Source organism: Amblyomma maculatum, chromosome 3, assembly GCF_055883805.1.
Source record: "Amblyomma maculatum isolate TAMU_Amacu chromosome 3, ASM5588380v1, whole genome shotgun sequence".
In the NCBI taxonomy this organism is placed as follows: Eukaryota; Metazoa; Arthropoda; class Arachnida; order Ixodida; family Ixodidae; genus Amblyomma; species Amblyomma maculatum.
This window is the reverse complement of record NC_139346.1, coordinates 165,739,888-165,975,149: the sequence shown is the minus strand read 5'-3', so window position 1 is coordinate 165,975,149 and position 235,262 is coordinate 165,739,888. Positions and strand designations below refer to the sequence as shown.

Here is a 235,262-nt window from a genome sequence, read left to right as displayed (position 1 = left end):
ATCGACGTGACGAAGACCCCCTGACAAAGAGACCTGTGAGCGATCTGGATTTTACGGCACCGACGACAGTTCCTACGCATGAAAATCGACTCTCGCTGGACATACCCGTGCTTCTCGACGGCCATAAGGTTAGCGCATTGGTGGACACTGGCGCGGATTTTTCGATTATAAGCGGGAAGCTAGCAGCGCTTCTAAAAAAAGTCATGACACCATGGTCGGGCACGCAGATTCGCACCTCTGGCGGACATGTCGTAACTCCTAGTGGCCTGTGCACGGCACGAGTTCAAATTCGCAGCTCCACGTTTATTGTAAGCTGCCTCGTTATACCTGACTGCTCCCGTGACGTTATCCTTGGGGTTGATTTTCTCCGGGAGTATGGAGCTATTATCGATCTCCGAAAGCGCACAGTGACATTTTCAACCGAGAAAGCTGCTGATACTGACGTCAAGGATCGCCAACGCCGCGCCGCCCTTCGAATTTCCGCCGAGAGCGTTTCGATTCCGCCACGCGCCAGTGTTTTTGTGACTGTTACTTGCGACGAACTGCGTGACGGGCATGCGGTCGCGGAAGGCAACCAGTCACTTTTGCTCACCCACGGCATCTGTACAGCGCGCAGCCTCATCCATCTCCGCGACGGCCGGTCTGATCTCCTGGTGACTAACTTCACCAACGAACCCCGGAATCTTTTTCGTGCTACTGCCATCGCGTTTGCTGACTCCTTAGCGGATGTTTCTGAATGTTTTACGTTTGGGGCTGTTAGCACTGTGCAGCCCCCACTTGACCATCTTAATATTAGTCCGGATCTCTCGGACACACAGAATCGTGAGCTACGTGCCCTCCTACTAGAGTTCAGCTCTTGCTTTGCGTCCTCATCGAAAGTACGGCAAACGCCTCTCGTGAAGCACCGCATCATTACTCCTGACAACGCCCGCCCTATCCGCCAGCAGCCGTACCGTATCTCAACGACGGAACGTGAAGCGTTTCAGACACAAGTTCAGGAGATGCTTTGTGATGGTGTCATACAACCATCCAACAGCCCGTGGTCATCCCCTGTCGTGCTGGTAAAGAAAAAAGATGGGACCCTTCGCTTCTGTGTCGATTATCGAAAGCTGAATGCCATCACTAAAAAGGACGTCTACCCGCTGCCCCGTATCGACGATTCGCTCGACAAGCTTCGTCGCGCCCAGTACTTCTCCTCCATTGACTTGAAGAGTGGGTACTGGCAGATTGAGGTTGATGAGCGGGACCGCGAAAAAACAGCTTTTGTCACCCCAGATGGACTGTACGAGTTCAAAGTGCTGCCTTTTGGCCTATGTTCAGCGCCGGCAACTTTTCAGCGCATGATGGACACCGTCCTCGCCGGCCTCAAATGGCAAATCTGCTTAGTCTATCTCGACGATGTTGTCGTATTCTCTGAAACCTTTGAAGAACACCTCGAACGCCTGCGCGCAGTATTAGATGCCCTCCGGTCAGCTGACTTGACTCTCAAGCCCGAGAAGTGCCACTTTGGCTACAAAGAGTTGAAGTTTCTTGGTCACCTTGTGAGTGCCGCAGGCGTTAGGCCAGACCCCGACAAGACTGCTGCTGTCGCCAAATTTCCCGTTCCTGCAAACAAGAGAAGTTTGAAACGCTTCCTGGGTCTCTGCACGTACTACCGCCGCTTCATCGCCGATTTTTCCAAAGTTGCCGCCCCCCTGACTCGCCTCACGCGCGATGATACACAGTTCGTGTGGGGCGCCGAGCAACAAGATGCTTTTGCGGAGCTGCGCAGCCGACTGCAAACAAGCCCTGTTCTTGCGCACTTTCATGAAGACGCTGACACCGAAGTCCACACCGACGCCAGCAATATCGGCCTTGGCGCTGTACTCGTTCAACACCAAGCTGGCGTCGAAAAGGTAATAGCGTATGCCAGCCGCACGCTCTCCCGCGCCGAGACAAACTACTCCACTACAGAAAAGGAATGCCTTGCGGTTGTGTGGGCAACCATGAAATTTAGGCCTTACCTCTACGGCCGCCAGTTTAAAGTTGTCACCGATCATCATTCCTTGTGCTGGCTGGCTAACCTCCGCGACCCATCGGGGCGCCTAGCACGATGGAGTCTTCGCCTCCAAGAATTTGAGTACACCATTGTGTATAAATCTGGCCAGAAGCACGAAGATGCTGACGCGCTGTCGCGCGCACCCGTCGGTTTAGTCGATGAGAGCACGGACGATGAGAGCGGTTTTCTTGGACTGGTGAGCGCTTCAGACATAATGACCCGACAGCGAGCTGACCCGGACCTTCGACCTGTCATTGACCACCTGCAGGGTCGCGCTGCTGATATCCCTCGGCAATTTGCTCGAAACCTGTCTGCTTTCTGTGTCCGGAATGGCGTTCTATACAAACAGAACTCCAGCACTGTTGACCGAGCGTTCCTCCTCGTAGTGCCAGCCGACCTCCGTGCCGATATCCTTTTTGCCTGTCATGATGAGCCCACCTCCGGCCACTTGGGCTTTACACGCACACTCGCCCGAGTTCGTCAAGCCTATTATTGGCCTAAACTCGCTGACGCCGTTCATCGCTACGTCAGAGGCTGTCGTGAGTGCCAACGTCGAAAGGCGCCACCTCTCAAGCCAGCTGGTTTGCTCCAACCTATTGGGCCTCCCCGAACACCGTTTGACCAAATCGGCATCGACCTTCTGGGCCCATTTCCGCTGACATCGGTCGGTAACAAATGGATTATAGTTGCGACCGACTATCTCACACGGTATGCGGAAACCAAGGCGGTAAAGCGTGGCACGTCATCTGAGATCGCCCAGTTTTTTATGCGGCAGATCGTGTTGCGCCATGGCGCACCGTCCCAAGTAATCACCGATCGAGGCACGGCGTTTACGGCACAACTTATGCACGACGTATTTGAGCTGAGTCACACGAGCCATCGCAAAACCACTGCTTATCACCCACAGACGAATGGCCTCACGGAGAGACTCAATAAAACGATCGCCGACATGATTGCAATGTACATAGACTCCCAGCACAAGACCTGGGACGAGATTCTCCCGTACGTCACGTATGCCTACAACACTGCCATCCAAGAGACTACGCGTTTTACGCCATTTCGCCTGCTCTATGGACGCGACGTTCAGACGATGTTAGATGCCATGCTTCCGTGCTGCACGGATAACCCTCTCATCTCAGACGCTGAGCAGTTTGCTCAGCGCGCCGAGGAAGCACGTCAACTTGCCCGCATCCACATTCAGCAACAGCAGGGAAAGGATACGCGTCGCTACAACCTCCGTCATCGACACGTCACATACCAACCAGGAAAGCAAGTTTGGGTGTGGACACCGGTGCGCCGGCCCGGCTTGTCTGAAAAACTGATGTCGCGGTACTTTGGACCTTACAAGGTTCTGCGCCGTGTCACAGAAGTGACATACGAAGTCCTTCCAGCGGGTACTGTGCAGACCTCGCGTCGACAACCACGCTCCGAGGTGGTGCACGTTGTCCGCATGAAACCGTATTTCACGCAGTAATGTGCGGTGTACTATGCACTCGTTTAGTTGTGTAGGGCACCGCCTCTGTTTTATATTCGTTTTCTGTACTGACTTGCATCGCCCATCGCTCGCGCCCAGTCTGTGCTTTCGTTTTTTTTGGAGGGGGAGTAATGCCACCTGGTGTCCCAGATGTTTTTAGGTGACACCTGGAAGAAAAGGACGCCGAAGTGGTTTCGCGTGCTGTGCGCGGAACTTTGCCTGCTGGTTTAGCTTCGTCCCGTCGTCTTAGTCACATCTAGCCCTCTTGTCCGTGACAATATTTTGATGGCCCTGTGTTGGGTTTCGTATGCACATTATCATAAATTTGGCATAAGAAAGGAGTTGTACTTAAGTTGCACTTCCTCATCCTCTAGAAGGGACAGGGCAGTATTTGCGACCTATTTTAAAACCGCGTGGGAACCTGCTGCTCCGTGGAAACAGCAGCCGAGTCGAAGACACGAATCAGGTTTCTTCGCCACCTAGCATCTTGGCAGCACGTATCAGGCGCTACGAAGCTTACCCCTCTGTACTGCAGTAACATTTGGCCTTCTCAGCATCGAAGAGCTTTGAATGTGAAGCACAGTGAAACAATGCATAGCCCAGCAAACAGAAAAGGCCGCTTTACCGAACGCCCAACGATTGAGTGCGACGTCCATCATCGCCTGAATAAACTGTTCTACTGCTTACATGAGTGTCCTAGCATCATAGTGGTGAAAGCATTCCCGACTCACATAGAGAAGGATTGCCATGTTGCAGGTGCACGGTACAAAGATTCTGGCAGGAAGATGGAATTATTGACAAGACAAAACAAAATGAAGGATTGAGGCAAAGCCTCAGTTCGTTAGCCAATGTTTCGACAAGGGGACTTGTCTTCGCATAGTCGTTTTTTTAAGCGAATGATATGATGCAACTGGAAGCGAAACAAGAATGATACCCGCCTCCTGGCTTTATTACTTCGAGAAGCACAACGAAGACCGTTATTGTTTCCGTTTTATCCAGCTGCAGCTGAACGATATCCACTGATCACCGAACTGGATTTTGAATTATGCTATTGCGTTTTACACTGCCTTTCTCTCAACGGCACTCGTAATATGTCGTCTTAATACTTGAATGCGGCACCACTCCGGTAAAAATTGCACCGATACCTCTCATGCCATATTTGTATGAAGCTGAAATGATTGCAGCATTTGACCACGAGGCAAAATGACTTGATAAGCGTCTTAACCGCGCCGTCAACCACTCACGCGATGGCCATAAGCACTCTCTAAAAGGCCGCTCAGCAAAAGTTACGTATGTCCCTCTTTGTGAGAAAATTCTTGACTCGAAGGTTATGAACATAATTAGCTCAGAACGCCGCATTCTGGCAGACTCTCATTTGCCCCTCTGCAAAGCGGAAATAAACACAGCACACCTCGCTACCCTCGTGGTCACTACGCTAACAGAAGTAACCGAGACAATAGAGAGTTTTAGCTTACCGTGATCCGCGATCCGCTACTGGGATCCGCCACCGCGCGTTCCAAGAAATCTCTAAATCTCTCTCATAGAGAGATTTAGCATGCCGTGATCCGCGATCCGCCACCGTGACCCTCTACCGCTCATGGGCGGGGCATACAAGCTGATTGGTTCCAATGCGGCAGGTCTATGGGCCGACATCCAGTATGTGGCGCCATCTATCGGCATCAAATTGATCTGGGCATGCGCAGTGGAACGCGCGGTGGCGGATCACGGTAGCGGATCACGGTGTGCTAAATCTCTCTAATCACTGGCGAAGAAACCGACAAGATGGCGAGCTGCTCCGAATGCCGAAAAATTACGCATACTAGTCGCAGCGACAGCACCAGAAATAGACAAAATAAAGGGAAGGAGAGTTTTTCACGGTGTCGCTTCGAAGACTCCTTGCTTTCGCACTCGTTCTCCGTCCTACGGCTATGGTCCCTCTACGACACACGCAGGTAGCGACTCGCGCAGCGCGACAAGCAGCGGAAAGGCAGCGCCGACGGAGCAGCCCCCGCTGCGCTCGGCCGAGCGAAAAGAACGAACTGCAGCGTTGGCGTCAGCCAGAGGCGCCAATCTGGGACCACCATCTGGCGACGCGGATGAAGACTTTCTTGAGCGAAAGAAAGCAAAAAAAAAAAAGGAATATATTATGAACAAGAAGAGAAAGCCCCCTCCGCTATTATTCCCTTCCGCTCGGGTTATTTACTCGGCCGGCTGGTGGTTGCTCAACCTTGTCAATAACCGAGTCAAGGAGAGCTGCCTCCCAAGTTCACCTGCTCACAGTCTGTGCCATGTGGTCAGTTCAAGGCGATGAGGCTGAAGGCGTCTGCGTCGCTGCTCCTTCTGTGCGAGATGAGTTCGATATCCGCGTAAAATGTATCCTCTGATGCTGCACCAGAAAGGGCGGCGATCTATATCCCCTCACCGAATACTGCTCCTCCTGCGGGGATGGAGTGTCGCCGATGGGTGCAGGAGAGGTTTCATTCATTCATCCATTCATTACTTACTTACTTCTTCCTTCCTCCATCCCTTCCTCTCAGAGTTATTTTTTATACAGAAATCTCTCCCACGAATGACTCATATATATTTATATTTTCTCTAAATTTTATTAAATACGTTATTTGTTGCCCTTGCTTACTCTTCAATATATTTGGGAGCCGTAATTTTCTGTCAGGGTACCCTGACAGCAAGGCGTAAAAAAGAAAGTGCAATGATCAAAAATATAGTTAGCAACCAATTTCTCCGTGACACCACAGTGGCGAACCGTTTTGCTTAGGTGTCGCCTTTTGCTAGTAAATCCTAATTTAAGTAGGCAGTGTCGACTAGTCCACTTATGCGCTTCTCACCAAGGCGAAAGTTATTCGTCAGATTGAACGATGGTTTGAGTCGTCTCTAGGGACTGGTGGTACTGACGATACACCGCGGATAATTCTTTAGACGAAGGCGCACCTTGTAAGTAGTAAAAATAGAGCCATTGCCAACGCCCAAGAGGCTCTGCAACCTGAAGGTGCACTTTCATCTCTAATACTAAAATTAGAATCCTTTCCTGGTGAATAGGACGCGCTGACCGAAGACTTCCTGCATTTGTCATCCTGTTTGTCTTGAAAAAATGTTTACCACGCAGTCTGCGTCTCTCTTCCTCTCTCTCTCTTACCAAACTGAGACAGGTGAAGGCCTTCATGTTGCCGAAAGAAAAAAAAAAACTTTCAGTCATGCAACTTTGCCTAAATGTGAACGACTGTTACATTCGTCGTAAGTAGCAATGTCCCCGTAGCCACTGCGTTAATTATATCATCGGCAACACCGCTCTTTTGTGCGAGCTTGTCGCAAAATTTGCATAATATTATGCGAGTTCAAGTTCATTACGCGTTAAGTACGCTCTCATTTGGGAGGCAGAACAGGCTGGCGACTCCGACGTGGGACCTGGCGCTCTCAAGAGGCAATAAAGGTGTGTCCTCGGTGACGCTTGTGAACGTGGCGCTGCGTGTTTGGCGAGGTGAGGCAAGCAGAGCGGGCCGCAGTGATCGCGTCTCGTCTGAGCTTTTGACGACGCCCTTTTGGTGCCGAGACGGTGAACAATAGAAGCTCTACAAAAGTTAGCGCCATCTAGTGAAAGAGACAGAAACTGTGCTCGGCGGCCATGTTTTGTTCAGTCCGCCCGCGCCTCCCATCGAGTACGCTGTCAACGTGCGCCTTCGTGGAACCCTTGCTTGCACCGCAAGATGCATTAGATGATCACAAGCGATTGTTTCATTTTTTAACATCACAGCAGTCGCTGCTTGCACCAAGCTCTATTCGGAATGATGCCAGCATGTTGCTGCGTACCCTTCTGCGGCAAGCGCACCGTCGTAGACGCGCGCGGAAACAAGGTTAATACGCGTGTATGCGACCGCTCGTTTGCAATCCTAATCGGCTTTACAAGTGTAACTTGCATCATTTAAAGCATTACTTGACGTCCCTCTGACTGGGAGCTAGCTGACAGGACGTGCTATCACCTAAAACAGCAAGGTTGTTCTGCGTGCTATATAACCTTGTTAACTTGAAGGATAAGCAGATGCTTCGATGGAGGACACGGGAGAAGGAGCAATGCATATATAACGAACGATATATAGTTCAAATACGTTCTTTGAAACCTTTTGTACGTAGTTTTGCATTTACCATTGTGTATTTGATTTCAGACAAGGGCATGATTACCGAAACTACTTTTCACAGTCGTACGAAATGGTAGTGCTTGATGCAGAGAGCAATGCGGCTGTCTAGTGCGCCCGAGGTGTGTGCTTCACGCTGCAAAAGCGGCTGCCAAACCCACGGCGTCTAGTAAAGCAAGAAAAGATGACATCCCACTAGTGTGTTGTAATATGCTCATGTGCAGCCCGTTCCGAACGATGTTATCACGTGATGATGCATGCGAAGTCCAGTCCGCGTCCAGAGCGCGCAGCTCAGGTTTGCATTCTGTGCCTTCATACCTGCCAGCGCGGCCGATAAAATAACGAAGCGTGCGTTTCCCTTTTGTGTGTTTTGTCGAGTCCCCCGATGGTGCTCTAATACCGCCCCCCCCCCCCCCCCCTCCGATGGTGCTCTAATACTCGGAGGAAGAGGAACTCGGCTGAAACGAAAAAAATTTGAAAAGTCAACTCGCATTACTGCGAAGTGTATGTGCTGGGTGCAACTGGCTGTGTTCATAAAGTCAGATTTATATTATATAATACTGCTATAAAAAATTAAAGGGACACTTAAGCTCTGCCGTTAAGGGTATGACGCGATAGCGATGTTTTCTTTCTTCACGTTTTAAATTTTCAGCTTTTATTTATTTTATATTTCTGTCATTTGCTTCTTTATTTTATTTCATGTTTTATATTTTTATACACCAGCACTCAGCCCCGCCGGGGTGGTGCAGTGGTAAGACGCCCGACTACTGTGCCGGAGTTCCCGGGATCGAATCCCGGCCTCGGCGGCTGCGTTTCGATGGAGGCGAAACGAAGTGGCGTCCGTGTGCTGTGCGATGTCAGCGCACGTTAAAGATCCCCAGGTGGTCGAAATTACTCCGTAGCCCTCCACTACGGCCCCCCTTTCTCTCTATCCACTTTCACTCCCACCTTCATCCCTTCCCTTACGGCGCGGTTCAGGTGTCTACAGAGCAAGTGTGACAGATACTGCGCCTTTCCCTTCCTATGAACCAACCAACCAACCATACACCAGTACTCAGGGTCAGCAACAATCGCCTTTCCACACTGAGTATCTTGACACCTCTGAACGCATTCTTCAATTATTTCAATTAATCAATTACACATTCTAAATTTTCTTCCTTAGCATCACCAAGCACTGGTTTTTCATTCTAGCATTTTGACACCTTTAAACCCTCAATTTCAATTTTTTTCTTTTTTTTTCTATATTTCATCAATTGATCAATTAATTACAAATATTTTATTAACTCTTTATCGCCTATCGCACCCCAATTAATCTTCACTCACTGGAAGCAGAAATTACCATAACACATTTTTTTTTTACGCAGACCTCGATTATTTTTGAGACCCGTGCCAACTACTGCGTCGACGGCGTAGGCAGGAAAGTGCTAAGCGCCATTCCAACTTACGTCAAATTACGCACGATTCTTTCATCTCAAAATAAATTGCATCCTCGCTCATTTCACCAACAAGTATCTACCAGTGGGATGAGCGACGGTAATGCGCAAATCAAGCAAACAAACTCGCGATCATCTCTCATAGTCGTTCAAGTAAATAGCAAAGGCACACATACAAAAACAAATTCTGCACGTTACAAAACTCTGGATGCCCCGCCGGGGTGGCGCAGTGGTAAGACACCCGACTACTGTGCCGGAGCTCCCGGGTTCGAACCCGACATCGGCGGCTGCGTTTCGATGGAGGCGAAACGAAGTGGCGTCCGTGTGCTGTGCGATGTCAGCGCACGTTAAAGATCACCAGGTGGTCGAAATTACTCCGTAGTCCTCCACTACGGCTCCCCTTTCTCTCTTTCCACCTTCACTCCCACCTTCATCCCTTCCCTTACGGCGCGGTTCAGGTGTCCACATAGCAGGTGTGACAGATACTGCGCCTTTCCCTTCCTGTGAACCAAATATTATTAACTCTGGATACTGAGGATAGGGATGACGCTGCGCGGATCGACGAGGGGCCCATGCACGACTCGTAGAGCAGTTTGTAACTGCGCTCGGCAGCGCGGTCGGTGGGCCCCGCTACGCCTCGGCTGTCAAAATACGCTTCTTGGCGTCGCTAACAGACACCACCAGGGACAGAAGAGAGGCCCAAGCATAGCACACTAGGTTACAACGTGAAAAGCGCGGACAGAACGGCGGGCGCTTACGGACAGACATGAAGCGAACCAAAGCGAACGGATGGAGCGAACAAAATATGGCTGCCAGCGCGATCAGCGTGCCGCTCATGGTTGCCAGACCTACTTTTGTAAACCCTCTATTAGGCGTGGCTAATGCGGCAGGGAACACAAATGCGTTATGCCTAAAGGCTTCCCGCATAGGCACATGGCATCTAGTGCGCGTAACTGCTTTTAACTCCATGTGCATCCCTTGATTGATTCACGGATTCATTGCCTAATGAGCGAGTGATTAACCTTAATATCAGTATCTAAGTGACTGACTGAATGATTGGTTCACCGACGGCATGATAGTCCGACAGCGTGAGACACACGCATACAATGTTTGTGACGAAAGATGCCTCTAGTCTGATGCAATGCCAATCTGAAAAAGGTGGCAGGACTTCTGTCAAGCTTGCGAGCTTTTGTCGTGTCTCCTTCTCTAATTTTGACAAAATAAAAGGCTAATTGATTGATTGATTGATTGATTGATTGATTGATTGATTGATTGATTGATTGATTGATTGATTGATTGATTGATTGATTGGACAGACGGACGCGCTGACGCGCCAACCGATCTAGTTTCAATTGTCAAATAAACCAGCAAGATAATGGCACCACGAAAAGGGAGGCTGCGGTTTGATTTCGAACCCCTTGGGCTTTTCGACGTCGAGGCAACCTTACCACATTGGCGTTTCTACTGCCTTCCGTCACCATCGAAATGCGAGTGCCAATCGGTTTACATTAGATTTAAATTTTCTTTTTGTTCTCTTTCTTCTTCGCGGCTGTTCAAGGTCATTCGTGAATGCGGCCAAGGACTACGCGACGGGCCGAAACCTGGCGTAATGTTTCGCAACAAAAATAAACTACAATTCTAATAGAAATTAATTAATGACTGAATGCTTAAGTTTTTGTGCTCGAAAACGAAGACCATAAACACAATTACAATCAAGTATAATTTATTTATACTCCGCAGTGGATAAGGCAGGTGGGATAACGATAGCAACCTCCAGTGGTTTTCGACTTGACAAGATTTTTCGATACCATACACTACGCCGGCAGCGTTGGCGTGATTCTTGTATAGCAAATACACTCTTGTTTAGCCATCGACGTGAAAGGAAAAGCCCGTTCCCGACAACGCGCTGCGTTGAGAGTTCCGAAACAACTTCTAAGGAAATTTGGATTCACGCGAGATTAGAGCCCTACCACTCACTGACAGTACAGACCATAAAAAACGCGCCAGAAACATCGACGAGTGTGTACAGCCATCCACTAGAACAGAATCACGAGCATCTAATGAGAAACAAATACAACGAACAGGCAGACGGAACGCGAACGGTATGTCTGAAATGTCAGCAGCCTTGGAAGAAAGCAGCGATTAAAGCAAGGCCTGGCACGCCAACTCACCAACGGCCGCAGAAGGCGCAGACCCACCCGCTGTTTTGACATCGCATACAAATGTGACGAAAAGGGGTGTCGCAAGTGAGACCTAGTAAACAAAGGCCCGCTGAAAACAAAGGATACCAGTGACGATATTGTGCCTTGTGTCGTCAGCTAAGTGGCCAACACAAAAGGATTGGGGCAGCACCCCACCCACGTCGCCATTCTATGGATAGCACGTTTATGACAATGGCTTTAGAGCTACGGCACATGACCTAAATTGATTATACGACAACGACATTTCTCCAGCTATGCATCCTCATGGGCTGGTACAAAACTTTTGCTAGGGTTGCTTCGAGTGAAGTGCCACATTGTAAGTGGGACTACAAATTAAGCCAAATCAAGCCAGGTCGGAAGTCAATGACAAAAGAAAGCAAACATATTTGGCTCCGTTTATGGAGTTTAACGTCCCATGGCGATTCGAGCCATCAGAGACGCCGTAGTGGAGGGCTCCGGAAATTTCGGCCACCTGGGGGTCCTTTAACTTGTACTGATATTGCCCAGTACACGGGCGCCTCACTTTTTGTCCCGCATCCGATTCGATTCGACTCCCACATCCTTGGGTACATCAGTCGAGCGCCCTAACCACTGCGCCGCCGTGGCGGGTCTAAAGCAAAGATGTGAAACTGCGTTTAATTTTATCCGTAAAGTAAATTCGCATATATCTTGTATGAATGAGCTGCGCTGAAGTTGACGAAGAGTATCACACGTGGCCGTAACAATTCCACAGCCTGCATGTGGGGATCGATTCGTATTTGCAGTCTTATTCAAATATCGATTTCATAAAAAAAAAAGGGGGGGGGGGGGCAGCAGCAGTGCAGCTTCGGCGATTGCAGAATTTTCCCAGTTACAGTCACCTTTCAAGATATAGACGGTGAGATAGCGCAAGCACCTACAAAAAACTGCGCGATGTATACGAAAAAATGAAACCGTGAATCAAAGTGTGACGTCCGAGGTTTGGTAATTTGAGACGCCCTTCTCTGAGGCTGGCGCGGTTCACCGACTCCGCTAGGTGCGCTGATAGCAAAGTCGGGAGTATCCCTATGGGAGTATCCCTCTCAGTCGGTTATTTTACTTATGTTCATACCCAGCTGATAATAGGGAAAGGCCACATCGATCAAGAACTAGAAATGGGACCGATTTCAGTCCATCTTTATTGAAATCCATTATCAAGCAGGCTTGAAGCAATAAAGTAATCATTATCTTGGTTGAAATATACTCTAATTTGTGGATTCTATACTGAACTCGTTTCAGTGATAGTTATATCCAGTACTTCGTAGAGTGAGAAAGTGAGGTGAGCTGTCGGACAGCGTCGAATGAAGTGTGTTCTGTTAAAGCTTTCAAACTGATAGGCGCACCGAAGGCCACCTGCTTTCGAAGCTTTTGGGGGGATCTGGCCGCTTTCTGGAATGCCCAACCTTTCTCTTTACGAAACTGGTACGACATGTCACCGACACGGCTTCCGCGATTCTATCACCACTGAGCCATAACACGGCAGCGTCGCAGCATCGGTAAATTTACGTTCTCCCCAAAATACCCCCCCCCCTCCCCCAACATACACACACACATATACATAAACGAAAAAAACTAAACATGATTTTAATTTTATGTATGTGGGAAGCCCACCTATCGGCATTCCTCCGACAAGGCATTGAGTGCACCCGATACTGTTTTGTTTCTTAATCAAAGAGTGTGACACGTTTGAAAGCATAGCCAGTTAGGCCACAGGGGCGGACTCATCAGAAGAAAAGAAAGAGAGCGTAGCGATGAATAGAGGTTCACGCCCAGACGTGAGAGAGCTTTTATTACTGTACAGTGCACTGCTGGACGCTACGCTGCTTGTCTACGAAAGGAAAACACTACCTTAGCATTGGAGGTAATTTGGATTAAACTCGTAGTAGGTGGATAATGTTTTGGGACTAGAAATTTGACGCAGTTTTGGCGTTTAGTCTATCAAACAATTTTAATGTCAGACACAATAACGGTTTCATTCAGGGCGGATACAAATAAAAAACGATAGAGCCATTGACACAAGAAAATGGAAAAGGCAAAGGCACAAACACCCGGAATGAATATAAAGGTTTTTTTGCATAATAGCCAAATCTCCGTCTTTCCGCTTCCCTCATATCAACAAATATTCAAACAAACAAACAGTCACAATATGTACAAACTGCGCCGGCATGAGCGCTGTATTCAAAATACATACGCGGGAGTTCAGTTAGAAAATTTAGTGAAGTAATAACAGGAATAACAGCGTACGAAAACGCGTTTGCCACGCTTTTTGCTTTAATCCAGAACAACGAGAACACGAGATGCCGATGTTACGGTGATAGCTTTAGTATGGTAAACCAAGTGATGTTATCTTAGTACTTTATCCCCAAACTAAAGAATGCTGAAAAATTGAGAATCAATGCAGATAGAGATTGATAGTATACCTTCAAAGTTTTTCCGCATCTGAGCACGCGGAAGGTACTTCTAAAAGCCGCTTTCAAGGGTGATTGAGCAACCACATATAAACATACGCTTCTTTAATCCTACAAAGCGCAGGATGCCGCTGCTTGAAGTTAGGGGTCGAAGAAAACGCCGAGCTGATCAGCCTCAACGTATTACGCTGGGACAGATTTCTGACTCCAATGGAGGGTGAAGAGCGCACGTGAGGAATATTTCTCATTTTTAACGCAAGGTCAGCAAAGCTAATGTCTAATTCAAAAAGTATTTTGATCGCTCTTGGATCAGTTGACGCCCACAGTTCTGAAGCGTTGCTTGACATGCTACTTGCATATAACCTCACCCAAACAGTTCTTGTCCCAACACGAGTAACAGATGCTGCTTCCTCAATTTTAGATCTTTTATTTTGTTCTAACAGCATTCAGGATCGTACAACACAGGTTTACGGTGGTATTTCTGACCATAGCCTCATTTACTTTACCTGCGTTTTTCCACGGGGTTCGGGATCTTGCAAGCCGAAACCTGTTTTTGTCAAGAATTACTCAGCCGCTGATGATTTTCAAATCACGCATTATTTAGAGAATTCCCTATTTTCGTTTCATGACGATGGCATTGAAGCATTATGGACTAAGTTTAAATCCTGTTGTATCTATTGTATAGACAAATTTGTTCCTGAGAGATTAAAAAAGGTTGGTCGAAGGAGCCCTTGGGTAACCAGAGAGCTGCTCCAGATAAAACGCTGGCTAAAACGCCGTAGAAAATTGAAGCGAAATAATGATGATGTAGTTTCAGAGCTAAAAACAACCCTAGAATATAAAATGCGAGAATCTCTAGAACGCTATTTCAGTGAAACTCTTGGCAGGTTCGCTTTAGAAAGCCCCCAAAAATTCTGGCAGTTCCTTGGGAACAAGGCTCATCGGCGGATTGAGCATGTAGCAGTAGGTGGTAATATGGTTACAGACAGCAGGCAGATAGCACAAATATTCAACTATCATTTTCAAAATGTATTTTCAAAGTCAGGCAAGTGTTGCGAAGGTGTTCCCGCTCCTAGTGAATCACGCACTTTGTTCATATCCTTAGAGGGTGTAATTGAACTGCTACTAAGACTAGACGCGAAGAAATCAACAGGTCCGGACAAAATTCCCGCCATATTTCTTAAAAGATACGCGGAGCTTATGAGCAGATTTCTCATCATAATTTTTAATAAATCCTTAGAATCTGGTAAAGTACCGACCGATTGGCTTCTGGCTCGTGTAATTCCAGTTTTTAAGAAACATAGCCGTCTAGAAATCAGTAATTATCGACCTATTTCACTTACATGTATTTCTTGCAAGGTGCTAGAGCATATTCTGGTGAAACATCTAAATACTTTCTTGGATAAGCACAGTATTATAAATAAAGCACGACACGGCTTCCGAAGGGGCTTCTCTGCTAACACGCAGTTAATGTAACCATTAATGAATTTGCTAAAGTTATAGATAAAAACAGTCAGGTAGATACAATATTTCTGGACTTTTCAGAGGCTTTTGACAGGGTGTCGCATAATAAATTAATCATAAAGATGAAGGCATTGTGCATACCTCCTGAAATTATCAACTGGGTAATATCTTACTTGATCAACCGAAAGCAGTATGTAGAGGTAGACGGAGCGTGCTCTGAACATTTAGACGTTTACTCGGGTGTGCCACAGGGATCTGTACTAGGACCGGTCGTATTTAATATTTACATAAATAACCTCGTCGATTCACTGAATCCAACGGTATCAATTAAGCTGTTCGCTGATGACTGTGTCATTTTTAAAACTATAAATTCTCATTCTGATCAACTTGAGCAAAACGATAATCTAAAATTGCTAGCAGAATGGTGTGACAAATGGGACATGATAATTAATTTTGACAAAACTGTTCACATATGTGTCTTACCAATAAAAGAAACAGGCTAGAATTTCTTTACAGCATGGATGGCAAGATAATTAAATAAGTTGAGGAATATAAGTATTTAGGGGTTACAATTACATCCAGGCCTAAATGGACAGCGCACATTGATAACGTGTGCTCTTCAGCTCGTAAAAAACTAGGTTTATTAAAACATAAATTAGGCAGACCAACAGCTGCACTGAGAAACAAGGCGTGCAAAGCCATGGTGAGACCCTCTTTGGAGTACGCGAGCATTGTGTGGGACCCTCACACAAAGGTAGAAATAGAAAAACTAGAAAAACTTCAAAGGTTGACCGTTCGTTTTATTTATAGCCGCTATAAACGCCGAGACTCTCCATCTGCTATGTTAAATGACGCAAATCTGAAGTGCTTGAATGAACGCAGAAAAAATTTGCGAATTAAATTCCTTAATCGCTAATATTTTTCGAAACTAGGTATTGATCCACAAGAATACATAACTAAACACTCCTCAAGGAAGTCTCGTCATAAGCACAAGCACTACATAGAACCTATTTTTGCTCGCACAGATGCCTATAAATTCTCCTTTTTTCCCCAGACGATCTCGGATTGGAATGCACTGCCGCATGATTCCCCACTGCTTGTTTCCGACAAGTGACTGCATCATTAATTGACACTGTCTGTAATGCGGTGTGTTGTTGACTTTGGGCAGTGTCTCTTTCAATAGAGTAGTCTTTTGATGCGTGATTTCACCCCATTTAGTTTTGTACAGGTAATTGTTGGTTTTTTTTTTTTTTTTTTTTCCGTGTTCTGTCAATACAAATGCTGTCCAGGGTCAGTTTTTTGTACTTTGTTCTGTACCGTGCCTCTCCTGCTTGGACCATGTTGGTCCGCAGTATGTGATAAATAAATAAATAAATAAATAAATAAATAAATAAATAAATAAATAAATAAATAAATAAATAAATAAATAAATAAATAAATAAATAAATAAATAAATAAATAAAACAGCCTATCCGGAACCGCGAACATAGACGGTATTGACACTCATTCCTGGCGCCACTGAGCAGCCTAAGAGATCTGACGAACATACTTAAATAAATAGCCGTAATCTTTCGCTGGTTCCGGTGCATAAAAGAAGAAAAGAAAAAAGAAAAACCCGTTCCAAGGAGTAATCCCTTCAATGTATTCTCTTGCATTTATTAGTGCTTCTTAAAGAAGGAGCAGTTCGGTTAGGCTTCTGGAACTCGTGCAGTGCACTTGGACTTATACATAGAGGTCAATGAACTCTGTGGCGTAGGTTCTAGTTGCGCTTGTCGTTTTCATTCTTAATGACAGGCCGCCGCAGTGTATCGACAGCGCCCTAGACCGTTGTAACCAGGTTGTCGAACGGGAACCGGAACCGAACCCAAATTTTTTCCGCCATCTTGGAACTGAACCCGAACCGGAACAAATCGGAGGAACCGTTCCGAACCGGTTCGCGGTACTGTTCTGACCCACTTTTGCTGGCAATTTACCTTCATTACTTTTTCTTTTATCGCTGGTTGTAAAGCGCTCTCCTCGTTTATTTGCAATGCGCCACTGCACATCGCAAACACCACAATTATATTAAAAAATTGCCCCTTGCTAAAACATGATAAGAACAAAGAAAAATATATTGCCACATGCATATGGCATTAGTCTCTGGTGTCGAGGTATCGTTTCATCACGAACAAGGGTGGCCGCTGCACTGCTCAATGGCACCGCTTATGGAGAATATTGCCCCATTCAATAGCCTTCCTAGGCAGTGAAATAATTGCAGATAATTCGTAAGCTGAGAAACATATTTAAATAAATAAATAAATATATAACCATGTACAACTCAAAACGAAATGATAAATCTGTTAACAACATGACGCAAAACATTTTATTTTCCTATCGTCGACGACGTCGCAATGAGTCACATGGCCCGTGCACAGCAGCCGTATATGCGACACCAGCAGACGCAATTTGGTTGACCGAGACTTCAGAATGATAAGCCGATGCTGATGATGGGAAGGCCGCCTTGGGCAGCAAATTAGCGCTCTGTTCTTGAGTTGTATCTGTATTTAGCACAAACATAAATTTATAAGTCGATTTTCCATTTTGTCTTGTCTTCCTTTTGTCCCTAGCAATGTCTGCTTGTTTTATTTCCCTTGGCATGTTAGACCATGTCAGGAATGAAACTACAATGTTCAAATGTAGAGCAGGGGAAATTACCGGTAGGAGGATTAATTCACAAGCTCTATTTGGTGTGCTGTCGTTTTCTTTCAGTGCTTTCCAGTGCTTTCAAAAGCGTAACGATGAACGACCAAGGGAAACCACAATCATCCCAACCTGAAACCCCCGTGAAGTGACGAGACCGCGTGGTTAAGCTGCTTTGAAAACCATTACACAAAGTTGACAGATTATATTGACGCCGTTTTGGGTTTGTGTTCAATCAGCAAGGAACCAACATGCATCAAATGGAATTGTGGTCTATTAAACAGCTGCTAAACAACATTTCGGCTGCACTTCACCCGTCGTGGGTTTTAACGCGCAGTTTCAGTTTATCTTCCATAGTAGTTCTGGACAGCGCATGCACAGATAGAAGAAACTTAAGCTCGTGTGGACATTAACAGAAACGTGTAAGTGAAATATTTTCAGAAATGAATTGAAAAAAGCACTTTATTTCAATGCATATATCGAGATACTGGAAAGTTACGCGATAGGGGACACAAGATTGAGGGCGCCATATTTGTGTCGCGTACGTTTGCCTTGCGGTGTTAACTCGCGAAAGCTTTAAAGGAAGTGGCAGGCCGCATCCGGAGCAAATTAACAATTGACAGCGTAATTTTGTACTGAAAAGCGAAATGCTAATTTGTAAACATCGCCAATTTTAGTTTTACACTTATACACCCCTGTTACCGCCAGCATTGACAACACACAGTAATAGCCAATAAATTCAGTGCATTCGAAGGGATTTCAAACAGTTCGGAAGCTCATTTCTAAGTGAGCAACAAAAGCCACCCGTTTGATTATCTGGTGCATTTTGGCGTCGTATATCTATGCCGGCCAAGCCACACGCTTAGCTAGCAGCAGAGTTTTTGCATCATACAAGTCGCGAAACTCCGCTTCAAAAAGTGACAACTTTTTGTATGCATTTTTTGGGTGGGTGGATGGATGGAAGGAGCGTCCCTTTTGAAACGGGGTGGTAACAGTTGCTATCATGCTCATTTTTTTCCCTGTATCTTAATTATTGTTTTGGATTTCTTTACCTGAACCACTTCGAAACGCTTCTCCAGGCTTAACTTTCTTATATACTGATTAACTGTTGCCACGTCCTTTTCAAGCTTTCCGTTCGTTCCTAGCACCTCCGGTACTGTGCATACAACTATCTGCGCTTGCTGTGCTATCTCCCTGATATCGTCAACTGCCTGAGCTAAACTTTCCACCACTCCTGCAGCGTCACCATTTAGGACATTGTTCAGCCCCGCGGCTACTATCACCATATTGCGCTCCGCGGAATTTTTCAACACCCTATTTTTGCTCTCTTCTAGCACTGCACTCATCGTCATCCCTGGGAAGGTTCCAACTAACACTCGCTTATCACCCTTTACTCGTTCCATGATATCTCGACTGCACCTGCTCATGTTTGAATCCCCGGCGATAAGCACGTGGGCATTCTCTCTCTCCCTCCCAACTGTTGGCTCCTGCTTTCGGTTATCTGTGTCCTTCTCCCTGGAATTTTAATTCTTCCTCACTTCCTTTTTTCCTAACTTCTTAGTAGCTACTTCTGAATAACTATGTCGGTTCGGCTCCGCTTGACCTACTTTGTTTATGCCTTCCATGCCAGTGCTGGTCTCAGCGACGTGGCCCGCACTGTAATGTCCGTCCTTGCTCACAAGGACAATGTCGGCCTTTTTTTTTTAGGAAGATGTGCCAGCAGTTTCTGATTTTCTGCCCTTAATAAACCTAATTCATTTTCTATGGCTCCCACATGAGACACTAACCACCCTTTGCTAGTTAAAATCTATCTAGGCGCGCACTCAGCACGCAACACCGGTACAAAAGTCAGTGCTTTCCGCTTCCTCTACCGAGTCGAAACGCGTTTCCTAACCTGCGCCTCACGCTGATTGCACTTACCCTTCTTTTGATTGCACATCTTAAGCCTATATCAACTAAAATATTTCTACTACGAATTCTCAGAATATACAGACTGCAAAGGTAAGACACAAAAAACGACTAGCAAACACGCGTTAAAATAAATTCTGCGAATGCCAATAGCCTAGAAAAACGAATAATTATCTAAAAAGCTAGCAAAACAGTTAAAGAATGAACGCTGAAAAAGCCTAGCTGCCGGCACGAAAACCAGGCCGCTAAGACAAAACTAAAATCTATTCTTTAGGCTGCACCTTACCTAACTAGCTGAAAACGAAATAAAGTTAATAAAAGAAAGAACTCATCTATTTGACGCTTTCGGAAGCTCCCGCTGTCGTCAGTCTGTCCGTTTCCGGTAGCCACGTGTAATCGGAGGAGCGATGGAACACGCGTCCACATCACACGGCTGTAAACTGTCAACTATGCTTGTGAATTGTTGCGCCATCTAGAAGCGGTCAATAGGAGCTTTCTGCTATTGCCGTCATTGCCTTTTGGAAATCACTTTTTTCTTTCTTCTTTTTCATCTCAATTAACTCTAGGGCTGTTATATCTAAGAATGTTTGCTACTGCAAGCCTTCAAATAAATTTATTTTCTAGGTATTGCGCATTTATAAAAAAATCTGAAAGTTTGCAACTTAGACGCAGCTTCCTTTAATGGCCGCGGGCGCCGCCACTATTCGTATACACCCACATTTTGACCAATCAAAAACCGCCATTTTTTTTTATATACATAGGCCCTATGGGAAGTTTCGCAGCTGGTAGTACTGAAGAGCACTGGCTAGCAGTTGTGCAGGTCCACAATGAATCATATAATTTATGCTGTCTCGTAGCTAAAATTTTGTGATGCGAGAATATTGAGAGACACCACGAAGAGACATTCGTTCGCCGCCAACGCGAGACACATTGAGGGGACGACGAAGCATAGGTGAGGTGAACAGCCCTCGTTTCGCCGGAAGTCGCCGTCTTGATCGAATCTATCCGGTATTAGGGTGCGACGACGATTCGCCGGTTTCTCCAGCTAACCCGGAGACCCAAGCGGAGTTAACGTTGTGCGCATGCTCATTGGCGTTTCACTGTCCTGAACCAATACGGTCACCTTACTCTAAAACTCTCTGTTAAGGTTAAGATCCGATATTAAATCACAAGCTGCGTAAAATAATTGACGTGTTGTGAAATGCATAGACACTAAGTTTCCCGGCCTCGGTGGCCGCTTTTCGATGGAAGCGAAAAGCAAGGTGCCCGTGTGCTGTGCGATGTCAGTGAACGTTAAAGAACCCCAGGGGGCCGAAATTTCCGGAGTCCTCCCCTACGGCGTCTCTCATAGCGTGAGTTGCTTTGGGACGTTAAACCCCATAAACCAACCAACCAGAAACTAAGTTGAACGTTACAACGCCCTACAGTTTAGCCTGATCTAAACTGATTTCAGTTAATCAACGTGTTTCTTGAGCAGACAAAAGACCTTATTTTAAGCATATGCGGATACATATTTTAATGCTTTGCACGAGCCTCACACTATCGCTATGGGCACTAACTCCTATTCAAATGTTGCTAAGCAGACCTGGAATAGTTTGATTCTGCTTTCGGCTATTCGTATTAGCCTATGTGAGCAGCTAATTTCTCTAATTACCAGAAGTTCGTCTCAACTGCCTCAGGAGTCCAGTGACCAAAGCACTGCTTGGAAAAAGGCTGAGATATATATATATACACCAAATTTTATGTTCGCCAATAGATTAGAATTTATTGGATTCACTGAGATACTTCTCTTTGGCCATGTAAGGTGGACAAGAGTTCTTGACTCTGAGCGACCTCCAAAGTCTAGGCAACGATCTGCAGTTCCGCCGCGGGGTCCGAACTTGTCCCGCAGCCTCCAATATCAAAGTGCTGCTAAGGTGGAATTCTGCCGAGGTTTTAACCCGGGGAAGTTACTCAGTGTGTAAGTTGTGTTTTTCGAACATTGTGATTTCTGCATATAGGGAAAACGCAGCCTTAGATATAGCAGTGAATATTTATAGGGATTGGAGAAAGAGCAAGTTTTCAGGTGCCTGAACTTTTTTTTTATTTTCCATCAGTTCAGACGAGTTAATATTGTCTATAACGTTTTGATGGACAAGTGCCTTCATAGGGGCACTACGCAGTTTCAACGGCACGTCAGACCACTCCAGGATGGCGAGTGAGCCGGATCTTTTAGAGTCTGGGGCGAAGAAGCGCGCCGTGTCCGGTGGGCTGCAGACGGAACGGGACAGAAGACGCCGTAAACGTGAACACGTCACCTAATCTATGTATATCCTATAACCAAATCGAAACTTCGAACAAAGCAAAAAACAAAAACAAAATACCAACCAACGGCTACACCGAATTAAACCGTGCTTCCGAACGTCTAACTCTATTTAACCTTAGTTCAAACCCTAGCAACTTTTTTTGTTTCGGTTCTGGCCCAGTTGAGTAGGCGCTCGTGTTTGATACAAATCCAATGTAGCATTTCTCGTTAACTGCAACTTTTTCAGCGGCTACAGAGATAATAATGTTTGCGGCTTGTTGTTCTCTCTCACTCTCTCACTCTCTTTCTTTCTTTTCAAGAGCCAACTATTATCTTGAAATCAGATGGGCCTGCACGGGGTTGACCGAATGAACGCCGGACAGAGCCGGTAATTAGAAATTGGTAGAGGGCCACGTTTGGGTCAAGGCCGAAGTGTCGGCGAGTAGAATCAGATCCAGTTTAGACATCGGCCGTGCAGGCCTTTAACGCCGATAATAAAGTTGTTATCTAGCTTTGGTCGAAACTAAAGCATCCGTCGTGCCAGTTAAACGTTCCAGCTCATCTGTTGTGATATTTTTGCAGCATTTTTAACCTGCATCGTCTTCAGGCTCTATATTAAAAGCTTTCCTGTTCCTTCATTTTTCGCTCATTGCATGCGTGGGCTTAAGATCGTTGAAATGACGTTCGCAATTTTCGAATCAGGTGGGCAGTTTTAAGAAGGTGAAATTCACGACGGCAGACATTATTCGATCTGTATATTTATTTAATTCTTTAATATTGAAGTTAGCTGCTGCGATAAAGTAGTTTTATGCATACCACCAATGCGAAAGGCGCTTTCTAGCAACGCCTTTGTCACTGTTACACAATCACCAGCTTCGAGAAAAAGCCAATAGAACGTCACGGGGGTTTGCTTGATGCCGACAATCGAACGCGCAGAACTAATCTTTGGCGCCTGAAAATCAATCACAAACTGGCTCGGTGCCAGAAAAGCATAGGCTTCCTGTTAAACATCAGGCTGTGTTGTGCGATGTCAGCGCACGTTAAAAATCCCCAGGTGGTCGTCGAAATTACTCCAGAGCCCTCAACTAGAGCACCGCTTTCTCTCTTTTCACTTTTCCTTCCGCCTTCCTTCATTCCCTCACGGCGCGCTTTAGGTGTCCACATAAACAAGTGTGCCAGATACCGCGCTTTTCCTTTCCTGTGAACCAATTATATATATATATATATATATATATATATATATATATATATATATATATATATATATATATATATATATATATATATATATACATCGATTGATTGATTGATTGATTGATTGATTGAATGAATGAATGTCCTTTTTTGAATTGGAAGGCTCATGGCCATGGATGGGGATAAAGGGGAGTTGACAGAATCTTCATTGTTTAGGTCGTCACTCAAATCACATTGCTCTAACCAGGCCACTAAGCGAGCCATACTTGGCAAATATCATGTGTGTGTTAGCATCAGTTTCTAGAAGGGAACGGTAGTTCGGGCGGTAAGGTTCGATCTCGGAGCGTCCAGTAGAAAAAGCAGGGCAATCCCAGAGTAAATGAGATATGCCGCCGCGAGTTAGAGTCGCACAGTGGGGGCACGTAATCACTTTCTCCGTATACTGACGCCAGCGGGCCATAATACGTGGCGTGTAAGCCACATGGGCGATGAGCTTATTCAAAAAGACTTCTTGACTTCGGGAGAGGTGGGCTTTTCTCGTAAAAGGTGGGTCTGGTATGACCACCTGCATACGATGCTGACTGAGGCTACGAAGACTGGTCCGAGCATAGTGCATAAGGGCAAGAGAAGGGGTGAGTTGCCTGCCCAAGATCGAATAAGGATGAAGAAGTCGTAACATATCTCGGAGACCATGTGTAGTTAATATTCGTGGCAGGCGTATGCGATAGATGGCGTTAGCTGTCAAGAACATACTCCGTCATTTCGCTGACGCCAAGAATGTTTTCAACCAGTAGCAGACAAATTTTCAACCACTCCCACAGGGCGCCACTGTTTGTGAAAAAGGCGGATTTCACAACGAAACAGTTCACAACGAAGCGTAGTAATGGCATGCCATATTTCATTATCGCTAAATCCGCCTTTTTCACAAACAGTGGCGCCCTTTGGGAGTAGTTGAAAATTTGTCTGCTACTGGTTGAAAACATCCTTGGCGTCAGCGAAATGACGGAGCATGATGATGATGATTTGAGACTGCACCCTTTGTAACGGGTGGACACTAAACTGCGTCGCAGTTAAAAGAGAAAGAAAAAAAGGAAAGAGAAAAAAAAAGGAAGAGTTAACGGTGGACGAGTGTCCACCACATGCGGAGACGGGATTTTGTGACTGACGTAGCATTGTCACTGTTGCCACTGTTGTCGCCGCGTTCCCCGCACTCCATGCCACACTCCGCTGCTGTAATCCAAGTGCTAGGTAGTATCCCTGTATATGCTCCCTAGGGAGCATATACAGGAACACTAGTGCTAGGGATAGCGTGATGCCCTCTCCCGGCTGGGACCACAACTTTGTGCATTTGAGGACCTACGTGCTCCGTCGATTCTTATTTGATCCCGCAGGCTCTGCACAGCGTTGCTTGAACTTCCGGAGCGGTGTCAAAGTGGCGGCGGTACACCAGTGTGCGAAGCGCTCCCGCTCGTGCTTCAAACAGGAGCGCGCTACTGATGCTGTTGTCGTACGGTCGTGCAGCGTTTCAGCGGAGATCACTCTTTTGTGTGCGCTGTATAGCGCCAGAGTCATCTTTTTTGGGGGCAGCAGCACTCCACTGTGCGTTCTCCGCCTGCTGTATAAGGTTGCGTATGGTGGTCTTGGGCAAGGCGGTCTGGTCCTGGGTGTCCGTCTGCGCGCCGCATTTCCGTCGTAGAGTCTGCACACGAGCACACCATTTTGTCCGAATGCCAGCAATGTGTATATACCGGAACAGCCTCCTCGCCCATCTGTTATTGTCCATGGCGCGGAGTCTGGTCTCGTACCCAATTTTGCTTTGGGCTTCGCGGGCCTCGAACGTTGACCAGCCCATGTCCCCTGGATGGCCTCCACAGCAACGCGACCGTGGCAACCGAGCGCCAGTCGTCCCACTCCGCGCTGTCCGCGTTCCAGCCATTCCCTCGTTTGGGTAGATATGCACAAAGTGGCGTTTGCGAAGGTCAGCCCCGGCACATGTACAGCCTTCCACAAATCGCGCACCATCATATATCGATTGCACCCCCAAAGGCATTGTCGTCTTGACAGCTAACGCCATCTATCGCATACGCCTGCCACGAATATTAACTACACATGGTCTCCGAGATATGTTACGGCTGCGCCGATCACGGAGGCCAAGAACTGCACATGCGCAGCTGGGGTTGGTGGTTTGTTTTCAACCAGGGGAGAGGCGCGCATGCGCAGAGCGACCTTGTGAAAAAGGCGTATTGTTATCGTGAAAGCTAGCACTAATTTTTTCTACATTTGATTCTTGAGCCATTCTATGAAAATGAAGAGGCTTCCCGCTCCCGCGTCTTCCGCGGTTCATGTACTGCTCGGATCGTCCGGTGCCGATCGACTAGTACAGGAACGAGTCACATGCTGCGTTCAACGCATTAGGAAAGGAGAGGTCCACCCATCTCTCTCGTAACCCACGCTACTGCCGTTTTTTTTTTTTTGCGACTTCCTGATACCTTGAACGTGGATGTATAGTCGACAATAGCACCTTCAGTACACTCCTGAAAGAACGTACGTTTATTGACTGTACAGAGCTGTCCATGCCCAGGGCCGGACGGGCAGCACACCAGTAAGCATACCAGATGTTCCTTTCGGCACAGTTAAATTAACTAGGCTGTTTGCGAAAGCGAGTAAGTACAATAAAACATATCAGTGAAAATGTTACCACAGGAAACGCCCCGTGATAAAAACCAAGCCGCGATTTGATTTCTCCGCAATGTGAGCCCTTATCTAACGCCCAGTCTCAAATATTCGCGAGACATATTCTAATACCAACACTTGAAGCTTGCTCAAGACATTAATACTGCACCTATATAATGTCCTTACTGAAGCCCCAGAATAAGCAGGAGCCTCGTAGAAAAGTCTTAAGTACATTCTGCAGTTTTCCGCATATGCCATTCGAGTTCACCGAATAAAACAAACAGCGGTTAACAAAACAGAGCTTCCCAAAATCGCACACTAAGGACAGGGTCAGTTTGGCGAGTAATCAAAAGTCTGTCAAAAAAAAATTCACAAACAGCCCGCAGCTGCTTGCAGTTCACTCATACTTCTGCAGGTGAAAATATATACATTAGAAACAGTCCTTAGTTTCTCGGGAAAAAGCCGGGCAAAAAAAAAAGATAATCGCAGTATTGACTGATGATGAAAAAGCACTCTAGAGAAACGGAACTCTGGCTAAAGTTCGTTAAGGTTCTCGCTTTTCTTACTATGCCTTCGGCGTTGTTTCGGTCGCATTGGTGACAAGGTGCTTTGCATCAAGTTCATGAGGTCCTTCCCTTTCTCTACTTCCGCTGTCGCGGCTCTTCCGACGCTTGTCTCGGGCAGGCGCATCACGACGCCTACGGAAACAAATGCCGCTAAAGCAGCCACAACGAAGCACACATCTTCTCGGCGGATTAATTTGAGTGGTGCTAAAAAAGCTGCGAAGACCGCTCCTACGCGACCAAAGGTGTAAGCGCCGCACAAGACCGCACTGCGGACGGATGTAGGGAAGAGCTCGGCTATGTACAGGAAGTTTGTCGGAATAAGTACACTGGCCGACGCCTTGGCGATGACCACAAGCCCATAGGAGACTTCAACGGGACGAGCATTGATGGCGACGCCGCAGATCGAAGACAGACCGGCCAGAAGTGCCGTCAACGCTATAAGTAGCTTGAGCCTACCCGTCGAGTTCAGGCCGACATACATGGCCAGGTAGCTCGGGCCTAGGAAGACTACCGACGTTATCCGCACAGCAACTTGCCGGTGGAAGGGGCTGCTCCATGATGCGGTAAAGTATCCAAGCATGACGGCAAAGGTCGACAAGAACATTGCACTTGCTCTCGTTCGGATAGGGCCAGGCTCGATAATATCCTTGGGCGTCATGGGTGAGACGACAATGTCGTTTTTGCCCATCTCGCTGCTGATGGCAGCTACCGCCTTCTCTGCGTCTCTGCGCCGCACACCGTTTGTCCTTGCCGCCCTCAGCATCACCTCTCCGGCCTCCTTCATCCGGCCCATGGACATCAGCCAGATCGGAGACTCCTCGATGATGCCATGCGCCGACACGAGCAGGAGGGTAGGTGAGATGACAGCCGCTTGCAGGAGGGACCAGCTGAGGTTCAACTGCTCGAGAAACAGCAGAAACACGTCGGCCAATATGCTACCTAGTGAGCAAGCGAAGCCAATGTAGAAGGTCCTGAACTCCGTTGGGATGACTTCGAACAAAAGGACGACGGAGAGAAGGTAGATCGTGCTTGCACAGGCCGAACTGACGAACCTCGCGATCAAATACAGCACGAATGACTCGTAGATGCACCCTGCAGTCGCACTAAAAACGAGCATCAGTACGGCTCCAATGATAACCGGTTTGCGACCAGACGCGTCGGCGATGTAACCAGCGACGGGAACCAGGAAGAGTGCGCCGCTCATGTAGACCGCATCGGTCAGAGACACCAACCATGTCCTGTGGCAGACGAGGTTCCAGAAGCTACGCACGGTTTTATATTTCTCCCTCTCGTCGTAGTCCCAAGAGTGGCAGGGCAGTATGGTGGTGCCGTTGTGGCTGGGGTACGCATAGACGAAGCACTGGCTATAGCGACCAGCCTCGTCGACCGGTATTCCTACGTTTTTCCACAGGGCAACCGAGAGACTCGCAAAGGGCTCCGAAGGCTTGCACCAGTGGTCCACGGGTTGAGCGATTAACGCAAAGACTTGGTTGTGGCACTGCAGAGCTACGAGGGCTGCGATGCTGAAGCCGAATATAAGCCGCTGAAAATTACCGTGGCCGCAGGCATTCGCGCCCTGCTGTAACTGTTCGTTCTCGGCCTCGGGGAACGCGATCCCCGAACCACTCGTGTTCGTATGTGAAGTGCCGACAATGTCTGATTTATACTTTACCTTGGAGCTTCTTCTTTCGGGTGGTTTCTTTGTCTTCCCGGTGGTCTCAGGAAAATACACTGAGGGACGAGGCGGCCTCTCCATCTAAATTTACTACGAATCCTATAAAAGAATCTGGCACCAGAATGAAAACCACTGTGGATCTATCTGCGCGTGCTTCTTCTTCTGATCTTGATGGCGTAGTGTACAGACCATGATGATGATGATGTATTGGTGGCCCTTTACAACCATTCCTCACTGGAAAAGCACAGCCTAAAGGCTTGGTTTATCTAAACAGGGTGTTCGTTTCAGCGCCTAACGATTGATCGGAAGTCGCAATTTGTCTCCACAAGCTTTGATACCACAATATAAAGAGGCAAAGAATAGACTAGAAAAAAGTGAGGTGTTTCAACCATTCAACGCTGCTGAATCAAATTTTGAGCATTAGCTCAAACATGGGAGCGTGGGAATCATATGGAACCCCTCGAAATCTTTAAATCGCGCTGGAACCACAGGCGGTCGCAGACATGGCATATGTATCCGAGCGGATTTCCTGTAGTCTTGATGGAAGTGGGCGGTAGCGGTCTTGCTTACGGCGAGTTTGCGGCCGTTGGCTGCTGGGGTTCAACATGGCTGAACCTAGTTTACCGAGCGTAAGTTTGATTAAGCTGGACAGACGGGGTTTGTTGGCTTAACTCCTCCACGGCTCTCTGCGAACATCGAAGACACCACAGCCGGGTGTAGACAACCTGAAGGTGTCGAGGGCATTTTTAAAGGAGAAGTCCCACGAGGCGAGCTAAATGGGCAGCGTTCGCGGTAGAGGGAAAAGGTAGGCAGGCAACAGATGCCAACAGGACAGGTTTTGTAGCTTTTCGCTTTGCGGTGCTCCGAGAAAGTACAGAACCATTGCCTAGCAACCGCCGCAGCTGGCGGACGCCGTGCGCTCGCCGCGCCTTCTGGCAATCAAGAAGCAACCAGAAGATGTCTCGCCATTAAAGCAACAACAACATAGCTAGACAACCACACTAATCTGGACTTGCAATCAAGATAAAGATGTCATAGCCGAGCTAAGCCACTGCTAATTTTATGCTAGGCAGGTCTCCTCACCAAAACAAAAAAAAAAGGAAAAAGAAAAAAAAAATAAAATCTCTACCGGGAATCGAACCTCCATCCCTCGGATTCCCAGCCGAGCGCTTTAACCAATAGCGCCACTCCTTGAATTGTTTGTTTTATTGCATTGGAAAACTTTCATTAAAAAAAAAAACTGTATTTACTCAAACTTGTCCATGTCTGAAGGTACCGGGCTGCTTAATACGAGCCCGCCATATCAGTAACCCGACACTGCACCCCCGTAAAACATCAAAACACACACATGCACCTAGGTACGCAGCCAGTTTAGAGATTCTTCGCGTACGGCATATACACTCCTCACCAAGGCACGCTGCTCTCGAAACACGGATTTGGACGATCTTGATGGCTCGGCATGTCTGTCCATCATAGTGCTTTTCCAAAGACTGGATAGTCCTATTAACGCAAATAGACCATAAGGCACAAAACAGTTTTTGTCAACAGGCGAAAATCTAATAGTATATAGTGTAATTCAATCTCCAGAGTTCGTTGTAGTGCGTCCCAAAAGAACATAGCGTCTCGGCACAGAATAAAGTAATGATCAATTGTCTCAGGCAGGTTACACAGACGCCAAGACAGATCTCCTTATCTTGACAGGTGTGCAGTTTGAAAAAAAAAAAACGTTTTTTTACGGCTACCTAAACGCACACTCGCCTAACCCGCTTTATGATACTGGTGTCCGAAAATCCCAGATAAGGCTGCCGATACAACGGTGTAGGGAACAAAGACTCAGTGAGAACCTGGGTCATCTGCTCTCTCAAGAGAGGCTATACAGGTAATCTAAAGAGAAGCGCACAGTGAGGAAATCGAAAGTGTCAGCAACCTCCTTAAGGAATCCCCATAAATCCACTTCACGAGCCTGCCCAGTCGGTGCGAATAAATAAGGCAAATGAGGACTGAGACGCCTAATGAGCTCAGCTACAAGAAAAGGGTGGTTTGCCGATTTGAAAAAGAAAAAAAGGGAAACAGGTTGATGCATGAACAGGCGAACAAGGCCCACTGCACCAGACTCTAAGGGAAGGAACAAGTTATCTTGTGTATTACATATACTGTCGCGAGCAGAAGAATATGGGCCACGCTTTGACGGTCAGAGTCTTCTCACGCGTTAATTAGCAAAACATAACGCATGCTTTTGCATACGCTTGTAATATTTACTTTTGTCTTGAGGACATCAAACGTGAGGACATCAAACATGTATTTCTATTAGATGACGGGACAGAAGCGTTTGAATCCGGAAGCGTGGTCCTTTTTATTCTGTCCGCGACTGTACCTTCCTCCTCGCACAACGCAGGACTTGAAGGACATACGCAAATTTGAAGAAAAAAATGTTACAGACCTGTTCCCTAGCAAACACTGAGAGTTCCCTATCCATCCACTCCTGTGTTTGTCGCCGCATAGGTACGATTTGTGAATCCCAGTAGGATGCACTGTTGGGAACTTGGTACAGCGGAACCCTTAGGTATTGGAGAGGGCTACAGTTCCAGCATATGCCACCAAACTGGCTTGGCCTAGTGCCCCATTGACCCAAGCAAAAGCATTTGGATTTATCTAAATTAAGAGCCGCGCCTGATACATCCCAGAATTGTTGAGTCAAATGTAAAGCCTCAAGTACACTCTTTTTGTCAGAACAAAAGAAGGCGACATCATCAGCGTAGGCTAAAATCTTAACTTCACATTGAGCCAGAACAAAACCCCGGATAGCTGCGCTGTTAATTACACTCCCGGGATCGGGAGTAGCGTATCTTAATTCTCCTTGTCTAGCGTGAGGATGATAGTAGTGATGATGATGATATAGGCTATCAGCGGCGCATTTCGGGCGAGCCTGTACTCAGCATTGGACAGGACTGGATTGGACTAGATTGGATTGGACTGGATTGTATTTGACTGGAATGAACTGTACTTGATTGGACTGAATTTGATTAGACTGGATTGGATGGGATTTGAATGGAGAGGAGTAGGCAGCCTAGCTGAGCATTTTTAAGGGGGAAGTACCACGAGGCGAGCAAGATGGGCAGCGTTCGCGCTAGAGGTTACAGATAGGCTGACACTAGAAGGCTGTGTAGCATTGTGTCAGGTAATGTTTTATATTTTTGCGGATATGTACTGGTATGAATAAGGATGTGTAGCAGGTGTATGAAGAAGCAGGTGTGCGAAGTAGAAGATGTGAAACACAAGAAGGAGCGCAATTTGGAAGGGTCGGCTTTGCAGTTTATGATAGATACATTCAATGAAGTGTGGCATTCTGAAGTAATTCCGGAAGAGTGGAAACGTTCTATTGTAATTGTGCCAATACCAAAATCAGGTCAATTGCCAGTTTCTCTAACGGCCCTCCGCCTTATTTTCCTTACACCTATTACTACCTGCAAGCTTTACGAACAGATTCCAGCAGCTCGCTTGTCATGGTGGTTGGAATCAAATGCTCCAGAATCTCAAATCGGGTTCCGTCCTTAAATTGGAACAGAAGACGGCCTTGAAGTTTTCGCTACTGATGTACTTAACCATTCTCCCAGAGTCATTTGGTTCGTACTGTGATTGCTACAGACATCCATCCTTCACTCTGCAATTCTTGGCACCCTTCAGGAGTCTCTTTGTCTCCCGAATCGCTTTCTTCTTTGATCACTTTACCTTTTGGTCACTTTACCTCCAACTGCGGGGGGTGCCCCAGGGCTCCGTCCTCGCCACCACATTATTTAACGTGGCTTTTATTCCTCTTGTCCGAGCCCTAGAAAACACGCCTTCTGTACGCGTTCTTGCGTATGCTGACGACGTGACCTTGCGGTCCCGTCATCAAGATGCGTCCGTACAACAGTCAGCGTTCCAGCACGCGCTGGATGTTTTAACATCTCAACTCCCCGCTTTAGGTCTGTCCATATCGTGTAATAAATCATGTTTTATTCGAATCGGAAACAAATCTGGCTTACGAAAAGCAGCTCCATTACTTTTACGGTGGATAATTCTCAAATTCATAGTGTTCGTGTGCTAGGTCTTCATACATCTGTAACCGGAACATCTTGGCTAAACGCTACCCGTAAATCGGCTCACGCTACTTGGTCTGATTCGATGCATAGCTATGCGCTCAGGCAGAGCGCGTTCTGATACTACTCGTCAATTTCAGTGCCTCACCCGTCGTCAATGGGACTCCCTTGAAGCTATCAATCACGAGGTATGCGCGCCATAACCTATCTCCCTCGTTTTACACCCATACCCGTTCTGCAAGGGTATGCTCAAATTAATACATTAGCTGAACTCATCGACAAGCGTGAGACAAGCAGCTAGAGCACAGAAAATGTCGCTTCAGCTCCCACCGCTTATACACTCTTCCTCATTGGTCGTACTGTCAACTCACAGACAATAGCTCCACTGCTTCACCGCCGATATCAGCCGCGCATTAATTTGCCTCCAGGGTGCATACACCGATGCATCACTCACAGATCTGCAGGGAGTTACCGCTGTGCACAGTCCCTTAACTCTCGCGCAACGTATGGCGTGGCCGACACATGCACCCCCCTGGCATTGGAGCTTCAGGCAATACACAACGCAATTAGTTCCCTCCTACTCGAACCCACATTTGATACCATTCACATTTACACTGACTCCCTGCCGCCCTTAAGCAGCTTAAGGCTGTTCGGGGTACATTCAAAATTACGCAATCCATTCACTAGCTCTGTAAAAAATACCCCTGTCCTATATGCGTATACACTGGATTCGCGGCCATGCTCACGATCTACAAAATATTCATGTGGATAAAATTACACACCTTGACAAATCAGACATATCCCGCCACCTTCCACTCTTCCCCCAGATCCGCTCATGTTCGATGTTTCCGGCGTTTGCTCCAGCGAACACATGCTCTAATTCCTCCGTGTTCGTACCCTCTCCCCCGTAATCTCACTCGGGAGGAGCAGGTATCTGTGCGCCGAATTCGGGCAGGAGCGGCTCTGACCCCTTCTGTGCGTCATCGATATATAGCGTGACGAATGCTTACAAGCGGTCGAAAAGTGCTCCCATTGTGGTGCTTCACCGGAACTGTGCGATGCGAAGCATCTATTGTGGACCATGCCCAGCTACGGCATGCGCGAGACAGTGCTACCTACGGAAAGTAGGCCTGCGGTGGGACCTCTGTGATTACAGGAAGTTGACGCTAAACAATCAGTTTATCGACAACGTGTGATTATTTAAGGGAGACCTGTTTGCACTCTTTCTTCTAGCTTCCTCCTACTCCCCGCGCTCCCTTTTCACTATGCCTGATGGCAAACTTCTCGAATAAAAAAAGAAAAAGAAGCAAGCGATGTCGGCTTCTCGCGTCGCACCTGCTGAGATGCTAACAGGACAGGTTTATTCTCCAGGCGAGCACTGGGACGAGCACGAGATGCGTACCAGACGCAGCGAGCCTCGGGTGAGCGCGCAGCAGCGCATTCAAACTAACCGGCCAGCCACTGCATGTGGCTACTGCCTACAAGTTCAACAGCTCCCATAACAGAAAGTCAGTCTTTGGGATTGATTGAATTGGAAAAACTTTATTATCGGCGGTTAGTAGTTAGTGGACTTGTATAGCTTTAGATAGCCGTCAGTCAATGCTGCCGGCGACCCCTTGGGCTCTGTCCAAGGCCTTGTGTTGAATTTCCAGGTCGTAGCTGTCTCCCATGTGCCCGGTTGCTCGAGCCTCTGGAGAAGTTTAAGTGGAGCATCTGCCAGGAAGTCCTAGAATATATGATCTATGTACGTGGCTCTGCCACCACATTTGCTGCGCTCCGGCAGAATCTGACAGGATATATGGGGCTAAATACTATTTGGTTGGGGAGGGTTTTAGTTTGGAGCTGTCTCCATGTTACCTCTAGCTCTTTAGAGAGGTCTTTGTGTGGTGGAGGGTTTGTCAGCCTTTAGTCGATTGAGTTGTGTTATATCGTGGTAGGTGTCTAAGGCTTGTGTGATCGCTCCGGCTTTCGAGTCCCTGCCCACAGCTTGTTCGATAGAGGACTAACGCAATGTCCACACCTAGTATGCTGGTGGGAGGCGTCAGCGCAGGCTATGAATCTCCCGGAGAAACTGAAATCCTATGGAACATTAGTTCCTTGTTTGCGTGTGTGTCGCCATGCAGAGATGCCTCGCACGCGACATCTTGGTTGTCTCTCCCCTCTTCCGCAGGCTTAATAAAACGGATAAGATGGGTTCGATTTCAGCATACAGTGCCGTTCCTGGTGCCAATCATATCTTTTGCGGACTCAACCACGTTTCCTTTTTGCTTTAAGTCTGTAATCCAGACTTGATCACCTTCCAGAAGGGTCGGAAGTTGCCGCACGCCATGTCATCTGTCAATTTCTCTGCTGCTGTTCGCTGCATTGCGTTTCAAAATTAGTGTTTAGTGACGTCTGGCAAATGGGGAACAAGACTTCCGGGAGTCCAAGGAAGCTTAGTCCTCAACCGCCTCCTCGTTCAGAGGGGCTGTAGTCATTTTTCAGTGGAGTTGACCTGTCAGATAAGAAGGTCAACTACGGGTCTTGGGTCTTCTACATTGAAGTTTTGATGATTTTGATCACAGCAGCCTCGGAGAGTCCATTGCTTTGAGGCTAGTGCGGGCTTGATGTAAGGTTTTTAAACCCATATTCCTGAGCAAATTTTCAAAAGCCAGATGATAACTGTGGACCATTGTCGGAGACCACGTGCACCATCTCTGGAATATCGTGTCGGGCGAAAATTGATTTGCAGTGACTAATCCCAGTAATCAATGATAATTTTCTAGACGCGTCAGTTATGGATACCTATAAATCTGTTACAATTAACCATCAGTGACTATTGAAAAAAAACAGGTCCCTTTCAGCCCTCTGCCACGATCTTGCTGGAAACTGCTTTGAAGGGGCATTTTTCGACTCTTGGACGTCTTGACATATTCTTGACAATATTTTATCGTCGTTGTGATGTATTTGGCCACTGTAGGCCACGAAACGCAGTCCTTAGCGTGGGCCTGCGTCTTTATTTTATTGTGATAGCAATACTGCGCCAGGTTTCGAGCCATCGTGTGGTCCCGGCGGAGGCCACGCTTTACCTTGAATAGCCGAGGAGGAGGAGAACGCTCGGTCACTGGCAGCTAATGCTTTCGCTCCACATTCAGTTCAGCATTGAACCCTTTTCATTTATATGTGGGCTGGTACCTTACGCTCTCGCATCATACTCTCAAAGGATGAGCTTAAATGTCCCCAATAATGTAGCAGGCAAAAGAAGCTTCCACCCTTGCTATCACAATTAATTCAACTAGGGTTAACTAGAGTAAAACCACAACTAATTTCATTTATCTTCATACACTGCAGATCCATCTGGAGCTATGGCACGAGTGGTGTGGGGGAAGGGGGTGCATATTTCACAATGACAAAAAATGCAAAGCAATCATACAATGCAAATCAACAACAGAAGCGAGCAAACCATCAAACAAACGCAGAAACGAACTAATGATCGAATTGTGTTTATGAAGACAGTGATCAAAAGCGGCTGATTGCGTTAACAAATTCATGCAGTGGAAGGGAAAAGAAAGAGGTCTATAGAGAAAGTGCGCTCAGTGAAAATATTATAACGCTAATCACCAGCGAAAAGTATGGCGTTGAAAACGTGATTCTACCCGAGGGCATCACAAAGAACAAAACTTAAAAATAAGCAATGGGCGCAAAAGTAGTTGTAGTAAAACCCTTATTGTAACAGAGAAGTTTGGGGCAAGCATATTCCTGGGCCCCTGCACGGCCATACTGCACTCAAATGGTCATGTTCCTATGGTTCATGGCGTTGGTAACCCAGTTTGTGGCGATCTGCAGGACTGGGTGCTGATAGTGTAGCAGGATCTCCCGGTTCTCCCAGGCAAAATTTGCTGAGCGGATGGCTCAGGAAGAGAACTTTATGGTGAGGCAGTATGTTCTTAAAAAGGCATTTCGCCCAGCTGCCAAAAATCTAAGCGGAAAAGAATGAATCGTTGGTGAACCATACGTTTAAACTTTGGTTATGCCACGTCTTCATGAGCCGTGTCTTCCTTGGCTTTTTTCTATAAAGGGCAGCTCTCTACAAAGGAGAGAGCGGTAAAGCCAATACCTAGAAGCATCCCTATAAGAACGAGCTATTTTCCTTCGTTATTGAGGCGTTGTGTAGTGTCACTTGAGTAACGCTACCAGGGCCTAAAGTGTTAAGCTGACTGATGGCAGTACTCGACCCCTCGTCGGAGCCGTACGCGGCCAAGAGCAGGCCCAGAGATCATGCAACGTGCGCAGTTAGTCCCGAGTGGAACAACGGGAAGGATAGCGCAGCTTGAAGTCTCTTTTCTCCCCGACGATGTAGAGGACGGAGAGTTCGAGCGAGCTGACTGCGGTCACGAGAGCGATGTCGTCCAAATTGCTCAGCGGGAGTGTCGACCTGCGCCAGTTCGCCGCGAAGGAAGTGGTCATGTCGAAGCAGGCCTGGCCGATCGTCAGACCGTGGGCGGCTTTGAAGCTCTTGAACGCCCTGGAAAAAGAGAACCAGTTGGCGACGACCTCGATGTCGTCCTTGAAGTTAGGCCACAAAGACGAGTGTTTCAGGAACATGTCGCCTAAGGCTCACGTCATGGCTTCAGTGACACAGCGTGTGCCGCCCCACAGAACCGAGGCGTTGAAGCGAGAGCAGGGCGTAGTGCAAAAACGTGTACGCCGCAGTAGCGCAAAAAGCGCCATAGTACGCCGTCGCCCTACTCACATTGCCGCTGTGGTATTTGAACATATGTTTGCGGTGTGCATACAGAGCAGCCACCTGGACGTTGCAACAAGCAGTGAAGTTACACGCTCCCTCCTCACCCTAGTTGTCCCAGAGGTTGAAAAAAAAAAAAAAAAGCAGAGACAAAGCGCCATCTCGTAGTGCGAACTTGGATATTTTCGGTCAAAGCGTAATCAATCTTCCTCAGCCCTTCCACCCAACGACTTTCACCGAGCCCTAGGAATGTCCTTTCGTACTTTCTTGGAAGTCGTGGTAATCGTAATCATTGTAAACAGCGGTGAGGTGGTTGCGGAAATATTTGCTGGCTTCTTAGACGTCAGTAAAACTCGCGTCGACACTCCGGCGATCCCGAAAAACTCCCTGACTCATGCCCAATGCCTAACTGCTCCCATTCCACGTCTCTAAATACGTCCTCTAAGCGAACTGTAAATAGCACTGGAGAGATTGCGTCTCCTTGCCTGACACTTTTCTTAATTAGAATTTTATTTCTTTATACAGAACTATGGTTGCTGTGCAGCCACTATAGATATCTTCCAGTACTTTCACGTACGGCTCACCTACACCAATTTCACAATGCCTGCATGACTGCTGAGGTTTAGACTGAGTCAAATGCTTTCTCGTAGTCAACGAATGGTATGTATTGGGGCTGGTTATATTCCAAGCACTTTTCTACCATCTGGTTGGTAGCATGGATATGAACGATAGTAAAGTAACCTTTCCAAAAACTAGCCTGATCCTTTGATTGATTGAAGTCTAAGGTAGTCCTTATCCTATCAGTGATTACCTTAGTAAATACCTTATACGTAATGGACAGTAAGCTAATTGATCTGTACTTTTCAAGTCCTTAGCATCCCCTTTCTTAAGAATTAAAATAATGTTAGCATTTTTTCATTATTCCTGTACATTCCATGTCATCAGGCATTGCATATACAAGGTGGCCAGTTTTTATTAGCATGATATTCCCTCTACCTTTCAACAAATCTGTAGCCACCTGATCCTCCCCAGCTGTTTTCCCCCTTTTCGTTTCTGAGCCTTTCAAAACGTCGTCCTTCGTTATTGGCGGAGCGTCTGAATATAGCGTATATATTACAGAATAACTTACATATTTTATTTTTTCTTCTATAATTTAGGAATACCATTACGAATTCGGCTAAAATTAACTGCACCACAGCTTGCAACCCTCACGGGAAACAGAAACCACCGTTTCTGTGTATGGTCCGTGGGCTATAGCTACCATCACCAGCATATCTAGTGCCAATTCCTATTGCCACCACAAAGCTTCTAATATGCAGTAGCCAGCAGGCCTAGCCTAGCCACCTGCCTTCTTTCTGTGTTGTGCATCCTTCGCCCATCGGTCGTTTGTGTTATTTGCGCGTGAGGGAAGGCAGTTTTTTGTCGCAGATTATCGTATTGTGAAGTTTTTGCGAGATCTGACGACAACTGCAGCCAGCGAAGGTGCCAAGGAGACAGGAAAGCAGCTTTCGATGTAGGAAATCGACGCAAGAAACAAGCGAATCGGACTGCCGTGATCATTTTGAAAGAACTAGACAAGATTTTCAAACTTCACGGAACACTGAAGAGGCGATCAAACTCTGATGTTTTTTTACACATATATGAAGTCTGTACTTTCATAGCTTGATGCTATCACATACCTGATGAGGTTTTGCGCAAAGTGGAAAGTGTATGTGCTGTAGTGGTGTAATGTAGTGTGTGGACGTGTGTTCGACAGAAGAAAATACGAACTTATTTCCTCAAATAAATTAGCTTTGAAGTTAGTGCAACATTTTTAATTAAGATTTTACTTGTCTACACGTGCCAGCTGCCAAGGTAAGTCATTTTCATACCTTGGTTTGACCACTAGCTTATAAGTGCAGATTTTTCATTACAACAATATTTCAAAATAACAAACAATATTTAGCGGTCCCGCGGGATTCATTATAGTATTGAGATATGACCGTACTATATGCTTATTGAGTTCTTAGTCTAGTAAACCTCAGTACTAATATAATACATGCCTGCCCTTAATTACTGAATATAATGCCTCATTTGGCATAAACCCTATGATATCTTTTTTTTTTTGTTGTGGCCATAAAGCAAACATTTGAAAGTAAATTTATTTGGTGATAAGACTGATAACGACGAAGAGCACAAAACATGCACAAGAAGGGCGGAAGAACCACAGGCACAGAGGTCAGAGAAACGTCTCAGTCAGTGAAATGGCGCGACAACTTCCAATAAGAACACAAAAAAGACCGTCAACACGCCAATCAGCATCCAGATGGCGTGCAGCTGTGCTTTGCTGACTGGCCTCCTAGGCTGTGCGAGGCTAAGAGAAGTGAAAGCGAAATTATGCAACTCCACTATTTTTTGATGGCAGTGCTCTCCAGACTGGTGCTGCACATAAGTCAAAGGCTTACGGAAAATGCTACATCATGCAATTCAGGCTTGACGAGGAACGGGGGCCACTGAACGATCACTGTTTTGGATATAGCTCAACATTGCTGTCCACAGGAAGGGGAAGCCCGAATTAGCCAGTCTGAGCCAGTTGCATCCAGTTCCAGAGATGCACATGGGTGTTGGCAGCCCGAATTATCATCCCTTCCTCGTTAATGGGATTAAATTGATGAGGTGCTACCGTATGGTTTTCCATGGTAACCTTATGAGAACGGAATGTTTTGGTTGCTTCTTCATTTTTAAGTCGAAAAGTTCCAGGAGGCTATGTAAGTAGTGCTGTTTTCGCACATGCCTAAACCACCATTTCCACCTTCCTCTTAGTACAAAAACAGGAGTCATTTGAAACAACAGACTAGTAACTTCTGGAAGCCGATAGCAACAAATCTGATATAAGTGCTTTATGGAAGCTTTCATTTTCTTCTCATTGGCCATCATACAACATATTAAACCTAAAAAAAGTTGAGGTGCAATGACACTGATTAGAAACAAGCAAAATCCACATTTTTACAATCAGGATGATGGCGCACTATATTCCTTGATGAGTGCATTTGCTAGATGCTGAGAGAGCAACTTTCGGAGATCTTTCTCCTCAGACTTTGTCAGGCTCTGCAAGCAAAAGAAAAAAAAAACACACACAATTCCATATTAATGGCAATTTTTATGGTGGCCGTGGACTGCTTAAATGCAGGCAGCCAGGAGTTAGGCCATCTTCTTTACCACCACGGCCTGCAAAACTGCAGAACCGGCTGTCTGCTAGCGTCCACGGCCGAGCACTAATGCTCTTTCTTCTGTTTAGCTCATCTAATTAGCACCACTTTATGCTGGAGTGAGATCTATAGGGACCTGCAATTTTCAACAACTGTTTCTCCAGCTAATGCGTGCATTGAGGTATACTAGTATAAGATTCAACAACTAATCTTGGTATGCAGAAAAAGAAATCTCTACTGAAAAAAGACAAGTCAGCCAAAACTCATTAAATGCAGAAGTCTTTGTTACCTATGTAATATTGTATTTCTTCCAACAAAACAGGTGCTCCAATTTGTTCTTTCCACTAGAAAAAATAGTCAAAGCACGTAACCTGAAAAGCCCAGAACAGCAGAACAATTCTTAGAAAACCCGACTTCCCCATTCAGCTTCAACTTCATAAAGGACGCCTGACTTTAGTCACTTAAAGTTTGTAAAATATGAAAGCAGAAAATGAAGGGCATAATTATAGGAATATACAGTAAAACCTCTTTGATATGTCTTCAAGAAATGCGGGAAAGAAACTTGTTATCCAGGCAAACATGATCTGTACTGCCTGATCTTGAAAAATTAAGCTGCCAGATGAGGTACAAAGGCATTTAGAAAGGAGACTTTCAAAGTATAATAGTGTAGATTAGCATTTATAGACTCCAGTATGCACAGCTCCTTTTCTTAATTCTTGCAGAATTCAGTCTGCATTTGCGTTGTCTTAAGCACGGAAGAAATTTAGTAACAAATCTGGTTAGTAGAAGGCAGTGACGAGCCGAGATCGCTTCCTTGGTTGTTTCCGGATACTTCACCCCCTTACACCAATGACATGTGGAGAAGCCATCGCAATAGCGTGCAGCCACTGCGTTTTTGTTCATGCTGTGTCCCCCACACCCGGCCAGACTTTGCAATGACCAGACTTTCAAGCACTGCCCATAAATCTGACAGCTGCTTTTTCCAGTTGCTCTGTAAGTGGCTACCTACACTCCTAAAGTTCTGCAGAAATGTGGCTGAAGAACTTCGGCATTCATGAAGTATGCATTTATCTTTTATGCACAGCACGTTAAGTTTTCTTTGTGGTCCGAACCGCCTCCTGACACACGGGTGCAAAGGTGACGTCAGCAAGACTTGTCGCAAACCACTTGCGGTTTGCGTATCTCATATCTTCTCGTATCTTCTACATGCCTCAATTGCACCGCAAATAAAACGTGATTGATATGTCCTGCTAAAAAAAAAAAGTGTGTGGGAAGGGGGGGGGGGGGGAAGGGTGGAGAGGAGGCAAATCGGGATTTAGGCCATGCAGAACTGATTTATTTAAAAAACGACATAATCTTCATTTGGCGGCACTTCACACTATTCGATAGAATAAATTTCACAACGAAATCGACACTGTGCAGCGCTTTCCCAATGTCAGCTGATTTGGCCACAGGTAGGTTCTCAAGGTACCTTCTCAATTTCCTCGCCATATTGGCGGCCTCGGTGCTGCTGAGAGCTCGCTCTTCGCCTTCTTCACTCTCATCGCTGCTCGTAGCATCATCTGTAGGAAGCAGCTGATCGACAATTTCTTGGTCGGTCAATTCGGGCGCCACAGCCAAGTTGTCATCGGCAGCAATAAAGTCCTCGAACGTAACATTCGGAACCGCCAGTTGACGCCATGTCGTCTCGTCGAAATTGTCCGCTTCACCTTCACCGCTGTCGACCACCCTGAATATTTTTACCTTTGTTTCAAGAGAAACTGCTTTGCGTTTCGGCGCCGCCATGCTGCAAGACGACGGCACAACCTCGAGGAAAGTGAGCACACGCGCGGGTCGGCAAAAAGTAGGGGCAGGGGCACGCGGTCGGTGGTTCGATCACGTGCAGGTCACATGCCAAGCAGCCGTTGATGCTAGATTCACTCACGGTCCCTAGATGGCGTGGCGACGCGGGCGGTGGTTCGATCACGTGCCGGTCACATGCCAGGCAGCCGTTGATGCTAGATTCATTCGCGGTCCCTAGATGGCATGGCATGCGAAAGCGCAGGTGATTCAAACACATTTTAGGTGGAGGCGATTGACAAAACTGAAATTTAGCGTTTTGAAAAAATTTTTTTTTTGCTTCTTTGCGGATTTTGAGTCGTGTGAATGCAAAATATGCTTCGTTATAACCTATTTAGTGTCAAATTTTCAGTTTTTCATTTCGTTATACAGATAGAACTCCTATAGAAATAAAGCACAGCCAACCAAACTTTGCTTTTACTTCGTTATATCCGATAATTCGCTGTATCCGTGTTCGTTATAACGAGGTTCGACTGTAGTAGCTGTTGAATGAAGTAGCAAGGCATTTATTGACATTCTGACTTATTTTCACAGCATAAATATGATGATTTTAGCATTCCTTGATGTATAATGTGGCCACAATTTGTAAACATGTTGATAGTAGCAGCAGGGAGGAAGTCTAGTCACACAAAATGCATTGACCGGGTGGAAAATGATGAAATTATAAGCGACATTTTTACGGCCTGCAGTTTCGAGCGTATGAAGCGAGAAATAGTACGAACTGGGAATGTATCAACAAGGTTCTACAACCTAGAATAAATATGGGCAATGGCTGAACGCATCTTTACTGAATATCAGGTAGTGGTATACCTGGATGTTAGTTGAAGTTGCTTCATGAGTGACTGCCCACACTTTCAGATGGTCACACTCCTGAAGTGCTGCAGAAATGTGGTGAAGGCCTTTCTATATCCATAAAGTACTTATATCTTCCAAGTATTTAATACACATATGTCTTCAAAATCTCGCTAGGTGAAATTAAACAGACGTTCTGAAGTCCCAAACATTGAGAACAGCGCCACGTTACCAAATGCATATGCCCAACAATTTCTGCAGCAACTGACACAGCAGCATTTGCATTGTCGCCCATCAACTGCGCCTTTGCATTACAGTCGGCTCTTCATAATGCCTACTCGACCATAACTGAAAATTCATTCAGAACACCATGCCGTGTGAATTTAGGGGAGCTCATTTGACACCTCTCACGTTGACAGGACCAGAGCATATCGTAAAGAAGAGCCAATGTTCCAAGTTAAGCGTATCTCAACTAGCGACAGCGCATTGCATTACTCCGCGCTGTTCATTTCAAGCAGAAAATTTATAAGCAATGAAATTCAGCATTTTGGGACTTCACTTCCTCTACTTTTCCTCACCTGTTGACAGTGCGGCATGGTGTCGCCCGTGTCGGAGGTCGTGCGTCTTTCTTCGGAGACTGCCTCCAGGCAGCTCAGCCACTGCTTCGTTTGGTTTGAGTCCAGGAGCAGTTCCGTCGAGTCGGACAGGGTGTGGATCGCATCGCGGAGAAGCAGAGGTCGCAAGCTGGAAAACAGACCATCACATAGGTCAGTGCCCTGCTCATCACACACACTGCTCTGACAATGAAACGAAGGAGACAGCAATAACTGAAGTCAAGAAAACGAGAACGAAACACCCTTCCTAGCAGAAGATGCACTTTTGTTGCACTCTTCCCACCGTGCTTTTTCAGTATAATGCTCACCGAAATAGAATGCAACCAACCAAGCACCGCGCGCATTTTACTGTACCTGATTATATGTACTTGTAATATTGGTGTCCAATGCAACTAGGTCCAAGTTAACCCAGGTAGCACCGAAATATTAACTCTTTCGCTACCGCACCATAGGCCATCGGACATATATGTCCGACGATTTGAAAATGCCGCCAAACAAAAATTGAAGCCAGCTTTTACGGACAAGCTGCGCCATCTAGTTTGTTTTTCTGCAACTAACTTTCGTTTTCAGTTTTGTTTTCTGCATTTCTAACGTGAGGGGGCGCCGCGAAAACTGAAACTTTGACAGGGCATAGGAGCGTCGGTCCGCGACCATGGCGTCCATTTCGCTCCGCGCTCGCCAAAAGCAAAAGCCAAAACTGAGCACGTCGGCTGCTTCTGATGCCACTTTTTGCGATGAGAGCAGCAGTGATGAGTCTGAGAATGACGTACAAATGTCAGATTTCAGCTCGGACAGCGACACTTCGTCTCAGAGGCCCGGGACATCAGCTGGTACTCGCACGTAAGTTTCGTTTTCCGTTCACGCTCTATTCTATGCAGCGTGTACGTTTGTAATTGATGACACCGGTTTATTTTGTGCTTCAGGGTTGTCACAACATACGACCAAGACATTTTGCCAAAAGCAGAACTCAGAACAAATGTTATGTGCAGCACATGCCAGATATACCTCTGCTTCACTTCCTCACGTGACTGCTTCTCAGAGTGGCACAGCTCTCATGACCCTTGACTTGAAAAGCCATGAAAAGTGTAGTGATTTTTTACAAAGCTGAGACTTGCAGGAATGACAGCTACGAACATGTGCAGCAGTTTGTATATTTCAGTTTTTTTCTAATCAAGTTTGGGCTCAGTGTCGCCGCTTATTTGTGTTTTGCTTGTCTTTTTTTGTGTTTTCATCATATATAGAAAATAAACTTTCAAAATCTATTGGACACGCAACTCTGGAAATTGTTTTATTCAAAGGTGTAAATAATAAGCTACAATTTGGTACATTGCGATGCGCAATCCATTGGGCGTTTCTTGAAGAAATAATTTTTGTTTCCAGACACCCAAAATCGGCCATTTTTCCGCGGTAGCGAAAGAGCAATGTTACATTTTTGTTTCAGTCGAACATTATTTTCATGTTGTTAGAGCCCTTTTTTCTAACTTTTTGCAATGTTACGTAGAAATGATAGTTTAATCATTCAATAAACATTCCAACAACGAGAATCTAACATGTATGCAACATAAAGGTAATATCCATGAAAAATGGCAAAGCAACCCTGTACGAACTTGTAGGCCCACCACGGGACACTACTTGAATGCGTTGCTAAGACCACAATCCAGTACAGTTCCATAATATAGCACAGCTTCTACACTCACCTCTGAACGAATAGCGTAGAATCAAGCTTTCATTAATCGAAGAAAAGGTTCAAAAGTATTGAAACCCAGTGCTTGAAATTTATTTGCCATGTTTTTTTATAGTTATGATTCAAACATTATTTTCAAGCTCTAGAATTATATTACAGCACTTCTTTCCAACATCAGAATAATATTTAATATAAAACATAAACATCATACAATATTACGGTAACATTCCAAAGTCACCATCAGTATAACGTTCCTTTTGAATGAATTACTAACATTATTTTTATGTGACAAAAGGTTTAGCAACTGTGGGGATTCACAATCCCCTTCCTCCATTATAACGCCCGCGCGTAATTAACACGCGTGATTACGCGCGCTGGCAGAGAGGTTGGCGGAGGAGAGGGCACGCTGGCCACCCCCCGCCGCCTCCCGGGACTGCGGCGACGCTGCCGCGGGCTTCCCTCTTTCCTGCCGGCGTAACCGGGAGACCTCCTCTCCCGTTCCGTGTCGAGGAGCGCGACTGTAGCAACTCGCTGGGGTTCTTCGGCGAATGGGCGCGCACGCGCGCGGTTCATGATTTCCGCCGAGGAGACTACCGCCGTCACCAAGAATCACCCATTGACCGTAGGCACCGCAACGGGATGTGAGCGAGAAGCTGTGTCAGGTGAGCAGACACTTCCTCTCACCTACTTGACGCGCTTCCCTATTAGGTGGTTGTTATTTCACCCCCGTACGCGGCGTTCGCTCGCTACACGGTGGTTGTTCTTAATTGCTATTCCTTTGCCGTGTACTCGAGCAGTGCAATAAACTCTTGTTCGAGTACGCAACTCGGTGTTTGTCCCCTCTGGCCCGAACCCGCCGCAGTGGCGATTTCTTGCACCGCGGGTTGGGGGTCACAGCTCTGTCTGCTAGGGCTGGCACGTCGGGGCTAGAAGGCGACTCTAGCGTCTAGTCCCCTCGTGGCGCATTCTTGCGGGAGTAACACCCCCATATTTTGGCGCCCGAACGTGGGGCCAGAGGTGCGACAAATCGAGTGTCTGTGTGTGTAAGACGCCGACACATAGACTGGCCATGGCAGTGAGCAGGACTGACTTCACAGTCTCTTCTAATACTGCAGTGGTGATTGCACAACGGCAAGCAAGCAAAACCACCATAACCTTTTATTACCGCGAGAGCTCAGGAGCTGACGCTAGCTACTGTGATCTTGGTAATTTTCTGCGAGAGCAGGAGGTCACAGGACGCCACCGCTCTGCAGCAGGGTGACGCGCGGACGCTGGTGTGATGGGCATTCTCTCGTGGTGTTTTGACTTACCATGCTCTACGTGAGGACGGTCAACGTTGTAGCGTATGTATTTTTGCACGCGCACGTTGATGGCATGAGAAGTGTTATTACTATCCTTTCTGCCGCGGCCGTTAGCCAGTTCGTCGCGATAGCTCGCAGCCTCAGAGAAGGGCCGGCCTACCCGGCTTCTCCGAGTTTAAGTGCTCACCGTTTTAATTCCATCAGTGCAGTGGGGAGCTTAGTCAGCCTTAAGGGAGCTTTAGGAAGAAAGCGGTAGGATCCTTTTTCTTTTTTATATTTGTCGACCAGTGTTCGACGGGCTCTGGGAGCCGAGCGGCGCGGCCGCGGCGCACAAAGGGCACGCTGGTATTGCTGCCTGTGCGGGCGCTACACAGCTTGTATTGCTGTGAGCGCGTTGGATCCCTGCCGTTTGTACTCCTATAGCAGCTTGCGCAATCCTTTCCCTACGCGAAGGATACACATGAGTTCTTCGAGGTTGGTCACGCCACGCTGAGACGAGCTATATCGCACATGTGCATCGCTGAGCATGCGAACGGCCCTAAGACTTTTCTTCAAGTTGTGGCATTTCGCTGCCTAGTGATGTGCATGGTGGTGACGTTGTCGAACCGGTAAACTTGCTCTATAAGTTCGCAACAACGCCACGGTTGCTGCGTTGGGCACACGCCGACGCGCGACAGAGCTGCAAGCAAAGATGGCGGCGCTAGACTTTACACAAAGCGCACCGCAATCCGAGCCCCGCTGCGTGGCCCAAGGAGGACGCACTCCCCCACCAGTAGGCAGCTGCAGCGAGAGGCAAGGCTTGGAATCTCGAGCATCGCGCCTCGTTACGACTTGCGCCCACGGCAGACGTACTCTGACCAATGCGCAGGGAGTGATTTCTTGTGCTGAATATAGATGGGACGCTCCGTTAATATTCAGCGCATTTTGCTTCCAGAGCAAGCACGCGCTTTCTCTTGGAAAAGATCGAGTGGGGGTAGATTTAAAAACAAAAACAAAAATGTAACTAGGGAAAAGACAGCATTACAGCCAGCAAGGAGGGGAGCCGGCGGAGGCCACGACGACCGTTGCAGCATCGAGGAGCAGGCCGTCCAAGGAGTGGCGTTCCCGCAGCCAGAGCCTGCTGTCACCGTCAACCGGGCCAAGACAAACGGTTTCCGGTCGGCTACGGAGCGAGCCAGCCGGAGTTCGTGGAACAGGCCCCTGCGTCCAGCACGACGAAAGCTGCAGCAAAGAGCCCGCCTCGGCGCCGTTCGGTGCTCGCGGCCGTGGCTTCACCAGCGAGAGCAGCTTGGCACCCCGCTGCCCTCGCCATCGGCGGCGTTAACGACGGAGGGAAAAGAGGCCGACCGGGAGCGAGCGGACGACCCGCTGAGGGGGGCCTGCAGCATGCTACGCAACGCGAAGACGCAGTTCCTAACCGTTCCCCGGCAGGCTGCCCTGGCTGACCGACGATGAATGCAGTAGCAGGCCTGCAGCCATCGACACTTCCAAGCCTGGCCGAGTGACGGTGAAGAAGCGGGACCTGCGGCCGCCGCACGTGTGCCCCCAGCTCCAAGGTCGTCTCCTGTGGTCGTCGGCCTTGCCTCCCCCTCCGACACCCGTGGCTGTGAGCTGTCTGCAACTTTTTGTATATTGGCACTTTTCTTTGGGTTTAAATGGTTTTCTTTTGGTTTAAAAGTTAAACGGCGTTTAGCCGGCCCCCTCGGTATATCCCTCGGTGAACATGACTACTTTTAGCAGTACGGCGGTTTTAAGGAGGGGGGGATGTGGGGATTCACAATCCCCTTCCTCCATTATAACGCCCGCGCGTAATTAACACGCGTGATTACGCGCGCTGGCAGAGAGGTTGGCGGAGGAGAGGGCACGCTGGCCACCCCCCGCCGCCTCCCGGGACTGCGGCGACGCTGCCGCGGGCTTCCCTCTTTCCTGCCGGCGTAACCGGGAGACCTCCTCTCCCGTTCCGTGTCGAGGAGCGCGACTGTAGCAACTCGCTGGGGTTCTTCGGCGAATGGGCGCGCACGCGCGCGGTTCATGATTTCCGCCGAGGAGACCACCGCCGTCACCGAGAATCGCCCATTGACCGTAGGCACCGCAACGGGATGTGAGCGAGAAGCTGTGTCAGGTGAGCAGACACTTCCTCTCACCTACTTGACGCGCTTCCCTATTAGGTGGTTGTTATTTCACCCCCGTACGCGGCGTTCGCTCGCTACACGGTGGTTGTTCTTAATTGCTATTCCTTTGCCGTGTACTCGAGCAGTGCAATAAACTCTTGTTCGAGTACGCAACTCGGTGTTTGTCCCCTCTGGCCCGAACCCGCCGCAGTGGCGATTTCTCGCACCGCGGGTTGGGGGTCACAGCTCTGTCTGCTAGGGCTGGCACGTCGGGGCTAGAAGGCGACTCTAGCGTCTAGTCCCCTCGTGGCGCATTCTTGCGGGAGTAACACCCCCATACAACATTCAGGCAACTTACACAACAATTTTATAATATTATTCAACGTTCGGTGCTACCTGGTTTTTGTAAGCATGATGCTTACCCGTAGAAGCTCCTGTGCTAGCAAAACATGTCCCCACTTCACCAAAAGCAATACCATCGTTTGGAACAAAACCAAATGCATCACTGTCAACGGAGGAGGACACTCACAAATGGGGGGCAAGCTGTGAGTCAATGAGGTCTGTCAGAAGCCGTGCTGCAGACTGGCCGGGGGGCTTCCGTTGGAACTCCCGATAGTTGGCAAGGAAGGTGAGCCGGTCACTGAACAGCATGCTCTCGCCCATGTTTTCAAGCAAGTCCAGGCAGGGGAGCTCTCGTCGTTCACTGTACTCGGCCAGGAACCTGAACCGTACCCAGACGGGTTCAATTCAAGAGGGGACGAAGGACTAACTTTGATGTCTATTTAGACCGCCCTGTACTTGGTTAGGAACCTGAACTGTACTCGGACAGGTTCAATTCATAAAGGGACGAAAGACTCTCTTAAATTGGTTCACAGGAAGGAACGGCGCAGTATTGTCACACTTGTTCTGTGGACATCTGAACCGCACAGAATGGGGAGGGAGGAAGGTCAGAGTGAAAGTAGAAAGAGGAAGGGAAGCCGTAATGTAGGGCTATGGAGAATAAAGAATAAAAACATGAAGCACATGAAAAGGCCACGGTCACCGCAAAAAATCCACAATTCTCCGAGTCTAGATGGACAATATTGCAAAACGCACATGGTGGCATCTCCTTTGCACCTGTAACACATTTTCTTTTGCAGGAATGCCATGCAAAATGTTGCCGTTTCTGTGGAAAATGCACTCAAGACACCACACTGTTGAAATGCATCCTCACTTGCCACACTGGACGTGATTTATACTTAAGCATTGTTCACACACAGCCTTTCAGATTTGACCGCTGATCCCTCTCTTCTTTAGCTGCAATGTCAGGGCCTCTTTTTATCTTGTGGGCCCAATGCTACTGATGAGTTCTCTGTTTCCAGGCTCATCTTTCACTATCATTCAATAGTCCTCATAACCTGGCCCTAATGTTTTTAGTACAATTATGCTGGAAACTATAGACAAGCATTGCTAAGTCCCATCTGGAAATCATTTTCCCCCAAACATAGCTTCAAAATGATGTTTCAATTTTCGTGCAAATTTCTCGTACTAAATTTGTCGGCTACTTGATGAATGTTAAAGAATTAAAATAGCCTTAATGTGATTCTAGAAAAACAGTTGAAGGTATTTACTGCCACTAGAACTAAATGAGAGTCCTTACGTTTCAAAAATACTGGTCTGTTTCAAGTTTACACGTGATCAGCCACATAAAGCTGGTGTCTCAATGAAGCTACTGGAAGCGAGTTGAACCTGAAGAAGTGCTCACAGTACTCCTGTGCCACCATTTTTCACAATTCAGTTTCCAAGGCTCACCAATATTGCTAAATGCAACTTTAATGATGTGAAGTTCTCCAAAGATCAGTGAAGCCGTACATTTACTAACCAGAGTGTACACTTATGGGGCCACAGTCTCACTTGTAGCAGAATAAGAACTCGTGTAACGCAGCAACAATTGCCGTTACTGATCGTTAATTTGCAGATGCACTGGTCACTTACTGATCTGCCAGCCTCGATGTCAATATAGGATTCTGAAAGGGGAAATAAGCAGTTGTGAGTCCAGAGACAAGCAAGCTAAGAAAGAAGCAAATGCGCATTATCAGGGAACCTATTGCTGCAGACTCTCAATGATGCAATCACAAATGAGGCTATGTTTTAAAGCTTTCCTGGTTAGAGAGCATAATGTGAAAAATTTCAGATGTTCTGACTATACTCCTATGCTGCTATGAATTATAAGAATGCATGAGCAATGACCGCACCCTCGAGCACTATGAGCTGCCCATAACATCGTCAATGTTGTGACCACCAGTCATGTAACATAGATGAAAGCACGGAGCGGCAGTGCGCTCATAAATAAACAGTGTTTAGATGTAAACAGATCTTCGTAAATGCATTTCCAATGGTTTTACACACGGATTTTGTTCGTATTGGGTTAACACAATTCCAATTTAAAGACACCCGCCTTATTGAGGTCGTACTACACCTTCCAAAGAGCCAGAGACTTTATTGAGAGCAATTTTAAATGAATATGTAGAGGAGATAAAGAAAGAACTTTTGAGAAAGGAAAAAAAAAAAAAAAAAGAACCCGCTCACCTTGCAACGCATTGCCCAAATCAGTGCGATACCTAGCTGGCCCTTCTTAGCCATGCGAACTGCCAGCGTCTGGCAAATATCCTTGACTGAAAGAAAAACAGCCCAGTTAAGCACGTGCACACGCTTCAATAAGCCAGAAATAAATAATGCTCTCGTAATAAAAAAACAAAAATTCCTATATCACAAGGCCATCTCGTTTAATTTCACAAAATACATTCACATTCACCCTGTCCCAATATAACTGGAATGATCGTACTGCTTAATGAAAATGCGAGGAGTACTCATTGGCTAATCAACTGTGCACTCTCATTAAACGGAACCTCAAGGGATTGGGAAAGTATGTTCCATTTATCAGGAGTTCCGTTTATCAAGAATATAGGTTCAGTATTGCGCAATCAGCCTCCGCGGTCCCGACACAACAGGCAGGCGCACAGTTTACGATTTCCGCGGAAGTGGATCCCGAAATGCGAAATTTGGGTAATAAGGAGAACAGTATACAATGGGCACAAACTTTACTGCCCAAAGTACACAGTGAACCTTTTATTTTATTCATAGCCCATGAACATCAAAAAAAAAAAAAGAAGTCAACAGACCGCTTACTCTTCTGCCGGTAGGATAGTGGGAACTGCGATTTAATGACTACTGAAAAATGACGTTATGCTTGCTTGCTTCAGTTCTTGCAGCCGCTTTTTCTGAATGGCATCACCCATGCTGGTCAAGCTGCGAAGAAACAGTGCAGAGCCATTTTCACGCTGGAAGAAACTCTTGAGCATTTGGACGGCGGACTCTGCCTGCAGTGGTGTCACCATGGGGTCAATATCCTTGTTCTCAAGCTCTTCCTCCTCGTCTCCGGTTTCATCGGGGGGGCAGACATCAGCTAAAATACTCTCCACAGTATTTTGTGGGCATGTTGCCACGTCACTGCCAATCCCGATATACTCTTCAAATTGCATGCCCATCGCAGCACAATTTTCCACCAGCAGATCTTCCTAAGCTGCATTGCAGACATCAACATCAGGCTCGTCCTGTGTGTAGGGTTTTTCTGCCATTGAGGCAAACCCAGCGTGTCTGAAGCAGTTGGCAATGGTCGTCGCGCTAACCTGTCGCCAAGCGTCATCAAGAATACAAACGGCACACAGGACATCCACCTTGTAGTCCTTCCCTCGGTCCATGCATAACACCATCCTCCTAAGCAGGATTTTGCGGAAGCGTGGATTCAGTGCTTGAATTACACCCTGATCCATAGGCTGTAGTAGTGCTGTGGTGTTGGCTGGCAGGAATTCCAATGTGATGGACTTCAACCCCGCACAGTGCCATGTCCAGGGCAGTTATCCACAAGGAATAAAACTTCACTGTTCTCTCGCAAGAAGTGTGCGTCCTTGCGACAAATCCATTCTCTGAAGATGACCTGCGTCATCCACGCCTTGCCGTTGGCCTGGTAGGAAACTGGCAAGGTGGCGACATTTTTGAAGCAGCGAGGATGCCTGGATTTTCCGATCACTAGCGGCTTCAGTTTGTCGCTTCCAGTCATATTCGCACCGATGAGGACGGTCAATCTGTCCTTATTCAGCTTCCCGCCGGTGCACTTCTCTCCTTTGAATGAGAGGAATTTTGAAGGCAGTAACTTGAAAAATAATGCCGTCTCATCTACATTGTAGACGTTTTCAGGGTCGTATTCCTTTAGAATTTCGGGCAGCCGTCTTGCTTTTCACTCTCCACATGCCGTCGCATCGGCAGCGGCAGGTTCCCCTGCACGGAACACTACACCATTCCGGTCTTTAAACCTAGTCAGCCACCCATCGCTGCATGAAAAGCCTTCAATGCCGAGCTGGAGAGCGAATTCTTCTCCTTTAGCATGAATGAGTGGCCCGCTGATGGGGATGTTTTCGCTGTGGGCCCTTCGCAGCTGAAGCACGAGGCACTTCTCCAGGTGCTCGTGGTCAGCCGCTTGTAGTCTTTTTCGCTGGAGACCAAAGCGTGACGTTTCGAATGCCGCCCGCAGCTTGTCCTTGTCTTGGAGGATTCTCGTCAGGCTGCTCTTCAGGACGCCGTACTTCGTCGCAAGCGCCGTTTTTGTAAAGCAACCACTCTCGAAGTCATTGATAATATCCATCTTCTTTTCCAGCGCAAGCGCATTATGCTGTCGTTTCTGCGTAGCCATCGGATCCTGATTTCGTGACGAAATGTCGCTACAACACCAAAGAAAGGTTCTGAGGCAGGCCTAACTGAATACAGAACAGCAAGCACACCGCGGCAGCAAGCAGCAACGCAAGCGCACTGTGCAAGAAAACCGGAAACCGCCAGGAGGTCGTCGCAGTCGTCGGGGAGGTTGGGGGGAGGGGAGCAGTGATGCACATCGCGATGGCGCTGCACTTGCCCAACTAGTTTTGGTTTCGAGTTTGTTTTCGGTTCCGTTTATGCAATGGTCGAAAAACTTTAGTTCCGATTAACGAGATTTTTTTTACATTGCGTTGATAGAAAACCAACCAACTATGATGAGTTTGTTCCGTTTAAGCGTCTGTTCCGTTTAACCGATTTCCATTATCGAGAGTCTACTGTACTAGCATTTATTTATTTTTTTTTTTAAAACACATTAATTTTTCCACTTTGCAGTGACAGCACTGGAAGCAAGCTTTCAGCACATATGCTAGCGCTGCACTTTGTTCTGGCAGAACTCACCCAAAGGCATGTCTCTGTGTTCAAGGATTTCGACCACTTTCAATGCCTGGGCTTGGGTTCTCAATGGTATCCGCTCCATGAAGGCCTCAAGATACTCCCTGAGAGAATGTGCAAGCACAGCAAATGCAGCCACTTAGTCAAGCAGTGATAAATGTTACCACAGAAAACCATAACAAATTATACACATGCAAACATGCTACAGGAGTATGAATGGAGACAAGAAGAAAAATTAGATCGCAGATGAAGTTGGGTATGCCAAATTCAATAGAAACCATTTATAGTAAAGTCACAGGGACCAGCAAAGATCTTTACTATATCAGTTTTTGGTGATGACATGGTCCTGAAGATGCTGTATGGTAATTAAATAGGCACTTACTGAACATGCCTTGTTGCTTAATGAAAAAAACTTAGAAATACTTTCCATCTCTCCCTTATCATGTCTTTGTGCAAATTTATTCAGTTATAAAAATGTTTTACATCTTGTGGAAGTACCACTTAAGCATGAGGACAACATAGCTACGAATAGAACCAAATAAGATTTCATGCGAAAATCAGAGCCTTGCGTGAACACGGTGTCACGTTTTACTGTTTTCGTCTTTTAAAAGGCAATAAATGATAAATGCATGTGCAGTCTTGCAGTCAAGTGCTGCAAGACCGCACACGCTGCACCTCCACTTCTTGCCTCCACTGCCTCATGCTTCGTGCTGCACAATACTGTGAATGTTCACCCATTCTTCCCCTTCCCTATTTCTTGCTGTATTTTTACTATCCTTTACTTTCTAAACGGACCGCTCCACCTCCTTTCCATGTTTGTAAACAGCTTTACATTTTTTTTTCCTCCGCGCTGCGTGCTTTCCCTCACGGCTCCGAGGCTTCCTTAAAGTAGGCTTCTCCTGGTGGTAAAGCCGCTTGAACACAGTGTTATTTATTTATTTATTTTTTTTTTTTTTTCAAATATGAAAAATCTTTGCCTCGCGATTCTAGGTAGTGCACGGGTGGCAATGTCATATCGTGGGAGTCGTCGCCATGGCCAGATGCACTTCACTATAACCGATTTTTACCAAAAATGTCTTTACTATAAAAAGGCAAAAATGTACAGTTGTCTAGGGAAGATGAACTGGGACTTCAGTTTCACTTTACTATATCCGAGTTTACTATAGCAGGGTTCTACTACTTGAAAGAACACGTAATTCCAACTTCTAAATGCACCACACCACCCACCTCTACAAAGAAAAAATGCCCAAATTATCTCAAGGCCAGATTATCAAATGGTAAAAACAAACCTGCCGATAACCTGAATGCATCAAAATAAATTTATTTGGTGAAAAGTGCATCAACAGTCTCACATGGTCAAGGAGAAAACTGCACAGCAAATACTGGTTTTTGCAGTTGCACTAAATAAATGCTCTAAATGTGAATGAAATTCGGAACTAGGCTTAGCAAAGCAGGCATAGCAAAGGAGACCCTCACATTGTCTTTACACCTGCAGTCATGCAAAACACAGAGATGCACATGAACTGTAAAGACGTGTAATGGCCGCATTCAAATAATGGCCACACCCTTAACTTTGTAAAAAGAAATTGTACAAAAAAGATATATTTAAAAATTACCCGACTAAAAGCTACACCAGCAATACCAGCAAGGTGGGCACACTGCCGTGCAAAAAAATTCCAGAACGTTTTGCAATTGCTGTCGCCAGGTGAGGAGCGAAAATCGAGCATGGCAGCAGCGCATATCGGGAATAGCCAGCAAAAGCCACAGCTAGCCACAGCCATCTGTTTGCTCTTCTCATTTATCTCGGTCACCCAAGGCCCATCACCGCGGCTTGCCAATCACGTGCACTCTCGAAACCGGAACACATCTCTGCTCTGTTCTGTGCTTGTGAGCTCAAGTTTGTGTCTGAGTGGAGAAATAGGTAGGCTATACCACTCACTTTAACTCTTTCGTTACCACGAGAAAATGGCCGTTTTTCATACGTCTCAGTAGATATTTTTTTGCCAGTACAAATAATACTGCAGCACATGTTGCAGCATACAGAATTGTACATAATAGAATGCTCTTTCCAAAAACATAAATTACAAAGCAAAAAATTTAATAAATAACAAAAATAATTGCAAAATTTCCATTTTTTTAGGTAAGTTGATAAATATAAGATAGAAAATGCACAATATCTAGACGTTTTATTAACAAATGAAATTTAGAATGTACAAATTAAAGGTCAATCACCCAGGAACCCTGTGTAAAAAAAATAAACTATCTGTACAGCACCGTTCTTCAGCTACATAAGAAAAATCTGCAGGTGGAAACAGCCTCATTTTTCATGCTATGTGGTGAAGCAGTTCCTGGTTTGCGTAAGGCTCCAAGCCAGAACTGCTGAAAACTGGATGTAAATACCGGGTATAGATGTTGGACACGCGGCCGACCTTCAGGAATGGGTTTTTGTGGAATAAAACCACCCAGACTCAGAGTCAAGGCTCACTAGTGAGTAACTGGTGCCATTTTCAGGTAATTATCACCACTCAACTCCGTCAGATAACAAATCCGACAATATGATTCAATATTTGACTGGCTGGAAGTCTTTTGATCACAAAAATTTGATTTAATGCTGCATTACCACGAGCGCCAGGTTTTCATTTTTTCATTTTTTTTTTCATGCGCGGCCATCACACCCCTTTTCGCAACAACACATGCACATCAGTTCTCAAAAAAGTGCATAAAAAGTCAGAACGTCGGCAGAGTGGGAAAATTTAAACTGGTTCTACAAGTGCAGTGCTTAGACTAACCACTGGGTGTGCTAGGTGCACGAGCAACGATTCCAACATGTCGAAATCGATTTGAATAGGCGTGGTAACGAAAGAGTTAAGCTGAAAGCATCTGGGACACGGATGAGCCTGAAGTCACTACGAGCTCGGCGAAGGAGGACGAGGATTAATGTTTCCGCAATAATAAAGGCAGACATAACCGAAGATATTTATTCCGATGTCCTTTTCTCTGCGTAATGGCTGCACCCCGATTGTCACTCCAAATCACAGAAAAAGCATGCACAAAAAAAAAGTGCACAATGAAAATCAAGCTTTAGGAAGACTACCGAGAGATTACTTGCTCAACTAATCACATATTGATACAGCCAGCCTTTAAGAGCCTGTTTGAGTTAGCTGGCAAGCAAGCCAGCAGCGTCCAAATTAGACAGCATCTAGTGCCATAGACTCAAATAGATGCTAGCTCAGACCACACCAGCGGTACTATTTATGCAGGTTTCTGAATTAATGAAGTTTAAATCAGAGGGTTTTACAGTTCTGCTTTTCTTTTTTTTTTTTTCGCAAGACTATGAAGTTGCCGTTCCCATGAAAAGGCACAGGGAACACAAAAAGTTGCGAATAATAAATGGGCTCCATTTCATGCTTTAAGCCAGTACAAAATGAAATGCCATAAAATTATTACAACAATTGTTGACAAACTGATACACTGAAACCAAGAAGCTCTGAATTTAAAAAAAAGGAGAAAAAATGGGAACAAAGAAATGGGAACAGATGGGACAGATACAGTATAGAAAATCCTACATTTTTAATCAGTGGTGTCCGCTCATCCAAAAGCAAAACTATGTCTGCATTATCTCAACGCGGTTTAATGGCACACACTAATACCGGAATTTCCTCAATGATATTGTATCAACAAGCTTCATCAAGCTGTTGGGAATAGCTTTTCATCATGAAACCTGACAGAGTCGAAATAAAAATGAATTGAACTGAAAACTTCCCAACAGCTGCAGCATGCAGCAATGTTGTCCCTTACCGTCCCCGTCGAGGGCAGTGGTCAAGGTAGCCCACACCAACCTGCCAGAGGCTGCAACAAGAAGTAAGGCAAGTAAGACAAAGTGTTGCTCCACATAAGCCTTCTCGTAAACTAGCATACAATAATCTCAATATAACTGCAGCCCACAGTCTCACAGCAGTGTTTCCGAGCCAAGAGTTCCGCAGCAGCAACAGAGCTGAACGCGTAACGGGATATTGCATGAAAAGTCCACACAAATGAAATAGCACTTGGACAAAATTTAGCTAAAGGCAAACCAAGTTTTTCCATCTGTTTCTGGGCTCAAGATATACTCAAAATATCGATTAGTTTCAGCAGCCTACAACACCATAGCCACCCACAGTCATTCTCCTAAATTTTGTCAATATTAAAAACATTTATATTAGACTCCCTTTAAAGAAGGAGCACAGATGCCAAATTTAGGCTGCAATTCTCTTTTTGTTAATGATATTATTTATGTTAACGATACATTACTGCGATATAACTGCTGCTGGTTCACTCGTTGATTCCTATTCTTGTGGAAAGCTGGCTTTAGTGTTGCGGCAAATTAAAACAACGAAGGAGATTATAGCTTTCATCCCTCATGTAACCTGGACTTAACTTTGATGTCATAGCTAATGTTCTGCTGTTGACACCAAAATAGGCGAGAAAAAAAATTATTCATAAATTATTGCATGGTTGCAGGTGAAAACCATGTGGTGATCCATGTACAGTTATGTCTTATACATCATTACGAAGAATAATACACGCAATCCATATACTCTTTTAAGACGAGCTTCAGAGGACCAGAATATTTGTTCACCTCACGATAAGCGCTCATAAAGAAGACATGCGAGTATGCTGTGTCTATAAAAAATTATTTTTCTATGAAGTCCCGTATGAAGTCTACATATGAAGTCTAGTTATGAAGTCTACGTATGAAGCCTAAGTATGAAGTCTATGGGAGAAACATTCATGCAGTCTATGCAGGTAGATTTTCTTATGAAGTCTCCGTATGAAGTCTATGTATGAAGCCTACGTATAAAGTTTGCGGGAGAGACATTTATGCAGTCTATGCAGGCAATTTTTAATGAAGTCGTACTTTTTAAACTACAAGTTTGTAAACAGTTGAAAAATTCACCTGACAGCTGATGAGAGCTATGTTGCCTAGTATGCAGTATTTTCTTTGTTCTCTAATCTTTATTAATTAGTAAAACCTAGACAACTTTCTAATTATTGGCTTGAGGAAAAAATTGTCACCACAAAAGCTGTAGATAATCTTGAAAACAGCTTCGAAATGTTGGCACGAAGCTACAGTTTACAAAAGAAGTTTGTTAAACAATAACTAAGTGCAACAAAAAGAGCTTCTGCATGACAGCAGTGCGACTTCTGTGAATCGAGACACACCTCAGAGAACAAGATGCGCTTTTCTCTAGAGTGCTCTCTCCAATGAAGCTTGCACTGGGCAAGGGGCGTGAGCCAGCAGCAGACCATGACAGCTTTCTTTGAAGGTCAATAAATGAAGCTACGTAAACCTTACATTAGCAGAAAGTATTTCGAAACAACCTGCAACTTTCGCATTGACACTTTCTTCCTCAAGCTGATAATTAAAAAGTCAGTAATTAGATTTTACTAGTTGAATCAACTTTCGTGAATAAAGAAAATGCTGCAGACCAGGTAACTCAGAAGTTCCCAGTCGGTTTCACAAGACTAGCGCACTCAATTTTGTGATGAAAAGCTTGGTTAAGCTTGGTTAGTACTTCGCTATTCAAATCGGCTGTCATCTTTTTTTTTTTCCTCAACAGAAGTGTGCCGCTGGCCTTGAGTGCTTTTACACAGGGTTGCCTGCCGTTGTGGTCTTTGCAAAAGTTTGCCTTAACACAGGCACATGTGCAAAGCAGTTTGTTTTAAGTGGGATTTTGTTTCCACTGAGATTTATGGGAATCAAGCAAACAGTACACGACTGCTCAGCTCATCCAAGAGTTCACCTCATACAAGAATTTTTCTAAACGGGAGTATACCGTACTTCTAACTAGTCGTATACAGATGTTGCAGCACATACCTGTGATGCGTCATCAGGGACGATGCGTATTCCAAGATGAGGTGCTCCCTCAACTCGCTTGCATACCTGGAGTGCGAGGAAAGGCAATTTGTTAGCCCAGCAATGCTCGGCAAATCATGTAAGGTGGAAGCGGAAGAAATGGGAAGAGTTGTTAGTTTCTGTTTGCAAAACTGTATTGAATTCTTACAGGAAGTGGTGCATAAACTACATTTCTATGCATATTTTGCAAAACAAAGTGTTGGATGCAAAGTTAGTAGGAGGTCCAGGGAGTGTACAGACTGCTAAAGCTAACCCCATCGACAAAACAAGCAAAAATGTCAACAGTTTACTGCTACATTGCCAGGAGACGAAAATATTTCGATTCTTTTTTTGTAACTTCACAATTCTGGCAACTAGTCTCCTCATGAACACGATGGCTTACAACAGTGAGGGCACATGGAAGGTCACATCAAAGTCAAAATAAAAAAATATAAGGTGAAGCTGGTGTTGATGAGGATTATTTTCCACCAGAAAACAAGCCCAATTGCAAGCTGGTCAGGCAGCAGCTCCACTAACACTTGTTAAAACAGAAAAAAAAGAAAAGATCTGAACACCACCTTGGCATTTCAAAATCAGTCACCTGAATATACACACTAGCTCTGTTGACCCAAATTTTTATTTCAAATACAGTCGCCGACCGATATTGCGTGCAAGCCGACTTACTTGTACGGCCACGTAGTACCCCGCAGAGGCATATTGACCACTTTTTCAAGCCGCTCGCTAAATAAAGTGACTTTTTTTTTTGCGTGAATTCGTTTTTTCGGACTGCCTGATTTTCCGGACGCTATCTCCACCCCTTGAGAGTCCGAAAAATCAGTCGATGACTGTACTGACAGAAAAGCAGATGAAGCTATAGCAGGACTCATTACCATTTACCAAAGCACTTAACGGTGACAAACAGCTGGTGACACTATACCAAAACTCATTGGCATTTATCAGAGCATTTAACAAAGAAAAAAGCCTGCACATAAGTAATTACCTTAAAAAACAATATGAAACTGAGAATATATGATATGGGTATAAATAAGGTTTCTGCATTTTCTTTTTACACATATAGTGCTTGCAGCAGAACCAATAGCAGACTCAAGTAGACTAGTATACTCAGTTAGGTTAGAACATCGGTTACGGAAGTGCACCGCTACATGTGATGTAGAGACCATGTGAAAAAGTGGAGCCCCTAAGGATGAGAGGACACTTTCCATTTCATTACAGTATCCCTCAATTCCATTGGACTGTAAAAAGCTACCGCACCAAAGGAAAAAATAAATTCCGAAAAATGCCTAATCACATTGCGTGTTAAATGCAATGGCATTAGGAGCTGTTGTTCCGGAACATTAAGCCACTCTCCCCCTCAAAATATACAATTTTACAAACTGTGCACAAATGACAACCATTTGCAAGCATTAGTTTCGTTTGGTTTGGGGGTTTGACATCTCAAAGCGACTCAGGCTATGAGAGATGCCATAGTGGAGGGCTCTGGAAATTTCGAACACCTGGGGTCCTTCAGCGTGCACTGACATCGCACAGCACACGGGTGACTTGCTTTTCGCCACCACCGGAAAGCGGCCATTGAGGCCGGCATTCCATCCCACACCCTTGGGAACAGTAGTCGAGCGCCGTAACCAATGCGCCACCCTGACGCATTAGTTATGCATTAGTCAAGCCTTCTGTGGTGTCAACCTCTACCATAAGGCATTTCATTTTATGCTTTGGTTAGGCCTGTTTGAATATTCACTATGTTGAAATATTCGGTTAAAGATAAAGTATTCAATATCTGAATCGTTCCGAGCATTTGGTACTGAGATCTCAAAGTATTTGTGGGTAATGTCTGTCGAACACTCGTATTGTGCGGTTTCAGTTTAACATACCTCTCCTCTCGGATGGCACCACGAAGAGCTAGCATGGGGCATATGGGAATGGGAGCTTATCTCTGACACCTGATAACGGGTGGTGCTCTGTGTATGCCTAGCAGGTTCATTAATGCACTTGATAACCACAGTTGGAGTCCCAGAGGTAAGTCCCACACCACCCCTTAAATATGTCGGCTCTACATACAGGTGATCTTGCCTGATTCCAATAGCCATTTTCACAAAAGGCAGACAGTGCAATAAGTGTGGCAGAGCTTTAACACATTTTTTAAAATTCCTTTTTCATGCAATGGACCTGTGGTTTGAAAATGCTTATTGCGTTGAAATTTCTGTACGCAGGCATGTTCTGAATACACATTCGCTTCAAAGCTATTCGAACAAAATTACTATACACTTCCAATTCGCTTTGAACCAGAACACTACAGTTTTTGATTTAGCTTCGACTAACAGAACATTTGATGGTTAACAAAGAGTCGACAGTCTTTTACCCAAAACAACCATCCCAATGCAGTTTCCACGCCAATGAGAACTCTTTGTAAGTTAAGGCGACAATCACGATTCCCCTAAAAGTCCCTAGCAGCAGAAATACAGTGAGAAGGTCCACTCACTCTGGGTGGCTTGCTTCCATCTGGCCAGCATGGAACAGCAGATCCGAGAGATGAGCCGAGAACCACCAGCTGTCCAGGAACTGGCTGCATCACGTGACAGAAAGGACCGTCAGCTGCTGTCACATGTTAGGTGAGCAGGCTTGCAGGAATCAAGACAGGCGACATCAAATCAGGCATGGCACCTACGTGGACTAGAACTCGCACACTAATTGACCGCATTCAAAGTGGGACAAGGCAGTCGAAACTACTATTTTTGCTAATCCTGCTTAGATGCTATTTTCAAATTCAGCAAACTGCTGCGATTATATCATGCGGATGTCCGGGTGGCAGCTTCCACAATGTCTGTCACCCTTCTTGCACTAAATATATTAAGCACCTTAAATACAGGAGTGGAAGTTTGGAGTAGCTTTGGAGCAATCAAACTTGTCTATAAGGTCAACCGCTTTTGATGATTGCAAGTTTTTGTTCCCAACATGCAAAAATAACCAATTTGATTTCTGTCTATTCAACGCTCTACACCCGTATCACTGACAAGACAAAACAAACAGCCAAAACATATAGGACTCCCTTTAATCAAAACTCGACGGGGACAAGGAAATCTGTTTCGTTTATTGGCAGTTTTGTTTAAGAGTCGTGACCCTTCAAAGCTTGTTAAAAAGCGCCATTTCCTCCACGTTGAAGACGCAGCTCGGCTTGTAATTTGCAAGGACGTCTTGAAGCTTCTGCTGCTGCCAGTCAGAGCAAACATCATTATCTACCATGGCACTTTCTACCTGCTATTGTGCGAAAAACAAGGCCGTGGCGCTTTTTGAAACGGCTTAACCAGCCATCGCTGAATTTAAAGTCTTCAATTTTAATCTGTAGTGCAATGTCTCTCGCCTTCTCCTCTAAAATAGGCCCGGTCACTGGAAGATTGGAACTTCGAGCATGCTTGAACCACAGGAAAAGTGCTTTCTCAAGGTCCTCATGTTCAGCCAGATGCATCCTTTTCCTATCATGGGTGAAAGCGCCGCTGTTATATGCTTTTTCAATCTTGTCACGATCCTTCAGAATCCCTGAAAGCGTGCACTTTAGGATGCCATGCCTTTTTGCGATAGCAGTTTCCGACTCCTTGGCACACTTCACATCATCAAAAACTTTCATCTTGGCTTTTAAGGGGAGACACCCCTCTTAGAACATTTTTTTCTTATTTATGGACCGATTTGGATTAAACTTGCATCACTTATGTATTTTGACATGCTGATTTTAAATATATAATTGTCTCTTTTGTAGAGTGCATAGTTTTAAGAATTTTGCCTAATTAATGTTCTTTAGTTTTGTAAATGTTGCCTCATCATAATTGCATATATTTCAGTCTTATTGCACTCTTCAAAAAATGATACCAATAGTACAAATAGTTCAAGAGATATCGCTCCTCCAAAACTGCAGCACCCTCAAAAATGCTGTTTCGAGAAAACAAGGGAAAGCATGTCAGAACATGTAGATCTAAATTATGGAAAGTTTTGACATATCAAATGGTTGGAAAGTAGATTAAAGTAAAAGTTAATGTTTTATACCAATTTGAGCCAAAGTTACACCATAAAAGAAAAAAAAAAAAAGACTCAATGAAAGGTCTATTTTGGTGCCAAGACTACCTTTTCAGTACATTTTCCGGTATGGTCATTACATTTACCTTGGTGTCAAAAGATACACGAGGTTAGGTTTAAAGAAAATAACTAGCAAGAGCAGGCCCAGAAATATTGATCTGGTGACTGTCCAAAATTCAATTTCGGGAAATCGGCGAAAAACGTTTTGGTCATATGTTTGAATTACCAAGGCTAGCAGTAACTCGATAAAATTAGTTATGACTGGTTTCTGGTGTGGATGCACCGTTTCCCATCGAGATAATTGTCCCTGTAACTCGAAAGCAAATTTATTTCGAGAAAGTTCGCGATTCCGCATGCCGGGCGTCACTCCGCATGCCGCGCGTGACGCCGTTTCGCGATCGCCGCTGCCGCCGCGCCACTAACTTTTCTGAGCGCTCGATCTGTCGCGCCCATGAAAACTGCTTAGGTATCACTTTTTCAACTGCATCATCACGATTGCGATGCTCGCAAGCAGCAGGAATCGCCTCGAGGAAATCGTTTGCTCTCCTATCTGTCGCGCCGAGCACCACCGGCTACGCCCTTAAGGCTGAACCACATGGCAGCATTTCTTCGGCGCCGCGTCGGCGTCGCGGATATCGGCGTCGCCGGAGGTGCAATTCTGGCCCTTGAAGCGAGACGACGCTGAAAGACGCAGGTATCTGGAGGGGCCAGATCTCAGCGTCGACGCCGAAAATTATTCGCAGGTGGGGACCAACGACAAGCCACGCATGGGCAGCTGCGGCACCAACCGCCACAGGCTCAACTCGTTTCCGCGGAAGCAACAGCTCCTCTTTTTGTCCGCGTGCATGCCTGCGCCTTTTGATGCCCTTGCCTCCCCCACCCTCCCCAGTAAGTTCCCGCCGTCGCTGAATAGGACGATTTTAGCTACGGACGAGGGACAATTGTTCGAACGTCCAGGATTCTCCCACGCCTTGCCTTGCAGACGCCAGTTCGTACGCCGTCATGTGTTTGGTCGCCCTTTCCGGCGCGCGCCGAGCGCCAACGCTCATAGACGAGACGCTGATGAGAAGCCGAAGAAGCGCTGCCATGTGGTCGGGCCTTTATCGTCCCATCGCGGAGCGTAGGCGCTGATAGCTGATAACAGCATGCGGCGTTGCCGCGTCACCAGCGCGCCTCTTATCTCTATCTTTCTTCGATTTCTAGGCCAGAATGAAGCTCGAACCTAAATTTTCCCCATTTTACGCCGCGGTCATGACGACGGGACGTTGCTAAGCCAGCTAGGCCTACGCGACCTTTTCAAAATGGCGCCAGGCCGCAAGCAGTCGATGCGGGCAGCCAACCGAAAGTGGTTATTTGTGTCACATGCTTTCGGAGCCCAATAGCAGCGTGTGTTTCACGCAAACTTGTCCCTTTGTTTTCTGCTTCGGATGTTTGCTCACAGACGCCGATTGTGACATGGGAATAGCCTGAATCACCATCTTTCGAACGAGACCAAAATGATGCCTGTGGAGCGCGTATTTCTCGATCTGCGCTCGATCAAACCTCAGCGTGATTTGACCTCAATTTAAAGGGCCAAACGTTCAGATTCGCATTTTTGGAACGCTGTAACGTGTGGAATTAGGCGGTATTTTTCAACCAAAATTTGCAGATAGTTGCGGAAACATCTCAGGACTGCAAAAAAGAAGAAATAAAAAATCAGATTTTTATGCCGATTTTCGGCCGCAAAGAGCCATGTCCCCCCTTAAAGACAACGCATTATGGAGACGCTTTCTAGCAGCTTCTTCCATACTGCACGCCAGAAAGAAGTCACTAAGCACAGCCACGGAACAGAGCAAAATGGCACCCTCACAACAAAAAACAAGGCGTGCAAGGTACTGGATAGGATTGGATTCTGGATATCAACATCAACAAAGACGACTCATGCACAGTTTCGGTTTCGTTTATCCATGTTGCAATCAAAATGGGGTTTCGATTGTTCAGCACGACTCTACACTGATTGTATATGAAACCAATGACTTTTTTTGAAATTGTTTCATTTAAAAGGAGTTTCTGTTTATGCGGGTTTCGTTTAGCGCGCGTCCACTGTACACATATTTAAGACAACACAACTGACCTGAGGAAAAATTGGGAAAAGACTGGCAGCAAGCCGAATGTATGCTTCTACACTTTATAAGTGAACTAAGTCTAACTATTTTGACATGACAGACTCCAACGTGGAGTCTACCACTGTGCTGTGCTCAAGCAGCACCACTAGTTTGGCGATAACATCAATGAGCAGCACATTTCCACTATCTTGTGTGTATCCTTTTTGAGCATATGCCTGTGCTGAAAAATTGCAGGGCACTGGTCAATAGTCCCTTCAGGAAGGATAGGCTGCACTCAAGGGTAGCCTTTTCCTTCTCCAGATTCTTTTGCTTCATAGCCTTCTTCCCGTGGCTCCTCATGGTTCCACCTGAGCGAAAATGGCGCGTCCTTAATTTACACCCCTGTCACACGGTCATTTTCAAAGGCGATTGAGTCGATAGCCTTCAAGATTTTCAATCGCGATCTAACTCGAAGGAGTTGTGCCGCTGTTACACAGCAAAACTCGAAGGCTGTTGAAATAGTTCTGGTGGTTGGGCGCCAAACTTTTGTGACGCCACTATCGTTGCTTTCAGTTCTGCTTAAAGAGCTAAAATCTCTCTATAAATGCAAAATAAAATATAACTGTCACCTTTTTTAGTAACTGCAGGTGTTTCCCTTAGAAGGATAAGAGCTGGGGCGGCCCTTACCCCGTCAGTAACATGCCGATGGGAATCTCAAGCAAACATCAGACTAACCACATGCCCGAAGTGTTCCACACCAACTGCAGAAGTGGATGTTCGCCACCTGCTGTGGACTTGTGCAGGGACAAGGGCATCAAGGACAGATTCTGCGTGAAGTGGGACTATCCCCAACAAGGGAAGAGGACTTCTCTAAATGGCTCACCGACAACAAGAGTGAGAGCCTGCTCCGGTTCCTTACCGAAAATAATTTACACAAGTTTCTATAATATGCCTTATGTCAAGCTTGCGTAAAAAAAAAAAAAAAAAAAAAAAAAAACTGCAGGTGTTTAGTTGTTATTCAAGGACAACTGTTTTTTTTTTAAACACGCTGACGTTCATCCGGCGGTGCTTTTCATTGTGTTTGCTTTTCTCGACAGCGCATGTTACAGTGGTAGAGAGTACATAAATAATGCGCCTTAAAAAGAGCGATGCTATTTTAAAATAATTACGGAAATTAATATTTTGCAGCGTAAATTAAAGATACTATAAAATAACAACGCTCGTTCATGCCTTTGTATCGTAAGCATGCTGTGCACGTGTGTGCGTGATGCTACTCGGGTCAACGCTAGCAAAGTTGCGCGACGTTCAAAGGCCTTCGAGATCTCGATGGAGTTCTGAGCTGCTCCGCTGACTCACTATCATCAGAATGGTCACTGAAAACGCCCATGTGGTAGCTTTCGAAAACCTTCGAATCGATAGACAGTTGGTTCGAGCGCCTTCGAAATGTCTGTGTGACAACGGTATTACACCCATTGGTGACAGGCCCGCATGGCTTTCCAACGCTCTTGAGAACATGTCTACTGAATGACACCTTTGTGGCATCACCCCCTTACGCTTTTGTCTGACATAAACTCTACACGCTTGTTACTAACAAAGAGGCAGGGTAGTGAAGTACCTGCTTGCTTTCACAACTGGACCCCTAGAAAAACTTGAGTTCTGTGTTGTCAGACAACTTTCTTAACGGCTCAAGGTACCTGCCGTGACTGCTTCGCCCACTTCTCTCACCACCGGCAATTCAAAAGGCTTGGAGAAGGCGCTATGCAAAGTGCACAGAACATTTATTTTCGTAATTATTTCCCTCCAATCATCTGTAGCTTGTTTTAAATTTACTTGCAAACTAGTTACTCTGTCTGCTTTCCTAGTTTATGAAACTTATACATATTAAGCTTAGCGCAAGATGCATCGTTACTTTGCCACCGTTGTGCTGCCTGTTTCAACTAAGGCTGCTCCTAGAGTGTGTGCACAGAACTCGGAGTATGTCATCACCCCGGTGTGCTTCTCACGGTCGCTTAATCAAATTGCATTGAATCGCATTTTTGCAGAAGTATCATTAATAGTCCCCTGTGCACCAAAAATCTGTGTTCTGCTAAATTACATGGCAGAGCATCGGGGCTGCCAGTTTGCAGCAGTTTTTTGAAGCAATACTGCATTTCGGAGCAGGATGGAGCAGGAAAAGCATTTTGGAGCCGAATGGAGCAAATGGAGCAGCACTTCCACCCCTGGTTAAAATATTACATTAGTAGCTCACCTGGCCTCTCGAATAACCAGGGGCAAGTCGAACCGGAATGCTGCCAACAGAATGTTGTCCATGCTTCCAGAAGGCTCCACCCCTCCAAACGCTGACGCACAGTCCTGTTTGTCAACAGAGAAACGTGGCATCATCCTAATAGTGTGTACAGTGTACACAGCCAAAATCAGCACAGTCTGCCTGATGTATGTCATCAGTGCCAGCAACCACGTAAATTACTCTTAGTAGCAGTAAATTATTATCTTTTTCAATATCTAATGCTCACTCTCAATAACAAAAGTGCTCATTTCCTGTGGCATTGGCACCATTGTGCAGTTCCATAATGTAACACAACGAATATGTTTTGCACCCTGGGCAGTTCAAAATTTTCTTGAGATGTATGGCACAAGGACAAGCCACCAAAGGTCAGATGGCAAAGTCAGGTCACTCACCTCTGCAAGGTCAGCCAGCATCTGTGGCTCGTACGTTGGACAGGTGTAGGTCACCAGGGTGACCAGGTAGTTGTACCACGTTGAGCACAGCTCCCTGAAAAGTACAACAGCGTTGAAAAACTGACAATTAAGGCAAAAGTCTTTCCTGATTTGAATATGTAACTTTCCCTTTGTAACAGGTGGTCCTTACGAGGAAAAAAAAAACAAAGAATGATGACAGTAGTGACAACAATAATGATGCAGTTGGCAATAATAATGATAACGGCAGCGGTGATGCCGATGACTACGCAGTTAGAAACAGTCCTGTAAAGTGGCTTTCACTATTTCCGCTCCCAAGCAGGCTTAAGCGCCCTCCTATAATTTTTCAACTGATAGTATTGATATTGTTACACTCCTTTACAGCTATGTCTTCATAGCTAAGCCAGTACCATGCGTGACACAGTGAAATGAAGCAAGCAACTGTTTATCAAAGGGAATGTTTGAAAAAGTTGTTTTGCGCTCTATACTAATTACAAACACCAATTTGTTATTTCAGGTTGATTTGCTGTCTGTGTCCGATGACAAACAGTTGCATACTGTGCAAAGCTAGCGGCCTTGCTTCTCAAGAGCACTTAAAGGTTAACCTCGCAGATTTGCTCATCGAGGACGAGCATTAATTCTGAAAACGTAAAAGCTGCTGGAAATATTAACGCGATCTCCGTGGCAGGTTCAGTTATCAAAAATGGTGCCCTTGTGAAACGAAACTGCAACAACAACATGGTCACGTGACATTAAATCAGTGATCTCTAATCAAATGGTTGTCAAATGACCATGGTCGAGGCCACTTTTTTTTCCGCTGCTGCTTTTTTATCCATAACATTCTCCAGGTACATTGTACGCTTTTTAAGAAAAATGACAAAATAATGACAAGCACACAACTCAATTCTTTGGTAACATCAGGATATCTCACTAGCCTGCATTAAAATCACTGGCAGTTGTTAAATATTCATAACTGGTGAATACAATGAACAAAAAAAAATAATGGTAAATAAAACACACACCTTACTCTTCCAAGGGTTTCCTTGTCGCCCATTAAAATCTGCAAAAAGTAGGACAAAATGTCATTAAGCTACGGACACTCCTTAAGTGGCAAAGAACGAGGAAATGCTTGCACACCGGCCAAACTGTAACAAATAAGCCAGCTTATAACAAACTTCACTGCCATATACCATTCGTCTTTTAATATACTAAGCTCACATATTAGGTAGTGTATTAGAGCACTGAGCTCTAATACAATTAGAATGCATGGTTGTAAATAACTACTTCTAATTAGTTACTGTGATTCAGAATTGAACTTAACGCTACATCAAGTGATACATCATGGGATAGATTATGTCATGTAACTGCACTGAGCTAATTGTAGGTCGTAATTACTGGCAATTCGTTATTTACAACTAAAAATTGAATTTTAAGCTACAATGTCATGTCACTGAAATGGTTTCGAAGATTAGACAAAAGCAAACATTGAATCACGCAAAACCATGCAAAAACAGAGTTATCACTCGTCTAAACTTGGTTCAACCATGGTTAAACCAAGTTAAACCACAAAGAAGAAACAAACAGGATGCTTTCCTGTCTGCTCTAGCGCACCTCTGCACTTCGATGCACCAAACAACGCGAGGACCTTTTGTGCGTTACTCCAGACATGTAAGAACTGAGATAAAAAAAGAAGAGCCAGTCACCTTGCAGGCCGTTTCCAGCTCAGGCAAGAGGGAAAATTCGCCGTCCTCAAAGTGTCGTTCACACTGGGCAGCCCAGGTCTGCCACCAAACATGCAGCTCCCGCGACGGCGTCTGGTGGGATCCCTGCACAAAAACAAGCACAACTCTATCACAGCACTCCAATACAAAGTACGCAAAAGACCTGACAGCAGGAGAGAACATTAGCATGACGAAGAATGCACAGTGTACAAGCTGTAAGAGAAAACAGCATCGTAGTGTGGTGCAGTGATAGATAGACAGATAGGTAATCAATAAGATTCCCCTTTTTAATGGGGTGGTGACAAATGTCACGCTAGCTCGCAATATGCAGAGCGCTCAATATTTTTAATCGATTAACTATTTGCTCTGCAGAGTCCGAAACTACTCTCTTTGACTTCTTCTGCCAATCCTTCCCCGTTTCACAATTTAGCGCGCCATGACTGTCCCGAAACTGTAGTGCTTTTCAAATCCCAGCGGCGTCGGCATTATGCGCCGGTGGTTGAAGTGCCTTACGTTCTATAATATGTTCAATTGTTCCCTTCTTTGCATGCAGCAGCAGGAGAAAATGTCATCTCTGCTGTCAAACTTTTGCCGGTAGCATTTCGTCCTCACGTACACGGCAATATCCTCGAAAAGTAAACCGCCACCTTCAGAACTGTCAAAAGTGTTTCCCTTTAAATTTATGGCACTCTTAGCAGCACAACTTGGTTGCTTATTCGGCACATTTGTGCAACCCTGGCAAAGCCCATGTAGTAGCTCTAAACATAGTGAACAGTGCCCTCTTTGAGTGGCTCTACCTAATTGATGAGACAAGCCAACGAGCTCTCTTGGTGATCTGTGTGTGTCTTCTCGTGAAAGAAACTTGTTTCGCATGCGTGCACATGCTTTTTTGCTCCTGCCGGGATGCTGCTGTGTAAGAAACTTGTTCGGTGCGTGCGCGCACACTTTAAAGAATGGGCATTTTGCATGCTCTCGAATTTTTCTGATGCCAGTGAGTAATCACTTACTAAGTGAAATGGAAAAAAAAAAAAAAAAAAGAAGGCTGCTTTCGACGAATCTGCGGCACAATTGCATTTTGCTTTTTGATGTCTTTATACTTAAGCAACGGTTCATTTGTGCTAACACTAAACAGCTCACCAAAAGGTCGTTAATCGAACCTCGCCGCATTTTGATTTGCACAAAATGCGAAACCGTATTTCGTGATGCCACTGCGCATGACCGAACCAAGAAAGAGTGTTTCAACTTTTTCTGGACGTCAAGGCAATCTGCTGGCTCGAGAGAACCCAATGCGACCAACTACAAGTTTGAGCCATATGAAACATCCAGAATGTGACGGCATGGTGTCACATGTCACCACATAAAATGATTCTCGCTTAAGTTCTCACTAAATCTCAGCAAGTCTTCGCTTTGGCGACACCACCCGATGTCTGAGAACCCCCCCCCCCTGACGTGTGAAACAGTCCCTCGCCATCCTTGGGCCAAGTAGTCAGTCACACAATACAGTAAAGCGTTGCTATTCCTAGGGCTCTAACAAATGTCTGTTAATCCGGAGCTCACCAATGGACTTTGACAGCACCCTACAAGCACTCTTGTGATATTAATCTCAAAAAGTAAGGAGTGCAAGCAGGCTCGAGCATTTTGAAGCAGCTTTGGAGCAACAAAAACCAGAGTTTCAGAGCATTCTAATCATATTTTAGGATACATTTGTAGGGTCAAACGCATTTATTAATAGCAATTCCTCCTTCCTGACATTCGAAATACCCAAATTTGATTCCTTTGTATCTGACGTTCGATGCTTGCTTTGCTACCGACAAGACAACAAAAACACCTAAGACATACAGACGTTTAAGATAACGCAGCTGATTTAAGCAACAACTTGGCAAAGACTAGCAGCAAGCGGAATGCTTGCTGAAAACCCCAACCCCATTCCACTTCTTTTGTTGTAGACTTTTTTTTTTTTTTATCAGAGAAGCAGCGAAGAGTTGGAAGGAAATTTTGGAAGCCTCGAGTTCGGCTCGGACAGTGATTCAGGTGCATAAAACCAGTGGCCGAAGGCAAGCACATATCTAAGCTCCGCTCGCCCTAGAATATGTTATGCAAGGTCACTACGCGTTCTCCCCATTTTACCTCTGTCTGGTAGAATTTCCACAACCTACGGTAATGACCTGCTGCTGCCGGCACTGAAGAACGCTGAGTTTTCAAATAGACGGGAACCTGAGCAAAGATGTAGGAGGTGCCTAACTCAAAACTGGATCAAAGAAACGCCTGACTGGCCTTAACTTCTTTTCTCACCTTTTCTCGACCAAGTGTGATACAAGCTGTCTGAGAAAACACAAACAATTGTGCTCGGATCTTGGAGAAGCCAGCGCACGCTCGTTCCGCCGGGCCTTAAAATTCGAACAGACTCCAAAAGGACGACCACGCTCCTCCTTCCTGCAAGTTGCGGGCTTGAATCATGCGAGTCGGCCGTCGCAAGGAAAGCTCCGGTACATGTGATGCTTTTTCGAGAAAAAAAGCTTAAGTGAAAAGCTTTTTCAGGCACATTCAGCTAGGTTTTTCCCACCCGGTGTTTTGAAAAGAGGTCTTTATCGGTGTTGACCAGATCGACTCTCCGATAACCTCCAACGAACATGCCGACCACAAGAGCTACAAAAGTTCAGAAACTCAAAAAATTGCAAGCTGAAGAATAATACCAAGTTGAAAACAAAAATTTTTTTACCAATTTATCAATGTCGCTAGTATAAGAACAGCATGCCTATACAAAGGTCTTCACCATATAACACATTAGGTCCCTGGCACTTTGGCGTCACTGCATATCAGTGTTGTAGTTAGGAGAATCGGCACGTGATAGCTGAAGCAAGAGCCGTGGGAACTGGAGGCAACCACTGGCGCCGAACACCACAGCAATGCCCGGCAATGTTGCAAGAGAATTGGAACGCCACCTCCTTATTCCAGAAGTTTATTTTTTTAAGATGCCTGTCTTTGTTCCCTTCTGATTGTTTTTATTTGTTTGTTTGTTTTCTTATCCGCTAATATTATCTGGATATGCTTGTCATTTCTCGTCCTGTACAATGTTTGACTGCACCCGTCCAGCTAGGACCATATGTGGTCTGCAGTATTTGAAATAAATAAATCAAAATATTGAACTTGCAGAGTTTTATTGCAGTCTTTATGTTCATATTTGCAGCTTTTTTAGAGTTTTTATGTTGTTTTTGCAGCAATTCACAGGGAGAGATTTTTATCATGTTATGAATAATACTTAGCAAAACTTTTTGTGTGGCTGCAATACTGTCAACGTTTAAAAAGCTACATTTTAGAGTATATATTACAGCAGAATCATGCAAATATTTCATTTACTGAATTTTTTTTTTCAACACCAGTGCAAGTTGCCTGTCTTTTTCTAGTCCTGAATAAATTAACACCAAAAGGAGACGCACACAGATGCATGACCAATATTTTCAAAAGTAAGAAAAGGAGAATTGCACGACATTTGCATACTTTGAAATTTTTCTCATTATGGTTTCTTATATTTATGTTCATCTTTTTTTAAGCATTTTGCTTACTTTGTTCAATAAAGTCTGCACAGCAAGATTTTTTTTCCCCCCTGTATTGCGCAATTTTTCATCTATGTATCTCATGTATGAAAGAGCATTTGAACAGCTAAGTTTTAGTATATGCTACACCAGAGTAGATTAGATACTGCATTTATATAAAATTTAATCTCCAATACCCCTCATAAATCACACCTCCCCCCCCCCCCCCCCCTTTTTTTTGCGATCCTGAAAGAGTTGAAGTCATTCATAAACCTCCCTGAACTACTCTCAGCTTCTGCATTTACGCACAAAAAGAAAACTAGCTTACCCGTGGTGCCGACTGCAGCAGTTCATCAAAGGTAACGAAGTCTTCTCGGCCTGAGTTTGGGTGTCTCCGGAGAAGCCTCCTTGTTTCCTCCAAATCGGCTTGCAGAATCAGCTGGTAAACCTGCAGAGCCCTTTATCAGTCTGCATGCCTCGACCTAATTAAATGATTTTAGGGAAACCTGTGCCCAGCACTATGCGTACAAAGTCCCAAACTTGTCGCAGGAATAAACCAATGACTGTGCAAAGAATGCAACCTCAGCCAAAATCAAATTTCATAGGAACAGGGCCAAATAACTGCAAGAATGAAAGCGCCGATGAATTAGGAAAAACTCAAAAGTTTAAACCTAGCTGTCCTGGCTCTGGATCTTACCAAAGCCTTTGATGATGTCTATCACACCTCCATCCTGGTCCCTGAGCCCACTGAATGCGAGCTCCCGTGTACATATCGGTACAATAGCTGCGTTCCTCCATGAAAAAGGAGGTACAGTAGCTGCGTTCCTCCATGAAAAAGGAGGTACAATAGCTGCATTCCTCCATGAAAAAGGATGGCCTGCCTACAACTGGGAACAGCTCAGACCGAAACCTTCACTCTGGAAGTGAAGTAACCGCGCAGGGGGCAGTCCTGTCCCCCTTTCAGATATTATCCTCATTCCACTAGCACGTAAATTGGAGCAACCCTGGCGATTCAGCACTCTTTGTACGCTGATGACATCACAATCTGGACTAACACAGGTAATCAAGGTGAAATCTTGTGCAATCTGTAGCAAGCGGTCAACATCGTAACCGGACATGCCCGAAGTATAGGACTGCCCTGTTCTGCATCCAAATTGGCACTTTTAGTAATACATCTTAACAAACCCCTGCAATTTGCATCATCCTGAATGGACCTCCATCCAAGCGATCTAAGACATCAAAGTCCTAGGCCTCTGCATTTCCAACAATGGCACTAACACCAAATGCCGTAAAAGTTGTTAGAAAATTTGTAAAAAATAATGCGGCACTTATCAAACGTGTCATTAGAGAGGCGGATACGTGCCACCTCATTCAGGCCTTCTGCTTAACCAGCATTACCTATTCTCTCCCTCTACCTCTCCCCCTCAGAGACAGAGCAGGTGAACAGTCTTATCAAAACGGCCTATAAAACTGCCCTTCTCCTGCCCAAAACCACTGCCATAGCCAAACTTGTAGAAGAGCTAGTCGAGGCACACTTAATGGGCCAATACCACGGACTTTTTGGGACAAAAACCAGGCAGCAGATCTTAAACCGACTGCAAATTCGCCTCCCTGGTCAAACCACATCCATTTATTTATTCCCCTCCCAAAACCATTAACGCAAATATTTACATCCCGCCGCACCTGAAGAATACTCATCCAGAGCACAATCCGCCTTTTTCACAAAATGTGGCGCCCTCTGGGAGTGGTTGAAAATTCGTCTGCTACTGGTTGAAAACGCTCTTGGCGCCAGCGAAACGAAGGGGTGTGTTCTTGACAGCTATCGCCATCTATCGCATACGCCTGTCACTTTTATTAGCTACACATAGCCTCCGAGATCAGCTACGGCTGCATCGATCGCGGAAGCCATGAACTACGCATGCGCAGCTGGGGTTGGTGGTTTGTTTTCAACTAGGGGAGAGACGCACATGCGCAGAGCGGCCTTGTGAAAAAGGCAGATTACGATCGACGCATTGCTAGAGCTAAGGCACTTCAAAAGCAATACCCCCGTCCACTCCTGCAGAGTATGTACACGCAGATGAATATCCTCAGTAGTCCACATTAATGGCTGCAGTGACGGACAATGCTCAAAAGTTAGTTACCTGTGCCACCATTCGAAATTTGACCCAGCCCATCAAAGCCGAAGAGGCAGCAAGAGCCCTTGCGATTACTCACTCCTCCACAAAATATATTTTCTGATTAAAAGATAGCCATCTCAAATTTTCAAAAAGAACAATTCACGCCCCAGCCGCTAGCATCTTGCAATTTGCTCCTCCTCCCAATCGCCGCATCACCTTTCTCTGGGTTCCAGCCCACTACGGACATCCGGGCAACACAGCTGCCCATGAACAAGCCCGAACTCTAGTCAACTGGCAGTGAACGGCCTGCCCTCATTCCGCAGTGCGAGGAAACACCTCCTCACCTACCACAATATTACTATGTATTATAGAAACTCCCACAAAATCTGCCCCCCTCCTCACCATTTCCTCACCAAAACTGAACAGGTGGATTGGTGTCGACTTCAAACTGGCACAATGCCTTCCCCTTTCTTTCCTTTCTTTTCCTTCATACATAGAGGGGAAAATCCCCTAACTGTATATTATGCCCAAGTACCAGAGCTGGTTTCAGGCAGACCTATCAAATTTGCCCTAATAAACCTAAAACCCCCTTTAGAGTACAACCAGAGGAGTAATGGGAAACCGCTCTGCGCAGCTCACAACCGGAGCTACAGCTCGGCATCGTGAACTGGGCCTTTAAGGTCGCTGTGGCCCAATGTGCCCGATCATCTAGAGCGGCCCGAGGACCTGTCGCTGTCCTGCCCCTTCCCCACCCTCGACAAGCCGCCTAAGTGGCTCAATTAAAGCTTTGCCACCACCACTAAGGTAAGTACTAGGAGTATAGAAAGCTAGGAAAAATAGCAAGTACCTAGCAGCGCTGAGAAACAAGCCCTTTACCTCCCGCATAGATAGGCGAATGCTCAGAACCCTAGGCTACCACTGTAGTCACTAACATCGTAAGCTGGCCCCGCCTGCAATGGCAAGCAGCACCTACATTTTTATTATTATCATCAGCCTGATTATACCCACTGCAGGGCGAAGGCCTCTCCCATATCTCTCCACTCCCATATCCAGTGACAAACTCAGCTAGAGAATCGACAAAGTCTCACAAACACCTGCTGAAAAACTTGACTAGTCAGTTTGCGTCCTTTTCCAAGTCCGAATCGAGAGGCAGTGCTACAAGTCATCCGTTCCTCTGCTTTTCTGCGTTTCAGAGTTACTTCCCTGAGCGCTATGACAAAGGCCAGTTCTATTGGAAACAATCAGGCCCATTTCCCATCGTTTTGAAATAGATGAGCACTTTGACAAGCAAGCCTGCTCAAGTGGTGCAGGCCTCAAGGTGCAGGCCTCAAGCAGGCCTAAAAAGAAAGAAGAACTAAACAAAGCAACAGCACTTCTAGAAGCTGAATGTCCTTCCACTGCATGCTGTCACCGAGGATGTCGAGGTGCCAGTGTGTGTGGAAGGTTTTTACAGCGGCTTGAGGAGTATGCGTGTTTGCCCAGAAGTTGGCCGAGGCGGCGACAGACCCCTTCGGCATGTGTGCATCTTTCGTCTGCCTGCTTAATGCCTTTACCCAGTCTGCAAGTCGTGCAGCACCAATCGGCGCTGTGAACAAGAACACATTTATATTAAACATGCCTATTCTTTGCAAGGCCACTTTAACCAAACATTCTCGTGATGCGACATTTTGATGAGTGATCGCTGTCAGAAATGAATGCACACTACATAAGACGCACCCCACAGAAATGACATGCACCAACGAAATGACGCATTCATGCAAACAGCACAGCATCATCTGCAAAGAGAAAGTACCGGTTAAATGAGATCGTCTGCTGAGGCCGATATGGCTGTTGCCTTTTATAGTGAAAAATCAAAGTTTAAAATTTAAGCTAGGGGAAAAAATATAGCAATTAAATATAAAACCTTTTATACCGAATGTGTGTTGTTGATTTACAATAATTGTGATGATGCCTCAGCACATGCACTGTGCGCCGTGCCAATTGGGGACCGGTGGCAGTCATTGATGATGCCTCAGCACATGCACTGTGTGCAGCGCCAATTGGGGACCGGTGGCAGTCATTGCAAACGGCGCCACTTCTTTCTATGGGGAACTGCCATCACACGACACACTAGCTGATACATTCTAAGCACTGTACCAAGGTGACGAAGAGGTTAGGATATAAAGCTAGACGCCAGATAGCGAGTTCCGAAGGCAATAGATGCCCTGTGACACCCACGTCAGCGATACACCTTTTGAGAGTCCGAAGCAGTGTCAATAGCGAGGGGCCAGAGTGATAAATAAATTCTCTGGACCTAATTTTTGGCTTTGTTCTTCTCTTCTTTCCATCTCTCAGTCAGTGACAGCATTCCTCCATTTTCTCCGCTTACTTCTTCCCTTCTTTCTCTCACCAATGCCCATCTCAGTTTTCTTATCTTTCATTCCTTGCTCACTCTAGGAGGGGTGACCTTGGAAAGTAAATCATCCACACGATGGCACAGAATGTGCTCTGTGCAATGGCTCATGCAATAAAACATTCATTTTAAACAGCCGCCCCAATAATGCACACTATGCCAAATCTGGCCTGACACCCCTTGCCCAATTACAAACCTATCAAATCATAGGAGGTGGCTGCAATGCAGTGACATCAAATATGTCTCATAAAATAGAACACGGATAATTCGAATTTTGGTTATATCTCCTCGAAAATCCCATGTAAAAGAATGGAAAAGCTGCGTCGTATGTCGAACTCAATTTCACCGGTCGTTCTATATATCGAATTCCGTGCTACGCACTGGAAGGTACGCTTTCCTCAAAGACGATCGCATCACCCTCGGCCGTATGCCGCTCAACATTTTCAAGCAACGCATGGAAGGAATAAGAGGGAACAATTCGGCGACGGCTGGTCTAAGGCAGTGTCATGCCCTTTCCCCAACGTGCGCACATCTGCGGTGATCGTTTGCTGCGCGCCAGCACATGATGTTTGAATGCAGCCGTGGTGTTCGGGAGAGGGAAAAAAGGCGATAGAGCGAAGCGCAAGAGTGTGCCCACTCTTCTGCCGAGCTTTCGCCCTCCTTCCTCTCTCTTTCCTTGTCTTCGTTCGCAGCAGCACACACTACGCATGTGCAGACAAGCCAGCTCAGCCCATGGTAGACAACGTCGGACACTTTCTCCAGTGTGCTGTGAACCCTCTGCACACGGCAAGACCCCTTGCAGTGGTTGACGTGCGATGCGCATCTAGTGTCGTCGTGCTAAACATACATAAGCTATGGCAGCTGTAGACGCTAAGAAGCGGCAATTTTTTTTTTTTTGTGAGAGTCGTCTATCCTTGAACGGGATAGCGTAAGCTATGGCGACTGCAGAAATTAGGAAGCGGCAAAGTTGGAAATTTTTCGCTCTGTCGCTTCCGCTCGTCGCTGAGTTCGCTCAATCACTTTTATGTGAACCAGTCCCGACGCTTGTTATTTTGTTTGTTTGTTTTTTCCGAATTCTCGGGAGCAAAAGGTGGAGGGTGTGTTCATTATGTGAGTGGGTTGATTATGCGACAAATAAGGTATTATTTTTCCCGATTGCAAGCAGCGTCTCAAGCCGATTTCTGCATATCGAATTATTGATATATTGAACTATTTTGCAATCGCCTTCGAGTTTGATATATGCGGGTTCGACTGTATTCAAATTAGGCACACACCAACTGCTAGGTGTACAACGTGCCAGCACCAAGCACGCGGTACTACTAATGGCACAAGCCATGACCTTTGACCCGTTCCACTTACCAGGGTCCAGTAGTCCTCTGCCTTGTGTGGTTCATCTTCCTCGAGCAGCTCTCGCACCCTCGATCCCAGAGTGTCCACAGAGCGGCTCTGGACCCAGCACTGGAGCTGCTGCAGAAATGCCGTTCCTGCAACCCCGCAGAGGGATTAAGATCACACTCAGGATTAAAAGCTGGGCCCATGCCAGGCTCATGGCAGTTTTCAGGTTTCTGAAAACTGCTTCCAGACAGTACACAGTAACAACAAATCAAACTCAAATTACCCATATTCATGGCTAGGTGAAGTTTTCAATTTGCCTCGCCTTGTTGTAAATGTTGTCACGGCATCATACCGCAAATTAATGGTACGAATTCGAAGACATCGCAACATCATGAGACAGTGAACTGTGCGATTTATCACGCTCTCCTGCACTAAACACTGACAATGAGATGATCCATTCTAGCTGCCAAAGCAGAAAACAGCCCCATCTCATGACTGCTAACCAATGCTGGCTATTTCACTTCTGTCCACCTATGTCGCTCACTGAGCATGTCGGCCGGATTTTCACCTTTTATGTAGGATAAGCCACTGCACGTGAACAGTAAATGCGCAACATAGTCTTGCTTGTGACACAACGTATGTACAGCCACCCAAATCTCTAAATGGCGCGCGCGATGGTCATTTTTCTGTTCTTCTGCACCTTGCGGCAAATAAAACTTGCCGAAAGGTCAAGATTACGCGAGGGTTTACCAGGCCCTTGCTTAATCATGGACTTTTCACAGGTTAGATCCTTTGTAACACTCATAAGCACAGAAAATGTGGCCACTATGCATGCCAGCTAAAGGTTTGGGCGGCTGTAGATGCTTAAGGAGAGATGCTGTTCGATAATTATTTTTAGAGCTTGATGGACTACTCACAGAGCTTATTCTCTTTCCAAATCCGTGTTGGGTTCGAATGGTTTGTGTTCCATGCATAAATATGCTTGGCAGCTACTGAACAAAGCAGCAAGTGTGACAGAGCCATGATATTTCTTGTCCCTAACAATCTGTTAAGTGTAAATTAGCAAATTATTGTGATCGTCTTGGCGTGCACCATTTTGAGGCAATTTTATCTTTGGTACTTCATTTTCAATGGCTGATACAAAATTATAAAAAATTTCATATCCATACATTTTACACATTACAAACATTAATATATGCATGCCAAACCTGGTGTCAGTTTGACTGCAATAATACATGTATGTTGTGCACAAAAGCTGTTTGACTCAAATTAAAAAGTTGGCAGAAAATATGATTAAAAGTTATAAAAATGTGCAGTGTAAGAGCTTCGTTTTGGTGATAACAAATCTGAGGTACACTTAAGCTGTGCCTTTGTAATAAGGGAAGTGATCACTCATTAACATCCATCTAAGCGCAGCCACACGACTTACAAAGGAAAGCTACAGAGCTTTCTCAGAACCTTCGTAGTTAATGAAAAATTCGTCCTGGTCTGGGGTTCGAACCCAGGACTGCCAACTGGGCTAACCAGGAAGACTAGCCAATGATAAGGCGAGAGCGAATCGATCAGTAACTCCAAGTGGGAGGCGTGTTAGCCTGAATCTTTTACGGGAATCCCCAAGTTGAACCAGAATCTGTAATAAACTGTGCCTTTAGGAATATCAGGTGAGGGCATTATTGACTCCCATCTGCTGCTCTCCTTATGGACCCTCCTTTGCATACATGCCCTTTTCTACTCACTTAACAACTAATCTTTTGATTGGAGATATAATAATCTATTACTTACCGATCAGCAAACAGCCATAAGTTACCAAATTATGTGAAAGATTAAACGAGATAGACTTGAACCCCTGCTTCAAGCGAGGCTTATGAACATGCCTGCATGGCCTAGGAGTGATGTGTCTGTCTCAGATCCGTGGGTCCCGGATGATCTGGTTCTCATCTCAACCTCCTGCCCGAGCTGGTTACTCGTACATGTAATCTGGTCTCGTGATATCACAGAGCCGGCCAGCCAAAGGAGTGCCAAGCGAAATCACCTGGCAGCTACCACCTTTAGAATTCTGCTATAGTAAACTTGTATATAGTAAATACTTGGGTGTACTAAAGTGAAAGTGAAGTCCCAGTTCCCCTTCCATACACGACTGTACATTTTTGCCTCTTTATAGTAAAGACATCTTTAATAAAAATCGGTTATAGTAAAGTGCGCCTGGCTGCGGTGACATACTTCTCACGGTCTGACATCGCCACAGGCCCCTTACCTAGGATGGCGAGGTAAATTTTTTTTTATCTCAGAAAAAAGAGAAGAAAAACGTGATAACACCGAGTGGTTTCTTTAATGGCTTTACCACTAGGCTCACGAGCACCGAGGAGAAGCCAACTTTACGCAAAGCCTTGGAGAACGTGAGGGAAAGCATGCAGCTCGTAGGAAAACAAAAAGTAAAGCCGGCTACAAGCATGAAAAGAAGACGGAGCAGTCCGTTCTGAAAGTAAAAGTGCAGCGAGCAATAGGAAAGGGAAGAAACGGGCAAACATTTGCAGCATGAGGCAGCTGTGGCAAGAAGTGGAGGCATGGCATGTGCGATTTTGCAGCGCTTGACTGTCGCTGCATTTCTCATCTCTTGCCTCTTAAAAGACAGAAGCAGCAGAAGATGACACAGTGTTTGTGCAAGGCTTTGATCTTTCATATAAAATCAAGTTCAGTTGCATTTACAGCCACACTGCCTTCATGCTTCAGAAGTACTCCCACAAGATGTAAACAAAAACCCTTATAACAAAAAAAAAATAATAGCAAAAAGAGATGATAAGAGAGAGGTGGAAGATATGTTAAAGTGTTTTTTTTTTTTCATAAAGTAACAAAACGGATTTTAGTAAGCAGCCATTTAATTACGCCATCTTCAGAACCATTTATTACCAACAACTGGTATAGAAAAGACCGATATAGTAAAGATTTTTGCCAGTCCTCAAGAGGAAAGCATAGGCCTGCACAGGTCCTATCACACACTACATGCTTGAAAATGGGCCAGATCTGCAGCTCTTGTAGCCACTGTGAGTGCTTTTGAGCAAGATTTATAGCAATTTCCTCAACATTTCTGGCTCCAGCTTCCTTAAATGCAAAAGAAAGTCCAATTTTGCTCAAACAGTAAAAGGAATATTGGTCAACAATTACAATACGCAGTAATGTGATCAAGTGCCGCAGTGTTGAGGTATTTCAACCGTAAACACTCGCATATGGAACATGCAATGCCGAATGATGGCAGCATTTGGCCTGAGCATTAGCAGCACGTTCCACTTTTTTTTTCCTCCTCGCGGTCTCTTAGTCGTTGCCATGCTTTCATCCTCCACTGTGCTCATTTCTCGTTCTGGTGACTATGTCACCTAGGCTAGTTGAGGCCAATGCCAGTCAACCTTAAAACAGGCTCCTAAGAGCCCTGCCTATGCAGCACAAACCTGACTAGAGTAGACTAAGCTTTGCACCATGCACTCTCAAGTACCGCACCAAACTCGCGAATTCCTAGACACAGGGTACCAAGGGTCCACCCACCTGGTTGAACGTCCAAGAACAGTATCTCACAGAGGTGCCATATCTGTTCGATGTTTCGCAGCAGCTCGTACTGCGCAGTGCAGATTGAAACGAAAAAACAATAGTGCACATCAAAGAAAGAGAAAAAGCCCTCAAAGAAACATTGTTTTGGGAAAACAGTCTCCATGCGGAGTGAAAGATGAAGGACCGATGAACGTAGACAAATACAGGCTCAAACAGCGACCTCAATACCACTTGACACCTCCAGTCCAGCGATTAAGATTGGCAGCTGAAGGTTAGCCAAAGTCTCCACAAGCCCGTTAGTTCAAATCACGGGTAACAACCTCTATATGGAAGGTTTGCCAGCGTCAGTACAACACGAGAGAGCCTCCTAAAAATGAATGGCTGCCACAGATGAATCTAAAAGAAACAACAAGGCTCACGACCAAACATCACTAAAGCTGGGCAATACCAGTGATCATAGAAAACCTAATGCTGCGGAGAGACACTCAAAAACACAAGAAGATTAACTGAGAAGATGCACAATCCTCTCTTCACACAACTACAGGTGGCATTAAATCAGGGGCGGTGTCTTTCAGGCAACCAAATTAAAATTTTGTGCACAAAATTTCAATACTGATCGTACAAGCCATTTATTCACAGCAGCAAATGACATGCCAAAAGCAAAAAAAAAAAGAGAGCCCTATAAGCTGACCCACCAGAGTCGGAGAGAAGGAGAGGTTACAACACTATGCTAGTTAAACAATCACTGTTATCACACAGTCCACCAGAAGAAAACCACTTTAGCTAGTCTAGCATCAAGCTGCCATTTTCTAAGGCTATTCTATGATCATCACAATGAATCAGCCTAGTAAATTCGTAGTTTTAAAGCTAACACAAGTGGCATACACATTAGAACACATTTTCTCTCTCAGGTTTTTGGCCGTTGCTCGGCTTCAAGGACCGGCGCACAATAGCAGTTGTATCACATATCAATTCATCTTCCTAAAGAGGGCAGGGGATAACCGCTTACCTTAGCACTGTACTCTAGCCAGGTGTCCTCGCCCACTGACTGCATTTCGTCTGCACATGGGAGAGACAACAAATCATATTTGCAGCGCCATTTCAAGCATATGATGAATGCAGCCAAAAAAAAAAAAAGGTGGGGGGCTGGGGGAATGGCAGGCTTTCATTTGCATAAAAGATCTAGTGCTAACACGTTAGAAGTGTGAAAAAAAATATATATATATATACGGAGCTTTGCTAAACACATCAGGCCACAAAAAGAGCCTCCCCACCAATGGAATGAAACGGGATCAATCCAGCAATAAAAATGCCAGCAAATAAGCCAATTAATGTCACTGGCTTTGAGCTCCTTGTCATCTTTAAGCTAACAGTCTAAGTAAAATGACGAATTGGCTGACTTTCCCATGCACCACTGCACTCCCTGCTAATGTCAGCCATGCTTTGCATAAACACACACCAAGAAGCAAGGATACATACATGAAATGCCAGCCTATAATAGCACATCACTAGGCCATGCATTTTTCTATTTTAATTGAAAAACGCCGATAAATGTTCGCCGGTGAAAACATTACGGAACTGGTTAAAATCGAAAAACGCCAGTTTTGGATATGTTCGTGCAAGCCATTCTTGAGGAAAAACTTCCAATTTTCTTCCTTCCAGAGTATAAAGGCTAGCAGGTGCTCAAAAAAGCAGTCCAAAGGGGGATAGTCCCACGGCGGTGGTGTTGTCCAATCCCAAAATAAAAAAGTTAAGAAACAAGGTTGATTGGTTTGTAGAGTTTAACGTCCTAAAGAGACTCAGACTATGAGAAATGCTGTAGTGGAGGGCTCCGGAAATTTCGACCACCTGGGGTTCTTTAACGTGCACTGACATTGCAAAGCACACGGGCGCCATTCCGTTTGCTTCTATCAAAACGCAGCCGGCAGCGGTCGAGTTCAAACCCGGGTACTTTGGTACAATAGTAGTAGGGTGTCTAAACCGCTGTGCCACAGTGGCGGAGGAGTACTTTGCTGGGTTGATTTGCGTCACATCATATCACCATGGTGGTGCAGTGGTTAGGGCACCGAAATACTGTGCCCAGGGACGTGGGATAGAATCCCGGCCGTGGCAGCCACTTTTCGATGGAGGCGAAAACCAATGCACCCTTGTGCTGTGCAATGTCACAGCGCGTTAAGGAACCCCAGTTGGCCGAAATTTCCCCAGCCCTCCACTACGGCGTCTCTAATAGCCTGAGTCACTTCAGGACGTAAAACCTTGTAAGTCAAACCAAATCAAAGGGGGGAGACGCTCAAGGCTTTGTTGCCTAGACTGCCGAGACGCACCCGCTAGCATCTCAGTTGTTATAGCAATGGACAATTTGTAGAAATTGTGAACTCAGCTTCCCCCGACGGCTTATTTTTCAACCAAAAGAACTCATTCCTAGATGACACTCCTGCATTTTTCCTAGAAGCAGTAGTACAAGAAAATGTTTTTTCCCAGTCCCGTTGTAACCCCACTGCTGTGTTCAGCTTACAGTGCCAAGGAATGAAGGGGTAAGGTTTCTTTTGTTCATCGGAAAATTTATTGAAGGTTTATGTTTTGTAGGGCCCCACATTATGTGTGTACAGAAGCCCGTCTCCTTCCATTTTCTGTCTAGCCTCTGCCGAAAGTATATCTTAAAGTCGACTGAAGCATTCCCAAGTTTACTCAGTAGGAGAACATGGCTGTTTACCATTTGTGCCTTTTTGAATCAATAATTTTGCTTATCTTGACTTTTTTTTTTTTTTATAACTGCCGGTTTTAACCGTTTGCACTTCACGAAGAGCCGAAAAACTTTGATTCTGAACAATTATTATACGACACCATACTTACCACATTGGGTAGTTTATTATTAATGAGATTTGAATGTGATGATTCATATATTAAGTTATACTTCTACCAGCACAAGCATGGTGTATCATAATAACCCGCATTAATATGAGGTGTAATTTCAGGATAGTAAAAATAAAAACAAAAATTTTCATCCACGTATAATGCGAGAGAGGAAAGATCAGAAAAAGTATTTATTTGCACTACATTTCCTTGTTGCCCTGTCAATCGTACGCGCTCCGTGCTTTTGCGTTTAACGCGATCCCGCACCAGGCGTCGGACAGTACCATGAACCTTCACGTGCTGGTGCTGGTTCACTTCCCTTCTCACGCCGACATGCTTGATCGGAGAATTTTATGCACATGAGAAAGGCATCCTACATTCGCCCTGGCAATTGCAGAAGCCACACAGTCGTCCGGCTGTTTTAGAACCAATTGGTGGCCATCATGTGCCATACTCGCGCCCGTCTGCATCTAGCATTGCGCGCAGGCGCGCGGCGTATGCACTCCGGAAGGGTTCTCAGGTTCAGGGTTTTCGTAATCGTTGCCGTCCCGTACAGATTTTTTTTAGGTATTCTACACTAGTTCGTTATCCAACACTTCTCAAAAGAGCGACCAAAGCAGTTCCTTGGGAATACTGGTGAAGCCTCCACATTTCGACTGTAGGCCATGGCCAGCATGGCTGAAGAAGCATGCTTCCAGTCACGTGTGCACCACGGGCACCCTGCTTGCGAAGACCGCGGGGTCAGCGTGATGAAACTGAAACTGTCGAAACAGTCTGGGGACGCCACCACTAGATAGCACCTCTTTTCACTGGAAGCCTGATGCCAATAGCCCTGATTAATAACGAGGCCAGAACTGCGGATTTAGGCTGACATTATTTCGGATCGGTGGACAATGCAAGGTGGAAATCTGAGATGATAAAACCGGGCAAAAAACCTTGTATTATGACCAGGTTTTTACACTCACTTTCCACCATGCTATTATATACTTTGTGGCAGACCTAGCAAGGTGCCTGTACTTGCCCTGACCTCGTCTCCTTGAAGTGCCCACCCTTGCATAGTGATGTCTTAGCAACTAAGGGGGCAAAATGAACGAAGAGGTGATAAAACAACTTAATGACCAATTCAGCCCATACCTTGGCAGCTGTTCCAGCAGACATTCAGGGTAGCACGATAGCTTCTGCTTGTCCTTATTATGCTGTAAAAAGAAGAAAGGTCAAAACACGCCCATCTTGAAAAACAGACAATGAGGAAGCTGCTTGTGGAAGAAATATTAGCCCACGATGGTGCCCAGATTTTCTAGAAACTACATGTGCAGGCCGCAGCTGTTGTGGAGCCAGCAGTCGCCAAGTGGCCCTGGGAAATTCCCCACTGAGCCTTTGATATTGCCTTAAGCTCTCCAGACAATGAGGATGACGCTCTTTATTCTTCACATTTCCGCAGCGCTGCAGGACTGGTATTCTGCTGTTTACACATCCAAGCGTGCAAAGCCTACATCTTCACCTGAAGTAGCCTGCGTCTCTATGAGGAGGAGTACTGCTTTACTGTAGATACAAGAAACACCAATAGGATATTGAAAACAAGAACACACCAAAAAAAAAAAAAAAAAAAAGATTTCTGGCTTAAGGGAGCTAACAAAGTGCAAGGTTATTCCAAAATTGCCAAGGATAACATCTGTAGGTTGCAAACAGAGACAAATCTATTTGAACTATATTAAGGTAAAGCCCTTAACATTAATGCCTCATCATTGTCGACAGAAGGTTGTCAGCAGAGGTGTCACGCTTTCGAGAGCAAGAGTTAAAGATAAATTAATAAACCTTGTCTTCACCGGGAATCGAACCTCCATCCTTTGGATCCCCAGCCCAGCGCTTTACCAACTGCGGCGCGCCACGGATTGTGAAATACTCTTCATAATTCCCCTTATCTACCGTGAGAATGATAGCGGGATTCCGCGAGTGACAGATACTACACCTTTCCTTTCCAGTAGACGAATTATAGAACACCGGTGAAATTTGATCAATGAAATGCTGGATGTATTTGACAAAGGGTGTGCAATGTGCCGTCACAACAGACCATGACGTCACCAGGCGATTCACGCATATACAAAGCCGACCCCGCCGGCGTCCGATCCAGGCGTCCGTGAGGCGCCGTTCATTTGCCGCTTTTTCGAACGCCGCACCACAGAGCAAAAAGAAGCAGACCAGCGGCATTTGAAACTGATTTATAGGATAGAAAAAGCGCAGTATCTGCCAGAATTCTCCTCAGACACATGTACCACGCTGTAAAGGAAGGGAGGAGGGTGGGTGTGAAAAAAGAGTGGGAGACAGAGGTGCTGTAGTGGAGGGCTACGATCCATCGCGCTATAATGGCTTTTGCCTCATCGCACCTTTAGTGGTCCAAAGTGCCCTCTAGAATGTTTACATTCCATACGTGTTCCACCTGAGCATGTTAACTCGTGCATCTGAACCATGTTCTCCACAGCAAGCAGAGATGATGCTTTGAATGCCCTTAATAACGGTACACATGGCAAAGCGAGGATGTGCGGCTGTAGAACAGGGTTGCAAACAGTTGCGAAAGAAGCAACTGCGCAGTGAGCCCATCTATTCGCACTTTCACTGCCCTGCCCATCTCCAGCCGCAAACCACGCAGCTTTCAATTACTAGCAAGTGAAATTGTTCAGTCATTTACCTTTAAAGATTGGGCAGTAATTAAACCCGGAAACTCTGGTTTAGTCAATGCCTTGTATGCGCCAAAACAGAGACTTGAAGAGGAACCACGCAGAAAATTGATAAACCAATGCCAACTGTGAATTTATTCGCTTCTCGCAGCTGCTTCAAAACGCAGCGGCTCTCTTCAGTTCAGTTCAATTACATTTTCGGACCAGCCAATTTAAGTTTACAAGTGGAAACAAGCCTGAGCAATGAACCTACTGCTCAACTACTTACCGCTAGTAGATAAATCACATTCGGTTTAATGCACCAACATCCAGCGGAAATTGGCCAGAACATACATTATTGCATGCAGAGAACATGTTGAGGGACTTCATCCATACACAGAACATTCAGCTAAATATTCAGGGTGACTTACTCTGGATGCGCTATTTCTCCCTTGACCTCTGCGACAATGTTCTGCAATTCAAGGAACACGCCTGCAACAAGACAACCGGAAACAGAACGATTACATATTTACAAAGGGAGTATGAATCAAGTGACAGAATTCCGATTAGTTTAAACTTATACAGTTCCAAGCACTGAAGAAAAATATGACAAGATCGCACAGAAAGAAAAACTACCCACTGGTGCAAGCACGGACAGCTGGCATCTAATGAAAAAGTGGTACAAGTGAAGCCATGTGAAGTGGCTCCACCTAAGAACATGAAATAGAAGCTCCCTGCACACTGCTTGTATTAGAAGAAATAGCATAAGCAAACCACACGGCAGGCTCCAACAATAGTAAGATTGTGTATCTGGGCAAGTGTGACAGCTCGTGCGTGTGCACAAGGCCGCAGACGCCGGTCAGTGACATTTCCTGAACGCTGCTGACCGTGCCACGCCGGCGTCGAGTGACCAAACTATGCATGCCCATATATAGAGAGACACCAATTGCTTCCTTGGGACGGGACCTGCGAAAGGGCAAAAGTCGTGGGGGGAGCTAACCAAGGCAGCCAGCAGCCGCAGAGACTGGTCAACCCGTCGAGCAGATGAGAAAGGGAAACAATGTTCACTCGCCGCCACCACCACAGTGGGGAGTCAACAGACTACAATGCGTCCACTTGAGAACATTACCTTCGCTTCGATGTTATCGCAACCTTTAAGGAAAATCTTTGTCCCACCAGTGTAAGGTATCGAGCAGTATCCATATGGCACCGGGAGGAGTTACCTTGGGAACGACCTTGCAAGCGTGGCTGCAGTGACCCCGCAAGCCCTATGCAATGGGCGCGAGTCCCATGAGATGGAGACACAGTACGTGTTATGATGTTCGCCTTGCTCTCCACTTAGTTCATGATGAAGCGAGTGGCAGCAAGCACATATAACTGCTGCTGCCGCCCTTGCTCACGCCAGCGTTTTCACAGCGAGCGTCCTTGGTGAAGAAATGAGATGTGACCATGTTCGTGCGCATGACTTGCTGATTTAGTTTTCTAATGTGTAGCTATCGCATTAACTTGCATCACCCTTCCAGCAAAACTGCAGTTGTTTTTTTTCTCAACACTTCCCACAGCGCATAAATCACACCATGATCATGGATTAAGTAATTTATTTATATAGTAGGCAAATAATTTCAGATTACGTGTTTGCCCAAAAAAATTACTGACAGTTCACAACTCGAATTATCCCTTGTGAATGACTGTCAATTTACTGAATCTGAGTGCTTGACCCAGCAGTATTTTAAAAATCAACTAGTGACGCGATGGTCGTGGCAGACTATGTACATATTTTGCAAGGCTGTACCATGCTCCTGTAACACATTTATCCTACAAAAAGATTTCATTTCTAGCTACATGCTTTTACTTCGTTTTTGAACCAAAGCGATACCCTTCTTTGATTTTGGATGCATAATAATTGTCGCTGTACAAGCAGTTAAAATACGTATTTTGGTATTGATTTCTCTATTCTTCCTCGATTATTTTACCCATATAGTGCTGTCCTGGCCACAGCATGGATCAAGTAATTGTCACGATTTTTACAATCGTTGCTTGGATTGTCTGCCTCTCCATGCGTAAAATCTACCATCTGTGATTGCATAAAGAGTTTAATTGGCTCGTTTGATGTATCACATACAATGACTTGTGCTTAGACACGTGGACCTATTGGAGACTTATACATGTATTGGAGTATCTTGTAATGAGGTTTTGTGTACGCATGCAATGAAGCTTGTTTCCAGTGAAATTTTTTGGGTCTTTATCAAGCTGCATCATCACGTTTGTAATATATTCCATTGTGTCTTTGCATTTCTAGCGTATATTTTGTGGGCCTCCTGCTTCTTATATGTGCTCTCTGTTGCGAATATAATTTCAGCGTAGTTACATACCACGATCTATAACAGCTGCTGCCTCTGTGTAATGCACTAGAACAAAACACAACATCACTGGGATTTTTCTCAGGCCATTGAATATGTACAAAAATGTGAACACGGTTCTTGAATGACATAGATTCATTAAAATATTTGCCCTCAACTTGTTCGTTTTATGGCCTTTACATTTTTCATATTAGCGCATGGACTGCCTGGCTGGTTTTGAAACGATATAGTTCTCAAGCTTGCGTGGCTTTTTCTTAAATAGAAAAGCATGGCAGCATTGATCCCAATTACTTCCGGCACAATGTTTTGGACATACATATATATAGCATTTCATGAAAAAATAGATATTCTACTTGTCTTGACAATATGCAGCGATATTTGCAGCATTTAATATGCAAAAGCAATGCAGTTATTATTCATGTATTTGATCCCTTCATAAATTTTATACGGAGGACACCGTGCAGCAAGGTCATCCCCCTAGAAAAAAATTCTGGCTACATCACTGCTCCAGATTCACCTTCTTTAAAAGTGAAGGAGCCAATGGTATGTAATTCTAAGTTAATGTTGCAAGTAAACAACAACAACCGACTTTGTTTACTTGCGAGCACCAAGTACATACCATGAAGTTGTTAACAGACGCACAGAAAAAAAAAAACGACAACGAAAATGTAAGGAAGGCCGTAGTTGGGGCCACGGGCACTGCTGTAGCACTAGCCACTCTTCCACCCTTTGCCGTCCAACCCCTTGTCCGTCTCTGAGGCATCTGGTTCTCGTCATGAAAATGTGCTGTCGAATGCAATAACTGACGCACAACCTTTCTCCAAATGCCAGGGATCCGTGTGTCGTCTCTGCTTGGCGGGAAGAACGTCAACTTCCAAGGCCTCAGTCGGCCCCACAATGCAGTTGGCTAACCACCGTTCTTGTAATTTACAGTGTTTCATTCAAAATGAACCCATTGTAACTTTGCTGAAATGGGGCTGCTCGATGAGCCCTGAAAAAAAAATCTAAAATTAAAGACAATGAGAGCCAACCCTTGGGCTCCTGGAAGTGTGTTGCCTGATGTCATCTTGCTCACTGCACAAAAGCACGATCACTAAACTTGAAGTGGTTAGAGCACTGCACCAGCCTCAATCTTAGGCCCGGGCGAGCCCAGCCTGAGCCCGAGTACCTAGGCCAGGGTCCAGCCCAGGTTCGCAGCTTGGAGCCCAGGATCAGCCCGAGCCCGCTAAATTATCGCTCTTTACTGAACTGGCCCGGCCCGAAAAGCTCAGATTAAAGCCTAGACCGGACCCGTTTTCACGGTAATGCATGAGGTCGATAGTTCACTGTAAGAAATTAGGCTATTCCTATACAAAGAACTGGCCGACAAAGAAACTTAAATTCCAGCATGAATCAATTTCTTTCTCTGAACAGAAAAAAAAGTGACAATGAATTGTCAGCTTTTTGAACAGTGATATTGCAGCAGTAGAGAGATAACAGAGGAACTCGTGAAGTTTCAATAGCCAAATGAAAAAGTTTGTTACACGCGTAGCAAACTACTCTGCGTTCTTCCAAGATTTGTCAGATGTCCTACTGTATGTTCATGATGTCTGTGTTCTTATCACGGAGTAAGATGGCAGATGTCCTACATTTTTCTTTCCTTTTCTGCCTCAACATAACATATGTATGTTCATGATGTCTGCGTTCTTATCACGGAGTAAGATGGACAGGAGCACCGACTTCGCTGTTAGAAAGGGCAAAATTTTGCTACATCGAAGAGAGCTTTGTAGCGATTCCGATAAATGGCGCTCGGAATTATCAACTGGTGGAGCGTTCTGCCGCTGCTGCTCTGCTCTGGCGCTTCCGTGGTACCACCGCATCTGTTGTCTGCTGTGTCGCGTCAATGCTGGCATATATCTCTGGCAATCGAGCTCATCCTTTGCTGGTTGATTGATTTGTGGTGTATAGGGTTTAATGTCCCAAAGTGACTCAGGCTACGAGAGGCACCGTAGTTAAGACTCCGGAAATTTCGACTACCTGGGATTCTTTAACGAGCACTGACACCGCACAGCACACAGACGCCACTCTATTTCGCCCCCATTAACACGCAGTGGCCAGAGGTCTGGTTTGAACCCGGGTACTCTGGTACAGTAGTCAAATATCTTATCCTCTGTGCCACCCCGGCGGGGCCGTTCATCAATTGCATCGTCAAATTGCACTGGCATGTCGTCCCTTGCCGTGTCACTGCTCGCATATATAATCCTCGCAATCGCGTTTGTCATTTGCTTTATACAGCTTCCCTGCTGCGTCCTGCTGGCTCCTTCATATATGCGCAAGTTCCCATGCAGACAACACGTTTCACGTCCCTATCTTTTCTCTTGCAGTCTATGGAGAGCCGTCTAGTGAGTGTTATGCAACGGTATTATGATTACAAAAAACGGCACGGTTTTTCTTTTCTTTTGCAATACTCTGATTCACAACCAAAGACAAAAATTCATCGCCTACCTTGCACTTTCGTACCCTCAGAATTGAAATAATGGCACACAATATCTACCTCTCGCACGTCTGCTGCACCATATGCCGCACCGTTTGCATAGCAGATAGCTCATTGCGTGGTTTGTCTGCACGCCCTTGTCGATTCATTCTTAGGACGCATGCAGCTGACACAAAATATGTCACGGGGGGTGCTTATCTTAAACCTTAAAAAAAAAAATACAGGTTGGCGTACGCACAACGATGACCACACTTGTTCGTTATCCGGCTAGCAGACGATGCGCAGAACCGCATCACTCTGTCTGCATTCTGTCGTTTCGCAGCAATGTTGAGAGGTGGCGCGTCAATGAAACTCTTTCTGCAAGAAGGATAGGAAGAGGAAAGCGTGCCCAAGGCCGCGTCGGCGAGCAAAGGGGAGCAGAGGGAGAGAGCACAGTGCGAAGCTGAGTGCCGGATGCGGGCTTGGCGTTAGTGTAGCATAATCGGTCTATGCCGAATGCAGGGCGCCAGAGTCTGTGCTCCTCTCGTATCTTACTCTGTGGTTCTTATACGATGTCCTCGCAGCCAAGGAATAATAATTTTTAACGAATGCAATTTCAAGGTTTGAATTCATGATTGAATTGTTCATCTTTCAATAAAGGTGAAAAACAAGAGGGCTTGTGCATGCCCCAAGGTAACTCAGACTATGAGGGATGGCGCAGCAGAGGGCTCCGGATCCTTTCAAGCACCTTGGGCACTGACGCCGCACAATACACATGTATCATGCTCTCAGCCTCAATCGAAATTCTGCCGCCACCGCTGGGATCAAGCCAGATGTAAGGAATCAGTGATATGTGCGGCGCCATTAGGATCGTCCGCTCTTTTTGGGTCACTTGTTAAACGCCCAGCTGCGGCCATCTCCCACTTGCCCTCGGGCAGGAGTCGGGAAGAAGCGCGCAACGAAAACGTGGGCAGAGAGGGGAAGCAGTCCCTTCTTCCAAAGACTCTGCGGTCACGCTCGAAGATGTGGGAACAGGCTCGCCACTGCTTCGCACGGCGGGCTCTTTTTTTTTTTTTAAAGAGCGTTACGAACTGTTTAAACCACCGACCTCGTAGTATGACGACTGCAGCCATCGCCCGGAGGCAGCGCAGCTTTTGAACGAACGCTTCTTTTGGAAGGGCGGCATATCGTTCAAAGAACAAACGCTGCCAGGCTAAATGGTGTAAGGCCCTCGTCCTTAATGGGGCACCCATAAAAGTGACAATTAGTCGATGCAGACAGGCTGAATGGGTCTCGGTGACGACTCTAGCCCTAGATATCGACAATGGTGGGAGACGGCGGCGCTGATTGGACATCTGGGCGCGTGAGTAACAGTGACGGATAAAATGCGGAGCATGAGGGCGCAATTCGGCTCTTTTGATGTGGTCCGCAATGGTGCCGACTCGGATGCCGATAATTGCCCTGTAAAAGAAGCCACCTGGGTCGCAAGCTTTGGGCGACAGTAGCGCACGTGGGGCTGCATTCTGATGTGTTTTACTGTGTGTACGTTTTCTTTCCAAGGGAAGAGTGCGTGTGTAACATTGAAAGCATGGGGTGTGGCATGTAACCTAGTAAACCAATCATTTCGAGGTCCATTCTCTAAATTCTGTTGTGAAACGAATTTGTGGTCCCTTTTGCATTGTTTGTTTTAGGGAGAGGGTGAGGAACCTCATGGAAATGGAAAGACATGCCAAAATGTTTGTAAACCAATCATGTGTGAGATTGTTGGAATTGGGTGATGAAAAATGTGGGCCGGACTCCAAAGGTGGTAAAACCGGGCCCGCGGCCTGCAGAATTCGTTCTGAGCTAGATCTTGATCCCTCGACTCTTTGGCCATGCCAAAGAGTGTAGCCAGTTCCATGTTATCATGCTCGCTGTTTCACCTGTTGTAAATATGTACATTCCTGTATAAAGTTTTCCCTATCGTTCACTCCAGAGTACCCAGCCCAGTGTGTTTTAAAGGGACAGAACACTGGAATTTAGGTATGACATTTTTTTTACTGCAGTGGAAAGATTCGTGTCTAAACTGTTAGATTCCATAGCAGTTTTGGTAGAAACACTGTAGAAAATTTTTACCGAAAAGTTTTCGATCAGTGCACGCACCCGTTTCTATGTAGCCTGATGCTGGAAACACAGAGAAGCGACCGTGTAGACAACTGGTGCTCTTAATTCGACATCTTTAGAGTAGAGTAGTGTTCATATCAATTTCCATACTCAATGCTGTTACGGCACAGGAACGTATGCCTCGTCGACGAAAACATAAGTGGCCTATAGTCACTATTTCGTCCAAGGAATTCAAAACATGATGGCGCCATCTAGTGGCAAAACCTGAAAGCATGGCATTGGCAATGCAAAAGGAGGGGTGGTCTTTATTGAAGGGTGCCCTGGAGAGCGTACAAAATATAAAAAAAACACGACAAGCACTCATAGGAGAAAAAAATGAACAGTGCGCACTTATGAAAATCAGTGCTATTTTGCCAAGGTGTGGTCACGTGCGTTACTGCAGTGACAGCAGTAACGCGTGTGTCGTCTTCCATTTGTCTCTGTATATCAAGTAGCGCAGTATTCCACAGAGCAACAGGGTTTCTCCGCAAGAGGTCGCCTCAGTTGTTTTATGAAAATTTTATTGGCAAATTAAATTATAAAGCCTCATTTTCCTGATATTGTAGTGCTCGATCTGTACTACATGAGGCAACATCTTTTCATTTCCACCGCAATCTCATGACACATTTTGGCCAGTGTCCCGTCCCTTTAACCCCAGAGCCAACCCAGTGAGGTAAAAGTAAACAAACAAGTCAATAAACTAACTTTTTTTTTTCAGCACACATCATGGCTTTACTTCAGCCGTGTCGCTGCTGCAAAGTCCCAAGTGTAGTTCCCTCTACGATAACTAATGAATTTAAAGCTAGACATCGGCTCTCTATGTACAGGCCCAACTCCGTCGGTAGCCCGCAAACTTTAATCCGAGACCAATCCAGTGCTTACGTCCCGGTCCAACCCGAGCTTTCAGGCCAAAATAAAAATCCACCTTAGTAAAAATCTTAGTAAAAGTAAGCTTAGTAAAAACCAGTGTTCTAGTGTGGATTAAACGTTTGCAAAGCCAAAAGAAAAGCCGCCGTTTTAGCCTGAGCACCATGACCAGTGGTACTGCTCACCATCACAACAGCGGACTAATGCCCTTGTCACATGGGCACGGTTGAAGTTCTTTCAACCCCCTTCACCAAAGGGCATCTTTATCTTGAAGGAGATGCGTGCCGTGTCAGACGGCAGTAAAGGAAGTTTAAAGAAGCTCCTAGCGAAAAGAGATACTGCCCTCCTGATTTCCAACCAATGCTGTCCCTATCACGCCCAACTCTCGGACGTCCCCTGCAGCACTGACACTCCAACGGCCCACAAAAGTGTTGACTCACATGATGACTCATTCACAAGTTGCCTCATCACTGTATTGTGAAGGGAGGTGTCCCAGCTGGCATCATGCAAATAGCTGGTCTTCTTGCCAGTCGGCTTATCTGAAAGAAAATTTAAAAAAAAAAAAACAGCCCAGTTTTGGCACCTGTGTCAACGTCTACCAAGAAACAACAGTGCTCCTATACTCGCACTACAGTTCACGTTAATCGAGGGACATCCACACTAACTCGCATCTTAGCACACTGGTGTGCATTTTCAGCCATGGCAGTTGTGAAGTACATGCGAAGCTTATTAACCGAGACATAGTGGTTGAGCTCATCGGATACTGAAGAGTGAAACTATTTAAAAAAAATAAATAAATAAAATTATCTCTCATCATATATGTGGAACATTAATAACAGCATGACGCGCTTAAGTTCATAAAATTTATTGATGCGCTTAAGTTCATGATTACACAGATACACAATAAAGTTCATGCGCATATACTATCGTGCAAATACTGTGCACAATTTAAGAAGCATTACCAAGGCACTCGGGAAAACGCTGCACAAGTAACATTCGTACTATTTGTTCCCAGACATTATGCTGACGGGAAAAAATTTGGTTGAACTTTGTAAGAACCCTGTACTTAAAGCACGCGGTAAGTGCTGCAAGCCCATTCCGGTACACATGAAATCGTGATTAAAGCTTGCAGCCTTTGCTGTGCATGAGTAGCATGTTCTATGTTAACATTTTTTTTTCCTTACTATTTTATGACTGCGTGTACATGTACAGATATTTCTGGAAACACCAACCATTACTTACCATCTGCTGCCTGTGGGAATACCATAAGTGAATTCCCAACGCCCCAAGCAAAGCCAATCCTGGCGCCATCGAATGCCGGGTCAGATATGCGAAACTGAAAACAAGTGTGAATTCATGACTTTAAAGATAAATGAGCAAATTCAAATCTTCGCAGTAAGAAATAAAACACTGGAAACGAAACACGTCTTGCAAAATGCCATGAAACGCCGCTGCGTATAATTTCGACGGCACGCAAATGAATACGGGAGTCCATACATGTGCCATGAGAGGCAGGCAAAGTATGCAAGGCAAAGTGTAGTGAAGAAAAAAGTTGCATTTAGCTTAGCTATAACATACCACTCCATTAGATGTCGGAAGTAAATGTTTGAATTGGGGCATGATAATAGGCTGTAAGGCCAAATCATGGCAACGGTAAAGCACATTCAGGCCATGATCATAACAAGCATCTTGAGTGCAGCCGAGGTTAGCTGTATAGCTGTGAGGTAAAGAGAGAGTTTTGTTGGTAGTGCCCCACACACAAAGTTCATCGGTCGTGGGCTCAGGTCCCAGCAGCGGCATGCAGCTGTTCTTTTTTATTTACTTTCAACTGATCTATTTTCTTTTACATTCACACTGATCAGCTGCGCCAGTCTTCCCCACCTTACTCCCCCTAAAAGATCCCAGCTTTTTCTGACTTCGGTGGCTGCAGGCTTTCTTGATATGCAATCATAAACCGCCACTCTTTCCTTACATTTGTGTGCTTAAACCATGAAATACGTGAATACTCCAGCTTCAAAGCATAATGAAAGTGAACCACTTCAAATAGTAAAGATTCGAATATGGAAAAAACTTCTTTCCATTCTTGAAACATTTCACTGTTTCAGTAAATGTTTGGTACTTTTGAATGATACACCCTTGACTTTTGGAGCAACTTGCTAGATCCAATCCTGCAATTTAAACCTTTGCAAGCACCTTTGTAAAAGTTGGATATAAACTGACATTACTTCTAGGTTGTAAAGCATTTCGGGCACGTAGCTTCTGGTGGAAAAAAGGAAAACAGGCAGTTCAGTTCAAAAAGAGGTGAAATAATTTGTTATTCTGCAAGCAACTTTGTTCGCTAACTGGATGAGAAGGTTTGGTTTATCAAATTTGTCACCCCAAATGGTTCAGATTATGAGGGACGCCATACTGAAGGGTGCCGGAAATTTTAACCTCCTGAAGTTCCTCAACATGCACTGACATCGCACTATGCCTTGCTTTTCGCCTCCATCGAAAAGGTACTGCCGCAGCCAAAATTTGATACCGTGTTTTTGGGAATTGGAGAAACAAGATGCAGTCACCAAGTATACTGCACAGACTTGCATTGATAGCTCAATTTGTCCTTCTGACCTGCAACACTTATGAACACTACTACAGTTTAGCAGTCGAAAAATATGGAATATTTCGTAAGGAGTCAAAATGTATAAAAACCCCAACAATTCAGCGCAACAGTTTAGTTCCTAACGATCAATTACACACAGCACTTTTCGTTTACCTGTTTTGTATCAGACAAACATATTGTCACAGCCATATGTGTGAACGAAAAGGACGACAAATTAGGGTGGTCATGTTGACGATTATGGGTCTTGGCAAACTTTGGCTACTGACCCAACATTATCTTTTTTCGGTACAATATTTTTCTTGCTTACAAATGTGTGAACCTAAAGCAATGTACAGTAGTTTCACATTGATGTCAGCTTCACAAGGTAGACAAGCAGAATGACAGCATAAAAATTAAAAAATGGAACAAAGTACTTTCTTTAAATTGTGGGGTTTAACGTCTCGCAGTGAGATTACATTACACAGCACACTGGCTTCTCTGTAACTGTAAAACTATTTTATTCAGCATTCTTCTGGGTGGTCCAGGTATGAAGGGTAGCAAATTCAGGAGGACATTTATTCACCGATTATGCAAGACACTGTGATAGCATAGCACTGCGAGGTATTCTGTTTTGTCCTCTTCTCTCTCTTTTTTCTTTTCTTTTTTTTTTTTTTTTTTGAGCATTTTGAAGGATCAAACCAGATGCAAAGCTAGAGCCATTCACCTGTCCTCAGGTAAATGTTCTTGCGACCAGAGGGGTGCGATATTGACACCGGTACTCTGCATGGCTATGCAGGTGATGCAGCAACATGCAGTGCCATCTGTGAATGTCTTGATAAACACACCGCTGATGAAATTTTGCGATAAGGGCTAATCTGCTCTCATAGGTGTCTGTTGGTCGACAGCCTGACTCCTGCTTCATAGTTGATGCAAGATACAACTGGCAACTCTGTGTTACTACTCGTGCGAATTCGAATGCAGCCGGCCACGTGCATGTACAACAAATTGGGCAGTCACACTCTTTGCCTAGAAACCACCTCACTAGTGCAAGATGGTGATCTGGTGCGGTGGCTCAGTGGTTAAGACGCTCGGCTACTGTACTAGAGTTCCCAGGTTCAAGCATGACCCTGGCAGCCATGTTTAGGAAGAGGCGAAATGCAAAGGCGTCCGTGTGCTGCGTGATCTCAGTGCACACTAAAGATCCCCAGGTGCTCGAAATTATTCCAGAGCCTTCCACTATGGCTTCTCCTCTTTCTTTCAATTCAATCCCACCTTCCCTTATGGTGCTATTCAAGTGTCCACCAAAAAGTATGACGAATACCGACCATTTCCATAAAACAATTTACATTTATATTTTTATTTGCAAGATGGTGCATCATTCTGCAGGCATATATAACCAGGAAGTGAGTGTGCAACGTCTCAATGGCAGCAGACTCGATCGCCTCACGAAATTGCAATTCAGTCTTAAACAAAATCACTCTGATGCCATTTTAATCCCCTTTTATTCTTAGCTTGTACAGAAGAAGGCAGCAATGCCAATACCATGAATGCTTACCGACCCTGAACTGGGATGCATGATGAGATATGGGATGAAGAGCAAAAAGCGAATTAAAGACTAGTTTGGTTCGGTTTATTTGGGGTTAACATCCCAAAGTGACTCAGGCTATGAGGAACACCGTATTGGAAGGCTCTGAATAATTTTGACCACATAGGTTTTAATTTAACGCGCACTATCATTGCGCATTTCACCTCTATCTAAATGCAACCAAGATCGAACCTGGCTCACCAGGCTCGGTAGTTAAGAGCCCTAACCACTAAACTACCATGGCAGTGTGGATGAAAAACTGTAGCAGACATTCAGCACACTTCACAATAGTTGTGAAATCAAAGGCTTGAGGTCGGAGGGCCAGATGAACCTTGCCACAAAGAGATGACACCGAGAAGCCACGAAAGCTTGTGACATACTACACATGCAAGCAGCAGTCATAGGTAGCCATTCCAGTGATTGGGGCATCAATTTGTATTTATTTGCTGACCTGGTGCAGTAGGGCAACAAAAAAGTTGCACTGTGGACGCTTGTACATGAGAGAAGGCCTGGTGAGATGCATGTTAAAAAAGTGTCACCAATGAAATCTATGTCTTTTAAGAGATGCTAGTTTTGTGCAGCACTTTAGTGATAAAAATGCATATACAATGTGATGCTGGACACTGGCGAAACTTAGAAAGAGAAGCAGAATTTGGTAGCCAGACTGCACAACAGATGCGGTGCAGTCTGTTGCGGTGGTGCTTGCTTATGAAGGTCAACACAGGTTGTATGAGGTGAGAGTGGCGCAGCATTGAGGTCATTGCAGAGGACTTGGTGATATTTATGAGCAAATAGCGTTGCTGTGCCCAAAAATAACCAGTGTTGAGGCTGATTTGAAGAGACGAATAGCCTGCTAGGTACAAATCAGTTGCAGCACAACAAAATGTGTTCAACATAATAATGGGGAGACAGCTTAGGAAGTCAGAAATGCTGTCTGTGAAAGCGATACGGTGTGGGCCAAGAACACTGCCTTGGGGTATGTCAGGCAGAAGGGCACTATATGTGAAAGTGCTTCCTTAGTGTATAACAGGCCGAGTTCTGCCCTGGACATAGGAATCCAGCCAAAAGACCGCAGTTCTGGAGAGCCCCTTGATTGCCACGCTGTACAGAAGCCCACGGTATGGGAGATGGTCAAAATCCCTGAACAATGTTTAAAGAGTCTGGTTGTCGATATGGCCATTTACTGTGTGGACCAGCACACCAAGAACAGTGTCGCAGTTGCTCTGCTGGCGAAATCCGTGTTGGGCTGGTGCTAGGCCACTGAAATATGGCCGTCACGTCTGGGATCGAACCTGCAACCTTGGGATCAACAGCTCAAAGGCAAGGGCACTGAGCTACATGAGCGAGTTGAAGCAAGAGAACTGAGACCTCCGTGTGCACCCACGATGAAGGTGACCTTAGCTTCCTGAATGAAGGCATTATTAATGTTGCACACACGTGTCACCTCCACAAAAGCAAGACACCAACAATATCTCAGCCCTCACCAAGCAATCATATTTTCACGAAGGGCAGCAGCGTTGATTCCTCAAGAGCGTCGAAAAATGGCAAAGACGCCGCGCCATATTCCGCACCCCCTTCTTGCACCGTGCGCTAGCAAACGCAGACTCGCGCAGTTACACCCGTTGTCTGCTGTCACTAGGCAGGGAAACCAAAGACAGCAACAAATTCCAACAACATACAGGCGAGCCGCTACATATTCCTGAATCGCGCGAGAGGAGCTCGTTGTTGTTGGGAGATGTAGACGCTGAGGGTGTTTATGTGATAGGTTTATAACGCGACGATGACGTTTGCTTGAGCCTTGATTATAATAAACTTGTCACTCTTCGGGTACCTCGCCGGGTGCCAGGACGGCTGGTGTCCGTGCATATTCAGTTAACCTCACAAACTCATCTGACGATGCTGCCTTGTTTCACCTGTATATTATTTTAATTTGTTGCTATGTTTGGTTTCCTCGCCAAGTGACAGCAAAGAACGGGAGTAATTGCACAAATCTGCTAGCGTACGGCGGCGAAGAGGGAGGGGGGGGCTTCGACTAAGCTTCGCATAACGAAGTTTAAACGCTCCGAAACGTGTGTACTACATATGCAGTAGAAGGGCAGAATGGAAATACTGAGAGGTCATAAGTGCTGCTTAATTCCGAAAGCCAGACGACGAAATGTCAAAGTTGCAGAGGCAGTTAGCGCCCATGCTTTCGTGCGTCGTTATTACGTTAACCGCGTTAACATGCTTGCGGCAGGCGCATGACCACACAGGTGACTACAAGCTGTGTTTCGGACGCCAAAATAATCGCGTCCTGCTACAGCGCTGCAAACGTGACTAGAGGATCGGATTTCGCGAACGTCTTCGCTCATGGCACGCCGATGGACAACTACTGAGGGACAGAGTACTAAAGAATAAAGGAAGTTTTGCCAAAGCTCACCTTCACTGAATTTTCATCGTCCAAAAACGACTGCATGTTAAAGTCCTCTACAGAGAGTTATTTCTGTTGCTATTTACCGCGCGCACCAAACCAACCAAACTGCCGGCGTCCGGCGTGTGCGGTGCTAAATGATGATGATAATGCCAGGTAAAAGGTGGTAAAAGGTAAAAGGTAGAAGTAAGGAGTGGGAGAAGGGGGATGCTAGCCAGAAAAAATTGAGCTCAACGACCTCAAGAATATCGATGCATTTCTCTTTAAAAAAGCCGATTTTCTTTCTTTTTCTCTGAACTGTAATAACCAGCTGTTATTTATCAAATACAGTTGTCAATTATCTAAAAACATTAGCAGAGTCCTTGGTTTGAAACCAGTATTTGGTATAATTTCACTATAAACTTACAATTCTTCTCAGCTAAACCGTTAAATCCTAAGAGCTCAAATTTTGAACAGAAATCGTAGATTCGATCAGAAGTCGCATAATTCGCATCGTCTGTGACTACCAGTTCATGACAAAGAAAGAAAAACAAGCCTCTCCCCACTGGTGGCGCCACCTCGTTTTGTTTGTGGCAACACTGTCACAAAAACTGCGCGAGGATATGGACAACGTTACTAGAACAATTAGGCGAAGGAAGGTATGCGAATGCATAGTTTCTAAATGTTATTTGTAAGGAGGTTTAAAATTATGCGCGAATGGAGCAGTTATAAAAGCTTTGAATAAAGTTACCTTTGTAAATAATTATCACCGGGACCTAGTTTTCCAAAGATTTCACTAAGGTCGGAGAGTTTCGTTTGTGTATGGCAAAAGTTATGGGTGAAAGAGAAAGATACAAGGTTCACAATGCGGATTTTCAGAGAACAGCAAGGAGAGATAAGAATGCCTTCCTGAACACACACAAGAGCTCTGTATAAGACAATCAAAGATATCAAAGGAAGCTTCTGTGCTAAGCTGGGCGTGATAAAGGACAAACGAGGCAGGGACCTCACTGAAGCCTCAGAGATAAAGAAGAGGTGGCAGGAATACACAGAAGAACAGTACAAGAAGGACCTGGATGTGCAAACCCAACATATAAGACGGTTGTGATTACTGATCTAGCTCGAGCCGGGCATCAGTGAAGTTGAATGAGCCATTAGCCAGCCTTGCTAAGAACAAGGCTAGAATTTATGGCATTCCAGCTGAGTTGCTTCAAAACCTCAACCATGACAACGCTGTTAACGTTCTGTATACATTATGTCAGAAAATTTGGACAACCCTGCAGTGGCCACAGGATTGGAGGAGGTCAGTTACATCCCCATTCCAGAAAGGCAGTGTCAAAGATAGTTCCAACTACCGCACGATCGCGCTTATTTCGCATGCTAGCAAGGTGGTGTTGAAAATCCTCCAAGGTATACCTGCAGCAGTATGTGGATCGGGAACTTCCGGACGTGCAAGCTGGGTTTCGCAAGGGCAGATGAACTGTAGAGACCAGATTGCCAACCTTCGCTGGATCATGGAAAAAGCAAGAGAGTTCCAGAAACCCATCTACTTAATTCTGCTTTATTGATTATGCGAAAGCGTTTGACTGCGTAGATCACAGCAGATTGTGGCAAGCTCTCCAAGAGATGGGAGTTCCAATTCACCTCTGTCTCCTCAGGAACCTGTATATGAAGGGCAAAAGGCCACAGTCAGAACTGGGCATGGTGATTGGTTTCCGATTGAGAAAGGAGTGAGACAAGGCTGCATACTGTCGCCCTGCCTATTAAACCTATATGCTGAGTGCATCATGAGGAAGGCCGGTCTGGACGAGTCTTCAGCTGGAGTGAAGATTGCTGGGAAACGTATCAACAACCTTAATATGCGGATGATATACCACTTTAATGGCAGAAAGTGAAGTGGAACAATTAAGATACTTCTGATGCGCGTACAAGAAGAGAGTGAGGAGTTTGGGCTTAAACTGAACATTAAAAATACAAAGATCATGGAGTCTTAATTGCCCTATCAAGTCCTGGAGCATTAAGGGACAAGAAGTGGAAGCTGTGACAGATTTTCTCTTCTTGGGCTCCAAGATTACCCCGGAAGGAGACTGCAGCCATGAAATTAGGAGACGCCTGCTTCTGGGAAAGAGAGCCATGGCAAGCCTTGGCCGCCTAGTAAAGAGCAGAGACATTACGCTGCCAACCATATGATCCGTATAACTCGTGCTATGGTCTTTCCATGCAGTTGTGATGTATGGATGCGAGAATTGGACTGTGGAGAAGGCTGACCGCCGAAGAATTGACGAGTTTGAATTGTGGTGCTGGCGGAGACTCTTGAGAGGTCCTAGTACGGCCAGAAGATCAAATCAGTCGATATTGTCGACCATAAACCCTGACTGCTCATTTGAGGATCAAATTCTAAAGTTAAAGCTCAGCTACTTTGGTCATCTCATTAGAAGAGAGGGGTCGCTGAAGAAAGATTTGATGTTGGGAAAGGCTGAGGGTCACGGGCTAGGCAGCGAACGCGATGGCTAGATGATGGCATCCTCGAGGCGCTGCAGATTAAGTTATGTGATGTTAGGAAGATAGAGACCGGAAAGCGTGGCGTGATATGGTCCATAGGGTCACGAAGAGTCGGACACGACTGAACGACTGAACTGAACTGATCACATTAAATGTTTTATAAGCTTGGAAGGCCACGATCGAGATGGCGCGACGGGTGCATCGCTGGAACGGCGGCTTTTGTTTCGTTGTCTCTATGTCCTAAATAAATTTAAAAAAAAAAAAAAGTTGCTGACGGCAAACTGTCATTTTTGAGCGAGGTTTTATCTCGCATGCTTACATTTAAGGCATGTCTTGCTTAATTGTGGCAGGGGGAAATGTTTCCCTTATGTTGCCCAGCAACGTTACTAGGATCTAGTAACGTTGCCCCCCAGGGAGTAGACGGCTGTACTTTTTCCATACCTTGCTTTTCCTCCAGGCTCCACCAGCTCCGCCACCGAAACAAGTAGCGTACCTCAACTCTACACACGCAGATGGCTTTGAGTAAGGTATATCTGCTACTTTGCAGGCTCACAGCTGAGTATACACAGGGACAGAGGGTGGCTGATCCTGGCCCTAATGGGGCTGGGACAGGTATACGTACGTCACCGCCGCTTGCGGCGGGCACTCGCCTGCCACCGAATTTGATCTGTTGTAGGCAGTCATTGCACCCGCCACCGCTTCGTTGTTGTTGTTGTTCTCCTCTAATTTGATGGCACATAGCCACACAGGGCCGGATCGGCCAAGAATTTGGGTCCAGAGATATTAGATTTTGAGATGTATAACTACATCGCAAAAATAAATAGAAATAAATGCTAGGGAATAGAGAAGGAAATCTAAATATGAAAAACCATTAAAAAAGAGTAAATACTAACGCACGCAGTAGGAGAATACTAAGATTTATATGTACAGATTAAAAATTCAAAGCATATTAGCAAGCATATTATCTCCACCACCGACGACGGCTGTTGCGGCGCGCGTCTTTCTCTTCTTTTTCTTTCTTCTCTATTTACTCTTCTGTCCGACTACTGTGCCGAACAGATGTTTAAGTGGCATCAGTGCAGATATGGGTAGTGTTAATACATTGCGCCACTAAAACGACGGTAACGACGGCAACAGTTCAGTTCAGTTCAGGCGTTCAGTCGTGTCCGACTCTTCGTGACCCTATGGACCATGTCACGCCACGCTTTCCGGTCTCTCACTATCTTCTTAACATCAAATAGCTTCATCTGCAAAGCCTCGAGAATGCCATTTAACCATCGCGTTCGCTGCCTACCCCTTCTCCGGCGACCCTCAACCTTTCCCAACATCAAATCTTTCTCCAGCGACTCCTCTCTTCTCATCAGAGAAGAGAGGAGCCGAGTGGTTTGGGCCGAGCAGTGGCCTTGTGGTAGAGCATCCGCCTCGCATTCGGGAGGTACCGGGTTCGATCCCTGGTGCCGCCGGGTACCCACCGGTTATAAAATGGGTACAAGCTATCCACCGGCCTGGTGCTCGGCTCTTCTGGGGTGAAATGCTTGGGAAAAGGGGTCACGGCCCAAATAGTTGCGCCGATGTGGCAGTGATTCGTTCCGCCATCGGACAACAATAAGTCCGCCTTGCGCGGCAACAGCCCATTATGTGGCCCTTTTTTTTTTTTTGTCCTGGAGCCCCTTGCGACTGCTGCTCTACCCGACCTGTGAGAACCAGACCTTTGCAGGTCATTAGTTGTTCGAAACTTTAAGCCCTCTAAGGAGCACAGCAGGGTTAGCAGAGCCTCTTCCAAACGCACACCCCTGAGAGAGCCGGGCGCCGGGCCGGGGGACGCTTGTACCCATTTTACCGGTGGGTGTCCGGCGGTGGGTTTCGAACTGGCCACCTCCCGCAGTCGAGACGGGCGCCCAAACCACTCGGACGGCAACAGTAGCTTTTAAATGCGTTCTTATTCGTTTTAGACAATATATACACTATTTGTCGCCATGTGGTGCTGCTCGGAGGAATCAGCCTCAAATCATAATCATCATCACGCGCCAAAGCGTCGTCTGCTCGAGTGCTCCTACGGGATATGGTTTGCTAATACGGATCTGGGTTCGAACCCGACCTCGGCGCTGCGTTTCGATGGAGGCGAAACGAAGAAGCGTCGTGTGCTGTGCGATGTCATCGGACGTTAAAGATCCCCAGGTGGTCGAAATTTACACCGTAGCCCACCACTACGGCCCCTCCTTCTTTCTCTCCAATTTCACTCCCACCTTCCTCCCTTCCCTTAGGGCGCGGTTCAGGTGTCCACAGAAAACAAGCGAGTTACCGCGCGTTTCCCTTCCTATAAATCAATCTCTTCTGTCCGCACGAGGCAGCGAAGGTGGCTCAGCTACAGAGCCAGTAGCAGGCCCGTGCATTTTTTCCTTCTTCCTAAAGCCACAAATTATAACTCACAGCTGGGTACCTGCGCAAGCGGATCACAAATCGAACTACGCTCAGTTGACGCTTCATCACTTCGGATATATCTTTTGCGTTGCATCTGAGCCTACCACAGCGGACATATTTGATGCATGCCAGATTATGCTAATACCAAGTCTGCAAAGCAAAAGTTGAAAACATGCCACAAGGATGTACTTACTTTTGCAGAATGCTGTAACTCAGCCAATTTATTAGACTGCATACATAGAACTCGCAAACCACCGAGGTTAGCTACGCCGTTAAAGCTAACAATGTTGAAATTACTGAAGCATAAATGACACATAATAAAAGGATGTGAAAGGAAGTTTGTAATTAGTAATAATAGCGTTTATTTTATTACTAGATATCCAAAGGAGGTAAAAGATGTTTGCCAGCCCCGTAATCTGCTATCGGAAGCGCCTGAACCGGGGCGGCGGAAATAAAGGGATAGTGAAGAAGCGGTAGAGGAACTCGTGCAGAATACTCCCACGCAGCTAGGCATGGCGTAAATTGACCTTTTGCCCCATTCAACAAACACATTGCACAACGAACATGATAAATTGTACGACACAAAATATCATATACTGCAAGAGGATAAAAAATGCAACTGCTTCATTTGCCATCAGATACAGGCCCTTTTGGAGAATACAGTATGTCGGCAGTCTGAATCTGCCTTAAATCAAAGGCAATTTTTTTTTTTTTCGAAAAGTTTGCCACAAGGCATAAGTTGAGAAAGGGGGAATGGGATGCAGGAGATAGTCCAGTTGCGCTTATGAATTCGCAGAGGTTGGGTTGGCAGTGTAGCGATTGTCCATTTCTCATAATCACAATCGCGATTCCACCGCAGGCCCACCTTCATGATTATCCGTTGTCTAATGTAAGTCGTTGATGGACACGTCCACAACAAGTGACGCACATCGCAGACGTCAGGTGCAGTCAAGATACTTTGTTGGGCGAGTTGGTACTTATTCATTATTAATATAAACAGCGCGAACACGAAGACAAGGGACAAGAAACAAGAAAGCCACAGCGCATGTACTGTGGCTTTCTTGTTTCTTGTCCCTTGTCTTCGTGTTCGCGCTGTTTATATTAATAATGGTTAGGTGCAGTGTCACAGTGAGGGCACCTGTCAGTCACTGGTATATCTTTATCCCGCCATCGATGTCGAACAGATGGGGCTGGTTGGTTGGTTGGTTGGTTGGTTGGTTGGTTGGTTGGTTGGTTGGTTGGTTGGTTGGTTGGTTGGTTGGAGTCTTTGGGTTATTCTTGGGGGGGGGGGGGGGGGATACCGGACACGGGTTATGCCGGCCTTAATTTGCGGCGGCACTCTTGGTGTCCGGGGGAAGGGGAGATAGGATGTTGGTAGGGGGAGGGGGGGTCATCGTCGTCGTCGTGGAGTCGCTCTCGTCGTCCTTGTCATCGGCTCCGTCGCCAGAGCTGTGGCCAGGTCAGCAGGCCCGGTGGTGGGCTACAGTCTTGCAGCCAGGCCGGACTCCTCCAGGAAGGCCAGCAGGAGCCGGTGGGCTGCCAGGGGGCTCCTGGCCGGGAAGAGCAGGTGCTCCTCGGTGGCAGCAGGAAGTCCGAGGGCCCGGTAGCCTGCCTCCATCTTGCGACGGTGGTGGGCGTGTGCCGGGCACACACAGAGGAGGTGCCCCAGTGTTCCTGCATCACCGCAGGAGGGGCATGCTGGGGTGGGGGCCCGGCCACGGACATACATCTCCGTGGGCGTCCAGGAACCTCCGGTGCGGAGGCGTAGGAGGAGAGCTCGTTCCCTGCGGGCGAGCTTGTCGGACAGGCGGTGGAAAGTCCTCCCCTCGGCGATCCGCCGATCGGGGTGCAGGGCCCTCTTGAGGGCCCTGCACCCGGCCTTCTTGAGGGGGAGCCTGGAAAAGTCAAAGGCAGATACATGATTAGTCATACTTACCTGGTCGGAGTGGGCCGCTTTGGCAAGTGCGTCGGCCTCATCGTTGCCCTGGATGCTCGCATGGCCCGGGATCCAGTGCAGTAAGATGACGAAGCCGGCATCCTCCGGGGCCTGGAGTCGCGCTCGTAGGTGGCAAGCCGATAGCTGGAAGCAGGACGGCTTGCGCAGGAGCTGCAGTGCCGGCCTCGAGTCGCACAGGATGGTGTAGAAGCCTGGGGGCTGACCAGTCTCCAGGAAGTCCGCTGCCAGACGGATGCCCGCCAGCTCGGCTGCAGTAGAGCTACCTGGAAAGGAGAGCCTGCAAGAGCTGGACACCCCCACCTGTGGGGCCGTCATAGCCGCTGCAGCCTGGCCCGTGGAAGGCAGGACCGAGCCGTCGGTGAAGAGGAGGGACTCTTCAATCAGGGCTGCGGCAGCTTGGCCCAGGGCAGAAACTGGGGAGTGGCGCTTGCTGACCCCCTCCAGGTCAAGGATGACCTGCAAAGGAGGACGTGTTGGTGGAGGAGGGAGGATGGAATACCCTGGGGCATCTCCGATGAAGTCCTTGTATACAGCCGTCAGTTGCCCCATCCGTGAATGGGGGGCGCTGCACAGCCGTGCCAGGAGGGAAGCTCCGTCAGGGGCATGGTGAAGGCGGTCCACGTGAGTGAGGCCTCTCTGGAGGAGCTGCAGGGTCAGGGGGTAGACACCGGCTTCCGCCAGTGTTGCCGCAATCCTAGAGCACTGCGTTGCTCCCAGCAGGCGTCGGATCCATTTCCTGCGTGCTCCGTCCAGGATGTTCACTCTGGTGGGCCTGAGGGAAACAAAAGGGAGGGCATAAAGTATCGAAGAGGTGGCGGCCGCCTCAAACAGCCGGATTGCCCATGATGTGGAGCAACCGTTGCCCCCTGCAAGAAGACGTTGGGCTGCTCGGCCAACCCGGTTCAGATGACCCAGGTAGGCCTTGTCTGCAGGGATCCATGTGAGGCGGTGATCGATCACCAGCCCCAGGTACTTGACCTGGCGTCTCCAGGGCAGGCTGGTGCCGTCGATCATCAGGGTGGTTGCATGAGCTGACGCTCGTGCTCCCAAAGGGTGCACCATGAGGGCCTCAGACTTTGCGGCAGAGAGCTTGAGCCCCCTGTCGCGAAGGAACTGCTGCACGGAGTCGAGGGCTCGTTGAAGGGCTTTCCTGGCAGAGATCATCCTCCTCCTTGGGGCCCGGACCCAGAGCGCCACGTCATCAGCGTAGATCGGGGTCAGCACTCTGTGGTCCCGATCCTGTTTGATGGCGCTCGGGAGACCGGCCAGCACCAGGTTGAACAGGAAGGGGCTGAGAACAGACCCCTGGGGCACTCCGGTGTTGATGGGGCGAGGCGAGCTCAGGGTCTGTCCAACCCGGACCTGCAGGGTACGATTGGAAAGAAAGGCTGTGATGAAACGCCGCAGGTTACCTGTGACTCCCAGGTCATCCAGAGCCTGTTGGATGGCTTGGTGTGGTAGGTGGTCGAAGGCAGACTCGACGTCCAGAAGGGCGAGAAAGGCGACGTCGCCCACGTACTGTGCCTCTTCCAGGGTGGACACTACATCCGCGATGGAGTCCGCTGTGCACCTGTGTCTCCGGAACCCGGACTGGCATTCAGGGAGAAAGTTCTTCACCCGTGCGATCCAAGAGAGGCGCTCCAGGACCACGGACTCCATGGCCTTGCAGGCTGCAGATGTCAGGGACACGGGGCGGTAGGACGAGAGCTGCTGGGGGGGCTTCTTCCCCTTGAGAATGGGGACCACAATGGCCGTAGTCCAACTCTCGGGAAGGATGCCGCTTTCCCAGATCCCGTTGAACACCTGCAGGAGGCGGGCCTTTTCTGGGGAGTCTAGGTTGCGCAGCATTTGGAGGGTGATCCCATCTGCACCTGGAGCCGTCTTTTTCTTAGACCGGTAGAGGGCCCGAAGAAGTTCGTGGGTGGTGATGGGATCCGAGCACTGAGGGGAAGGTGGTGGATCGCCTGATGTGTTTATGTGCCTCATAGCATCCGCTTGAATATTATGTGGATCGCGAGCATGGCCGCGAATCCAGTGTATGCGCACAGGACATGGGTACTTTGAACAGAGCGAATGTATGGACTGTGTTATTTGGAATGTGCGTCGAACGGCCTTAAGCTGTTTAAGGGCAGTGAGAGAGTCTGTGTAAAGATGAACTGCATTGAATCTAGGAACTGGCGGAAGGGAATGTATGGCATTGTTAAATGGCTTGAAGTTCCAGTGCCAGAGGGGTGCACGTATCCGCGGTATATGTCACGTGAGTGTTGAGATGCGGATGAGAGGGACTATACACAGAATTAACTCCTCGCTCTGCAGTATGTGATGCATCGGTATATAATATGCACCCTTCAGGCAGATGTGCGGATGATACCGACGGGGAAGCAGTGGGGCGATTGTCCGTGAGCTGGCAGTACGATGGAGGTAGTGTCTTTAAATGATGTAGTTGTAAAGACTGTTTGCGAGCTGTTTGCCATCCGCTGATCAACGAGTTCACTGAGCGTATTTAGCTGGGCGTACTCCTGAAGTACTGGTATGGGTGTTAGGCGGGGAAGATATGTTATTGCACGCATAGCCTCATGATTGATGATTTCAAGGGAGTCCCACTGTCTGCGGGTGAGACGTTGAAACTGTGCCTGGTAGATTATACGCGGCTGGAGGACAGAGCGAACAAGCTGGCGAGCCGTGTGAGCACGCGCGCCGCCAGAGCGCATAGCTATGCGACGAATCAGATCTAGAGTAGCGTGAGCAGACTTACGGATGGCTGTCAGCCACGGGGTGCCAGTCCTAGAGGAATGAAGAAGACCAAGAATGCGAACGGTTTGTGCCTGAGTAATCGGGGTATTATCTATCATACAATTTATAGTGGGAGCTTTCCGTAAGCCAGCTTTATTTCCAATGCGATTGAAACAGGATTTTGTATGCGAAAGAGTTAGACCCAAATGAGGGAGGCGAAATGTCAATAATCCAGCGCATGCTGGAGGGCCGTCTGATGGACAGACGTATCTGGGTGACAGCACCATAATGTTATATCGGCATACGCAAGCACGCGTACAGAAGGTATGGCCGCTAGGGCTCGAACAAGTGGAATGAAGAACGGAGCCCTGGGGCACTCCTCTGAGGGGAAGTGACCAAAGGGCTTTCCATGGACACGCACACTGAACGTTCTATTTGTTAGAAAGGCGTGAATGGAGAGGAAAGACCTGCGAGGGAGACCAAGAGTTTGTAGGGAGGCAAGAATGGCTGAGTGATGTTATCATATGCCTTTGTTATGATCACAGTTCTAACTAGATGACAGGTGAAGCACGTCAGCAGCCAAAGTAGCAAGACCGTCCTCCATTCCTATTTGCGGGCGGAAGCCAATTTGGGATTCTGGATAACTATCACGGGAATCCAACCACCACGATAAGCGAGTGGCGAGAACATTTTCGTAAAGCTTGCAGATTGTTGGCGTCAGGGGAATTGGACGAAGGGCCGAGAGAGATACTGGAGGATGACCTGACTTCGGTATTGGAACAGAATGCTTCCACTCGTCCGGCATGACACCAGAATGCCACACGTCATTGAATGCATCAAGCAGGGCCTGCAATGCAGTCCCTTCTAAGTTGCGGAATAAGGAGTTAGGTATGCCGTTGTGCCCGGGAGCAGAGTTAGATTTGAGGCGTTCAATGGAGGCCAGCAGCTCTGCCATGGTTAGGTCAGAAGTAATCTCATCGGGGGGTTCGGTAACCGGTAAGCAAGGTGAAGTAGTCGAGGTGGAATCATAGTGGGGAAAAAACTGTCTGGCCGCCTGTTTTGCAAATGTGTCCTGATCTACATTCATCGCAAGGCGAATGCTCTCTGTGTAATTAGAAACTTGAGAAGAGCGCTCCATGGCGTGAAACACTCGCCAAAGTTGTCGATTACCCTGCTTGGAGGACAGGCGCTCACACCATGAAGCCAAACGTTGCCTTCCTAGACGCTTTTCATACCGCCTCGCACGTGCGGTAGCCCGGTGAAGAGCGGAGATAGCCGATGGGTCATCGGGGTTACGAGCAGCATAATGAACCGCCTGGCGACGCAGAGCCCTAAGATTCAGGAGGTGGATGTCCGGGTTTGGCAAGTCTTCATTTGCAGTGGTGGTAATCGTGGGACGCAAGAACAGCAGAGAGAGTTGACAATGCTGACGATGGGGTGAAATCAGATAAGCGATTGTCTGCGCGTACAGAGTCCCATGATGTTATTCGTACGCTACGGCGTATTTTACATACCCGCGGAGTGAGAGAGATAAAGATAGGACTGTGGTCACTACCCCAGGTATCTGGTTCAACAGCCCACCGAGGGCTGTTGTCGATTACCAAGTCAAATCAGGTGAATAAGGCCCGCCTCGTGGACGGGTAGATGTATGCGGGTGGTTTAAATGATGAAAGCTGCCCTGGATGTGTGCACCCCTGGGAGTATCAGATGGGTAACCCCACGAGGTGTGTGCGCCGTTGAGGTCCCCACCGACTAGAATAGGGATACCAGAGTAGGTAGAACGCAGAAAACGAACCCATCCAAAATTAGGAGATGCGGAACCAGGACGGCCATAAAAGGAAACTAGTATAAGTGGCGTGTGGACAACAAAGGCAATTTGTCCTAGTGCTCCACCAGAATATGGCCAAATGATGCGGCCAGAAAATGCCAGGCGTGAATGGCTTAGTGAATACATTATGGCCAGGTTATCTTTTTGCCTACCCTACTTCTTGTTAGGCCACTGGTGCTGGTACCTACTATGGTACACGCAGCTTTGCAATGCAAGAAGATGCTCACACTGAAATTTATGCAAACACTTTAGCAAGATGGTGCACGTGTAAATTAAGAAGCTGAACTGCTTACTAAAAACAGAGGTGAAAGAAGGTTTTGTACTATAAATTCTACCAGAGTCTGCAGTTGAGAAAAACAAACACACACACAAATCTCAAAATTAATGACAAGAATTTTATTTTTTTTCCGGAGCCTCTCGTCACAAACTATATATATATATCACACCTTCGAACCACACAAACAAAAACTACCAGCTCTTCCCATTTGCATGCTTATTATCAGACTGTGTGAGCATTCTGCAAACATTGAACTCACTGCAAGAAAACGCTGAGACTGATAACACAATCGAAAGAAAAACAAAAACTGTATATTTATATTTACAAACATTTATTTTTTCTTCCCATCCTGATTTCCCGCTGCACTGCCACACATTTTTTGTTTCCGCATGGGAAAAACTTTACATGGGACTTGTTTGCTCAGTTCACTTCCCTACGAATATGTATACATATACATTATATATATATAATATATATATGCCAACTTCACAAAAAAGAGGATTCGCTCAACAAAAATCGTGGGTGCAAAAATATTACAGAAAGGAAGGGGAGGACATTCCCGACAACATACACACAGTGCAAAGATGGCTTCAGTAGAAAAAATACTACTGTGGGCTGCTGCATTTCCTTTTCCGCAAAAAACACTGCACAATTCTGAATAAGCAAACACTGCACAATTCTGGAAAAAAAATTAAAAAAAAAAACATGCGAGAAAATCAAACAACAGAGAGACAAAGTTCTGAACTCTCAAACACAGCATTGCAGCTTCCGAAACAAAAACGACAATGAACACATCTAGTCTGTGAAAAAAAAACAAACAAACAAACAAAAAAAAAACTTGCCTGCCTGCCAGCAGCATAAGTCTCGCTCCCCCGCAGCAACAGCTCACTGCACTATTTACTCATCCACACACACACGCGCACGCACACACACGAGAATGAGAAAACCTAAAAAAAAAAAAAAAATGCGGAAGAAGTGGGAACAAGGACAGTGGCCAAGTGTGGTGTATGCTGCAAGCACCCCATGATGTCGCCGCCTGGCGATTATGTACAAAAGAACCTCGCAAGCACAAAAACTAGCAAACAGGTAATTCTCCACAGATGTACAGACACACACGAGTCCAGAGGAGACCAGCGGAAATGGACAATGCAGTCAGCAGGTCGGGTTCAGCTTGGGCTCTCCAATAAAACAAATAAAAGCTAAGCATTTGCCTGCAAAGAAATCGTGCGCTAATAGGCACTGAGATGCCGTAGTTTCTCTCCACACATCGATCAGCCATTTTTATCGACTTCACCATCCTTCTTGACTACATGTTCCATGCTAACCAAAGATGGCAAGACAATGGAGGCCCCATGAGCCAAGGCAGCAAGAACCAAAATGGCAAACAAACGCAAGCTGTGATTGCAGGCTTTTTTCTTCTTATACCTGCAATATAGGCACTGGCCAAGCTCTTGCACAAATTTTTGACTAACAATGCTGGCAACACTCACGCAGACAATTTGGATTGTTGCTATACCCTCGTAGAGTAGGTTTCTTCCCCTACCCTTGTACGAAGACAACAGTCATGCTAAACAATGTCCTAATTGCAAAGCACCGGGAAAAGCCTCTGCTGCTGCTACTGGCTGGCAGGCCTCATAGACTTGTAAAATCTGTGATCGAAGCCCCAATTTGGCAAAGAAAAAAAAAATGTATGCAAAGAACTGTGGCGCAAAGGAAGTTGTATGAAAAAAAAAAAAAAAAAAATCTGGCACAACACTAAAAGATAATGTGACATGCGGTACCCATCAGAGAAGCAGCATTCGCAAAGCAGATGGTAGGCAAAGAGCGCATTTCCACGAGAATCACTGCACATCACTATCATAACCACCACGCGAATCTGCCTGCAAATAAATCCTGGTGAAAGAGGGAAGAAAGCCGGTTGTGCAACAAGTAGCAACTGAAAAGGGACAAACAGCCTGTGCAATCTGCTGATTCTCCACTTAAACTACAACTAAAACTACAAAAAAAAAAAAAAAAGTTTGGTAAGAGGAGGGCGGAGACAAGGTAGACCAAAATGTGGACACGCAAAAGAAAAAAACGAAAGGAAGGTGGTCTGTAAAAAACGAGTGAGGAGGGAAGGGAGACAGCACAGTAGGCACGCGCAGCTTCACCATCGCTGCAGCAGAACCACCACAGTCAAGAAGGCGCAACAGCACCTTCTAACCCCCATAACAGCCAGCAGCAATTCCACCACCCTCCTCGTCAGCAGCAGTTCACACACCATCAAGATGAGAAGACCGAAGGAGTGTGATGGACCTGAGGGTTGGGGGAGAATGGCGACGAACAGTCTTTTGTGAGCGCAAGGGACAGGCGCCACCACCCCCCACCTGCAAACACCCATTCGAACCCGGCAGCATGCTAACACTTCTAAAAGTCCACTTCAAGAACATAGTCTTTTCGGGGAAGGGCATCAAGGAGGGAGGAGGACAGACTGTTTGTGATGGCAGGAAGTACACAGTGTGAAGGACGAGGAAAGGCGGTGACACTTCAGTTGCCCCAGTAAGGGTAGTTCTGGCGCATGTGAGGCTGCTGCTGGTGCTGCTGCTTTGCCAAAGAGGGTGGTGAACCACGGGGTCCAGCAAACTGTGGGTATGACGAGCCTCCTGGCTGCTGCTGCTGGTGACTGGCCACTGTGGATGATGCTGCTGCCGTAGGTTGTGAGCTGGCCAGAAAGCCTGGCTTCTCAAAAGACTGCACAGATGAATGCCAGGGGGAGGGAGGAAGGGGAAGTGTGGGTTAGCACTCTATACCAAACCGACTGCAGTGCACGCACAAGGGGGGCTCAACCATACAACAGTACAAAAAAAAAATTAAAAATAATGCGGCTAATTTTTACGCAACAAGTTCTGTACTCTCTAATATGCAGGCCTCAGAAAATAGGAGCGAGCGCAGATTCTGTCACTGCTACTCCTGACAGGTCGCACACAACCAAACAAAACAGGCAGTAGGCAGAAAATCAGTCACCACTGGACGGACACATGCCGGCATTTTCAAACAACCGAACTCCACTTAGGTTTCAGATTTGTTACTTTCAGGATCTACAACACTGTGTTGTACTGAATTATTTCACCAAAAAGCAAATTCTATGAGTTGCAATATATAGACAGAGCAATGTACATAGGCAATGTATGCTAGCTCAGAACTTTCAAGCTTTCTTTTTTCTTCTCATAGAAAGCATAGAATAGCAATAGATGCATGGATTCCAATGACTTTGGGCTTTGTTGTAATTAGCCACATTTGCCCTGTATTGAGACAGTCAGATCCATTATCCAGTAATTAAGCCATGGTGCATCCTAAATAACAGGAGAAGATGCACACTATCTACTTTAAAAAACGAGTGAAAAGGAAAATCATGAATGCCTTGATTTAGACCCCCACTTATTAGTAAATATTAAAACATTTACGTAAACCCGTAAGCACATTTTGCCGTCGTGCTAGGCTTTCCGCAACAAAAAATACTGTAGATATCACTGACACTTTATATTAGACTTTTTTATGCTATTTCAAGTCAGTGTATTAATTTTCGACATTCTACATTGAAGGTAAGGAAGTTCACCTATTCCCTTAAAGATGCAGGGGAGCCTGAAGTGTACATCTCTCCCTGTGTGTCCCTCACTCTCAGCCTACCTGGCATCCGCTAAGTAATCCACGCATAGCAATACCAGATGCAACGATATGCCACTTATAGCTATCAAATTCTTTACATTTATCAATTTTCCTATTGCCCTCATGTAAAAATAAACGCCACACATAAAGACTATTATCAGCTACATCTCGGGTGTAAGAGAGAATTGTGGCCGCCCGAAAGATTTTTACCAAGAAAATTTGAATGTTTGATATAAGGTTGAATACTTGAGAAGAAACCCAACACGTGAAAAGGGTGTGCCGTTTCTAGACTGTGCATTGATGAAAGATGGCGCCGACTAAAGGCAAGGTGGTATCTCTCAAGGTGAAATAACAGATTCATTGGAATTCCAGACAAGGTTTCAAGGTTGAAAGCCTCGCGAAAATATGCCGGCTTCCTCAGCCGACGATTTCAACAATCTATCCACTCTGATCAGTTTTGTGTATGCAAAAAAATTGCCACCAGCGTACGTACAACTAGAAGCGATGCACAAGCTTCAGTGCCGCTCAGCAAGTACAAACTGTCGACTTTTTAAGAATGTTTATGTTGCTATGGCTATTCATTCATCCTGTAATAAAGCACTAGATTTTTTTACAATGATTCACATTGTTCAACATCATTCATGGCTAAGTGGTAAGCATAGATGCGTAGGAAAATATGTGGGCATGTTTTTTTGTTTGCGGGTTTAAATTGCAATAATCAGTTTTCTTTTTTTTTTCCAGTTTTTATCAATATCATCCTGCTGGTTCGCGCTGCTTTTGCACATACTGTAAAATGGGGTTACTTTGTGACAGATTTCATACGTTTTCATTCTCTCGCTGAACAATTATCAACATAAAGACGAATGAATAGTGGCATAACGCTGCTAAAGCCTTCCCTCACACGACGGTATGTTCTACAAATCCGCATCTTTAATACAAACGGCAATATTCAGGTTAAAAGCTGTCGCAAAGTTGCCCCGCCGTGTGGGGCAACTTTGTGACAACGTTGGTTTTGGCTGAATACGATTGGGAAAAAAAGGGCTGACATAAAGTTACCCCATCTAAACTTTATTTGCGTTGTCTACAATTCGTTTCTGCTCCGGCAGCGTTACAACTGTATTGAAAATGATTGATACATGTACCTCCTCAATCAAGATCTTTTACTTCAAAGATGCCTCGCTTGCCTACTGGCCTAGGGGATTCAATTATGTACAAAATTTCTTATTTTGAGTACAAAATAGCGTCTTCGTGGTCCGGCCATCTCCAATTCTTTTTGGTCCTCTCCATAGTGCTGACGATGTACCCCTCAGGCTTGACTTCAGTCACTCTTCCCGGGAAAAGTTGTCCTTCGAAGTTTACTACGACGTCATCCCCCTTGAAGGTGCTTTCTCCGGAAACCGTACCGCGGACCCTCGGGACGTTGCTAGTATTTGGAACCACGGAAGTGGTAGGAGTGTCCGTTTCCAATAGGTTGTCAAGACTTCCAGACAGTACCACGGAATCACTTGTATCTCCTTCCGACCACTTTTTGTTGTCTCCATGCTGACCATCTGAAGACGATTCACTGTCACTGCTTTCTTCTGCGCGGTCGTCCTCAAGAGAAGACCTCTTCCTAGGTCATCTAGCTCTGATACCGGAGGAAGAGTTGCCTTTCTTTCCGGTTGTCGCTTTTCCCGTCCTGCTGGCTTCTTTGTTGGCATGTCCCAAAGTTACCCCGCGAAGTATCAACATTTCAGTTTCCTTTCTACAACCTTATACAATCATGACTTGATTAAATTTATATTAGTTTATTTTAGCCTAGATATTAGCAATCAGAAGTACATAGCTGTTTTCACTGGTTTTCTCATGCGGACGGGTTGAGCACACAAAGTTTACGGTGCTTCACCAGATGGGCGCTAAAACACGATTCAACCAGGCGACGTCTGGGTGGCTCCGGAGCGCAGGAACTTCGGCCGGCTGCCGGTAGGTGGCACGGCATATCAGGCAAGCTTGTTGAGTGGCTCGTAGCTTTTCGGCGGCGCCTGGTCGTGGCGCGAGATGTAAAATACAGAAAACCGAGCGCGTGTCACAAAGTAACCTCATTTTACAGTACTGCAAAAGTGAATGACGCACAGACGTATGCTAGGTGGCAATATTATACTTATCTCACAGGACTAACGTTTGCAGCAATGAGAAAGGCAGGGAGCCCTGGCTCACTCAAGATCTCGTGCATTACAATGACCCAGTGCACTATAATAGATAACAGTGCTCCTGCTGTCAAGCCCACTCATTTCGAGGGCGAGAGGCCCACGGAAGCAGAATTACCTATTGTAGTGCGCATGATCCCGATTGGACAAGGTCGCCCCTGCCTTTCGCAGTGCTGCAAATAGCTTGCGAGACGAAGAATAGTACCGCAATTCTTTTTTTCTGCACTTTGTTGGTTTGTGCTCCTTTTGCACCTCAACTGCTGCAGTGCCATTTGATACCATACCACCAAAGTGAAGCCTGCAGAGATTTGCGGTTTCTACAAAGAGGTGCCAATAGCACGCAAGAACACACAAACTGTGTTAACTGTGCTCGTGGCTGCTGCCGCAGTTGCACTGAACACGCGATTGTGAAGCAGTTTTCCATGATACCTTGCGTAATGGAGGTCTGCAGCAAACATCTTTATGGCGATTTAACCTATATACATATATATTCCTTATTTTAGTTACTATTTTGCATTGTGCTTTTGAGTCTTAACACGAGAAGAAACTCATACAATGAAAGTGTAGATGTGGCAAATAATGACAAAACTTTCCAGTTTTGTTATAACAAGGTTTACTTCTAGTAACCTTTACACGAAACATTACTTAAGACCAGACATCTCAAGAGACGCACCACACAACGGTAGTAGAGGCATCAGTTTCCACTGCCCAAGTCCAGAAAACTACAACCAACTACACATTGCACTGTATATATATAAAAAAAAAAGTCAGAAAAGGAAAAATAATACAACAAAGGCAGAAGTAGCCTCTTGACAAGAGATGTGGAAAGCCACACCAGTGCAGTTGGAAAAGCAGAAAAGTGCATCGGAGAAAAAACTAACGAGTTCTGAAGCAGCCGTGCACAAGGCTACCCTTTCCCTCAACAGCGCTTTACCAAAGAGAGGAATGAGAAACAGAAGCAAACCATGGTGCAATGTACGAGGAGCTGCTGAAGTGAGAGAAATGGATGGAGGCAGCAGAGTGGAGGAAGGGGCAAAGAGAAGGACAATGCATCCTCAGACAACAGTCTTGGAAAGGCAAAGGATAGGAAGGAGCAGCCCCAGCAGGCAACGAAGTGAAAGAAGGTGAGAGAGAGAGAGAGAGAAAGGAGGAACACAGAGGAGAAACTGTGGGTCAGTACCTTTGCTAAATGGGGATGGGTTCTAGCGTGCCCTGACCTGGATGCATCAGCCGAACCCACTGCAACAAGAGAGACACAGGTCTTGTTCCATTTTTCCCCCTCTCCTCCAACACAGTAGCTCACCCGCATCATCTCTTAGGGGTGAACCCGTCCCCCATTTGGGACCATGCCCCCTAGCCCACGTTTAAGCATTTTTTTCCGCTTATTAAAGGGAAAATGAAAGAAAAAAAAAAAAAAAAGAAAGAAACAGCAGCGGCGGCGGCAATGGTCACAGCAGTTCTGATCATAAGCTACACACCGCTGTACTGTGCCCTAGTTTCATCCTCTGCGTCCCACCCACACACACTTATCTCTCTCTCTCTCACGGCGTTCTCTCCAACGAGACACTGCGCACAAACAAGCAGCAGGCAAAAGAAGCCCTGTTCTCCTCAAAGTCGCCACTTGCCCTAAAAACACATCATGCGATAAAAAAAAAGCACACCACCCACCTCGCTTGTGCTGTGCAAGCATACAAAAGAGAGCACATCCAAACGATGATGCATGACATCTATAAACAACAAGGGCAGTTCGAGGGGGGGGGGGGGAATGCCACAGGAGCAAGGGTTGTCCAAGAGGCCACACAATGCATTCGCACTACTCACATGAACCCGAGATGCCCTTAGCCTGTCCCTGAGAACCTGCGCCATAGGTGTTTTTGGCGTAGTCCGGCGTGGGATTCAGACTGTCATACCCGCCTAGAAAAAGGTAAGAGACAAAGGAAAGAGAGAGAGAGAGAAAGCAAATGACTCACCTATATATGCTCCTCACTGGCGGGCTTGGTAGTACAGGCGCCCAAATCTTTAACTGGCGTGCGCGAACGGCGACTTTTCTGTGCGTCAGCGCCATATGACGGAGCGAAGTTGGAAACAGGATGAGGCTAAGCGCACGCTCACAAAGCACGCTCAGCTGGACGGAACAGCCTGGCAGACGACGCGTCCAGCTGAGCGTGCTTTGTGAGCATGCGCTTAGCCTCATCCTGTTTCCAACTTCGCTCCGTCATAGGGCGCTGACGCACAGAAAAGTCGCCGCTCGCGCACGCCAGTTAAAGATTTGGGCGCCTGTACATGCCCCGCACCATGTACCCGGCCGCTTTTCACTAACCCATAGAAGCTACACCAGCACGAAATCCCCTCCTCACTTCTCATCGTCATGAGAAACAATATAATAAGGTAATAAGGTTCTATCTCATCAGTTGCGTGCGCAGAAAAGTGGAACCAATTCAAAACTCTACCCCAGACTGTCTCAGTCAGTAAACTTGTGAGCGGCAGCCATGTAAAAAGCACCCCCAGCTCTCATGCTGCCTCCTTCGCAGGGCACGGTGACCACTTAAACTAGGGCAAGCCCCAAGAAGCGCCCCTTTTGACATTTCGACACAGCGATGCAAAACACTGAAAGCAGAGCGACTCTGCTGAGGGAAAACAAGGCTGGTATGAGCGGTCCAAAACTGAACGACAGAGAGAAAGAAAACGGCCGGAAACAACAATGGGCAGAAGACGTACCGGAGGTGAACGAGTGGGATGCGTATGCACTGGCTTTCTGAAACTGCGCGCTTGTGGTGGGGCCGTGGGCGTTGGTCACTGGAGGCACCTGCCACACAAACACCCCCGGGGGGTCATCAGAACCAGGCCCCCCATCCACCGCTCTCAATTTTGGCTAACACAACACGTTCGTTTCTCCCACACTGCTGCACCAGTTCACGCACATTCGAAACCTGCCACGAGCAGTACAACCCCCCCCACCTTTCTTTCTAGGGGGAGAGAAAGTGGTATTAACACCTGCAGAGTGCAGCAGAATGGTAGGCATCGCACTAGACCATGCACGTCACTGCCACGGGAACACGCAGCCTAATTCGCTCTACCGTGCATGCAATGGAAATCAAGAAAACAGGTGCTTTTGGCCGTTCCAGAATCCTTGGCTGTGCTGGGCTCGCACAGCCAGAACTGGATGCACAAGACTAGCACAGGACAAAGCCTAGAAAGGCCCGTCGCAGAACATGCTCCACTTTCGTGACAAGTCCACAAATCATCAAAAAGCTGATCAATAATGCCGCCAGCAAAAATCTGAATGCAGGCACGAAAACGTCCCAGTCATAATCGACGCTGTCCACCACATGTGGGGAAAAAAAAAAAATAATAAATAAATAATAATAAAAAAAAAAATAAAACTAGCATAGCACTATCACTGGCATCACAATCGAGACCACCCCCAAATAGTTGCATTTTCAAGCGGATGAACACCAACTATGTGGCTAGGTGACAATAGCCAGCTTCCAGAGAATTTAAAAATGCTGCAGCTCGCAGTGATTCTTAATAATATAACCAACACATACACAATGTAATCATCTCACCCAGTAGCAACACTGCGTCCTGTGCAACAGAGGCGAGAAAACAAATAAGTGGTCTGGGTAATTCGACACCAAGTTGGAGTTCTGCACAGGAGGAGCAAGACTTCTGAACCACATGGCCAGAGAGAAGGAAGAGAGACGCATGCCAACTGTAAGTTGTCAGAGGAAAGTTGCATGCAGCCCTGTTGCAAACACGAAACTTGAAAAGAGACTAGTTTATGCTGCTTTCCACTTGTGACTGTGCCCCATCATTTCTGTTCAAACGAAGGCCCCCAGCAGAAAAAACTTGCCAAAAAGAAAAAGGTGCCATAATGTTAGCCTCGCAAAATGAGAAGCCCTCCCTGCTCATTCCATATCCCAACAAAGCATCAATTCCAACCTCGCATGTCAGTTACGCTAATCGTTTTCTAAACATGGGGCAAATAGCTGGCACAAATTCAGATAAATGAATTTAGAAAAACCGAAGCGCTGTTACCCCTCCGCCATGTGTGGCTGGTACCTACTAGACCCTTAATGTGACATATGGCTTTGCTCAGGCCTGTGTTCATGTTAAAAAAGAAGCGCCGGCAGTAAGTAAAAAAACAGCGTATGTGAAATGAGAAGAGGTGGGCAGCACTCACGGGGAACATGGGCGGTGGGCCGTAGTGGTGGATGGATCCAGGCATAATGTTGGAGGGGAAGTAGTAGCCGTAGGTGGGGGGCATTGTGTTCAGGAAGGGCTGGCTGGCAGCCTGCTGGCCCGCCGTCGGGGGCGCCCCCTGCTGACCCCCCTGGGCCCCCTGAGCACCGGCTGCAGCCCCAGCCGCAGCACCCTGAGGCCCAACCGTGCCAGGGCTGCTGTCGCTGTTCTCCCCTCGGCCAAACTTGCTCCCCTCTGCACAGGGCACATCACAAACTAGCTGCATCATCTCAAGGCACTACGACAGCATCATCTGCACAACTCCACAGGGCCCAAGTACGTAAAAACGGTAGGGAAACTGAAGTTGCAAGAGACTGACAGCCCAACCCAACCCAACACAACTCGGCCCAGAATGTGGCGTCACTGCTTGTTCACCTCAGCAATATGCACACTCAGCAATGACTAAGGCCCAAAATTCTCTGTGGCAGAAAGGCCTAAATTTCACCAAGTGATGATAATCTGCAATGTTCCATAAGAAGTCCAACCTACATGTTAGCACATGTTGCATTTTGCTCAGAAGCAGCAGCACTCTTCACCCCAATGAACAGGTCTTTGAGCAGTTCGCTGTTCTTCATAGCTCAAGAGTCTAGTAGGCAAGACCCACTGTGCATGCCAAGAGTGGTGAAAAGAAGGTGCAATATTCACAGCTTCATTTGAAATACAAAATGAGCTGCTTAAACAAAAGCAGCTGGTTCGAGAACAACAAAAAAAAGCATTGCACAATATTTGTGCATTAGCACAGTAATAGTTAATGCTAATAATTTTAAGGTGTATCTTCCCAAGAATGCTGAAATGAGGCCAATGAAATAAAAAAATTTGGCAACACTTGAGTACTCGAACATGCACTTTATAAGTGTGCGAATACCAAATAGTAACTCTCGAGTAACAATATGAAATAGTAACAATATTTTGCAATTTCATCAAGTGCTTTGTGCACATTATCAGGAACGCCAACCAGAATGGACAGTTCCTGCGCAGCCCTTTTTGTAGTGCGAAACAGTAGCTGTAGTGCCTATTTGCAAACGCTTCCGTCAAGTTACTATGAGGATGCTTCACCCACACAGGCCCATAGGCGGCGAAGCCTCAAAATCTCACCTGCCAAGACTCAAATTCGTAATGCCCCTGGGGAGACATTTACGAAGTTCGAAAGGATTGATTTTTACGACAGCCTTGCGAATGTTTTATCAGCCATCAGCACCAGGCCCGACTGTCTTTGCCTTGCAACTATTCTTGGCGTTTTCGTAAAGCAATGAGGAACTGCATGCCATTCTCACCACCTAAGAAATGTTATCACAAACGCATAGTGCAGATGCGACAACGCATACCTGCCAGGTTCACAGAAAAGGCATTAGGGAGATATCATCGGACCATGGAAGGGGGGGAAATGAAGGAGTTGCTAGGCATTTATATTGAATGACTTGTTTTTATTTGGTTCAAGAGAGCGGAAATTGGGTGGTCTTTGTTTCAAAACCACTGACGTGCCACATCACTGCTCAGTGTTGCGGAACCTTCGATGTGGCAGACGCTGCCTTTTTCAGAAATTCCTTTGAGTACTGCCGAGAATAACAGTGTTCACCCCTGCGACATTTAGCGAAAAGAATGTGACCGAGGGTTGTGTCGGACATGGATGATCTGAACTGGGTGCGATTTTTTTTTTACAATACTGAACTGCCTCTCACATTCAGCATTGCTGTGTGGTATACAGAGGATTCCAAGCATTACTGCTTAGATACGGCTAAAATTCTTTTGCCCATCTGTGCCTTTCAGCACGTTCCTCTTGCAGCACATCTTGGGGAACGTCAAACGCCTGAAGTTTGAAAAATTCCATTTCCAGAGAATTCAAAGCTTGGTCTTTCGACTCTTGCTGCTTTAGTGGCAAGTAAGACCGGAAACCGCTCCACAAAGAAAAGCACACTCTGAAAAGACATAGTGTTGATGGATTTCAGATCTGCGACTCTAGAATTACTGCATTGTCAGCCAAAAAGGAGGCGGATATAATCGTAGGCAGCGATCATGTACTTCCGAACAGCTTCATAAACTTGTTCTTGCTCACTTGGCTTGAGTTTCTAAACAATGTGTTTGGCTTCCAGTCCCACCACAATGTCTTCATCATCCTTCTGTCCATCTTTGTCATGGTAATCAACTGTAAGTAGGTCCTTGTGTTCCTTTAGAAGGCGTGGCTGCACAAACCTTGAAAGGAGGTCTTCAAGAAGCCCAAAAGGTTGCAATGCGTGTATTTGAGGAGCTTGAGACTGCAGCCGACAGTTCAATGCCTTAAAGACAGGAATGGTGTTATTCAAAAAGACAGCACGCTTTGCTGAGGTCCGAGCTCAAAACCTGAAACAGCCTCTCTTCAAGTGTTATGCATGGTGGCCTACTCTGGTCCACCATATCAGTGGCCTTAGCCTTTTTCACTGCCACTGGTGCAGCACCTGCTGCCTTCTTTCTCTTCAATTTGCACGGCACGTGTTCCAGTTCTGTACTTTGCACCGATACCACTGGAGTCTGGAATTTGGTAGTATGACAGAAATTGTGCACTTGCGGCTTCTTTTTTCGCCTCATGAAGGAAAAAACTCAACCGAGATCCCTCTGATTCATTAACCTTTCCAGGCATTTCCCAAGCGACAGCCATCGGGGTTGGCGCATGCTTCGGAATTTTTCGGTACCCAACGTTATGCATTTCTTGGAAATGTTTAAGGGCAGCTTTTCTTTTTGCACTATATCTACGAGGACTTCGTCCACATTGCTGGAGACAACACGCCGCTTTTTGTGCTGCAATATTGAGTAAATGGCACAGACAGCCAATTATAATAATGTTTTCATGGGCTTCAGTCACCACTGCCGCTATGGCATTTTTCTTTCCCAGCATGACGTTGGCACTGTCAGAGCCAAAAGCTATGCAGTTAGACTATGGTATGTCCAAGGAGTTCAAAGTATCTATCAGCAATCTGGCGATATTGCGCCCAGTTGACTGGCCCTTGCTCAGCGCAAGAAGTTTGCTATCGATCACGCCAAATTCTTCAACAAAATACGTAACCACGATCAGGTACAGCTGCGCTTGGCTGTCGTTACTGCCATCCACGGCAACTGAAAACAAACTTTTTCAGGGCACTCGTGCTCTCTTGTGCGTGACGCACCATTTCACTGACAATAGCTGTTTCTTGGTTCTAGAACATGCATAGCGCTTCGCAACGTCAGACTTTGGGAACATTTTGCGCAATAGAGGTCCCACGTGCTCAGAGGCGCTCAGCGGGACGTTATGCTCCAACAAGAAATCGGTAAACAAGCACTCCGCACGGATGACATCGCTGTCGTCATGTGCACCGAAGAAATCTTGGTGACGCTGTTGCTTGTCTTGGCACTGAAGGTTGCTTGAGTACTTCTTCGACTAAATGTGCGTAGCCAAGTCCGTTCTGCCGCCGTGCAAGATGCTAATGTCACAATTGCAAACTGTGCAAAACGCATGATGCTCGCCTTTCCGAGACTGCACACTACATCCAAACTCAGCAGTATACTGCATTAGGAAGACCTGAAGATATTTCTTGCGCTCTTTGCTTAGCGCCATGGCCGAAGACTACGTTAACGCGGCACTAAACAACACCCAATGCACGCCTCTTGGAAACTGCACTAGACCATGCAACTGCGCTGCCGAAAGTAAACACTGAAGTTGCCTAAGCAAAAACCGGTTTTAGTGTAGAAACATTATAGGCAGAAATTAAGCCACTATAACTTTATAGACAAAATCCAACTTTAGCGCCACGTCTGAACTGCCCTAAGCGGTGGCGGCGCTACAGTCTCAAACAGCAAAGTGAAAGTAGTTCTGGCAGTTTTAACTGCTGCGCTTGGCCGACTATGCCTTTTAGACCTTTCACTGGATCACGATGTTAATCGGTGTCAAGCGGTGGATAGCCTTGGAGCTATGTGGCCGGACTAGAAAAAGGATTTGGCCAAACGTGAGAGCGTTTCCGGGAGATTTCTGTTTTGGTCGTACAATCATACAAAAGCATCAAGATTCAGGATCCCTGGCAGGTATGGACAACGCAGGGAATAAAAATGCGGGTGTGCACAATTTCAAGAAGCACGCCAATGCACCGTGAAGCAGAAGCAGGTGCGGTTGCGAAGCACATGGTAAGGCAGTTAAGTCCAAAACTTGAAAAAAGAAAGCAAGGTCAAAATGACGTACTGGAAACGTGAACAAAGCACGCAAAGGCACCGGGCATAGAGTAACACAAATACCGTGAAAAATCAGTGAAGGTGGCTACCCAGATTTGGATGTGGATTGATGACACCGGTGACTGTAGATGGAAGTCATTACAACCCTAGGGCTGCTGATAGAGATTGCGCAGATGGCTCATACCACCCTCTTGGCGTGGTACAAGGTACCATCAGTAACCTGAGGTTTACATATACAGAATTTAATTTTTTTTTCTAAAATGAAGTTTATTTTTCGTAAAATTTGGGCAGCACTCATAAAATCATAAGGTGGCCTCAAATTCGCAAATTTTACAGAAAATCTGAGAGCTGGCAAGTATGCCAAAATGCAATGGGGCAGCGTATTTGAAATGCGGAAGCAAGTGGATTACGAGATGGAAATTGTTATTTAGCTGAGCAGGTTTACATTCCACTAAGCGAATAGGCTGGGTCGTTTATGCTACCCCACAAACATGTGAGCCAGAGTGCATTATGTGCACTCACTTTTTCAGATTCTTCGTACCTTACCTGCTTCAGTCCCCCATAAAAAAAGGTCTATGTTACTGTACTGTACACCATGAAGCATAAGCTCTCTGCCCATCACCCAGCTAGGCTGGGAATGATATTACTCTGCAGTGTGTTCATAACCAAACACAGAAGCAGCATGTGCTTTCTGGGAGCTCCCCAATGGGCAACTTCGTGCTCGTAGTAACATGGCTGAAATGTTGTAGTGCCGGCAGTCTTCATGACCTCAGATGAACAGTAATGCAAAGTTCACGAAACTACCGCTTATAAGCGGTCAGCAATACAAGTGTTTTAGTGGTGGTTAAGCCTCAGAATTCTCAAACTACATTTTAACCGCAACCACTTGGCAAGTGGGTACATGCAAACAAGACGGTCCCTCGAGACAACCGAAAAAATTTTCCCTGTAACCAGTAGCACGCGAAAGGGCACTCACCAGCGTAGGCCATGTTGTTCAATGTAAGGTCTCGGCCGGCTAGACTCGTGGCAGGCACAGGATACTGCATGTCATAGTAGCTCTGTACGTCGACGTCCAGGCGGTAAAGGAGGAGGAGGAGGAGAAAGAAAAAAAGGCAAAACGCCCTCTAGCAAAGCCCACATGGCCAAAACTGCAGCACTCTGGCTAATCAAAAGCAACACGACACAGCCCTCTGCCACATAAAAAGGAGGTTTCTTAACTGCTGTCTTCCACTGTAGTTTACTAAGGCCTGTAACAACCAAAAGCTCTTCCCTGCAATTCTGACTTAACCTTGGGTGATACCAATTGTTCTCAAACTAAGGCTACCTCTGAGGGAGCAGCAGTCATGTCCCACACAGTAACAGCTTATGGGAGAGATTAAACAGTTACGCAAACTAAACTAACTTCTGAACCTCCTCACGCAATTATAACTAAAGAAAAGCAAACCCTTCGTGGCCCAGAGTCTTATAGAAGCACCATGCATTTTTAAGTTAGCAGTAATAAAGACGAAGAAGGAACTAACACACTTCAGAATGTCTTCCACTGCCATTTGACCCCAGCAAGCATGCAAGCCCCCTGCTAGCGTAAACAGTTCCGTCTCCATTGGCATGATAAGGCTGAAGTCTGACGCAAGCCTATACGCAAGCCAACATCACACTGGCACTTTCGCATTCACACATGGCAGCGGGCCAAGTGGCCAAACCTAAATTGCCACCGCAATATTTGGTGAAAAACAAAAAGGATGCCAATGTTTCCAGACACCACTGTAGTAAAAGACGTTGCACGCACTGCACTCAGTTCAGAAAGAATAGCGATGTCAGTAACTCTAAACACTGCAGCCAGCCGCACCGGGAAAAACACACACTAGTGCTTTGCATAAACCAACAACAGTGTGTCACTAAAAAGGAGGAGATTAGACGACAGGGGAACGCCACGGCAATAACACATACAACAAGATCTGGGAAGACCATGCCGCCACACAATTGCAGACTGCTTTTAGACAGTGATCAAGCAATAAATTTAAAAAAAAAAAAAAAAAATGACTGCAATAAAAAAAATGTTTTCATGCCAACAAAAAAGTGCACTGGGGACAGACGACAGGACCACACACACTCGACACAAAACGTAAGCACACAGGCACATCTCAACGGGAGCATTCCAGAAGTGTTAAGACTTTAAACAATCAACAAAATTCACACACGCAAAATTTATAACACAATGTCTGCCAAAGCCAACGGTTTCAATAGCTGAACAGTTTGGTCTAGGTTTGATTTGTAGGGCTTATTTAACCTCGGGGAGCGACGAAGGGGACACCGTTCAGAAAGTACCTGGGGTTCTTTAACGTGGTCATGAAACGCAAGCCGATTATAGGTCACACCAGGCATAAAAGCTGTGATATTGCAGCCGTTCTGCATTTTTGTTTCACTCCCAGCCCTTAGGATCGAGTATAAAAGAATAACAAGGTATGATATCACAGCTCTTTTATGCCTACGCGACAAGGTCCGGTTACACATAATGACCACTGTACAGCTATTGAAATGAGAACAAGATGAAATAAATTCAATTTATATTATTTATGAGGAGGCACTGGTCTCAAAAACTATTCAAATAATAAAAGTAACGCAAATTCTTCAAAAACCACGCACTTTTGAGTGGATATTCTAAAACCCTCATTCCATTTCATGTAAACAAATTCCTTGAGCACTTCAGTGATATGTCGCGCAAATTCTTGTTAAGAGCTTTAGAGAAATTTTGCCTTGTCAAGCTGTATGCAACTGGTTTCTCTGAACATGAAGAATGATATAAGGGCAAATTTGTGCTCCTGCCTGTCAGTTCCAGAAAGTTTGCATTCCTGTTTCTCAGATGACAGCTACCATACTCCACATCTGATGTCTCTGGATGACATTTTAGCCCTTGTTGCATTCCTTGGTGAAAGCAAAAACCAATAGCTTGCATTTTAGTAAGTCTGCACTAAAAGAAAGTCCGAAAAGCTTGCAACCAACACCACACAAGTGCAGAATTGCTTTAAACGAAATTAAAGAATTTACACATAAAGACATGTTTCCTAATGAAAATAATTTTGACATTAAGCTTTAAGACCTATGTCTTCTCTTAACGGTGCCTCTTCAACGACCTCAAGACAGCAAATGAGGGCAGAGTGCCAGACCGTTATCAGGCTTTCAAGCTTGCACACGTAGGAGCTCCCACAAACACAACAGGACGAAATGCCAGTTACACACACACACACACTGAACACATCACGTGACACAAGACACAAACGACTCAAGTTTGCAACCATCGCCATTCTGTCTGAAATGAGTGAAATGCACTGCAGCGTACACTGCACATTAATCATAAGAGCTGCAAATAACCAAGAGCAGCTACCCTAGCTTCAAAAACAAGAAATAAACCAATAAGAATTTTTGAGCTGAATTGTGGAACGTTCAACGCGCATTGCCCGACCCCGGCTTTTCCCAATTTGTACAGCATGTCTCAGAGGACTGCTACGTTACTGCTCCTTACACTGGGTGCAAACGATGCAGACACCTTTGGCCCTTCCCACCAAACAAGTGATCATCGAGGCACCCTTCCCAAGTTTTTGCAGCACATGCTGGTTTAACTCGCCATTCGTGCACACATATGCAGTGCACGCCATCTTTCAAAGCGGCTTCATGACCCACCACACTCCCCTTGTTTTGAAAGATCTATTACCGAAGTGCCAGTGTGAATGAGGTAGTGTGCATTATTTCAAGGGAAAGAAGAAGAGGAGCCATGGTTAGTGGCCGAGCAAGAAATAGTCTAGAGTGTCACGTTCACAGAAAGTACAGGTGCTTAACTGTCAAGCGTAGGAAATTCAGAGAAGTGCAGGACGTAAGTACAGACAAGACAATGGGGCACGTGAAGCTTCAAACGAAGTGCACCAACAGGCGGAGCAAATGAATAAACGAAACACATGGCAAAAGAGGTGTGCTTGCAATGAAAAAAAGGAAGAAAGAAAGAATAAGCGCTCAAACCAAGTGAGAAAGATTCGAGTGAGACCTACCAGGTGTGGCATTCTAGTCTGCAGCACCTGCAAGTCTTCGTAGCTATACAAAGGCTGCTGCTGCAAGCCCTTCACGTGGTTCAGATGGATGGGTGGGTGGGAAGGAAAAATAAAAGAGAGAAAAAAAAAGAAGAGGACGAAAGAAAAACAAAAAATCAGGTTGGTCATGCTTTTCAAAACATTCGGCACAGAACCAAAACAAACTAAAGGCAAAAAAAAAGACAAAATGCAAAACAAAGCATAACCCTTCATCACCGGTCAATCAATGCGCACCAAAACATCTCGCACACATCTCTCAAGAGACCCTCGTCAGCAGTTTCCTTTAAGCCACTTCTCGCTTGCTTCCAATGTACTAGGACCAGCATCTAGTTGAGGAACCCAAACCCAATCACTACATTCTTGTTCACATTTCCATTGCGTTACAGCATCACAGTAACAAAAAGCCCCAGTGACGAACCCCAGCAAAGGAACACTGAACATGTTCGCAGCAAGTGGGGCAAGCTTGAAAGCAAGCCCCCAAGTGGAGTTCCAAGACGTGGCCACCACAACCACACGGCTTGCACTGCACTGGGACTTGAAATAGGGCTCCAAAAGAGGGGGAAGTGCGAAAATTGCAGCTTGAGTTTCAGGTGCCCATGTCAAGCAAGCCGATTGACTTGCCTCTGAACTGGCCAAGCCCCAATTCTGCCGAGGCAACCATTGCTTAGCAGACTCACACTGTTCAAAACTACAGTGTCTGAAGTGCACTCAGTTCGACAAGTTTCGAGACCGGCACTGGCTGCACAAGGTTACAAAGGGCCCATTTTATTCAATGAAAACATCATACAAATAGGTGCATGTATAGTGGAAGGCATCAAATAGTGATGCTTCAATATTCATGCACTCTTCCTTGATCCGTTACACCAGGGCCCGTTCCAACCATCCACTCCCCAAAGCACCATTCTCCTGAACCTAGATACTGAAGCAATCCTCATAAAACTAGAAAGTTTAATGAGTGGCAACAAACTTGTACACAGTGGTACGCATCAGAAACCCTGATGACGACCGTCGACAATTTTCAAAAGAGATCGACCAGTCCCGTAAGAAAACCCCCAAGGCAACATTATTACCTTTTGACACAGGCTGCAGCAAATGATTCTTGTACAACAAAATCCACACGACGTGCTCTGAGCAGAATTTCTGGTCTAAAGATTGCCAACGCCGACCACTGCTGAGAGCTGCGGTAGGCAATTAGCGCCTGCTTTCACAGAACTTCATAGCCATTTGACACATACCGATTATTACAACAGGCATCAGTTGTGTATCAGTTGGATCACCAATGGATGCGAAAAGCCAGTCCCCAATTTGTGCACATGCCTACAATTTTCAGCAAGAGTGTCAACTATGCGGGCCTTTTACACCACCCTGTTCTCAGTCAGAGTGCTGTTTGGCTGACTCCAAGATGAGCATGCAGCAAGACCACCAATAAATAGCCAGCACAAGCTTTGCACTGCTGGGTGCTGTGTTTGCAGCCTCCCCTCAGGTTTCAAGTGTTTCATTCAGCGTAGTGCGCAACATCAGAACATAAGTCATCATTGGAGAGGCCACAAAGCAATCCACATATTACGGAAGGCCCGTGGTCTTGCATGCAGCCATGGTCCTTGCCCTTGCACGCAACGGCAACAGCTGAGACACTGCTGTGAGGACAGCAGTGCTTCATTTCATAACAAGACAGGCTTGCGTACACACTGCACGTTCTCCACACTCAAGACATCCCTTAATTTTTGCAAGGAACTGTCTCCTCTACTGAAGGACTAATAAATGTTTCGCAACTGATTTCAATAACCGACTCGAGTAGCAAGGCATGGGAGCTGCCATGCTGATACAGGGTCATCCACTTCTAGCGATAACATTGTTACTGCTTTAAAGGCGCACAGCAATAAAAGCACAAAGGGACCCAGAGCTGAGGTGGTGCTTCGCACGGCCCAACACTTAGCTTTAATGCATGGCCGGGTTAAATGCAATCTGGAGCTTTGAAAGCAGTGACCACCCGATAGCAAAATGTGGATGACCCTGTATATATGTGGGCTTGAACATTAGAGAGATTTAGTACACTGTGATCAGCCAGCGTGACCCTCTACAGCGCGTTGGCGGGGCGCACAGGCTGGTAGGTCCCAACGAGGTAGGTATAGGCGCCGACATTCAGTATGTGGGCGCCATCTATCAGCATCAAGGGATCTGGTTATGCGCAGTGGAACGTGGAGTGGCAGATCATGATAAACTAAATCTCTCTATTACTGCTTAAATGCCATGTGGCAACATTTCTGGATGCAGGAGAACCTCGGTGACATGAACCTGGCTGACACAAGTTTCATGATATGTAACCGTAAAATTTCTTGGCTAGATTGCAATTTTACAATGTGCACAATATCGGACGTTAAACACTGCCCAACACCAGCACCGATAGGCACAAATGTGCGAACTGCTACCGCAGCATTGGCCACTACGCACTGCCATTGCCGATTCCACGAGTGCCAGTAGCACTCTACACACAAGCAGCAGTTTTCAGAGGCGCACGTGCGGCCCACTCATCGCCGGCGCTGAAATCTGATGCGCTGTATGTGCCGCAAGAAGCTCGCGGTTGCGCCCGATCCACAAATTAGGGACGTTGCGATTGCCAGTGATGCTAGGCACCGCGGACAGTTGTGGGGGAGCACGTGGAGCCAGCAGAATGTTGAGCACACCATCACCAGCCGCGCTGTACACGCCGCAACAAGTTTGCGGCGGTGCACGGTGGTCTCTTCAACCATTAACATACCTGCATGAGTTGCCCTCCCATGCTTCCGTACAATGATTTTTGTTCATTTTGATGACCAGAATTTTCGGATGATACAAATTTTGCTGTGCTGTTGTGACGAGCACTGCAAAATGTCTCACTGGCAGCCTGTATAAAAATCCAGCTTAGTAAGTCCACAATGGCCAACGCAGAGGCACAAAGGCAATAAGCCTCAAATCAAGCGCATCAGGACAACAAATGACTCAAAAGAATGCGAGCTGGCTGCATATGCAGCTGCAGCAGAAACAGCAGCGCTGTTACCAGTTATTCTAGTCCACTGAAGTCGCTCAGTGTAAATGAAGATGATGTTACTCTGCCTGCAATGAGTATTTGTTTTATTATTAGAAAGGCTCCTTATTGTTCTCAGTGCCCTACGCAAAGTCAGATTATTTGAGCTTTGCTTCGGATGCAGTGCAAAAAAAGAATTGGCAATTGGTTTAGCCAAAGAGATTTATCATACCTCTAAGGCACCAATTTACACGAATCAGTAAACTTTAAGGGAAAGTAATTGCAAAAGATATATTCAGAATTTCAAAAAGAAGGTTACACTTCTAAATAGTGGCCAGAACAGGAACACAGAATTTAAACCCTAACCTAGTTGTTAGTTGGCAAACCATGTCGATGAAAAGTGTGCAGGAACGGAGAGCTTTCTTCAAAGAAAACTGACCCAACTAACTAGGTCAATATATTTTCCACCATGACGACGCCTATCTCAGCCTGCCAAACATCACATTTAGGGGCATAGCATAACGCTGCTCTTTTGTCTGAGCCAAACACCCAGCTTACCATAGTTTTTTTTGCAAGAAGAAATCAAAGGACAACCTTTCATGACCAATGCATAGCCTCCTATAATGAAAGCTGAGGCAAACTGAGAAAATTCTCGTTAATTCAGTAATTTGGTCAATCCAGCCTTTCACCGGTGTCCCACCAAACATCCACGTAAGTCTATGACACCGGAAGCTAGTTCGTCTTGATGCCCAGGACAAACAAAAATGTCAACTAACCTGGACAGGCTCCAAAAGTGCCACCGTATCGAACAACTGGCTCGACAAGGTGTCATCCAAATATTTGTCCCAAGTTCCTGAACTACCTATCCATCTAAGTTTCCTGCACCCCTCAAATGGTCTGGCAATCTTGAGGAGGGGGGGAATTTGCAGCAATTGCAACATTTTTCTACCCCCTCTTTGGATGCCAATGCCCAATTACCGATCTTCGGTTTGCGATGAGCGGATGAAGAGAAGAGTGGGCACTCACGTAGTATGGCATGGCTGCATTGCCCACCAGGAACTGGTGGCCCAACATGGCGGCGGGTACTCCAGGTGGCATCGTGGGCATGGTCTTGCCCGCTGCACACAACAGGATCGCACGTGCCGTGTAGTGCCCCATTTTTAAGGGGGTTCAACTCTCGAGACACATTTAGTTCATTAAATGTGAGCAGATCCACACCCAGTTTCCAACTGCAGCAAGTGGATTTGAATATATTAACGAAAGCTCATCTTATGATTGAAGGAAGTATGGTTAGTAAATGCTGAAGAGACGAAGGACTGCAGTAAGGCATAAAAGAGCATTCTAAGAGAATTCAGACTAAAGTTACAGCTTGTCAATTTTGTGCTTTTGTTTAATGTTCCGAGGGTTTTCTCACGAATTTCCACAGCGATATGAGAACAGCCTGAATTGCTACCTTTCGAACAAGATTGAGTGCCTGTGGAGCACATAGTCAAATCTCGGTATAACGAATCACGCTGGACTGCAAGAAACCATCCATTATTTGAAATATCGTGACGAAAAACCTGCAGTTATAAATCACTGGTCAGGCCTAGGTATGAAAATGACATACCTTGGCAGTAGGCATGTATGTACACTAGCAAAATCTGCTCATTTATTTAAAGAAATTAGTTTTTTTCTGCCACGTGCAGCACATATGACCATACATTACATCACGCCATTACAGCACATGCACCTTCCACTTTGCTCAACACCTCATCGGGTACATGATTGCACCAAGTGACGAAAGTACAGATTTTGTCCACAGACAAGAAAACACAAGAGTTCGACCTCATCTTCAATCAGTGTTGCCTGAAGTTTGAATATCCTGTCTTGGTCATTCAGAATGATTGCGGCAGTCAATCTGCAAAGGCTCCCTGCACAAACTGCACCTGCGGGAGTGTTGATAATTTAAGCATAGTTTACGGAAGAGCAGCTATTCAAATTGCGATGACGCTTGCTTTTTGCACGTCAGTCGCGCCGGGTCACATGTCACTTCCAGGGAGTATCGATGGTTTATGAAAGAGCAGACACCAATCATTCGCTGAGTTCCCGCGTTTATACTTTTGACTTTATGACCGGCCACATGCTTCATCGCGAGCTCTACAGTCCAAAAAGCATTCAGCACTTGTTCCACACAGCGTTCAAGCAGGCCGCTATCATATATGCCAAAGAATCAACTGCGCTGTGGGGCGCAAGTTCGATGCTTCTAAATAGGTTGTGCGGGAGTGGTGGTGGCAGCGAGACAAATTTTCAACTGCGATGCCAAGCCAAGAGGCTTCTAAGGGATACAGATGGTAGGTATGCTATCCAGAGCTGGAAGCCAAGCTCGCAGTGTAGATCACCAAATTACATGATTTGAAGTGCAGACTAGTAGTACAGCCAGGCTAAATGTTCGTTGTTGGAAAACATCCACCCATACACCATTTTTTATTTTTTTTTTTTGGGGGGGGGGGGGGGGGGGGGAGGGGACATGCTACATAGGGGGGTCGACTCACAATAGTGTATGGTAGGCGGCATTTTCCGATTGTAGGTTCACAGATAGTTGTGGAAACATCTCAAGATCGCGAAAATGACAAGACTGAAAATTCGATTCCTGGACAGTTTCCTATTGCGTCCACCTCCCCTTCCCAAACCTGAGTTAAGTGAAAGTGTGCGCCGTGCGTGTGTGCATGTGTAAAGGATAACTCTGCAAGTATTATTCAGGTTAGTAGTAGTAACACTTCGGGACGAGTGGTAGGCAGCGCAGAAAACATGTACAAATGCCAATTGCCGAGGTAGTTCTATCCATAAAATCCCACCACTTTCGACATGCTTCTACACAATTCGCAATAAATAAATTTACAATAAAATGTTTTTGTTCGCACCCTCACAGTAAATCACAGCTCAGCTGCAATCGGGTAAATGGGGTAGGTGTATAGTAACACGGACAAAAAAACGGGGGAAGGTTCAGAACTCTTGCTCACTTGCTGACATGGAGTTCTTCAGCACGGATGTCGTTGCTGTGGCACCAGCCAATGAGGATGCTGTCGTGGCCAGTGTTGAAGCCGGCCCAGAAGGCAGACCCCCTGCTGTGGCTGGAACGTGCGAGTTTTCGTACGTATGCTGAAAAAAAGAAACGTGCTCAAAACTTGGCACCAATTTCTGCACAGCACTCACACAGCACGAAGAAAAAGAAAAAGAAGAGGAAAAAAAAAAAAGCAAGAAGGCCACAAATTGCGATTTCTACCACCACTCAAAACTCGTCCCCAGTGTTGAATTTCATAAAATGCTATGCATTTAAGCACAGTACCTGTATGGCAAAAGCAGTCAAAGGGTTAAGGGGGGACCCGGGTATTGAAAAATAAGTTAATATTTATGCCATCAGTATGAAATCGGCAGTGTTCATGTAAATTTCTGCGCAGATTTCAAATATGTTGTTGGTTTCTTTCTACATAAATTTGTTCAGTAGTTACAATAGCCTTGGCTTCCGAAAATATCCACTGAAGGGAAATTGCTAAAAGCTGTAAGTATCTGTTCCCTAATGTTTAAGGAAAATAAAACTACTTTTATGGCCCTGTCTTACTTTCCACCAAAGTTATGAAAGTTTGAAGTTTCAGCTTCGCAAATACAAACTCTCCCTTTCTAATTTTAAAATGTTCATACAGTACAGACCACTTATACTTTGTTGTGTTCCCTGCACTATCACGAGCCAATTATAAAAAAAGAATCATTAAAATCCAATGAGTAGAAGAGCAACACTGAAGGGTAGGCAAAATTTATACACTGAGAAAAAAAAAGAAAAATGAATTGCAATGTAAAAAAAATTAGTTTAAGGAGGGGGGGGGGGGGGACCCCTTTTCTTCCTTCAATTATGGTCAGATTTGCAACATTTGTGCATTTTTTTTTTTGTGTTCCATTCCAAAACTGCAAGCTGTATTTGCGTAATGCAGGCATAACTGAGTATTCTAGGATGATTTGGAAGTAAGTTGTGGCTTGTCAAACTTGCCAGACAAAAAGCATATTTTGGAGATCGCTAAATGATTTATTTTGATCTAACAGTGGTTAAAAAGCAGTGTTAAAGCTGAGGTATCGATCCTACAAAATAATTACTGTGTCCAAAATTCAATGAAATCAGCGAAAAATGTTTTGGCATATATTTGAATTACCAAGGCTAACAACAACTACCGTATTTACTCTCATAATGCTGACACTCCCGACTTTGGGTATAAAAAATTGGACTTTTTTTTTCCCTCGCATAATCATCGCACCACCAATATTACCACCACGAAAGTAGTCTGCCAGTGGTAACAAGCGCCATCTTCGGAGCGCTACTGAACCTAGCTGGCCTCGTGTACACGCGCTACCAGGAGGCGATAGCATGCTTGGCTAGATCATAAGTTATGCTTCATTTTTTTTTTTAACCTCCATGATGCTCGCAGTCGTCGCCATTTTGCGATGTGCCTCCGCGCCTCGTCAATGTTCCTTCGTTCTGTCCGTGCTACTTGCTTTGTTCTACCGTCTACAGTGTTCTTGGTGCCGCATCGCGATGGGGCAGTACCGTAAAATGAGGTTACTTTGTGACTGCAGGGGTTACTTTGTGACACGTGCTCGGTTTTCTGTATTTTACATCTCGCGCCACAACCAGGCGCCGCCGAAAAGCTACGAGCCGCTCAACAAGCTCGCCTGACATGCTGTGCCACCTATACCGGCAGCCGGCCGAAGTTCCCGCGCTCCGGAGCCACCCAGACGTCGACAGGTTGAATCGTGTTTTAGCGCCCATCGGTGAGGCACCGAAACTTTGTGTGCTCGACTTGTCCGCACGAGAAAACCAGCGAAAACAGATATGTACTTCTGATTGCTAATATCTAGGCTAAAATCAACTGTAATATAAATTTAATCAAGTCATGTTTGTATAAGGTTGTAGAAAGGAAACAAATGTTGATACTTCGCGGGGTAACTTTGTGACACGCCAACAAAGAAGCCAGCAGGACGGGAAAACCGACAACCGGAAAGAAGGGCAGCGCTTCCTCAGGGCAACGTCCCGAGGGTCCGCGGTACGGTTTCCGGAGAAAGCACCTTCAAGGGGTATGACTTTGTCGTAGTAAACTTCGAAGGACAACTTTTTCCGGGAAGAGTGACGGAAGTCAAACCTGAGGGGTACATCGTCAGCACTATGGAGAGGACCAAAAAGAATTGGAGATGGCCGGATCGCGAAGACGCTATTTTGTACTCAAAAGAAGAAATTTTGTACACAATTGAATCCCCTAGGCCAGTAGGCAAGCGATGCATATTTGAAGTAAAAGATCTTGATTGAGGAGGTACATGTATCAATCATTTGCAATACAATTGTAACGCTGCCAGAGCAGAAACCAATTGCAGACAACGCAAATAAACTTTTTATGGGGTAACTTTATGTCAGCCTTTTGTTTCCCTATCATATTCAGCCAAAAACAACGTTGTCACAAAGTTGACCCACACGGCAGGGCAACTTTGTGACAGCTTTTAACCCGATTATTGCCGTTTGTATTAAAGATGCGGATTTGTAGAACATACCGTTGTGTGAGGGAAGGCTTTAGCAGCGTTATGCCACTATTAATTCGTCTTTACGTTGATAATTGTTCAGCGAGAGAATGAAAACGTATGAATTCTGTTACAAAGTAACCCCATTTTACGGTACGCAAGTTATACAGCTGCTTTAAAGCTGAAAGCTTTCGAGTACGGGCTACAGAATAGCAACGGCGCTGCTAGCAGGCATTTCGGCGTCAACGAGTTCTGCGTAGTACGCTACTGGAGACAGCGATTGCAGTGTCTATGCGGACTCAGATCAAGTCTCTGATCGAGAGTAGAGCTGTATGGTTTGCCGTGAGCATTATACCACGAAACGCGGGGAGCGATGATGAGGCTGTGCGCTGCAAATAAAGTGCTTTAGCAATTTGTGCTTGTGCCGACCCTGTACTTTTATAACAAGGGTAAGGTCTGCTTGAAAGTAATGTCTTGGTTATATTTACAATAGTTAGCCTAACCGCCGTATTCACAAACACGCCTTCACCCGAACTTCTACTTCAAGCGGCACTCGAGGCCTGTTTTTCGTTTCAGAAAGCAATCTCCACTCGAATCGCTCCTCCAGCGGCAGGGAAAACTTGTTTTCTCGAGCATCTCGAGTCTGCGATGACGCTACCTTGGCCGCTCCTCGACCGCCACTCCGCTTGTAAACATGGCTGACATCGCATCGCTCGCTGTAAGGAATTCGTTCTACCGGTATACTAAACTTTTCACGAAAGATACAAGGATGCACCGAACCTTTCTCTAAAGCATCAGCTGAGAGTGACAGTGACCCGGGACTTCTGGCATGCATTAGTTTTATGAATGCGGCCATGGCTAGCCTCCGTCCTTCCCTGCCGCTCACGCCCTAACATGATCAGCCACCGATGTCTTTGCTGTTTGATCGTCGCATCATCCGCATTGCGCTTCTGTGGCGCGGGTACATTTCACGTCGCCACTGGATAAATGGACAACCTTTTCGGAGCCCACCGAGTGCAGAGTTGAGGCGAGATTTGACCGTAAATGGTGAGCTCGCCCGCGGCCGGAGTTGAGCAGCAGCGGCGCACTATCCGTGGCTCGCCCCACGCCGCAGACGGCGCCGAACGTGTGGGGGAACAGCGTGTTGTATGCAGTAAGCTGGCGAGCACCGGAGGCGTGGAGGGACTGTGCGGACATCTGTGCTGCACCCCGCGCATCAATGGCTTGCCCGTCGCCCTAGGGCACATCGCACGTCTTCGGACGCGCGGCGCTGTCGAGGGAGCGCGTTGGTGTGCTCGTCCTACGGAGGGATATTCGCGACCGACAAAGAGCATGGCTTTTCAAGCACGTTTGCAATTAGGGCTCCTTACTTGTTTAGAAACCGCACGCGGCATTTTCTTCTGGAGAGTCTAATTCAGTGTGCATGAGCTGCAATGCTTTGCGAAGCAGCACGCATGTTTAGCTCGCCTCCAAGCAAGCCAGAGCCATGCTTGTAAGAGATCACAGCTTGTACTTTTTTTTCCCTGCAATATATTTTGACGTCTGTCAAAGCCCGGCTATGAAAAAAAGTCTGTCAAAGCCTGGCAATAAAAAAAAAATCTGTCAAAGCCTGGCAATAACAAAAAAGCAAAGCGGCAAAGGCCGAGTGTAGATTTCACACCAAAAAATAAACCGAAGTATTCACACCATTTTTCGAAGCCTGCGTCACCAGCAGTGACTGTTGCGAGATACAAAAATATTTTCGGCCATTTTTCACAGCCGCCCTTTTCATCCAGTCCACAAAACAAGTTACACTATGCTGTTAACGTCGAGGTCGCTTGCGAAAGTTGTTTAGAAGACTTGACATGAAAAACTGAGCATGTTACAGAGTTCAGCACTCAGTTTTCTGGCCAAACGTTCATCCTAAACTGGTCCCCATATGCCACTTGCGCTGCTCCGAGTGGAGGAGGTGTTCTCGAAGAGAACTTGTCGGAGGAAACGCCGAGGGGCATTCATGAATCTGAATTGGCAGTGGAGTGGAGTAGCAGCTGTATTCTCCGCTCCAAGGAGTGGAGGTGCAGCGTCGAGCCAAGGCGCGTTTGTGAATACGGGCGTAAGAATCCAGATTCACAGCTATTTAAATTTGCTTTCAGCACTCTAAAACATTTGCTCGAAAATTTCCCCCACATAATTATTGCGCCCCCCAACTTAGCATCAACTGTTCGCGAAAAAAAAGTGCGAGCATTAAATACAGTAGATAAAATGAGCTATGACTGATTTTTTTGGTGTGAATGCCCTGTTTCCCATCGAGATAATTGCAACTCAGAAGAAAATTTATTTCGACAAGGTTTGAGATTCCGCATGCCGCGCGCGATGCAGTTTCGCAATTGCTGTTGCTTCCACGCCACTCACTTTTCCGACTGCTCGATCTTCGCGGCCATGAAAATTGCTTAGATATCACTTTTTCTTCTGCATCGTTATGATTAGGATGCTCATACGCGGCAGAAATCGCCTCAAGGAAATCTCTCTCCTACCTGTGGTGCAGAGCGCCACCAGCTATGCCCTTATCGGCCCATTGCGAAGCGTCGGCGCTTCATCGCCGACTGCGGATAACAGGATGCCAAGTTGCCGCGTCACCGATGTGCTTCTTATCTCTACCTTTCGTTTTTTAAGCCAGTATGACGCTCGAACCTAAATTTTTGACGTTTTACGCTGTGGTCGTGACGACGGAAGGTCACTAAACGAGACAGGCTGAACTATGTGACCTTTTCAAAATGGCGTCAGGCCGCAAACAGTCAATGTCGGCAACCAACCAAAAGTGGCCTTGGGTCACATGCTTTCGGAGCCCCATAGCAGCGAGTGTTTAGCACAATTTTGCCCCTTTGTTTTCTGTTTCGGGAGTTCGCTCACCGACGCCAATCGGGCCATGGGAATAGCCGAAATCACGCTCTTTCGAACGAGACCAAAATGATGCTGGTGGAGCGCATATTTCTCAATCTGCAGCCAATCAAAACTAGGTGCGATCTGAACTTTATTTTAAGGGCCAAAATTCAGATTTCTAACTTTGGAACGCTGTAACGTGAGAAATAGGTGGTATTTTTCAACCAAAATGTGCAGATAGTCACGGAAACGTCTCGGGATCTCATAAATGAATTAAAAATCCCGATGAGACCGATTTTCGGGCACAAAGACCCGTGGTGGACACGACCTTTGAAAACCGAAAAAGAAAGGTTTTTGGAAGATTATATATTCCGGTATTATGTCATAAACTACCCTTTCCACAATTATCAATGCCCTACTATTCGTAGAAATACTGCAAAATAATTATATAACAAGCGGCGGCAGCCGCAGAGCAGCGAGCAAGCGCCATTCCTCTCCCACAGAACTGAGCGCTGCTATCTAGGTCATTTTGGTTGTGAATTTTGCACTTTCCTTTGCCAGCCTCGGTGGCGACGCAGTCGAGGCATGGCTTGCTTCTGAATAGAAGCCTCACGGAGTCTTTCGAGTTTCCAGCATTCGAATTCAAGGCTATAAGGCAAAAGCGCACGCTCCGCAAAAACGCGGGGGATCAGGCGACTGCGCCTGCTCACGGGTTGGTCTCTGCCGGCTGCCTCCTCGCATCGGCTGCTCCGGCTCTTTGCTCTCGTCGTTGGCTGTCTTTGTGCCTGCTGCGTTCTGTTCGCCTTTTGCCAATTTTGCAATCGCCATATTTACGATCTCTCTACGAATGTGTTAAAAGTTGGGTTGCCGTTCACGATGCCTCGAGATGCGACACTCGTTCAGCACATGAAGGCGAAGGCCGTCCTTATGGCGAGGCGCGCCGCTAACGACATCGACGCCTGCAGCGTCCTAGCATCTATTACAGTAGAACTTAGAAAACAAGTAAATATTAAAAAAAGGCCCCTTGTCTTGCACCGCGATACCTATCCAGAAATTACCACAATGAATTTCACAATGCCAGCACATTCTGCAAATTTTAATTCTACAGGCCTGGACCCATATGATATACTCCTTCCTGTAACTTCAAAAACCAGCGTGCACAACTTTATGAAACTTGACAGTTATTCAAAAGGCCATGCTGTGAGCCTACCCTAAATATTTTATTGAAATATCTTGACTAACAAAAAAGTTAGCGCTCTTCTCAACCTTCTAGGGCCGTTTTCTCAGAATCACTTTTGTCTAGTGTGCCTGCTTGGGACAGCCGTATCTCTGGAACCGCTTACCAAATTTTCATGAGGTTTCTTTTATTCCATACCTCAATAAATTTCTGAGGGCAAGACAATTTCATTTTTTACAGGATATTGTGTCTGGAATTAATGCCAAACAATTAAAATTTGGTTAATGCAGGTCTGATTAATAACACTCAACTTTCTTCAGTAAGGAAATTTGGAAAAAGAGGAAGGGGTAACTATCCAGGAATGACCATAACAAATTTCCTAGTGCCAGCACGTTTTGCAAATTCTCTAGGCCTGCTCAAGGGACCCATGTAAACCATCTTGATATACCCCTCTAACTTGAGAACAAATGAGCCCAGCTCCACGAAAAGTGGTAGTTCTTCAAATGTTTATACTATGAGCCTACCCTGAAAATTTCAAATATCTCAAGAAATAAAAAGCTTTCGCGATTGCCGCTGCCACTGTGCCACTAACCTTTCCGAGTGTTCGACCTTTCGCGCCCATGAAAACTGCTTAGGTATCATTTTTCATCTGCATCGCCATGACTACGATGTTCGCATGCGGCAGGAATCGCCTGGAGGAAATCGTTGGCTCTCCTATCTGTGGTGCGGAGCACTATCGGCTACGCCCTTATCGGCCCATCGCGGCGGAGTGTTGGCGCTTCTCGCTGATTGCTGGTAACAGGATACAATTTTCTCTTTTCTTTACCTTTCTTTGGTTTTTAAGCTAGTATGATGCTCGAACCTAATTTTTCCTGTTTTACGCCGTGGTCGTGGCGACGGAATGTCGCTGAACCAGCTAGGCCTAACTATGCGACCTTTTCAAAATGACGCCAAGCCGCAGCATGCAGTCGACGCCGGCAGCCAACCAAAAGTGGTCGTTTCGGTCACATGCTTTCAGAGCCCAATAGCAGCGCGTTTCGCGCAAATTTAGCCCAGTTTTCTGCTTTGGGTGTTCCCTCACGGACGCCGATCGTGACACGGGAATAGCCTGAATCGCGATCTTTCGAACGAGACCAAAATGATGCCAGTGGAGCGCATATTTCTCGATCTGCAACCGATCAAAACTTAGCACGATTTGACATCAATTTAAAGGGGGCAAACGTTCAGGTTCGCAACTTTGGAGTGCTGCAACCTAAATTTGCAGAAAATTGCAGAAACGCCAAGAGACTGCGAAAATGAAGAAATTAAAAAAAGTCGATTTTTTTAGACCAATTTCAGACTAAGCAGCAGCCATTGCAATGAAGTTGCCCAATTCAATGCAGCCAGAAGAAGTAGCTTGTCAAGTTCGCAGGACTCTACAAAGAATCCACCTTTCTCACCAGGCCACTGTGCAGCATGTGCGCCCCTCTCCACCAGCCCTAGCTGTGCACGCATTCTTGGCCTCCGCGACTGGCATAAAGCTAATCCCGGAGGTCATACGCACTTCACGTTTGTGACAGAAGCGTACAACAACAGATGACGTTCACTGTCAAGTGCGCACATCGCCATTTCACAGGCAGCTGCATCTGCCAAGGACGTTTTCAACCAGCTACAGACAAATTCTCAGCCACTCTTGCGAAAAAGGCAGATTCCCAACCTCCTACATGAACTGTTGGTGGCAATGTTTAACATAGTCATTTGAAGGGCCCAAGGGCTCTAACAGCATTTGGCACAAACAAAACAAGTGACTCTTCCCAACACACCCGCTCACACATCACGCATTCACATCTCACTGCTTAAGGGGGGAGACGGCTTCTGAGAGCAAAAAAATCGAGAAAAAAAATCGATTTTTCAGAACTAGAATTTTTGAAATCTCCACCTCTTTTTCTACTGGTTTATGAATTTTCAGAGCGCTGGAGTCAATATTTCGGTTGTAATACGATTAAAAAATAAATATCCGCGCACACTCGGGGCAGATATTGACGCGAAAACGACGCTCTTTCCGCGATGCGCAGTTGTCATTCCCCGGTAGTGACTGCCACCATCTTGGTCTCGTTTGAAAGAGCAGCTTTTCATCTTCAATTTCGCGCCATTGCTGCGCGTTTACGACTATTGGTCGTGGAGAAAAAAGGCGCCAAAAGAGAGTCTCGACATGCGCTGCTATTCGTTAGTCGGTGCACGTGACTAAAACCTGTCACCCGATTGGCTGACACGCTTTTCGTCGTCTGCTTCACGCCTGTGGCAAGCGTCAGTGGGCGCCATCTTGTCGGAGTATCGTCGCTGGTGCGTCTTGCAACGATGTCGGCGCCGAAGTTCCGAACGACGCACAAGTTCGGAAAAAAGAGGAAGAAATCGCTCATTGACAACTTCAAGAGCAAGAACTCCGCGGAAACTGCAAGCATCGCTGATGTGTCACCGGTTGCATCTAATCGTGATGTGCTGACCGGGTTAGGCCTGACGTCAACGTCGGCGGCGGACGCAGAAGCTTCTGACAGCGGACGCGTTCGCCGCGACACACCGATGCTGCAACCTTCCGATATCGAAGCAGTCGGAAGGAAAGCGCAGGCAAAACTTCAACTGATGGCATCGACCCCTGCAACGGAGCGCAAGGTAGCTTTTGTCGGCGGAACCGAAGACACCGCCGAAGATGCCGAAGCTGCCGAGCCGCTCGACGACGCGACCTTCACCGTTATCAGCTTGAGTTCCGTGAACGCGCTACTGGCGTGTGTGAAGTGTAAAGTGTGCGGCGGTGATGTCAACATCGGTAAATGTGGCAGCGAATATGGCCTTGCGGTGAAGTTGACGATTTCATGCGTGAATTGCGGCGACATTAATTGTGGCTGGAGTTCACCGCGTGTGATCGGCGGATAAAAAAAGAATCCGTTCATTGTGAACACTCTTGCCGCGCGCGCGATGCAAGCAACCGGCAATCAGCGCGGTGCGCTAAATGATATATTCGCAGTGATGAATACAGTTGAACCCCTCTATAACGAAAGCCCTCAAGAACGAAATTCTCGCGACAACGAAAAATTCTGGCGCCCCCGGCGAACTCCCATAGGGTTCAATGCATTTGTCCCCTCTCAACAGCGAAGGGTTTTTAAAAAGCAGTCCCGCATTAACGAAAGTTTGAGGTAGTGATCTGCAACATTTTTTCGGCACATCAGCCAGTCGGGAACATAGAATGGGCGAAACTGCAGCAGCACACTCATCCGACAAGTCGAGCCCGTTCATTTCACCTGCCAACAAGCACCGGCGCAGCCATTTTTGTTTACTTTCGGTTGGTTCGGTAATGATGATGATAGCAAAGCATATTTATTTTTTTTTTGCCCGCTGAAAGCGGCTTTTTGCTAGCCTGTCTGTTGGCCACTACTCATGTATGTGACGTTTCACGCCACGTGACGACACCGCCGGCCAACCGGGGAAGAGCAAGGAACCTCCTTTTTTTTCTTTTCGCTAGTGCGCCGACCACGCGACCACGCTATCTCGCCGATCTCGCCATCCGCCTTGTGCCGCTCGCGACTTGCCCACTTGCCTGTGTACAGTGTTTTTGGTTGTTTTTTTTTTTTTACTGTCGGAAACATGCCGCCTCCTGTAAAGAAGCGCAAGTTTTTGACGCTGCAGGAAAAGGCTGCAATTATCGCCGAAGCTGAAAAAGGCAGGAAGAAGACTGATATTGCGGAGGAGTTCGGTATCCAGTGCAGCTCGCTTTCTACGATTCTGAAATCAAGGAATGGCATCATGGCGGCACTCCAGAACGGCGCGCGCGCTCAGAACAAGACTTTGGCAGCGCCGGTCTACGAAGACGTGGACAAAGCCGTATTTCAGTGGTTCCTGGACAAGAGAGCGAACAAGGTGCCTTTGTCCGGAAGCCTCCTGCAGCAAAAGGCGATTGACTACGCGTGCATTCTGGGGCACGACAACTTTAAGGCGGGTGCCGGATGGCTAAGTCGATTTAAAGCGCGGCACTGCATCGTCGCCAAAGTGTTGTCGGGGGAGTGTGCGAGCGTAGACGCTGAAGCAGCATCTTCCTGGATGGAGAAAAGTTACGAAGGTATAATGGACGAGTACGAGCCCTCCGAAATTTATAATGCGGACGAAACGGGCTTCTTCTATGAAATGTTGCCTTCAAAAACGCTAGACCTGAAAGGAAAAAAATGTCATGGCGGCAAGCTGAGAAAAAAGCGGGTCACCATTCTTTTAAGCTAAAGCATGGATGGATCTGACAAGCGTCCCCTCCTCGTGATCGGCCGGAGCAAGACTCCACGGTGTTTTAAACGTAACCGAAAGCTTCCGGTCCAGTACACTGCAAACCAAAAAGCGTGGATGACGCGCGCAATATTCACAAGCTGGCTGGAAGCCTTTGATACGGACATGCGAAAGCAGGGCAGATCTGTCTGCCTTTTTTTGGACAACTGCAGTGCGCACCACATTGAAGACGTTGCCCTGACGAGCATCCGCTTGATTTTTTTCCCCGCGAACTGCACATCCGTTATCCAGCCTCTTGATCAGGGGGTTATCAAAAGTGTGAAGTCTGCGTACCGAAGAAGGCTCATACAGCGGATGTTGCTGAACATCGAAATGAAGCGACCGACGGAAATTGACCTCTTCATGGCGCTGGAGATGCTTGCCGGCGCGTGGATTGCTACTTCGGCCACGCTTGTCCAGTACTGCTTCAGGCACGCCGGTTTCGCAGCTGGTCAGCACGCCTTGGCAGAACCGGAAGCTGCAAGCGGTGACTATCTGCAGCCACTAACCGAAGCATGGAACGCGCTTCGCAGTGTAGATACAATGGTGCCAGAGGCTGTTGAACTGGAGGACTTTTTGTGTGCGGACGCCGACTTGATCGTGCTCGAGGAATTCAGCGACGACGCTATAATCGACAGTGTGCGCAAAGGAAATGAGGCGAGTGACGACGAAGATAGCGAAAACCAAGCACAAGGTAAGCAAGTAAGCTCGCGTGATGTGCTTGATGCATTCGATGTGATCGGGACTTTTCTCGGCGACCACGACGACGACGACGAAGCTATGCATAGGTTATCAAGCTGCGAAGCCAGAGTCGTCAAGCTCCTGCACAGCAATGTCAAGCAGAGCAAAATAAGCGACTTTTTTAATTAAATCTTGGTTCTGGAAGGTAATGGGTGTGCTTATTTGTCCATTTTCGCGACAGCGAAATTCTCGCGACAACGAAAAGGTTTTCCTTCCCCGGCGGTTTCGTTATTGCGGGGTTCGACTGTATATCTCATCGAGGTTTGCATACAAAAACGTGGCAGAAATATGTCAAGGAGAAGTTGACGCCCGCGGTGGACCGTGCAGCCAAAAAGATGACAGCAGACTGCGCACGATCCGTTCGGGAGGTGTACTCCGAGCTGAATTTCGGTCACCCCGGAAATATTGCAGTTTCGTTTGACGGCTCGTGGATGACACGCGGGCATTCATCTCACATTGGAATTGGAACTGTTATCGAGCTTTTCAGCGGACTTGTGCTCGATTACGTCGTGCTGAGCAATTTTTGCGCTGCGTGTGAACGAGGCCCAAAAGAGGATGACCCGGCGTATCCGGCGTGGAAACAAGGCCACAAATGCCAGAAAAACACCACCAAGAAGGCTGGTGAAATGGAAGTCGAGGCTGCGCTTATTTTATTCCAGCGGTCCCTACAACAGCACAACCTCCGCTACACGACCATGCTCTCTGATGGGGACAGCCGAACCTTCCTTGCTTTGCAAGAAGCAAAAGTATATGGCTACATAGCAGTTACAAAGGAAGACTGCATAAACCATGTGCAGAAGCGCATGGGAACTGCTCTGCGCAATGTGATCACGAAACAGAGAGGTTCTGGTGGAGAATCCCTTGGTGGCAAAGGAAGGCTTACAGGAGATCTAATTTCCAAGTTGAGCTCTTACTATGCATGGGCTTTGAAGTCACACACTGGTGATGTGGAGGCCACACAGAAGGCTGTGATGGCCACCTACCATCATGTTACATCTAATGATGTAACCTACAATCACAGCTTCTGCCCAACAGGCCCCGAGTCTTGGTGTAAGCAGAATGCTGCAGAGGCCAGAGGTGAGACCATGCCGCATCACCGACACAACCTGCCTCTTCATGTTTGTGAAGCTTTGCTGCCAGTCTATGAAAGGCTTTCTGACAAGAGGCTTCTGGAGCGCGTACAACGAGGCAAAACACAGAACAATAATGAATGTTCGCATTCAATGATTTGGGCACTGGCACGTAAGGAACGCCATGCTTCTCTTTTCACGGTCCAGGCCGCTGTGGCTGAGGCTGTGATGAAGTTTAATGCAGGGAGTGAAAGAACTGCAAAAAATATTCTGAAAGAGCTGCACCTGACTGCCAGCCCCCAGACAACAAAACGCATGCAGGAGAAAGACAAGCAAAGGAAGAGTGCATGTACACAGAAGCACAAGTCCTCAGAAAATGTGCAGCGCACTCTAAAAAAACGCCATTTAAATGCTAATAAGCAGTCTGACTACATTCCAGGAGGCTATTAGTAACTTTCCAAGGTGGCTGGATGGATAATTTAAACTTTTCCTCAATAAACATCACTCTGCTTGTTTTTCTCATTTTTCTCAGAATGCAAATTTTGGACTCTGAGTGACTTTCAAAGTAGCATATCTCAGCATCTATAGCTGAGAGAACCACAATTCTTTTTTTAGCATGTAGCTAGGTTACCCAAGCATGCAATGTAGGGAGCAGATTTTTAAATTAAGGCTCATAAATTTTTTTAATGATCTAGTTCTTAATTTCATATTAGTCACAATTTTTTGCACAAATTTCATTCTGATGTAAAATCAGTAATAATGGTAAAATTAGAAAACTGTTTCCAACATTGCGTTGCATTTTCTTTCTAGAGTCTAACCATGTGCAATTTGTGAGCTTTTATTGTTTACTTTTCTCTCTATTGTTCTTGTGAACAATAGGGGGCTAATTAATTGTACCTTGAGGACCAATAGTCCTATCAAAAACTAATCACATTTTTGAAATCAGCATGAGAAATTAGACAAGGATATGCAATTTCATTGAGTTTGGCGAAGAAATAGAAAAAAGTTCTCCAGAAGCAGTCTCCCCCCTTAAAGGGGGACGCGACCTTTGAAAACCGAAAAATCGCGAAACAGTCGATCTTTGGAAGGTTATATATTCCGGTAGTATGTCTTATAAACTACTATTTCTGTAATTATCAATGCCCAACTCGCCGTAGAAATACTCAAAATTAATTATTTAACAAGCGGCGGCAGCCGCGGAGCAGCGAGCAAGCGCCGAAAATTCCCAAACTTCGCGCGCGCCATTCCTCTCCCGCCGAACTGAGCGCCGCCATCTTGGTCTTGTTTTGTTTGTGAATTCTTGCGCTTTTTTCTGCCACCCTCGGCGGCGGCGACGGCGGCGCGGTCGAGGCGTGGCTTGCTACCGATTGAGAGCCTCGTGGTGGCTTTCAAGTTTCCCGCGCTCGAATTCAAGGCTGCGATTGGGCAAAGCGCGCGCTCCGCGAGAACGCGGGGGATCGGGCGACTACTATTGGCTGCTGCGGCCGCTGACGCGTCGGTCTCCGCCTCCCCGCGTCGTCTGCTACGGCTCTTTGCTTGCTGTCGTTGTTGGCTGTCCTTGTACTTCGTACGTTCTGTTCGGCTTTCGCCATTTTTGCGATCGCCAGATTTACGATCTCTCGTCGTGCCCTCTGAACGGTTTCGTGCAACGTGTTAAACGTTGCGTAGTCGCTCACGATGCCTCGAGGTGCGACACGCATTCAGTGCAGACTTGGCTAGCTTTTTTTTTTTCTTTTCGGCGTTTATGCTACGGAAGATAACACGGGAAGTTGCTTGTCGCGTTTGGGCCGCTCCTCGTTCCTCCGGCGAGATGTTGCGATAGATAAACCGGGAAACCGCTTGCTGCGTCTGCGTCGCCCATCATGCTAGGGCGAAATGCCGCAGGGGAATCGGGAATGCCATTATCGCGGCTTGCAGAGCACAGGATCGACAGATCTCAGCATGTGGAAAGTGGTCCGCGGCACCAAGGCGTTCGCTGTAGCCGATCGGCTAGTCAAACAGATGTTCGCTGTAGCCGAGATCGACGGAGCGCCATAGCCCTAATGTATATTTTGACGGTCGCACCGGACTTGTTCGTGAGAATTGCGAGTGTTCGTCTTAAGTGGGGCCGTTATAAGTGGGCTCGACTGTACCTGAATAAATTTTTGAGGGCAAGGCAAGCCCATGTATTCAAAATATTATGTCTGGAATTTGCCATAATTAATTTGGTTAATCAACATAGGTCTAATTGATAACAAAAAATCCAATTCTATGCTATTTTTCAGCAAGAAAATTTAGAAAAAGGGCTTTGTCTTGCCCTGAGGAACCTATCTAGGAATCAGCATGACAAATTGCACAATGCCAGTGCCTTTCACAATTTCTCCAGGCTTGATATAAAGGACCTATTCGAACCAGTTTGATATGCTTCTGTAACTTGAGAACTACCGTGCACAATTCTATGAAACTTGGTGGTTTTTCATTTCTTAATGTCATGAGCCTGACTTGAAAATTTCATCAGGATAACTTGAGAAACAAAAAAGTTATTGCTCTCTTAACCTTTGAGAGTCGTTTTCTCAGAATCAATTTTTTGCATGGTGTGGCTGCTAGGGAAAGTCATAGCTCAAGAACCGCTTATTGGATTTTCATGAGGTTTTTTTTGTTATATACCTAAGTAAAATTCTGAGGGCAAGACAATTCGTTTTTTTCAAAATATTTCATGTGTAATTAGAGGCAGTCAATTAAAATATCGTTAAGTCAGGTGTAAATTTGAACACTAAATTTGGGGCTGCACTAAAATTTTTCGAGAGGAAATTTGGAAAAAGGGAATTGTCTTGCCCTGGGGAAACTATCCAGGAATGACCATAACAAATTTCACACTGCTAGCACATTTTGCAAATTCTCCAGGCCCGCCCCTAGCGACCTATGTAAACTATCTTGATATACTCCTCTAACTTGAGAACCGATGAGCCCAGCTCCATGAAACTTGGTAGTTCTTCAAATGTGTGTACTATGAGCATACCCTGAAAATTTCATTCAAATACCTCAAGAAATAAAAAAGTTGGTGTTCATGGGTAGCCTCCCCCCTTAAGCCCCCAGCTTCTTTTACGCGACGTTGTCCCCGTGGAACTTTTTTATTCTCAAATATGAAATTTAGCCGCATAAAAGAATTGAACTGTTTTGTGGGGTTTAACGTCCCAAAGCGACTCGGGCTATGAGAGACGCCGCAGTGGAGGACTCAGAAAATTTCGACCACCTAGGGTTCTTTAACGTGCACCGACATCACACAGCACACGGGTGCCTTGTTTTTTGCCTCCATCGAAAAGCGGCTAACGAGGCCAGGATTCAATCCCGCATTTTTGGGCACAGTAGTCGAGCGCCGTAACCACTGCACCACCCTGGTGGGGCCCAAAGAATTAAGCTGGCCCAGTCAGTACTGCCAATGGTCTGCAATGAATGCGCTCACACTTCAGGGATTTACGCGAATGCACGGAATCACAGAAAAAAAGCTAGGAACAATGTATACATGCTCAAGGTGACTTCTTTGAGGAAGAATTGGCAAAAAAGAAGTTAGACCCCCCCCCTTTTTTTAAGGCGCACCCACCTGAGCAGCGACAGCTTGTTGGGAGGCAGAGTCGAGCACCGAATCCTTGACAGAGTGAGGACCGAGGCCCCCGGAGCCTGAGAGCTTGGCGGAGACGCCGTAGTTCGCTTGTGGCTGCTGCTGACTTGGCCCAGAGTAGGCATTGCTCTGGTAAGGACCCTGGTAGCCTGTGCACAAAACAGGGCACGGGGTGTCGCAGCCTTTCAAAACAAAGGTCGCTCCAGCCGCACACAAAAGACCCACAAAGATAAATGCAACAGGCCTCTCAGTGATGTTTCGAACACTGTAAACTGTCAATAACAGAGAGCCCTTTTTTACTGCATGCCTCATCACATTAAAGGCCCACTGTCCACCCTCCGGTCGAAAATATTTTCTTCCCCGGTGACTGTGAGACTTCGCCCCTGGAACGCAAGGCCGCAAAATGTTTTTGAAAAGAGTAACTATTAACGCAGTTACAGCCACTGCAATCACCCGATTCTATCTTGCCTCTCTCCTTCCGTTCCCTCGCAAAGGTTTTTCACTCTCCTGCCCGAGGTCGTCTAGCCTCCGCAATACAAATTCCCCTTCCTCCTCCGTGTTTGGCGGGAGGTGGGGCGTGGCTCCCCGCGAGCGCGGAAAAAAAAAAAAAAAAAAAAAAAAAACGGTCGAGGGAGCGCGCGCCGCTGGATTCAGTCTGGCCGTGGCGAGGGAAAAGCGCGCTGCAAGCGGTAGACACCCATCCTTCTCCCGTCAGTCAGCTAGACGGACCAATGGACGTCGTTCCCGATACGTACGTCGTTATTGGGGCCCGTCGGGCCAGCGCAGGGAGCGGTGAAGCTGGCTTCTCAAAGGAGAGCACGAGGGAGCTTTGAATTGTATTTTCGATGCTTTGCGGCGCGCGTGTCGCTGTAGAATTTTGCACAGACTATCTCCGGTACCTGATCGAAACACTGGGCTCCTTTTCTTAAAAGGGCCTTCCCTGGACAGTGGCCCTTTAAGCGTTGCAGAGAAATTCCAGAACACCATAGCCAACAGATTTTTCGCACTCCAATGGTTCAGATGTCCCCAACATTTTTCACGCGTTACATAATTAAAACTGGCAATCGTGGTGTATGTGAAATAGGTAGTAGACGTCCATGCGCTTTCACTTGGACAAATAAAATTTTATCTCAGGTGGAGAAGGCGGCATTATAATTTTAACAGAAAAGCGTGCTCCGTTTGCTTATGCTGCCACCTGTATGTCATAAGATCGCAGACGTACCATTGCTCTGTTGCTGGCTGAAGGCTGCCGCCGTGGTAGAGCTGACAGGCTGCTGCTGTGCGTAATAGTGCTGTCCAGCAGTGGAGGATGGGAAGCCTCCCTGCGTGTTGGCCAAGTAGGACAGGACCTTGGCTGCCCCGCTCACCTGGTAGGCACCTCCTCCTCCCCCGTAGTGGTGGCCTCCTGCCGAGGAGTACATGGGCTGCTCCACCTTGCCGCCCGACAGTCCACCTGATGAAGCAATCCACAATCACCGCGCATGTCCGACACAATGGCAGGCAACAAGCTTGCAAACCGCTGTCGCACAAAATTCCACAACCCTAGTGTCCTATCAAGACGAAGTGACATTAGATAACATCACATAGGTTAACCGAGTGAAAGTGCACGATGTTCCGCAGCTCATCAGCAGAGAAAATTGGCCCCCCTCCGAGTAGTCGTATACCGTCAGGCAACAAGAGCAGTAAATTCGATGTGATTCGTTCACCTTGACATTCGAAATTGTGACATTTTTTGTGCGATTTTTTTTGACGCCTGAATAATTATTTCCAGCTACATCAAAGCCACACCCTTGCCTCGGTTTACAAGGAAAGGATAAAAAAGCGAGGAAAAGGAGTTCGTGCTCACAGCACTAGTAAAAAACTTCAAAGTAAAAAAGGAGACTTACACTGTGTCGGCATTACCCATTTTTTGTGGGGGAGGACGACTTAATTTTTTTTTTTTTTGGTCTGACAGCTGCAGTGATGGGATTTATTGCCATGGCGGACAAATCTGATGACCACAGCAGGTTTTTCAGTGGGAGCTAGGAACAAACCTCCATTTGACAGACCGTCGCAATGCACGTGTCAGTCTTCGAATGCACAGAAGTATGAGCTCTCGGGCAGAACGTCCTTCGTGGCTTACCAATTCATAATTTTGTTGGGGTCAATTGCTGCTAATCAATATTCGCTTTACTTCTATGCTGGTGCTGGCCTGTACAGGCTTAATTTACTTGTTATATGGCAATATCAACGCCCACTAAATGCATCTGCGTGGGAGGATCTGGCTGGGCGCCAGCAACATACCGTATACACGCGTGTAATGGCCGCACCCCGAACTTTAGAAAGAAAATTGGGGAAAAAAACTTTTAAAACATTTCCCGAGCAAAAGCCGCACCACGAGTTTCAGGAAGTTGGGCAGTGCCTTCTACTGTGCGGTGCAAGAAATACGGAATGTTTTGTGGTTACTGCCACCATCATCATCATCATCAGCCTGATTATACCCACTGCAGGGTGAAGGCCTCTCCCATATTTCTCCAGTTAACCCGGTTCTGTGCTAGCTGCATCCACTGCCGCCAGGTGGGGCCCAAAAATCAAGTGAAAGCCAAAATGAAGCGTAAGGTTAGAAGTAGAATTGCCAATAAGAATTAAGAACAAAATATTTGAGGAAAAAAAAAAGTCGAGCAGGGGGGCAGCGGCCACCACCTCCGTTACAAAGGGGGCACTCCTAGCCGCAGCGATGCCCGCCCGTTACAAAGGGTGAGGCCAGCAAATCCAATCCAATCCAATCCAAGTCTGTTCGCTCCTCCGTTTTACAGCCATTTCCTTGATCGCCCAAAGCATATCACGTGCGATCTCGCAATCGGAACGCATTGCTGCCCTGATTTGTTCTGCACTCGTGAGCTGAAGGCATGACCGGCATGCTTCAGCCGCTGGACGTCTCCGTAAACCGTCCTTTTAAGTGTGGATTTCGCCGTGCGTACAGTGAGTGGATGGCAACGGCCGTCCACCAGAGGACTCCAACCGGCCGACTGAAACGGGCATCGCTTGTGGCTGTTTGCCACTGGATACTCGAAGCGTGGGCCACGGTTTCGTTAGAGACTGTGGGAAAAAGTTTCAAGGTGACAGGGATATCAAACAGGCTGGACGGTACGAAGGATGACCTCATCTGGGACAAGGACGAGCCTGAAGTCCCGATGAGTTCGGAGGAGGACGACGACGAGGAATGATGTTTTGGACACTGGACGAGCCTGAAATCCCGACGAGTTTAGCGGAGGAGGACGAGGAGTTTTTTGACAATAATAAAGGCAGGTACCACCGCAAAATTTTTTTCGCCGTCTTTTTTCTCATGTAATCGCCGCACCCCCTGATTTTCACCTCAATCTCGGAAAAAAAAAAATGCGGCCATTACAAGCGTGTATACGGTAGTTGAGAGAATGGGTTTGGCTTGGAAAGGAAGGGCTTTCCTTTAAGTCAGGTTAGGCTCTATTATACAGTCGAACCTCGTTAAACGAACACGGATACAGCGAATTATCGGATATAACGAAGTAAAAGCAAAGTTTGGTTGGCTGTGCTTTATTTCTATTTCTATGGGAGTTCTATCTGTATAACGAAATGAAAAACTGAAAATTTGACACTAAATCGGTTATAACGAAGCATATTTCGTATTCACACGACTCAAAATCCGCAAAGAAGCAAAAAAAAAATTTTCAAAACGCTGAATTTCGGTTTTATCAATCGCCTCCACCTAAAATGTGTTTGAATAACCCGCGCTTTCGCATGCCACGCCATCTAGGGAACGCGAATGAATCTAGCATCAACGGCTGGCTGGCATGTGACCGGCACGTGATTGAACCACCGCCCGCGTCGCCTCCACCTAAAATGTGTTTGAATCACCCGCGCTTTCGCATGCCACGCCATCTAGGGACCGTGAGTGAATCTAGCATCAACGGCTGCCTGGCATGTGACCTGCACGTGATCGAACCACCGCCGCGTGCCCCTGCCCCTACTTTTTGACGACCCGTGCGTGTGCTCACTTTCCTCGAGGTCGTGCCGTCGTCTTGCAGCATGGCGGCGCCGAAACGCAAAGCAGGTTCTCTTGAAACAAAGAAAAATATTCAGGGCGGTCGACAGCGGGCGCAAGAATAAAGATTGCCGCAGACTTCGGCGTTGCGCCTAGCACTCTGTCAACCATACTGAGCGCAAGGCAGAAGATAGAAAGCGTGCACTCTGCAGGCGCCATGACTAACGACAGGAAGCGCGTCAGATATTGTCACCACCAGAATGTTGAAGATGCCTTGTTCGCGTGGTTCAAGGACGTTAGAGCGCGCAAACTGCCTGTGTCTGGTGCCGTGCTTCAAATGAAGGCAAGAGTCTCGCTTGCGCCTTAGGCCACGATGACTTCTATGCAAGCAGTGGCTGGCTGCAGCGATTTGTTTGCCACACCTTGTCGGGCGAAGAAGCAGCCGTCAATGTAGAGAACTGCGAGAAGTGGGCAGAAAGCTTCCGCATGCAACTGGATGGCTACGAGATGTGCGATATCTACAACGTGGACGAGACTGCGCTTTTTTTTAAGCTGCTCCCGGAAAGGTCACTCGTTGCGAAGAACGAACTGTGCCGAGGAGGCAAGAAAAGCAAAGACCGCGTCACCGTTGTTTGTGTCAACATGGATGGGTCAGATAAAAGGCAGCCAACTGTTATTGGTAAATCTGTTCGCCCCAGGTGCCTGCGCAACGCCCGGAATGTCCAAGCGGACTATCACTCAAACAAAAAGGCGTGGATGACGTCGTCACTCTTTGAAGCATGGCTGAAGGCCTTCGACAAAGACATGGCAGAGCAGCGCAGGAATGTGCTCCTTATATTGGACAACTGCTCTGCCATAAGGTGTCTGTACCACTTGAAGCGGTCCGCCTAGTTTTTTTGCCGCCAAACTCGACCTCAGTGCTGCAGCCACTAGACAGGGGCATCATTCGCTCACTAAAATGCTGCTACCGAAAGCGATTGGTTACGCAGCTCGTATTTGACATAGACAGGGGCATATCAAGGGCCATAAACCTGAAAACTACGCTGGACATGCTGTACGGTGCATGGAACGAAGTGGCACAGTCGACAATAAGAAATTGCTTTGTTGATGCTGGCCTAGTCCCATCCACCAGCGAGACTGAGCCCAACGACGCCCACGATTCTGAAGGTGAAGCGGACAATTTCGACGAGACGACATGGCGTCAACTGGCAGTTCCGAATGTTACGTTCCGGGACTTTATTGCTGCCGATGACAACTTGGCTGTGGCGCCCGAATTGACCAACCAAGAAATTGTCGATCAGCTGCTTCCTACAGATGATGCTACGAGCAGCGATGAGAGTGAAGAAGAAGGCGAAGAGCGAGCTCTCAGCAGCACCGAGGCCGCCGATATGGCGAGGAAATTGAGAAGGTACCTTGAGAGCCTACCTATGGCCAAATCAGCTGACATTGGGAAAGCGCTGCACAGTGTCAATTTCGTTGAGAAATTTACCGTAAAAACCCGCGTATAATACGAGTTTTTTTTCCAACTTTCAGCGTTCCAAATTTCCGCCTCGTATTATTTGCGGATCCCAACCAAAATGTCAAAGTTTTGCGAGAAGTTTTGGTTTCGTTGTTGCCGCGTGGCTACGGCTTGGCTTTGTTATCGATGTGCGGCTACGGCTTGGCTTCGTTGCCCTAACGTGGCCGCACCCCGCAGTGGCCACGACGTCGAGGTGTCGTCTCTTTGTTGTTGAGTCGTCGAGTGCGCACAGCATCAGCGCATGTGCTCTCGTGCAAACCACGGTTCGCGAAAAAGTGCACGCTTTTTTCTTTAAGTGAACGAGCAGGATGCCAGGGTCTCGGAAACAGTACTCGGCTGCTTTTAAGAGAAAGGTGATTTTAGTTGCTGAAAACATCGGCAACAGTGCGGCCGGGAGGCAGTTTGGCGTCACCGAGGGAAGCATTCGCGGATGGCGACGACAGAAAGAAGCCCTTTTCGCGTGCAAGGGAATGCGAAGAAGCTTTCGCGGGCCAAAGAATGGCGCATTCCCGGAAATTGAACTCGCTCTGACGGAGTTCGTACGAGAACAGCGAGCATCGCATCTAGCTGTGAGCGTAGAGCTTATGCAAGCAAAAGCTAGGGAGCTTGCAAGGGAAAAGGGAATTCCGAGCTCCGCCTTCAAAGCAAGCAAGCACTGGATACATCGCTATATGTGCCGTGCTGGATTCTCGCTACGCCGGCGAACCTCGATTTCACAAAAGCTGCCCGAATCCTTCGAAGAGCTGCTGGTGGCTTTTCAGCGCCACGTGATTTCTTTGCGAAAGACCAAAAACTTTCAGCTGGGGCAAATAGGCAATGCTGACCAGACGCCGGTTTACCTGGACATGCCATCGCCCCTCACCGTCCATGAGAAAGGCTCTAAACAAGTTTGTATCCGGTCTACTGGAAACGAGAAGACGCGGGTTACAGTCATGCTATCGTGCACGGCAGACGGCCGCAAGCTCCCGCCCTATGTCATCTTCAAGCGCAAGACAATGCCGAAAGGTGAGGAGCTGCCGAAGAATGTCATCGTGAGATGCCACGAAAAAGGTTGGATGAACGAGGATCTTGTCCTCGACTGGGTGAAGTCAGTGTGGTGCAAACGGCCCGGTGCACTGTTGTCCTTTCCATCCATCCTCGTGCTGGACGCGTTTCGTTGCCATTTGGCCGACTCGGTGAAAAGGCTGCTAAGCGACTGCCGCACAGAACTTGTTGTGATTCCGGGTGGGATGACCTCACAACTTCAGCCTCTCGACGTTTGTGTCAACAAACCCTTCAAGGACGCAGTCAAGCGATGCTACGCGGAATGGATGCGGTCAGGTGAGCCTGCAGTGACGCCGGCCGGGCGGCTGAAGCGAGCATCGCCAGCCACGCTGTGCAAATGGATTGTGGACGCGTGGGCAAGCATCCCAGAGGAGCTTGTGCGCCGTTCGTTTAAGAAGTGCGGCATCTCAAACGCCCTCGATGGCACAGAAGATGAGTACCTGTGGGATGATTTGTCCGACAAAGAAATATCCGAGGAAAGCGCTGCTGAAGATGAAAGTGATTGAAGTGTGAGGTCCGATTTCAATAAATGTCTTGTTTTTTCTCTCTCGTATTATATGCGGTAAAAACTTTTTTTTTCCATTTCGCGTCTCCAGAATTTCACCTCGTATTATATTCGGGTTCGTATTATACGCGGGTTTTTACGGTAGTCTATCGAATAGTGTGAAGTGCAGCCAAATGAAGATTACGTCGTTTTTTAAATAAATCAGTTCTGCGTGGCCTAAATCCTGATTTGTGTGCTCATTTTTGCTTGGCAGTGCAAAATGAAAGGTAAGGTTTCGCGTGCTTATAACACGCTTTAAAGAAGAAAAAAAATTTTCAGCTCTGTGCCTTCCATTTTAGGGTAGCCTTTACTTGGGTTTATGAACAAAATTTTTTTTTGTAGAAATTTGTACTTTTACAACGAATATCGGATATAACGAACGAATTTCCGCGCAAGATGAGACTTCGTTATAACGAGGTTTGACTGTACTGCTGTCACACAGACAGGTCCGAACTCCCTCGAGCTTCTTTTCCATAAAGGACCACGGAGGGAGTTCAACCCCAATGGAGTTGTCGCCGTGTCACACAGCTAAGAACGAGCTCCTCAGAGACGCTGTTGAGGTCCCATTAGGCGCTGTTCGTTTTATGTAGGCATACAAAATACAGTGATTTTTCGAACATGCTTGATTATTCGGACTTTTTCCCGGCCCTAGGACATACCTTATAAAGTCAATGTATTATGCTGCTCAATATTTCGGACACTCTAAGGAGGGCTATTCAATTTTTCGGACATTACAAGTGTCAGCCGGGCCAACTGCCACACATTTTGAGTGGCGTCGCCACCATCTTGTTTGTTAACTTTTTCCTTTGATAGCCTCGAAACCAGTGCCGGCCTTGCGTGCCGCTCCTTGGTAAACACGCTGGATCGAGGCTATAATATTTGCCTAGCAGCTTCAGTTTCTGGGACAACGTCGCTGACGGAGTTTTTTTTCTTTTCTTTTAGCGTGATCGCTTCTACTGCCTGTTCCTCTACGTGTTTGCCGTGTAGGCCTAGCTGTGGTCATGCTGATGCAAGAATTACGTTCTGTCGCTACTGTGGCTCGCATTTTATTAATCGGCTTCAGTTCTGTTTCCGGATTTTATAAGATTTTTTTTTTCGTGCAACGCGACAGTGAGAAGGCACTCAACGGAGTCGGTGTTGTGATTCAGTGTTTGGTGGTTGTGGTGTGCCTCGACAGTGGGAAAACCTACTCTGTCGATTTGCTTGCAGCACTTAGTACCCTCGGCGATGCGTGGAAGTCTGTAGCACCCACAACGCTGTGCAATTGCTTCCGCGACGCGGGATTTGTGCTGAATGGCGAGTCGGCTGCCTTGGACGAGGAGAGCGTCGTCGAGCAGTTGTCAGGCAGTGAGCAGTTCATTCACGACCTTCGCACTGCTGGTGTCAAAATTCCATCGGCCGTCTCGCTTTCAAAGTTCACAGACTTGGACCACCAGTTGGAACTGTGCTCTGGGCTCATAGATACAGGAATTATTCACCAAGTGCTTGTGGAGTCTGAGAGAGAGGACGATGATGACTCACCTGCAGCAGCGCAGCCGATGCAAGCTGAGCTGATGCAAGCAAAATTCAGGTGGACCTGTTAGCACGGAAGCGAAGCGTGGTGCAGAAAAGCCTTCATGACTTTTTCCGGCCTCAGAGTAAATAATAGGCAATAAACTGAGCTTTTTTGGTGCACATTTGTTTTTTCAGATGCCCGATTTTTCGGACATTTTCGTGGTCCGTTGAGAGTCCGAAAAATCGGTCGTCGACTGTAATCAACTTAAAGACATGTCAAATAATTTTCAGCTGCTTTCTTTTAAACAGTTTGAATTAAATTTATGATACAGTTGAACCCGGATATATCGAACTCGAAGGGGATTGCAAAAAAGTTAGATATATCGATAATTCGATATACAGAAATTGGCTTGCGACGCCACTTACGATGCGAAAAAACGATACCGTATTTGGCGCGTAATCAACCCACTCGCATAATGTACCCTCTCTCCACTTTTGCACCCGAGAATTTGAAGAAAAAAAAAATGCTTTAAGGCCAGCTCGCTCACATGCAAGCGATTGAGCTATCTCAGCGACGAGCGGCAGCGACAGAGCGAAAAATTCCCAACTTGTTGGAACTGCGTCCCGCTCGGCAGCTCAAAACAAGGTTTCTGTGTCGCTGTGGCAGAAAATTTCGAGCGTTTTCGCTTGCATGCCGATGGCGCACGTCACTCGGTCGTCACATCCGCAGCTCATTTCTTGGCAGCGTGCCAAGATGTTGCGCAGCGATAACGTCAGGGCGCGTTTATCTTTTTATAGCTCCTCTGGTGGCGGGGAGCGAGCTTGGCTTGATTGCACAAGTCTGAAAGACTGACTCTCGCAAAAAAAAAAGAGAGAGAGAGAGCGCTGCCGCTTCTTAACGTCCGCAGGCACCATAGCCACGTCAGCCGCCGCGCGCAGAGGGCTCGCAACACACGTTGGAGAAAGCGTCCCACCTCGGTCTGAAAACGGGCTGAGCTGGCATGCGTAGCGCGTGCTGAAGGAGAGAGCTCGGCAAAAGAATGGGCACACCCACGCACATGGCTTGCAAACGTCATGTGTTGGCGCGCGGGAAACGATAACTGCAGATGCGCGCACCTTTGGCGAATGGGCGCGCGCTGTCCAGAACTGTCCCCTCTCATTCCTTCCGCGCGCGGCTTGAAAACGTCACGCGGCAAACGGCCAAGAGTGATGCGATCGTCTTTGGGGAAGGCACACTTTCCAGTGCGTAGTGCGGAGTTCGATATATCGAACGACCGGCGATATTGAGTTCGATGTATGACGCGTCTTTCCTATACTTTTACATGGGATTTTCAAGGGGATATTCCGTGAGTTCGATATAACCAAAATTCGATATATCCGGGTTCGACTGTATAATGTATTCTTCATTCATGTGAAAGGAATGCGCCGATACATTTACTAGCATAGCGGGTTTGTCCGTTCTGCTGACCACAATGTGCTTGCAAAATTCTTGTGTGCATGCTTGGATATTTGCGCGTTTATTTTTTTCCATGCTTTGCATTGTGCTACAGCATTAAAATTAGTTATAAACGCAAAATTATTGCATTGTTTTTTTTAACTTGCACTGAAGATCACGGCAAACCACAGTATTCCCTTTACCTGCTCGAGGGAGATAATCGGAACTCCTTACACTAGGAACTTCCTTAAGCTTCCTTCCCTAAATTACTGCCGTGTGACCCAGCGCATATCTCCATTGAGATAAAGACTACCTTGGTTGAAGGGAGTTGGAAGGAGTTCAGCCATGCCCATGTGACAGCTGAAATGAAAGCCGCATATTGTCGAATCTGTGCTTTTTGTGCCACATGCTACCAAGACCAGCGGCATGTTTTTACACAAACCAAGATGAAAGGAGCCCCACAACCCCAGAACACACCGTATTATACCGTATTTACTCGCGTAATGAACCCACCTTTTTTCCAGATAAGTTGACATAAATTTGGGGGGAGGGTTCATTACGCGGGGAAAAAAAATTTAGATATTTTTTAGGTCGAAATTTCATGTCACAATGAAGATGGGAAAATCGCAATCCCAACCTTACCTTTATAGTAAAAACACGTACGCGATGAATGTGAATTAAAAATTCATTTTTATTTTCATGCTGCTGGCTGCTTATGGTCTGTCTCACTCGGGCTCGCTATCTGAATCCACGCGGCATAACGTAGTACGCCTTCTGAGGCACAACCCGTTCCGGCGCATGAAACGAGTCATCCAACCACTGCTCGCCTTAAATTCACTCGCGGCAATGCCGTGACTTCTTGCAGTGGCCCGCGCGTGATTCTGTATCAGCTCGTGGGATACGGCACATCCTTCGTTGCGGAGCCTCTTCACATAGCTCAGAACTTCTTCCTCGACGCGAGGAAACTTGCCCTGCTTCGGCCCGCGAAAGGCCCGGCGATCTTTCTTCGTCGCTCTGAGTTCCTCTTGTTGATTCCTCCAGTAGCGCACACGCACGGGGTCTACACTAAAATGCCGTCCAGCCGCGCGATTGCCATGCTCCAAAGCATGCTCCACGACTTTGAGCTTAAAACCGGCCGTGTAGCTAGCGCAACGCCTCATCGCACAACGCGCAGAAAATGCACAGCACGCACGAAATAATGCAAAGGTCGTAGCGAAGCACTCAAACAGCAACAAAATAGGACTGGCGAAATGGCGACCGACGCTGTCCAAGTGCGTTGTCTTTACTTCGTTCTGCCGCCGCCGCGCATGCATGGCGCTATAAGCAGAGGTTTGCTTTGCATTTAATAGATGGCACTCGGCAACCTGCATCATCATCATCATTGTAAAAAAAAAATCTAGAGAAGTTTGACAAATTGGTTCGAGAAATACAAAGAAAATAGCCGAGCGTGGTGGAAACTGCCGTCACCCCATTTCAAAGAGGATGCCCCAGTAAAGCCCTTTGCGCATCCACCAACGAATCATGCAAGGTCAATGAACGATCAACGAAAGCGTGCAGTCGACGCCCGCGTCACCCGCGTTCGCGTCGCCGGTGTTCAGCATCGTTGGCTTCAAATGATGTTTATTTTATCGCTGCGCGATCAGACAATTTTATGATCGTCGACAGTCGACAGCGCCGGCCAATTGAGCCGAGATAACGCGAACATGCTGAACACCGACCCTGCGGGCGGGTGCGCGTTATTTACGCGACGTAAAAAAAAAAATTCAATTTTCGACGACAAAAGTGGGGGGTGGGTTCATTACGCGAGTAAATACGGTATGTGGGTTTTTACGGTACTGTTCTCAACCTCGCCCTCCAGGCAGCAGTGATGGGGGCACAGAAAAACCTGGCGGTACAAACGGTTTTCCTAATTATTCGGGAGGGCCATCGGGTAACTACGCACCTTCGAGACCCTGGTTGCTCCTCTGGGCTGTCGTCGCAGCGCCACCGGCGTACATCTTGGACTGTGGGCCAGCCACAGACGAGGATGACACGGGCTTGCTGCGCTCAGAGTGCTGCTGCTGCTGCTGGGACTGTAGGACGAGGTGCTCGGGTCCCATCACAGAACCACCAGGGGGCTGCGCAGTCGCCAGAGAAAATAAAAGCAATAGCCGATCAAACATCCATCGCGAGAAAGGAGTGCTTCGTACTGGATGCTACACTTGGTAGGCAACTTTCTATTTATAAATATATATCAACCAAATTTTAATATTTTGTGTACCTAGATATGCCGATTCTAAAAGAGCAATTAACCCTTTCGCCATCACGAACGTACCGGTATCATCACAGGAGAGGCTGCACGAAAAAGCAGGCAGAACCACAGTTGTTCTAACCTTCGATGAGCTCCCCACCAACAGCTCTAACCTTCGACGAGGTCCCCACCCGAGTGCTGATCCCCGGTTACCACCCCTGGTGCTTTTTGGAGTGGTGTTGCCGTAATAGAAGCAGACTTTCCACAAGGCACGCTCGCGCCAACGAAAGGCCACATATACCCTGGTCTTAAGCATTTTATTTTACTTACAGCAGGTTATGAAACTTGCAGTGTTTGTGTCAGTTTTTTGTGCGATTCATATTTTCTATAAGGCATCAATTCGTTAAGATATTGGGTATTTATCGTTCTGTGTGGAAGTGACCTTTCTGTGAAGCTACAAGTGCTATACTGAAGACATAACTATCTAGAACAATCAGACAGTGCAATCAGCAAGTGAGAATGTTCTACACTAATTTTAGCCAGAGTTAAAGCAATTTATACTGGTCAAATATTTTAGGGGAATCCCCTAAGGTGGAGTAGATTTCTAATAAGGGAGTAATTACTCAGTCATCCACCCAAGTGCAGCCATATGGCTACAAAGGAAAGCTATATAGCTTTCTCAGAAGCTTCGTAGTTAAAGAAAAATTCGTCCTGGTCCAGGGATCGAACCCGGCCCCACCGCCTTTCCAAGGCAGTCGCTCTACCGACAGCTAACCAGGACGGCCAGCAGGTCGGATGGTAAGGCGAGAGCGAATTTATCCATGACTCGAAGTGGGAAGGTGTTGGCCAAATATTGGTGTTGGAATGATGCTGGTCAAAAATCTTCTGAAGACTTGTGCGGCCTCTGAGTCGCACGTCTTTTGCCGCAGTAGCCACCCCAAGATGCCAACACACAAGAGGCAGCAGCTCTCTAACCTTGTGACTGGCGGAGGAAGCTGCTGACGCCGCCACAGACGTTGCTGAAGACGCGGGAGCACTTAGAGCGTTGCCCGAGGAAGGAGGCACGCTGTTTCCCAGGGGTGCCGGAGCTTCCTTGGGAGCGGGGATTCCGGGTGGCCGCGAGAGAGCCACACTGGGCGGCGCTGCTGACGGTTGCGACGGTGGCTGCTGTTGAGACTGCTGCAAGGTTTGTGACTGCGGTTGAGGCCCAGCAGTGCCGGCTGTCGGAGAAACGTCCTTCGCAACCGGGCCACCACCCAGAGGTACCACAGGACTGCTGGGGACACCAGTCGACGAAGGGCCCTTACTGCACGAGGGGTGTAGACCATAACACAATCACAGAACTGACCAAAGAGGCGCGAAATTCAAAATGGTTCTTTCCTTTCAGCCAAGCGCAACAAAAAACTTCCGAGCTACATGAACGGTTCTATCCCAATGCATATGCTCTCTCCACACTATCCGCACAGTCATAAGTTGTAAGGCACCTCAAGAAGAAAAAAGAAAATCATGTCACTTCGCTACCTTCAAATGGCAGATTGTTCTGCTGGTGTACTTTACTTATACATTTCAACCGCCTCCTCAGAGTGCAGAAAATTCTCATTCAACTGCAGACATTCAGGAGAACGAAAGTCACAACACCTCATCACGGGAGAGGCAGGTCAAGACATCAAGGGCACACAACTCGGCATTTCCACTGGCTCCCCTAATACAAGACTCGGGCAGAGTTTAAAATAATTGAATAAAAACAAGTGCAAAACAAGCGCATCACCTTAACGTGAGCCTCAAACTGACACCCAGAGAGATCAATTTGCATTTCTGTCTGACACAAGAACCCCTCATGGTCTAAGCCAATCTAAGAACTCTTTAAATTATCCCTTAGCCCATGCAAGAGTTGCTTCAGAATGTTACTACCCACACCCAACAAGACAGGGAAAACTATGATAGATATTCTTTTCTTTCCAATCATGTATTTATATAGTGATAGCTGCAGCTTCGCGAGCATACTTGACTGCATGATGCCCGTCCAGGTAAGGCGTGGACGAAGGGACCACCGGAGTAATGGATGCCTGCTCGGACTGAACCAGGCCGGGCGGCATCGTGGATTGCGACGTAGACACCGCTGCCAGACCATCGTTCGCACCAAAGTCGAACGTGTCCGTGCCAAATTCAAGGCCCCCGAACTGGACGTCCAGGGAGGACACCACACTGTCATCTGGCATCTCGACAGCAGACTCCGGTATCTGCAGGATGGTCACCCAAAACAAGAATTCAGCTCTGAAGGTTTAACAGGATTGAAAATGGTTAGAGTGCTTGAACTGTCCAAACAATTCTTTCCAAAAATGTCAAAAAAAAAAATAATAATAATTAAAGGGGGGGGGGGGGGGAAGAAAAAAAAAACCCAGTAGCATCCACCCTTAGCGAGCAACAAGACTGCCCCAAGTTGAGGCGAAGTCATGCTTGTATGATGTCTAAACAGTGAAACCTTGGTATAACGAACACGCATGTAATGAATTACTGGATATGTCAAACTCTTCCATAAAATTTTTTGCCGAACATACATTTTTAACTTTCTCACAGCGAATGCGATTTGGCGTAAAACAGATATAACGAACTTCGTGTCGCCCCTTTTTAAAAGTGGCAGGCTGCGCAAATGTGCGGTGAAGCAAGCGTTCGTGACCACCTCGCGGGCACTGACACCACCACATGAAGCTCACCGGCAAGCAGAGTAGACAACCAAGAAATTGTCCGCTCTTCGCAACCTCCGACAGCACACCCCTCTTCAGCAGTGGCGTGATCACTTGTTGCTTTCACTATTTTAGCTTCAGTGCTAGGACTAGCGGCAAGATTGACTGCGTGCGTGACAAGCGTCCGTGACTGCAGCCTGCAGGTTGCAGCTACATGTGAACGTGCATTTGGTGCGACATTCCATAACAGTTCCGCATCACAAAGAAGAATGGAAGGGATGATCCAGCTCGCGCTGAATCTGAGACTGCCACTCTCACATTCACGTCACAGGCAGTCCTCAAAACCTTTGCACGCGGCTGCCAGACGTTAACCAGCCGCTGCAGTCACTGTTCCTTTATCCACTTGTACAATGTTTCATGACAGCGTTCAGCTAAATTTCTCTTTCGACATGAGCGTTACCGAACTGTGATACTAGACTTGTTACCACTAACAACTGCTATTCAAAGAACTGTAAATAGAGCGTTAGCTTTCAAAATAGTTTACCGCTATTACTACTACACAACAGCTGCTTCCTTACTTTATGCCTGGTAGGTTAAACCAGTACAGTAAAAGATGATGATGATGGGTGAAAAATTCAACCAAACCAATCGTTTACTAAAAACAGACATCGAATTTCAATTCAAGGCCAATCACTGCAAAGCAAAAGTGTAGAAACTAACGTGAAACTAATACTACCAACGCAGTTTGTTGCACCACATTAAATGATTACCTGTAAATTTTTTTTTTACTTCATCTTAACCCCAAGGCACACAACATGAGACGACAGAGTTGTTCCTTTCCCAGGGCAATATCAGAATAGCCAAGATCAGATGTTGTTACACAAATAAAAGATGCGGTCTCACATTAGTTCCATGCTGACAGCTCGCTAGCACTGACCTTGGAAGGCGGTGGTACCCGAACCTTGGCAGTCTTTGTGCGCTGTGGAGCGGGTGCAGCTGGTTTGGAGGCAGCGACAGAAACAATGTCCCCGGGTGCAGTTGCCGACTGGGCTTGTGGCAGGTGGTAGGTGCTGTTACTCATGGAATTGGATGGTGAAGAGCCCACCTGGTAAGGCAACAAGCAGCCCACAGTCGTGAGGCAAGGGCTATTTGGTCCAATAATCCCAATCACTTTCGTCCCGTGTTCACTCAGCTATGGAGCACACAATAAAAATATATAGCTTAATTTAATTTCTTATGCAGATTTCAAATATGCCATTTTTTTCCCTGTGGGCATAAAATTTGAAGTAATGGGTTGTTAAAAACTTCAATTCCTTCAATTTTAGACAGCTAGACGAGTGGTGATACGTTAATAGTCATTTTACAGACTCACAAATTTCAGTATACTAAGTGTGTGCCAAGTGGCAGTAAGCATATGCAACTTCTAGCAACATCTTGCAAGTTCTCATCTTGCACGAAAGAGAAAATTTCCCACGAGCACTCCCCTCAGAAAAAGAAAATGGTCATTCAGCTGATGTACTGCTCAGGAGAACGAAAGTCATGCTGAAACTCGTCATTGGGGAGGCACTTGTGTGGCGAGGCCATCGATCAACAACTATAAACTTATCAGTTAACTACACTCGTGACGATTCTTGTGGTGCTAGCATTTGCAAAGCTTATGCCAGCGGTTCTCACCCCGACAGCCGCCTTAATGGACTCTGTGGCCTGCTGATTGAACTGGGCGACAGTGAGAGTGTCGTGTGGCGTTTCCTTCAGCAGCTGCATGATGCTAGCTGTGTCGGGAGCTGGCGTGGGCGTTGCAGACACACCACTTGCTGTGAAAACCTTGGTCTCCAGCTGCCCGGTCCAGTCCTCTTCACTCCAATCCTCACTGGCTGCCAAGTCGTTATTCCAGTTGCCTGAGAAGAAAAAAAAGTGTTCCACAAGTGCATGCAAACATCGAGAGCAAACAGCACATGTTTACACTGAAAGGGGTACACCCCTCTTTGGACAATTATTTTTTATTTGTGGATGGATTGCTATGCAACTGATGTCTTTTTTTCTGTGCCGATTCTAAATTTCTATTTATTTTTTCCATATAACAAATAGTTTTCAAGAGTGCCGATTCTAAATTTCTATTTATTTTTTCCATATAAGAAATAGTTTTCAAGATATTTACAATTTTATGTTTCTCATTTGGAGTTGAATAATTTTCCGGACAATTGATGCCATGATGAAAATTAGCATACCAAATTACGTTTAACATCTAAGGAATGTAGTAAAACATGAGCCTCTAGGTCTAAAGGCCAACAAGTTTGCAAGACGAGTATTAATCAATTGACATTGTTTGAGGCATAAAATTTGAAGTAATGGGCCGTTAAATACTCAATTTCAGGCATAGTTGTTAGCTAGACGAGTGTTAATATGTTAATAGTCATTTTACAGCCTCACAAATTTCAGCATAAGTTTGTGTGCCAATTGGCAGTAAGCATATGTAAATTCAATTTCTAGCAACATCCTGCACGTTCTCATCTTGCCGGAAGGAGGAAATTTCCCACGAGCGCTCCCCTCAGAAAGAGAAAATGGTCATTCAGCTGATGTACTGCTCAGGAGAACGAAAGTCATGCTGAAACTCATCACTGGGGAGACACTCGTTGCAGCAAAGTTCCCGCGCACCTGCCTTATACAAAGTATATTTTTTTTAAATGTTGCTGCGTTAACACAACTACAAGCAAAGATATGTTCACTCCAAAACTGTTTGTGTGTCAAAATTGTAGTTTTCAGAAAACGAAGAACGGTTTCAAGCACCTTTATGAAAACAATAGCTTCTCAAATTACTAGAATGCACCTGGGGAATAACCTGGGTGCATCCCAGAGTGGTGCTTCTTTTTTTGCCATCGTCTGGAGGCCTAGTGACAATTAGTTTCTTCCTAGAAGCAGTAGTGCGACGCAAGTCTTTTTTCTTTGACTCTTTTTAAGCCACAGTCTGTTATATTCACATTTATTTCCTGAAGAATGGCTGTTGCTGCATATTCATTTCCAGTATTGAAGCGCAGCACTGCTTCTGCAATGGCTGCCTCCACAGCAAAAAGGGAGAAATGCTACTCTTTGTAAATCATACTCCAGATAGAGTGAAACGATTCATTGGAGTTTTGTGTTCTCCCTCGCTTGCACTTCTTCAGCAGCGTTCCATCTGCTAAGCACTCGTACACAGGCAAAAGTGCCTTTGCCACATCCGTGGTTGTGGCTCACCTTTTGCTGTTGCCGCATTATGACGGCACCAAGAATCCTTGCCACTTGGGCACAGGCTGTGGTTAGAGCAGCTGTCAGTTGACGTGACATGATGCTAAGTTGAAATTAGCACTCTCTGCATAGCGTCAACTTCACCACAGTGAGACTTGAGTGCTCGACCATATTAGGTAGTCAGCTGGTTGACGACGTCTGCTGTGAACCTCCCCTTCTCGCCAAGTCCCCACATGCCTTTACTTTTGTGCTTTTGCAGAAGGTTTCGAAGCGCTGCACCCATAGGTTTTTGTACATGATTGATGCAGTGTTCTTTCTCTACATCTACGAAGCCATACACCTTTGCATCCTTGATAGCACTAAATGTGTGGCTGTCACCGTCACACAGCATGGTTGCATACTTTACTTTCTTGCGTTCTAAAGACCACTGGAAATCCAGTCTCAACTTCCATTTGACCAGATTTGCAATTGATGTTCTGGCACTGATGGGGTTTCCTCCACACAGCATACTCATCAGTCAGGTTTGGGTCCAATTTCACAGCCCGAACTTGTAGTCCAGGAATTAGCCGGTGAATAACACCGCCACTGCACCTACTCCTATGTGCGAAGAATGGCCCCGCGTCATCCAGGTGCCATCAAAGCACGTAGCAATGTTCCCTTTGTGTCCAAAACACAAGTTTTCATAAACTAACTACTTTTTCTGCAGGCTGCACCATAACAGCCTCAGCCGCACGCGTCGCACCGGGGTTCAGAGATTTTTTTAAAATGCCGCTGAAACGTCTTGTGTGTGAAGACCTCGGCCAGACAAGCCCATCGCTGCGAAAATGTCGTTCATGGCCGTCTGGCTGTTACTTGTTGAGAGCATCGCACGCCAGGAATAGATTTAATTTCAGACTGGTTTCATTTCTTTTCACCCTGTACCCGTCGCGAACTCCACTTAGTCGTTATCTCGCCGTACCACTCGCTGATCAGCATCAGTTCCACTGCGAGGCTCACGATCTCTTGTCATCATCTCCGCGCATCGTTGACAATTCTGGCAGCGTAAAGCCCCAAGGAGGGAGTTTACCGCAAGCATGTCGACGGCAGTAAACGCTGCGTTATGTTCGTCTGTGACCGATGCTGTCACGCCGCTGAGGCTGCCCGTCCGTGCATTGGTCGGAGAGTCTGGCATCCGCAAGCACGTTGACGTTGGGTGCACTGTCTAGCGAAGCATCGCTCAGCAATGCATTTCTGCTACTCCGCGGCTATCGGGCGGCTGACGATTCGCAGAAGTGATAGATGCACTATTCAGTGATGTGTCGTCCAGCGAAGTATTGTTTGTTTCTCCGCGGCTATCGGGCGGCTGCTCCTTTTCGTCGGTCGCTGACTTCAGACAGAAAAGAATACTATTCTCGTAGTTTATTCTTTTCCTTCGTCTCCGGCCGAACAGATACACCGAATGGTGCTTCTTCGGTCCCCTGGGAATAGTAGCGTTCCATGCAGTAGCGAGGACTTGCTCAAAATGGCAGCATGTGCAGCTCTCATGGCAGGGCAACCGGCCTAAGCCTATCAGATGGTGCCATTCAGGTCACGTGCTTTTACCGACCAGTAAGAATGCGCGTTGTAGAAAACTTCGCGCTTATTTAATTTTACTGTGGCTGGCATATGGTAGCTGGCCGAGACAAAATGAGAAGCCGGACGCGTAAGCTTTCAAAAAAGACCAAGATGGCATAGGTGCGGCTTTTTGTTAATGCGCGGCGCGCGGTTGAAACTAGCGGTCCGTCCTCAATTTAAAGGGCGCTTTTGAAACTACAGTTAAACCTCGATATAACGAAGTAGTACGTTTCGGGGAAAAACTTCGTTATATCGCGCACTTCGTTGCATCGAGGTTTTTGTCTTTCAGTGCCGCTAATGAAATTGTGCATTCAAACAACATTCGCTATTCTATTTATTCCGCTCACGTGCGTTCGTGACGATATTACAACCGATTTTAGAAGTAACGACAAGCAAATAGAGCGGCAATAGTAGGTCAGTCAAGCTTCGTTGCCTCGAAATCGCAAATCTCAAAATATTGCTTCAGTTGAAATTTTCTGTAGAGCCGAGCTGCTCCCCGCGGTGCCGTGCGCTTTGTTACCCATTACCTTACAGTGTTTTCTCAGCGAATTGCGGGCATCTTTAAATCTTGATTGAGAGATGGAGACAAATGCCGCCATTGAAAAATTAAAGCGAGCTTCGCGTGTTGCTGCGAAGACGTCACGAAGCGTGCGGTATCACCGAAAACGAAACCGAGCGGCGCGGAAATCCATTAATGGCGTCAAGCAACATTGCGATCCATCACGTGCTCTCGCGGGGGCTGATTGGAATGAGACGTGCAAGTAGGAGGCCCCGCAAAATAGCGCAGGTGGTTTGGCTGGCGTTGTGCAGCGCATGCGGTGCGGGGCGCGATTTACTGACTGTCAACTGCAACTTCACAGGACAGGGCGTAGCGGAGGGCTCCGAAAATAACGACCACATGGGGTTTAACCTGCGTTACGTCACGCAATACACTGGCGCCTTGCATTTCGCCTCCATCGAAACGCGGCCACCATGTCTGGATCAGCTGTACAGCGCCGTAGAGATTGACCGGGCGAGATTGACGCGAGTTCAAAAACCAAGAATCTTTACTGTCAAATCTTTGCAAAAGGCAACTGACTTCATGACTGCATCAATCACTTCATGAAGTCAGTTATTTTTGCCTGACGTTTGCTCATGAGCGTCGGCGTAATGAGGCGTTCATAGGTGGCTACCGCTACCAATGCTTGTTCGTGCTCTTGCGCGCCGGCATGCCTCCGCAAAATGTCTATGGCATTGAGCACTTCTGTTGCTGTAGGCGCCTGCGTTGCCTCCTCAGTGCCTTGGTCGATGTCATCACCGTCCTCTACAACGTTTTTTTCTTGAACGCTTTCGATTATTGCGGTGTCGTCCAGTTCTTCTGTTGTGACAGCATTTTCATCACTGGTGATGAAGTCTGTAAGGCTTACGTCCTCGGGAACGCCGCCTTTGTCGCTCAGCTGCTGCCACGCATCAGCGAAATCTGACTGTGCAGGCGTCTCTCCTTCGCTCGCTTCATCGTTGTCTGCCGCATCCAAAGAGTCGCACACAGCTTTTATGCCAGCCTTTCTAAAGCAGTTTACTATAATTTCCTTGCTCGTAGACTGCCAGGACGCAGATAGCATTTCAATGCCCATAAACACGTCAATCTTGGTGTCCCGTTTAAAGCGCATGTTGAACAAAATTCTCTCGATCATGCGCTTCTTGTAAGCACACTTTACGCTGTTCATTACACCTTGATCCAATGGCTGGATTAGAGATGTGCAACTTGCGGGAAAAAATTCCAAGTCGACGTTTGACAGCTCCACGTCAACATGATGCGCTGAACAGTTGTCCAGGAGAAGGCAGATTTTTCTTTTTTGCTGGCCCATTTCCTCATCCAGCTCATTAAGCCAGTCGCTGAACAGGGCTCGTGTCATCCACGCCTTTGTGTTGCTGACGTACTTGACGGGCATCACCCTTCCAGCGAAACAATGTGGTCATCCACTAACTCTGATAACTAGCGGCTGGCGTTTATCCGTTCCGTCCATGTTCGCACATAGCAACACAGTCAGACGTTGCTTGCTCTGTTTGCCGCCATGGCAACGTTCATTTTTCAGAGCCAGGGTTCTCTTCGGCAAAAGGCGATAGAATAAAGCCGTTTCATCGGCGTTATAAATGTCCGCGATGTCATAGCGGGCGAGAATGTCTGGAACGCGGTCACGAAGCCAATCAGCAGCTCCAATGGCATTCGCCTCCGCACTTTCACCGCCGATTGCTTTGCCAACGATATTGTGGCGCTCTTTGAAACATTGTAGCCACCCGCTGCTAGCCTTAAATTCGTCGCACCCAAGCACACTTGCAAAGTCCAGGGCTTTCTGCTGAAGTATGGCGCCACTCAGAGGCATGTTCTTAGCGCGCATTTCCATGAACCACGTGAATGTGGCTTTCTCCACGTTGCCATACGTAGCCGCTTTCAGCCTCTTCCTTTTCACACTCAGGCCGCTGTCGCTGACAGCGCACATTACGCTGTCCTTCGCCTTTAAAATGGTTGAAAGGGTACTCAGCGATATATCGTACCTGTCCGCCACTTTCTTTTTCTTCTCGCCGGCGGCTACTTTCTTGATAATTTTATAACTTTAAGATCAAGAGAAAGCACTTTCCTCTTCCGGGGCGCGCCACTCATTGTTGCACAAAAGAGCACCACGATCAGAGAAGGAAATGACTGCCGCAGCGTGCCTTCCCGTGCCAACGACGAGACGCTCTAGGCTTGGATTGGATTGACAAGGTTGCTCAAGACGTGGAAACGTCAGAGGGGGCACTGTTTACACGTCTGTGCGCCCGGGGCGCCGCAGTGGGGAAACATTCTCCTCTACAAACACGTTTTTACAAAATAAAATTTGACTTTACTTTACAAAGTGGCGGAGTTTTTCCAAAATAGCTTTTCTTTGCTCGCGAAAACTTCGTTGCATCGAAACTCCGGTGCGAAACCACTTCGTTAAATAGAGGGAAAAAACACATGCATTTCAATGGAAGCAAGAAACAAACAAAAAAAGTTTGTTGCATCGCGAACTTCATTCTATCGAGGTTCGTTATATCGAGGTTCAACTGTATATTTTTTTTAAATGGACATTACTATGCAATGACACTTTAGATTTAAATGAAGATTTGCTCAAAGGCGAAGAATTATGCCAAGAATCCAAAAATAAAAAGATCGAAAATCGGAAGAGCACTGTCTCCCCTTAAACCTCGATAAAACTGTGGTTGCTTAACTACCTGTGACTTAATCTGCAGAATTTGCCCATAACCGATGTAACAACAGATACAAAGAGCCCCCCCCATCATGAAACTTTTCAAACCTTTTTAAGTATGCCCGAGAATCGGCAGCCTTTGTTTTTTTTTTTTCAGTCAAGGTGCAAAAAAACTTTTCCGAAACCACTTGCCACCAAACAGTCAAAGGAGACCTCAGCTTCGAAAACTGTTGCCAATCCAACTATAGGAAGTACCCCTATGAGCTAAATGCCTTTCAATTAACCCCAAGGACACCCACCAACTGCCATGGAGTCCTGCTGCTGCTGCTGCTGCCCTCCTCTGGACTGGCCAGCCGACGTGCTATTGGTCCATGTGTCCATCGACTGGGGGAAGCCCTCGTGGCCAAAGCCGCGGTTCTGAAACGTACGGCTCCCACGGCCACCAACGCTGCTCCCGCCACGGCCACCACGGCCTCCACGTCCTGCGACACGAAGAATGCGACACAGTTGGTCTCACATCTCCCCACGGGGCTGTAGCAATCAAAACCTACCACACTGACAGCACATCAAACCATTAGTGATGCAGAGAACTCCTTACTGCAACCAGATACTGCTAGTTTGCAACTGCTGCAAATCACAATTGCGCCCAATAACAGGAATGTGACAAATTGCACCAGCAACCAAGCAGTGAGGACAATAAAGAGCGGCTAAGCCTCTGGAGACATAAATCACAGTAGCCCCACACCACCATGCAACAGCAATGAAGGGGGTCAACTCACGGCTGCCTCCTCGCGGCCGCATGTCACCACCACGCTCGCGATCACCACCACGCTCACGATCGCCAGCCCGCCCATCCTCCAGGTTTCGCTCGTTCTTCTCATTCTCCTTGTTCTTCCCTGCAGAATGGCCAGAAAACGCATCAGCAGTGGTAGAAGCCACACACTCCGCAAGCGCCAAACAAATGAGAAGGCACACGAGCACTTCCCTCATATAACTGCAATTTAGATATATGAAGCAGCAAGGCTTCCTAAGCCCCTCAATACGGGCAGGTCCCACCGGCGTAGGTTGCCACAACTTACAGCTGCCGCCACGGCCTCCTCCTCCCCCGCGGCCAGACCCCCGGGTGGTGCTGCGTGGGGGCCCACCCTCCCCGCGAGGCCCTCCACGGTTCTCCTTGTTGCTGCTGACAGGGCCCCCTCCTTGGTCCCCTTTCTGCGCCGGCGGCTGCTGCTGGCTGCCCTCCTTCACGGGCTTCTTCTTCTTGCCCCGTGTCTCCCACTCGCCCTGCAGCACAAGTTTGCAAGGAATGAGACAGTGACCAGGTTTAGAACACTGCATGGGGAACAACAAACTTCGTGAGCTCAGGGTGAACTGAAAACACCCAGCGTCTGCAAGGTGCAATGTACCAGATGCCGAAGTAGTGACAGTTCCTATACTTCCCGACACGACTTTTTGTGAATGTGCAGCCAAAGCTACAGAGCCATAACACACCAGCTCACCGCACAGCAAAATATAGTCCCTTCAAAAACTTTCCGGATTGTGCTCTGGAATGTTATACACTTAAGGAAAGTCACATTATTATTATTATATCAAGATTGTACCAAAATACAAGCCAGTGAGGCATTAAGGGCTACCCATATGGAGCAAACTTTCTCTGCGAACTTCATGCGCCGATGCACTATTGCTGGGCCATGCCACATCCAGAGAAAAAACTGGCAGCATCGGTGCTCGAGTGAGGGGAACGCACGAGCTGCTCTGCTTCAACATACTTGCTACACTAGATACATTTCAAGAGCAACACATGAAATAGGCAGTGTCTAAAATGACGCCCGACAGCGCTTGTAAACAGCCTTCGAATATGTCAGACGCCGCAGGAAAAGGCGTACTGCAGGTGCATCTCCTCTTTGCAGCAGGGTTCGAGCGAATGGTGTTGAGCGTAACGTTAAAAATGGTGCCGCTTCATCTGCATCATCTAAGTAGTTAAAATCGCAATGCTTACAACACCGTATGACATGACCTCACCAAAGCGGTGCAGCGCGACGGACAGCAGTGCTCTGGTCATGCGCTGCTCCCTAGTTGTCACTGCCTATTTTGTTTTGCACCGATGGCTCATGAAACAGTGCTATGAAATTCCTCAGTGCTATAGTAAATGATCTAAGCATCAAAATGCCTTACTCTCAATCCCATTCTCTCATAACAAAAGCAAAATATGATTAATTTTGGCTGGACCAGCCGCGGCAGTTGGCTGTGAGCAGAAGCTTTCTTGTATCGCAGCTACCAGCGACCCGGTGCAGCTCAGCGACCCTCAAGAAGGATTCAGTTTTGACATTCAGCTTATTTATGATAGCAACAAAATTTAGCCTACTTTACTGACGTTTTTCATATTGTGGGTGCACAACTTGGAGCTGCAGCCGGCGCGGAGCAGTGGTGGTGCCACAAGTGCTGCAATCGAACGGCATTGGCCAGCTCTGGGGAACAGTCGATCGCCCAACTGCAGTCTAAAAAATCTGGTCCGTCTTGATCGGTGGCGAACGGCCGCCAGCGACCAGTGACATGCTGTTCGCAATGTTTGCCCCAGTAAAACTGCTCCATATGGGTCGGCCTTTAGTGTGTTGCATTTTGAAATTGGTATACTATGCCGTCCAAAAGTGACGGCTGCGCCATCTGTCGGGAATCCCACGAAGTGTACACCAGCTGCTTCTGTCGAGTCTACCCGCCCGTTTCTACACGCTTTCACAATGCGCTTGTTTGAACAATGTACATAGCACTGGATATCCATTACCGCAAATTCATGTTCACTTAGTCCTTCAGTAATGTAAAGAAACATTTCGTTGGCAGCTTGAGAACTATTACTTCAAGCAAAGACTGAACTGAAACCGTAACAGAGGCCAGATATGCCAGAAATACATGGTGTATTAGCATAGTTTCGAAAGCTCCGCCCCCGTAGCCTCGGCTGCATAACCACAAAAAGATATACAGGAGTAGAGGTTCAGATTTTAAACGCAGCTCATATGACTACACTACAGACACCAACTTTCACCTTTGGACTGCTGAACTATAAGAGCACTGGCAGGGGAATTCATGGGCATCATGAAAAAAGAGCTGTGTGAACGAAAATAAGCCACTACCGACCTCCTGCTTGTTGCCCTCGATGAGCATGGTGATGGCTCGTGTGGGGTCATTGTCGCAGTCATGCAGTGCTATCACGACTGCATCACTGGACTGGCCTGTCACCTCCATCACCTGCACCACAATAAGAGAAACGGCACCACTGAAAGACGCAATTGAAGAGAGTTGAACAGAAAAAGAAACAGCCCCACTGCAGAACATAATAGAAGAGATTTGAACAGAAAGCCCACCCAAAACAGGAGGAGGTTCATACTATGGGCTTGTACTATCAAAAGGGAGCCAAAAACACATCAACGTTGGAAATGAGGCTGTCACATTATTGGCGCCTTTCTGTTCCAGGCTTAGGCCACATTTCCTCCAAAGCTGGATTAGGCAGATTTTATAAACATGAAGTGGAAACTTAATTTCCAAATAAAAAGCTACCTTCTCAGATATGAAGCTTCATTGCGCGACAATAACTACCAGACAGCACTCTGAGATTCAAGTATGTTCTTCAGAATATTAACAGAGATTACAAAGCGGGTAGCAATTATCATACTTATTGTACAATTCTAAGCATCCTTTTTTTTTTTTTTTTTTTTTTTCACTTTCGAGATGCCCAAGTGAGGGAGGTGAAAAATTTTGCACGTACTCCTGTAAGGTTGGCCAGAGTGGCTATTAGGGTACAAATCAGCAGGACAGCCATAGGTGTCCACAACCCCTTAAGTTTATGCCCCACGCCCAAGCAGTAAAGAAATGCGAGACTGCACAGTACTGCCAACCACTCCAGTACTGCCAACCACTCCAGGCACTTGTCTAGCCAAGCTAAGTTGGCAGCCTTCCAACAAGGAAGCAATCCCTTCCTACATACACCCTGCCTAATGCCACCACGTGGAGGGCAGTGCGCTGGAACAAGTCAAGGAGAGAACTCACCTGGTGGACTTTTTTCTGGATGTCTGGGTCATCCTGTTTGGTGGGGTCATTGATGATCTGTGCCAGCCGAATCTGCTCGGGTGTTGGCTGCACCAAACGCACAAGAACTTCATTCAGGAAACAGCACCGAGCAGTGAAGAAGTGTTAGTTTGAGATTTTGCATTGCCCAGCGTCGATGTCGTGAGGTTCTAAATGTTTCAAACTAAGCCAGCAGCTTCACAAATTTCAAAGAAGACAATTATCCGTTTCTTGGACATCAAGCAATAGGAACCTTGACTGGCAGCCCAGATAAACAGCTGCAGACATGGTTTCGAGGTATGGGCATCCGCCTAATAGCTGAAAAGTACTGCACAGAGCCACAAATGCAGTTGTTCGGTAAAAGCTTGCACAAGCATTGCTATCGAGTTTTTTTCTGTGGAGAAAAACACGGATAGGTTGCAGACTAGTGTCCCCAACAAAACTACTGAAGATATGGTACAGACATTTAATGTGTCACGTTAGACGTGGGTATGTTAAAGTGCAAGCATTAGAAATATGTCACGACAACCATAACTTGACTATCCACATACAAAAGGAAAGCAGATGGCAAGTTTAGTGTACCGTTATTCACAATACTGAGGTAGGTGACCAAAGCTGCAATGCAGATAAATCAGGATTCCCGGATAGCTCAAAATAAAGTCTCATCTCAATATGCTACCTACTGCGCAGTTAGCTTTGAAATAAAGTGAAACGTGTCCAGCAATATGAACGGTACCACACAATACATGAATGAAGCTTTGGTTTAAAACGAATACTGCCAGCAACGACAGTTCAGTGCCAAACCTCGGCGAAGTCCACACAGGGAACCCGAAACGCGGCCATGCCCCTGCGAACCATGACTGTTTACGACCGCAGGCACAAAGACGCTGTCCAGCACGTAAAACGAACAAAGAGGCGTCATTGCGCAATGCGAGACATGACGCGAGAACCAGCAAAAAGAAAAGCACAGCAGCGAACCAGAGACACACGACTCCTGAGCGGGCAGGGTCTGCCAAAGCGGCGAGGCGGGCCACTCACCTGGACTTTGGGAATGAAGCCGTCGGGTGGCTTGGCATGACCATCTGTGGCAGTGACCGACTTGGGAGACTGTGTCGTTGCCGATGGTGACTTGTTCCCTCTATCTCGGCTGCTTTTCCCCGCCCTCTGTGTATTACTCGAACTCATCACTTGAATACCGTATGTACAAAATGTTATGTACAAAAAGCTGCAGAGAGAGAGAAGAGAAGGGAGCAAGAAGCGCGGGTCAGTAAACGCTAGCACGGAAGGCGAGGCAGAAGTCGCCGATGCGTCACTTCATCAAACACGTGAAACTGCAGACGAACGACGAGCCCGCTTTTACAGACAAACGAAAGCGTAGAACTCAAATTTATGCAGCGCTTTCCGTACACCGAAAGCGATTTCTAAGGGCTAGCGAAGCGCGCGCACACTCCCGACTGCGTCGTCGAGACAGACTTCGGTCGGACCGCGGACACCAGCACCTCACACGCACGCCACGAATAGCGAGACTAGCAGAGGAGTCACACGAGCCGAAAGAATTCGCGACAGGCCTCGACGAAGGCGAAAACCAGCCACCTCCCTTTTTTTAAGCGGACAAATGCCGTCGCGTTTCAACTTTCACAAGGATTGGGTAGTAGTACGCGTTGAACAGAGGCAGGAGAAATCGAAGATCACTGAACGACGCGCAAGAGTAGAGAGAAAACTAGCCAGCTCTAGTGATGTAGGTTTTGTAAGGCAGCATTGATTTCGGAATCAATTCGTTTCATAACGAAGCGCGACGGTCGAAGCGGCGAGAGCTACGGGTTCAGCGTTCCCTTGTAGCGAGGCAAGCCGCGACACAACGTTAGGCTTAGACGTTAAGCCTCGTACGCGCACATCGAAATACGCCGAAAATAAAGCTAAAACGGCTTACACAATATTAATACGAATTCACATCGAATCTTTAGCGTACAAGAGCGTTAGGAAAAGCGTAACAGTGCCGTACATGCAGCGAGACCGAGCACAGAGTGCCTCGGTTATCACAGAACAATAAAACACGTCCAAATGCGAATTACCTTGGAAATGCGCTCACAAAAAGCCAGCGAATCACGTGACGAAGAAAACCTCTTGAAGGTGACGTCAACACTAGGCGCAGTTTCGCATTTACGCATGAAATTCAAATCATTCAAAGTGAACACAGTAAACCGTAAACCTCCTATGCAGTACTATAGCAGTACAAAAAGATTTCACGGTGTGCAAATAAATCTAGTCACTAAAAACTCTGCCGTCTATTGTAGAACGTAAAATTACCCTTGTTTTTCTTCGCTTTGAACATTCTACTGTCACTGATGTCTTTGTAGCGCAACGGTTCGCCTGTGTTGCTTCATTTTTTGTTTAATTTGTGAAAAATTTGGTTCCGAAAAATCCGGTAATTTCAACTTCGAAGCACGATAGTAAATGAAGCGGGCATTTGTGAGCCAAAGTAACGTTGCTATGATTCCTTCCTTCACGTTGTAAGGTGCCGAAACGGAACCGAACCTGAACCAGAAATCGAACCTGAAACCAGAAGCGACCTAACCGAGCCAAACCGACCAAACCAGCATCTTGGAACCGAACAACTAAAATCATTGAGAGGATTCGTCCCGAACCAGATTAGGACGTGGTTCAGCCAACATTTTTTGCGCTACGTCATAATTTTTAGACAAATAATTCAACACAGACCGGTTGTGTGTTTTGTTCTTTCTGTAAGCCATCACCATGCACGATCACGACGTCCTATTCCCCTACGACCTCTAAATAATTTATCATCCATTTTTTCTTCCTAACGTATTTTGATTTAGGTATCAACAGCCAAGCGACAGCTATGACGTCAAAATTGTTTATGTCACGTGAAAGGTGAAAAAAAGAACTGATACAGTCATACAGTTCCGTACCTTCTTCATTCTAATTGACTACATGCTAAAGCCAGCCTGCTTCGTGAACAATTAAGGCCCATCATCTTTGACGAACATAGCCGAAACCGAAATTGAAGGAAAAATTAAATGATAAATTATTTTGCTGTCGCAGGTGAATATCACGTGGTTCACGTTAACGAAAAATTGCAATCAGCATTTAGTGCCTTGCCTCTTTAGACTACTTACTTATTGGATGCGTATGGCGTAGATCCGGTGTTGAAACCATTTCGAGTGATATATTTTTCACATTAGGGTACAACCAATACAACTTAGAAAAAAAAAAAACAGCAATTGCTACTATGGGCAGGAATATGCAGTACGCAATGTGTGTATTACTCCATTGAATGGTAAACAAAAATCAATTTTTACTGTAACGATATCAAACAGGCCAGATCCATCAACCCTTTTTCTCTTTTGATATGCTTTCACGGCTAACTTGGTTAACTTACTATTTGAGCAAGCAGAAAAGCCCTATATGAACTACTTTTTGTTGCGAGGGAACTGTTGTATCCAACGTTCTTAGCAAGGGATTCCTAACCAAGAATATTAGTTGTATCCAAGGGAGTTTAAACCTCCTTAGTTGTATCCGACAGTTGTTTCTGTTGGTATTGTATTCGCAGTTCGCAAGTTCCACATACAGTGTCGCCGCCACGTGGGTACCTCCGGAACCACCCGATGTGTGGTAGCGCCGGAATACTCCCGGCTTGATCCAGCGTAGTAAATAGTCCTTCATTACACAAATATCAAAAACAGAAGGAAAACATGCCTGCTGTTCCAGGATTCTTCTGCCTAATATCTGAAGCACCTAAACAGGAGCGGCGGAAATAAACGGACAGTAAGGAAGCGGTAGGGAAAATTAAAGAGGTGCGCGACAGGAAGAAAGGACAGGGTAGGATAAAAATAGAAATTAAGGCATATACGCTATAGTACAAAACACAGTAGGTTGGTTGAGGTCCGCCCGCAGCTGTCTTATATGTCACTGAAACACTGGGCATAACGGGCGGGCCTCCATATTACTTGCAATTTGCAATTGCCGGGTTTAAATTTGCTGTATTTCGCAGCGCTGGAACTGCCCCGGCCGCTCCATGGAGCGGCCGTGGGAACTGCGCTGTCCAAGTTGGCATAAACGAGCCTATGCAAATTTTCCTCAAGATCGTAAGCTCAAAATAAGGAGCGGATAATTAAGCCAATGCAAATTTCAGCGTTGACGATAAGGTTGGACATCATGAGCATTTAAATCAGCGTAAAGGGAACGGACGCAAGAAAGAGAGACGTAAGTGATAATGACTAGAGCTGCACGTTGTTTTTGTATTTCTTTAATCATCATCGTTTTCCTGCGATGCTTCAGATTTGTTGCGTAATCAAGGTTCGCATTATGGAACTTCTGATTAACACAGTGACCGTTTTGGCTTTGTTTATATATGGGGTTTATCTCCCCAAAGCGACTCAGGCTATGGAGACGCCTAGTGAAGAGCTCCGAAAATTTCGACCTGGGTCCATCATAGAGCACTCGGTCGCCTTGCTTTTCGCTTCTATCGAAAAGCGGCCGCCGCAACCGAGATTCGATCCGGCGTCCTTGGGTTCAGCGGAGAGAGGGAGCGAATAAACTTTATTAGGATAAATTAATTACGCGGCTGTTTCACCTATTCTAATTTTCTGAATTCTATTCTATTCTGAATTTGCGTCGTTATCGAAAGTGGCGCTATCTCACGTGACTTCGAATCATCTGATTGCTCGAAACCACGGGCGAAACGTCGGAACCAGGTGTTGCCCCTACGGAACCGGAAGAGGTGGCAACATCGTGTTCTGGCGTTTCCATCAGTCAGATGACTCGAGGTCGGGGAGATAGCGGCCCTTTCGATATCGACGCAAACTTGGAATAAGGAGCCAGGTCCGGGAAACTATTGGCGATTACGGCACTCCAGGCCTGACCGATCAGCTGGCGCTGAAGGGGCAGCTCTGTGTGAGCCAGCTTTGCCTTCCGCTGCTCACGGCTGAGTTCCTGTAAACTGCACTCTTTACATTACTCGGTGCAGTCCCAAACTTTGTGGAGGAAGTCGTACATTTCTCCGTAGGCCGGGAATGCATTTGGGGGGTATTTGCGCGAGTCAAATGTTATTGTGTCGATTTTTTAAAAAATACACAGCGCAACAAACATAGGACAAGCGAGTAGACGGGAACAGCGCTGTTTCAACTGCATGATTTATTGAAAGAACACGAATATATACAAAAATGCTCTGACGACCAAGTGCGCATGTTAGCAGATAAAACAACATTTCACTTTAACCAGTTTCGTCAAGATATGAGATTTCTCGGGCATGAATGATAACAGATGGTGTGCTTACGCATGTGTCAGAATTCTTGTGAATGAGATAGGCCTCTTTTAATTCTCGTGTAAAGAAGACAAAGAACAGAAAACGCTGCGGCATCGACTCCTTTTTTGGAGTCTTATGGCCTCGGTTTCATACCCCGCAGGTAATTCTAGTGCAAAATCTGTTACAACCTTTGCACGTAGTCCTTTCTAACATCTTTCCAACAAAAGTAAGTGCATCGTCGGTTCAAATTATCTTTGATGACATTTTCCCAAATAATGCGAAACACTTAGCACCTCACATTTTAAATGGATTATTAGAAGATCATTTACAAAGTCTTCCCGTTAGCATAACAATAGCAACGGATGCTTCTCAATTTAATGAAAAAGCCGGCGTTGGAATATACTGTCCGCTTTTAGACTGGGCTTTTTCAGTCCGTCTTCCGGATTTTACTCCAATTTTCCAGGCGGAGTTGCTGGCGGTGGTGCTTGCTCTGCGCAAACTAGACACAACATACTCAACAGTGGCTGTAATTACAGACTCTTATTCTTTGTGCTTGTCGCTTTCTTCGAATATGGACTCGCAAATTTTAAACACCTTTCTTTCATTGCTCCCCTCACATTTGAGGCACATACATATAGTGTGGGTACCAGGACACAGCAATGTGACAGCCAATGAGATTGCAGACAGACTAGCCAAAGATTCTCTGAACGGCCCTGTATTGCCCATCCTCCCGGCAACAGCGTACATAACAGCAGCAAGATTTCGGCGGCGTGCCTTATTAAGCACGCAGTCTGGATCTATTTTATCCTCGGATGACTACCTGCACCTCAAGTATTCGTGGAATAGGAAATCATGTCAATCAAGGCAGACTGAGGTCTCTCTAACAAGGCTACGCTGTCGTATTCCGCCCCTAAATTTCTATATGCACAGGTCTGGTTTGACGCTTTCTCCTGTCTGCGCATTCTGCGGGGAACCGGAAACAATAGACTATTTCTTGATATTTTGCCGCCGTTTTACCATGATGAGAAAACGGTACTTAGAGAAGCCGTTACAACAGCTGGGTCTTAATTTGAGCAGCCAAATTTTATTATCGTTCGGTGCCACCATGCTTGGGTACAGCCACAGGTATGTTTTCAACGCCATTCAAAACTTCTTAATAGAAACAAAACGTCTACCTGGCTAATATGCTTTGAAGTTTTATTCTGTACATATAAATCTTACTATTCTCTTACTGCGTGCGTTAGTATTTACTATTATATATTTTGGTTTATCATATCTACATTTCCTTTTCTATTCCCTAGCATTTATTATTTTTTTTTTTCCGATGTAGTTATACATCTCAAAATCTAATATCTCTGCACCCCAATTCTTGGCCGATCCCCCTGTGTGGGTATGTGCCATCACATTAGAGGAGAACAACAACAACAACATCGCCATTACCATCGCTTGTCTCCGGCGCCCATCTCGCTCGCGCTGAAGCTGTGCCCTGCGGCTGGTAATTCGATCCTTTGTGCCCAAAGTGCCGCCAGCGCTAGACGTTCCAACCAACCATTAAATCCACATTTCACTTGGTGGAGGTCAATCTGAGGTTCCCCGTACCCATCTCGCCCTGGAACTTCGCAGCAGAACATTGACTACCCCAGTGACGGAGCCGACTTCATTGCACCTGCCCCCGCCCGTCACCTCCGTCAACGGGACCCGCCTACCTTCAGTGGAAGCAGCGATGACGACGTTGACGATTGGCTGACCACTTACGAACGGGTCAGCCGTCACAATAACTGGGACGACAACCGTAAGCTCAACAATGTAATCTTTTACTTGAGCGACGTCGCTAATCTGTGGTTTCGAAACCACGAGTCGGACTTTGCCACCTGGGCGAATTTCAAGACGAAATTTTCTGATGTCTTTGGCCGCCCCGCCGTCCGAAAACTCCGCGCGGAACAGCGTCTTCGATCGCGACTACAGCTGCCCGGTGAAACGTTCACCAGTTATATTGAGGACATTGTTGATTTGTGTCGCCGCGTTGACCCGACCATGACCGAGGCCGTTAAGATACGTCATGTCCTCACAGGAATTGATGCCGGCGCTTTCAACATGCTTATCGCCAAAGGCCCCAATACGGTCAAGGAAATCTACGACCTCTGTCAAAGCTACGACGAACTCCGCAAGGAGCGTGCTTTGATTCGCCAGCCTCATGCATCACTCGCTGGATTAGCCGCGGAGAGGGAGTCATCTAGCCTCTCTGAAGACATCAATGCTTTTGTACGTCAGGAGGTCGCGCGACAACTGTCCCTACAGCCATATGTTAAGGAGTCGTCAACAACTGGCCTTGTTCCGGAGCTTCGCCATGCAATCCAGCAGCATGTATCTGAAGTCCCCCCTAATCCTGTTCCTCAATCAGCTCCGGTCGCACCCTCAATGCCGTTACTCACGCCCACAGTTTCATCGTCCGGCGTTGCGCCATTGAGCTACGCTCCAGCATTCGCGCCGGTTCCTCCTCAAGTATTGCGTCGCACGTATGCCGAAGTCACTTAGTCCCCCGCCTGAGCCAGCATATGCCTATGCTGTGATGTGTACCCCCTCCCACGAATCGACGATGCCCTAGACTGTTTGCAAGGCGCAGAATTCTTTTCCTCACTCGATTTACGCTCCGGGTATTGGCAGGTGCCCATGGCAGAGGCGGATCGTCCGAAGACCGCCTTTATTACTCCAGACGGACTATACGAATTTAATGTTATGCCATTCGGACTCTGTAACGCCCCAGCCACATTTGAAAGAATGATGGACACTGTACTGCGCGGCCTGAAATGGAACATCTGTTTATGCTACCTCGATGATATCGTCGTCTTTTCAACCGAATTCCCGACCCACCTGACTCGACTTCGCCAGGTCTTCACCTGCCTAACCCGCGCCGGTCTTCAACTGAACCTCAAAAAGTGCCGCTTTGGTGCCCGCCAGCTCACAATACAAGCTCACATATGTTGTGTGTAAAGATGGAGTTCTGCCTGATCCTGAGAAGCTGCGCGCCGTCGCTGACTTTCCGAAACCGACCACTTTGAAACAACTGCGAAGCTTCGTGGGCCTCTGCTCGTACTTTCGTCGTTTTGTTCGGAATTTCGCAACCATCATAGCCCCCCTTACACAGCTCTTGAAAGGCACCCCTAACCTCTCCTCTTGGTCGCCAGCCTGCGATGATGCATTCGCGACACTGCGCAATGTTCTGACGTCACCACCAATCCTTCGCCATTACGACCCTATACTGCACCTACAGAACTTCACACCGATGCCAGTGGTGTCGGCCTCGGCGCCGTCCTTGCCCAGCGCAAGCCTGGCTTCTCCGAATACGTTGTCGCCTACGCAAGCCGTGCTCTCACCAAAGCCGAGTCCAACTACTCCGTTACCGAAAAGGAGTGCTTAGGAATCGTGTGGGCTGTAACGAAGTTCAGCCCTTACTTATACGGCCACTCCTTCGAGGTAGTTACAGATCATCACGCTCTCTGCTGGCTCGCGTCTCAAGGATCCGTCTGGCCGTCTCGGGCGCTGGGCTCTCAGGCTTCAGGAATACGACATCCGTGTAGTGTACCGCTCTGGCCGCAAGCACTCTGACGCCGACGCTCTTTCTCGGTCACCGGTGCTCTCGCCTAACTCATCGTCCCCTCCTCAAGCATTCTTGTCAGCACTCACCATTGAGGATATGCCTTTTGAGCAACGACAAGATCCTTTGGTTTCTAACATGCTAGATATCCTTGGCACTACTTCCGCGGCTACGCATCCTCGGGAACTCCGCCGACAGGCCTCCCATTTCGCCATTCGGGACGGCTTTCTCTACCGCAGGAACTACAACTCAGACTGCAGAACGTGGCTTCTTGTCATTCCGCGCCACCTCCGCTCCGAGGTTTGTGCCCACCATCACATTGACCCGCAAAGCGCTCATGCCGGCGTCCTCAAAACCTATAATCGAATTCGTCAGAGGTACTACTGGTGGGGAATGTACAATTTCGTACGTCGCTACATTCGCTCTTGTACCGCCTGTCAACAACGCAAGATTTCTCGCCACCCTGCTGGCCCTCTCCAGCCTTTACCGTGTCCAGCTCGCCCGTTTGATCGCGTGGGAACTGACCTTTATGGTCCGCTACCATGCAGTGCCGTTGGTAATCGATGGGTCATCGTCACCGTCGACCACCTGAACCGTTACGCCGAGACTGCTGCACTTCCCGCGGCGACAGCCCGAGAGGTAGCCCATTTTCTTCTGCACCACTTCATTCTTCGACACGGCGCCCCTCGCGAGCTACTGAGTGATAGAGGTCGTGTCTTTCTTTCTGAAGTAGTCCAAGAGCTCCTGTCGTCTTGTAAATCGATACATCGAGCTACAACTGCGTACCACCCACAAACAAACGGCCTCACGGAGCGCTTCAACCGTACGCTTGGGGACATGTTCGCAATGTATGTTACATCTGAATCGGGAAGCTCCAACTGGGACCAGGTACTGCCATTCGTAACGTTCGCGTACAACACTGCCACCCAAGCAACAACTGGGTTTTCGCCCTTCTTTCTCTTATATGGCCGTGAACCATCTTGTACTCTGGACACAATTTTGCCATACCATCCAGATGCCTCTGAGTACAGTGCTTTGTCAGATATTGCACAGAAGGCCGAGGAATGCCGTCAGCTAGCTCGCACGTTTACCTCCAACACTCAAGGCTATCGCAAAGATCAGCATAATACCGATACCCCTGCTCCCACGTTCCTGGCCGACAGCTTCGTTTGGCTATGCGTTCCTGCCACTAACAAACTAGACACCAAATACCACGGACCTTATCGCGTCTTGGAACGCACATCCCCTGTGAACTACGTCATCGAGCCAGTCACCCCTTCTTACGACCACCGCCGTCGCGGCCGCGAGGTTGTCCACGTTAGCCGCCTCAAGCCATATTACAACCCTCTGGTCGTCTCTTCTCCCTGAGTCGCCAGGATGGCGACTTCTTCACGCGGGGGAAATGTAAAGAAGACAAAGAACAGAAAACGCTGCGGCATCGCCATCACCATCGCTTGTCTCCGGCGCCCATCTCGCTCGCGCTGAAGCTGTGCCCTGCGGCTGGTAATTCGATCCTTTGTGCCCAAAGTACTGCCAGCGCTAGACGTTCCAACCAACCATTAAATCCACATTTCACTCGTGTTAATTTCTCTCTGTGTTTGTACAACACTGTAGTTTCTTTAAACAGGGGAGTGCAAGGAGGGTGCAAAGGGGGCTTTTGGCTACATTCCTTGTGGTGTAGTGCGCTTGTCCTATGTTTGTTGCGCTGTGTATTAAAAAAAAAATGATGCACCAACTAGCTCAACTCACAGTTCTTTATTGGGTCGAGTTGAGCATGGTAGTGTAGATTTCGCTGTATCACAGTCTTTGAATGACTCTGGCCGTATGTTAGTGGCAGGGCTTAAAGTCAGGGAGGTCTCGGAGGGGTCTGAGACCCCCCAGCAATATTTAATAGGGGTCCGAGACCCCCAGAGCTTGGAACTATAAGGACTGTATGGATTTAAAGCAGGCAACCATTTCTTTTCTTGTTAGTGGTTTAACCAGAAAATTTCTTCTCTACCAAGTTTGACAGTTTCGCAGCGAGTATTAATATGAACCATGTAACACGTTTTCGAAAACCAGAGATGAAGAAAAAAAAAAACAGAGATGGAGAAACATAATCATTCTTCCCCTCTGTATAAAACGATTTGCAAAACAGGCAACCAGCCGCTTTCTCTTTCCCGGAGAAAATGTTCCATTATACATACAGATACCTCAATGCATGTAATAAAAAAGAAAATTATTAAAATCTAGCTTAACGTGCTAACTTGCTATAGTTAGCATTCTTCAACTTGATCTGGTGTTAGTAGTCACCGGTTTTGCAACGCCAGTAATTTTTTCAAATTATGGATCACCTCTTCTGAAACACCCGGTATACAATAGAGCATGCATCGGTCACTGCTGCAAGATTATTGGTGGAGCCCACGCTGTCGTTCAGGAAGTCGAGACGCCATTACAGGACTACGAAGACCGGCATAAAGCCCGTTTTCTATCGGCCATCCTTCCTTGCCTAGCTGCCTCATTTCCGTACGGGCACTATCTTAGTTGGAAGCTACGCTCCAGCGAGACGGCTGTCAACGTCAACAGCACATGGTCGCAGGAAATTGAGTGCACTTTGGAAACAGACGAATGGTTAGTATCAGACCCTCCCTGAGAAAAAAAGTTGATGCCGTATTGGGAATAGACCCGCCATATCCTCATATTCTGGAGGAAGACAGACGCTGAAAGGCGAACACGGGTGATGGCAAGGCTAAGTTCACAGATAAGGCTAAGTTCTGTGTGCAGACCGCGTCAGCAAAATCGTGTCCGCAGCAGTTGTGAGTAATTGAGAAGTGGTAGAGGTTATTGAGTGGTGTCAGTCGACAGAGGGGGACGTAATGTTGTGCCCCAAAACAATTAGGTTGATAAGTTAATTAGACAATTAATTAGAGGCAAAACATACAAAAACGTGTCTGCAGCAGTGGTAATTGAGAAGTGGTAGAGGTTAATGAGTGGTGGCGATCGATATAGGGTGACATAATGTTGTGGCCGAAAAATGTTAGGCGAATAAGTTAATTCGGTAATTATTTGGAGGTAGAAAATGTAAAAGTAAAGGCGAAAATGGTCTCATTAGCCAATGGCTTGGCGCCACATTTGAGTGTTATCAAATACTAAAATAGTTAATTAAATCAGTCCATTAAGGTGACATCAAGGATGTGACGCCACGCAATCTGAAGCCGAAGCAAAAAAAGGCATAGGAAGGGATTGGAGCGCAGTTTGAAAGTACCAAACACTAAAGTAGTTCATTAAGGCTATCAATTAGGATGACGTCAAGGATGCGACGTCAGGCAAAAGGAAGTACAGCCGAAAAAGGGCGTATGAAGGAATTGGCGCGCAATTTGAAAGTACCGAAGACTAAAATGGGTAAACAAGGAGGGAATCAATGTGACGTCAAGGACGTGACGTCACGCAACCGGAAGTAGAGTCCAAAAAGGGCATAGGAAGGATTGGCGTGCAATTTGAAAGTACCAAAGACTAAAATGGGTAAACAAGAAGTGAATTAAGCAACTAGAAGCCACCAACAGCAGCATCCGGGCTTTCGCATTACTCCAGTGCAGATTCTGCAGTGCTCTTTAATTTTTAACCCTGTCATCTGGCGACACAACCTTGTAGTGTGCTCCATTTTTGTGATGATTATCGCAGGATGTGAAGCAGACGCATACACTAGTAGCCTACAAGGATCTCGGAATGCTGATTAAGCACGGGCTTTACAAGTTACCAAAATAGCCTACAAGATGCGTCTGTGTACCACTGTGCACCGACTCAACTCGTCAGTGTTTACATGCTTCCTAAAGCGAGGTCGAGTACAATCAACCCACCAACTGCGCCGGAGTTGACTCGACTCGACCCCTCGACTTATCTACCCAACCCTGCAGTGTTTACGTGAACCCTGTAAACGGTTTTCGACCAGATAACTGAACTCCACCCGCTGCGGTGGGGTCCATATAAACGCCGCTCCTTACGGCGGTTCCCTAAATGCGGTTCAATTTTCATGGGGTATGCGGCAGCGTTTTCTTCGTTTGGGGCAGATTTTATTTTTAAAGCTTCATTTTTTTTTTTTTTTTTACTCAGAGGTAAACATTCCTGAAATTGCGTTTTAAGGTATGTCGGTCTTCCTTGTCATCTCGTAAGAAAAAAAAAAAGTAGGCTACATATCAATATTTCGTTCGGAACATTTGCTTCCTTTTTCTTTCTTGATTGTTAACCCGCTATTTTTATCCACATCGAACCCATTGTTACCGTTTTACAAGTTCTGAAAGTTGTGTATGTATTTTCAGAGGGACTGTAAATTTGCGCCAAATTGAACTATTTGCGTCGTGGCTCCATTAGGTGTCTACCATAAACCTCGTGCTTGTCCGTACTCGTGCGCGCATGTTCTTCTCAGAACTTGGACGAACTTTACTGCTTTTTGTCCTTTTTTTCTTGCTTAGGCTGTATTTTTTCTTTTTTACTTCGTGCTCGCCCTTGTCTCCGAATCCAACAAAAGGAAGTACGATGCAAGACGCAGTCAAAAAGACGTGCGTTGGACTTGTTGAGTCGCGGCAGCCTGTTCTTATCTTATATTCTACTATGTCAAATCAGTCTTTAATTCTTTTTTTTTCTTTTTGGAGACAGGTGGAGCTGCTTCAATTTTCTTGTAATCTGGCGTTGTTCTAATTCCACTTACCGGGAGTCCGCTTCACTGCTTCGCGCGGCTCGAGCTGCTCCAGAGTTACGCGGAGAGCGATTAAAAACTGCCTGGATTTTTAGCTGATTCTGACCTCAGATGCAATGTCTGGCTCTAAAAAAGATCGAGTTTTTTCATACTAACTGCAAAGCGTGCGTGCCTAAGAAATTTAAGGAGAAATCATTCTGAGCGATCTCCAGCATCCACAAATTACTGGGCGGGTAAGTATTTTCAGTATTTTCAACTAAAAAGAAGTCTTGCCTGTCTGTGCTAACGGTAATAATTTGTTAACGAAAAAAAAAATATTGCTTAAACGATCGATTTAAACCAGTCGTTGAAAACAGGAGGAACCCGCTGTAAAAAATGTGACCATACATATTTAATTCGACTGCAAAACAAGCCAGCCCTGAGGAAACAAACAATGTTCATTCGCTCGTCTTGAACTTAAGAAGGCCGTTTGTTGCGCGAGAAAAAGACAGGGACGTGAGGGAGACACAGGACAAAGCACTAACTTCCAAATGAATAGTATTTGGAGCATGAAAAAACGCATACAGAGGAAAGCGCTACAAAAAACAAAAATAAGATAAGACTCATCGCACGCTCTTACCATGGCCATAAAGGAACGCGATTTTCTTTTCTGGCAGTTTCACCAATGAAGTCCCGACATACACAGCTGCATTCTTGCGAATCAAGCGTGCCTCGATTATTTCAAGTATGAATCGATCCCTTCCCCTTGCCTCAACAGTGCGCTACTCTAATAGCGGCTTGCAGGTTTTAATAGGGCAGTCACAGTAGCGTTCAGACAAGTTGCCCTTCCTTGGTTGTGCCACACTGCGATTGTGTGTTGTCAGAGCGGTCATTTTATGCTGCCGATCCCAGTATGCGGTCCTACGTATTCACATGCCTGAGCTCAGTTGAGTGTAAAGCTTTCCTAGAGCTCCACTTCGCGCGACACTCGCATTGTCATCAACTAACAGCGGGCTGAGACTTCGGTGAAATCGGGTAATTTTTGCCCCCTTCCTTGTCGTGCTAATTCTGAAAACTTGTTCGGCGCCTTAAATTCGTTGTACGTCACGCTGTCATATAGAATTCTGTGGGTCTGTGCCGACTGCTTGCATTTTAAAGCAGATGTCGGTGACTTGTACTACCCAGCAGACGCCTGGAGGGCGCCTTTTAGCTCTGTTTTCGTGGGCCTACATACAACCAAAGACGCTTATACTCCTTTCAATCTGTCCGAAATACAAATAGGCGCCTATAGACGCCATGGGTCGGCGGATAGCATCTAAACAGGTCATAATTAGTAATTTATTCGCCTATCCGCCGATGTTCTCAGCCGGTAAATTTACGCCAACGTTAAACATTCATGTGCTTATGCAGCATTACAAAATATTGCGTATATGTTGCCGGTGTAGTCTGCAACATATATCAGTTGCGAACACGAATTATTTTTCGTCGAGCCTCCTTTCAGGGGCATTTACCTATGCCTTTCTTGCTTTGTAACTGAGTATAGTTTCGTGAAACCGAAACTAGGCATCAACGATGCCTTTCTGTAGCCTTTCTAAAGACAACCCGAAGGTGTTGAGTAGTTTCCACAACCTTCTATAAGTGCTACATATTTTTTTTTAAAGCGAGCGTATGTCGAGCTGCAATGAGAGAAACGTGCAAGAACAACATTTCTTCATTTAAAATGAAGAAATTTATGTGAAATTACGGGTATTTTTAAGAAAAATTTCTATTCCTGTAAAGATAATATCTGTTATACGTCGTTGACCGAAATACGTTCCCGAAAAAAATAAGTAAATAAAGAACAGTAATTTTCAGTTTTCCAGCCTAAACCTTGGTTGGAAGCATGGAGGAAGGAAACAACTTAGGAGAGGCCCTTGCCATTCCCAATGCATTGGAGAAAGTGTGGCGGAAGTGGCGTCAAAATTTAGGGTTAGCCAAGTCGGGCCATTAGCAACGGCGACGCTGTTGCTATGAAAACTCGGACCACTAGCAACAGCGTTGCTAAGGGCCCTAGGTACGTGAGCGTCGCGGAGAAAGAAAATGCGGAGGGTAAAGAAGGAGGAGAGACGTTGCAGCGTCCGGTCGTGACGCGGCCGCGCCGGCTTCAAAAAAATGACGTCAGGGCCTCTCCTAAGTTCTTTCCTTCCTCCATGGTTGGAAGGTAAATAAGTGGGGCTATATAGGTCGTCTGCTCAACCTTCTACCGCAAACTGATTTTTACTTTAATAGTAGATGAATGCTAACTAATACTTGGGAGTATATAGGTCGTCTGCTCAACTTCCTGTCGCAAACTGATTCTTACTTTAATAGTAGATGAATGCTAACTTGGAAGCGAAATTTAGTATGACAATCAAGAAGGCACTGCCCAAAGGACGGCTATGTAGCACTTCTGGTACGAAGAAAAGATAACTATTGAGCTCCGTTATATTAGTGACTATGAGCATATTGCCACACCGCTGTCCATTTTCTGGCGCCACCAAGTGGCCGAATGTCTTGGCACGTGGCTGAGCGTCGTCCTCGTCTCTCTCGAGCTTCGCTTGATTAAAAGGGCCAGTTCGGTTGTTCTGCTGCTTGCTACATGTGTTGATGACAATATAGTGGGCCAGAATAGAAGGGGGAGTGGTTCCCTGCTATATGAGTGGTATCTGTCATGCAACAGGATAGTTAATGCGGGCGAGTTGGTGATACATTATCAAAAAAAAAAACAACAACAAAAACAGCGCGAACAAACGGGGACGACAGGAAGAACCACAGGATAAAGCGCTGACTTTCAACTAAAGTTTAATCGCAGAAAACACATTTATATAAGGAACAGAAACAATAAAACACCAAAACCAGAACGCACGTTGATGTGATGTCCAGATATGCGACTTCGCAGTCACGCAGGAGCAGGGAAGGTTTGCTGACACACAATCTTTCTTTCTTAGCCATATTATACGCCTCGATGATTTCCCTGGTCAACTGGTCAGGGTGTTTGTACAAAATGACAGTAAAATGCAAGGACGGAAAACAGGATTGACACTCACGGCAATGATCAACTAGATTAGTGGAGCGATTAGATTCTAATGAGTTGAGATGTTCTCTGAGACGTGTGTTAATACATCGTCCCGTTTGCCCAATGTATATCTGACTACAGGACAAGGAATTTTATAAACTATACCCCTTCGGAGCACGGCACAAATCTTTTATCGTGTTTAACCTCACAAGACGCTACAGATTTATTAGGATTGCGGGACTTATTTTCTACCACTGAACAAATTTTATTGAGCTTATTAGGGGCCGAAAAAGCATCAACTTCATACCTACGGGCAACATTTTTAAAACCATGAGAAAGGCGATGTCATGCGCGTCTTCGTTCCACTCGCCGTTTCGGCGGCTAGACGACGGTTTTTGAAAAGCACCGCCACTAACGCCCTAACCCCGACGGAAAGTGCGCACACGAGTGGCGCGTTTTCAAGACCATTGACATCGGTAGCGACGGATATAAGAAGCCCGCTTCTTCCCGATATCTTCAGTGGGCACGCCAGCAGGCCACCTGCCAGCATGTCAAACCAATTTCTTCTTTTCGAGCAGGTTAGTAATCAATCTTCTACTGTTAAAACCAGCAATTGCCGTTTCTTCCAGCTGACGTGCCCTCACATCGTTGTTGTGATTTGTTTATTTATCCGAGATCTGTTCTCTCTGCTCATGCTTTGTGGTGACGTAGAAACCAGCCCATGTCCCACCAAAGAAGAAATGCTGTCCGAAATACCTGAAATACAAAGCAATGTTAAGGAAAGGCTTGACGTCTTCGAACAAAAACTTGTTAAGTCGAGAACATCTCTTTGGCTGTAAGTGAAGTTGCCACATGGGTATCTGGCCTTGAAAACAATTTTCAGAACCTCGAAAAAAAGCTTACTGACTTGGAAGACCATTCCAGATGGAATAACGTTTAAGTTTTTGGGCTTGCTGAAAATGCCTAGAACAACTTACGTCAAGGGTAGTTGAGGGCGTATTCAAAGAGAAGATAGGAGTAACTTTTTCCTCGACAGAAAGAATACATCGTATCGGTCGACAGCAGCTGGGCAAACCAAAATCCGTGATTTTAAAGTTCATCGACCATCGCAAAAAAAGTTAACTATAATGCGAAATTGCTTTAAATTAAAAGATAGCGGTATTTCGATATCGGAAGACTTCTCAGAAGCAACGCGACATAAAAGAAAGGAACTGTGGGACAGCACGTTAGAAGTGAGGAAAGTTGGGGGCAAAGTTAAACTGGTGTACTATAAAATCAAAGTAGATAATGAGCTGTTGTATCAGGATGACACTGCAAATAGACGAAACCCTGCGGCTAAACGCCCTGACCGTGTCAAAAAAACAAACAACAACAACAAAAAAAAAAGATACACCGAGCCAATGAACTGATACAATTTACCACTTTCCTTTTGAATGCTTGAGCCTCAACGCACGGAGTGTACTAAACAAACTGGAGGATCTAGAAAGTATAATAATAGCACATAAGCCTGCTGTAGTAGTTATAACCAAAAATTGATTACACCCTGAAATTGGCTATTTCGAAGTAACACCACCAGGCTGCCGGTATTACCCCCCCCCCCCCCAAAAAAAAAAAAAAAAAGAAACACACACACACACACAAAAACAAAAACAAAAACAGAACTAAATTCTAGGGTCAGTGGAGTTGCCATAATATTTAAAGATTCACTGCAAGTTGTCAGGCTGCCTGACATACCTGGACTTGATTGCGTCATTGTTGAGGCATCTTCAAGTGTCATTAACCTTATTATAGGAGCATTCTATAAGTCTCCAAACAGCGGTAACGCCTTTTTTGAAAAATAGAATGAATTTCTCTGTGAGAGCAAAAAAATTTCAGCGAACGTAATTAGAGGCGGGGATTTTAATATCCCGTCGGTTAAATGGGTAACGTATTTCCTGACCTGCTTTCTAGATCAACCGAGCCCTTAGTTAACATCGTCGTTTTCCATATTTAATTCAGCTCGTAAGGAAGCACACACGAATTCAAAATGGCTCCAGCGTCCTTCTTAGTGTAAAGAAGACGAAGAAGAAACAACCCTGCGGCATCACCATCACCACCATCGCTGGTCTCCGGCGCCCATCTCTCTCGCGCTGAAGCTGTTCCCTGCGGCTGGTATTCCGATCCCGCTGTGCCCGAATTACTGCCAGCGCTAGACGTTCAAACCATCTATTAAATCCACATTTCACTTGGTGGAGGTCAAGCTGAGGTTCCCTGTACCCATCTCGCCCTGGAACTTCGAAGCAGAACGTTGACTACCCCAATGACGGAGCCTACTTCATCGCACCTACATCCGCCAGTCACCTGCACAGGTTCCCTTCGCCAACGGGACCCCGCTACCTTCAGTGGAAGCAGTGATGACGACGTCGACGATTGGCTGTCCACCTACGAACGGGTCAGCCGCCACAATAACTGGGACGACAATCGTAAGCTTAATAATGTCATTTTTTACTTGAGCGACGTCGCTAATCTGTGGTTTCGAAACCACGAGTCCGACTTTGCCACCTGGGCGCATTTCAAGACCAAATTTTCTGATGTCTTTGGCCCCCCACCGCCCGAAAACTCCGCGCGGAACAGCGTCTTCGATCGCGACTACAGCTGCCCGGTGGATCGTTCACCAGTTACATTGAGGACATTGTTGATTTGTGTCGCCGCGTTGACCCGACCATGACCGAGGCCGTTAAAATACGTCATGTCCTCACAGGAGTTAATGACGGCGCTTTCAACATGCTCGTCGCCAAAAGCCCCACTACGGTCAAGGAAATATACGACCTCTGTCAAAGCTACGACGAACTCCGCAAGGAGCGTGTTTTGATTCGCCAGTCTCAAGCATCACTTGCTGAACTTGCCGCGGAGAGGGAGTCATCTAGCCTCTCTGAAGACATCAAGGCTTTTGTACGTCAGGAGGTCGCGCGACAACTGTCTCTGCAGCCATATATTAAGGAGTCGACACCAACCGGCCTTGTTCCGGAGCTTCGCCGTGCAATCCAGCAGCATGTGTCTGAAGTCGTCCCTAATCCTGTCCCTCAATCAGCTCCGGTCGCACCCTCAATGCCGTTCCCCACGCCCACAGTGTCATCGTCCGGCGTTGCGCCACTGAGCTACGCTCCAGCATTCGCGCCGGCTCCTCCTCAAGTATTGCGTCGCACGTATGCCGAAGTCACTTCAAGTTCACCTCCTGAGCCACCATATGCCTATGCTTCGCCCCCCATGCGGTTGGCACCAACAGCTTTCGCTCCCCCCTTGCTTCAGACACGATCTCCATGGCGCACTTCAGACAAAAAGCCTATTTGCTACCACTGCGGCATCCCTGGACACACTACACGCTACTGCCGGCGCCGAATAAATATGGCCTTTGGTGCACGGCCTGCGCCACCTTATTTGGCCCCTCAGTTCCCCGTTCCATCGGGTCCTCCAACAGCATCCCCCGATCCTCCGGACTTCCTGCCTCGTCGTTCGCCATCACCACGTCCCCGCTCCATTTCGCCAATGCGCCGACGACCCGCTACTCAGCCGGAAAACTAACCGCCGCAGTTCGTGAGGCACGAACTGCGTATTCGACAGAATTTCAAAGTCCTCGTCTTAATCCCACGAATGTTACTGCTGTCATCGTTGAAGGTGTTTATACTCTTGCGCTCGTCGACACCGGTGCCGCTGTATCAGTTATCAGCCAAAAACTCTGCCGCTCCCTCCGAAAAGTGACTACGCCCCTCGAGGGACTATCGCTTCGTACCGCATCCGCTCACAGTATACAGCCGACAGCTGTCTGCACTGCTCGCGTCGTCATTGCTGCAGCCTTGTACACCATCGAATTCGTCGTCCTCCCCACATGTTCTCATGACGTCATTCTCGGCTGGGATTTCCTGTCCAAGCATCATGCTATCATTGACTGCGCCAGTCCTCAAGTAGAGCTCATTGAATCGAGTGATGCACCGTCTGATGCCCTGCTCCACGAGCCGCGTCCTCGTTTTGCGGCCAAACTCCTCGTAGCTCATGACACAACCATCCCACCCGTTAGCGCTGTTCTGGTTCCCCTCACTGCCTCTTTTACCACCGCCGCGACAGTCCTCTTTGTGCCCTCTAACGTTGTCTGCCGCCGCCGCCACTTACCGCTGCCGTTTGCCGTCCTTGACATGAACAATGGCGCTAGCACACTTCTGGTAGCCAATCCTCTTGCGTCTCCCGCTATGTTGATCGAAGGGGAGTGCCTCGGCCGCATCGAGCCCGTGGACCTTCTGTTCGCCTTTGATGATTTGTCATTCCCTGTTTGCCAAGTAGACGCCTTGACTCCAACTCGTGTGGCTTCAGATCCGCTACAGCGGGATCTTTTTGACCATTCTGTGGACAGCGCTCTAGAGCCGCGCCACCGAGAACAACTTCTTGACCTTCTACACCAATTCCGCTCCTCCTTCGACATCCCGCAATCTTCCTTGGGCCGCACGACGACCGTTACTCACCTCATTAGGGAGTTTTAGAATAGGGGGACCCTATCGGTTAGGGGGATAGGGTAATAGCGGGGCGCGAGTGCGCATGCGCAGAACCCAAGCGGGCCTTGGGTTTTTGGGTCAGCGGACGACGGCGACCCTATCTCGGCGAAATAGCGTGGACCCTATTGCCGGATAGGGTCGGGCAATATGGCGGCGTCCGGTCAAGCGGCCGCCGCTCGCCTCGGCACACATTCGTCGTTACCGCTGCATTGTGTCAAGCGTTCACAGCAAACGAAAGGCCAACGAAGCTTGTGCTATGTCTCATGATGCCCGCACCACCAAATTTAAGCGATAAAACGCCCCATATTGCCTGATTGCTTCCGGATTTACCGAGCTGCTAGGCTTAGCGAGTTCGCATCGTGTGGTTGCCATGGCGACCAGGCGTCGGAAAGCGCGGAAGGTTCAAATGAGGTTTCCCGGCTCAGCCTGGATTGATTAAGATTGGTCGATTTCGTATTGTCTGAAGAAAACAGATTATATAACTGGTATTTTTAGGATATTTTTGTACAATGACAGCAGTGTCTGTTTAATAAGATAGCGTTGTTTTGGCTTTTATATATTTAAATGCTTTCACGGTTTACCGTCAGGGCGCTGCGATCGACGAACGCAAGCCCCGCTCCGCTGCGTCGGCAAACCCCTATTCTAAAACTCTCCGGTCGGCTCGAACGTTACGCCACGGCACGGTATTTTCTTGGGGGCCCCAATCCTTGGGTTCCCCTATTCTAAAACTCCCTTGACACTGGCGCTCACCCACCTCTCCATCAGCGGCCGTATCGGGTGTCCCCGACTGAGCGCCGTGTTATTGCCCAACAAGTCGATGACATGCTGCAACGCGGAGTAATTAGAGAATCCTGTAGTCCATGGTCGTCTCCTGTGGTCATAGTTAAGAAGAAGGATGGATCCATACGATTTTGTGTTGATTATCGCCGCCTAAACAAAATTACTCGTTGTGATGTGTATCCCCTGCCAAGAATCGACGATGCTCTAGACTGCTTGCAAGGCGCAGAATTCTTTTCCTCACTCGATTTGCGCTCTGGATATTGGCAGGTGCCCATGGCAGAGGAGCATCGCGCTAAGACCGCCTTTATTACTCCAGACGGACTATACGAATTTAATGTTATGCCATTCGGACTCTCTAACGCCCCAGCCACATTTGAAAGAATGATGGACACTGTACTGCGCGGCCTGAAATGGAACATCTGTTTATGCTACCTCGATGATATCGTCGTCTTTTCAACCGACTTCCCGACCCACCTGACTCGACTTCGCCAGGTCTTCACCTGCCTAACCCGCGCCGGTCTTCACCTGAACCTCAAAAAGTGCCGCTTTGGTGCCCGCCAGCTCACAATACTCGGACATGTTGTGTGTAAAGATGGAGTTCTGCCTGATCCTGAGAAGCTGCGCGCCGTCGCTGACTTTCCGAAACCGACCACTTTGAAGCAACTGCGAAGCTTCGTGGGCCTCTGCTCGTACTTTCGTCGTTTTGTTCGGAATTTCGCAACCATCATAGCCCCCCTTACACAGCTCTTGAAAGGCACCCCTAACCTCTCCTCTTGGTCGCCAGCCTGCGATGATGCATTCGCGACACTGCGCAATGTTCTGACGTCACCACCAATCCTTCGCCATTACGACCCTACTGCACCTACAGAACTTCACACCGATGCCAGTGGTGTTGGCCTCGGCGCCGTCCTTGCCCAGCGCAAGCCTGGCTTCTCCGAATACGTTGTCGCCTACGCAAGCCGTGCTCTCACCAAAGCCGAGTCCAACTACTCCGTTACCGAAAAGGAGTGCACCTGCTGGAAGCAGGTCCCTATTCACTTACCCCCTCTTAGAAAACTTGCACCCTACTGTAACCCTACTTACCCTCTCTACCAGCGTTTGTGTGTTTGTGTGTGTGTGTTCGTGCCCCTTAGACAGCGGTGTGATTAGTTTGGGCACATGTCACGATGGGGCGCTCGTGCAGCATTCTCTCCCATCATGTCTCGCTCCTGCACCGTCCCTTTCAGAGAGGGGACGCCTTTTGTGCCACCTTCGCCACCGTTTTCCTCTGGCGGCGTTTGGGTCCCTCTCCATGTTTACTCTCCCCAGTCAGGAACTGCAAGCTGCAGGTGTGTCCTGGTTTCTATGGGGTGACGTCATGATGTCATGACTGCAAAACTGCTTCTAAATTGTAATGAAACAGCAGATACTTTTGTTTCGCTTGTGGGAGTAATGCTCTGGCAGTGCACAGCCTGTTTCAGGCTTATAGTGGAGCCACTCCGATTGCATAACGAACTGTCACGGGCCGTTCTGCAAACGTATTTCCTAAGCTGCTTAAAGGAAAGAAAAGGCACAGTATCTGTCACACTTCTTGGTAGAATCCTGAACCACACCGTAAGGGGAAGCTTGGGAAGCTTAAGATGGATTAAAAGAAAAGATAGAAAGAGGTGCTGGTTGTGTTCAGCAACAAAATTATGCACATATTTGATTTTACCTGAAGCGCTTACAGCTCGTTCGGCCGAAATGGCATCGCCATTGCCATGGTCGTCGCTGAAACTCGCAACTCGTGGAAAAATATATGCTCTGATTTATATTAAAAGCTTGATAAAATCGCTTCCTTATACAGCTTTCAGGGTGGTGTCATACCCTTTTCGCGTCACATTTAGCATCCATCTGCTAGTCATGTTGAAGGTTAGTTTGTGACAGAGATTGGAACCAATGACATATGTACAGCTGCCGAAATCTTAACTGACATTCGTGACGGCAGTACTTTCTGTGATTCTGAGCGTTACCGAGCCGCTAACCTGCGAAAAGTCAAGTATAAGAAATGGCTCACCAAGCTCTTGCGTAATCTTGATCATCTGGCAAGTATTGTCCTTATTAAGGCGCAGGAGCATAAAAAGGAGGTCGTCATGCACACGCCAGTTAAAGATTTGGGAGGCTCTACCTCCGGTTTTATGCCTTTCATTTTAAAGTTCGCCGTTCACCGAGAAGTGAGGCAGATACAGCACCTTCCGTTCCTCCAAACAAAGCCAACTATAGGCGTTAATCACATTGCCAAACTGCGTCTCTTAACGGCAAGAATTCGCAGAATGAAAGCGCCGTGTTAAAGGCGCTATCGCGTCTACAGCTTTGGTGTCATGCTGGCTTGAAATTATTTAATTTTATAGCGTTAACTAGAGGCAGGCTGGTGGGCAGCTGAAAGCTGTGACACTCGAGGACAAATTTCATCAAAAGTTGTTTCTTTCTACTCGTTTTTTGTTGAATGCAACCAGCTAAACTGAAAATAAGGATTTCTTCACCCTCATTTACTGTACCGCGGAAAGTCAGTCGGACATTCTTAGTTTACAAATGGACACACACGCACACGTATGTATAATATATATATAGGCTTAAACTGAACATTAAAAAGACAAAGATCATGGCGTCTTCCCCTATCAAGTCCTGGAGCATCAAGGGACAAGAAGTGGAAGCTGTGACAGATTTTCTCTTCTTGGGTTCCAAGATTACCCCGGAAGAAGACTGCAGCCATGAAATTAGGAGACGCCTGCTTCTGGGCAAGAGAGCCATGGCTAGCCTTGACCGCCTAGTAAAGAGCAGAGACATTACACTGCCAACCAAGATCCGTATAACTCGTGCTATGGTCTTTCCAGTTGTGATGTATGGATGCGAGAGTTGGACTGTGAAGAAGGCTGACCGCCGAAGAATTGACGCGTTGGAATTGTGGTGCTGGCGGAGACTCTTGAGTGTTCCTTGGACGGCCAGAAGATCAAATCAGTCGATATTGTCCACCATAAACCCTGACTGCTCATTGGAGGGTCAAATTCTAAAGTTAAAGCTTAGCTACTTTGGTCATCTGATGAGAAGAGAGGAGTCGCTGGAGAAAGATTTTATGTTGGGAAACGTTGAGGGTCACCGGAGAAGGAGTAGGCAGCGAACGCGATGGTTGGATGGCATCCTCGAGGCGCTGCAGATGAAGTTATGTGATGTTAGGAAGATAGTGGGAGATCGGAAAGCGTGGCGTAATATGGCCCATATATATATATATATATATATATATATATATATATATATATATATATATATATATATATATATATATATATATATATATATATATATACTGCTCAAATTTCGGGCAGAAATGGCATTTTTTCGAGGTATGGTTCTTGCCTGATTCGATCAGAAGTCGGATGTACCCATCGTATGCGGCGGCGATGCCGGTGCTATCGCTGAGGCAGTGGCTTGTCTTGCGTTGCCGCCGCCGCATATTATGAGAACATTCGACTTCTAATCGAATCAGGCAAGTACGCCAAACAACTTTAACGGCAAAATGCCATTTCTGTGCGAAATTTGAGCTGCGAGGATTTTGCGGTTTAGTTTGGAGGAGCATTCTACAGCGCGCTGGTAATTGTGCAACGCCCTGTATATTCCTGGGTCTCCTCTTTTAGAGAGTTTTTATGTTTCTGCAAACGACCTACCTGCCTGTCTGTCCTATAAATGCACTTTTCCACGGGCCATCGGAATGCGGTGAATAACTCGTCTTGCCTCGACCAAGGTTTTCATTTGCTTGATCTTACTGTTCTACACACATGCTCCCTTCTTCATTCCTTTTGTTTTGTTTTGTTTTCAATTTTCAAAAATAGGCTAATCAGTTTAGAAAGTGAAGAAAACAGAATGCGTACACCATGTCGTCGTGCTCTGTATTAATATTGCAGGAGATGTTATTTTTGCATGCCATCATTCATAATTTTTTCATGCGTTCCGATTTCAGCAGGTTCTTTTAATTTTAAGGTGTACAAACTGCACCAAGAGCTAGCTCTATTGTTCTTAGTTTACCAGGGCTCCTTTTTTTCGCAGTGCTTCGGCGTGTTTCATACTTGCTGCACCAGGCTATCGGGTGGTTCCAATCGCCGCTTCTCGGGCGCTTTTGTGATGAAACAGGACGCATGCATGTTTTCCGCCACGCCGCGCACCAGGCACTTCGCGTTTTTCAATGCAGCACACACGTGTTTGCAGCAGCATTGTGCGACACGATGCCTTCGAGCATAAGTTGAGTGGAAAACTTACAAAAGACCAGCTAGCTGGCTGCGGAGCCACGTACAGCCTGTGATACTTGCACGTGGTCACTTATCCTTTCTAGTTCCGAGAATTCAGGAAACTGGGCATTGATTCCTTCGCTCGCCGTATGACCCACCGCAAAGGTGACGCACGCTCTTTTGTCCTGATAAGCTTGCCCTTCCAGTGAACACCAGAATTTTGGACACTGAATCTCTAGCGCCAATGATGGAGGTGGGGTAAGGAACAATCAGAAGAACCTGCTGCTCCCCGGAACTCTTTTCTTCACAGCATGAAGTCATTTTTCGCCGGACTTTCGAAAACCAGTTTGGCTGTAGCTTCCACAGTGCCTAGGCGAGGTACACAAGACTTCATTGTGAACAATATGACAGGTCTCAGGGAGCCCAAAATGCGTGCCTCTTTTCGACGGCGAGCACATGGTGGCTCTGAAAACATACTCCTCTCAAGGTTCCGTGGGGTCACGAGTCATACCAGCAGAAGCGATGTCCTGTTCGGACGCGGAAGCATCGAGCGGTATCAGTCTTATGCCTATGGGCTGCACTGCCCTTGAGTTGTAAATATTTGTATCATACTCAACATGCAAATAGATATGTGCGAGTAAAGTCCTTCGTTGTCACTGCAGGGAACTACCCCCTGTAAAGACGTAATCTTAAATTAACTGACGCGGCAGAATTCTGTTAAGGGCATAGCTCACGACGACTCTGCAATCAGCGACGACGTGGAGCTTGGATAAAGCAAGAGGTACGCATCTTCTAGTGCTGCAACAGTCTTGGGCTGCCCAAAAGCAGCAGCGGAGGAGAGATCACGTTAGCAGATTCGCTGGGCCAGCGTTGAGAACAAGTATGAACTTGAAAGGTTGCTGCTGCTGCGGTGGCGCCGTGTACCAGCTTCGGACTCCATGTCAATGATGGGCGACAGCAGCAGGTGCGGTGGCAGCGGTCAACGTAAACCGGCGCATGGTGCTTGTAAGTTCCATTTTTCAAACTTTTTGCTGCCCTTATTGTGGGTTTAAGCCGGTACTCGTTTAATCAGCATGCGTCGCAATAGTGAGCGCAGTGTTGAGTCCGAGGTTCGAGTGGTCCCAGTCTTTATGATCAGCAGGCGTGACTGCATTTGAGTGACCACCCATACGTATAGCATGTGTTTCAGCGAAGGTGAACCAGAAGTTTTAAAACTGCTTTTTGTGATATTGAGGTGGTTTCAGATTGCAATTGTTTACATCAGGATACAGTTTAATCAAGCTAATTTGGTGGTTAACTAAACTAGTAACAATTGACTTCTTATGGCACTTACGTAATCAATATTCGTGGTTACCCAAGTTTGCAAGTGCGAGATGCCGGGCTAGTGGGTACTGCATTCTTAAAGAACAGTGCAAGGAACAACACGGAAACACACAGAATGGTTGGACACTGCCGCTGACTATACTTTGTCTCACAAGATGCTTGCAGCACTGCGAAAGGCAGAGGCACCCCTGTGTAATCAGGATCACGCGCACTGCAATAGGCAATTGTACTCCTACGCGGCTCTTGCCACCAAATTGGCGGGGGTAACAGTATAAAAGCACAATTCTCTATTATAGTGTGCAGGGGCGAGAGGCACTTCGGAGCACAATTGCAACGACTCCTCTGCCTTTTGCAGTGCTACAGATAACTTGTGAGACGAAGAACAATAACTGAAATTTCATCACCGAGCAAAACATATATAAACATGCATAAAGAGGTGGAGCCAGGGCGATTACTATAGACTGTTTTCGGTGATCGCACAGCATCACCTTGGCTTCACACCTTTATGCATGTGTATATATGTCGTGCTCCGAAATAAAATTTCAGCTGTTATTGAGCGCCTGTGTCCGTCCATTCTTCTGTGTGTTTTCTTGTTGTTCCTTGCACTCTTATTTAGGCATACCTAAGTTTGATCTAGTTTTGGGACATGTCCTTCAGAGTTATCTGGCGTTGAGAGCTTGCGTTGTTGATTACTGTGTCATATCCTTTCTCCTACAGTAAAACCGCTTAACAGAATCATGCACACAGCTTTGAACTTCAGGCCAGTTCGCGCAGCTTAATTTCATGTCTCATAATGGACATTTTTGCAGTAGCTTCCTGCGATTGCACAGAGCCCCCTCATCTACCATATTTGATGACCATGCTTGCGAAAATGGAGGAGTTTTCTGAGCGTGATTTTTCACGAACGTCCCCTCAGTTATCGACGCCCTGGCCTGCTGCACAATAATAGACCTTTTTTCAGCTGCGCACCCCTCTTGTGACCGCCAGGTGAAGTACCCTTGACGGGCGGCTTACTGAGGTTCCCTCGCATATTTCCAGCAAACATTTTTTCACAATAGTTGAGTGGGCTTATTTTCTGAGCAGTAGTTGAATGCAGGGCTGTCATGTATGAAGCAGGTCAAGTGCAGGGGAAAGGTATATCAGGGTATGTCCACAGATGCCTCAAGCATATCACTACACATGCTAGCTGAAAGTAGCCCAGCACTTATATATACTGCTTGGAAAACAGGCCGGCACCACTACTGCGAAAGAATTTGTGCAGAAAAACTAGGAGCGATCCTTGGTAACCCGCCCCATCAGATGTTCCTCGCTTGGCGGCCACAAGAAGGGTGCGGTGCTGGAAAAATGTTCTCCATGCAAGAGAAAGCGCTTGCTGTATCTGCAGCCGCGACGCGGTTCCAACACGCTTCCATTTTTTTTTTTTTTTGCCGCGCCGCCGCAGTTTAGTCGCCGAGGTGTTTCCATCGCTTGCATGTGTATACATTGTGAATGCGTCTATTCCCTCCACATCTCATTTTGCTCTCGTTTTTCTCACACAGGTTCCCTCGGAGTATGGATTCAACCACGACGATGACAAAAGACTGCTCGGTTATCCTGCCATTTTCAAACACAATAAAAAGTAAACCCTGCCTTCCGTTCTCATGTACTAATATCGGTGTGCAAACTGCACCCTGAATGGCTGCATCATCATCATCATCATCATCAGCCTGATTATACCCACTGCAGGGCGAAGGCCTCTCCCATATTTCTCCACTTAACCCGGTTCTGTGCTAGCTGCATCCACTTGACCCCTGCGAACTTCTTAATCTCATCCGCCCACCTAACTTTCTGCCGCCCCCTGCTACGCTTTCCTTCCCTTGGAATCCAGTTTGTTACCCTCAGCGACCATCGGTTATCCTCTCTTCGCACTACATGTCCTGCCCATGTCCATTTCTTCTTAATTTCCACTAGAATGTCGGTAACTTGAGTTATTTCTCTGACCCACTCTGCACGCTTTCTATCTCTTAATGTTACCCCTACCATTTTTCGTTCCATAGCCCTCTGGGTTGTCCTCAACTTAAGTAGAACTCTCTTGGTTAGCCTCCATGTTTCAGCCCCGTATGTGAGTACAGGCAAGATGCAACTGTTGTATACTTTCCTCTTGAGCGATACCGGTAAGCTGCTAGTCATAATCTGCGAGTGCTTGCCAAATGCGCTCCATCCCAATCTTATTCTTCTTGTTATTTCCTTTTCATGGTCCGGATCTGCGGTTACTGCCTGTCCTAAGTAGACATATTCGCCTACTACTTCCAGTATTTCGCTACCTAATGTAAACTGCTGTTCCTTCCCGAGGCTGTTGAACATTACCTTAGTCTTCTGCATATTGATTTTCAAGCCTACCTTTCTACTTTTTCTGTCTAGGTCATCAATCATTATTTGCAGTTCATCCCCTGAGTTGCTTAACAAGGCAATGTCATCAGCAAATCGCAGATTACTGAGGTATTCTCCATCTACCCTTATCCCTAACTGCTCCCATTCCAAGTCTCTGAATACTTCCTCTAAACAAGCTGTGAATAGTACTGGGGAAATTGTGTCTCCTTGCCTAACACCTTTCTTTATGGGAATTTTGTTACTTTCCTTATGCAGAACTATGGTTGCTGTGCAGCCATTATATATATCTTCCAGCACTTTCACGTACGGCTCGTCTACCCCCTGATTTCGCAATGCCTGCATCACCGCCGAGGTTTCAACTGAGTCAAATGCTGTTTCGTAATCAATGAATGCTATGTATAAGGGCTGGTTATATTCCGAGCATTTTTCTATCACCTGATTGATGGTACGGATATGATCGATATTAGAGTACCGTTTCCGAAACCCTGCTTGATCCTTTGCTTGATTGCAGTCTAAGGTTGTCCTGATTCTATTGGCGATTACCTTAGTAAATACCTTATACGTAACAGACAGTAAGCTGATTGGTCTGTAATTTTTAAGGTCCTTAGAGTCCCCTTTCTTGTGAATGAGGATAATGTTTGCATTCTTCCACGGTTCCGGTACCGGTTCCGCTGAATGGCTACATGGCACGTCACAAATATGTCGCTCTAGCACGAAGAAACCAACATTGCGGAAGCGAGGGCGTCTGTGACCGGCTGACGAAGACATCATACATCTTTTCACAAACGTTTTTTTTCTGTATAGGGCGTATGTTAAGACTGTCTAATGTTGCAGCGGAGGCAGCATTACCACACATATGCCAAACGGAGTCGCTTGCGTTGCAATAAAGAAAATGTATGTCTCGTATCGCTTCGATAGCGGCGATGTCTTGTGACTGACTGCATAATCAGTCGAAGTGTGGTTGTTTTTTGAAAATACTAGCGTACCAGTGTGCGCCTAGACTATATTTAGAAGGGCAAACATACCCTTCGAAGGAAAAGAACATTATCTTAAATAAGTGTAAAAAACACTATAATATGATTTTATTTTATTCCTCTGGGTGGTAATATTACTCTTCCAAACGAAGCATAAATATGAACGTAAAAGTGCAAAGTTACGCCTATTCATAGGGTGCAAAGATGCACTTACGAGATGCTGTAGTAAGCTCATTACGCTGGCATAAATGCAGACCCTGTGAGGTTAAGTTTACGCCTTATGATTAAGCATAACTTTATTCCAGCTGGGAGCAAACATGCACCCGATTTTAGAGCATATTTTTGCACTTTCATGGTTTAACCTTTAGTCCTTCTGAGAAAGGGTAACGTTACTCCCCAGAAGCATGTACTTGCACTTCGCCATATTGCATAACGTTAGCCTCGTTGTAGCGTAAACTTTACACCAGACACACTTAAGCTCCCGTCGAGGGTGTAACTTTGCACCCAAAGGGGCTCCCCAGTGCGTCAGTGGACTTACCCCCCTAAAGGGGTAAGATCACACCTTTTTTTCTTAGAGTGTACAGAACTTCACACCGATGCCAGTGGTGTCGGCCTCGGCGCCGTCCTCGCCCAGCGCAAGCCTGGCTTCTCCGAATACGTTGTCGCCTACGCAAGCCGTGCTCTTATCAAAGCCGAGACCAACTACTCCGTTACCGAAAAGGAGTGCTTAGCCATCGTGTGGGCTATAACGAAGTTCCGCCCTTACTTATATGGCCACTCTTTCGATGTAGTTACAGATCACCACGCGTTCTGCTGGCTCGCGTCTCTCAAGGATCCGTCTGGCCCTCTCGGGCGCTGGGCTCTCAGGCTTCAGGAATACGACATCCGTGTAGTGTACCGCTCTGGCCGCAAGCACTCTGACGCCGACGCTCTTTCTCGGTCACCGGTGCTCTCGCCTAACTCATCGTCCACTCCTCAAGCATTCTTGTCAGCACTCACCATTGAGGATATGCCTTTTGAGCAACGACAAGATCCTTGGGTTTCTAACCTGCTAGATGTCCTTGGCACTCCTTCCGCGGCTATGCATCCTCGGGCACTCCGCCGACAGGCCTCCCACTTTACCATTCGGGACGGCCTGCTCTACCGAAAGAACTACAACTCAGATGGCAGAAAATGGCTTCTTGTCATTCCGCGCCACCTCCGCTCCGAGGTTTGTGCCCACCATCACACTGACCCGCAAAGCGCTCATGCCGGCGTCCTGAAAACCTATGATCGAATTCGTCAGAGGTATTACTGGCGGGGAATGTACAATTTCGTACGTCGTTACATTCGCTCTTGTACAGCCTGTCAACAACGCAAGATTTCTCGCCACCCCGCTGGCCCTCTCCAGCCTTTACCGTGTCCAGCTCGCCCGTTTGATCGTGTGGGAATCGACCTCAGTGGTCCGCTACCATGCAGTGCCGCTGGTAATCGATGGGTCATCTCCGCCGTCGACCACCTGACCCGTTATGCGGAGACTGCTGCACTTCCCGCGGCGACAGCCCGAGAGGTAGCCCATTTTCTCCTGCACCCCTTCATTCTTCGACACGGCGCCCCTCGCGAACTACTGAGCGATAGAGGTCGTGCCTTTCTTTCCGAAGTAGTCCAAGAGCTTCTGTCGTCTTGCAAATCGATACATCGGGCTACAGCCGCGTACCACCCGCAAACCAACGGCCTCACGGAGCGTTTCAACCGTACGCTTGGGGACATGCTCGCAAAGTATGTTACATCTGAATCTGGGAGCTCCAACTGGGACCAGGTACTGCCATTCGTAACATTCGCGTACAACACTGCCACCCAGGCAACAACTGGTTTTTCGCCCTTCTTTCTCTTATACGGCCGTGAACCATCTTGTACTCTGGACACAATTTTGCCATACCATCCAGATGCCTCTGAGTACAGTGCTTTGTTCGATATTGTACAGAAGGCTGAGGACTGCCGTCAGCTAGCTCGCACGTTTACCTCCAACACTCAAGGCTATCGCAAAGATCAGCATCATAGCGATACCCCTGCTCCGACGTTCCTGGCCGACAGCTTCGTTTGGCTATGCGTTCCTGCCACCAGCAAACTAGAAACGAAGTACCACGGACCTTATCGTGTCTTGGAACGCACATCCCCTGTTAATTACATCATCGAGCCAGTCACCCCTTCTTCCGACCACCGCCGCCGCGGCCGTGAGGTTGTCCATGTTAGCCGCCTCAAGCCGTATTACAACCCTCTGGTTGTCTCTTCCCCGTGAGTCGCCAGGATGGCGACTTCTTCACGCGGGGGAAATGTAAAGAAGACGAAGAAGGAACAACCCTGCGGCATCACCATCACCACCATCGCTGGTCTCCGGCGCCCATCTCTCTCTCGCGCTGAAGCTGTTCCCTGCGGCTGGTATTCCGATCCCGCTGTGCCCAAATTACTGCCAGCGCTAGACGTTCAAACCATCTATTAAATCCACATTTCATTAGATATATTTCTGCTCTCTGGGGAACTGCTTCGTCGTGATCCGAAAATACAGATCTTTAAAGGCATATCAGATAACAAGATAATAAACTTAAAGCTAGACCGCAATATTGCTTCGAAAAACAGGAAAGAGAGACGTGCATTTCTAAATGTTTTTTTTTACGTACCGATGACTTTGGCATTTTGGATGCGTTAGATGGCTCTTTTTTTTTTTTTTTACCTTTCTTTCCTTTCCGAATCATGTTCTGTCGACCGCTTATGGATAATCTTCAAGAATCTTGTGCTGAAATGTATAAATGAATTCGTGTCATGTCACCGAAAAAATTGTGCATAATACTAAGCCCTAGATGTCCAAAGAAATTCTACGCCTAAAGCGAAAAACGACAAAAAAAAAAAAGAGAAAACAAATCCGCCAGTATCCCTTTGCGGCTAACGTGTTAAAGCTTTCACACACGCGCCTTAAGCTTAAGTAATTAATAACCAATGCAAAATACAAATACCACACTGTAACGATGAAGCATTTTCTTCTTTCATCGCCTGTCCAGTTCTGGTGGTATTTTTCACCCAGAAAGGATTCCTTTTGTGGCATGAATATAGACGAAGAAGCTGTAACAGACAAGTTACAAATTGCAAATTCCTTTAACAAGTTCTGCTCTTCCATTTTTAAATCTCATGATGGCAAAAGCCCACATTTTGTACATCGCGGCTCCAATTCTGCTAACAGTTAACGTATCTATATCAGAGCAAGGCGTCTTATCGCTTCTACACATGGACACAAAAAAGACACAAGGAATTGACGAGATACCAAACACCTTCCTATACAGATATACAGAATGGTCCTCAAAGTATTTATTCGTCATTTTTTAAACATCTTTATCCCAAGCAGCCCTACCCAATGACCAAGAAGTATGCGAAAGTTATACCCAAACCGAAAGCGGAGAACAAATCACTTCTTGCATCTTACAGACCAATTTCGCTTTTGTGCACAAGCTCCAAAAAATGAGGCACATAATTTCCAAACACATATCAACTGTTCTAGGGGAGCACAATCTAATCGATCCTCGGCAAAACAGTTTCCGTTGGGGGCTGTCCAAGGTCACACAGTTGATTGAAGCAGTGCATGACTTCGCTGTAGCAACAGATAATCAGAACCAGATAGACATTATCATCTTGGACTTCGAAAAAATTGCAAGGGTTCAACGCCGCTGAACTAAATATTGAGCGAAAGCATTAGCTGCGGGTGACCGAGCGTTCTTCTTCTTCTCTTTTTCGTTTTCTTCAGCCCACATATAAAGCCCCGCTTTAACCAACCCGTATGAACGTACCTTAGTGGCCTATAGGGGTAATGTGAATGCCAGGGTCCTAGCAGGCTGATTCTGACATAACCGTCCCACGTGAAACGAGAGACCCAAGTTGGCAGCTCCTGCCAGCCCGTGTGTCACGTGGGGTGTGACGTCACACCGTCACGTGGGTAAGACTTAACTGCGACCGGGTCACGCGAAGGCTTGAAAGTGCGAGTAGTATTGCTTTCGCAATAAAAAAAAATAAATTGGGGGGTTCAAGCATGGCGTGAACCTTGTGATAGAACGACAGCTGTTAAACAGCGTTGCAGTGATAGCCTCTTTAACACTCGCTTTTCAAACCGTATGAACGTTTACACGCGATAAAAAACTCTTAGCTTACAAAACTTTTATAAGCCCGGTTTGAATATGCTTCGGCTGTGTGGGATCTTTATACTTGACTTAATATTACGAAACTCGAATCAATAAAAACAAAAGCAGCCCGTAAATCTACAGCTCTTACAGTTGGCACATCTCTTCAACAGCTCTAGTAGAAGAAAGCAAATTCAGAACCTATACAACTGCGACGGTATTATGAGAGAATGAAATTTATGCATTTATTCTACAATAATAAACTCGATATAAACAGGAACATCTATGTCGAGCCTATTACACGACGAGCCACATGATGCGCATCATTAAAAAAAGAAAACATAAAAGAATACAGCTGCAGAAAAGAAGCCTTCAAAAATTCCTTTTTTTCCAAGAAACGTCCGGCAGTGGAACGCTCTGCCTTCTGATGCTGGGGAATCTCTGATTGTTGAATCTTTATTATCAAATCTGAAGTGCCTGTAATTAGTTAAAACAAAGCGCTTTTGTTTGTGCGAAGCCTCAGGAGCCATCTTCAATTCTTTATCAATCCATGTCGTTTTGTAGATGGCATCTGGTCTCCTGATGCAGCAGTGTATGCTCGCGATGACCACCTTTGTGGGCGGACCATCTATGTGTTCTGGCCTTTTTCGTCTTCCATGTATCTTATGCTTTTTTTTCTGCTTTAATTTATTTACTATGTGTGCCCGCTCCTGTCCATGGCCTTCTGCGATGGCTGGCAGTATTTGCGAAATAAAAATAAATAAACCAATAAATAAATTTATGGGTGGCATCGAGTATTTTTTTCGTTCGTTGACCGATATTACCCGTGTGAAAATTTTACAGCCCCTTCACCACGCAGTTTTAGCATTTGAAGCCAACTCTCACTCCCAGCGCGAGTAGTTAAAACTGGTGTAGAAAACCAACGCCAGTATATATTTTCGCAAAGCCTTGTAATCTTAATTTGTTGCTGCTGGCATACGTTGGGCCAGGGGTAGGAAACTCTGGCCTGTTTAGATTTTGCACTACTTCGGCGCACCAAGTAACCGAAGGAAACTAACGCATAGATAGGAATGACTGGCTGTACACGCATATGGCGCGATAAGTTAAGACGGTGGCGGAGTTTTCTAAGGCGAAAGCGTTGGAAAGTCTTCCTTTTTCGCCGGTGCTGGTTGGAATCGCGCGCGGCGACGAAGTATTTTACAATGTTTTAATGAGCTTTCCTTCGACTGCTACGAAAGTAATTGGTACTAGCATCTTATATGAAGATCATTTTGCATGCACTGCAAGGAAAGATGTCGTGTTCTTTGATTATTTCCGCTGAGTAATGCCGAGACTCGGCTTTATCACTTTCTTTGTCGCGAAAGATGCGTTGAGCTGTATCTAGAAAGATTACAACCGTTCCCGTCTGTTTCCACGTTCCAGACCCCGCCGGGATAGTGCAGTGGTTGGGGCGCTCGACTACTGTGCCGCAGGATGCGGGTTCAAATCCCGGCCCCGGCGGCCGCTTCTCGATGGAGGCGACGTATGTACAAGCTAGGCGCTGTGCGATGTCAGTGCACGTCAATGGAACCCACGTGGTCGAAATTTCCGGATCTCTCCACTGCGCGTCTCTCATATAGCCTGATTCGCTTTGGGACGTAAAAACCCCATAAACCAGACTAAACCAAACAATGTTCTAGGTTGCACAGGCCACATTCTGTGGCTTTGTCTAGTTGTTTCTTCACCGTCTTTAAATTTAGCGCTGACGAGTGTAACGGACATTGGTACTTCGACTACAGACGAGCGCGCTTTTTGTCGCCGCCGAATTAGTTTTTTTTTTTTTTGTGGGCGCAAATTAGCCCAATAAAGAGCTTATTTCAGTGAAGTCCCAGCTTCTTTGTTACCCTGCCTTGTTTCTACCACGTGACAATATATTTAACACTAAATAACAGAAGTCCACTAACCTACATATGGAACATCAAATATACTGGTTCTTATTGTGCAATCTTGGGATAAATTTAAGATGTGCGTTTATGAACAACTTCCCGTTGAAAAATGCGATTATCTCCACTTTTTCCAGAGTTCTATCACAAATCGATAGCTGCACAATCAAAAAGAGCGTATGTTCTATCACGATGAAATTTTTACGGGACAGGTGCTGTCTGAAACAGTATTAATATAGGTTTGCCTTTCGGAACTATCGCGTGTTATTGTTACCAGCCGATAGCGCATTCACGCCCCCTTTACCTTAACCAGCAACCTCAGACGAGTAGTCGCAATAAACCTTTTTTTTTTCCCCGCAAACACGTGTTTTGTAAACTTCGATTATCCTCAGTGCATCAAATACTACTCTTGGATACCGTGTTGGTTCAAATGTCCGTGTAAGGCTTTAGCAGCCCTCATGAGATTTGCATGGACGGTCCTTCATCGGTCTTCGGTCGCGAAGGGCAGACAGGGACGCCGAAATCGTTGTCCGGCAGTTTTTGGATATGCATAATAAAGAGATTTAGTAAACCGTGATCCTCGATCCGCCACCGTGAGCTTTTACTGCATGCGGGTGGCCCGCATGCGCTGATTGGTCCGGACGCGGCAGGTCTATGTGCCGCCTGCGTCGCGACCGCCTTCCGGCATGTGGCGCCATCTATCGGCGTCAAGTGGATCTGGACATGCGCAGTCCACGGCCGGGCTAAAGGGGAGAGCATGGGGAAGAGGCGCGCTCTCTCCCCTTTAGCCCGGTAATGGCGCAGTCGACGACGACAATGATGATGATGAAGGAAAACATTTTTTTTTATACAGGGAGGGTACGAGAGCGATCTTTATAAGGGGCCGCCCCTTGCAATTACTAGTTTGGCTACGGGAGCCACGCGTGGCGGCGGATCACGGTAACGAATCACGGTAAACTAAATGGTAGGACACAGTACTATGAACGTGCGAAGTTGAGGCGAGGGTCGCAAAGGTGACCGGTACGCAAGTTGGAGCGCTGCGAGAGATGAGCGCCGGACATTCTGAGGAGTCCGAAGTAAATGGGCCATCGGGTCCCACAACAGTACTGACCTATACAGGTCTGACGGTTGGAGTTTCTCTGAGACATCCCACCACTGCCACCACTGCCACGACTGTTGTGCACGTGGTCCTCGGACATTGCAGATTGCTGCCACTGCTGCGCAGAGTTGAGCGATGAAGCAGTCAAAGCGACGGTGAGGTAATGAAATATTTATATATATACAACATAATAAGGGCGCTACAAAGTGGGCCAGATAGCCCCGGAGAAAGCGGGCTGGCACTAGGGTACGCGGCGATAACCCAGGAAGACGTCTTCCTCCGTCTGCTATTTCCGCCTGTTCCTAGGGGACAGTTCAGTTTTCATAGCCACGGGATCCGCTGGAGCAATACCCTGAAGCACGAATGATGTTCTTGTTGAGGGGGGTATATGAAGAGGGGGGTTTACGAAGGCCCTATAACTTTCTCCAGAAATTGCAGGGATATACAGCAACGGGGCCGCGCGAGGGGGGGGGGATGAGGGTATGAAAGAGGGGAATGAAATGGGGAGTGAAAGAGTTGTCGCGAAGGTGGATGTCGGAGTCAGAGGAAAATGTCAGACGCGGAAGAGGGGGGACGCTCGTAGGACGAGGGTAGGATGGTTTCGATGCGGGGACTTGCCGCGCAGAGGGGAAGGCCTGCGTAACATATGCGCAGACAATTGAGAAGAAAAAAAAAATTCTCTGAGAGCATTATTTGGAATGCTACAGAGATAAGAGTCAGACGCGTAGAGAGGACGCGTGTTGCGGGCAGTTGGTGGCGCGCAGGGAGGGGAGAAGGGCCTTTACAAAAGATGCATAGGGCCTCATAGAATAATTAAAAAAAATGTAGTTATGCTGGAATTGGCGCGGGTGTCGCATTGAATTGGTGAGCTTTGCGGACAATTATTTGTGCGCTGGGAGGGGAAGGGTGTGAAGTGTTCACAGCTTTGTGCTAAGTCCACTGTCTCGTAGGAATACTAGGAGCAGTTTAAGGGCGCTTTCCACTTTGTGGGGAGGGCCAAAAGGGTGAAGCGTTTCACTTGTATGTGTACAAGGAAGACCGAGCTTTCTGTAACCTTCTTGTAGGAGGTGCCGTGTTTACGAGAAAGCAGAGCACACACACAGTACGTGTTCGAGTGTTTCTGCGTCTCCGCACGACGCACAAAAGGGAGAAGTTCTTCGTAGGCGGTTTGTGCGCACACCTGTCCACACACATCCAATGCGGAGGCGCAGGAGCAAAACATAGTCTCTCCGGTCTAAGGGGCGAGTGTTAATTGTGCGGAAAGGCTGGCCGCTGGTGATGCGAGGATCGGGATGGTGGCAATTAATGTGTCGCGCAATTACGAGCCGAGCACAGTCATATGGGTGTGTTGTCCACGCACATGGGAATGGATGGGTAGTGAGCTGAACGAGCAAGTTTATCGGCAGTTTCATTGCCCTGTATCCCGCAGTGTGATGGAACCCATTGTAGTACTGTGTCACAACCGGATTCTGCCAGGCGGTGAAAGTTACGAGCGCATACCTGAAGGAGACGAGGGCCTTTGATGAGTGCAACGGCCTGAAGCGCTGCCCTCGTCAGTCAGAATGGCAGCATTTTTAATTTCAGATCGTTCTAGAAGGAGAGTGGCTGCAAGATTCAGCGCAGCAATCTCAGTTGTTTGTGATGAGGCAGGAAAGTGGAGTCTGCCTAATTTAGAGATGTCCAGGTCAAGAATGACACATGCAGCAGCTGCAGATTTTTTTCTAATCTATACTGAACCATCAGTATAGATTAGGGTGCGGTGACGAAAATCCAGATGGATTCTGGATGCGGCCTCTCGTTGAAGGGCGCATAAAGGTGTTTTTCGCTTGCTCGTCACATTTATAATCTGACAAATGAACGAGAGGGCTGCGAAGTTCTTAGCCGTGAAAGGGTGACTGGCAAAGAGGGCCGAAAGCCGGGGAGCAGCAGGACTTCGTGCGGTGTCGGGTGCTCGGCGTAGATTTCGATGTAGCGACAGCGAAATACGAGCTCTGGCAAAACAGTTCTAAAGGTCAGTTTGATGGATATCGGCTTTGATAAGGTCTAGGGAACCTTTATGTTGCGTTGCGGCGCCCAGCTTACGGCGGTGCCAGCCTTTGAAGGGGCACTTGCCGCCGCCCGCTAAAAACCAGTGTAGCCAGTTTAGCTAACGGCGTCATTTTGGTCCCCAACTGATCCGGCACGGCCGGGCGCTTTGCATGCAGGAAAGGTGGCTCTCGTACATTGCGGCGGTCCAGCTTTTTTTTTCGCTGTTAATTGCATGAAATTTTAGTTGCGCGCTGCGGTGAATATTAAGTGATAGCTGATATAGCTCATTCGGTCTGCACCGCTTGTCGGAAATAATCGGACAGCTGCGTAAAAAATCATATCGTGGTCATTTGTGGTTCTAGTGATTGATGGTTGATTGGTCTGGTTAAGCAAGCGCAATTACTTGATGAATTAAAGAAATGAAGAAACACGAAAAAAATAGAAAAGGGGATTCAAAGGTGTCAAAATGCTCACAATGCAAAGGGAATGCTTGATGATGCTATTTAAGAAAGTTTAGAGCGGGTGATTGTTCGATTAATAAATTGAAATAATTAAAAAAAATGACAAATTGGAAAAAAGAGGGCTCAAAGGTATCAAAATGCCCAGAATGTAAAGCCAATGCTTGATTATGCTAATTATAAAAATTTAGAGCATGTAATTGATCATTTAAGTAATTAAAATTATTAAAAAAAATAAAATTGGTAAATGGGCTTCAAAGGTGTCAAAACGCTCAGAGCAAAAAGCGGATGCTCAATGATTCTGATTAATAAATTTTGTTTGTAATTCATCGATTAATTACAATGATTGAAAAATGAAAACATGGAAAAGGGGGACTCAGAGTCACAGTGACTCGAGACTGGCAGTCATAATGCAATTTAGCATGGCTAAGCATTTTAGTAGCATGCTGCAAGGTATTTAGTCTGCAAAACCATGCAATACCTTTAATCATGACTGATAGTCACAATCATGACTCTTAGTCACATGCAACATAGCATGACTCAGCCCCTAACAAAGTAGCATACTGCAACGAGTGGAGTAATCATGACTCAGTCATAAGCATTACTCATGACTCAGCAAATGCGTATCAGGCGTCAGTAATGCTTCTACTGCAGCTAGCACTGCTGTTACTGTGCACAGACGAAACGTTCTTGCATTTTTGACCCCTGCAAACTTTCTAACTTCCTCCGCTCACCTGACTTTCTGCCACCCCCTGCTACGCTTTCCTTACCTTGGCATCCAATCTTTTACCCTTTTTGAACATTGGTTATAGTCTTTTCGTACTACATGCCTTGGCCATGCCTATTTCTTCTTCTTGATTTCCACTGTAATGTCATTACCTCGAGTTATTTATCTCACCCACTCTGCACGCTTCCTATCTCTTAACGTTGTACTTACAATGTTCCGTTCCATAGCCCTGTGAGTTGTCCTCAAATTAAGTATCTTCCACGTTTTCATCACCGTAGCTGGGTACCGGTAAGATGCAACAGTTATATACTTTCCTCTTGCGCTATACACCGGTAAGCGGCTTTATAGTCATAATCTCGTATTCATGTTTACAGCTTCTACAATGGAGGCGTCGGGGACGAGATCAGCGCCACTTCAGATGTCCCACTAATACTGTTTATATGCACAATGTCCATAGGAATTCGAGCAATCAGGCAGAAACAAGTCTAGCCTTTATGGGTATCGTATTTATTGCGAAGCCGCCGTGGAATAATAAAGATACTGCTGGTAAAGCACTCATGGGAAGGTCCCATGTTTCGATTTGAAGTGAAGTCCCCCTCTTATCATTTGCCGCTCGCTAATAGCGATTACTTAAAATCGAGTAGAAAACAATCTGAAGGTGAATTGATCGACTCTCATTTCTCAATCTTAGTACAAGCTAAACAATGGTGTTTATGAACAACGTTCGACTGAAAAACTCTCTTATCCACACTTTTCATAGAGTTCTGTGCACAAGTCGAAAGCAGTGAAACTTGGAAATTCTCCAACCAAGTAGTTTATTTTGGAGAAATCCGACGTTTCGGGGCCGGCTGGCTCTTTCTTCGGATGTGACGCCGTGTTTGTTGCAAAAAAATCGAAAGAATAAAGGTGAGGGGGTGAATGCGGGAGGGGGAAAAGAGAGGGAGTCGGCGTAGGATAGCAGGAGGGCAGCTTAAAACCTATGTTAGTGCCGGCAGGTGCAGCGGGGCTCGTTGCCGTCTTTTTACTTTCGCTCTGTGAGGTGGCCAGTGACGAGCGAATACCCTATATGTGCACACCATGAAGGTTGCCTCTTTTCTCTTAGCTGCTAACCCAACCTGGCAGACGGATCTCTTCGAAACGTTTAGGCTCCAATCCGAAAGCAGCGCCTTAAAAAAGCGCATGCACGATCACGATTAAAAATATCACATGTATAATATATATATATATATATATATATATATATATATATATATATATATATATATATATATATATATATATATATATATAATTACTATAACTCTACTTTGCGTAACTGTCGCGTGTACTGGCCGATAGAGCATGGCGTACCATCATGCCTTGCACATTTCAGGCGAGAAAGTAGCTTGATTACGCTGCAATAAATTTTCTTTCCGCCAATGCCCTTCTTGTACATCTTGATCACCTACGGTACATCAATACAAAGGGCGTCTTTTGTACTGTACGTTGGTTCAAATGTCCGTGCAATGTCTTCGCACCCGCCCGACAGGAATTTGAGCAATCAGGCAGAAACAAGTCTAGCCTTTGTGGGTATCGTATTTATTGCGAGGTCGCTTGGAATACTAAAGATACTGCTGGTAAAGCACTCATGGGGAGGTCCCATGTTTCAATTTGAAGTGAATTCGATCATTTGCCACTCGCTAATAGCAAGCGGCATCATGGGAGCAAAATCATGGGTCGCCTAGAGTAAAACTGGACTCTGAAGTCGTCATCCAGCGGTTGTCGGATATAGGTAAGGAATTAAGAGGACGCTTAAGCTCCTTCTTAACAGTAGAAACGATTGCACCTTCAACACCACCTTTCCATTCCACAAACTTTGAAAAATAAATTTTTGCTTATATGATTGAAATTTTAAATTATTGTTGCTGTACCATCAGTACAGATCCTAAACATGCGTACGTACGTTAGCAAGTCATACGCAACACCGTATAGAATGTGCGCCTAATGTATGCGCTTTGCTTTACGACTGTATGCTAATGAGCAGATGTCTGATTAGAAAGGAAATTTGGCGAATGAATAAGTGGTTTTAAACGCACTATCACATCTGTTCTTAAGGCAAAGCTTGAGTTCCTCTAATTCCTTGTTTACCGGGACGTGACGTACTGCTAAGAGTATGCAAAATGCGTCCCTCGCCATATACACCGACTGTTCTTTTAGCAAGCTGTACAGTGAGGCATTGCCCGTTAAAACATTGCTATACATAAAAAATAATTATCTGTCTACTGTAAGTTGTAGCTTTTGTGACCTTCCAGAAATAACTCAACTTTACTACAATAATGCTAAGGTGCGATACTATTCTGAAGTATTTTGCAACAAAAATTGCGAAAAAGACTTAAGTTGGCGCCGCATTTATAGACCGTTTTATCATGGTCGCTGTCGATGGATGGATGGAAGGATGAAATATAGGAGCGTCCCCTTTGAAACGGGGTGGTAGCAGTAGCTATCATGCTCATTTTTCTCCCTATATGTTAATTATTGATTTAGAATGGTTAACTAAACCATCATTCTATTTATTAAATTTTGTTCCTACATTACTAACATTATGTCACTTCTCTGATTTTAAGCCACCAATCTTCCAGTCGTTTTTTTGCTAGTTTCCACCGCCGGTTTATTCACCCGGCCACTGTTATCTCTAAACCCCAGAGCTTCAGGAACAGTGATTGCGCCTGCACCAACTTCTAGATGGATACCATTACATTCGAGTATAATATGGGCAATTGTTTCACTGGAGTTTCCACATACAGCACATGCGTCATCTCCATTGTTAAATTTCTTTTTGTAGCTGCGTGTTCTAAGGCATCCTGATCTAGCTTCAAAAAGTAGGGCACTGCCTCTTGAGTTATCAAAGAAATCTTCCTTCCTGATCTGCATTTTCCACTTTCGCTATAATTCCACACTCTGTTTCTTTTCCATCGAATTTATCCAATTTTAACCTTCTGTGCTTTTCACCTGTTGCTTAATGCTCTTTATTTCTCCGTCCTTGTTACTAGCATACTTACTAGTTAGTTTCCTATTTCTTTTCCTCCATTGTGAGTCAACGCTTTTTAGGTACAGGTATTTAAATACTTTAGCTGCTCATCTGTTACTGTCCAATTTCCTCAGGCGTTCCTCATATAATATTTTACTCTGAGCTTCCCGCACTTCGAAATATGCCCAGCCCATATCTCCCTGTACCGCCTCATTTGTAGTTTTGCCGTGGGCACCTAGTGCTAATCGTCCAAAGGATCTCTGATTTGTTTCTAATGTCGACTGTACCTCTGATTTTAGGCACAAAACCGCACTTCCGAAAGTAAGTCCGGGCACCATAATTCCTTTCCAAATACCCCTCAAAACCTCATACCTATTGTATCCCCACAATGCCTTATGCTTCATTATCCCGGCATTCCTTCGCCCTTTGGCCTTAAGTGATTGCTCATGCTTTCCAATGTATGCCAATCCTTCGTTTATCCATACCCCCAGATATTTATATTCTGCTACTCTAGGTATTTCAAGGCCTTGTATTTTAAGACCCTGATCAGTTGAGCCGTTGAAAATCATCAGACCCGACTTAACTGCGCTGAAACTGAAGCCTAGAGCATCCCTTTCATCTCCGCAATACTTAACTAGAGTTTGCAATTCTTCCAGACTCTCAGCTAGCAGCACAATATCGTCTGCATACATCAAACCGGGGAGGCGCTGCTCTACCGCCTTTCCACCTAATCTATATGACAGGTTAAAACCTAGGTTACTGTCTTGTATCCTCTGTTCTAGGTTTATCATATAAAGCATGAACAGCACCGGTGATAGAGGACAGCCTTGTCTTAATCCTTTGCATGCTTTGACATCCTCCGTACTTCTTATCCCTTCCCACGTAATTTCTACTTTGTTATCCCGGTATATTTCCTGTAGGAACTCTATTATCTCATAACGGATACCTTCTTCTTTTAATATGTTCCACAGGAGTTCCCTGCTTACGTTGTCGTACGCCCCGTTTATGTCCAGGAAGGCCAAATACAAAGGTCTATTTTCCACTCTAGATATTTCGATGCATTGGGTAAGCACGAACAGGCTATCATCTAAGCGCCTACCATTTTCTAAAGCCGTTCTGAAGTTCTCCGAGTATCTTGTTACTTTCAACCCATGCTTGCACCTTTAATTTCACCGCCTACATGGCTAACCTGTACATAACAGATGTTATGGTAATCGGTCTGTAGGATTTTATGTGCATCATTTTGTGTTGGTTGCGCTATATAGCGGCTCATCTGAGAACCACCACCGTGCTGGCATGTGCGGTCACATCCGCGGAACAGGAGACAAGTTACAGTGCTCTAGAATCTTGCATTTTGGAGCTTTCGCATTCTGAAAGTACCTGAAAATATCTGACTGAAAGAAATAAAGCTTTTTTTTTCTTTTTTTTTTTTTTTTGTTTTCAGCATGTTACGCCATTCGGTGTGAAACGACCGGAACTTATGCGCCTTACGAGGTCGGCTTAGGACTACAAGCCTGATTACAATCAGTGTGTAGAGGTATACACCATACAGGTATATACCATAGAGGTATACATCATTGTAGAGGTGTACAACGTACGAGTGCGTTTCCGTGAAGAAACAAAAGGTAACTTTTGTAGCCACAAACAATGTCAGAGATATTTTTTCCCCAAAGAGTGTAAACAAACACAAATATTTTATTGTCGTAAATTTGAAATTTATATTGCATGATGACCTCACACAAATCATAAAGGTGAAGCATCAAGACATAATTACCTGGCATTTGTGAACTTAAAGGGACAGAACACTGACAAAAATATGTAATGAAATTATGGTGGAAATGAAAGAATAGTTCATGTAGGATAATAGTTCGAGCACTACAGTATTCAAGAAACGAGGATTTCAAATTTTAATTGGGCCCTGAAAATTGTATAAGAACGACTGAACTGACCTGCTGCGGCGAAAAGCTGTCATTGTAGACCTCCATGTGACCACTTCTCGAATAAAATGGCACTCGTTTCTTTTTTTTTCTTTTCAGTTCACAGTGTTCTGTTCGCCAATGAGTGCTCGCTTTATTTCATAATATTCTGAGGAGGAGGAGGAAGAGGGGGAGGAGGAAGAAACTTTATTGAGGAGAATTGGGAAAGTTATTTCTTCGTGGGAGTTCGCTTCTCCGCAAGCCGCCCCAGGGGTGGTCATCGCTCGATGGCGCTCGACGACCTCCTTGGCCCAAGCCGTGATGGCGTGTTGCCGGCTTGGATCAGAGCTAAGCAATGCGTCCTCCCACTGTTCCGAATTAATATTCTGAGCTCTCTCAGGTGCACCAGTCAATAAAAAACACCGCCATTTCGCACTGCCTGGTGTGTTTTTGGCGTTTGTGGATAGATGGTGCCACAGTGCTTTGAATAGTTTGGAAAAAGCGCTTACCACGGCCCCAGTAAAACTTCGATGAGGCGTCATTCCTGCGCTGTGACAGCCTTTGGTGTCGAAACTAAAATAGACGCTTCTCTTTACTAAAAGGCCTAGTTACTGTGTGGTGTTTGAGATTTATTAGTTTTCAGTACATCTATTTTGTCATCGCGGTCGTTTTTCATGGTTTCCAGCATCGGTCTATATAAAATCGGGCACGTGCAGTGAGCGAAAAAATTAGCGGTAAAAGTTTTATACAGCCTTTCTAACAAAATCGCTAATAATCGACCACTCGAAACAAGAAGCTCTTTTTCTTCCATTATGCCAAAAAAAAAAAAAAAAACGCTGAAAGTGCCGTGTTCTGTCACTTTAAACTAGCCTTCGCACTTTTATTTACTCAGTGCAACTGATTTCGGTGCGCGTAATTGTTATTGTGCCTAAACATTTATTCGGCTCCTTGAACTCCGCGTCAATCTTTCTGGGCAGTGGGGCGGGAGATAAGTTGCCAAACGCACATATTTCCCTGTAATCGGATACAACTATGTAGATACCTGCATGTAGATGCCTGCAGTAACCCAGATAAAAAAATTCCTCCACGACAGAAAGTAGTCCGTTGTTAGAGGATTTCTGGTTGCTGAAATAAACAGCTAGCCGGCAGAACAAAGTAAAAGCGCAAGAAATACGATACCTCTGGCTTGTTAGGTAATGTCAAATATTAGATACTTATTCTGTTTACTGTGCAGCGGTGTAATACACACAACGCCTACCACTGCCCATAATAAGCAACTACTCTTAAAATTTGTATCCTGCTACAGACAGGGAACTCAGTCCCCGGATGCAGGTATTAGCTATCTTTTAAAGCGGAATATGTTATCAGTATAATAATAGTAATAATAACAAAAAACTCTTTTCGAGGAGCCTGTTGGTTACAAAAAGCTTCAGTAGATGGCGCCAGAAGTTTCACTGATGTAAAGCCCCATTGATGGAATGAAGTTACCGCGCGAAGTACAAGCACCGCGTAAAACCTTACGCGCCAGGGGGCCTGGAGCATCGTCCTTCGGCTGAGTTATTTGGCTGAATCGCAGTTATGTGCGTTCCACCTATGCAGCTTTCGTTTCCCTGCCAAGAGAAATAGTTATAGGACCAGCAAAGACACTTCTTAGCCGCTCATCCTGTGACTATTTCTGCATGTAGAACTCATTTCCATTCATGATTTTTTTTTTTTGCTGTAGAGAGGCTTGATACTGAATTTGTCGCTGCCAATGTCGTCAAGGATAGGGAGAAAGAAAAAACTAAGCAATGGAAGATTATTGTTCATCGCAATATATATATATATATATATATATATATATATATATATATATATGTATTGAAATGTGGATACCCAGCACTTCCACCAAGTGAAATGTGGATTTAATAGTTGATTGGAACGTCTAGCGCTGGCAGTAATTCGGGCACAGCAGGATCGGAATACCAGCCGCAGGGCACAGCTTCAGCGCGAGAGAGATGGGCGCCGGAGACCAGCGATGGTGATGGCGATGCCGCAGCGTTGTTTATTCTTCGTCTTCTTTACATAATATATATATATATATATATATATATATATATATATATATATATATATATATATATATATATATATATATATATATATATATATATATATATATATATATATATATATATAATCAATTCGGGCGGGCTAGGTATGGTATACATGATTCCGTTGCTGGAGAGAGCAGCCGCAAACTGCGCATGCTCAGGTGGCCGTAAGCAAGGTGGGCCCATATTAGTCTTTCAGGGCTATCTGAACACACGCTATTGGGCGGTGTAAGGTAGCACTCTGCTTAAACTGCCTTTTACTGCAGTGCCGTAACAGCGTTAAGATGAGGACTTAGAAAAGGTAAGACAAGAACAGGGCACCGGCGTCCTATGTCTAGCGCCCTTTCTGTCTCCTACCTTTTCAACGTCGTCGTCTTCGTGCTGCTACGATAAAGCTGAACCGAAGCTTCCAAGCTTATGCTCTGTCTTCCTGTTAACCCGCAGCATCCTACCGAAACGGGAACTATGGTGGCTAATTTTGTGCTTCTACGCGCGATTCGGCTTCCCGCTCCCCAATTTCCTCACCAGGCAGCCATGCCTTCTCATTTGCACCTCTCAGTGACTGTTCCACATGCACACACATCAACGCAGACAGACACGGGAGGGGCCGTAGTGCTGCACAGCTTTATTAGCCAGAGTAGCGCCGGTTCACCGGTCACAAGTGACCTGGCCGCGGGCGCCGCCTGGCGGCGGCAGCCACAACGGCCGTGCACACACACACATACAGGCACACGCACGGGTTGGCAAGCACGGTGAACGCAAATGACGCGCCGCCACACTTGAACGGTCAACAACACAGCAGCTGCAACGATAAAGCGACAGTCGTAGAGAGTGCACTACAAACACAAGGAGCGCGCCGTACAAAAGACTCCCCTATGCCTGTACCCTCCTTTCTCCCCCCTTGCCTCGCTGCCTCGTCCTTGGACACACTCTCTCTCTCTCTCTCTAGTGGCGGTTGTGGATGTTGCTGCCTTTGCTCGTACACACACACATTCGCCCAGTAAACAGGAACGCATATGACGACCCTACGTAGGCTTGTTGCTTGCAATACACGTCGAATGAGACGTAGCGGGATGTACGGAGCCTCATCACAGATGTGCAGACTCAATAAGGTAATAGTAATTGTAGTAATAATTATAATAAGCGCCGCTTGCCTATAAGAAAACAATCACTTCTCTAACACACACGCGCACTCTCGCTCGGTAAACTTGCACACGATGCAACAAGACTGTCGCGCAAACGCCTATACAACATCACTAGAAGTCCTTGCTAAGACACTGCCGCGCTGCGGCGCAGAGCAAAGATGAAGGAACGTGACGAAGAAAGAATGTTTCATTGTAAGTGTCCAAGTGTTTCTCGTTTGATTTTGCGCCTAGACGGTGTTGACACCCAACCGTAATAACAGCGGAAGGTAGCTTTGCAAAACAAAATCACAAAATCTACAAATTGTGAACAAAAATGGCGGCAGGTGTTAGATAATAGCAGGATGGGTCCGCCAAGAGCGATTCAAATTAGATGACTCAGCGGTGTCGACTATCTTTAACGTGCTGTAACGCTTCAAGTCGGTTGCAGGATGCGACAGACTGATCATCTCTGGCAAGCATTTCGATTCTAACCGCTCTTCTCATACTGCCAAGATCGCTTCCTTATCGCGTAACCGTATGGTCATCGGAGCTCCCAGTACTATTGACAGGTTTGCAAAGACACAAAAGACGAGCTGCTACGAGCCCAAATGTCTCTAACAGAAGTGTTAAAACTTGGGCCAACCTTACTTAAAGAACAGCGCCAAGAACAACAGGAAAGTACACAGAAGAAAGGATGGACACAATGCCCGTGTACGTTATTTCCTACGTGTTTTCGTGTTGTTTTTAACGCTGTTCTTTAAGTATGTTATACCAACTAGCCCGGCACCTTGCCCTTGGACCAAGCTGAAAAGTACAGTTGCATTTTGATACATCTTGCTGTTTTAAAATCTGAAGCCTCTATGTTCTGATGAAGTAGCTACGAAAATATGCCTCTCCGAATTTGCGTTTTCATGGTATTACACAGACGCCAAAGGTTGGCGCAACAGAATCTTGGAGCCACCATTGGAATAACTGCTTTCTTCACTTCGTTAGAAATGCGTTGTCACACTAAATGCTACTTCGACACTTCATCAAAATTTTACTAGTGCTGTGGTCCTTACGGTGCAAGGTGTTATAAGACCATTCAGAGTCAAAGAAGTGTTATGCAACATGTCGCGCTCGTCGCAGCTCGTCTGCGCATCGTGACAGAAGGGGAACCCTGAACCACCCGCGTATTTGTCCATGATTTTCATCATGTTACACAAGGTATGACAAGGGTGACCTCAGCTTCTTATCTGTCCATATAAATCTGTCACGTTCCTATATAGGTGCCACGTACGTTCTGCACGGGATAAATTGGGTCTTATGCAAATCAGGCCGCTGTTACTCTAAACGGCTCATAAGCAGCTTCAGCACACCGCACCAAAACATCAAAAACTAAGTTAGAAAGCGGCCAACCCTGTGAATTCAAACACGTTCTGCTGGCACTGTATAGTAAATGCGTAGCAAATGACTAGACAACGTTTCATGGCCGAGAACGCTAAAGCACTGGGAGAGGCAAGAAAAAAAAAATTACAGCAAAAAAAAGAAAAAAAAAAGAAAAGGAAGTGTCGTACTCGCTCGCTCGCTTGCACAGATGCACCACCAAAGTACATCAAGTGTCTTCACATCGGTCCATTGCCTGCGTCATCATTTTCACACTACCAATCATCGTGTCTCCGGTCTCCCCTGCTCTCCCAACTTCTGGTCGCGCCATTTATCACTTAAATAAGCACATGAACACGTATTACACTACTATACATGTGTAGTGCTAGGCGTCTCCGAAGAAGGAGTACAGTAAAGCATAGCGGGAGGTGCCCAGAAACTCGCAAGCGTTGAAGGCGATGCACCTGCTCGGAAGGAAATGCAGTGAAAAGACCGCACTAGACGTAGACTGGCACGATTAACGCTGCTTAAAGTAGGATTCTGCGTGGTCTATGCCGTTCTAACTCCGCGCAGGCAAAATAGAAAAAGAACGAAACAAAGGGTGGATTGGCGACGGTGTGTCTAAAGGAGCTCTTGGAAGAAAACTTACAGGGTGTCTATCTAATTGGAGCTGGTCTCCGTACCTCACGGAGAAGTCACGCGGGAAGAAGAATGTGTCTGTGCCCGAGCTGAACCTGCTTTCGCACACCTCGAGACGCGTGTATAAAATGGGAAATCCAAACAAATTAACTGCGGGAATCAACAAGTCAAGCTACAACGAGACACCCGAAAACAAAGGGACCCTGACAAAAAAGACAAATATAGTCCCGTGAATGTAGTTAAGGGTTAACGAATCCAGAACTATAGCAGGTGGCCCTCATATAGACCCCCGTGCTCCCCAAACCCTGCCCCTCACTTCTAAAGGAACATTGGTGTCGCTTACCTCTTATCACATGAACCATTTCCCAAAATAAGGGTACCTGGCCATAGGACACGATGGGCTCGTGAAAACCGCCCGACGCCATCGGCCCTCTTCTTTGATAAGCTCATATCACTGGAATGCTCAAGCGAAGGAACGTCCCTCACTGTCCTCGACGCCTCGTTTGTGTGTACGTCGACCGCAGCCCTATACGAATCGGCGCTTACGTGGACAGATTTTTCAGCGACTACATTCGAGACGGAAGAAAGCACGTACGAAAGAGAATTCGTGCTTACTCTGCATAAGAAAAAAAAAAAGAAAAAAGAATAGCGAGGACGTATAGTCCCGTCACCCGTGTCTATACGTATACGAGGGAACCACTGTAAGAGCGCAAATGAAATAAATATGACTATATAATCCTTTTTTTTTCTTTCATAACGTGTTACCCTGCCGCAAACTCTTCTTTACACACCACTTCTTCTCACGATAATGAAAAAGAAAAAAAGAAATATTCGCGCAAAGCACGACCACATATCTCACATCACGCACATAAGTAGTGATGGCTCCTTTAGTTATTTATTCAACTTTCCTTCGCACAAACTCTCGTTCTCTCTCTCTCTCGCAACATTGTTTTAAAACTTCTTTTCATCCTATTTTTATTTCATTTTTAAGTATACACGGTGACTGTAGTGCAGGGACTCGACGGTGACAACTGTGTGTATTGCACATGTCGAACAAACAGACTTTTCCTTTGTATATATTTATATATGTATATTATATATATATGAATGGAAATAACCTCGAACGCCATGGAAGCCTCTCAACGCGCCCCCATGTCTTGGCGGGCACAACAAAGGTGACACTATCAGCGCAAGCACGGAGTTTTGTTGGAGGAAGCCGCGGCTAATGCAGGGGGGACTGTGCCTGTATGTACGCCGAGGTGTCCAAGAGATCCAAGTACATTCCGCGGCATTAATATTATCGCAACTTTGGAAGTGATAACATCAGCGCGTTGGTGACCGTAGTAAAAACTGAACAAGAAGGGTTGGTTCTAAGGAGGAGGAAGTACAGTCATAAACGCTACGCTCTCGTATAGAACTTGTACACGCTACGTCAAGTAAGTAGACGCCTTACTCGTTACAATAAGGCTGCAATAATAAATAACAATACGCTCGAGTAATAAATAAAAACTAGGGCTAAGACAAGCAAAATAACAAAAATTATACCCATAAATAACGTACATTAAGCCGCACGTATATTTAAAAGGTCGAAGCAGAAGAGTGATATCACAGAAAAAAAAAAATAACATGTAATAGTTTAGAAAGGGGGTTAC

General features: G+C 46.5%; 4 protein-coding genes across 12 annotated transcripts; 1 reads left to right on the top strand and 3 right to left on the bottom strand.

Moving 5' to 3' along the window:
- Nucleotides 1-21,895: 21,895 nt before the first annotated feature.
- Nup75 (nuclear pore complex protein Nup75) lies at nucleotides 21,896-103,156 on the bottom strand. 3 transcript variants are annotated; one of them, XM_084598507.1, is made up of 22 exons: nucleotides 103,023-103,156; nucleotides 97,680-97,773; nucleotides 96,878-96,976; nucleotides 89,048-89,108; nucleotides 87,097-87,158; nucleotides 84,119-84,168; nucleotides 83,107-83,176; nucleotides 79,594-79,718; nucleotides 74,054-74,173; nucleotides 70,175-70,297; nucleotides 69,494-69,531; nucleotides 68,454-68,547; nucleotides 68,023-68,126; nucleotides 62,105-62,188; nucleotides 59,590-59,655; nucleotides 57,531-57,581; nucleotides 53,739-53,836; nucleotides 51,060-51,145; nucleotides 50,466-50,497; nucleotides 49,021-49,212; nucleotides 43,360-43,525; nucleotides 21,896-22,018 (listed from the first exon to the last, which is right to left on the bottom strand). In XM_084598507.1, the coding sequence occupies exons 1-22, from the start codon at nucleotides 103,056-103,058 to the stop codon at nucleotides 21,980-21,982; spliced, it is 1,890 nt and encodes a 629-aa protein (XP_084454633.1). In that variant the 5' UTR covers nucleotides 103,059-103,156; the 3' UTR covers nucleotides 21,896-21,979. The 3 variants fall into 3 exon arrangements, with proteins under 3 accessions (XP_084454633.1, XP_084454630.1, XP_084454632.1); XM_084598504.1 differs by lacking the exon at nucleotides 21,896-22,018 and adding an exon at nucleotides 35,576-36,743; XM_084598506.1 differs by lacking the exon at nucleotides 21,896-22,018 and adding an exon at nucleotides 39,827-40,049.
- On the bottom strand, nucleotides 26,219-28,241 carry LOC146196755 (solute carrier family 22 member 6-like). Its single transcript, XM_084595978.1, has one exon. The coding sequence runs from the start codon at nucleotides 28,239-28,241 to the stop codon at nucleotides 26,454-26,456; it is 1,788 nt and encodes a 595-aa protein (XP_084452104.1). The 3' UTR covers nucleotides 26,219-26,453.
- Nucleotides 103,157-116,437: 13,281 nt separating the features above from the next.
- Nucleotides 116,438-184,488, bottom strand: LOC146196752 (uncharacterized). Of its 7 annotated transcripts, none has more exons than XM_084598501.1 (23): nucleotides 184,409-184,488; nucleotides 183,375-183,561; nucleotides 182,319-182,405; nucleotides 181,410-181,520; nucleotides 179,357-179,561; nucleotides 179,057-179,173; nucleotides 178,577-178,759; nucleotides 171,931-172,154; nucleotides 171,194-171,361; nucleotides 169,577-169,812; nucleotides 168,548-168,878; nucleotides 167,285-167,459; nucleotides 156,529-156,759; nucleotides 155,289-155,455; nucleotides 139,042-139,180; nucleotides 137,066-137,157; nucleotides 132,997-133,065; nucleotides 129,933-130,014; nucleotides 124,725-124,978; nucleotides 123,260-123,347; nucleotides 122,363-122,455; nucleotides 121,722-121,780; nucleotides 116,438-117,440 (listed from the first exon to the last, which is right to left on the bottom strand). In XM_084598501.1, exons 2-23 carry the CDS (start codon nucleotides 183,519-183,521, stop codon nucleotides 117,237-117,239), a joined length of 3,462 nt encoding a protein of 1,153 aa, XP_084454627.1. In that variant the 5' UTR covers nucleotides 183,522-183,561; nucleotides 184,409-184,488; the 3' UTR covers nucleotides 116,438-117,236. The 7 variants fall into 7 exon arrangements, 5 of the variants coding, with proteins under 5 accessions (XP_084454627.1, XP_084454626.1, XP_084454625.1 ...); XM_084598500.1 differs by lacking the exon at nucleotides 184,409-184,488 and adding an exon at nucleotides 184,339-184,403; XM_084598499.1 differs by lacking the exon at nucleotides 184,409-184,488 and adding an exon at nucleotides 184,267-184,394.
- On the top strand, nucleotides 151,123-152,158 carry LOC146196753 (uncharacterized). Its single transcript, XM_084598498.1, has one exon. The coding sequence runs from the start codon at nucleotides 151,265-151,267 to the stop codon at nucleotides 152,156-152,158; it is 894 nt and encodes a 297-aa protein (XP_084454624.1). The 5' UTR covers nucleotides 151,123-151,264.
- Nucleotides 184,489-235,262: the final 50,774 nt, after the last annotated feature.

Bases quoted from the DNA above. Each gene is read 5' to 3' on its own strand.
- LOC146196755 (XM_084595978.1), bottom strand. From the start codon at position 28,241: ATGGAGAGGCCGCCTCGTCCCTCAGTGTATTTTCCTGAGACCACCGGG.
- Nup75 (XM_084598504.1), bottom strand. From the start codon at position 103,058: ATGCAGTCGTTTTTGGACGATGAAAATTCAGTGAAG. The intron at 97,774-103,022 runs GTGAGCTTTGGC...ACTTGTTTTCAG, and splicing joins ACGATGAAAATTCAGTGAAG to TTTCGCATATCTGACCCGGC. The intron at 43,526-49,020 runs GTGAGTGTCCTC...TCTGTTTTCCAG, and splicing joins TCACAGCTTGCCCCCCATTT to CTTGCGACCTCTGCTTCTCC.
- LOC146196753 (XM_084598498.1), top strand. From the start codon at position 151,265: ATGGAAGTCGAGGCTGCGCTTATTTTATTCCAGCGGTCCCTACAACAG.
- LOC146196752 (XM_084598501.1), bottom strand. From the start codon at position 183,521: ATGAGTTCGAGTAATACACAGAGGGCGGGGAAAAGCAGCCGAGATAGA. The intron at 133,066-137,065 runs GTGAGTGCCCAC...AACCACGTGAAG, and splicing joins ATGCAGCCATGCCATACTAC to GGCTTGCAGCAGCAGCCTTT. The intron at 122,456-123,259 runs GTACGTCTTCTG...ACCTTTTTCTAG, and splicing joins ATCCCACTCGTTCACCTCCG to GCGGGTATGACAGTCTGAAT.